Source organism: Paramisgurnus dabryanus, chromosome 5, assembly GCF_030506205.2.
Source record: "Paramisgurnus dabryanus chromosome 5, PD_genome_1.1, whole genome shotgun sequence".
In the NCBI taxonomy this organism is placed as follows: domain Eukaryota; kingdom Metazoa; phylum Chordata; class Actinopteri; order Cypriniformes; family Cobitidae; genus Paramisgurnus; species Paramisgurnus dabryanus.
The window spans coordinates 44,002,568-44,250,023 of record NC_133341.1 but is presented as its reverse complement, the minus strand read 5'-3'; the positions used below and the strand labels follow the sequence as shown (position 1 = coordinate 44,250,023).

Here is a 247,456-nt window from a genome sequence, read left to right as displayed (position 1 = left end):
GGGTCGAGCCTTCACAATAGGGCCATCTGACTCTCATTGTGAAGGTAACAGCTGGTAGGCGGCCGCTCGCGAGCCATGCAGCCGACAGCTTGTGCCAACAAAAGGCACGCTGAATGCATTCAACAGAAGATTTGTCTTTGCAACGGTATCTAAAGACCAGAAACACCTCTTGTGTGCTTTACAACTATTTGAAAAATGCATTTCATTGCACAACTCTCTCATAGTGTATCCTACAGTCCTAGGTCCGAAACTAGAAGTTGGCATTATCAATAAAGAAATGTATAACCTATTTAAAAACGCTTTTTTTCACAAACTTGGACGCACAAATGCATGCGCTGCTCATGAAAGCAAAAGGACTAAAAAAATCTAACTTTTCACTTAAATTGTTATGCTGATAGTTTGAGGAAATGTTTGACAGCAGGTGCTAAATAATACCATTTTCAGGCTCAGACTTTCAACCCTAGGCAGTAAAAAATTACGGTAGCACAGTACCGCTGCATTACTTTTTGTAAGGGTCGTAAAGCAGAAAATGGCAGTGAGAAAAAGCTTACCCTGCCCAATTTAACAGCCATACCACTTTTAGCATCTTCGAGACAAGGTGTTAAATCTATTTGCCCTCATTTAGATGAAACATGTCAAACTACAATGACCTTTTCATTGAACCCAACACAAGTGTCCATATTTTAGCCCGAAGCAAGTATTGCTATCTAAGCATTTTTTATCAACAGTAAGGCTGTGAGAAGATGTGAAGAGAAAGCACCTGGTAATGTGCAACAGTTAGTTCAGACTGAGGTGGACTTCATCCCACCAACCAGAGCTGCTTAGTGCTTCCAGAAAGCCGTCGTCTACTAACAAGCTCATCCTATAGCTTAACTGATAGAGCATTGCATTGTTGTAGGGCCGTGCAATATATCGAAACGTGCAGGCGTGCATATCGCGATATGCATAATGGTTTGCAATAAATGATTGATTTAAATGAAACACTTTAAAAACTAACGTAACGGTCAAAGTTTTAGGTCCATGCGGATAATATAGTATCTGGCATACCCATGTTAGTTGGGATGTGCGTGCGTGTGCAACTTTGCATGATAGCGGTGATATTTATTTTATTTGTTAAGTTGGTTTACATCGATTAAAAGTTTTGTTTGTTTTATACAACAGTAAAATATAGCTGTTCACTTACAGAGGTTGTTGTGAAACAGAAATATGATTTTTTTTATCTTTAATATATATTTGAATACAATTTAAAATAGCGCATTGCACACCAAATATCGTATATATCATGCCAACCTGGATTGTGGGTTGGATTCCCAGGGAAGACACATACTGATAATAATGTATATGTTGAATGCACTGCAAGTCGCTCTTAATAAAAATATCTGTGTGCCACTGTGCCCACATAGAAATCTAAGCCTTTAAAATCAAATTCGTCTAAAACAAATGGCCAATTTATTGGTGAGACTGTATGTAAAGTTATAAACCACATGCAAACCAACAAATGCTAGTGATGGATGGTAATAGTATTGTTTAGTAACAGGTTACATATCATGTTAAACTATTTTCATTCTTTGAGTAATTCCATATGTGTAGTTTTTATGTCTTCATATTAATTATTGAGACCAAGACTACATGGCATATTTCCACTTTTATATATTTATTTAAAGGGATAGTTCACCCAAAAATGAAAATTTTGTCATCATTTGGGTGATTCTCACGAAACCATTGAAACACCACGGCACTAATGATTTTAGCTATAAAATGTGTAATATAGTAATATTAAAAAGCATCAGAATTAACACAATACTGTGTTCTACCTTGCACAATGTGTGATTTCAACATAAGAATTTATAATTTGTCAATTTTATCTCATTTTCTGCTGAAATTCTCATTACCGCAATGTGTCCGGCTGTGTTTGAACATGCGTTATGTTGTAATTTAATCAAATTAACACAAAAATATTTAGAAAAAAAATAAATGGATGTTTTGCTAGACTACTTTAGATGACAGAAAAAATATTTACTGAATATTCATGTATAATAATAATGAAGAAAAATTTGGAAAATGATATGTCCATGCCTGATGTTCTCATCCTCCGCAACACTTTTTGAGAACAGTTTAAGCACACATACAGAATTTTAATAAAGTTTGATTTTGAGTGACCAAGCACATGGACCAGTTACTTCAAGATGGCTACCAGGTAAGATCTTTTTTTTTACAGTTAATTTGAAATATTGTCTTGTCAGAATGCTTACACGACATTTTGATTATCATTACCGCAACAGATGCTTATTAAATGTTAATTTAATTAATAGAAGCATAACACTTTGATTTTAAATGCATGTGCAGGATCTCCAAATTATGTTCTTTCAGGTTTGTCATGTCATTTTGAAAATATGTCAGTGTTGATGTTTTCTGACTGTTGCGGTAATGAGATTTTTTAGGACTCATTTTTTAAATTATGTTACAAAAAGTGTTAAATGATAAGTAAAAGTGTTTTTAAATTAATGTTCCCATTTACTCCAGACTTTGTTTTTCAATGTCTGGTGGGAAAAAAAGTAAATTTAAGCAATTTTTACATTTTCATGCTTGACATTTTTAAAACCAAGTTTTCGTGAGAATCACCCATTTACTCACCCTTATGTTGTTACAAACCTGTATACATTTCTTTGTTCTGATGAACAGAAAAAAAAGAAGATATTTTGAGAAATGTTTGTAACCAAACCAATTGTGGACACCATTTACTTCCATAGTATTCTTTTTCCAACTATAGAAGTGAATAGGGTCCACGAATGGTTTGGTTACAAACATTTCTCAAAATATCTTCTTTTGTGTTCATCAGGAAAAACATTATACAGGTTTGTAACAAAATAAGGGTGAGACAATGATGGCAGAATTTTCATTTTTGGGTGAACTGTCCCTTTAATGTTATTCATAAGCTAGCCAGCAGATTGGTTCCCAACCACAGCATGTTATTGGACTTTTTTGCCAAAAAGAGGAACCAGAAAGCATATTGGTGGCTGTTGTGGGTGAACATCAGACCTTGAGTCTGTGATAAGGAAGCACTGTGGATTTCCATACAGGTGTATCAACAAGCCAGGGTCAAAACACATAAAAATCACTCTTTAAACCAGAACCATGTGATGAAAAACAGAGTACTAACATGATAGTCATGGGACACACGCACCATTTAAAGAAGAGTGTGTAATACCATAACAGATACTGTAAATGTAATACTAGACTGCCAAGGTAAATAAAGCAAAGTACAATGGGAATACCATGGTATATTGTATACATAACATGGTTTTACTGTCGTATTCCTGGACCTGAACATGTAAACACTATTGTAACTGAACACGGTAATCCTCAATGCTGTGTGATATACTTTACCATACTTTATACCCCTACAAAACTTAACCATAGTTTTACTACAGTTACCATAGTTTAATAAAGGTACTTGTAGTAATTACACATTTACTATTGTCTTACTACAAAAACATCAGTTTGAGCATGATATTTGTCGTAAAAATATGGATACAAATAGTAATCTACCTGTCGATAAACAGTAGTTATTTTAGATATTTTACTATAGTAAAACCATGATTAATTCTGATAAGGGTTTTTCTTAGAGTAAAATATAAACTCTTGTAAACGAATACTGATATTATTAAGCACCATTGTATTTCGGACATGCATCATGGTACTACCGTAGTATTCCTGGAGTAACGTGTACTGTAAACAAATACCATGGTAAATGAACATGAAAACCATTCAAAAACATGGAATGAATAAAAAATACCTGTTTAATGTTACTCTAACGTTTTATATTCCCAAAATACTTTATAATAAGAGAGTTTATTCCAAAACAAACTCCATGTTATTCTTTGGACACATTATACGAGCCTTAGGTGTATCTATTGAACGCATTAGGAGAAGCACTAACGTTAGATAGTAAATAAAGATGAAGATGATGACAGACCTTTTACATCCCCTGCCAGAGCTTTCCATGTGGGTGAATACTGGATACAGTGACCACACCAGGACGAGTAAAACTGAATCAGCCAGGCGGTGGATGAGTTCACCACGGTCAGTTTGAGATTATCGCTAGTCAGAATAACAACGGGATCCTCTTCTGTGTATAAACGAGTTGAGTGAATCCGACCAAACAACAGCGCCATCAAAACACTGATCTTCACACAGAAAACTACTGCCATCGGGGATGAAACGCCGTGTGATGTGACACCAGAGAAATAAACGAGTCCTCAGCATTCAGGCAGATTCTGCTTGCTTCTTCCCATATGGCTTCTTCCGATGACTACATTTAGTGGGGACGTGTGAGTTCGAGGTTGTCATTGGTGCGCGGTCGGAGCGCAGAATGCCACATTGCACATAGTAGCTGCGCACGCTCGACGCATTTTATATGTGCAGTGCATTTGCAGATGTTTTAAAATACACAAATTACATTTCTTAAATTCATTGAATTATGTAGAATTATTATATTATGACACTGAGATAAACAAGTAATAGTTTTAATATTTTCATAAAGTTTTATCCCACAGTAAAAAGTAAACGTTTTATCAATTTAAATCATTACTTTAATTGGTAACACCTAAAAATAGTTTTCTCAAACTATATTTTCTCACGTTAAGTACAGTTTAAGTTTTTTTTTAGTTCAATATTTCAATTTTATACAAATTTTATATTTTGTTTTTTAATATTTAATTTGATAAATTTAAATCGTTCAAATGATTTTTTTTTATCCAACTTGTACTTTTTACAGTGTGCTTTTGTATCATTTAGAGGAGCAAAATATAATGCAAACAAAGAAATACTGTATATTTCAGTTTCATTGTAGTTTTAATTACACTAGCACTTTCTATAAAGGTTTTAAAATGTTAAAAATGTCAAAGTTGTTTTAATTTTTTTAATTAAAGAAAGGTTATTGAAGTAAAAAATGTAAGTTGATCTATAAAAAAATAAGTTAAATATAAAGTTAACATATAAGTAAAGTAAAATTTAAGTTAAAGCAAGTAAAATATAACTTTATGGATGTAATTATATGTCTCTATTCATTAAAAAGTGTGTAGCACTGTTGTCGATTTGGGACATACTGTATCTAACACTGATTTTTGTGAACAAATTTTTGTTTGTACATTTATGTATATGACAGACACTTTTGAAAGGAAATATAAGAGAAGAAAATGACATAAATGTTTAATAACAACAGTAAAAATGTTGAGTTTAACAAATACAGAGAAAGGACAGAAAGTGTATAATGTTACCTTTAAGAAATGTTCATATTAATAGTTTACAATTAAAATAGTTTTGTACTACAATAAATTGAATATCAATTTAACAGACTATGATGCTGTTGTATGATTTTTAATTTGTTGGATATAGCCTAGTAGAGAAGATAAAGACATCTAGCCAAAATCACATGTAAGTGGTGGGGGTTACAAATATTTGATTAGAAGTAGCTACCTGTATTTTTCGTACATTGGTCATTTTATTTTATACAATATTTTATTAAACATTTCTTTGAGCTTATTTTAAAACAAAAATACATCAAAAAAGTGCATAACCTATTTATTGCAACTGCTATAAAGAATTTGATGACATTAAAAAAAGGGGAAAAAACAATTAATTAAAATGTTGTCTGATTTTGTCTTTTATGTTTAAAAATGCATATGATTTAAGGTTACTATTGTGTCATCCAAAAGAATGCTGAAAATCTCTTCAGTCAGACACATTTTCACAGTATATTGGTCAGATGTGTAGTCTAGCCAAGTTCTCTCATCATTGTGTAATTCCTGAATCTGGAAGTGGAAACAGAAAAAATATTTCTAGCAGTTTTCAACTTTTTTATATATTGCATAATATTAGATGAAGATCAAGACTAGTTAAGCATATTAAACAATACAGTATCTTCACACACACCAGTATATAGTCCACTCTGTCTCTCTTGGCATACCAATATTTGCACAGTTTTTGGAGCATCTCTGTCATGTGTTGTTCATTTCGCTCTAAGTTTAGTGCTTTCTGTATCTCTTTCTTCACTGCTGCCTGCAAATAAGATTAGATTAATACACTGCAAATGAACAAATATGCTTTAAATCAAAGTAATTCATTATAAATTATTTTAACGTTATACATTTTAACATTGTACTATACATTAATGCCAATAAAGCTCATTTGGATTGAAAATGTGTTTTACCTTCAACAACGTGATTGAAATGTTACATGAGGGCAGTGCAGAGATCACAGATTCATTGCATATGTTGTGATAAGACTGTTTTGTCCCTAAAAGATCACCCAAAATGTCATGAAGTACATCAGATGTTAACTGAAAGATGACCTAAAATGTACAGAAAAAGCAAACAGATTATAAAGTGTTTCTGCTCTTATTTGTTTTAAACTTACAATCAGCTAAACATTTACATATTGTAGTTCAGTGTTTTCAATGCTATTAACAATTAAAAAAATCTGTATACCTCTATGTTTACACAGTCATTTAAATTATATTAGGGTAATATAAACATATTTTATAAATGGTATTATATAAGAAATGTACATTTATATATCGGTTGAACATAATTGTGTGTCGCCTGTGTGTGTACACAACCACCCTATCAAGATCTTATAAGATCCTATAAAGAATCTTCCCACTCCTTTTTTTAAAATCCTTGTAAAACCTCAGTCTCATGGTACAAGCTGTAGGCGTTTTCTGAGCAAACTGATATCACTTTAAATAATTTATTACCGCACACTCATTATGAACAATGAAGTAAGGTAATTGTCTTGTGGTATAAAGAACATTGTATACATAAAAGTAAACGGGGAGGGAAGCAGCAGCTAATTTGCTTTTAAAGAGACACACACACAAAAACTGCACTTTTTCCTGCACACCCAAAAATGGGCCTTTTCAACATTGTATAATAAATGATCTATAAGGTATATGGGCCTGAAACTTCACAGGCACATTCTACACCTTGCATAATACCCCGCTTGTATGTATATAACCCAATACATTAAATGCACTCCATACATTTTGTAAATTAGATTGACTCACCTGCCTATAAGCTTTGCAACTTTTGTCATCTAACAGATAGTTTGGTGTTTCACAACCGTCGAGTGCATCATCATTTGCTTGACCACATAGAATGTCCACTGCAGCATCCACTAATCTGTACACAACAGGATCGTCATGAGGTTGCACCTTTATCTTCAGTGGCATGTCGGGTGGGGCCTGATGCCACTGCTCCAAAAGACGTGGTGTTAAATAACTATCTTCATTTTTTCTTGCATCCTGCTGATCAAAGAGAATAATTACAATAATAAGAAAACATTATAACCCTATAAAAATCACCCTCTTCTTCTTTTTTAACCTCCATCGGTGACGGCTCGTGACTGCTTATCCGAAAGGCGCAAATAAAAAAAGGGTTTGTTGCGTCATGTGGACCATGCATCACGTGTTTTGTAAAAATAAGTGCCTGCTGCAGACACGTCTAAAGGGTTTATGATAAAAGAGACGCTCACAAAATACACGCAGGACACTCCCTTAACACTAAACTCTGATTACGCATGAGTATCTGGCAAATGCAAGTGTCTCTTTTATCATAAACCCTATCATAAACTTATTTTGACAAGACACGTGATGCACACAAGATCTCTCGACGTGCAGAACACATATTTTGAAAATACGAACCACACACTTGACGGGCTACATACATGTTGTGACGAACTTCGCATCGAGCGCCCTCGAAAAAAGAAGTCACCTGCCGCCACTGATCTCCATTAAACCAAAGCATGCTGTTTTGATTCTCTTGTTAATGTGACATCACACTGATAAAGCCAAGTTAATTTTACCCAAATGCTTTTTTAAATGTGTTTGATATAACATTCATTTTAGCGTGAATGCGGCTAAAGATACTATTGTCCCAGACTGTATTTACAGGAATCAGATTTATTTTAACCAAAAGCGCTCACTGTCTGTTGATAAATGAGTGAGGAGCTGTAGCTCATTTGCATTTAAATGTACACACATTAAAACAGCCCTTATTTTTGCTTCCACCAAAATAGGGGCATTTAATAATATATAATTATAATTAAACACTATAATAAATGATCTGTGGGATATTTTGACTTGAAGACTTACTGCATATTACATCTAGTAAAAATGGTGCCCTTTAACACAAGTATACATTAACAATGATGAATTTGGCTGATGCTTTAATCCAAAGTGACTTAAAGTGCATTCAAGCTATATTTTTTATCTCTATGTCTTTTTCCTTGAACTCAACCCTATGATCTTTACACATCCAATGCAATGCTTTACCAATTGATCTTCTTAATTTTTATAACACCGACGACTGTTTTGGAATCTTACAGTATTTATATGTGTATTATCATGCATTGATTTTGTTCTTCTCCGTCCCCTTCTGATATCTTCAGTACATCGGATTATATCTTCCCTCGACTCATCTGTCAATCGAGTAACTGAATGATCGGAATCATCCACAAGATGCCTGTTTTCCTTATTATGATGGATAAGCTCAGTGTCAATCTGTAAAATACAGGTATGGTTTAATGATGTCATTGGACATGTGACCCTGTCTGTGAAATCTAGGTTAAATTTTGATTTCAGTCTTTGACATGCCCTTAGTCAATATTAAATATATCAAAGTTATATTTTCACAGAATGCTCTTTACATTATGTAGGATGATGTAATGTAAATAACAAAAATTTACTTAAGCTGTGGTTTCACAGACTGGGTCACATATGATAATCCAGAACGAGTGCTTGATGTGTCCATAACTTACTTTTGGTAAAGCCATTTTTGAGGTATATAAAAGATTTTTAGCTCCATTTGAAATGTCTTCCTTGGGTTCTTTTTGCTGTGTGCTCTTCGGATCATCTTTCATATTTATATCTCCTCCTTTTGCACCTGCTGATGATGACGTGGCCGTCTTTGCCGCGTGTCTAGGTGGCTCCTCATCCGAGAAGGGATCTTCATCCACCCTGGTCTCTATATCACTACCATGTTCTCTGTGAATGTGAGAGACGTCCTCTGCTCTGACCAGGACGCCGTGGCATTTATCGCAGCTGAAATACTTCACACCCCTGAAGGTGCCATTATGGTTTCCATTAGGGGTGTCCAGTGCCACACCTGCCCAAAATCCATCTGCAAATGCAGTGAGGCCTTTGTATTTCAGCACGCCGGGTCTAGAGTTACACACAAGAACTCTGTCTCCAATCTGAAAGGAGGACAAAGGATCTGAGATTTCATGTTTCACATCTTCGGGAAGCGAACTGGTGTACTCCGAGCAATCGTCCTCACATACGCTCGGAGGAAGGCTTGTACTGAGATCTCCATTAGCTTCATCGCCATCTATTTCCTTATCCCTGCCGAGTCTATGAGTTTCTGTCCTTCTTAAGTCTACAGGAAGAGGAGGAACATTCTCGCTATTAATAGAGAGATCTTCTGGAGATTCAGGTGGAGCCGGAAGTTCATCCTCGCTGGTCCATGTAATGATCTCGAAGGCAGGGTGAGGTGGACCGCTGTAGCTGTAAAGCCCTGATTCAGCTCCTCCTTTAACGGAGGGAAGTTCTGCGCTTCCATATGACAAAACCTCATCTACAGGAGAGAGGATCTCTGAGAGGAGAGACTCGGCAGTCGTTCGCCCTGAATTGCATCCATCGCCATCTTTATTGTTAAAATCAAGCTCAAACTGAGAAGTTTCTGGAACCACCATGTACTTTTCAGCATAGACCACCGAAAACGTACTTGCGTCAGGGTTTTTCTCTTTGATGTTGTCTTTCTTCGGATTAGAGCAAGTGAGCGGTTCGCTGTGATGTGAAAATACCTTTTCTTCTGTCTTGTATGGACTGTCCTCTGCATTTCTCGTATCGGCACTTAATGTATTCAGAATCAAGCTCCCAATAAGTGGAGCGTCTGCAACCGTACTCGTTTCAGGGAATTTACAGTCTCTGTCAGATTTATGGTATGAAGCGGATGATTTCCACTGCACCTTCGAATCCTCATTGCATATGTCATGGTTGTTATTTAATAAAAGAAAATTTTTGGATCTCTGATTGTTTTTTACATTAAGAGCTGTAGTTTTAGTGCTGTGGACCAAAGTTCTTGTCTTTATGTTCTCCCTGTCCTTGGGTTTGAGATGGCTTTCTTCGGAGTGCGACTGGAGGTCTTGGGGTGTGTCAGATGACACATTGGACCCTGTGTGAACCCTGATGTCTGAATCTTGATTAGGTTTATGGTCGTGTGTGAACTGCTGTTTATTCAAAACAGGTTTCGGATTCTCTTCAGCTGGGTACTGGAATCTTTCTCCTCTGCAAGATTCAATACTCTTGGGTGTGCGGGTGTCCTCATAAAACCCTGGGACCTTCTTCTGAGTATCTTGGTCTGAAAGCCACACCAGTTACAGCTTTATTAATGATATTTTTTAGTAACATTCTTAGTAATATTATTGCATATTTGCACTCTAAAAAAATTAATTGGTATTGTGACCCCGGACCACAAAACCAGTCATAAGTTGCATGGGAATATTTGTAGAAAAAGCCAACAATACGTTGTATGGGTCAAAATGTTTAATTTAATGCCAAAAATCATTAGGATATCAAGTAAAGATGATGTTCCATAAAGATATTTTGTAAATTTCCCACTGTAAATATATAAAAATGTATTTATCATTAGTAATATGTGTTGCTAAGGACTTTATTAAAACAACTTTTAAGGCGATTTTCACAATATTTAGATTTTTTTGCAACCTCAGATTCCAGATTTTTAAGCAGTTTAATCTCGACCAAATATTCTCCTAGCCTAAAAAAAACATACATCAAATAGAAAGCTTACTTGTGTATAAATGTATAACTCATTTATCAAATTTTTTTACCTTATGTCTGGTTTTGTGATCACATTTAACAAATTTGACTGTCTTTCGCTGCAAAACCCTCTAAGGGGACGTGCGCACCAAAGCTTTTACGCTGATGGCCTGTGTTTGTTTTCAATTGTTTCCAATGGAAGCACAGCGTTTTTCAAAAAAGCCAGCAGCTGACAGTTTTTCTCCATGCTGAAAGCCGTCTGAGTAGGGCTGTCACTTTTTATTCTATATTCGAATATGCATTCGAACATGACGTGAAATATCCGTATTCGAACTATAAATAAACCATCCGGTTTTTAAAATGCTATGTGTAGCGCATTCCGTTTGGGCTCCTATACTCCTGCTGCTGTTTAAGTTGTCACGTTATTGTTTGTAACTGTTCTGAATCGTTTTGTCATATATACGTTTTTTATTCATAAGTTGATACCTGCTGTTTCAAACATTAAGTAAAAAGGTAATTCAGACAGCCCAGTTTATTGTCACTGTTAATAATGATGTGATTGAATCTCCATTACGGTGGGTTTTTGATGCGCGGGGGGTGCCTAGATATTCGAATATATTCGGATACATTGCATGATATTCGAAATCCGTTCGAATTTGATTTTTCTCAAAAGTGACAGCCCTAGCGCTGAGAGTTGAAAAATATTCAACTTTGGGTAAAAAGCTCAGTTCATCAATGTCAGCTCTCACACGGCCGTCCAATCACAGTGGAGGAGGGGCAGACAAATATCACAACAACCAACCGCCGCACCGTACAACGACTTATAAACAAAGCAGAAGTATTACAGAAACCAAAGCACTCAGCTGAAGGAAGCTGGTAGTCAGCTGAAATAAAGCTATCCACCGAGCGTTTTCAGTTGCGTAAAATAGCTTTGGTGTGCACTCCCCCTTAGAATTTCAGCTTTTAAAAAGTCTTCAGTTACTCTTTACTGTCCTTACTAAATAAAGGAAAGGGGTTTAAAAAAGCTTAATATCCTAATATATTCGGAAAACTTACTATAAACGAGTAGAAAACTCTTTGACCAGTGGCGGCTGGTCAATAGGGGGCGCTGGGGCGCCACCCCCAAAGTTGGCCAGAGAAGAAAGCTACTTTAACATGTTACCAAAAAGTTAAATATATAGTGCAAACTAATAAAAACTAAAATCATTTAGTTGCACTATTTCACTGTTAGACATGTTATGATTTATTTAAAAAAAAAAAATAATAAAAACGGAGTTTTTTTGTGTGTGTCAGGTTTGTGTGTCTGGGGCGCACTCCTAACGAGTGTGTGTGTAGGGAAGTAAAAAGGGTTAAAACATGTGACCTGAGGCTGAGCTCTAATTGGCTGCTTTCAGATCCGCCCTGGGGCACAGAGTTTAGCTCCAACTTGCCTAAGCACACATGCCTGGAAGTTTTAAAATGCTTAATAATTCCTTAAAGGGGCAGTGAATTTCTCGATTTTATTGTTTTATACTGTTGTCTGATGTCTACTTATGATGTTCGCATGGTTTTTACATTCAAAAACATCAAAAGCAATAAGTAATTCGCTATTTTGTAACATGGATTAGTGGCTCTCTGGAGAAATGGTTCGTTTGAAGGGGCGGGCCGCATTGAAGACCTGGACGTAAACGCCCACTGCTATGATTGGACAGCTTCATTCCCCGTCATTACATGTGGGCAAATGTTTTAAAAACATTAATGTGTAAAAATAGCAGCCAAACACATATATGTTTGACCCACAAAAGATTCTGGGTGCTAAAGATGATACACATAATTGACAATACGTATTAAAAAGTATAAACAAAACTTTAAACTCGACGTGACTAAAGTACCGTAAACAACACAGTAAGCGCGCATCAGAATCTAAACTGCGGCTGATAAGCTCTTATCAATAACTTTGTATATTTCTATTGTGCTTGTGAGTTTGCTCTTAGATACACGTAACTTTACATACCACAGTTATATGATAAAAAAGCTTTGTTGAGTGTTGGACCTTTCAAACGCACCTGTTTTGTTTTGTGTCGTATTGTTAAGTGTTGTACATTTTATTAATCGTTTAATGTTTTTAGTAAATTAAAACAGTCAAACATACGTGTTAAGACACGGATGTTACAACAGGACATATCAAGCGATCTCTTCCAACAAAGCAATAGTGAAACGCAGTAACTTAAAGTAACACTATGTAGTTTTTTTACCTTTAAATAATGTCTCTAAAATTATTTCAGTGATAGAACAACTTTTAACTGGACAAATTGTACTGTTGCTGCAACCTGAGCAGCCTCCTAGCTGCTACAAGCACACTCTGAAAGTGGCGGTGGAGGGTAGAGCACACAGCCCCGCCCCTCCCCCAGCCTGCAGAAGAGTGTCTGATACCAGGCACTGTTGCGCTTTTCAACCACATGGGGGAGCTGTAAGTCATTTTTACATGGAAACTACATAGTGTTGCTTAAAATAAAGTAAAATGTTTCACTCATTCTTTACAAATGAATGCGCAGTACACAAAGTAATCAAACACTCCCCACGCGAGCTGGAACTTTTTCAAAAACAAACTTTATCCACGCATTCCTAATGTTATGTTCTGAACCTCCGAATTAAAGTATTCAGCTTCTGTGTTGTTCCCACATGGTTCTTCCACAACCCAAGACTTTCGTTTCCATGGTTACTCTATCATAACAGATCACGTCAAAATAAAAGTCTCTCAGAAAAAATGTATTTAAAAGTAATTTTGGTTACATTTGGCAATCTTTAAAGACATGTTTACGGATTTTTGAGACACACGTGTGTCACGCGAAGCTGTTGGCGGGGCTGCAAAAGTGATCATTGTATTTGGCTTGTGGGAGGTGCTTCAATTCTGCTTTGATGTCATATTTCTCCGAATTCCAAAGTTATATTTCAGTAGCACGGACGTTTTCAGTTCTGAAACTTGCAGGATGTTCATTCAAGTATGATGACCTCTTTTATAACAAATTATTATGTTAAAATTGAATATTTGATTCACCGCTCATTTTCTCCATAAAGTAGACTTTAGTGGACCATTGCAGTTTCAATACAGTTTAAAATTACAGCTTCAGGCCAATTCACACTGGTCAGACAACTACCAACTCCAACAGACACCAACAGACACCCACATTATAAAGTCTCATTTACTTTGATCCAACAACTTCCAGCAGGGGTTTCACACTGACCCAACAGACTCCAACAAACGCGTCTGTTGGATCAGTGTGAATTGGCCTTAAAACGCAGTTTCAAAGGGCTCTAAACGGTCCCAAACAAGGCATAAGGGTCTTATCTAGCAAAACAATTATCCAAAAAAAGTACTTTTAAACTTCTTGTCTTGCACTAGCCATGCGACCTTATGTATTACGTAATCACATCGAAAGGTCATGTGTTACATATGTGAAACGCACATTTGCGAACCATTTTAAACAATTAACTTACACAAAGACATTAATTAGTATCATTCCACATACAACAATGTCGGAACGGTCCTCTTTCTTCACAATTGTAAATACTGGAGCGGTAGTTTCGCATGTGTCACGCGTAACCATTCAACGCTATTGCATAATACGTAAGATTAAGGTGCCGCATCACACAGCTAGTGCAAGAGAAGAAGTTGTGGTTTAGTACAATTTTTTTGGGGGGGGAGGCGAAAATGACAAAAATTTCTCTAGATAACACACTTATGCCTCGATTGGGTTCTTTTAGAGCCCTTTAAGGCTGCATTAAAACTGTAAACTGTCCACTAAAGTCCACTATACGGAGAAAAATCCTGAAAAAAACTTAATTTCTACTCGACTGAAGAAGGAAAGACATAAACATCCTGAATGACATGGGGTGAGTAAATTATCAGATTTTTTTATGAAAGTGGGATCATTAGTAATAATCAAGTAACAATTTAGATAAAGAGGGTTCGGCTGACAAAAAAGTTTGAAAACCCCTAAATGAGCTAAATGAACTAACAATGAACAATACTTCTACAACATTTAATTCATGTTAATAGGCTTTATGCCCAGCTGCACTACTTCCTGAACTTCAGCCAGCTCCTTGTTTCCTGTCTGCCATTATTGGACAAACTGATTAATCCAGGTGTGTCTGAACCTGGATTAATCAGTTTGTCCAATGATGGCAGACAGGAAACAAGGAGCAAGGATTGCATTTACTAATGTTAAGAAATAAAGTGTTACCAGATGTTTAGTGTTTTGTTAAAGCTCATTTTTGGTTTCTTTAGGTTTGGTTTTAAATTACGACGGATCTTCTGCTGACAATCTTTTAGGCTTACTTACGCCGCATATGTAAATTTATTTTCCGGATTTGATTTTTGCTGTGGTATGTTGGTGCGTATGCTATAAATGCCAGAATGAATCAGTGAAGTCATACTGCTGACAGCATGAGTCAGCATAACCTAGACGTACCGTAAATCACTATTACAGTCCACTCAACAATAAAGAGCAATATGAGCGTCTGTGAAAATTCAAATCATTCAGTCTGAACTATCAAAGCTTTAGAATTGTTTATCCCCAGATGGTTAAATGTTTATCACTGGAAGTAAAACTATATGCTCACAGTAATGAGAAACTGATGACTATTTCAAAAAAACTCACCGTTAACGTCAGGTCCCCCTTTTGACGTCTTCACAGGGTCACGCTGACACGGGGGGCCGGCACCTTTTCTTTCTGGGTTTATGAGGCGTAGGGGAGTCTGGGTGCTCTGCCGGGCGTACCTGTGAGACGGACTGGTCGGAGGATTGTTCGATTCTGCGAATTGCAGGATCTCCTGCTCGGCTTGGACCAGTTCCACTTGGTTCCTCTTCCTTGCTAAAGTCCAGACTTCATCTGACTGCAGGAGCCTCCTTAAACCCGCCTTACTCAATAAACTGGAAGGGAAAAGCAGAGAGGCCTTATCATGTAAAGCCCATTTTAAGAACATCTTATACAGAATTCCTTGGATAACTTATGTCTTACTTTCACAAGTAGAGTCAGATCTTTCTTTGAAATCTAATTGACTTTCTTCAAGCCCTGTTACTTTCTCAACCCCTCCTCATGCTGAGTTCTGGTATGGAAAACCTATTTCCACAATCCAATCAATTTTTAGATGGAGAAAACCCCAGGCTCTACATTTTTCCTAACTGAATATCCCATTTCAGAAGTATGCTGTTTCGTGCTGACTTCAGCAGAGGCTTGGGTTCGAGGGTATGATGTCAGAGATTTACCTTACACCCTCCCAAGTACTTTAGTGTTGTTTACTCATGCAAATACAAAGACAGAGAGAGAAATGTCATCCACCTACCCGGACCTGTTCATGACTGGCATACTGCCATCACACAGGGACTCAGTTGCAAGCGAGCAGCCCGGGGAGGAGCAGACTGTCTTCTTTCAGGTCCTCTGCGAGATGCTGCTGCCACTCCCAGAGAATATCGTCTCAGCTCTGAGAGAGCAGTCAGCTTGGATCTCAGCGGTGCCCTCTTTTATTCCCTTTAACTTCCTTATGCTCTCTCATCCAATAACTCTGCCTCTCCTCTCATAGAGCCCCCCTTACTCCTCTCTCTCTCTCTCTGTGTGTCTGTGTGTCTCTCGCCCTCTCTATCACTCTCATCCTTCCGTTTCTCTCTCTCAAAGGGTAATTACCCTGAGTGGTGCATTGTAACAGAGACAGATACAGTCGAGACTGTAGATAACAAGCCTATGATGTGCACACGCTCTGCTCAGCCGTGTGTCATACATCACAGATTTGGTAGACAGTAAGTGGTGCACTGCAGTATTTCCTCTTTAAGAAAGCCTCAAGGTGGTACTCGTCACAAAATGTGCCTCTGCTTACTGTATACGTGAGCTAAACATCCTATTACTCTTGCGTGTTACTGTATGAGAATAGATAATAGCGATCACACTCGCCTCCCATCCTCTCTGGATGCTTTATAGGCGCCTCTGGCATCTGCCATAATCCCAGGATGCATAACACTTTCTTCCTCCTGCAAAATATAAGCATGCAGATTAGTAGGTTTTCTTAGCAGGGTAATGAGGCATCTGAGCATCATGGGTAATTATTGTATCACATGGCTTTGATGTCCTGTGCAACCCATCACATCACTGCAGTGACAACGCTCAAACCAAATCAAACCTGACCTATTTAATTTTATATCGCACATTCAAGGGTTCTCTGTATGTTTTGCTAAAGAAATAAAGCATTTGACTTTACAGTCTTCCATAAAAATGCAATTAAACTTGCTGAAACACCTTTTCGCTTATAAAGTGAGTAACCAAGACTTACTTTTAACCCTTTCAATCCCTCTACTTGCATTTGTGACCATGTCTGTGGTTGGAAGCAGTGGGGCCGGTGACTTTTTTCGAGGGCGCACGATATGAAGCTTGTCACAATATGTATTTAGCCCGAAAGGTGTGTGGCTTGTCAAAATATGTGTTCGTTGCGTCAATGGATTGTGCTAAGCTATGCTAAAAGTGCTAGCGCCCGAGCCGGATCTTAGCAGAATGGATTCCAAAATGGTAAAAATCAAATATTTAACTCTAGGGGAGCTGGAAAATGAGCATATTTTCAACAAAAAGTGGAACGTCCCTTTAAAGATATCAAGGTTATATTTATTTTCACAGAGTGTGGGATGATTTTATGTAGAAGTAAATCACAAAATAATGACTTTAGCTGGGTTTTAACAGACTGGATTACATGTACTGTAGGTCAGTCCAGCTAATTCATAATCGATAAAGTAAAGCCCTGCACTCTTTTCCTGTTTATTTTACCAACAATGCAAATAGTGTCTAATGTTGACATTGGCATTAATATAAGTTTGATTATGATGGTGTGAAGTAGGGTTGCCAAGTCGACAATTTTCCAACAGAATTGGGCTACTTTAACACTGTTGCCGCGGCCATTTTTTAGGTCCATGGGTTGCAGCGACCCTAATAATGCGATATTTAGCCCCGGGAATGCAAATTTTAGAGGAACCCTGCCAAAAATGCAGATTGGGAAACTCAACTGGGCTGGTTTTGGGCTAGTTCAAGTAAAAATTGGTCAGTTTTTGCTGTGAAAATCCGGCAACCCTGTGATGTCAGTTTAGTATCACTGAAGAAACAGGAGAGATTTGGTGAGGTGTGGGTACCTTTGCAGGGTTCTCTGTCCTGAGGTTTTGGGATTTCTTTGGCACGCTCTGTTCTTGCAATACTTGTTTGAAGTGAATCGTCGACTTCTTGATTTTAAGTATGTCTCTCTGATGGTGAAGTAACAATCGTCTCTGTTGTCGGCCTGATCTGTAAATGTTTCGCCAGTGGTGGATCTCTGCCTGTTTGCAAAAAATATAAAATAAATGTATTACAAACTGTACTGTAACTGAGTGTATTATACAATTTTTATATTGTGCAATTACACTGCATGCTTTTTAAAGCTTTTTTGATGTATGGTTTGTTAGGAAAGAACAATATTTGGCCTACATAAAACTATTTGAAAATGTGGAATCTGAGGGTGCAAAACAAATCTTGAGAAAGTCGCCTTTAAAGTCTTAAGCAACAGATATTACTAATGATAAATAATTTTTTAAATAAATGTACGGTAGGTTTACAAAATATCTTCATGGAAATTATCTCTACTTAATATTCTAATGTTTTTTGGTATTAAAAAAAAAAACAATAATTTTGACCCATACGGTATATTGTTGGCTATTGCTACAAATATACCCGTGCTACTTAAAGGGACACTCCAATTTTTTTGAAAAAAGTATAATTTTCCAGCTCCCCTAGAGTTAAACACTTGATTTTTACTGTTTTGAAATCCATTCAGCCGATCTCCGGGTCTGGCGGTACTACTTTTAGCATAGCTTAGCATAACTCATTGAATCTGTTTAGACCATTAGCATCGTGCACAAAATGACCAAAGAGACCACAAAATTTTTGTTATTTAACACTTGACTCTTCTGTAGTTATATCGTGAACAAAGACCAACGTAAAATTAAAAAGTGCGATTTTCTAGGTCGATATGGCTAGGAACATTCTGGCGTAATAATCAAGTAACTGTAGTTGTGCCGTACCATGGCTGCAGCAGGCTCAATGATATTAGGCTACGCAGCGCCCGAATTAGTAGCATCCACTATGAAGTATAGTTCATAGCAAAATCGGCCTAGAAAATCGCAACTTTTAATTTTAAGTTGGTCTTAGTAAACTAAGTAACTACAGAAGAGTCAAGTTTTAAATAGGAAAAATGTGGAAACTCTTTGGTTAGCGCGATGCTAATGGATCCAATCAGATTCAATGGATTATGCTAAGCTTATTCCTTTAACTGGCTTAACCAGCAATTTGGGCAATAAACAGTATATTGCAGTTGTGGCAGTTCATGTCATAGCTTGACATTTTAAATTCAGCTGTTCATTCATAAAGTAGTTCTCACTTTGTTTCAAAAGGTTATTTTCACAAAGTCACCTGTTCTTGTCGGAATCGGTGGACAACTGCTTCCTGCTTACGTCTGTGTTCAGCCAAGGCAAAATCATCATTCGGTGCTGCTCCATGCCTGAATAACATAACGTGACTGATAATAAAGACGGTTTACATATAAATGCAACAATAACAGCAATAATATATTATTAAATAAGTAAGTTCACCATTTACTATTCAACATTAACATAAACAAATTTGCATTAAGCATAATATTACAAAGACATAATGCAAATTTAAAGTCCATGTAAAGTGTTCTCAGTTTGTGATACCACAGAAAAATTTGATATTACCCTCCCTGACAAATTGAAATGATAAAAAAAAAAAATCAAACAGGTAGGATTCTCTGCTCCCAAATGCTGGGGGCGTCTGCTGTCGGCACTGAAACCACTTCCACTCGAGGGAAAGCTGCCATCTTTCTCAACTTTTAAATATTGCCACAACTTTTTTAATAATAAACTTTTTGGATACTTTTGTAGCTTTGGTATTGCCGACTTTACATTGCTTCCGCCTGTTTTTTGGTGTAGCACCCAGTTAAGATTGATATGCGTGCTTTTGCCTGCTTTGTGGTAATCACTGAGCCACTATTTTAGCCCCGCCCAAATAGTGCTGAACACAGAAATGTGGAAAAACGTTTTAACGGTGAAACAATTCAGAACTACATAATTCAGTTTTTGCAACGTTTTTTGGCAATATATTTCTAATGTGTTTACAAACAATTCTCTGAAATGACTTCACACAGCCTTTAAGATGATTTGTGATGGAAATCCTATACCGCTTACCTTATGCAATGCTCCAGCCATTCAAGTTCAGCTTGGGTCTTTTCTCAAAGCGCTTTCTCTCTGAGCCTGAATAGGGCGCTGTACTGTCGTGCCCTCAGCTCTTCCTCTCTGAGAAACTGCTGGCTTTGGGCCAGTGAAAGGTGGCTATGGATCTGCTGGCTGTACAACTCACTCAGCTCACTCCACTACAAATCCCATTAATACAGGAGCCAGGCATAAATGTGCGCTCAATACTTTGACATACAGTCGCTTCATATGACCTTAAGTGCACATTTGCAATTTATAGCTTTGCACCACATAGAGGCTGTGTTTACTGAAAGTACTACGGTTGTACCATAGTAAAATGATAGTATTATATGTGACCCTGGACCACAAAAAGTCATAAGGGTATTTTTTTTAATTGAAATAAGTTTGCTATTGATGTATGGTTTGTTGCCTTTAGCAACTGCATCCACTCAAAGAAAAAAGTTTACCGTAGGAAATTTACATAAATTTATACATAATATCCTAATGATTTTTGGCATAAAAAAATCGATAATTTTGACCCATACGATGTAGTGTTGCTACAAATATACCCGTGCTACTTTTGCTGGTTTTGTGGTCCAGGGTTACATATGATCCCATGGTATTTTAAGGACATGGTACTACCAAATGTTCAAAAACCATTATGTCCAAAAAAACATCCACCTGGATTTACCAATTTACCTTGGTACATTTATTTTAGTGTAACATCTGAACATGTAAGCTGGGGAAAAGATAAAGAGAATATTAAGTCATGGACATATGCATTTTAAGGTCAATTCATTTAAAGAATAGTTAACACAAAAAACCTGTAATCATTTATTCTAGAGATGCACCGATATATCAGCCAATAATTGGCCTGTTGAAGCGATTTTTAAAATAACCAACCGATTATTCCTATCAATTAAAAAGGGGCAGGAACGCATCAAATGTGACTTGTAAAGAAACATAACCAGCTTGATGGTCAGTGTTGATAGTAATTCTTCAGAAATACTATTCTAATATTCAGAATTTCGTTCATGTAAATAAAAAAATTTAATTTGAGTAACAGGTTTGTTTATAACTAAGACCATTTACTTTATAAGTTGTTGAAATAGAGAGAATAAAGTTTTTATTTGCATTTGTGACAAAATTGTGTCATGAATTATCATTAAAAACCAAAGTATAAAAACATCAAACTATCGGTATCGGTAGACATAACTTCTAATAAAAGGTTATCAGTATCGTCAGACACCGTTTTAATAACTGGTATCGGCAGACATCACTTCTAATAATCAGTTATCTCTATCGGCAGACATTACTTCTAATAACCGGTTATCAGTATCGGCAGACATAACTTTTAATAATAGGTTATTGATATCAATAGAGATCACTTCAAATAATCAGCTTTCGATATCAGCAGACATCACGTCTAATAATCGGTTATCGCTCTCAGCAAACATCACTTCAAATAACCGGCTATCGGTATCGTCAGACATCACTTCTAATATTCATCTACTGTATTTGCAGACATTACTTTTAATAATCGGCTATCAGTATCGAAAGAAAGCACTGCCAATAATCGGCTATTGGTATCGACAGACATCACTTCCAATAATCGGCTTTCGACATTGGCAGACGTAATTTCTAATAATCGGTTATTGATATCAGCAGACATCACTTCTAATAATTGGCTATCGGCAGACATCACTTCTAATAATCGGTTATCAGCAGACATCACTTCAAATAATTGGCTATCTTTATTGGCAGACATCACATCTAATAATCGGTTATCTGTATCGGCTGACATTACTACTAATTATCGTTCATCAATATCGGCAGACATCACTTCTAATAACTGGTTATTGGCAGACATCACATTGAATAATCATCTATCAGTATCGGCAGACATCACTTCTAATAATCTGTTATCAGCAGACATCACTTCTAATAATTGGCTATCTTTATTGGCAGACATCACATCTAATAATCGGATATCTGTATCGGCTGACATCACTTCTAATTAGGGCTGTCAAAATGGCTGAATAAGTACATTCGAAATTCGTCCTTGAAAAATAATAAAATTCGAATTATATTCGAATTATAAAGACCTACTTTATCTTGGAGAAAATACTCCTAAAAGCCCACAAGAGGGCGCAGCACAAAGCCCCAATAATATAATCATGCACAGCATATTTTTTGTTAAAACGAATGTTATAAACACTACTAATGAAATCAAAATTAACCAGTATAGTTGTGCACCTGTAAATGTACAAAACGAATGCCATACATAGACAATGCATATTAATATAGGGCATTTTATATAAGTAGATATATTAACGTGTTTCTAATAAAGTATAAAAACGAATTAATCTTTATTTAAGCCAAAATAAGTGGGAAAGATCATTAGTCATTTAAATTTTGTCAAGCTTAAACGCTATTCACAACAACTTGTATTATATTTTGTGTGTTCCTTGGTTGAAAATATGTAGAAATATATGCGAGTAATAAAGTACAGAACAGAAATGTTTAACTTACGCGCAGAGCGAAGCCGTTAATAAAGCAGACTCTCCGTAATTAATAGAGGACGTGCTGAAACAGTCGAGTTGGCAGATGATCATCATGTTTATATTTCACGCAGATAATGTTGATGATAAAGTTGCATATCAAATGTCCAGGTGAAAGTCAAGTTTCCAGTCAGTTAAAATAAAGCCGCCGCGGCGTTACATTGCAACTCTCTCATATGCGGTGTGGACTCTGTAGATGCACATATGGTTTTAATGTTGCTAAACAAGCAGCTGTATTATGGCACTTTCGTGTTGATCAGTTATTTTAAACTTTAAAACTGCATTTAGAAGCAGACGACAATAATTCATCTCAGTTAGTTTCACTTTGCGGTTGAATTCCAGTTGATGCTCCAAAAACCAAAGCAGCATCAATCACACAGCCCTTTTAATATGTATTCTGTCCGACTCGTAATCCCCACTGTCTTTTCTTGCTATTTTTCAAATGAATAACGCTGGCTTGCTCCGCATAGTTGGCTGAGCCGCTAACGCTCTGTATAACAATCCGCGTCAGTTATGCATTATCACGTTGCGTGAGCTTCCTGACACAGATAAAATTCGAATGCAAAGTTTTACGTTCGAATATGCATATTTTTTTTACATTCGACGAATATTCGAAATTCGAATTAAAATTTGACAGCCCTACTTCTAATTATCATCTATAAATTTCGACAGACATCACTTCTAATAACCGGTTATTGGCAGACATCACATCTAATAATCGGTTATCTGTATCGGCATACATCACTTTTAATAATCGGTTATCAGCAGACATCACTTCTAATAACTGGTTATTGGCAGACATCACATTGAATAATCATCTATCAGTATCGGCAGACATCACTTCTAATAATTTGCTATCAGTATTGGCAGATATCACTTCTAATAATCGGTTTTTAGTATCGGCAGACATCACTGCTAATAATTGGCTATGTTTATTGGCAGACATCACATCTAATAATCGGTTATCTGTATCGGCTGACATCACTTCTAATGATCGGTTTTCAGCAGACATCACTTCTAATAATTGGCTATCTTTATTGGCAGACATCACATCTAATAATCGGTTATCTGTATCGGCTGACATCACTTCTAATAATCGGTTATCATCAGACATCACTTCTAATAATTGGCTATCTTTATTGGCAGACATCACATCTAATCGGTTATCTGTATCGGCAGACATCACTTCTAATAATCGGTTATCAGCAGACATCACTTCTAATAACCGGTTATTGGCAGACATCACATCGAATAATCATCTAACAGTATCGGCAGACATCACTTCTAATAATTGGCTATCAGTATTGGCAGATATCACTTCTAATAATCGGTTATTAGTATCGGCAGACATCACTGCTAATAATCGGTTATCGGCAGAAATCACTATTAATAACAGGTTATCATATCGTCTAGATTTTTTTAAAGTATCGGTGCATCTCTAATTTATTCATGTTGTTCCAAGCTCTAATGATTGCCACTTTATCATGAATTTAAAAGAATAAGGACTGGTGCTGCCAGACCAAAATGCCTAAGAAAAGTTACAAATATAGACGACATGACTTGTGCACTATAAGACTTTAATGAAAGGTGAGCAATTGTCAATAAGAAGTCTAAATATAAATATGACAAATATGAGTCACAATAAAAGGGAATATTATAAGTGAATCACTTAAATTTGAATATAGCACACAAGTCATATTAACTGCTTTTGTTTACAATTTTTTACAGTTTACAGTTTTTTTTCAAACTTTTATTTGATCTACACTTTATTTGCAGTTTTTAAATCCCAGATCTGCAGACTTTATCACTCTACTGTGCATGTTTGTGTTTACATGTTACTCAATCCTTGACTCAACACTGCACTCTAGAGGAAGGGAAAAGCCTCTGCTGACTCACACTAAAACACTTTGGTTCTGTCTATCAAACGTAGGCATTTGTTTTTCAGCTGCATCAGGAACTCGAGGACATCTCTCCTCATCTGAACTGCCTCTGTGCTGTGTAAACACACATTTATATCCCATAACTTTAACATTATACAGATAGTAAAGATTTAAAAAAAAGTCAAAGTTAGAGCTGTAAGTGTGTAACACCTTATATTCTTGTTTCTGTTCTTTTTTTGTCTTATGCAGGGCTTCTCTTTGTTTCCTAAAGACCTCATGCATATTCCTTAGCCTCTTCTCATCTTCTCTCTCTGTTTCCTTCTTCATTTTCAACACCTTCCTTTTCCTCTCGACGGCCTGGTGACGCACATATTCACGCACCTCCTGAACAGGATTGATGTTTGATTTCGCTTGAACGTTGTTTTCCTTATCTTTAAAGGCTAATGTAGTTGTGTTTTCATGATGGTGATTTTCAGTAAAGACCTTTAGAGTTGAATTTTGTGAGGCTTTGGCGCAAGAATCAATTTTGTTTTTCAGCTGAAGAGCTTGGGCGGGACGTGAAGATGCTGCACTGCCGGATGGACAACGTGAGATTGCATGAGACTGATCTTGAGCTTTCATGGCAGCCGAATTCTCCTTCTTTCTTTGTTCGTGTCCTCCATGTCTCCGAGCTTTCGAAACAGCACACTGTTGTGGTTGTGCCTTCTTGTTCAAGCATTCGCTCTTATCTGCCAAGACAATGCATTTAGGAATTCATTAGGGAACTTTGTAAATTACAAAAGAATGTTAATTGTGATATAAGCATGCATAATCCAAGATGCTGAGTTTGTGCACATGCATAAACAGCTTACCCTTTATGCTGCTCTGTGAATTCAGCATTTGTTTCACGAGGCCCTGGACATTTTTCCAAGCAGATATGTATGTTGACTGCTCCGCTATATATACATGCATTCAAACATAAAGGCCAAAAAGGTTTTTTATTGTGTAACTACTGCAACCTCATTATCTGGAACATTGAGCCAGGATTGAATTCTGGGCCAGAAAACATTACATGAAATTGTTTTGCATGTTTCATAAGAGTCTTACCGAAGTGAGCAGATCTTTGGTGGCACGCATTGGTTGAAACAGAGCTTACGGCATGTTTCTGTACAGTTAATCTGATTACTCCACCGGTACTCGGTGCTGCTTTCGCTTCTACCAAAAGAGATTACACCAAATTACCAGTTAACTTCATTTTACACAGTCTTACACAGACATTACTATCCCATAATGCTCAATAACATTACAGACCTTTGCTTGGCACCCTGCAAACTTTTCTGGTAAGATGTTTTGGATGCTTGATCTCAGATGATGGGGTCAGAGTCTCTCTCCATATCTTCCGTTGTTGAATCTTCATTCGGATACCGTGTAAGGCTTTAGAAGCAGGATCTGAATCTAATTTTGGAGAAAGAGTGTCATCTTGTGGAAATGTTTGGGAATGAGTCATGGCCTGCAGAATGGGAGATTTCGATGCATTTGATGTGTTGTATTTGTTTGATAAATGCTCGTGGCTGAATCTCTTTTGCACAGATCTAGCTCGTTCAGATAGATTTGAAGAATCCGGTAGGAAAGTATATGCTGGATACCGCACAGCGGTTGAGCTGCGTTCTGATCTGATCCTAAATGGGTGGAAATTATGATTTAGACACTTTATTTAAAATCATCAGGATGCTGTAAAGTTAATTTAGTTATGAAGACCAAACATTTACCTGTAATGGGTAACATCGAAAGAACTTGACACCTCCATGTCTGTGATGGATTTTTTGGCATGCACAAGTGCTTTTGAAAAAAAGCCATTTATAAATGCATTATATTACATAAATTAACATGATATCTAAAATGGCTTCCTATATTAGATAATGAAAATTCCTTTGAAGGTAAAATTGATTTTTGAAAGCAAACAGATATAGGTAGGTATGTAGATACATAGATAGATGGATAGATAGATAGATAGATAGATAGATAGATAGATAGATAGATAGATAGATAGATAGATAGATAGACAGATAGATAGATAGACAGATAGATAGATAGACAGAAAGACAGACAGACATAGACAGACAGACAGACAGACAGACAGACAGACAGATACATACATACATACATACATACATACATAAAATGAAGCCTATAGTACACTTAGGTTTTACTCTAGTAAACTGTAGTACACATAATAACCTTTCATATTCATTCAACTTTACATTTTAGTTAATAATTTAGTAAACTAATGTTTAATATAGTGAGGTTGAAAAAGACTACAGCATCTAGCATAGCAATTTCTATATAGTAAGCTATAGTTTACTATAGCCTAGTAAATACTAAAGTATTCTAACGTTTCCTATTTTTGATGTGTAAAGGAAAACTAGTTGCTAACTTTTATTAACCTGAAATCATACCTTCATAGCAAACGACGCATTGTGATGTGAACACCAGCTATCAGTAACTCTGTTGACTTTCATTCTCCTGGTAACAAAAGCGCAACGACGTAAACTCAATAGCGCGCGACGGGCGACTCTGGCGCGAACTGGAGCGCCAAAATTACGCAACGCGAAATTTAAACGACTTTGATTGTCACATTATTGACAAGGTGTGCAAGCAGTAAACCTTTTTTTTAAACCTTCAGTTTAACAATTGTGACATTCAATGAACCGCAATAAATATACCATAATAATTCAACCCACATTAACAAAATAACGTATAGCCTAGGCTTAGTAGCATATTTACCACAGTACAGTGTTTCTCAATCAAGGGTCTGAGTGAGAATAATAGGGTGTTTTAAATCAAGTCATCTTTACTTGAAAAATATATATTTCCTAGTGTCTGGTTATTTTAAATAACAAATAAACATTTAGTTCAAGTCAAGGACAACCTGTCTCACCTAATTTTAAGATTAGGAGCATCAAAGTTTGATTTCAATCGTTGAAGTTACTTTATTCAGTAAATGTTAAAGATATTAAGGTTATGTTTTCTTTACAGAATGGTCTTTACATTATGTAGGATGACTTTACTGTGGGAAACAACAGGCTGGTTTTTGTCACAAATAAGAGATGTTCTGCTTCAAACAGGGCTGGTTACAAACTATGTAATATTTATGCAGTGTACAGTGATATCAAAGGCAATCTGAATAATGGAAACCCAGGTGCACGGGTGGTGAAGGCGTCCTGCTTATAATTTTCAATAACCTTGTTCTTGCTCTTATAAAATGGGCTTCCAATGTAAGCAAATAATCAGATAATTTTTATAGAAATCAAGTTGTTATTATACTGTAGTAGAGAGCATGCTCTCAAGTCAAAACAGTGAGTTTAATGCATTTTTTGTATGATGCATCACACATACATGAAGCTTTTGTATCAGCCTCTAATACAGAATATAGTGAGTGAATGCTGAACGGACATGTACGGCTCAGTGGCTTAGTGAACAAAAGCTGATGGATTTTCTTCTTTGACAGAGCACTTACCTAATGGAGGGTTAAAATGCGTCTGGCTGTGCATTAAAACAGAAGGGCGATGTTTGCTCTCACTCCAGTGGTGCGGCTAAAGACTGTAAAGTCTTTGTTGGCTTAATAGGGACATGAGATTTCACAAATATATATTTTATGAGGGCTCAGCAACAGGATATAAAAAACATTTGAAATGTGCAGGGCTCATTTGTGCTTGTGCAGATGATCTTGTGTTCCAAAAACTAAATAAGAATCATGATTTATTAGTCTCATGATGTGTGACTGAAAGAAAGGCAGACAGATACAGGGATGGAGTGTGATTGAAAGAATGACAGAAAGATATAGAGAGATGGAATAAGTGACTGACAGATTAATAGATGACAATTTGACTGAAAGAAAGAAAAAAGAAAGAAAGAAAAGACTGTATAAATGATAGATAGACCAATAGACAGCCAGATGGATAGATAGAGAGACAGACAGACAGACAGATATACACTCATCTAAAGGATTATTAGGAACACCTGTTCAATTTCTCATTAATGCAATTATCTAATCAACCAATCACATGGCAGTTGCTTTAATGCATTTAGGGGTGTGGTCCTGGTTAAGACAATTTCTTGAACTTCAAACTGAATGTCAGAATGGGAAAGAAAGGTGATTTAAGCAATTTGGAGCGTGGCATGATTGTTGGTGCCAGAGGGGCCGGTCTGAGTATTTCACAATCTGCTCAGTTAGTTGGATTTTCACGCACAACCATTTCTAGGGTTTACCAAGAATGGTGTGAAAAGGGAAAAACATCCAGTATGCGTCAGTCCTGTGGGCGAAAATGCCTTGTTAATGTTAAAGGTCAGAGGAGAATGGGTTGACTGATTCAAGCTGATAGAAGAGCAACTCTGACTGAAATAACCACTCGTTACAATCAAGGTATGCAGCAAAGCACTTGTGAAGCCACAACTGCACAACCTTGCGGCGAATGGGCTACAACAGCAGAAGACCCCACCGTGTACCACTCATCTCCACTACAAATAGGAAAAAGAGGCTACAATTTGCACAACCTTACCAAAATTGGAAACTTGAAAACTGGAAAAATGTTGCCTGGTCTGATGAGTCTCGATTTCTGTTGAGACATTCAGATGGTAGAGTCAGAATTTGGTGTAAACAGAATGAGAACTTGGATCCATCATGCCTTGTTACCACTGTGCAGGCTGGTGGTGGTGGTGGTGTAATGGTGTGGGGGATATTTTCTTGGCACACTTTAGGCCCCTTAGTGCCAATTGGGCATCGTTTAAATGCCACGGCCTACCTGAGCATTGTTTCTGACCATGTCCATCCCTTTATGACCACCATGTACCCATCCTCTGATGGCTTGTTCCAGCAGGATAATGCACCATGTCACAAAGCTCGAATCATTTCAAATTGGTTTCTTGAACATGACAATGAGTTCACTGTACTAAAATGGCCCCCACAGTCACCAGATCTCAACCCAATAGAGCATCTTTAGGATGTGGTGGAATGGGAGTTTCGTGCCCTGGATGTGCATCCCACAAATCTCCATCAACTGCAAGACGCTATCCTATCAATATGGGCCAACATTTGTAAAGTATGCTTTCAGCACCTTGTTGAATCAATGCCATGTAGAATTAAGGTTCTGAAGGCGAAAGGGGGTCAAACACAGTATTAGTATGGTGTTCCAAATAATCCTTTAGGTGAGTGTACAAGACTGTATAGGTATAGGTACGCATGCATGTATGTATGTATGTATGTATGTACTGTGTATGTTTAATGTATATATGTATGGATAAATAAATAAAAAGATAGACAGACAGACAAAAAGATAGATATTGAGTGTGATAGAAATAAATGGAAAGAATGTGATGGACAGAGTGATAGATGATATAATAATGTCTGTCTGACTGACTGACTGACTGACTGACTGAAATAAATAAATAAATAAATAAAGAAACAAAGAAAAAAAGACTGTATAATAGATAGATAGACGGAGAGACAGACTATGATAGACTATGATTGACAGACGGACAGACAAACAGATAAACGGGTGGACAGACAGACTGTATAACAGACTGACAGATAGACAGACAATGATAGACTATGACTGACAGACGGATGAACAGACAGATAGACAGATAGACAGAGATATGGATAGATAAATAGATGGATAGACAGATTGTATAACAAACAGTCAGACAGACAGACAGACTATGATAGTCTATGATTGACGGACGGACGGACGGACAGACAGACAGACATACAGATAGACGGACAGACTGTACAACAAACAGACAGATAGACAGACATATGGATAGATAAATAGATGGATAGACAGATTGTATAACAAACAGTCAGACAGACAGACAGACTATGATAGTCTATGATTGACAGACGGATGGATGGACGGACAGACAGACAGACAGACAGACAGACAGACAGGCAGACAAACATACAGATAGACGGACAGACTGTACAACAAACAGACAGATAGACAGACATATGGATAGATAAATATTGGATATTGGATAGACAGATTGTGTAACAAACAGACAGACAGATAGACGGATGACAGATAGACTGTATAACAGACAGACATATGGATAGATAAATAGATGGATAGACAAATTGTATAACAAACAGTCAGACAGACAGACTATGAAAGACTATAATTGAAAGACGGACAGACGGATGGACAGACAAACAGACAGATAGACTGTACAACAGACATACAGATAGACAGACAGACATATGGATAGATAAATATTGTATATTGGATAGACGGATTGTATAACAAGCAGTCAGCCAGCCAGACAGACAGACAGACAATGATAGCAGACAGACAAACGGAAAGACATAGAGATCGACAGACAGACAGACAGACAGACAGACAGACATTATGTACATACAATACGGTGTGGATATAGATACACGTATGTATGTGTATATGCATGTATAGAAATAAAAAGATAGAGAAATACAGATAGGAATGGAGTGTGATAGAAAACAGATATACAGACAGACAGACAGACAAACAAACAGATAGATAAATATAGACAGACAGACAGTATGTGTATACAGTATGGTATGGATATAGATTTGCATGTATGTATGTGTATATCTATAGATAAATAAAAAGATAGACAGATAGGGATGGAGTGTGATAGAAAATAGATAGACAGACAGACAGACACACAGACAGACAGACAAACAGATAGATAAATATAGACAGACAGACAGTATGTGTATACAGTATGGTATGGATATAGATTTGCATGTATGTATGTGTATATCTATAGATAAATAAAAAGATAGACAGATAGGGATGGAGTGTGATAGAAAATAGATAGACAGACAGACAGACAGACAGACAGACAGACAGACAGACAATGATAGGCAGACGGACAAACAGAAAGACAGGAAGACAGTGCTAGTCTACGATAGACAGAGAGACAGACAGACAGACAGACAGGCAGGCAGACAGATAAATGAATAGACAGATGAACGGACGGGCAGACAGACAAACAGACAATGATAGACTATGATAGACAGACAGGTGAATGGACAGACAGACATACATACAGACAGACTGTGATAGTCTATGATAGACAGACAGACAGATAAATGGATAGACAGATGAATGGACGGACAGACGGATGGACAGACAAACAAACAGACAGTGATAGACTATGATAGATAGACAGACGAACGGACGTACATACAGACAGACTGTGATAGTCTATGATAGACAGACAGACAGACATACAGAGAGATAGATAGACAGACAGATAGATTTATATATGTACAGTGTATTGAATCCAGCTTTGTCTTAATTGAAATGATAATCTACATGTAGGATGACGCCTTCACTCTGTCAATGGACTGCCTGTTCTTGCTGCAGCATTGATGTGTACGGCACATATAATGTTATAAGACCCACAGACTGAGAGTCTTGCACTAGCAGCTGCCTGCTGGCTGGCACATGGAGCTGAACTGGAGGGAATCCCAAGAAAGACCGCTCTATTCGCCCTGGGGAATTCTAAATGGAGTGCCATTCATCCATTCATCCGAGCCAAAGGGCCTCAGGCCACAGTATGCTGCTTTGGTTTAACCCAGAACCATTGGTTGTTATCACGTCCTCTGTATGGTAGCTTCCAAGCAACCCCATCCTCCCTGCGCTCCGCTAACAGAGGCTCAGCAGCAAAGAGGTGAAAATGACAGATATATCAGGAATCTCGGACACTGTATCCTGGTGTAATTGTGCTCTAGTTTTCCTGACTACGGAAAGAGAGCGGCAACTGATCCCCTGGGATGCAATGAATAGAAACTCAACAATGCAGGAATGCAAGCCAATGTGAGTGTGTGTGTGCCAGACAGTGCATGTGTGTGTTTGTTGCTGTGTGTGTGAACAACAGGAGCGAGATTTGGAAGCCGATTTCCAGTTCCTATAGCAACCGTGATGTAAGCGGAGAGGGGCAACTGCGCCCCATTTCTCTATCTCTCCCCCCTCACTTTCCCTTTCTCTCTCTCTCTTCCCCTCGAAAACAGACAGCCCTGAACACAGGAAAGCTGGGTGTGGAAGATATGGAAGTCATTCCCATTTTTCCCGGAATATAAGGAATTTTTTCTCATTTGTGGTTGTTTGTTTTTTATGTCAGTGCATGCAGGACAGGAACGTCTTGGGCAAAAATATGATATCTGGCATAAAATTCATTTAGTGCCAGAGGCTGTGGCTGTTGGTGTATGGCTGATCTCACATGAAGTCCCCATAGACAGCGCTTTTGTGAACTTAATTGGTTTTGGATTTTTTTTGAGAAGGATAAAACTGTAAGTCATTTTACAACTTTGTCATGTCTGAAATAATGTCTTATTTCAAAACTATATTTTGTATATTATAGACATTTAAAATCATGAAGGTCAAAGTATGTGATCTTAATATATACAATTTTGGGGAAAAATTATAATTCATTTGTAATATAAGGAGCGAGTGAATATACATTTCGTTTTTGTATATTAAAATTCCTTTTCTGAACTACAACTTATCCATCAAACGCTGACTGTAAAGTTATTATGTTAAGCCTTAATCATGCTTTGCAAGCAAACTTTTTATGCTTATAAAAGCCCAAAGCATTTATGCAAATATATACTTCAAACATTCACTGCATAATCTGAATTTACTGCAGTGACATATGATATCTATTTGAAATGATTACTTGTGCTTTACCCCAAAATGTTCATCCCACTTTCATCCCCCATCTGTGTTTGTTGTCAATCATTTGTGCCTTTATCCAATACGATGCATCATGACAAAATTCATCTTCTCTTTATTATAGGTAAGGTCCAGTCACCTCTAATGAGGTCTGCCTTTACACGCAACTCAGAGACGCCAGAAGCAGCGGCATGGAGAAGCGACGGTGCCAGCATCGTCGACAGCCCGATGCCCAGGGCCAAGAGGCCTCAGCAGGGTCCCAGTCCTCCATACCTCAGTCTCCTCTACTGTCTGGAGCCTCATCTCTCATCTCTCTCGCCCAGACGGAGGAGTTCTTTGACCTGATAGCCAGTTCGCAAAGCCGCAGACTGGACGACCAGAGAGCCAGTATAGGGGACCGTCTGGGCATCAGGATAGCACAAAATAACGTGGGGCACTTTTGTGAGGCATGCAACGCACAAGAACCTAGTGATGAGTTTTTCAACATGCTCATAAAATACCAGGTAACACGAGACATTTTTAGTATCTGCGAACTGTAATATTCCCATTGATCCTTTATATTGGATATTACATGTATGCATCTAGCACATGCTTTTATCCAAAGTGACTTGCAGTACATTACAAGGTCAATCACTTTCAGAAAATAAGATACAAAAGCTGTCGGGCGGTACCCTTTAAAGGGCCCATATTATGGAAAATCCAATTTTACAAGGTGTTTGGACATAAAAATATGTGATGGCAATGTGTAAACACAACTCCTACTTTATTAGTACCAATGAAACCAAAGCAATCTCATTAGACATGCCGTTTTGATTCTCTTGTTAATGTGATGTCACACTGATAAAGCCCCGCCCACGGCCACTGATCAACTGGTTATTTTTCCCAAAGGCTTTTCCAAATGTGTTTGTTAACACATTGTAGCTCTAAAAATATAATTTGTCCCAGACTGTATTCACAGGAATCAGATCTATTTTTAACTTAAAGTCTGTTAGTATGGGAGGAGCTGAAGCTCATTTGCATTTAAAGGTACGCACAACAGTGCTTTTATGCTTCTGGCCAAATAGGGCCATTTTTGGCAATGTTATAATAAACTCACATAAAGGATTATTAGGAACACAATACTAATTCTTTGTTTGACCCCCTTTCGCCTTTAAAACTGCCTTAAATCTACGTCGCATTAATTCAACAAGTTGCTGAAAGCATTCTTTAGAAATGTTGATAGGATGGCATCTTGCTGTTGATGGAGATTTGTGGGATGCACATCCAGGGCACGAAACTCCCGTTCCACCACATCTCAAAGATGCTCTATTGGGTTGAGATCTGGTGACTGTGGGGGCCATTTTAGTACAGTGAACTCATTGCCATGTTCAAGAAACCAATTTGAAATGATTCAAGCTTTGTGACATGGTGCATTATCCTGCTGGAAGTAGCCATCAGAGGATGGGCACATGGTGGTCATTAAGGGATGGACATGGTCAGAAACAATGCTCAGGTAGGCCGTGGCATTTAAACAATGCCCAATTGCCACTAAGGGGCTGTTTACACTTGGTATTAAGATGTGTTTTCATCGATCGGATCACAAGTGGACGAGAGAGACACATTACGTTTACACCTGGTATTTAAATCCGTCTCTTTTGTCCACTTTCGACCGCTTCTGTCCTGAATACTGTGAGGGGACGGTCCGTGAGACGGTGGGTGAGTCTCTCTGCTGTCATTCAAACGCTAGCGGGAGTAATTATGAGTTTATATGGACGCAAACTAATATTATGTTGGAGTCCACTGCTTGTTTAGCAAGTATACATGCTGCATAGTGTTTTGTACGTGTGTATGTTAGAGCTTTCTTTGAATTTTCAGCGCAATTGATGAAATAGGATCGCGCAACTTTCACACGCTTTCAAAACGAAACTACGGAGAACACCCGCAGTAGTTTTATCAATGAAAGGCTAAAAATAGCGCTGTTCACCGTATGTTCATGCAAGAAGTCAAAAAAAGACGTAAAATTTGTGTTTAATACCTCAGATTAGATAAATGGGCGGAGAGAAGGCGGTTGCGTGTGGCTGTTCGAACACATTCAACCACATTGCGTTCCGCAGCTCCACAGCGATCCGATCGAAAGTGGTTTTGACTACCTCTGGATGTGGTTGAAAGTGGTCGAAAGTGGACGCGTTTAAAACGTTTTGAACATCGTTTACACCTGGCATTAACGTCGTCCACTTGTGATCTGATCGACGAAAACTAGGGATGGGTACCGACCTCGGTACTTTTATAGGCACCGACCGAATTGCGTCGGTACTTCCCAGTATCGATTCACATAAAATCAATCGGTGCTCAATTTTGGTACCTGAGAGAACATGTCAGCGCGGAGATTGCGGAGAAACTGCGGAGATCAGCCGCTTTTAGTTTTATCAATGAAAGCCTAAAGACTGTGTGTTCACGCTAAAAGTCTGAAATGACATAAAACTTTGTGCTCAGCCTCAGTACCTCAGATTAGATAAATAGGAGGAGAGAAGGCGGTCCGTGTGGCTGTTCGAACACATTCAACCACACGCGGACCAAATGCCAATGCTGGCCAGATTGGCAAAAAAGTATCTCTGTGTCCAGTCCTCTTCTACATCCTCAGAGCGAGTGTTCTCTACTGCTGTGTTCTGTCATGGCTTTTACCTGAGAACGTTGACATGCTGATTTTTCAGAAAATCAACTGCTAGTATTGTTTTCTACATAAAAGTTTACTTTTATGTTGCTTTTAGGACGTTTATGTTCATTGATCATTTGTCTTACTTATATATTTTATTTATTTATTTTATTTATATGTAAGACATATGCCCTGGATGTTAGAGGGATGTTTTTTTTGTAAAGATTGTGTGTATTATTAAACATTTCGAAATAAATAACAAAATGTTGAAAATGAGAGGTTTGGGCTTATTATGTCCACTGAAAGTCACTTAAGTCTGAGTAAAGTACCGAAAAAGGTACCGCTGGGTACCGGTATCGAATTCCAGGTACCGGCATTGGAACCGGTACTGGTAAAAATGTGAAAGGTACCCAACCCTAACGAAAACGCATGTTAATGCCAAGTGTAAACAGCCTCTAAGGGGCCTAAAGTGTGCCAAGAAAACATCCCACACACCACTACACCACCACCACCAGCCTGCACAGTGGTAACAGGGCATGATGGATCCACGTTCTCATTCTGTTTATGCCAAATTTTAAAATGTTTAGGCAAGATTTTTCCAGTCTTCAACTGTCAAATTTTTGTGAGCTTGTGCAAATTTTAGCCTCTTTTTCCTATTTGTAGTGGAGATGAGTGGTATCCGGTGGGGTCTTCTGCTGTTGTATCCCATCCGCCTCAAGGTTGTGCGTGTTGTGGCTTTACAAATGCTTTGCTGCATACCTCGGTTGTAACGAGTGGTTATTTCAGTCAAAGTTGCTCTTTTATCAGCTTGAATCAGTCGGCCCATTCTCCTCTGACCTCTAGCATCAACAAGGCATTTTCGCCCACAGGACTGCCGAATATTGGATGTTTTTCCCTTTTTAAACCATTCTTTGTAAACCCTAGAAATTGTTGTGCGTGAAAATCCCAGTAACTGAGCAGATTGTGAAATACTCAGCACCAACAATCATGACACGCTCAAAATTGCTTAAATCACCTTTCTTTCCCATTCTGACATTCAGTTTGGAGTTCAGGAGATTGTCTTGAACAGGACCACACCCCTAAATGCATTGAAGCAACTGCCATGTAATTGGTTGATTATATAATTGCATTAATGAGAAATTGAACAGGTGTTCCTAATAATCCTTTAGGTGAGTGTAAATGATCTGTGGGGTATTTTGAGCTGAAACTTCACAGAAAAATTCTGGGCACACCTGAGACTTTTATTACAATTTGTAAAAATAGGCATAATATGTGTTTTTAAAAAAGGTGAGATTTTTCAGGTGTTTAACTAGTGTGCCTTATTTTGATAGGTTTAATCAGTTTTTTTATTAGTTTGAACCACAAAACATGTGATGTCCATTCCAGTGGACGTAGGATGTGAAGGGGCTAATACAGTATGTACCATTTAGGTACAGATATGTATACATTTGGTACCAAAATGTACCTTTAAGGTACTAAATAAGGAGTACTTTTTATAAGGGTACTGCTCCAGTGACAGCATTTGTACCTTTTATTTCTGAGAGTGCAGGGAATAAAGCAATAAACCCCGATAAGGAGTAAGTTGCCAGTGCATTTTATAACAGCTAAGGGGCGTTGTTAGGCACGACGCGAAGCGGAGTGCCTAAAACCCCCTTAGCTGTTATAAAATGCACTGGTAACCCAACGCTTCAAGGGGTTTATTGCGTTTATAAAACGGTTACTTCATATGCATAACGTTAGCGGGATTTTATAAAATAAAACACAAATAAGTTGTAATTATATTAGTACAAATATTACTCTTCCGCCAAACAAAGTAGTTCCTCAGAATCAAGTGTGACTGAAACAGAGCGCAGTTCCCAACCAACAGAAGAGATGCAGCAAAGACACAATGAAAATATGATTTAAGACTGTGGTGTTTATTTTATAAATCACCATTTATCTAATTTATACATTAACATTTATATTGTGCAACTGTTGAAGTGATCAAATATGCTTGGAAGCATGCTGAACTCTTTCCCCGTCAGCGTTTTATTTAAGTTGCCACCCAGTTTTAGTTTAATGCCTTGCAGAAAAATTATCTTCTTTAAATAAACATAAAATATCAAATGAACAGACCATCCGCTTTCAAACAAACAAACAAAAAAAAAAACGTTTCATTCATCCTACCTTCATTTGTTCTCTTATCACCTCTCAAATTTTTAGCTAAAAGCGGAGATAATTCCATTTTTGTGAAGAACTTTAGTAAGAGATCAGATTGAGCCATCAAAACTTACACGCTGTGTTTTCAGTGTTGAGTGAATGCGTCAGTGTTTAAGTTGGGTAAGATCGCCACCCAGTGGATAATAGCGGACGTATGAACTTGAGTTATAAACTCTTCAGACAACGTTTTCTCTTTATCGACGAGATGACTCAACAATATTTATTGACATTTATCTCGCCATTAACTGTGCAATTGTAGACAAATAAAAAATATGATTAAAGACTGTGGTGTTTATTTTCATAAATCAGTACGCAGCAACAGTGGCGCAGTGATACTTATGTAATGTGGTCTGAACCGTGAGGTTACCAGTGTATTTTATCACGGCTTAGAACGCGTTTCAACCAATCAGAATGAAGAACCAGAACTGCCCGTTTTATAATACACGTTTTATCGGTACTGTATGTCGAAATGATGAACTCATGCTGTTTTGCGCAATGCTTAAGCTAAAGGAATGACTGTATCGCCTTCTTTTCAGTCCTGCAGAATCAACGATCAGAGATGCTCACTGCCACCAGCACCAGACCCAAATGAGGACTTCTTCAGCCTAATCCAGAAAGTTCAATCCAAACGGATGGATGAACAACGGGTTTCTTTCTACCCTGACGAAAAGGACGAAACAGACTTGAATCACGAGTCCAAAACCTCTAAAGAATCAAGCTAGAGACACGCTTCATGTCACGGGCCACAAAACGTTTCTCTAAACCCATAACAGGACTCTCTGGCTGCGCATTTTGGAGTACCTCCAGGGGTTAAGGGGGAGTAATATAGGACAGTAGTAGAAATATTACATGGTGATCGTAAAGGTGATGTTTATGTTCCAAACATTGTTAATGTTTGTGTGCGGATTTCAACGTAAAACAACACCATGGAAATCGATTAGCATACTGATGCGTTGATGGGTATTAATAGAACTAACAGCTCTCACAGAAAAACAGTATAGACAAACAACTGTTGAGCGTAACTCGCGAGCAGGTGCGTGTTCGATTAGATGGAGTGGAAAGTATGTCAGCACACATTGAATATGAATTGACTGATTCGCAGCAGATGGGTGAAACTGCATTTGGCATGACATTGGATTTCCATGGCAGGGATCAGTTGGTGGTCTTATTTTGCCGTAATAAGTAACATGACGACTAAATACTAGTTACAGTAGTATTTAGATAAGAGATACTTATCAAAGATGAGTATGAATTGTACATGTTGTCTGTCTGTAAAAAGTGCATAGACTCCATTGACAGAGCACTGTTTAACATGACTTTGTCGTATTGGAATAAACGTGATGTTTTAGTATGTTGTCCGCATTGTTTTTTCATATCAATAGTATGATTTGATTAAATAAATAAGATTTTAATTAATGTATGGTTTGTTAGGATATATTGTTAGCCAATATTTGGCTTGATTTGCCTAAAAAAGTTTTTTTTACCCTTTAACAATGTACTCCCACACCCTATCAATGAGGCTGAATAAATGCCAAAATGTAAAACTCTCCCTTAACCTATTAGCTTTCATATTGATTGTTTCAACTGACATCGTTTCAGCCTGTGTTTGTGTAAAATATGGACAAACCCATTAAATAAGCCTAGAAAATGTCGATATTTTACCCAACCGTGGACTAAACAGTCTACCATTTTGTGGTCAATATTTCACTTTTAAAGGGCACCTATTATGCAAAATCCACTTTTACAACATCTGTTTGGACATACATGTTAATGTGTGTATTTGCAGTGTGTAAACACAACCACCCAACAATAGTAAAAAATCCCTCTTAAAGGGACACTCCAAATTTTTTGAAAATATGCTCATTTTCCAGCTCCCCTAGAGTGATTTGATTTTTACCATTATAGAATCCATTCAGCTGATCTCCTGTTCTGGCGGCACCACTTTTAGCATAGCTTAGCACAGCCCATTGAATCTGATTAGACCATTAGCATTGCGCTCAAAAATGATCAAAGAGTTCCGATATTTTTCCTATTTAAAACTTGACTCTTCTGTAGTTACATCGTGTACTAAGACCGACGAAAAATTAAAAGTTGTGATTTTCTAGGCCAATATGGCTAGGAACTATACTCTCATTCCAGCGTAATAATCAAGCACTTTGCTGCCGTACCATGGCTCCAGCAGCAGGCGCAATGATATTAAGCAGCACCAAAAATAGTCCCCTTGGTTACTTTCAATACCTGGGGATTATTTTCGGGCACAACGTAATATCACTGCGCCTGTTGCAGTCATGGTACGGCAGAAAAGTCTGTAATATCCAAACTCTTTGGTCATTTTTGAGTGTGATGCTAATGGTCTAATCAGATTCAATGGATTATGCTAAGCTATGCTAAAAGTGGAACCGCCAGACCCGGAGATCAGCTGAATGGATTCCAAAACGGTAAAAATCAAATGTTTAACTCTAGGGGAGCTGGAAAATAAGCATATTTAAAAAATGTGTCCCTTTAAACCAAAGCAGTCTCATTAAAAATGCTGTTTTGTTTCTCTTGTTAATGTGATGTCACACTGATAAAGCCCCGCCTACGGCTACAGTCCTGCATTACAATAGATTCCACCCTCAGCGAGTTGTATGCTGTCTGCCATATCTCAATAGTGATATGTCATTGTCTCAGACTGGTTTCACAAGAATCTGATTTTTTTTAACTGAAAGCACTCACTGCCTCTTTTGGTAAGGCAGTATGGCGCAGCAGCTCATTTGCATTTAAAGGGGCCATGTCACAAGACTTTTTTAAGAAGTAAAATAAATCTTAAGTGTCCCCAGAGTACACATGTGAAGTTTAAGCTCAAAATACCATATAGATAATTTATTAGAACATGTTAAAATTGACACTTTGTAGGTGTGAGCAAAAATGTGGTGTTTTGGGTGTCCTTTAAAATGCCAGTGATGGTGGTTCGTTGCAATTGAATCTCAATTGTGGTGTGAATTATTTTCTCTCTCTTTTTTCTATGCACTAAATGACTGTGCCATGGTTGGATAGTGCATATGAAGGGGCGGTATTATTATAATAAGATCTCCTTATGACGTCATAAGGAGAGCCAAATTTCAATGACCTAATTTTCCACGCGATTGCAGAGAATGGGTTACCAAAACTAAGTTACAGGGTTAATCTTTTTCACATTTTCTAGGTTGATAGAAGCACCCAATTATAGCACTTAAACATGAAAAAAGTCAGATTTTCATGCCATGGCCCCTTTAAAGGTACAGACATGAAAACAGAGCATTTTGGACATGCAATAACAAATTATCTGTGGGGTATTTTGAGCTGAAACTTAACCTGAGATTTACTGTATATTACATCTTGTAAAATGAGCAAAATAGGTGCCCTTTAAACTAAGAGCAATTCCTATTTTAGAAAAAAAGACATCACAGTGTTTCATAGAATTACATAGCAAAAAATCTGGTTTGACAGACAGACATTTTGAGGAGGAATAAAATAACATAAGCAATACATTGTTCTGGATAGTGACCAGTATAGAGAAAGATAAAAAAGATAAAAATCTGTCCTCTCTATATGGACATACTGTATGTTCTACTTTATATATGTTTAACACAAACGAGTTAATTATTTTGTTTATTATTTCAATTTTCTATTTAAGTAACTGTGCATGTTCATGTGTTTTACATCTGGAAGTGAATAGTTTTTTTTACCATAATATTTATATTCTAAAGTAGTCGTTGGTTTTCAGACATCTGTAGTTACACCCTTTTGCCTGAAGGCACACCCCAGGATCCGAGGATTATGCATGGTACCGAGGGTCACTTTGTGCTCAGTATTCATGAGCTTAACTCGAACTGCTGTTGAATATAGCAACATCACCTGGAGGTCATTGGCGACAAAGCGCAGCAGCGCAGAGACAGGCAGAGCAGCTGTGCAGAGGGTGAAGCGCAACAGATGAGCGCATACACACGGCTGCCGCTCTCCTGCTCTGGATATCAGACACGTTCAACACAATGAACACAAACGACGCAAAGGAGTACCTTTCAAAGCGACAGATCCCTCAGATGTTTGAGGTAAGACTTACTGCTCCTCACGGGAGATTTTATTGCACATATTGATAAAACACAAGAAGAAGCACATCTGCCTCTTTTAAGTCTGAATGCAATACCTGTTGTTAAAAGCTGAGGATATGGTGGACCTTTACTTCTCACCTGGAAGTTTTTTTATACTGTTTTAATTATATCAACACGTGAAGGTTAGAAGAAAGCTCACTCGAGCCTTAAATCCAATGAGATCTGATAACACGAATTAGTTTGCCTTGCACAATTACATGCCAAATTAGATACTCGAATACGTCTCTATGGTGATCCTGAAGTAGGCTGCTGTAATTTAAAAGCAGCAAGTCTTAAGCGTGTCTACAGGAGGGAGGATTCTTATCAGACGGTATCAACAAGTGCTTTTGTGTAATATTGTGTAGTGAAAATGAATACATTTGAATACATACAGCCTCTTCATTTGACTCTGTTACTGTGATGAATACAGGAAGCACCCTACTGTAGATCAGAAAACATCTGTTCAAAAGGCTGAAGGTTGTAAACATGTTTCGGCACATGACGATCACTTGTCACCAAGGCAACAACCTATGCACTTTAAATTTTTTACTTCATATGACTCATCGTAGGAAATCTGGGCAATGGAATGTGAAGTAAAGCTGTTGAACATGCACGCACAGATTCTAACATGAGCTCGAAGGCACAGATAACTCAGGAATGTCAATATTCAGGTTTTACTTCATGATCTCTACACAGATTGCTCTCACAGTTTGTGACTGCGTGCAAAGATACAAACTATATCCGAATGCAAGATTTATGAACATATGTGAAATAAATGCTTGCATTTTTGCACCATCATTACACACTGCAGAAAATGACTTTCTTACTTAGTTTTTTTGTCTTGTTTTTAGTAGAAATATCTAGAAATTATTTAATCAAGATTGATTGTCTTGATGAGCAAATGACCTAAAAAAATAAGTCTAGTTTTTAGACAAAACATATCAAATTTAAGCGCATTTGTGCTTAAAACAAGCAAAATAAATTGCCAATGGAATAAGTCATTTTTCTGCTGAATTCATCTTGTATTAAGTAAATTCAAGAAAAAATTTCTTATTCCATTGGCAGATTTTTTTGCTTGTTTTAAGCACAAATTCACTTAAATTTCATATGTTTTGTCTAAAAACTAGACTTATTTTCTTAGATAATTTGCTCATTATGAAAATACATCTTGATTTAAGATTTTTTAGATATTTCTATTAAAAAACAAGACAAAAATACTAAGTACACTGTAAAAAAAATCCGTAGAAATTACAATGTTATTGCAGCTGGGTTGCCGGTAATTTACCGTAGAATTAAAATTATGTTATTTACTGGCAAGAGTTTGTTCAAAGTTAAATAAAGTTTAAATATTAACAAGTCTTTATCTTTACAGAATAAAACTATAAAATAACAGCCTCATGCAAAGGATTCTGGGAACCAGAAATCATCATTAACCTTTTTCTGTTTTTTGCTTCAGATTTTGTTTCCTAGAATGTTTTGCTTGATGCTGTTTTTTAGTTTTACTCTGTAAAGACAAAGACTTGTAAATGTTAAATGTTCATTGATTTAACTTTGAACAAAATGTTGCCAGTAAATAACATAAATTAAAATCTACGGTAAATTACCGGCAACCCAGCTGCAATTTCTACGGATTTTTTTTACAGTGTAAGAATGTCATTTTTTGCAGTGCATTCCACATACCAGTCTCTTGTTTTTATTATTTGTATAGACGGTTTCATCGGACGCACGTGATACACGTCTGGATCCGAACCTTACAACCGGATTTCGTTTTTTTAATGGTCTGACTAGTTACTAAACTGATCTCTTGAACGAATGCCTCGTCGAAAATAACAAATGTTTTGGTTTCCTAGGTAATCTATGTGTTGTTTTTTTGCTTGTTATATAAATAAACTACGTTTAAAGGACTTTGTTGTTATTTATTCTTAGCGGAGTTTACCGGAAGTTACGTGCGGACCGCGACAGCCGCTTGTTTATGTTACGGCTGAAACGGTCTATAGTAACAACTGTTTTAAATGCTGTTTGCAAAAATGCACTTTATGTAGTCTTGTGTAGTGTATAATCTCTGTACATAGTATAATGTTTTCAGTCTATTTAAAGGGATAGTTTACACCAAAATAAAAATGTTGTCATCATTTACTCACCCTTATGTTGTTCTTATCTTTTTTTATTCTGTCAAACACAAATTAAGATATTTTGATAAATGATGGTAGACACACAGTGGATGTATAGCCATATATTTCCATAGCATGAAAAACAAACAATATGGAAGTCAGTGGGTTTGCCAAATGTGTGCTTGCCATATATTTTTTAAATATCTTCTTTTCAAAAATCTCATAAAGGTTTATAACATTATAAGGGTGAAAAATTATGATTGAATTTTCATTTTGAGGTGAACTATCCCATTTTTAAGTCGATTTAAGATCATTTAAAGGGATAGTTCACATAAAAAAGAAAATTCTGTCATCTTTTACTCACCCTCATGTTGTTCTAATCATGTATGAGTTTCTATATATTTCACAAAATAAGTAAAAAGAAAATGATGGTAAGCACACAGTTGACGGTTCCCATTGGCTTCCACAAACCAAATACTTAGTCAGTGGGTATTGTCACCTGTATTTTTACTCTCAATTATGAAAATATCTTTTTCAAAAATCTCACAAAGGTTTATAACATCATAAGGGAGAAAAACTATGACAGAATTTTTTTATTTTGAGGTGAACTATCTCTTTAAGATCATTTGAAGTCTCTTTAAGATCATTTCAAGGGATAGTTCACCTCCGAAATGAAAATTCATCATTTACTCACCTTCATGTTGTTTTAATCTTGTATAAATTTCTTTATTTTGTTGAAAACAAATGAAGATATTTTGATAAATGATGGTAAGCACACAGTTGACGGTACCCAACAGTAGGAAAAACAAATACTAAGTATTGTCAAATGTGTGCTTACCCTCATTTATGAAAATATCTTCTTTTGAAAAATCTCATAGAGGTTTATAACATCATAAGGGTGAAAAATTATGACTGAATTTTTATTTGGGGTAGAACTATCCCTTTAAGATCATTTGCACTTTTTCTCAGTCGCTTTTGAGCATTTCTTAGAACAGAAATATTTTTTTCAAAACACCTCCACATCATCAAGTCAGTTGTGCACAACATAAAAGCCAATTCTCATTGTTTTCGCCAATATGCAGATCCTTTGGTACAATCATGCAGTTGGTTATGTCTGCTGTTTGCTACATTTTCAGTTGCTTATGTCATTTTCATTAAAATTCATTATAGTGGTTTCTGTTGAATAGTCATACAACTTAAAACATTTAGGAATTAGTTTATCGTACATGGCATGTCATGCAAAATGGTTGACCTTTGTGTGATAATCTGTACTGTAAGCATGGGATTTTTTGTCTTTTGTAAATACAAACTGAATTTATTAATTGCTGTCAAGTGAATCTTGAAAATAAAATTTTTAAATTTCTTATATGTACAGTGAACCTGTCTAACTTTTCTCCATTTTTATTTGTACTGTAAAATATGATTTTTTTCAAAATTACAATGTGTGTAATTTGTTTACAGAAAAAAGGCGAAAATGTGAATTAATCCACACACTGTAAAACCTAACAGTTAACTTAACTTAAACCATTTAAGTAAACCGGTTGCATTAGACCATTTAAGTTTTAAAACACATAAATGTAAGTACTGTGAACTTGAGTCATGTGCATTATGCACTTATATTTAAGTAGTGTGAACTTAAATACAAGTGCATAACTGCATATGACTCAATTTGTTTAAGTTCACAGTACTCAAATGTATGTGTTTTAAAACTAATGCAACTTTTACTTAAATGGTTTGAGTTGAGTTAACTTTTAGGTTTTACAGTGCAGTTTACATCAGAGAAATACTGACACTTATATTTGTGTAATCTTGTTATATCGACAACATGGCTAAGCATTTTGACTGTCTTATTCATGAATAATGACACACAAACTTGCCATTTTGATAGGACTGACATGTTCACTGACATAAAAATTACTTATGAGAGATAGGATTTTGAACGAGTTACAGGCTTTTGCAAGACATCCATGATGTTGTGCAGTTTCCACAAATGGTTTTGAGAAATGCACGCATTATTTTGCAAATTTTAAAAATGATCCAAGAAATGCTCTAAAGTCATTTTTACTCACCCTCATGTCTAATCCAATATGAGTTTCTGTCAACACAAATAAAGATATTTTTTAAAAATTATGGTAAGCACACAGTTGACCACACCTATTGAATAGTATTTGTTTTTTCTACTGTGGAGGTCAAAGTAGGAAAAACAAATATTGTAGAAGTCAGGTACCGCCAACTATGTGCTTACCATCATTTATCATAATAATTATTTTGTGTTCGACAGAAGAATGAAATCTCATACAGGTGTTTAACATCATGAGGGTGAAAAATTTTCATTTTCATTTTTATCCCTTTAAGTATCTTGTTGTCTTTTGTGGCACCTTGATCCTGGAGTGTTGTTTCATTTCGCCATGTACAAGCTATGAGTAAAATGATAAAAAGCATTTTCTGAACTTTAAAGGGATAGTTCGGCCAAAAATGATATTAAACCCATGATTTACTCACTCCCAAGGTGTCCGAGATGCACATGTCCATCATTTTTCAGACAAACACATTTTTTTTTAGATATTTTAGAAAATGTTTTAGATCTTTCAGTTAATTAAATGGGAAGTTATGGGGTCCACGTCCTTCAAGTCCAAAAAATGTGCATCCATCCTTCACAAAATAAAACGGCTCCAGGATGATAAACAAAGGCCTTCTGAGGGTAATCCACACGGTGTTGTTGTTGAAATATCCATATTTAAAACTTTATTAACGAAAATAACTACCTTCCGGTAGCGCCGCCATCTTAGACTCCTCTGTATTCAGGAGAGAGTATTAGCGTAGTGTACGCACTTTTCTTAGTGACGTATGACAAATTCGGAGGGCGGGGACACAGAGCAGCAGCAGAGAAACCTCTGTAAGCTGCGTAAAACTCTCGTCATGAATGCGGACGCGACTAAGATGGCGACATTACCGGAAGCTAGTTATTTTCGTTTATAAAGTTTTAAATATGGATATTTCAACAACAACACCGCGTGGATTACCCTCAGAAGGCGTTTGTTTATCATCGTGGAGCCATTTGGATTTATTTTGTGAGGGATGGATGCAAATTTTTTGGACTTGAAGGACGTGGACCCCATAACTTCACATTTGATTAACTGAAAGATCTAAAACATTTTCTAAAATAACTGAAAATGTGTTTGTCTGAAAAATGATGGACATATGCATCTCGGACGGCTTCGGGGTAAGTAAATCATGGGTTTAATATCATTTTTGGCCGAACTATCCCTTTAAATTCTATAAAAGCTAAAAATCAGTGTTTTGCTTCTGTTTGTACCCTGTGTGAATGTGTCTTTAGCTGTGTAATGCTTATGAGAATTGGCAAGTAAATTCTCAAGCAGTTTTATTTGCATCAAAAGAAGATAGCAGCTGTTTATTTAGGGCTTGGATTTGCCATTCACACAGCGTATAAACCACTGACACATGCAGGAAGAATAGAACAATCATTTACAATTATTATTTTCAATGGAGAGAAATGTATTCATTCAGAGAAAAAATTAATTTCTTTTATCCATCTCCTATCTTCTTGTCATACAGAAATTCTTACTTTTGTTGGGGTAATAAAATGAGTGTTATATTTAATTTTGTTTAGGGACAAATACAAAGATGGTTCTGAATGGTTCTTTAAGGAACCAAAAAATGTTCTTTCAGATCGTTCTTTCGCACCTTTACTTTTAAAAGTGAAGACTACAGAAAGAAAGGCTTCTTATAAGAACCTTTGACTTAAAAAAATCTTTGGGGAACCAAAAACCTTGGTTTGCTCGCAATTGATTTGCAATCCTGGAGCGGAATTCACGCCTTCAGCAATTTCCCCTGCCGCTTTCTGGAAAGAGCAGAATTTCCTCTAAAAGAGGAGAAGCGTGTTGATATAATGTTGCTTCGCATTCCCAGAAGATCTTCAAGGGGCAAAGGGGCTCAGCACGAGCCCCAATGCGAAGCAACATTATTTCAACGCGCTTCTGCTCTTTTAGAGGAAATTTTGCTCTTTCCAGAAAGCGGCAGGGGAAATTGCTGAAGGCGTGAATTCCGCTACTGGATTGCAAATCAATGATGAGCAAACGCTTATTCTTCGGAGCAGTGAGAAGATCACGCTGAAGGACAAAAAGGTACCGTATGGCGTTCAACCCGCACTTAAATAGACCCCGCCCCTTGTGGGGGGCTCAAATGCCATTTGTCATCTGATTCCCACAGTTTAAAAATGCCTTGGTTTGCATGGCCACTGACAAGTCACCAATCATATCAACACAGTTGAATGAGTGGATCAGTAGTTCGAGTCATAGATGTTAGGTATGGATGCTGCATAGACTTGGCACTAAAACGATTGCTTCAGCTCTACTTCTGTACTGCTCACACATGCATGGTGAGTGCTGTAACCTGTTAACATCGGCGCTTAAAGATAATGCAGGGTTCACAGCAGACGCGGTAGAGGCGGCAAGCACAAGTTATTTACATGTTAAGTCAATGCAAAAATGTGATTAGGCATCCTGTGGCGCAGTACACGTGGTAAGCACGGCGCGAATGGCGCAGAAGACGCGTTCCGCGCGAATTGACCGTTGGTGCGGGAAACACACGATTTGAAAAATCTGAACTTCGGCGGATTTCCGCACTACGTTAACCAATCAGGACCTTGCTGTAGTAGTGACATGATTACAGGGAGCGAGCGGAGTGGCGGAGTGTCAGCAGAGTCGCAGAAGCCCCTCCCATGATGTGAATTTCCAAGTGAATGTCTCGAATGACTAGAATTTCACGCGCGGCTATCACGCGCAAATGAAGTGAGTGAACTCAAATGTTCAAGCGTCCAACTACGCGCAAATAGCGTGTTTTGCCGCCTCTACTGCAGCTGGTGGGAATGCACCATAAGAGTTGCAAACTCGCAGTTCATGTATGCATTTTGTGAAACCCAAACTTAGCAGTTATTTGTCTGTAACTGCCGTATGTAGCATCTATTTACATATATATCTAAGGTCCGAGGGGGTGCAAAAGAGTGGAGGTGGGGATTCATTTGCGTATTTATATTTATGGTCCAAGCTGTGTGATTCAGTAAATGCGGGAACTAATTCGCATATTCATAGATCCACGTATACTAAATAAGGCAAGGGTGTAGAATTACATTTAAACAGTTTTAAAAATGATAAATGATTAAATAAATTATAAAGTAAATTTGTATTGCATATCGTACATTTTAAAATGCTTCCACTGACATGTTTGCTGCAATTATATGGCATATGCGCGTCTCACTATGTGCTGGTTACTATTTGATTGCGTAATAAAAAAAAAAAAAACTTATTCGGTATAATTTATTCGGCCTTTTTACTTATAATAATTAAGGTTGCTGAACATTCGGAGCATTCCTACTACATTTTGAGTATGCATTTTATATAACAACTTTGTCTCCTTTTGCAGAGCATGTTAACAGGGCTGATGTACCATAGACCTGAGGACCCTTTGGCGTTTTTGGACACTTGCTTGCAAAAAACACGAGACCTTGGAGGTCCCGAGTGCGTGGCATGGGACACTTTTATCACGCCTGATCGAAAACCACTGCCACCCATCACCCCTGCACAGGGCAAGAAAGCCCCATGCAAACTTGGTAATTTAGTCTATATTAATATACAGGTGCTGGTCATATAATTAGAATATCATCAAAAAGTTAATTTATTTCATTAATTCCATTCAAAAAGTTAAACTTGTATATTATATTCATTCATTACATACAGACCGATATATGTCAAATGTTTATTTCTTTAAATTTTGATGATTATAACTGACAACTTAGGAAAATCCCAAATTCAGTATCTCAGAAAATTAGAATATTGTGAAAATGTTCAATTTTGAAGACACCTGGTGCCACACTTTAATCAGCTAATAAACTCAAAACACCTACAAAATGATCTCTCAGTCTAGTTCTGTAAGCTACACAATCATGAGGAAGACTGCTGACTTTACAGTTGTCCAAAAGACGACCATTGACACCTTGCACAACGAGGGCAAGACACAAAAGGTCATTGCAAAAGAAGCTGGTTGTTCACAGAGCTCTGTGTCCAAGCACATTTATAGAGAGGCGAAGGGAAGGAAAAGATGTGGTAGTAAAAAGTGTACAAGCAATAGGGATAACCGCACCCTGGAGAGGATTGTGAAACAAAACCCATTCGAAAAAGTGGGGGAGATTCACAAAGAGTGGACTGCAGCTGGTGTCAGTGCTTCAAAAACCTTCTTGAAGCACTGAACCACTACGCACAAGGACCATGGTATCCCTGTTCTTAATTGGCCAGTAAACTTGCCTGACCTTAACCCCATAGAAAATCTATGGGGTATTGTGAAGAGGAAGATGTGATATGCCAGACCCAACAATGCAGAAAAGCTAAAGGTCACTATCAGAGCAACCTGGGCTCTCATAACACCTGAGCAGTGCCACAGACTGATATCTGACTCCATGCCGCGCCGCATTGCTGCAGTAATTCAGGCAAAAGGAGCCCCAAATAAGTATTGAGTGCTGCTCATACTTTTCATGTTCATACTTTTCAGTTAGCCAATATTTCTAAAAATCCTTTCTTTGTATTGGTCTTAAGTAATATTCTAATTTTATGAGATACTGAAGTTGGGATGTTCCTTATTTGTCAGTTATAATCATCAACATTAAAAGAAATAATAAAGTGGTATTTGAACCAGTTTTTATTTTACCAAAGCACAGATAATGCTCTTATAAAACCTTTGAAATTCAGAATTTATTACAGTTTATGAATGCGTCTTTGTTATTTGGCCTCTACCTGTACATTACCAAAATAAAAACAGTGACAGATAAAAAGCATTGAGTTAAAGAGGTTTTATTCATGCTATGAATCTGAAGGGCTGCTGTAAAAATGTGTTTAAATGTTGGCCAAATGCCTCAATAAAAAAGTCAAACCGCATATAACTGTGTAGCTTCTCATCCAAGAAACAGTCATGAATTATGATATGATATTATTTAAATTGAAATAAGAGGCGTCTGAGGTCACACTGTCTGAGACAGTGAATGTAATTCTTCTTTATTACCAGACGGCGGCACGGGTCCCGGCCCTGGACCATATCGTCGATATGACAGGCTGCCACCGATTCAAGCTCAATTTTCGATAGAAAGTGACTCAGATATGACAGAGTCCTCTGGGCTGATACAGGAGTATGACGTCTTTGACCCATCCAAATCACGACCGCACATCATATTCATCGTAGGTGAGTGCCATCGCTGTCACTGCAGTCTGATATTGTGAATCTGGTACAGTATAGTTCACCCGAAATGAAAATTCTGTCATCATTGACTCACCCTCATGTTGTTATAAACCTGTATACATTTCCTCCTGTAGGAAGATATTTTGAGAAATGCTTATAACCAAACAGATCAGAAACCCAAGTGACATCTATAGTAGGAAAATAAGGAATATTATGGAAGTCAATGCGGCTTCTGATCAGTTTGTAACAACATGATTGAACATGAACATTTGGGGTGATCTCCTTTCACGACACCTGTTAATTTAAATTTAAAAATATGAAATGAAATTAAGCTGGCCTTAATCTAAATGAATTTGTCATAAGCATTTTCATTCTGCTGCATCTGTGATGTAATTTTCGCTGTAATATTTTTTAGGGGGTCCAGGAAGCGGCAAAGGAACACAGACAGCTAAAATTGCACACCACTATGATTTCCAGCACGTGTCGGTGGGGGAAATTTTAAGAAACCAGTTGCTGCATCACGCCACCAGCGACAGAAAGTGGGAACTGATTGCCCAGATCATTGCCAATGGAGAACTGGCACCTCAGGTTTTCTATCTGTGTTTGCAAATGCAAAGGTGCATTTATCTAAGTCAAACTTAGCCACCATAGTCCTTCTGTTGGTATCTTTAGGAGACGACTATTGAGGAGCTGAAGCATCAGTTTATCAAAAAGCAGGATGCCAAAGGATTCATTGTGGACGGGTTTCCTAGAGAGATATCACAGGCGTTCACCTTCGAGGAGCAGGTAAGGGTTTGAATTTGAAAGATGAAAAAAACATATTTTACTGTTTATCGCTCTTTGACTATATCATTGACAAAACAAAGACTTAAAAAAGGACCTATTTTTTATATTTAAAAATTGATGTAATTTGTGAGTGAGGAACAATGTGTTTCAACATTTCAGTATATTTTTATGATTTATTTCATAATATTTTTGATATCCCCATTCAAAAAAATGTCAGTTGGTACAATCAATCATTTGTCTATTTGGCAGATAAGTTTTAATGGACTCCATGTGTCATGCTGGTTTATTTGATAGTGGCGTTTGAAATTATGATCCTGAAAATAGTTTGAAATTGTAAAAAAAAACTTTAACATAAAACTAACATTTGACATTTAGGAACAATATTTAAAGTATAAAAACAATTATAGATGACATTAGCTTGCATTTATTAACTAAAATTATTAACTTATTATAATTAATAATAATTTATATTACTAATTATATTATTTAGCTCAATGTTGTTTTTGTACAGGCATTTATAGACGGTTTCATCGGACGCACGTGATACACGTCTGGATCCAAACCTTACTTCCGGTTTCGTTTTTTTTAATGGTAGTAGTTGCTGATCTCTTGAACAAATGACTCGTCGAAAATAACAAATGTTTTGGTTTCCTAGGTAATCTATGTGCTGTTGTTTTGCTTGTTATATAAATAAACTACGTTTAAAGGACAAGTTCGGTATTTTACACTTAAAGCCCTGTTTTCAGATTGTTTATGGTGAAATAGAACGGTTTTGACTGAAATTTCGACATATGCCCTGAGAATTTTCGGATGTTTGTGTTTCATCTCACACCTCTACAATGGGTGCACTGGAACAATCCTTTCTAAAATGCATTAAACTTTCGTTTACAAAGACGTGAAACTCACCGAGTGGTCAGGGGTGTTCACTGATATGCTCACACAAAAATCGCTGCAAAAGATGCTTTCCAACAGCTGTTTTAGCATTCGTTGTTAACTTGTGGACCTATTTTTCCAAACGCCTCACACCCGTACATTCTTCCGCTTAGAGCTTGAATAATAGACACTCCAGCCCAGGTGGTGGCGCTAATCCGCCATTGCCAATTGCAAGAATACAGACAAAGTTCCCGGCGCGGAGTAATACCGTACCTCACAGCACATCTAATACATGTCAATGGAGTTGGCAAAAACTATGATAAAACCTGTTGGAATGCGTATTTTGCAGCGATTTTTGTGTGAAAAATTAAACCCATTGTAAAGGTGAAAGGTGAAACACAACCCCCCCAAAATTCTCGGGGCAGCCGCATATGTCCAAATTTCAGTCAAAACCGTTCTATTTCATCATAAACAATCTGAAAACAGGGCTTTAAGTGTAAAATACCGAACTTGTCCTTTAAAGAACTTTGTTGTTATTTATTCTTAGCGGAGTTTACCGGAAGTTACGTGCGGACCGCGACAGCCACGTGTTTATGTTGTTACTGCTGAAACGTTCTATAGCAGCTGCACCCTTTGACTTTCTGGTTGCACCACTGTTTTAAGTTTTTGTCTGTGATATTAAATTCATAAATATACTTTTAAATACAATTAAAATGTGCTTGATAAAAACGCGGTTAGCTATATTGAGAACATCCAAATTCCTGGAGAAATGTTTTTCAATTAACTTTCCAACAACTCCCAATATTTCAGAAATATGTTTTTTATAGGAAAGATTTCGAACATTAAGTAATGCCAAAGTATCATATTTTGAATTTTTAATCATTTTAACACAATTTTTAACAATTGCCCCACCTGCCATTTAACAACTTTGAGAAACCAAAACAAAAACGAGTATTTATTATTCAACAATGTATTCAGTCTAAATAGAATGAAGTTTAAATAGAATAAAGTGACACATGCACGGTAAGAAATTCTGAGCATTTTTGTCAAATCAACACATATTTTTATGTTACTGTAACTTAAAAAATTAAGTTAAACAATTTCAACTTGAATTTATAAGTTTTGTCAACTTTTTTAAGCAGAAAAACCTGCCCACTTGTGGGAAAACCGCTGTCACTCTCAACTTTCAAATACCACTACGACCTGAATTGATGCTCGTGATTATGTTAAGCGCAGGGCAATGATCTGTGGCTCCTGTGCGAAATGGAGCCACCGTTTTAGCCCCGCCCAACAGTGGCAGCCAGTGATTTCTTTTTTCGAGTGTGCTTGATGTGAAGTTTGTCACAACATGTATGTAGCCCGTCACGTAAGTGGTTCCTTATTTCAAAATATGTGTTTGTGTGTGCAGCAGGCACTTATTTTGACAAAACACATGATGCACATGGTTCACATGACGCAACAAACACATATTTTGAAAACGCAAGCAACACACATGACACTCCGAACACATATTTTGAATTTGTGCCCTTCGGATGAGTCACGAGCCGCCACTGCCGCCCAAATAATCCTGAACACAGTTCAGGTACTACACAATTAAGTAATACATAATTCCCAGTCTTTGTAACGTATAATGTATAATGTGTTTAAAAACAAATCTCTGAATTGACCGTACACAGACTTTTATGCAAAAACTTATTTTCAAACTTAACTATTTTAGATTGGCTCTCCAGATTTGGTGATCTTACTCGCCTGCTCCAACCAGAAACTCCGACAGCGCCTAGAGAAAAGAGCTTCTCAACAGGGCCGTCCCGACGACAACACTCACGCTATTGAGAAGAGACTAGACACTTTCAAACACAATATCACACCCATAGCCAAGTACTACCATGAGAAAGGACTTATTGTAAGGGTAAGATGCTGTCCAGCACGTGGTTGCAGTACATAACAGTTGGTTTTACGCTATGGCATGCAATAACATCATTGTGTTGTTGCCAGGTCGATGCTGATCGAGATGAAGATGACATTTTTACAGACATTTGTGCCATTGTGAAAGAAAGACTGTTCCCGAGCAACACTCATGGAGTAAGTTATACCACAAGCAGGCTTTTTAATAAATAAATTAGTAATGAATAAAATTTTACATCATACATAAAATCTTTTTCCCCTGCAGAGCTGTACTGAGGATCTTTAAATGGACTTTAAAGCAAACAGCTTTTGCCAGCCAAACTCTGTTTTTCCTCCTCTGTTTTCCTATAATATTTTATTAATAAGCTCTATGGTAAAGGCAATACACTTTATAAAATTATTTGTTGGTTCAACTTAAAAAGTAAGTTACCTGGTTGCCTAAAAATTACCAAAAAATATTAGTTGACTAAAAAAGTTGTGTCAAATTGTTGTGTCAACTAATATTTGAGTTGAATTAACTAAAAATTTTAAGGCAAACAGGTACTTACCTTTTTGAAAAGGGACATATCATGATAATCTGATTTGTCAGAATAATTGACAGCACAACAGAATTTCAATTTCAACAAACCACCATTATGGTGATCAGTGTTTGCACTTCATTACTTATTTACATTGAAAAGGACACCCAAAAATGACAAATGTTTGCTCACATCTAAGTGGCAATTCAAACATGATATAATAAATGATCTGTGGGGTATTTTGAGCTAAAACTTCACATATAAGATGATTTATTTTGCATCTTAAAAAAGTCTCATAATATTACCCCTTTAAGTTGAACCAATATTTGTTCATATATCCTTTTTGTGTATACTGTATATCATACACTCAAATGTTTTTCCTCCACTTTCTCACAACATTTTCTTTATGGACTGCAGGAAAGTTGAAGAAAATCTTTTTTATAACATTTTTTTGTGTTTTTATTTTTTTTATTTTGGAATAGTTTACCCCAAAATGAAAATTAACCCATATTTACTCACTCTCTGTCCATCCCATATGTATATGACTTTCTTCTTTCAGACAAACACAGTGAGAGTTATTGTATATAAAACCCTGGCTCTTTTCAACTTTACAATGCATTGGATGGTGCCCCATTTTTAAAGCAGCAAAAAGCACATCCATCCATCAAAAAACAAATCCATAAGGTTATTAAATATCTTTTAATGTAAAGTGATGGGATTTGTAACGTTAAATGACCTCAACTCTCTCATGAACATATAGTTTTTTTAAGTTTAAAATATAAATGTTTCTTTACATTTAGACATTTAGTCTTTTGACAAAAAAATATATTTACAATTATATAAATATAATAAAAATGTATAAAATTGAATTAGCTTAAGTTATTTAGGCAACTTTGTTAATTTTTTTATTTAGAGCAACTTCGTTCTCACTACTCATGAAAGTTGTAATTAAATGCAATTTTGACAGTGTATGGACTATGGTTTCTGAAGGATGGATGTGCTTTTTGGAGCTTTAAAAAATACGGCTCTATCCAATGCAATAATAAGGCTGAAAGACGAAAATTTGTATATACAAATTTTTTTTAAATCCACAAGCTGTTTGTAAACCACTAAATGAGATGATTAAGTAACCGAAAAAAAGACCGAATGCAGATTAATGATTCATTTTCTCATAGGCATTTTACGGTTTTTGTTTTACAACATGACAAATTGGACAGAGACAGAGAGAAAAGAAACAAACCCTCAGGCTGTGTTCTCATTAATGGACGTTTAGTCCAGCTGTGCCACATTCTCACAGTGGAACGTCAATGAATACTGACAGTGTGTCTTTGCTGACCGACCTGAAAGTGCCAAAAAAAGTTAATACTAAAACATACTTACACCAAATCAAAACATATAGGAAATTACGGTTATAAAAGACAAATTTTTGGATGCTTTTAAAGGGATAGTTTGCCCCAAAATAAAAGTTCTGTCATCATTTACTCATCCTCATTTTGTACTTAACCTGTATGAGTTTATTTATTCTGTTAAATACAAAAGAAGATATTCACTTTCCAATAAGGTTGTATTTGTTAAAGGGACATTATGCTAATTTTTCAGCTCCCCTATAGTTATACGCACTGACCGAAAATAGTCCCCTGCTATTGAAAGTAACCAAAGGGAAAATTTTTGGGCACTGCATAATATCACTACGCCTGCTGCAGCCGTGTTACAGTACATAAGCAAAGTCCTTGATTATTACGCCAGAATGAGAGTATAGTTGCCTAGAAAATCACAACTTTAAATTTTCTGTTGGTATTCGTACACGATGTCACTACAGAAGAGTCAAGTTTTAAATAGGAAAAATATCAAAACTCTTTGGTTATTTTTTAGCCCGATGCTAATGGTCTAATCAGATTCAATGGATTGTGCTAAGCTATGCTAAAAGTGGTAGCGCCAGATCGGCTGAATGGATTCCAAAACTGTAAGAATCAAATGTTTAACTCTAGGGGAGCTGGAAAATAAGCATATTTTCAAAAAAAGTAGAGTGTCTCTTTAATTTAAGTAAAAGCATTAGCTATAAATCAATATAATTTTTCAGCATTAATTAATCTTTGTCAGATCATTGTGTACTAACTATTGATAACAGGTACAACTTTTGATTTTAATAATTTATGTTAATGATAAAATTAACATGAACTAAGATATAATAACTAATAAATGCTGTAAGTATTGTTCATTGTAAGTTCATGCTAGGTAATGCTTTAACTAATGTTAATAAATAAAATTATTGGTATTACTGTAAGTGTTACCAGTATTTTTTTTAAATAAATTATACAGTTGACGGTTCTCATTGACTTCCATATTATTTGTTTTTCCTACTATATAAGTCAATGGGTAGCATCAACTGTGTGCTTACCATCATTTATCAAAATATCTTCTTTTTTATTTAAAGGGATAGTTCACCCAAAAATGAAAATTCTGTCATCATTTACTCACTCTGATGTTGTTACAAACCCGCATAAATTTATTTGTTCTGAACACAAAGGAAGAAATTTTGAGAAATGTTTGTAACCAAACCATTCATGGACCCCATCCACTTCCATAGTAGGAAAAAATAATACTGATGAAGTAAATGGGGTCCACGAATGCTTTGGTTACAAACATTTCTTGAAATATCTTCCTTTGTGTTCATCAGAACAAAGAAATGTATACAGGTTTGTGACAACATGAGGGTGACTAAATGATGACAGAATTTTCATTTTTGGGTGAACTATCCCTTTAACAGAATAAAGAAACTCATACAGGTTTAGTTCAACATGAGGATGAGTAAATGATGACATAATTAAAATTTTGGGTACGCTATCCTTTTAACCACTAGATGGCAGACTTTCACTTTTCAAAAGTTGTTAAAATCCTCAGGAACTTTTGTAAGTTATGACATCATAGCCAACCCACAAGTATCTGCTTTTAAACCATTTCAACTAATTTGTATACATTTTAGCTTAAGGATGTGGTAAACTTGTGTACTGTACATAGTAAGAAAATATGTATATTTTGCTTGAAAGACATTAAGGTCAGTTCGCCCCTCAAGACTGGAAAATAACATTCACCATAAAACGATTGTGTGTCTTTGTGTTAAGTGTCCCTAAAATACTGCATCAGTGTGAGTGATTGGTATGTGCGCGTCTCAAAATAGATCCATCTTTATCAGCAGCCAGGCAAGATACAAGCGGCTGTTAGTGGCACTAGGAAACTCCATACATGCATAAAATAAAGCTTAATCGTACCTTTTAAAGCAATGGTGTTGTGTACATCTTTGATTTACTGAACACACTGATATCATTAAAATCATTTGGATGCTGAGCTATTTTTGGGGTTAAATTCGACACACACACTGATAACATGTATAGCTTCATGTAAATGTCTCCAAATGCATAATGTAAATAAATAAGACTTTCACAATTTTATACAAACCTTTACAATTTCTCATTTTAGTAAACACCCATCAAAATAAATTAATAAAACACATCTATACATGTCAAGTGTCTTTGCTAAAGATTTCACCCAAAAATAAAAATTATGTCATCATTTACTCACTCTCATGTTGTTATTAACCAATCAGAAGCACCATTCACTTCCATAGTATTCTTTTTTCCTACTATGGAAGTCAATGGTGCTTCTGATTGGTTTGGTTACAAACATTGCTCATCCTTTGTGGTCTTCCAAACAAAGAAATTGATACAGATTTGTAACAACATGAGAGCGAATAAATGGGTGAACTATCCCTCATCACACAAATGCTTATGGAGAATAACTTGTTAAGTGATGTATTAGTTACATTGAATCTCACCGAAAGCTGTGACTTTTCTTATCTACTGGTATTTTAAGCGGTATGAGCAGCTCTGTTCCAGTCCATTTCCCTATATAGCCGCGTCACTATTCCAGTCCTGATAACTTTTATCAAACACCCCAACTTGTCAGTATAAAAGCTCAGCAGCTGCTCCAACAACACACACTTCCCGACATCTCATCCCATCTGCACCGTCACCCGCACCGCTATGGCACCAAAAAAGGTCGAACCTAAGAAACCAGAACCTAAAAAGCCAGAGCCGAAGAAAGAAGAAACCCCGGCCCCTGCTCCGGCTCCGGTCCCAGAGACCCCCAAAGAGCCCGCGCTGGACCTTAAAAGCATCACGCTCGAATTCACCGCCGACCAGATCGAAGAGTTCAGAGACGCCTTCACGCTCTTCGACGAGACGCCGACCGGTGAACTTAAGATACGGTACGCTCAGTGCGGAGATGTGATGAGGGCCCTCGGTCACAACCCCACCAACGCCGACGTCCTGACCATCCTCGGGAAGCCCAAGGCGGAAGAAATGAACACCAAATACCTGGACTTTGAGACTTTTCTACCCATGCTGCAGCACATCTCGAGAGCCAAGGACCAGGGAACCTTCGAAGATTTCGTGGAGGGTCTGAGGGTCTTCGATAAAGAAGGGAACGGGACGGTGATGGGCGCCGAGCTCCGCCACGTCTTGGCAACGCTCGGGGAGAAGATGACAGAGGACGAGGTGGACCGACTGATGACGGGACAAGAAGACGCCAACGGCAGCATTAACTACACATCTTTCATCAAGCACATCCTCTCCGGGTGAGCTTAAGTGTGCAGAAGAAAGGAACTCGAAATAGTAACAGTCAAAACACTGGAAAGAAAATATGTCTTGTTTGTGTGTGTTGGACGGCGCTGAATAAAAGTCATCCAAGTTTTGTTTCGTCTGAGAGTTTTTCTTCTGTTAATCTTGTTGTGGAGATGTCAAACTCACAGATGGCTGGGAAACGCATGCCTAACTATTTCAAGCACTTACAGTATACAGTAACAGCGTAATTATGTCTATTTCTTTCTAGTTGATGACCATTTGATAACATTTCGCATACTTTTATTAGATGCATATGAAATTAATTAAATGCAGAGCATCGTGCACATCCTTACACCGACGCCTCGGGCTGTTCTGAGTCCTGCATTCAATTTCACTGTAATTAAGTTTAGGACATAGTGACTATAACATTGATTTGCTAAGTAGGGTACATGTTGTACTTCAATCTGTATAGATCAGTGTGTTATACTCCAGGGAGGAAGTGTGGTGGGGGGGTTGCATTACTCACGTTATGAGACCAGAAAGATAAAGACCATTTAGATTTTTTATAGCTTGCAACCTTCGAAAAATACCTGAGCCGTTTTGCGTTCGGGTGCGTAATGCATTCTTGTTCTCGTAAGTCCACATCTTTCATCTTTCGAAATGACACATTCTGACATTTTACATGCTGTGTTATCTGCATTTAATGAGGGATTTTAAGTACACTGTTGCCACACTCAGCTTTTAATGCTGAGACACACATACGATTATATCTGTTTATGGTTAGGATGGCAGTTTACCAGCACCCTTTTGGCAGATCCGCACTGGATTTTCCCCATCTATGCACGATCACAGGAATAAAAACAGAGCATCAGGTGAATGCAAAGGAAGGATTTGAATTCATTGTTTATACGAGGCGAGTGGGTTTGTAGTGATAAGTTATGCCCTGGCAGGCCCGGCCGACGCCGCAGCTGTACTTCCCCACTGTTACATCCTAAACAAACCCAGCAAAAACAGCCATCCATCAATCCATCAAGTCAGGTTTCCACCTCCTCGTGTCCATTAAACGTAGTCAGGATTAAGATTTTACATTTATGCCACTTTTATTCAAAGCAACTTACAGAGCATTCAAGGTAGAAAAGTTTTTGTATAAGTGTGTTACCTAAGTGTTCCTGTGGCGCATTGCGTTAGCAGTGGGAAAGGTTGTGGGTTTGATCCCAGTATCACACATATTAATTCATACCACGGGGCTTTTGAATGCTTTATTCTGATTGGTTGAGAAATGTTCTATGGGTGTTGATTATTTTTCTGTAAACCACACACCTAACTTGTCAAATGTCTTAAAAATAGGCACCAGAGCAATGTTTTGGATAAACGTGGTATAGGCGGAATAATTGATTCCGGTCCTTTGAATTATTCGAAAATAATGCACATCCGCGGTGTAACGGTACCTGTACGTGTCGTGCTGCATTACCACCTTGGGTGTGCATTATTTTCTTATAATTCAATGGCCCGTCGTCAATTATTCCTTACATAATGCATACCTTGTAATGGACTGTAAGTCACTTTGGATAAAATCATCTGGCGCATGAACCCACAGCCTTTTAAATAACTAACGCAATGCCTTACCAGTTGATATGGCAGGGGTTTTCAAACTGTTTTGTAAGCCAAACCCCCTTGACATAAATTATTTACCTAAAGAACATCCTGATATTTTAAGTTAATATGTATAGCACATGTGCACTTTTAAAGGGACATTCCACTTTTTTTTGAAAATATGCTCATTTTCCAGCTCCCCCAAAGTTAAGCATTTGATTCTTACCGTTTTGGAATCCATTCAGCTGATCTCTGGGTCTGGCACTAGCACTTTTAGCATAGCTTAGCACAATCTATTGAATCTGATTAGACCATTAGCATAGCGTTAAAAGTTATATTTTACACCAGAATGAGAGTATAGTCCTAACCATATCTGCCAAGAAAATCGCAGCTTTTAATTTTCGCTGGTCTTAGTACACGATGTAACTACAGAAGAGATAAGTTTTAAATAGGAAAAATATTGAAGCTCTTTGGTTATTTTTTTTAGCGTGATGCTAATGGTCTAATCAGATTCAATGGATTGTGCTAAGCTAGCTAGCGCCAGACACGGAGATCAGCTGAATGGATTCCAAAATGGTAAAAATCAAATGTTTAACACTGGGGGAGCTGGAAAATGAGCATATTTTAAAAAAAAGTTGAATGTCCCTTTAACTTCAAAAACATTTATTTTTCAACCGTTTTAAAGTTATCAGTAGTGGGGCTGGGCAAAATGTTTTATTTTTTGATTAATAGTTTTTTTAAAGGTGGTCGATTCAAAATCGATTCTCAAAGAGCAGAATCTTTTTTTTATATTTATTTCCGCAAACATTGAACGTAAGATTAACGTTAATCTAATTACTAGTCTTCTTCACTAGATGTCACCCTCTTTTTTGCCTTGCGCGATGTTACCAAGGAGGGAGAGGCGAGCCTGTCATTTATTCATTCATTCAGTGCTTAAAATGGCGCTTCTTCGACGTTGATGCCACATTCACATAAAAAGTCATTTTAGATTTCGCAAGCAAAACGACAACGATAGTATTAATTTCTTTTTATTAATTACCCACTTGTAAACTGCTGTTCACTGTTCTTTTGAGAACCAGAATCGAAAATTGAATCAAAATCGAATAGATTTGATAGCTTGTGAATCGAAATTGAATCGATCTGGAACACCTGAAACGATACCCAGCCCTAATCAGTAGTATTTTACATACCCGTTATTGGCAAATAAATCGTATTGATTTCTCAGTTTTCTTATATATTGTGTGTCATGGACATGGCACGCAGAATGAAAAAATATATATTTATTTTTAGTGCGTAGTTATTTAGATTTTTTATTTTAATAATTATTTACATTTTTATTATTTATTTTTTAATTAATATTTTTTCTATTTATTCACAAACCCTTTGCAATACTCCCATGAACCACCAGTGGTTTGCGAACCCTGGAGCTATGGCAACAGAACGTATATCATCATGATCAAACCATGGGTGTCGTGAACCATTATATGTGGGCGGGAAAAGACCCACCCACTTTTTAAAACCCGGGATATTGGACCCGCTCACTTTTTCTCTAATTTACTGCATATGTTACACTTGTTAGATCGCCGTCAGTGAAATCCAAAACAACATTTAAAGGTGGGGTGCATGATTTTTGAAAAACACTTTGGAGTCGGGCTGACTACCAAAACACACTTGTGGTCAATCAGCCAACCCAGTCTCACCCCATTTCGTCAATATTTGACGACACTTGACCATTCGTCATATGTTGACGTGAAGGGTATACCTTTCGCGTCATTTTTTGACGAACTGGGGACTTCAATACTATTACGTCCGTTGCATTCTCTTTCCTATTTTATTACCATTTGCGCGTCGGTTTAGGGTTAGATTTACATAATGACATCCCTACCCAAACCTAACTCTAACCCCAACGCCAGGTGACAACTGTTTCTAACCCCAACGCCAGGTGACAACTGTTTAATTTCGCGTACACTGTTTAATTTCGCGTACACTGTTTAATTTTGCGTAATCTAACCCTAAACCGACGCGCAAATGGTAATAAAATAGGAAAGAGAATGCAACGGACGTAATAGTATTGAAGTCCCCAGTTCGTCAAAAAATGACGCGAAAGGTATACCCTTCACGTCAACATATGACGAATGGTCAAGTGTCGTCAAATATTGACGAAATGGGGTGAGACTGTGTTAAATCAGCAGTAAGTGGTGTGTCTACTAACCGACATCGTTACCTGGGTTGCGTATATGTGGGGTGGGTCTATCAAAAGAAGGTCCAGATTCTATTGGGGTAGGGGCGTGTTTGTTTAAGTGATTTCAGATATCAACATTGGCTTTCAGAGATCATGCACCCCGTCTTTAATTTATTAGGTTTGACTGCATCTATCTCACAAAAAGGTTTTCTTTGGCTCCATTAAGTCGTAACCGGGTTCATCTTTATTCCATTTTTAAAAGAGACAAACATTGTCTATTTAAAAGAGGTAAAGAGTGATTTTTATGCATTCCTTCATAACTTAAAAACCCTCAACAGAAATAATATCCGTAGCCGAACACGGATCAGAACGAAACATCTGACTTCCTTGTTGCACTTAAATTTTTAAGTTTAGTCAATTTGAAATTACATTATTGTTATAAATTATAAAAATAAACTTAAAATAACTTATAATAAGCTAATTTATTTTTTATAATTTATAGCAACTCGTCTCTTGTCAAGGATTGTAAATTCAGGTTGATTACGCTTTATTTAAGTGCAACAATTTTTTTTTTTTACAGTGTAAGGACTCTTTTTGTGCCTGTGTGTGGATATTAGGTTCACATTTGGACATGCAGTACATATGGCTAAAGATTTCACTAGACTCCTACGGCATCATTAAGGACGAGAAACTGCAGAAGACACCGGCGGCGGTTTGCATTCTTTCTGGCACATGATCAAGGAAGTGTGGAGACTAAGCCCGATCACCTTTATTATCTCAAACAACAGTTTATTATTCATCGACGTCCAGACGTATGCTTTATTCCTTTAGTCTGGAGCTTGAGGGTTCGCCGAGAAAAAACTAAATGATCTTTTAGCATTCGCCTCAGACGGCCTGAAGAAAGAAGTGAGGTGCTTGCATTCAGCACAGTGAAAATATCACTGTAAATGTCAGACAACTAGTAAGACGGATTTCTAAAGCTTATAGTGGGAGCTGGATTTCAAGGGATACTGGTTTAAAAAGTCACCTTTTCCATTCATAGTCTTTATATAATAACTCAGTCTGTAAAAACCTAAGTCGTCCTTGTCATCCTACATAATGTAAAGAGCATTCTGTGAAAATAATCTTGATTAAGATTGAAATCAAACTTGCTTCTCATATTTAGATTATGAGACTTATCTTGGATTTTACGGACAGGGGCACAAATATTAATTTTTAAGCCTTTCGCAGATGCTTTTACACTATATTTAAAGTATACATTTTATTATGCCATGCATTGCCTGGGACTCAAACCTATGAAGTTGCTGCAGCAGTTGAGCTACAAAAACCATACAAACACAAGAACATTAAATGTCTTTGTAAGTGCCAATATTTGCATTTATGCATTTGGCAGAGGCTTTTATCTTAAAGTGCATTATTACAATGTATACATTTTTATCAGTATGCGATGATGAATATTGACTTTTTCAATAAAAATAAAAATCAATTTAATTAAATAATGAATAACTTCACATAAAGCTTTTAAATCCGCCCCATTTTGTTTCGAATCCTGTGCATGTCTCCGACAAATAGCCGTAATGGATGTCTTTTGGGTCTCTTTGACTGAGAGAATGGAAAACGTGATGATGCTTATAGCATACCTTCATCATTAACATTGAGGTATCTCAGTGCACCAGACCTCAGATCTGCACTGAATCTTCTTCACGGATGGGGGATGGGTCAGTAAAAGATGACATCATCGGCTGGAATTGTGTGCTCGTGTATTGCAGACATAGTGCAGGCTCGTAGAAAGGACACGGTCTCTTTCCGATGACCACGTGAGGACTGAATAACCGGCGGTTTGTTATATTCTGCAAAAAGAAAAAGTCATCAAATTAGACAGGGAGGTCTCAAATGTTTGGTATACATGTGCTAGTGGCCTGTGACATCACTAGGCGGCATTACCACCCTAAGCCTTTTATATATATTAATATACTTGCCGCATGATTTGTTCCCAAAGCATGCATAAAACAAAATGGCACACAATATAAGTAATTGCATTGGCAGGTGGCTGTGAACCCCAAATACAGTGTGCGCTTGATACGGTGTGTGCAATGCCAGACGATTGCTTGTGCTAAAGCATCACTAGAGGGCATCAATGGCAAGAGATTTCCCACTTACTCTCTACGTAACATCTGATGCTGTACAGTCAATATTTATTGTGTAACTTGTTGGCAAAACCCAGCTGCAGTCATCCTATATGTGATAATATAACCTTGATATCTTTAGAAATATGATATCAAATGTTCTACAAATGAATGAAATGGGTTAAACATTGACTTTAGTCAGGGTGGACTACTGTGAACCTCATCTGTGTCTTTTCTCTAGATTTACAGTTTCATAGCAGACCTGCTCATGACCTACATACACTGTCATGTACTGTATAGGGAACTTGCACTGACTCCTCATATTTTATCAGTTATGACCGGACATATAAAAGCCAAGCATAACTCATAAATCCCACCTAGCCAGCACAAGATTTAAATAACAATGCTTGTAAGGATGTCCTTCTCATGGGATGAAGACATCGGAGAACAATGGTGGAAAATTGAAGTCAGTCAGATGTCGAGGTGGTGTTGCTCCCGTGGGGAGTCGGGCGGATCGTCAGGCTGACTTTATGTACAATGACATGGCCACAGGAACCTGCCAGAGTCCATTAAAATCTCCTCCGGTCAGGTGTCTCCTCTGCTTCTCTACACATGGTCCTCCAGCTCACCGCCAATGCACTCTGCTCCCAGAACAATCAATACGTTAGTTTACCGTCTGGGATGGACGGATTGCTCCCTCCAGCCTGGTGTGCTATTTCAGCAGATTTAGACGGGGGTCAGAGTCAGTTCTTGGACTGATATGATTTTTTGTTTTGTTTATTGCGCTTGCGTGAAAGTTTGCATATACATTTCGGATAAAATCCCATACATTTTTTAGTTAAATCAACTTGGCTTTGTGTTTCAACTAACTATTTTACATTTTGATTAGTGACGTGTTGCTGTAACTTAAACCCCTTTCATACAGAATGCTGATTGCAGAAAATGTATAAAAAATTGCTCCAATTTGCTCCAATCCCAGGACAGCAATGTAAAAAATGCAGTAAGGGGTGTGTCATGAGGACGTAGTAATTGTTCAACTCTCTGCACTGTAAGAAATGTTAGGTTGAATTGACTTGCAAAACCAAGTAGTTTTAACTTCATGCTGTATTTTTTGACATTTTGGCCGGGGGTTTTAAATGCAGGTCAACATCACGACTATAAAATGGAAACTGGAATGAAGCAGAGCCCAGGGAGCTCCTCACTATTTGTTCTGAAGCCAAAATTGTTCGCTAGCTTAACTCTTTCCCTGCCAGCGTTTTTAAAAAAAGTTGTCAGCCACTGCCAGCATTTTTTGTGATTTTCTTCTTTAAATATATAAACATACAATATATCAATAAAAGAACTGACCCTCTGCTTTAAAAAAAAAACTGTTTCAACCTACCTTCAATTCAATTAAATTTTATTTATATAGTGCTTTTCACAATTGGTTATTGTTTTAAAGCAGCTTTACATTAATAAAAGCAGGGGAAAGCACCGAAAAATCGACAGACAACATAAGTAGCAAAATACAGCGGCTATGAATAAACTTTACAAGCGAGCGTATTAATAATGTAACGTATAGGAGAGGGTACTAAGTTAAGCCAATGTCGGCCGACTCCCTGGGGTTGAAAAACCCCCTAGGAGAAAAACCTCCCGACTTTTAAAGCCTATAGGAAAAAGTCCTAGGAGGAAAAAAACGTCTCCCAAGGATTTTTTTTCTTCAAAAATACCAAATTTTGAGCAAAAAGCTGAGATGATTGTATTTTTGTGAAGGACTTTTGATAGAGATCAGATTTAGAATGATCCTCAAAACATACCCAGAGTTTGAACTGTTTGCACTAAGGGAATACTTCCAGGTTTTATAAGTTTACCTGGTGGATAACAGCAGAAATACGGATTGCCGGAAAAACTTGTCAATGGTAGGAAAGCGTTTTCTCCTATTTGACGAGTTAATGGTACACTTCACAACGCGCTTGTTTTATGATAGAATTTTTAAAAATACGCAATTGTAGTTTTTCGACAGAGAAATCGCAAATCATAACCAAACTTAAGACTTACACCCCATTCAGACCACCAGCGACTAGCAGAGTGACGCGGTCTTATTTATTTCAATAGAAGATTGCCGACTTCCGCAACATCCGCGAAGGTGACCATTGGCGACAGGATGGGCGTGTCCAGTGACACAAAAAAGTTAAGAAAAGTTTAACTTTATGCAAATTATGAGCGATGTTCGGGAGCAACTACCAATGGGAGCAAAGCAGTGGAGTTCACGTCATTCTTCTTTCGTCAATTACTGGAGTAGACAGTAGGGGAGAGCAAGAGCGAAAGTACAATTTTTCAGAAAAAAATGTATTTAAAAAAATGTTTTAGACAGAGATATATTTTATTATGTTATCAGACAGATATTGCTGTGGTCAATAACTCACAAGTGTGGGCTATCAATACAACTTAACAAATGTAAAACGACTTTGGTATAATTTCCCTTTGAACACAAGCAGTGTCCGTTGGGACGAAAGTAACACAAATGTGGGTCAGAAGTAACAGAAAAAGATAGATTTTTGTGTTACAAACATGACTATGACCTTGTTAATATGTAACTGCAAACATATTTCGTCATTCATTTTTGCAAAAATTAATTTACATTTTTATTTTAAATTTCAATTACATCAAATGTTTCAAAAGCTACCTGACGTTACAAACCTGAATTGTAAAAAAAAAATCCAACAGTATGAACATCATACATTTTTTTTTAAATCAAATTAGCATAATATCAATTTTCAACATAATGCAACAGTATTAGCAGCGGACAGGAACTCCTGACATTTAAACTCGATTTACTTTAATTTTTAAAAACTCTGAGACGGATGTGTTACAAACTTCAGGATGTGTTACAGAACTAAATAACCTGTAGATTGATCAGTACTGTAACATGAATTGAGAAACACAACGCGAAATCGTGAAAACCACGCTACCCTTACCCCGGTTCTCCCCTACTCATTTATGACAACCAGATTTAAAAATGCCTCATTGAAAGAGATGGCAACACACAGCGATAAAGTCACGGTTTGAACAAGGCTTTAACACTTTCCCCGCCAGCTTTAAAAAAATTGCCAGCCAGCGCTAACATTTTTTTTTATTTTCACAATAGTTTAACGCCTTCCAGGAAATGTTCTTCTTTGAATAAATAAACAGACAATATTTCAAAAGAAAGAACAGACATTATGCTTTAAAAAAATTTCATCCTATCTTCATTTGTTCTCTTTTATCACATCTCAAATATGGATAGGTTTCTTCAAAAATAAACATTTTTAGAATTATTTTGTAGTATTTTTTTTTTTTTTTTTTTTTTGAGAAAATTGCATTTTTGTAAAGGACTTTTGTTAGTGATCAGATTCAGAGCAATGATCAAAACATACACAGAGTTTTTACTGTTTTTGGATCAGTGGATGCTTCAGTGTTTTATAAGTTGGTAAGAGCGCCACCTAGTGGATAATAGCAGAAATATGGCAGAAAACCATTTTCTCTAAATTGACGAGATAACAATGACAATTTTTACAGGATGTGTGTGAACGTAAGCACAGAAAATCAGTGACGGTGTATATGAGCCAAATTAAACTACACATAATCAGTGTATTTTCAAAAATCTTTGCATGAAAAGCGGGTTGTCATTTCTTAACATTTTTAAGAAATTTGAGAAGTAACATACGAGGAGCTCAGACGCAAAAGCCTCTAAAAGCAAAAATGAGATAATAATATTAACCGAATGCTCTCTGAATGCATTATACGCTCATCGAATACTTTTGCTTAAAATCCCCAGCCCATTTAGAAATACCGGTTTGTTTGCAGAATCAATTAAGAGTCTGAGAAAAAATTGGGGGGTTGCATCTAAGCTCTTCATATGTTAATATAAATTATTGATCGCACCCTTTGTCACAGTAGCTTAAAGATGCATTTTACTATAGTTCACATCAAAGCACTGCACACTGTGTGGCAGATTGACGCAGATGTAGTTTTTTTTTTAAAGAAATGTATCTTTTTCATCAGAGGCCCACCGACAGCAGATGGCATCTGAATATGGTTATTTGGATATAGTTAAGTAAATTAATGTTCGCAGAGATCAAGAAGGGACCACAGTGTTTATTTTATCCCATAAGCCAAACCATATGTGGACTTCCAGTATAGTAGGTGCTGTGTCCTCTGATATAACATCACACACAGCAAAGCCAGATTGATAAGTTACTACGATGTTCATGAAACAAGCAAAAGAGAATTCGTCGAAAAAGCCATAAAATATCTAAGTATAGATAGCATTCATTTACTGGCCGGGCTAAACGTTTTCAAGAATCTGATTCATGTAGATGGCAGTCACCTAATCAGTTTGTGTTATTTTTGTAATTTTATTTTTTATACAGTATCTACCCTTTAGTTCACTCCAAGTTGTTCCTATATTCCAAGTTTTAATATCTATCCCTTGCCGCGCCTTTGCCGTTTATCACTCCATGTAATTTCCTCAAGCTCAAACAAGGAAGCTGTTAAGAAAACAGTCGTCCGTCTGTCTGTCAAAATGTTTATTTAGTTTCATATTTCAGTCACGTTTTTGATCTTAAAGAGCTGGAGGTGTTCAAAACACTAGGTGTGGTAACCACCTCAAAATCCATCTTTCTCTAAAAATCTTATCTAAAAAACAAGGTATTCGCAAATACATCTGAAACGATGCTACGCACACTGACATTTAAGCGAACTAAATCTGAATATGCTATTCACACCATTATAAACAAAGCTTAAATCTACATGCCAAATTTTTAAATAGCTCGAGTCGAATGTTTGCAAAACCTGGAGTTTGGAAAAGCCACTTTGAGCATAAAAGCGCGCTTGTCAGGAATTGCCATACGTCAGCGGCGGGATGCTTTGAAGTACTTGTTTTGGTCGTAAACTTCAGGGTGTGGGAGAGGGGGACCCCCTGTTTTGATGTGCTTGTTTTGAACGTTCAAGGTGGGCAGGGCCAGAAAGCATTGATTTGAAAATGAGACGTCTCACGTCAAGGCTCATGTCTGAGCGGAAGGTTACGGGGGTCTGGAGGGAACAGGGCCCGCACAGAGGAATGGAGCTCAGGGGTCAGTGCTCTGGAGGAACACATGGGGAGGGGGGGTGTTGGAGGTGGGTGGTCTCATGAGAACGCCTGGCAAATTAGGATGCAATCTAGGAGTAACTATGGATACAACAACGTGCGCCTGGAGCATGCATTGGAGGGACATTGACGACATAACTAAGTCTTTACCCCGATGGCTTCCTCTGGGTGTTGTTTACGTATGCAAACAAACAGAATTGCTAAATTTACATATACATCAACACAACCAACAAAACTATGAAGAGACCAGAAAGGCACAATTTGCATGATGAAAAGAGCACTTAGAGATCTGAAAATTCTTTAAAGTTGTTCCAAACCTGTAAAATTACTTTGTTTCACTTCCATAATATTATGTTTTCCTACTTTGGAAGTCAATGGTGCCCCATTTTTGAAATCGGCGACACCATATGACTACAGGAGAATCAGGAGGTCAATTTAGATGTAGAGGTCAATTTAGAGGTCATTGGAGGAGGGGATTTCATACATTTTGGGGATTGGATGAGGGTTAAGGTGGATGGCATGACAACAAAAGATTAAGTAACATGTCACATCTTAATGTCAAATCCCCTCAAATGTGTTGATGTTGTGTATTGTAATGTAGCACGAGGAAGCTAATACTTATTGTATATCCATAAAAAACAATAAATAACAATTCCCTTATAGTTGTAGATAATAAATCAAAATAACGGTATAGAAAGTATTAAGGCAAATTACATCATGACATAAAATCGACAAAGCTGAGGGACACACAAGCACTCATGAGACACAAGAAGGGACCGGAATGTAATTTGTGGTAAAATAAATTCATCTATTGATGTAGACCTATTCCCATTGCCTTTTGCGCACAATACCTACAGGAGGGCCACAAGAGATCATTGATTGACCTCTGTCAGGGTGGATAAGCTACGATCTTCGTATCTTCTCATCCACATCATCTCCTACTGTTTACATGGTGGCGGATTTAATTTTCCTCTAGAATAATCTTGTGATCTTTATTAGTATGGATTTAAATAATTTCACTGATATATGGAGAGGATCTTGCTGTTGATAGAAAAAGCAACGTAAACAGATTAATCTGATCGGTTTATTGTTCATTAGGCTCTTTTATGGCAATCTGAGAGCCGCTTATGCTAGGATTTGGGCAGAGGACACTAGTCATGCTGATGTGAAAGATTGGCCTGTCACTGAGGTCATTCATCATTGGAACATGGTGAAATCCTCCGTCATGACCTGACCAACGGCGGACAAAGCTCTTGGAGGAGCTATATGTACCCTGCTTCAATTTTTTCTTCGTGTCAGCAGAGGAACGCTCCTCCATCTTTATTAAGTGAACTGGTGAGGACAAAAAGTTTTGTATTCATTTTCTTAAAGTTAATTGAGCTTGCTGAAACGACTTTATGACTACTGTAACCTACTTCTAACTGGTTCTGGTTACCTAATATTCTAATATGCATGTAAAAGTCATTCCCATTCTCTTCCAATCGTACAAATTCCCATCCTGCACTTCAGGAATGCTAAAATATGCAATAAAGTAACAGTGAGGGAGACTTTCGCTATGGCCTATGCGTAACACTACACTGTGAAAAAATCTTTGCTGCCTTAAATGTTTGTGTTGAATCAACTCAGATTTACAAGTCATGTCAACTTATTATTATTTATCTTGACAAGAGAAGTTGCGTGAGGGGCCGCGTACATTACGCTGAGTTGCTGTTCAAACGTGCTGAAAATCCTCCTTTTCGAAATTTACCTTTTAAACGGAAGTAAAGATAACAACCATGCATGAGGAAAATTAATAATTGCTTTATTTAGGCTATAGTATAAGACGTGTAAAACCATATTTTGGCGGATTGTTTTTTACTTTCATTGTTTTTACTAGTTTGCCTGCCCATTAAGTCTTAATAATTAATGGAACCTAAACGAACTTGGCTTGCTGTTCTCGAAGGCAGCTCGAATCTTGGTCGGGCTCGAGACCCAATTCCAAGTAACAGAAGAGAAGAAAAATGCAGTGAAGGAGGAGAGATGCCAGAAAAATTGCGGCTGGGCACGGAGACTCACGTTTACCATGATTAATGATGATTGACAAGTAGGTTTCTTTCAAACCTACGTTAAAAGTGTAGCCGTTAAAATATTATTAGCCTTATAGTTTATTTTGATCATGGTGCTACGATCCATGCATAATTCTGAAGTTGTTTTACAGAAGAATAAAATAATTACTTTTCAGTCATTTGCGCTGTCACACATTTGAACGTCTCCGCATATGTACATCATTGCGACGTACATTTGCAAATGATTCATAAAGTCATACTTCCGCAATTCTTTGATCGATTGTGTTTTAGAAGTACTGTATGCTAATGACAGCAATGTGATTGCTGATGCGCTGGTAGAGAGAGAGAGGCGGAGAAAAAGAGAGAGAGCGCGGCTCTGTTCAAAAGTGGAAATTATTGATGTTATTTGAAGTCGGCTCTTACCGTACAAAATACCCGATTAAGCTATTACGTGGCTATTATACACATTTTTTTCGGGTATTTCTTGCGACCCGGTGGCAACTTGTCCACGACCCAGTACTGGGTCGCGATCCGGTGGTTGGGGACCTCTGCCTTAAAGGATAATTCCGGTATTTAACACTTTGAGTCTGATTTCTTGTTTGTTTTGGATGAACTACAGTGATGGACACAGAAATTTTGACAATGGGTCGTGTCTTGACTTTTTGACTCGTTTAGAAGCGTCTTTTGACTGCTTCAGAATGGAAGTCAAGGGCCATGCACAAACATGTCATTAAAACAACACTTAACGTTCATTTTCAAAACTGTACTACTCACCGGGTGGTTTGTGGTGTTCGTTGATGATTAAAAACAAATATATCGGTGCAATGTATGATTTCAATCCGTGTTATTTGCTAAAGTGGAACTATTTTTTCAGATACCTCACAACCGCGTATACTGTATACTTCCGCTCTATATTTGAGTCTGAAGCGTTAGCACACTCCCGACCACTTGATGGCGACAACCACTTTGCCGTACAAGGATGCTGAATGGACCTCGTGTCTAGGGTATAGACAGTGATATATCGGCGGAGTGATATATCGGCGGAGTGATATATCGGCGAGCAATGAGTCTTCCAAGAGAAGTCAATGGAATTTTACAAAATGCCAAATAAAACACGACAGAAACTGTATTTCGCTACACTACTTGTTTTTAATCATCAACGAACACCACGAACCACTCGGTGAGTAGTACAGTTTTGAAAATGAACATTAAGTGTTGTTTTAATGACATCTTTGTGCATGGCCCTTGACTTCCATTCTGAAGCAGTCAAGAGATGCTTCTGAACTAGTCAAAAAGTCAAGACACAACCCATTGTCAACATTTCAGTGTCCATCACTTTAGTTCATCCAAACCAGAAATGAGACTCAAAGTGTTAAATACCGGAATTATCCTTTAAGTCCTCATGAGCTTGAACAGATCTGGGGCCTGATGCGTAAAAAAAAATGTCATTGAAATGTGCATGCAAAATTTTCCACGCAAATATCGAGATCTATAAAAATATAAACTAAGTAAATAAGTGCACAGCCTTTTGTAGCTCCAGATTTCACTCTATTCCTGAAACGCACGGATTTGAAAAGCTCTGTGTCCCTGATTGGCCAGCTAATCTGTACGTTGTGATTGGCCTGAATTAGAATACCTCTGACGTCAGCCGGAAATGTGACGCTCCTTACCATGTTTGAAAGATTCGCTCATAATGCAATGCTAACAGGAGATTTTTACTTACAGGCTGGGAGTCGAGTCCGAGAAATTATGATAATGACGGTCTTGTCTACATCACCAATCCCAGGAAGTAAACTGTTGCCTACAATCCGTGTGTTGGTTGTAATCCAAGAAAGAGATTTACGTTGGAGACGATAACTCGCGTCATCGTTTACTTTGGGGTGTGTACCTTTTGCATCGTTAACATGTACTAATACACACGTACACATCGAAGGACATGTAAAACTGTGAATCGGACCATTGGTGCTCTTTAAGTTTCACCTGCTGCCGTTAGAGGCACTAATTTAGTAAACACATCCTTTCTTTCCAGTTTTGACTCTCATGTCCTTTGGTGCCAACTTATCTAAGTTTAGGTTGTCTTCAATGGGTTATTTAGTGATTATTTAGTAGACATTTCTCTGTGAAATTTAACATCTTCCCACCTTCTTAACTAAAAACACATCTGTTTATGCAGTGTTATTTTATTTTATTTTAACAATTTGTTTATATGTTCCTAAACCACTGATGATAGAGTCCAGACATCTATACTCATGTTTTCTGTTTTAGATGAGGAAAAACATCCATTCGTTGTATGTGACAAAAAAGGACACGTTTTTGGTAGTTTTTGACATACTTTGTAGGAATTCGGTGAATTATAATGCACAAACCAGAAGCATTGATACCCAAGAAGTGGAGGAGATATGGCCCTTCAGAGAACATTTAATATTTATTTTAATTTTATTTTTGCGCATTTCTTCATTATGGCTGTGAAAATTGACACTATGAAAAATAAGTTTAAAATGCTTTAAAAACTATGACATTACAGAGTAGCAGGGGCGTCGGACTGGGGGTAAAACCAGTACTGATTACCAGGGCCCCAAAGGAAGAGAGGGCCCTTAAAAAGTTTGAAATATATTATGGGGGTGGGGCATGGGGGCCCATCAGAACTGCCTATGCATAGGGCCCGAGGTCTTGTTCAGCGCCCCGGCAGAGTAGAGCTTGTTGTTTGTCGTTTCTACAATCACAAATGCAGACATGGTTTTAATGTTTTAATATCCTTACCTTACCAATCTGTTACGTCCTGCTTAAGCCACGCTGGCAAAGTTGATCGATCAGCTTGGTCATCTGCATTTTCTGGATCAGATTTGACCGATCAGCATTGCATTGTGTGCTAATCTTCAAAACATGGTAAGGAGCGTCACATTTCCGACTGACGTCAGAGGTATTCAGGCCAATCACAACGTACTGGTAAGCTGGCCAATCAGGAACACAGAGCTTTTCAGATCAATGAGTTTTGTAAGACAGGGATATCTGGAGCAACAAAAATGTATGACGTGGAAAATAATGTGTTTTTCAACCATAAACCACATGAACACATTGTATTATACCAAATACACAAAATAACGTTGTTTAATTTTGTTTGTTTTATTCAAAACATACACAGTAACTGTAATGCAATGATTAGGGGTGCTCATAATAGTGTTTTAGAGTAGGCAAGGGAAGCAGAGGAGGGGGACATGAGGTGGTTTAAAGGTGAATTTAGTAGCAAGGAATAAGAGCGTAACAGTATCTCTTTCCTCAGCAGGCACAAATGTTTCCTCACATTGCTCTGTTTGGGCTGCAGAGCCGAGGTCCGCCTGTCTGCGAAGGGCAAACTGTTTATTTGAATTAAATGTCATTCCTGGAGTTCCATATGGAACTGGTATATCCTTAATTTTTATGTGGTCTGTTTGATTTGAGAAATCAGGAGCTGTCTCGCACTACACTCAAGGCAAGAGTCTTAAGTTCAGGTCTTTACAGTTTCCTATAGGTACACTTTCCAGGCCACAGGGGGGAACTAACTTTGTGTAAATTGGCTGCGGTCCATCATGCCGTCTTCTTAGAGTTGGAAAAACAGACAAAGTCTGTCCGGCTCTCTACAAGGAGCGCTTGTTTGTTCTCTTTGAGCATGAGTCTCATTAATACCGGCCACTTAAGTTCTCGTGAATTTTGTGTGCGAGCTACCTGGACCCCGGCATTAAAACAACATGGTTTCAGATTTTTAAAGTCTAGTTTCCATTCAGCGAATACATACATAAATAAAGCACCAATATTAGGATGTACTGTAATGGGGTTACGCACAGAAATCTGACTATGCCCCAAGCGCATTTTATAATATATATAAAAGTGCATATATATTATATATATATATATATATATATATATATATATATATATATATATATATATATATATATATATATATATATTTATATTAGGGATGCACCAAATCCAGGATTCGGATTTGGCCGAATACTGGGCTTTTTGACAGGGTTCGGGTTCGGCTGAATCCTAGATTTTTTTTCACCGAACCCGAACCCTAGGCTTGCGCTATGCTGGTCGACGTCACGTGGCCGTTGATTACACACATCAGGTGCTGAAGTGGAGATAAGCTTTTTCTTTCGGTGAGGCTTAGTGGCGGTTCACATTCGCGGACTTACCTGGAAAAACGAGCGTGTCGCACCGCATCGCTTTCATTATGCATAGGCTTATGGTAATTGTCAAAATAGTTTTTCTCACTTGTCACCCTGGCATGATGTTGCCTATCCTTTTTTTACAGTTAAAATAAAATAAAATAAAAATACACTGTTGTGGACGTTGTCATCATTAATGTGTTTTACTGTGTTAATGGAATAAGGATGCGAGTAGGATTTGGTATTCGGTTTCGGATACGGACGAATCTTAAACAGTGGATTCGGTATTCGGCCGTACCCAAAAATTCTGGATTTGGTGCATCCCTAATGTATATAAAATTGAATTGAATATATGCTACCAATGTCAAAACATTCAGACAATCTTTTGTTTATCTGTATATACAAACATTCATTTGAGATAAATGGGTAAACATTTTAACGTATAAAGTCAACTGAAGAGGCTTCATAGACACCTTTGCATGCATATTATTACGGGAGCGAGTCAACGCGCCTTAAAGATCACACAAGACAAACGGCAAGAATACTTGAAAAGCTGTAGGTTATAGAGCTCATGCCATTACAAGGTACGTTACTAGTCTAGGACTTAAAGGGGACTTTTTTAAGATGTAAAATAAATCTTTGGTGTCCCCAGAGTACATATGTGAAGTTTTAGCTTAAAATACCCCACACATAATTTATGAGCATGTTAAAATTGCCACTTTTTAGGTGTGAGAATAAATGTGCCGTTTTGGGGTGTGTCCTTTAAAATGCTATTAAGCTGATCTTTGCACTTAATGACAGTGCCGTGGTTGGATAGTGCAGATTAAGGGGCGGTATTATCCCCTTCTGACATCACAAGGGGAGCCGATTTTCAATTACCTATTTTCTCACATGCTTTCAGAGAATGGTTTACCAAAACTAAGTTACTGGGTTGATCTCTTTCACATTTTCCAGGTTGATAGAAGCACTGGGGACCCAATTATAGTCAGATTTTCATGATTCCCTTTAACCTGCTGGCACATTTTATGATCCCACTTAATCGATACAAAAACACACCATAGAAAGAATTGATTCATCTAAAGTAGATGCTTCTGTTACATTACCTCCTAAACCATTAAACTGGATTAAAATATGAACTTATAATTGAAGTAGCTTGAAATGCATTCATCACATGTATGTACAATAGGCTCTAGGAGACCGTTATAAATAAAATAAATGATCTTCATCGGCACTATGGTTTCAATCCATCACTGACTGCGTACGCCGCTGGGAAGCATTTCCTTGTCCTTGACCCAGATCTCAGAAGTATTGAACGTACCTTCATCCTGAAAGGATTTCCTTTTTGTCCATATTGTTTTGATCGTTCCCTTATGTCTGTCAATCTGGGAGTCGGATGAAAAGAGCGATTGATCAATGAGAAGTATTGACTTCTGTTAGCGATGGCAGGACTTCAGCTTCCCTGACAGGCTAATGCATCTTAATAATGTACTTAGGGGGATCCAAGGAGCAAGAGGCCAAATGTAAAAAGTTCATAGCCATATGAAAACAATAAGGTTGCATTTTTACCTAATGCCACATGGTTTGTAAAGAAAAGTCCCTCTGCTTTCTACTCGAAATCAACATGGAAGATATTAGGGATGAGATTTGTGATAACTTGCTAAATGTAATACGATGATGTTTTATGTTTGTAAAATCAGTTTGAATTATAATCAGATTACATTTAGTCATTTAGCAGACACATTTGTTTAAAGCGACTTACAAATGAGGTAAACAATATAAGCAAATAGAATAGCATAAGAACAGCAATACATGAGTGTATCAATTTTAACTTTAAGTATATTTAATTTTAATATTAAGTATACATAGCCAACCAATGTTTTTTTTTAGACAAAAAAGATAAAGATCAGATCCAGAAAAAGGTACGCGATAGTAGGGATGTAACGGTATCAAAAATTCACGGTACGGTAGTATTTCGGTAGGATGCCCACGGTACGGTAATTATTGAAACATTTACAGGAAGGAAAAAACATATGAAGACTTGGAAAAACTGCCATAAGTGTACATTAAACAAGACTGAACATTACAATGTACAAAGTTTAGTTTAGTGTAGTGTTTACAATTTTCATAAAAAGGACAAAAATAATTAGACCATGTAATAAAATAAAAAATAAAGTTTCAGTTTAGTTTGTCAACTTTAAACAACTCCCAATCAGTCAGGTTTTAAGAATTGAGTCACTCCCTCAATTGACCTAGTTTTTATTATTATTATTAATGCTAATGCTTGATACTCCTATGAAAGCAACAGTTGTGATTGCAGAATCAAGAAAAGATTATGGGTTTTAAGCGGGTCAATTACTGAAAACAAAAACAACCCAGTAAAAATGAAAAAAGCAGCTTACTTATTGTAGCCTGATTGTAGCTGGACTTAGAGCTGAGGTCAGCTCACTCAATGCAGGGGCGCGTTTCCCAATCGGAAGTCTGCAGCCTCCATTGGTCGCATTTGCAGGCTGCATACGTCATGAAGACCGTCTTATTTCAGAATATTAATATTTTTCAAGTTGACAATTATTCTTATTTAATCGTATATTGTTGTAACACACTAACATGACTTGCGAATGTAATACTCAGTTAACTTAAATACACCAGGCATGTAATGACGGATGCAGCCTGCATATGCGATCTAAGGAGGCTGCTTTCTAATTGAGAAACGGCACATACTCTCCTCATTCACGGATTTACTCACACTCGTTTTTTGTATGTCCATCACATTTTGTCCTTTCTCGTTTCTTGTCACAGCGAACGCGAACTTATTCCACACATCAGATTAAAAATCCGCGTTTCTTTTGCTTCCGCCATTGTCGCTCCACTTGTAGAGAGGCATCAGAGTGGCACGCGTGGGATTATGGGAATTGTAGTTCCCGCGTCCCTCCACTCGCTGCACTTGGCCTACACGTGTTGCCTGGAAGACCTAATATTTTACCGAATCACGTGACCACGGTTGTACCGAATTTTTTTATACCGCAATACCACGAAATTTATAATACCGTTACATCCCTACGCGATAGTGATTATTTCCCTTTTTGGGATGGCACCGCAAGCCATCGCTCGGTGGCAGAGCGCAGGGATCTAGAGGGTAAATGCGTTCTGTATATGCGATTGAAGATTAGGGGGTGCTGACCCAGTGGTGGTTTTAAAGGCCAGGAGCAGAGCTTTGAATTTAATGCGAGCTGTTAAAGGAAGCCAGTGTAATTGTATAGCCAACATACACGTTTCATGGTTTTTTTTTTGCAAAAGATTAGAAAAGCATTACTATAATTAAAAAGAGAACAGCAAAGTTTTAAGTAAGGAATTGATGATGGGCTATTGAATTATTCAAATACAGTGAGGAAAATAAGTATTTGAACACCCTGCTATTTTCAAGTTCTCCCACTTAGAAATCATGGAGGGGTCTGAAATTGTCATCGTAGGTGCATGTCCACTGTGAGAGACATAATCTAAAAAAAAAAACGAAATCACAATGTATGATTTTTAAACTATTTATTTGTATGAAACAGATGGAAATAAGTATTTGAACACCTGTCTATCAGCTAGAATTCTGACCCTCAAAAACCTGTTAGTCTGCCTTTAAAATGTCCACCGCACTTGTTTGAGGTCGTTAGCTGCATAAAGACACCTGTCCACCCCATACAATCAGTAAGAATCCAACTATTAACATGGCCAAGACCAAAGAGCTTTCCAAAGACACTAGAGACAAAATTGTACACCTCCACAAGGCTGGAAAAGGCTACGGGGAAATTGCCAAGCAGCTTGGTGAAAAAAGGTCCACTGTTGGAGCATTCATTAGAAAAGGGAAGAAGCTAAACATGACTTTCAATCTCCCTTGGACTGGGTCTCCATCCAAGATCTCACCTCGTGAGGTCTCAATGATCCTAAGAAAGGTGAGAAATCAGCCCAGAACTACACGGGAGGAGCTGGTCAATGACCTGAAAAGAGCTGGGACCACCGTTTCCAAGGTTACTGTTGGTAATACACTAAGACGTCATAGTTTGAAATCATGCATGGCACGGAAGGTTCCCCTGCTTAAACCAGCACATGTCCAAGCCTATCTTAAGTTTGCCAATGACCATTTGGGTGATCCAGAGGAGTCATGAGAGAAAATCATGTCAGATGAGACTAAAATAGAACTTTTTGGTCATAATTCCACTAAACGTTTTTGGAGGAAGAAGAATGATGAGTACCATCCCAAGAACGCCATCCCTACTGCGAAGCATGAAGGTGGTAGCATCATGCTTTGGGGGTGTTTTTCTGCACATGGGACAGAGTGACTGCACTGTATTAGGAGAGGATGACCAGGGCCATGTATTGCAAGATTTTGGGGAACAACCTCCTTCCCTCAATTAGAGCATTGAAGATGGGTTGAGGCTGGCCTAGTCAGTCTCCAGACCTAAACCAGGGTTTCCCGCAGAAAATTTGTTAGTTAAGGTGGTAGGGTTGTGCAGGTGGGCGGGCCAGGGGTGTGGCAATCAAAGGGGCGGGGTGTATGCGTCATGATAAAAATATTTTTATTTAAAACACTCAAATAAAACTCATGTTTGAAGAAACTATGACAGAAAATGAACACATACTAGATTATTAATAAATGAAACGTTTTATCAACAGGCTAGTTATCCTTCAGACAGTGACGGCCCATGTCTTTCTCTCATTTCGGCCAAGTGGTGTTTGGTGGAATTTTTTTTGGACGACATAGTTAAGGTGGTAGGGTATCCCAGCTTAGGTGGGCCGCCCGAACTGAAAAGTGCTGCGGGAAACCCTGTAAACAATCTTTGGAGGGAGCTCAAACTCTGTGTTTCTCAGCAACAGGCCAAAAACCTGACTGATCTAGAGAAGATCTGTGTGGAGGAGTGGGCCAAAATCCCTCCTGCAGTGTGTGCAAACCTGGTGAAAAACTACAGTAAACGTTTGACCTCTAATTGCAAACATAGGCTACTGTACCAAATATTAACATTGAATTTCTCAGGTGTTGAGAGAGAGAGAGAGAGAGAGAGAGAGAGAGAGAGAGAGAGAGAGAGAGAGAGAGAGAGAGAGAGAGAGATGCAATGTGAGCAATTTGTTTTATCATTATTTATATATTATTTTTCTATTATGTTTTTTAAAGAGATTTAGAGAGATCTATACATTTATATAAATGTACTTTGTGTTGATGTATGGTTTGTTAGGCTAGGAAAATATTTGGCTGAAATATATCTATTTGAAAATCTGGAATCTAAGCTAGCAAAAAATCTAAATATTACGAAAATCGCCTTTAAAGTTGTCCAAATAAAGTCCATAGCATCTGCATCCACTCACGAAAATAAAGTTTTGATATATTTACGGCAAGAAATGTACAAAATATCTCATGATGATCTTTACTTACAGTAATATCCCAATGATTTTGGCATAAAAAAAATCTATATTTTTGACCCATACAATGTATAGTTGGCTATTGCTACAAATATACCTGTGCGACTTATGAATTATTACTTGCTAAGTATTAAAATCATTCACTTATTTCAAACCATTGTGATATTTCACACTGTAAAAAATCCTTCTTTTTTTAAATTAACATATATTTTTGTTACTTTAACTTAACAAATCAAGTTAAACCATTTCAACTTGTTTTTATAAGTTATGTCAACTTATCACAACTTAAATAGCAGGTTGAATTGACTTGCAAAACCAAGTTATTTTAACTTCATGCTGCATATTTTTTTTATTTTACAATGCAGTGATTTGGGTATGTTTTGCTGCCCTAGATGATATCTAAAATTGTGTTCCAATATACAAAAGCCATGACAAAGCAGAAACTAAAAGTTTCTAAGAAATTAAAACAGCGGGAAGGCCGGGTTGCAGGGTCATACTTTGTTGTGTGTGTACTACTCAGTTACACATCAGTTACACATGGATTTCAAATTATTTTGCTTTTGGACATACATTTGGTTCTGCAAATTTTTGGTTTTACTTTATGTATTAATACGATCCAAACAATACAAAAACGCAATGGTGAAGATTACACATTTTATTTCTTATTCTATAAATGGATACTTTTTCAGCAAATGTTGGCTTCACTTTTAACAGTCCAAAATCTGTAGAATAGTAAGTGCCAGGCCACTATACATCAGATAGACGTGTTTTGTAAGGAAAGATAGCCTGTCACTCGCACTGCAGGGTGACCTGAGGGAGATGAGCTCTCGATGTTCTCACCACGATGTACCCAAGCAGTATAACTGTCACACAGAGGAACACGTCCTGACTCGCGCGTTCCCTTACGTCTTACAGACCAAAGGACACTGGTCTCTGAAGTGAGGGCATTTAATGCCCTCGGAGGGACGGTCTTATGTAAAGAACTGAAAAATTCATCTGTCCACACGAGGGGGCTTTCACTCTAAACACCTGAACACTACTAGTTGTGCGCACACACACACACGCACACGCACACACACACACACGCGCGCACACACACACACACACACACACAATCTAGGTCAGCTTGCACGTGTTGGACGTGGCTGCAGATATGGTCAATCTGCATTTGTTTTCTTAAGATAAGCACCATTTCTAAGCCATTTGTGTCCTTCATTGTGTCATCACTATATATGTCTTAAAAAAAGTAACAATGAACAGATAAACCTTTAACATTAATGACAAACTTTGGCTTTGTGTTAATGTAGACACTTATTATTGTAACACAATTATGTTTTATTGTCTATACATTTTGTTATTTTTCTTACCCTTCTTAGCAATATGAGCATTCAGATGAAAAAAAAAGAGGTAAATAAACACTATAGCACTTGTTTTCATTCTTACTTTATGTGACCCTGGACCACAAAACCACAAACATTTTTGGTTTATACACCTTTATACACCTGAAAGTTGAATGAATAAGCTTTCTATTGATGTATGATATTAAGAATTTTACAAATTTAAAATATATAAAGAAAATCGCCTTTAAAGTTGCCAAAATGAATCATTAGCAACTGCATGCACTCACATATATATTTATTGTGGGCCATTTACAAAATATGTTCATGTTACATGATCTTTAAATAATATTCTAATAAAGTTTGGCACAAAAGAAAATTTTTTTTTTTGCTTCAAATTAATAAAAAAAAAATTGTTACCACAAAAATCCGTATTGTATCAGGTGATTATTAAAAAGTAATTTTTTTATTCTACACGAAATCCGATATCCGCCGTGTTATTCTGCCATCTTTTCTCCCTTTTTTTCAACATGCTTTAAACGCCACTCCTCCTTCTCTGCAGAATGCAATAAATGCGGTCAACCAATCACAGCGCACCCTTCCACGCATTATAAACAATAATGGCGGAGCTTTGAATACACAAAGAATCCTAGTTTTCCTCATCTACTTTGTACTTCTTGATCAACAAACAAACAAAAACAAAATAATACTTTGACAGCATTGATAAACCTGTGGTGGTTTTCTGTGGCGGGGAAGAAACGCAAGCCATCAAAATCAAATAATTTACGTGAGAGGCACTTGGAGATGGAAAAATGCCTGCTGTTGCTTGTTCTCACACGACAGCATCAAACTTCTGTCATGCTAACACCCTGATCGCAGCGGATCTTAAGAAAAAGTTTCCATTATTTTACTCGAAGTCAAAGAAAATCAAGCAGGACCAAAATATTTTACAGCTGATCGCTGTCAAAAAAGTTCCCAAGGATGACAGCAGCAATGACAGTTTTCTTAATATGACAAAGTAAGTGTTTTGATTAATGCCTTAATCTTTATTTTTTAAATCAGTGTATACCACTAGGCAAACTAAATTAATATAACATGGCAAAGATGAATGCACATTTATTGATTCAATAGATATATAGCATTATTTAAAAAAAATGGATTTAATTGATTTATTGCATTTTGTGGAAAAAATTATCAGTTTTTATAATAAATCTTTGAAAATCAAGTTATGGATTTGAATTTTTTATGTTTTTATAACCTAAAGATGCTATGTGAAAGTTTGTAACAGAAAATAGTGGTTTTCATCTTGTCACTTTCTTGGTATAGAAAACACGTTTTTACTGAAATGAGTCAAAATGGATTTATTGCGTTTTGGAACCAAACTCTTCAAATATACCCATGCCACTTAAGACTGGTTTTGTGGTCGGGGTCACATATGCTGTACAAATTAAATGCATCATAAAGACTGGAAGTATCTGTACCAGGGCCTGAAGTTAACTTTTTTGACCACCTGCCACAGAGACTTTTTACCAGCCAGTTTTTTTTTTTTTTTTGCCCGAATAGTGAATAATAACACTGTCTTTATTGTATGAATTAAATATAAAAAAAATTCTGAGCTACAAAAGTGAATTTCTCTTTGTCTTAGGTTGTTTGATTAACATTAATGACACAGACTTAAGTAGGTTAATTGAGGTTACTGTCTCTTTAAGACCAGCACAGACTGGTTTTTGACACTCTATACATACACTTAAGACATAAAGAAATGCTTTATTAGAAAATGAATACTGTTGAGATCATTTTGTTTATATGTGCCCTGTCAAGAGCAGAAAGATTTTATGTACGCATGCTTTTAGGAACGCGTCTCTCCAATGTGCCCTATTGAGTCCCCTTAAACCCGCGCACGCACACAGAGGGGGCAGGGGGCACAAACTGCGCACATAAACGCCGCACATACGTTGTTTTTCATTACTATATTCACAAAATTTATGTTAATGTACTACAGTATAAGGCATAGTAGCGCAACTCTCTCTAAAGTTTACACTTCAAGAGTACTGATCCGTCACAGTAGCACTACACATCAATTCCGGGCGGGGCGGGTTAGTTGAAAATGTCGGTCGGGAGTGGGTTGTTTATACAATGACCCGCTCATCACTGATTCGCATTGGCTACCCGCCAATGTGGCTGGTAGATTGACAGTGTTACCTGCCAATTGCAAAATCCACCCGCATTTGGCGCGTGGTCGGGTGTTAATTTCATGCCCTGAATTCTGTACACTGTCAGTAAAAAGGTACAAAAGTTGTCACTGGGGTGGTAGCCTTTCAAAATGTTTACAAAGGGTGCATATTGGTTACTCAAGGGTGCAAATTGGTACTGTACCTCAATGGATCATATCTGTACCTAGGACCTTTATAAAAAGTATCATCCCAGTGACAGCTTTTGTAAGCTAAAAACTACTTCAAAAATCAAACACTGTTTTCATAGGCTCTGTTTACACCTGGTATTAAGATGAATTTTGGTGGAAGTGGAAAACGCTAAATACAGGTGTAAATGGGGTGTGAAACGTTTGGAGCTCATCCACTTCTGACCGCATTCAAAGCTAGTCGAAAACGCATAACGTTTAACAGCTTTATTTTTATAATTTATTTTTCAATTAATTATTTTTTTTTCTTAAACTACCTCATTGATTGTCACTATTGCACATTTTGGCACAAAATACTGATTTTATGTGACATTTTGCCCCTCATTATTCATTTCATAATATTCTATTATTTAAAAACGTGTATTTTTGTTAGTTTGTTGATGTAAATGTTCCAATTGGGACAGAGATTGTGCCATTTTCAAAGAGTTTCATTAAATGTTCATGTTATACACTCACCTAAAGAATTATTAGGAACACCTGTTCAATTTAAATTAATCCAATGGTGTAATGGTGTGGGGGGTGTATTATTGGCACACTTTAGGTCCCTTAGTGCCAACAGGGCATCGTTTAAATGCCACGGCCTGAGCATTGTTTCTGACCATGTCCATCCCTTTATGACCACCATGTACCCATCCTCTGAAGGCTACTTCCAGCAGGATAATGCATCACGTCACAAAGCTCGAATCATTTCAAATTGGTTTCTTGAATATGACAATGAGTTCACTGTACTAAAATGGCCCCCACAGTCACCAGATCTCAACCCAAATGAGCATCTTTGGGATGTGGTGGAACGGGAGCTTCGTGCCCTGAATGTGCATCCCACAAATCTCCATCAACTGCAAGATGCTATCCTATCAATATGGGCCAACATTTCTAAAGAATGCTTTCAGCACCTTATTGAATCAATGCCACGTAGAATTAAGGCAGTTTTGAAGGCGAAAGGGGGTCAAACGGCATGTTAGTATGGTGTTCCTAATAATCCTTTAGGGGAGTGTATATTTTGGTTGCATTTGTAACGAAAAATGTAACAGCTTAACTAGGCACGCCATATAAAAATATCAGAAAAATTTATCGAATCTTAATCGCATCAAAGAAACGTTTGATGTATCGGCAAAAATCGCATCACTGGCGGAGAAAATCGAATTTGTATCGAATCGTAATGAACTGTCCAATTTACACCCCTACAACTTAGGCTGCTCTCCACCTCTTTCATTTTTGTTTCATTTTGCGAAAATTGCATGAACTTATTTCATCAACTGCACTGAAATATCTGATATACATGTACAAAATATTGTGCAGCATGTTTACACAAGCAGCGATACTCTGACATAATATTAGTGCATGTTAATTTAAACCCATCAATTCTTCCGCTCGTGTTTTAACGACCCTCCCCTCAAAGTAATAAGGAAAGAAGCAGTCAAAAGTAGATAAAAGAGATGGATTAAAACAACAGGTGTGATTTGTGATCAGATCGACCAAAACTCATCTTAATGCCAGATGTAAACAAGCTCATAATGACATCATCCTTTGGAACCTTGAGCATGACCTGCATGGTTACCTTGCTTTCTGGTGACAATAAAATATGATAAACTGTATTAATTTAGCTTGATAAAGCCCAATGCAATTTGATTAACATCTAAACACATTTTTCATAAAGGAATTGACCTGAAATGAAACTGAAAAAGGCACCTGTTTTACAGAATGGCCCTGGTGTCATGATACTATTGCATGGTGAGGTGCGAAAAAAGCATGGATTGCACTTTGCAGTCCAATGATGTAATCCAGAGTGTCTACTGAAATGAGTGACTTATCTGCATCAGTAGAAATAAACTGATATTGGCGAGAAAGGCACCTACCATCACATCCTAAGATCCTTGGCTAGTATGACAGGAGTAATGCATTAGAGGCGGCAAAGAGATAGGAAGCAGGCCCTCAAAAGAGGGATTTCCAGGAACTGGTCATGATCTTACTGGTCGTCTTTATCGGCCTTCCTCCCCCATGGCTGTGATGGACTGGCCTGGTGGTGACATTAAGCAGAGTTTAGTTGCAGCACAGAAAAAGTTTGACACAAACACCCATGACGACGACAACATGTAACAAAACCACTTAGAGTCCCAAATGCATGCCATGGGTGTGCGTATCATGCAAAGCTGTTAGTATTATCACATTCTGGTAACAGATTTTGATAGTGTTTCTAGAAAGGTCACACGGGGCGTCCCATGACACATTCCAGGGTTTGTTTTGCCACTTTGGGTGTCAAGGGCTGTGAACATGCTATAGCTTAAAGGAATAGTCCATTTTCTTAAAAGAAAAATCAAGTTAATTTACTCACCACCATGTCATCCAAAATGTTAATGTCTTTCTTTGTTCAGTCGAGAAGAAATTGTGTTTTTTGAGGAAAACATTGCAGGATTTATCTCATTTTAATGGACTTTAATAGAGCCCAACACTTAATACTTAACTCAACACTTAACAGTTTTTTCAACGGAGTTTCAAAGGACTCTAAACAATCCCAAACGAGGCATAAGGGTCTTATCTAGCAACGATTGTCATTTTTTGACAAGAAAAATAAAAAATATGCACTTTTAAAGCACAACTTCTCGTCTAGATCTGGTCGTGATGCGCCAGCGTGACCCCACGCAATACGTCATGACGTCAAGAGGTCACAGAGGACGAACGCTGAACTCCGCCGCAGTGTTTACAAGTGTGTTGAAAGAGGACCGTTCCTACGTTGTTGTATGTCAACTGATACTAATTAATGTCTTTGTGTCAGTTTATTGTTTACGATGGTCCGCAAATGTGCGTTTTATATATGTAACACGTGACCTCCCTACGTCACTACGCATTTACGTTAAGTCACGCTGGACCGGATCTAGACGAAAAGTTGTGGTTTAAAAGAGCTATTTTTTTTCTTGTCAAAAATGACAATCGATTTGCTAGATAAGACCCTTATTCCCTCGTTTGGGATCGTTTAGAGTCCTTTGAAACTCCGTTGAAAAAAACTGTTAAGTGTTGAGTTAAGTATTAAATGTTGGGCTCTATTAAAGTCCATTAAAATGAGAAAAATCCTGCAATGTTTTCCTCAAAAAACATAATTTCTTCTCGACTGAACAAAGAAAGACATCAACATTTTGGATGACATGGTGGTGAGTAAATTATCTGGATTTTCTTTTAAGAAAATTGAATATTCCTTTAACTTGATTATTATTAACTTACATTTTTAGATATTGATATTTTATTTTATATGTTTTTATTATTATTTATTATGTTGGTTTTTAATGTGAAGTCTTCTTTCCAGACATCACCTCGATTGTTTCCATGTGTGTTTTTTAATTCTTTTATTGTAATGTTTTTGCATTCAAGTCCTCCTAGGTTAAAGATTGTGTTTTTACGACATCAGGTGTAATCAAGTCACTGCAAGATGGCCGTGTACCTTAATTTTAATTCATTCCCTGCCAGCCTTTTTATTAAAAGTTGTTTTAAAAATATATAAACATACAATATATTTAAAATGAAAGATTCCACCCTCTGCTTTTAAACAAACAAATAAACAAACAAATTCACAAACAATTCATCCTATCTTCAGGAAAATGTTTTCTCCAAATGGCGGGGAAAGAGTTAATGCAATTTTTGTTAACTTTACTTACAGTACTTAATTTATTTATGAAGCCATTGTAGTATATGGTAGTGTTACATGTTATATTTAAATGCTATCGTATTTTGTGCAGACAGCTTATTTTTTATTAACTAAAAAACCTGACAATCTTTAACAGCAGACCTTGCTTCCATTGATTCTGTCATGTTTCTTAACATCGAAGCATATAGTCTATTTTATACGGATACACACGCAATTTTCATCATCAAAAAAGTGCATGTGTACTGAACGCGCACTGCCAGATTTTTAAAACCTTGTGTAAATTGTACAGGTAGGTTGTGCATGCGCGTACAAGAGCATGTGGTATATCACAAGACGTATGGCAATTTGACGCAATACGTATGCGTTGAATATCAATGCACGTTTATGCGTAAAAAAATAGACTATACCCAAGCCTTGAAGGAAGAGGTATAGTCATTTTTTTACACGCCTACGAGGGTTCGTGTACAGTCCTTGTGACAAAATTTTTATTATCAGACCATTTTTAACCATTTATGAAAATTTGTCAAATAAACTATGCTTTGGAAGGCTGTGCACTCGATTGTGCGCTTGCACTCGCGTGTGCATAAAAAAGGTCTATACCCAGGGCTTTACTGACACACACCCAACTCGAAACTCGAAGTTTCCAACAACTTTTGCTTTTATGTGCATTCATCTCGTAAATACGATATATCCGACATGACCTGAACACACTGTATTTCGTGATATCTTCGGTAAAGTCTTATTTTGTCTTGAATGGTTTTTGGATTTAAATGCTATTCAGTCAGTAATTCAGGTTATGAAAGTATTCTTGCTTTGGAACCTATTAAGCATTTGGGTAAGACATTTTCTTGTATCCTTAAACTTTGGTTAATGCTGCTTACATTGTAAACAAATTTTACCTTAAACCCATAATACCAAATTATTACATGTGTATGTACAGTATACAAGATTTTAATTGTCTCCAGCTCAGTCAATATTGCCAGATTGGTTAAATGTTCCAACAATAGCATGATGTCACTTGCTGTTCTCTCACTTTTCCATTCTTTCCTGCAAAAATTTAAATCAAAATGGCCAACTTTGCAAAAAGTTGCTTGGTAGGGAGTTAAATGAGGAAAAAATAATCAGCATGGTTTTAGGGGGCACAAACTATTTTGTTAAAATACAGACTTTGTTTGGGACTTAATATTGTAAACAAAACCTGTTCCAATTATATTTGCTAATTATATTAGTTAAGATTTTTATTAATAACATAAAATAAATATTATGTGTGGGCTTTGTAAAATCCAATAAATGTAAAATAATGTAGATATATCTAAACTTACCTCAGTTAAAGGGATAGTTCGGCCAAAAATGATATTAAACCCATGATTTACTCACCCCCAAGCTGTCCGAGTTGCATATGTCCATCGTTTTTCAGACAAACACATTTTCAGATTTTATAAAATGTTTTAGATCTGTCAGTTGATTAAATGTAATGTTACGGGGTCCACCCATAGTCCACGGCCTTCAAGTCCAAAAAAAGTGCGTCCATCCTTCACAAATTAAATCCAAACGGCTCCAGGATGATAAACAAAGGTCTTCTGAGGGTAATTAATCTGCGCGGTGTTGTTGTAGAAATATCCATATTTAAAACTTTATTAACGAAAATAAATACCTTCCGGTAGCGCCGCCATCTTAGACTCCTCTGTACTCAGGAGAGAGTATTAGCGTAGTGTACGCACTTTTCTTAGTGACGTATGACAAATTCGGAGGACAGGGGCACAGAGCAGCAGAAGAGTAGCCTCCGTAGACTGAGTAAGCTCTCATCCTGAATGCGGACGCGACTAAGATGGCGGCGCTACCGGAAGGTATTTATTTTCGTTAATAAAGTTTTAAATATGGATATTTCTACAACAACACCGCGCAGATTAATTACCCTCAGAAGACCTTTGTTTATCATCCTGGAGCCGTTTGGATTTAATTTGTGAAGGATGGACGCACTTTTTTTGGACTTGAAGGTCGTGGACTATGGGTGGACCCCGTAACATTACATTTAATCAACTGACAGATCTAAAACAATTTATAAAATATCAGAAAATGTGTTTGTCTGAAAACGATGGACATATGCAACTCGGACAGCTTGGGGGTGAGTAAATCATGGGTTTAATATCATTTTTGGCCGAACTATCCCTTTAATAAATGAATAACGAGTAGCTACATGCCATCGATCACACGATCATTCACCTGATCATAAATTCCAAATGGAACTACTGTACACTAAAAAAAAGGGATTCATTCAATTACTCAATTTTTTTAAGGTAAGTGGTCGCAATCAATTTATTTAAGCTACATTTAAACAAAAAAATTTGAAAATCAAAATTAAATGAATTTTTTTTTCAGTGAAGTTCTGCTTAATTAAGGGCGTGGCCACTTGATGGACAGGTGAACTGCAACTACCGTTGAGTTAGGCGGGCATTGTTTTAGCAACCAGGCACCTCGGCTCTACCCACAGCCACCCCCCAAGTGATGGCTATACGCCAGTGACGTGCAGTGACGCGCTTCCAAATGGTGACGGCAATTCTGCTGAGAATTGTTCACCAGTGATTACCGCGAGATGCAAGTCGGTTGAAAAAGTGTTTTCAATATGCATTCTTGTCTGCACTTGTGTTCTTGTGAAACGTCATCAGTCTATGTCAACGTCATGTTCTACACGTACTGTTCCAATTCAAAGTTCACATAAAGCCAACTTCACAAAACATCCCGTTCTTGATCCACCCCATTAATCAAAGGATGTATCAGGAGGTGACTTGTGTAGACTTATGACAGCCAAGTTTTCCAGAATGCAATGGAGCCGAAAACTCAAATTATTGCTCTTTATGTGTCATAAAATGTAGTTTTAAGAGCTGTTTAGTCAAGAATATAGATGTATTAATTTGTGGTCCTTTAATAAAGATAGTTCCTATTTAAAGGAAAACCCCACCGTTTTTCAATATTTTACTACTTTACTACTCTCACCACTTCGACCCGGGGCGCAGTACCATCGCCGAGGTCGAAGTGCTCCAAACTAAGTGCTCTTCCGCCATACAATATAGTTCTCATGTTTTATCTGCTTAAAAAATCAGCACATCTTATTTTGTGCCACCATACTTACTCGTGTAACTACTTGTGTAACAGTCTTTAAATAGAGAAAACATGGAAGTGTTTGGTGGCTTCTAAATTCACCCCTGTTTGGATCCTAAGGAATGAATGGGGCTAGGCTAAACACTAACACATTCACGACACACTGTACTAAGATTAAGTGCACGCAATGAAAAAAGATGTATTAATTCATCAAAGTTGAGGTAAGAACATAGTAAAATATTGAAAAACTGTGGTGTTTTCCTTTAAAAATATCCTGAGTTCCAGGTGATCAGCGGGTGGTCAGCACCGTGTACACCACCGAGGGCAGCCTCATCTAGACAAGTCTAGACATGGTTGTTGGTGCCAGACGGGCCGGTCTGAGTATTTCACAATCTGCTCAGTTACTGGGATTTTCACGCACAGCCATTTCTAGGGTTTACAAACAATGGTGTGAAAAACATCCAGTATGCGCCAGTCCTGTGGGCGAAAATGCCTTGTTGATGCTAGAGGTCAGAGGAGAATGGGCCGACTGGTTCAAGCTGATAGAAGAGCAACTTTGACTGAAATAACCACTCGTTACAACCGAGGTATGCAGCAAAGCATTTGTGAAGCCACAACACGCACAACCTTGAGGGGGATGGGCTACAACAGCAGAAGACCCCACCGGGTACCACTCATCTCCACTACAAATAGGAAAAAGAAGCTACATTTTCCACGAGCTCACCAAAATTGGACAGTTGAAGAGTGAAAAAATGTTGCCTGGTCTGATGAGTCTTCGATTTCTGTTGAAACATTCAGATGGTAGAGTCAGAATTTGGCATAAACAGAATGAGAACATGGATCCATCATGCCTTGTTACCCCTGTGCAGGCTGGTGGTGGTGGTGGTGTAATGGTGTGGGGGATGTTTTCTTGGCACACTTTAGGCCCCTTAGTGCCAATTGGGCATAGTATAATGCCATAGCCTACCTGAGAATTGTGTCTGACCATGTCCATGCCTTTATGACCACCATGTACCCATCCTCTGATGGCTACTTCCAACAGAATAATGCACCATGTCACAAAGCTCGAATCATTTTAATTTGGTTTCTTGAAAATGACAATGAGTTCACAGTACTAAAATGGCCCCCACAGTCACCAGATCTCAACCCAATAGAGCATCTTTGGGATAAGGTGGAACTGGATCTTCGTGCCCTGGTCGGCATTCCACAAATCTCCATCAACTGCAAAATGCTTTCCTATCAATATGGGCCAGAATGCTTTCAGTACCTTGTTGAATCAATGCCACGTAGAATTAAGGCAGTTTTGAAGGCGAAAGGGGGTCAAACACAGTATTAGTATGGTGTTCCTAATAATCCTTTAGGCTAGTGTATTTCTCTTTATTATTCATATTTGTTTTTATCGTATCAGCTGAGATTAAAGTTAAGTACTTAAATCTTTTCTATAATCTTAACGCTGTACTAAATCACTGCTATTGTATGTTAACTTCATGACAACCACTTTTTGCAGCTGAGATTAAACTAAAATAATGCTCCATCAGTCTTAAGAAGATTTTGCTTTGGCCTGAGTACAGGGGTTTTCCTAGTCTGGTTTACAAAAAATGTAACTTTTCATTCACCTTTACCTCTGGAATGAATGAGAAATGCCCATATTCCTCTATTTGATCAGAGACAATAGGTGTTAAGACATGCATCCCTCCCTGTTTTGATGATGGATAAATATTAAAAGGTACAATAAACACCATGTGGAATTTCCCCACCACACAAACACGCACATGCTTGATTTACGTACAGAGGAGATTAACATAATCAAAGGTGTGAAAAACGGCAACCACACAATGACAGAAAGTGTGGGATGCAGTATCTTCAGTATTCATTCAGTAAATCTGTTGTGTGATGTAAACAACTGAACCGCAAAAGCAACACAAAACCAATGTTGCATTATATGACGAACTAACTTGGTTATAATAGAAGATAAGATGTTTGTTGATTGGGCATCTGCCCTGTTATTCCAAGTGCTTAAAATACATCGATAAAGTCTATACTGCTGAGAAACCATAAAAAATAATCCATTTAACTGTTGTATTGGTTGCTCATTTGCTTTAATGTGAACAACTTGTTCTTTCACATTATACCTCCTAATGGCCAGCAGTACAAATATATGACAATTCCTGGATTAGACCGTTTATGTTTAGTTGTTATTACCCAGTAACATATTTTAACTTCGATCCAGCCCAGCCACATTTGTGGGTGCTGGAAAACTAACAAAAAGATTATTAAAGGGATAATAAAAATATTGTTACCGTTTACTCATCCTCATGTTGTTCTAAACTTGTATGAGTTTCTTTATTTTGTTGAACACAATTAAAGGTGTATTGATAAATGAAAGTCAATGCCGTGCTTGCTTCCTATTATTTATCAAAATATATTTTTTGTGTACTCATACAGGTTTAGAACAACATGAGGGTGAGTAAATATTGACACAAATCTGGTGCACCATTGACTTGACTTCCATAGCAGAAAAAAACAATACTATGGAAGTGAATGGTGCCTGAGATCGGTTTGGTTATTAAAGGGATAGTTCACCTTAAAATGAAGAAAATGTCAATAATGACTCACCCTCATGTCGTTCCAAACTCGTACTGTAAGACCTCCGTTCATCTTCGGAGCACAGTTTATGATGTTTTATATTTAGTCCGGGAGCTTGTTGACCCTTCATTGAAAATCTACTTACGGTAAACTGTCCATGTCCAGAAAGGTAATAAAAACATAATCAAAGTAGTCCATGTGACATCAGTGGGTCAGTTAAAATGTGTTGAAGCATCGAAAATACATTTTGGTCCAAAAATAAAATTATGACTTTATTCAGCATTGTCTTCTCTTCTGGTTCGGTTGGAAAACGTGTGCACGATACTAAAGTCACGTGACTGCAGTGATGCGGGTGACGTGTTATCCACAGACATGTTTGTGAAGTTTTTTTCCAAACTTACAGCGTGCGTCTCCCTCAGACTGGAAACGAAGCTTGGGCGCACAAAAAAAAAAAACTTGGGCACACCAGATAACACGTCAGCCGCGTCTTATGCCAGCCGCATAACTGCAGTCACGTGACTTTAGTCTCGCACATGCGCTTCACAACAGAACCGGATGAGAAAACATCTAAATTTTCAATTAAGGGTCAAAAAGCTCTTGGACTAAATCTAAAACATTTTAATCTGTGCTCCGAAGACGAACGGAGGTCTTCCGAGTTTGGAACGAGGGTGAGTCATTAATTACATTATTTTCATTTTTGGGTGAACTATCCCTTTAATATTCAAAATATCTTAATTTGTGTTCAGCAGAACAAAGACATTTATACAAGTTTAGAACAACTTGAGGGTGAGTAAATCATGACACGGTTTTCGTTTTTGGGTGAACTATCCCTTTAATGCCTATTTTCAGTGAATACCACACCAATTGTGGTGTAAAAGAGAACACTTAGGTTACTTAAACCTTAGTCTTGTTTGTAAGCGTAACCAAAAACTTTGTTGTGTCGAGTGAGCATCAAATACATTACGACATCCTTATGCCTCGGCATCAGCAGAGTCATTAAGTGATTGGTTAATTGCTCTTAGACTTTTAGTTGTAGCGAATCTCCAGGTAGGAGGCAAGCCAGGATCAATTCAAATCAACTGACTCGCATTTCCTGATTGCAGATGAGCCAGCAGGGGAGGAGTGAGATCGGGGATACGTACGTCATCGATGACATCCTCAGCCGTTCGCGCAACCTGCTATTAATCACAATACGGGACCAGCGCCGCGCTCGATGATTTACACCTGACAGGAAGTACAGTAGTCAGACTTAAATCTCTCTAAACCCCAACATGTTATCAGAGATTTTCTTAGCTACTAATTTGCTGATATTGTGAAAAGGCTTAAAGAAGAGAACATAGAGGAGCGCACTCAATGTTATCTTTGAATGATTTGTAAAGTTTAATTTCTTTAATGCAGCCCCTGCCCCACTCTTTCGGCACTGAGAGTCCCACTGAAAATGCTGAATGTAAAGGAGTGAGTCAGAATCCTGCAGCCTGAAACCAAAACCTCAGTAGATACAGATGATAAAACAATAACCGACTGTGAAAACCTAGGGCATGTATGCTTGGGGGCAATTGTTTTACTGATATAACTCAAATATTACCACTCTGCTGTGTTTACAGCCCTAATGAAAAATCCAGCTAAGACCAGCATAAGCTGGTGTGCTGGTCTCCCAGCTTGGTTTTAGCTTATGTAGCAAGCTGGTCTAGCTGTGTTTTGGTCACTTTTTAAGCTGGTCAGGCTGGAAGACCAGGCTGGGAGGACCAGCTTAGACCAGCTACTGCCCCCTTAAACCAGCTAAAACCAGCTACCAGCTTATGCAGGTCTTTGCTGGATTTTTTAGTAGTAAAGCTTAAAATTATAAATAAAGAGCTCAGTTTGGTGCAAAACCCATTAAACGCCACCTGTGTCAAAAATAAGATAATGATATTAACCAAATACTCTTGACACATATTATACATTCATTAAATAGCTTCGCTTCAAATCCGCCTAATCCCGGCCACAGGCCATTAAGAAAATGCTTTGTTGGCAAAATCCGCTAAATGCCACTTATTTTTATGGTAAAGTCCTCTAAGTGCACAATCAAAAAAATTAATTGTATGAACGGCGGCATGCAAAACGAATGTGGATCACATACAAACTTGGGTCCCCTAAGGGTATTTGGACATGAATACAACCCATATGTGGCAGTCACATGGATCACAGCGCCCCCTAATGTGTGGTTCAGTTTCTTCATTTTCACATTCTGACTTTCAGCATATGCAATGTTTTTTAGTTGCATCTTTAGTGATTTTGCAACTGTTTACTATGTCTAAAAAAGTGGAGGTTTTTGGCAAAAAAGCTTGCATGCACTTAGAGGGTTTTCCAGTAAAAGACAGTCAAATTCAATTACTGACTAAAAACCTTTTCATTGTCATTAAAGGGAAATGACTAAACCTAAACATAAGAGTAAACATGCCAGATGCACTTAGAGGGTTTTGCATCATAATATTTAATACAAGCCTATTTAAACTAACCCCACTCTCACATAAGGACACATGTATTTTTCATTAATCATTATTTGTCATTTCCTACTTATTTTTAACTTTTATGTACAGTAGTATGATTTTGTTGTCAGGTTTAATATTATTCAATGGAACAGTATTCAGTGCAAATGTCTAGGCAGTTTTACAACTTCCCCTCACAGTCGTGATCAAATCTTACATGGTAGGTACTTAACTAGATAAAGAAGAAATCATAAACAGCACCACATCCAAAATATGTTTTACAAATTGGATTTTTAAGCAGTAAACTTCAGGCTGTCTGTATTTTCTCCTAGATTTTGATATCTCAATTAAATTAATGTGATGTGGCTGACAAAAAAAATGTGAATAACTTTGTCAGTTGTATTTTTATTATTTTTCGTTGCTGTAAACTGTCAGGTTGGTCTGACTGGTAACAAATTAAAAATGAAGACCAGAGGCTTTACGCTTTATGGTGTGTACCCCCAGCAATATGTTTCTTGTTAAGGTGGCGTGTGTATCTGTCCCATATTCAGTTTTATTAGCAGGCTACGTCCATTTCAAGTGATAGAGATGCCGGGAGTATCACTGTAAAGTCTTCCCGAAGAAGAGCTCAGAGTGACTCGGACATCCTGCTGAATAAAAAGTTGAAAGCAACTTTGAGGTAAGAACCTGCCGAATGAGGGGCTCTACAGCAGCTCACCCCAGGTTTCCCGCTGGTCCTTTAGCACCAGTGCCCATTGATATTCAGCAGTATTGACGTCACATGTTTGCAAGGAGTCCCTCTGCAGCTGTGAGAACCAGAACACTGTGATCAGGAGCAGACGTGTAGGAAGTGCATTCAGTCATTTTCCAGGCTCCCTCTGCTGACAGTCAATAAAGAAAAGCAATAAGAGGGTGCGCACAGGACTTTGGCTGGGGATGTGTCTAAACTCTAAAGTTGGTTAATGGATGACCTGTCACTCTATTTCCCAGTGTGCTTCCTAAATTTATTAGATTACTTATGTGATGAGCTCGTATATCTCCATCTAACTTGCAGTGTCTGTTTGAAAGTCTGCTTTCTGTTGCACTGGTTAATAGGTTGTTGATGTAACAGAAAGGGACAGGGGAAAATACAGTAAATCTTTTTTAAACCTGCCTGACCATGTTTTTGTTTTGAAATATTTCGTATAGCCACTAGAGGGTTCTCAGCGCAGTGATGCGCAAAATAAAAGCACCGTCCCGGCCGGTTCAGATACAGATGTACGCACTCCTGCGACTCCGGGTCCGGCCAGATTGAACCCGACAATTGCGCACAGTGTTACACAGCCTGAAACACGTCGTCTTCCCTTCAATACGTCATATTTTGCTCACACCATCACTATTTAATAAACACGCAGAATGCGTATACGTTAACTTTGTTCTGCACCCCGGTTTTGCCAGTGACCCCTATCAAATCTGGCCAGTGCATGTGCGCGTGGGTGATATCTCCTGGTGTCTCAGATGTGTATTCGGCAAGTTTTGCAGATAAAGACACACTGATTTGCCCCTTCCACACTGATTGATTACTTAGTCATCTCTGCAATTTAATGGGATCCATTCAATTGGGAAGGTGGAGCACTTGGATGAATTAACATATTCCTTTCCCCCCTCAATCTGTGTTGAAGTGTCTTTGAAAGGGGCAAGGAAAGGGGGTCGTGGCTTAACATTATAAAGGAAAAAATAAGACAGCATTGCCGTCTTGCTTGGTGTTGAATACGCGTCTTGACAGGCTTTTGTAAAACTAAAAGACCGGGAAAGATCTCGCAGAAGAGCGCTGTTTGGTATTTCATCAAATCCCCTGCATGTCCATTGACCAAAATTCATATTTCTCCACTTGAAAATGAAACTTTTGCCCATTTGCACTTGGCTTCTATGCCTTTTGGTTTTCATCGTGTGCTTGGGATCTGAGTGTGGGATTCTACGGCGAAATGCGAGGTCTAAAAGAGACTTGGTGCGCATCAGGGAAGCCAGAAGTACCTTCCCAGGAGCCTGTGCCACACGCTTGCCTCGGGGCAAACGCTCACTTCCCGGGATAGATCGGCGCTCCCCTCGCCTGTCACAGGCGGGGGAAAGCACACCGGCTCGGCGGAGGGCTGTTTACTTTACCGGCAGAGGAGACCAACTACGCCTGAAACCAAACGCAGAGGTGCCAAGAAGTAATTTCACCCTGGAAATGTGGATAAAACCGGAGGGTGGCCAACGCTCTCCAGCTGTTATCGGAGGTTTGCTTTGCTTAATTGTTACTTGGATTATATTCACGGCAGAATTAATTTCATAGGGAACGCGCAATATGAAGCATGCCCGTGCTTTATGCATAAACAGTAAGAGAAATCAACGCGTAGTTGCTTGAACGCTTGGCGCCAACACTTTTTTAAATATCAGATTTACTATGATGTAATGCAAGCATATAGTTAGGCCATAATTGATCTGTCTGATGGTGCCATATAGAGATGCGCCTTTTCTCTGCTTGTATCCGGATAAAACTCTCCTGCGTTTTGCATGCGATGTTGGCAGATTATCATCAGGCAACTTTTTTCGAGCTCTTTAGACTTACAGTTGACATTTGCATGGCGTCACACTTTCTTATAAACCTTCAGATGATAGCCTACAACAGCAGTTGCATTGCATTCCCTCGCTGAATAACTACATTTGTAAATCTGTTCACTTTATTTATTATAAATTTACAAATGGTCACCAACGTAGGCTACTCGATGATCTCTTATTAACCACAATTTATTCGATAATTTGTCTATTATTAACATTTGATCTGTGCTAAATAACACAAAAATGTATTTGTGCATATCGTGTGTGAAAAGCATTACGCACGTTAAAAATTAACAACTGCATAATCTCGTCGTCTTCTGTATGATGCTGTGAGATTTAGCGTTGAACTGTGTCAAAAATCGATTAAACAAATACGTCATCGCTTTGATGCAAAGGCTACTGTGCTTCTTACGTGATCTGATCGGCAATAAATGTACATAAACAACCGAATATCCAAGGACACGTTACAGCGCGAGGCTTTTTAATAACACAATAGCTGCCTATATAAACATTTTTATATTTCATTTTATTTATTTAAAAAGTGTATTTTGAAAATTAAAGCTTAAGGTTTATTGGGGCATAACATAAATAATTGTTATTATTATTAGGCTATTATTATTATTATTATTATGCAGTAAAAATTGCATGCGTATTACGCATTATTCTATAGAGGATGGAGTAGCATGGTGGGCGTCTTAGTTGCGCGGTTGGATTTTTTCCTCACTCAGGTCTATATTACTTTTACATCCCTTCTTCAGCCAACAGAGAGCGTCATATCCATATAGTCGATTTTTGAATCCTCCATGCACCCCATGAACCCTTATAGGAAGCCGTTTTATGGCATCATTACAGAAGTAAATGCAAACTTCAAATGATTTAATTTACAATGCTTGTTCATAACTGAATCGTGTCTAGTTGTTGAGGATATTTTTATTCCAGCTGTAATTAACAAACCCATTGGCTTCCTGTTTCCTTAACCTGTGGATAGAAAAGTGTTTTCGGTGCAGAAAAAGTCTTCACTCCTACACAAATTATATATCCAAATCAGTCTTTGCAAACGAATAAAAACAGATACGCATTTAAATAATATGCATAATACATAAGAACACATTAACATTTCAAGACAAATCAGGACATTAAAGATAATGTCATTAAGTAAAGTTTGTTCCATTGTCTTCAGATAAGTTTTACATCTCCTTACAGCAGCATGATAATAGATAGATTAAATAAATCTTGTCAGTGAGTGATCTAAAATTAGTCCCCTGTTCTGTTCTCAAAGCGATCTCCTTAGTCACATTACACTGCCAGAAAAAAATGGTCAAAGTTTGTACCCAAGCTGTCACTGGGCTGTACCCTTTCAAAAAGTACAGAGTTAATAATACCTCGGGTTGGTACCAAAGAGTGCCTATTAGCACATCAAAGATAAATCAAAGGTACATATTGGTACCAAATGTATAGATATCAGTACCTAGTGGTACATATTAGGACCTTTTAAAAGGGCACTGCACCAGTGCCAGCTGTGGTACATTTTATGACCATTTTTTTTTCTAACATTGTAACTTAAAAAAAAAACGAGGGGGCACAGTGGCACAGCATGCCCTCAAATCCTGTTGTTCAGCAAATTTCAAAAGAATGAAATGTTGTGACATCTGTTGGAGTCACTTTTTATCAGTCATTAGCTTTAATTAGTTAAGAATATGAATAAAAACAACACTGTAAAAATACTTTGCTGCCTTAAAATTTTTTGTTAAATCAACTCAGATTTGCACGTCATGTCAAGAGAGAAAAGTTGTCACAACTTATAAAATATAGTTGAGAAATGTCAACTTAATTTTATAAGTTATAAAAACTCACCTGTAGTTATAACAACTCTTCTCTAGTCAAGATAAATAATAGTAAGTTGAAATGACGTGTAAATCAGAGTTGATTCAACAAAAAAATTTAAGGCAGCAAAGTATTTTTTACAGTGAAGGGAATAAAAAAAAGAAGGAGAAAAGCTGTAAAATTATGGCCTCATCCATCCACGTTTTGAGTCGTTTCATTATCGCTAGCTGCTGTTAAAATATTACAGTCATTGCCACTAAACGTCTAGAAGCTGACTTAGCAGTTGCAGTCAATCAGATCAGAGACAAGAATGCATTTTCACAGGCACTGAGAAATATTGAGTATCCACAGGCACAGAGCCTATTTTCTGAATAAATGTCCCAGACAAATGTCATTTTTACTAGACAGTTTACAACGTATCTGCCGACATCAGACAGCCCTTTGCAATCGTTCATTTTCAGCCATCGGTTTGGTTTCGAACACATACGTTTACGTTTTGCTTGTACTGTCTTTGAGGTTTCTGTGCAGTTTATTTTATGGCAAATTACAATAACTTAATAAGCACCTCATAAAACCGTCAATACCATTACTTAGGGGTTTGTAATGATGGTCATAAAAATTTAAATATTCAATTATCATGTTACCGAAGAGAATGATTTATGGTTGGTTGGTGTAGTGTTGACAAGCACTTGGTGTCTCTATAATGCTAATAAATACTTTGTGGTGGGAGGCTTCAGAAAGATGTGATTTATTTCTTGTGAAATAAAACAGTTTATCCTAAACACGTGATGATTTCATTTTTAATGTTTGGGTTTAAAGGTGTGTCATAAATGTTTATTTACAGCACACGACTATAGTGGTGCAGAACACCACGTAATAGTTTAAATAACGCAGGATTGTTAAACAACACAGGTGTGTCACTTTATCTAACAGCCGTTTTATTTTTTTATTTTTTTCGTTTTTTCATGCTCCCTTTGTAAGTGCTCTGTCCATGGTGCTGGATACTGAGATTGCATATGTACTCAAAATGGGTGCTTTTACAAAATATTGGAAAGGATTACAAGCCGTGGTGAATTTGGCACGAAGGCCCAGCTACGGTTTTCAATAAAAAGGAATTTTAACTCAAGCTTAAACTTAATTCAGTCACTGGAGTGATTTGAGCAATTAAGTTTTTTTGCAAGGCAAGCAACATTGCGTTTGCGTGTGCGTCATTCGGTGATGTTGTTTCTCTGTTATCTTTAATCTGGCTAGGTCTGTAAAGCCATGATGATGATGCAGGTTTTTTAGGAAAGCATCTCAAAGCAGATCAGTGTCACATTTACATTTTCGAGGCCAGTCGTCCATTCGTTAAACGTCGGTTTTAACCCCCCCTGCACCGAGCCCCTCGCATGTCTAAAGTTCAGTGCTGGCAAGAAACGTACCTGTTTGTTATTTCCCACTTAGTGGTCTCATTCCAGGATTTCACAGATTGTAATTTCCTCAGTTTTATGGCACAATTTATTTTTATAGATGCTGGCAGCGGTTCTGCTGGCAGCCCAGAAGTGAGAGGGAACTACGTGCTCCTGTGTGCTCTTTAGTAAGGTGCTCCCGAATGAATGATCCCTTTAAAGTGTTCAGTCGTAGCCGTCCAACCATTCTCATGCATTCAAAGCACTTCAAACCTAAAGCCTTTCCTTGTTGGAGAATGCATACATTTGAAATGATCTTGCATATGAGGTTTTGCGTGTGTAGTAGTAAATAGCATATACAGTAGTAATATTTTCCTCTGCTACCTTGGTCGTGTTTTACAGCTAAATGAGTTTCACTAATTACCCTTTAACACACTTCTGACTGCTGCGGGAGAAGAGAATTCCTTATATATTAACTACATCTTTACCTTAATAGGATTAAGCAGCATTGCCGCATGCATTTTTAAGGCTTTTTGAATGAAATGTTCATATACACGATATAAAATACTCATTACACGCTCTTTCACGCGTGTGATTATGAAGGACACATGGCTGTTTAATATAAGAATATGTTTCCTTCAGTAGCTTAGCACATGGTTTCCAAATGAAACAGGATGAAGGGTTTTAGAGCCCCTATCATAATAAGGACTGTGCCGAAATAGGACCATTTTTGATTTCAGACATCCTTTAGTGCTCAGGCACATTTAAAAAAAAAAGGACTGAAAATTCAAGTAACCTTTGCTCTGTTGATACAAGACCACACTGTCTGGGCCTGATTGTTAGCAGATGCTTTCTTGTAGGCCTGAAGTCATAAGACTGGACTTTTGCAACGTTTGATCATGGGAACCATGTTGCGTTCCACACTTTCAAGACAAACACATGCAGTTTCTGGTCAAGCTCGGCGCCCGTGTGTGGTAAATTACGTCAGGGATGTTGCGTCAGACAGCTTAAACCTCAAAATAAATCATTGCGATTATTGATAAGCATTCAGTCATTTTAGTTTTATAAAATCTAAAAAAAATGTAGATATTGGTTTGCCCTAATAAAATGTGCCATATGTCTTGCAGGACTCTATGATAAATGCTTCTATGCATCCAGCGATAGAGGATGGCTGGTCGGCATCAAAGCAGTCAGCGACCAAGTCAATCGTGACCCTCGCTTCTTCTTCTCCCTCAAGACCGACCGAGCCCACAAACTTACCACCATCACCTCCAACGCACCCTACGTTCCCAACCAATGGTCACACCTGGCTGTCACCTACAATGGCCTCTTCATGAAGCTGTACGTTAATGGGGCGCAGGTCGCCGTCAGCCGAGACCAGTCTGGTGAGATTTTCAGCCCGCTTACGAAGAAGTGCAAGGTGCTAATGATCGGGGGCAATGCTTTAAACCACAACTACAGGGGAACAATGGAACACTTGAGCCTGTGGCACAGGGCTCTAACCCAGCGTGAGATCATCAGGTACATGGGTCGAGGTTACGGCACCTCCGACGTTGACCCCTCGCAGCTGGTCATCCATGAGAACTTCGAGAACATGTCAAGAAGGTGGTTTACGGTAAAAGATGGCAGCTTCCCTAGGTCGGAGCATTCGGACAGGCCCCGGGCAGGTGATCTCGGTGGTTCTCTCGACACTGGACTGAAACCTCCGCATTGTGGGCAGACTGTGTGCGACAACGTGGAGGTGGTGACGAACTACTATCAGCTCTGGAGCTTCCGTAAACCCAAGACGGTGCGTTATCGAGTGATAAACGTTTATGACGATGACGGACTGTGGCCGACGGTCACCGACCACCAGATCAACCTTCAGCATCAGCATCTGAACAACGCTTTCCGAGTCTACAACATCACCTGGGAGCGCACCATCCACAACGTATACAATTCGTCCTTGCGTAACCGTCTGGTACTGGCCAACTGTGACATCAACAAGGTGGGCGATGAAGAATGCGACCTGGAATGTAACCACACCCTCACAGGCTTCGATGCGGGATACTGTAGGAGGCAGACGGCACGCTGTCCTGAATACAAACAGGGGAACGGTGTTTGCGACCCAGAGTGTAACTGGGACAATTACTATTATGATCACGGAGATTGCTGCAACCCCAACATCACCGATGTGACAAAGACCTGCTTTAATCCTGCATCACCCCTCAGGTAAAAACTTCTCCTCGTACATGCAGTTATGCAGCGTTAGCGTATTGGATACGGATTAGTGGTTTTGTAGGTACAAGAATTATTGTCCTCGTGAAGCTCGGGGTTACAAGTTCATTGTTGTTTAAAGAGTCTGGAAAGACTTGAGGGAACTCTAGGGCACGGTAAATTTCGTTCTTATGCGCGCAGCCTTCAGAAATCTCAATTTTGTTCCATTAATGTATTACGATGTGACATCCCAGCAGCATCGTAAGCGCTGAACTGGAGTCAGAGTTCTGAAGCATGAGTTTCACTACAGACGTTCAAGACCGGAGGCAGTTTGAGGGACCATTAAACACTATAAAGGGTTAGACTCGACCGTATGTTTCGATGCTCACTGTTTGGTGAATTTTAGCCTTGTGTTTGTGTGTTTCATGCATCCCCGGAGTGCATTTTGGCATGGATTCAAAGTTCAGGAACCAATCGCTCTTTACTCCGTGGGTGAAATAAACTACTCTCGTGGCGACCAGATGTGAAGACCAAGACGATTTTAGACATAGTTCTCCTTTTTTGTAAGCTTATAAAATGATTTGATAGAAAGTAAGTCGGAATGGAAACTATGTCCCCCTAGACAAGCAGGGAAGCCAATCACCGCTTAAAGTAGAATCTCCAACACTATTACTTACGGCGTTAGAGACCCTACTGGGAGTGCTAGTCAGGAAAAATAACCCTCCAGAAATATGTTGAGGTTGTGGGGGCATTGGATACTTTCGGAGTAAAGCACAGTGTTCATTCCCTGGATGATGGGACAAACCAAGTTCTCCTTTCCAGTCTTCTCGGAACTTGGATCCAACTGTAAATTGTTGTCGTACGCACTTGTTGAATTCTGATATACGTTTCAAAACAAACTGCGTTGTTCAGTGCACAGCCTTTGGTTTTTCTATATTATTAATCAAGTGCATTTAAGGACAAGCAGGAACCCAAGCCCGATTTGAATGGGAGACGTGTTGGAGTCCAAAATGAAAGTTTTTTCTTAGGAAACAGAAACTGAATAAGGCACTGTGATGATTATATTATGGTTTACGCATGCAACATCGGCAAATTTGAATATTAGGATTTCATAGGCAACGGTTACCATCCTCCTGTGGTTGGTTGCATAAATAAGCTTGTCTTACAATTTAGAAATGGTCGTTACTTACATAAAAAGGTAGATTGGTCTCATTTGAATACACAAAGTAAAACTGATTAGCCCTAACTGATTGTTAATTGGTCAGACTGGTTCTTAAAACACAGTCGTAACTTGTCATGTTTTTTTAAGCAGTTTAAGTGCACGAACTGATCTTACTAAAAATTTGATTTGCTTCAGGCTTCACAACCTCATGCATTGTGTCACTGCTCGCAAATTACATAATGTTATTGCTTCCTGTCCTTCTGCGGTTACAGTTTTTGAGTTCACTGATTTTGTTTTCGAGTCGCTGTATTTACAGTCATCCAGTTGACGCGTATGCGAGATGAGACGACAGCGTGTGGTCAACCAGGGAGGGGAGAGCACTTCAACTTGTTGCTTGTTTTCATTCGATTATGGTTTGTCTGGAGAGCAGTGCCGAGGGTTGGATAATGAAGTGATTTGAGACTCCTTTTGATTGAACAAGTATCGTCAACAAAGAGTTGTGCAAGAACAGAAAAATGAAATCAAATACTGCGGTGATTTTAGTATGCGAGTCCTGCAAGATGTCAACCAACAGAGCATTTTATTAGCAAGTCCAAAAACAGATTTTGTTCAATCACTCTTTCATATCTGTATATGGATGGTGTTTTGGCTAATAACAACTAAGCTGCCTTAAGTATTGCCAAACAGCTACAGTATAATATGCATAATTAGCTATTATAATATGTGACCCTGGACCACAAAACCAGTCATAAGGGTCAATTTTCTGAATAAATAAGCTTTCCATTGGTGTAGGATAGGATTTGTTAGGATAGTATTATATTTGGCCGAGATACAACTATTTGAAAATCTGGAATCTGAGGGTGCAAATAATCGAAAAATTGAGATAATGTAGATGTGTTTTTTAGCTGATTTGCTTGGTGTTCTGGCCAATTGCTAGGGCATTGCTATCCAGTTGCAGGGTAAGGTAATGCCAAGTTCAGACTGCATGATTTTCAAACTAGTCAGGTCACCTGTGGTTTCACACTGCGTGATTATCTGGGGTAGCGTTCAGTCGCTGCTGTTTCAGAATGCATGATGAATTGGCGACAGGTGTTTTCATACTGCATGACTTTACCGTAAGAAGAATCACCGATAATTTTGTCCCGGTCTGCAAACTATGTCTCACAACCAATGCACGCGAGAAGTGACGCGAAGGAAACAACGCGAGGTCACGCGTGCAAGACCGGAGTTCTCACGTGAGACTGGGATTATTATTAAAAATAGTAGCTCGCAAGAAGTTTACCATACAAATTGTGCGCTCATTTGCAGCAGAAAAAGAAGAAATAAAGATTATGAAGGAGGAAATGTTTGACGAGACTCCTCCCCGAACTTCCAGCTGTCCTGTGTGTTGCTCTCTCATTGGCTCTACGTCATCCCCGATGTTATTGTCAGTCAAAACACATTTCACACGGCAAGATTTTGAATCGCCGACCGGTCCAGATATTTAGTATGCCAAATATCTCATGGGTGTCGCAGACTCGTCGGGGATTATCTCAGAACGCGTCTTTTATAATTCACACTGTGTGATTGTCACTCGCATGCACGAGCATCGATTTGCCTGTGATTTCGGCCATTTGTCTGCGATTTCTCAAAACCTGTCGTGCAGTCTGAATTCGGCATTAGGTAACTTTATTTGTACCCGAGGGTAGATTTGGTTGCAGGTAAAAAAAAAGGTGGATTGTTTACAAACACACACACACACACACACACACACACACACACACACACACACATATAAGCGACATTGACAAAAAACAGTGACATAATAGTGGCAACAGTGCTCCATCCATAAAAAAAGGATGGTTGCCAGGCCCTTCCACCCCAGATATTTTTAATCCTTTTATCTCTTTCCCCACCATTGATGAGTTAACTCGTCAATTAAGAGAAAACAGTTTCCTGCCAATGACGAGTTTTTCTGGCAATCTGTATTTCCGCTATTATCCACCAAGTGGTGCTCTTACCCAACTTATAAAACCTGGAAGAATCCCCTTAGGGCAAACAATTCAAACTCTGTGTATGTTTTGATCGTGATGAGTTTTTTTTTTAAAGCAGAGGGTCTGTTCTTTCATTGTTATATGTTGTATGTTTATATATTTAAAGAAGAACATTTTCTGGAAGACATTAAACTTTTGTGAAAATCATGAAAAAGCTAGCGCTGGCTGGCAACTTAAAAAAAAAAAACGCTGGTGGGGAAAGAGTTAAGGGCTAGTTCACTAAAAAATTTAAATTCTGTCATCATTTACTCACCCTCAAGTTGTTCCAAGCCTTTTTACATTATTTTGTTTTACTAAACACAAAGGGAGATATTTTGAAATATGTTTTTAATAAAGCAAATCTGGGGCACCATTGACCTCTATTGTAGAGAAATGAATAGTGCCTGTAAACGGTTTGGTTACAAACAATCTTCAAAATATCTTCATTTGTGTTCAAGACTTGAGGGTGAATAAATGCTTACAGAATTTTAATTTTTGGTTGATCTATCCCTTTAAAATTGCTTAAAGGTTTTAAAAGGTTTAATAACTTGCTGTTTCATCTATGCAGACTCAGCAACTAAAGTCACTACCTAAAACCTTTTATGAGTGAATTTAGTTGTAGGATGTGGAAAAAGATTAAACACTTATTGAATATTGATTTAGCTGCAGTGTGTACAAGACCGTAGGTAAGTACTACTAGTTGTGAACTACAGTACATCCCTAAGAGTCAGGGATGTCCAGTGTTACATGTGAGAATAAAAACAATGTAAGGCTTTTCACACAGCATATTGCCCATAATATTTTTGTTTGTGTTAGAGCAGTCAAAAGTATGTTTTTCTTCATTGTCTTGGCGCTCTGTTTTGTCCTGTGTTCTCCTGAAGTAGCGATCCAGCTCTAATTATGAGAGTAGCCATGTGTAAAACTTAATCTAAACCACTTGGGTTGTAAACTAAGCCGGCTAATAGCTGGTTACCTTATCAAGGATTTGGACAGGAAAAGCACAGTCTTAGCACCTCAGCAGCACCTACACAGATGTGACAGCCTAAAAAAGAAAAATAGACTGTCAATCGGTCTCCTTTCACACATACAATGCCGAAAGCAACACACACAGCCACAGAAATACACAGTTTAACCCCAGGTGTTTATTAGTATGGTTGGATAAAGAGTTAAGCCCTGGGGAGAGAAGGATTTCCTCTTTTAAACCGAAGCAATTAAATAGTCCTTTTACATGCACTATGAGGGCGGCAAATTCATTTGTGCATGTGAGGAGTTTCTTTCAATTGGGACTTCAGTGGGGACTACACAACATTAGCATCACTGGATGGAGTACACAACCTTATAATGTAATGTAATGTAGTGTACAATTTACAATATTGAAAGTTAAAGTGCATTACAATATTCAAGAAAATGCGATATTCAATACACAGTAATGCTGTAGGTTTTATGTAACCAATGTACAGTAGCATTACTTTATCTATCTCGCCAATTACTTACAATGACGTCTACTGATGCCGATACTAACGTTTTGAAGTATTAAAATTAGGGATACACCAATACAAAATATTTCTTTGCTAATACCGTTATTTGATTAGTTACAATGAGGTCTACTGATAACGATACAAAATATTTCTGTGCTGATACCGAAATACAATTACCGATATGGAAATATATCAACATGTTTTGCTATACATTACATTTTGAAATATTAAAATTAGTGATGCACCAATACAAAATATTTATGTGCTGATAGTGTTATTCGATTACTTACAATGATGTCTACTGATACCGATAATTTTGCTAACATAACATTTTCAATTATAAAAATTAGGGATACACCAATACAAAATATTTCTGTGCCAATACCGTTATTCGACAGAAACAGCCAAGTTTTGATATACATAACATTTCTAAGTATTAAATTTAGCGATGCAAAATATTTCTGTGCCGATACCATTATTCGACTACTTACATTGACGTCTACTGATACCGATACTTTTGCTTTACATAACATTTTGAAGTATTAAAATTAGGGATACACCAATACAAAATATTTCTGTGCCAATATCGTTATCCGACAGAAACAGCCAAGTTTTGATATACTGTACATAACATTTCGAAGTATTAAAATAAGCGATGCTGAATATTTCTGTGCCGATACTATTATTCGACTACTTACATTGACGTCTACTGATACCGATACTTTAGCTTTACATAACATTTTGAAGTATTAAAATAAGGGATACACCAATACAAAATATTCCTGTGCCAATACCGTTATTTGACTACTTACAATGACGTCTACTTATATCGATACTTTTGCTTTACATTATGTTTTGAAGTATTAACATTAGCGATGCACAGACACAAAATATTTCTGTGCTGATACCAATATTCGATTACTGATAGCGAAAGATATCAGCAAGTTTTGTTATACATAACATTTTGAAATATAAAATTAGGGATGCACCAATACAAAATATTTTTGTGCCGATACCTTTATTCAATTACTTACAATGACGTCTATCTATGCCGATACTTTTGCTTTACATAACGTTTTGAAGATACAAAATATTTCTTTGCTAATACCGTTATTTGATTAGTTACAATGAGGTCTACTGATACCGATACAAAATATTTCTGTGCTGATACCGATATACGATTACCGATATGGAAAGATATCAGCATGTTTTGCTATGCATTACATTTTGAAATATTAAAATTAGTGATGCACCAATACAAAATATTTTTGTGCTGATACAGTTATTCGATTACTTACAATGATGTCTACTGATACCGATAATTTTGCTTGAATAACATTTTCAAGTATAAAAATTAGGGATACACCAATACAAAATATTTCTGTGCCAATATCGTTATCCAACAGAAACAGCCAAGTTTTGATATACATAACATTTCAAAGTATTAAAATTAGCGATGCAAAATATTTCTGTGCCGATACTATTATTCGACTACTTACATTGACGTCTACTGATACCGATACTTTTGCTTTACATAACATTTTGAAGTATTAAAATAAGGGGTACACCAATACAAAATATTCCTGTGCCAATACCGTTATTTGACTACTTACAATGACGTCTACTGATACCGATATGTTTGCTTAAATAATGTTTTGAAGTATTAAAATTAGCAATGCACAGATACAAAATATGTCTGTGTCGATACCAATATACGATTACTGATATGGAAAGATATCAACACGTTTTGCTAAACATAACATTTTAAAAATTAAGGATGCACCAACACAAAATATTTCTCTGCTGATACCGATATTCAATTACTTACAATGACATTTAGTGATCCAATTGATAAAGATAGTTTTACTACACATAACATTTTAAAATATTAAAATAAGGAATGCACTAAAGCAAAATATTTCTGTGTTAGTACAAAAAGTTGATCACTTAGAATAATGTCTACTGATATTGATAGATACTGATTTTTAATTTTTTCTTTGAAATCTTAGTACAGAGCATACAAACTGCAATTCTGTTGTCATTGTGACCCAATTCAAAATAAGCACACGATGTGAGTTTTGATGCATTTTTTGGTCCATTTAATTGTCAAATATAATCTCCCTTGAACATCGGCAGTTTAAAACAATCGGCTGATGTCCGAAAGTGGGAAAATGCTTTTATCTGCCAATACCGATATATTGGTGCATCCCTATTAAAGTCATTCCGTTATTGCAGACCTTTTTTATATATACTCATTTGCAGTTTTTCAAAAATGTCAATATCTTCCAGTCCTAACATAACATAACAATACTTGTATAAAATGTTTTTTATCTAAGATCATTTTTAGTGAGATTAAAGAACAATTAATGTATCATTTAAACCAACTGTAACCTTTAGAGCTTGAACCACTCTCTCCAGACCAAACAAGAGCAGTTAATTGTACTAAGCGGTTAAATCGAATTGCTCCGAGCTTCCTCGACTTTGCGGCATCAGACAGATGAATAAATATATCCACATTTACACACAAATGATGTCTACGGGGTGATCAGAATCCTGATGAGGTAATAACTCTCAACCTTTTAATGAAACAATGGTACAGTACAGAGCTTTAAATATTCATGGCATCAGCCATATTTTAGAGATGGAAAAAGAGTAAACATGATTTTCAGAAGCAGGACATAATGGAAGATTAAACTTTCCACAAATGTTACTATAGACTAACATAGTGCAAGTGTTTCTTGTGGAAACATCCATAGTGATGTAGTACATTGTATTCATTCTCCTAAGTGGTTTACAGTCGTGTTGGTTTTTCGATTCATATGACATTTTTCATGTTTTTCCTTCTCTCATCTCTTGTCTATTCTTCTCATTCGGTATATCGTTCAAACGTCCCCGTCCACATCGAACATCGCATAATAATATCCTCCTCCTTCACCCTGGCTCTTTTTATGGTTACTGTCTGTGAATTATATTATTTCTGTAGAGGTCAGCTACAAATTATCCCGCGAGTCTGTGAACCTCACGCCCGATTGTACGTGATTCTAATTGTGTAGATGATTGATCACTCCTCTTATGTACTTGGAGCTGATGAAAAGATCCCTGAAAGGCTGAGAAAATTATAGGCCTCTCAGCCAACCGCCGAACACTGCCATGCCAACCCGCCCCGAGCAGCTCAGCGCGAAGCTAGTACATCTGGATGTAAGGCGTCTTTACTGATTCAGATGAATAATACATGGGTGTAAATGGATGAAGCCATAATCATGCATTTAATAGGCATTAAATATAAATGCATCAACACAACTCTTGGAGCACTCTGAGTGCAGCCAAGCAGATCCGATTCGCTGTGACGTCTGCGTTTGGGGCATTTTTAATTTTTACTTATACACCACAACCGCCCTTTTTAAGATATTGGCACTTTAGGGAACAATTGGGAGGGTGCTGTCAATGTGATACTAACTTTAAAATTAAGCCCGATCATGTATTAGATCGCTTGAAAAAGTGTCACTCACTTTCCTACTCAACAGAACCAGCAAAGACATCCAGTGATCCTAAGCGACGTTGTGCAACGTCCACTGATGCCTGCATACTTTGGCTGGACCTGTGCATACTTTTGTAGTAGGCCTGCGTCCACATCTGATTCCTGTTGTGTTTCGCGAGTGAGCCAGTGGATTAAACTTAACTGAACTCAGATTAGGTGACTTTGACCTACAGTAGTGGAACGTTTTATTAAAGCGCAGTCCCAGTCTTTAAAAAACAAGCTTTTTTAGCACTTACTCTATAGCTGACTTATTCATTTTGCCATGATACTTCCTGACCCCCCTTTCCTCTTCTGTACAGCCAAAAAGACAGCCAAATATTTTCATAGGAAATAATGAAATTCCTGAAATTATTAGGAGGGAAACCTTATATCATCTGTCCCCTGAGTTGGCTTCTGCACTTTCGCAAGCAAACCTTTGGCATCTTTGATGATGCCAAACATTTTCCTTTGTTTTTCTTTGTTGAAAGATCAGGCATCATTACCTGTTATTGCACTTTGAAAATATTTACATTTTTGAATTGGCTTGTTCACCATTTACTCACCCTCATGTCATATCAGATATATATATTAATTTTCTTAGCTAAGCATAAATGTCTGATGAAAGCCTTGATGGTGGCCAAAAAAGTTGAAGGGGACATTACCTTTTCCATATTTAAGTGTTATAACTGGGTCCCCAGTGCTTCTATCAACCTAAAGTGAAAAAGATCAACCCAGTAACTTAGTTTTGGTAAATCATTCTCTGCATGCATGTGAAAAAAATAGGTCATTAAAATTTGGCACCCCTTGTGATGTCAGAAGGGGATAATACCGCTCCTTAATCTGCACTATCCAACCACAGCACTGGCATTTAGTGCAGAGATCAGCTCATTTGCATTTAAAAGGGCACAACCAAAAATGGCACATTTTGATCACACCTAAGTGTCAATTTTAACATATAATGATAAATTATATATGTGTGGTATTTTAAGCTTGAACTTCATATACGCACTCCGGGGACACTAAGGATTTATTTGACATTTTAAAAAAGTCTTGTGAAATGTTCACTTTAAGTCTTTTCGAGAAACAGTGAGTGTTGCACACTTTTCTTCATTTACTGTGAATTTTTGATTTCACCTCTTCTTGTTTGATAGTTGAGCATCTCTTTCGGAAAAGATTCAGCTGAGCACAAACAAATAATTTCATGTCAAAATGCAGTCATTTTTCTTGCAAAATCATCCAAAATAAAGTCTTATGAGCACAAACTTCAAATATGGCGACAATTCAGTAACTTAAAATCTCATTGGATTATCTCATACTTCATGTCTCGTGACAAAATATCATATGACAACTAGTCTTAAGACATACTGTGAAAGGAAGAAAGTCATATACACCTAGGTGGAGTTTGGGGGGGGGGCAGGGGGGCAATGCCTCCCCAGACCAGAGCTAATTATGATTTTGTGTGAGGTATTAATGAAATAAAAATATAGGAATTCATATTTGTCCCATCTTAATATTTTGAAAAGCTAGAATGAGTAACTAAAGGCTAAAATTGTTTTAATTCATTTTTATGTAACCATGAAGCTACACTCTCTCGCTAATCTCAAATTATTGCAGTACCCTTGTTTGCCCGGTAGGTGCCCCCAAGCAAAAACGTGAAACTCTGCTTATGTGTATACATCTCAGATTGCACAGGGCTTTGTTATTTATGTTATATATAAGACTTATGAGACATTTTTAAGAACATTGCTAGTTTGGTCCAATCTCACCACGTTCTGTAACTAGCTGGTGCTCTGAGGCCATTGAAGTGGATGTTCTTTACCCATAAAAAGTAAAAATGATGACGAAGTAATTACCAAAGTAATGCTATGTATATTGTAAGGACATATTGTTTTAAAATAATACTTTTTGAGTTAATGTGGAATGAGGCAGGTAATTTGAGGTCGACACCACACAAGATGTTTTCCCTCTGTGATGCCTCTCATTGACAGCTGCACTGGCTTCCAACGTCACCACCGCAACAAATCATCAATTTTCTGCCCCATTCCCTCCCCTCCCTTGTTTGCTCATGTCCGTGTACCATTATCACATCTTCAGCCTTCAATTTAAGAGTGTAAGATTTCCACAAAATTATATACTAAACACCACCAACAAATATTGACATATTATTATCTGCTGATTCCGTAGCATTGAGATTTTAAAAATGTGGTGTTAAGTTTCAAACATGTTTTTAATAGCAATACCAATTTTATAGTAAACAAATAGTAGTAATATGCACATATGTGTCTACCTTAATGTACTTCAATTCTTTCGAATGATCTCAAGCAGTGTTGCCAGATGTACGATAATTCTCCTATTTGTACCATAATTTTGACTTCTGTGCGATGTACGATCAGTAGGGGTGTCAAGGTGCTCCAGATATTCGATTACATTTTCGATTCTAAGGTCACAAATTCAGTTCTCAAAAACTATGCCATTTTTAGACTAGACTTTTATGAAATATTATATCTTGACCTTGAACCCGGAGATGCCCTGCCATGTTAGTCGTGCTGCCTGTGGAAACATATGGTACACGCACATACCTGATAAAACGAAACTTCCTGTCAGATGAACGTCCGTCAGTACTTTGCACCTTAAAAACTTGCTTTTATTACCATCAGACGAGATTGTGAGACTATACCCCAATAAGTCATGTTTAAATGCTGTTTTCATAACTCTTAAGCAACTGAAATAAGTTGTTGTGAAACAGATCTCAGTTCAGAGAAACAACGGGTCCTGTCACAGACGCCGTTCTGCTGTGCACGCGTGCTCCGTTCTGACTGAGTTCAGCTGAAGGCAGGAGGCGCTTGCGTTTTTTGTTTCCCATGTAAAGCGCAGCTCGCATGGTGTCTCCTGCATCTGCCATGCTATCTTTTGACTGGCTGTATCTAGCGAAGTTAGAGGAGATTGACTCGCAGCAGTCAACACGTGTTTTTTTCCCGCTTGCCAAGCCGACCGCACGTGACATGGGGTCGTGGCAGCATCGACAATTCCATTTTTTAATTCGTAGTTTGAGGTTGTGACTTTATTTCGATCGATTTACATTTAAAAATCGAAATTGTGACACCTGTAACAATCAATAATAAAAAAAATCCCATTATAATATGATAATTTCCAAATTTTGCAACACTTAAAATGTTCGTTGCAATTATAGGGCTTCTATATTCTTTGATGTAGCTGTGGATCCAACATCTACCATTATAAATGTGAGGAGAACTTGATTGAGTGTTACGCATGTCTTCCATCTCTTGGTTTTGGCTAGAAGAGATACACTACAGCTATGGCCAAAACCTCGCCAGATGTTGGGTTTAGTCTTAGGTATGACTAGGATTAGGATGAAAACAGTGGTCCTGGTTAGATGAAATACAGCTATGGTTTAATTCCTGTAAAATGTTGGGTTTAGGGTTAGGTTTGGTGATAGGATTAGATAAAAACATTGCTTGTCCGACAAGATTTTATAAGATTTTGTCGGTTGCTGTATCCCTTATAGCCACAACTCTATCTCTTCTCACATTACTGTACATCTTCTCAGCCAATCATTGTGGAGAATGAATCTTTTAAGAGTTAACATTCCAATCCCGTTGCGGAACTTAGGTCAGTATTTTTCAGTCAGTTGTTTTGTGCCTCCCACTAAGGCACACCTAGGTATTTATCTATCTGGGAACGCTGATCTCAAGGCCTCCCCTTCACTCTTTCAGCCAGACCGACGTCTTTACAACAGGTAGTGCCATGGTACTTGGCTTACCGGAAAATAATTGACAGGAAACGGTCATCCTGTCTCCTAAACCTGTGTCTTCCTTGGTCAATACATTAAAATGCACTACAAATGAATACTTGCATTTTGATAATGTCTAGGCCAGTGGTAGGCAACGTCGGTCCTGGAGTGCCGATGTCCTGCAGAGTTTAGCTCCTGCCCTAATCAAGCACACCTGAACAACTAATCAAGGTCTAAAGAGTCACCTGAAAACTACATGTAAGCAAAGTACTCCAGGACCAACGTTGCCTATCCTGGTCAAGGCTAACCCATGAAGAACCTGGGTAACAGATGTTGATCTTTACATGAGGAACGAGGCTTTTCTTTCATTTTGAATATTGGTGTTGGGTGTTTATCACATTCACAAGTGTTTGAGGTAGAGGTGGAAGAGCGCTTTGATTCCTTTTCATATTTTTTCTAATGGGAAATGTTTTGAGAGAATTATGTGAGGGCCTCCCATAAAGACAGAAGAGGTTAGCGGAGAGAAGACGAGAAATACTAGACGTCTGCTTAACTATGAATATATGCATGGTTACATGCTGTTGTACTTATGGAAATGAACGACTCCAGCAAGCCGGTATTTATCACACTGGAGAGACTTGTCTTTGTTTGACTTGCCTGACGGTTATCACTACAGGCTTGCATGGGAATAACAAGCCCGGTGTGTTTGAGGTGAAATAATAAGCATTTTAAATGGGCCATGTTTTGAACGATCCAAATTACACAATGCATTCCTAACTAGACAGGGCCAGTGACCCCTGACCTCAAAGCTGGCTGCGGAGCGGGGCTCAGGTTTCCGTCCAAATACAAACTCCCTGTGTGACAGCCTGACTAGGGCCATTAAATTAAAGAACACTGCTTCTCTTGACAAACATTGACACATGCTCACGTACACAAAAACGCTTTCTGTTTATTTACTCTTCGGGGCTTTTCCGTCCGTCATGAGACTGATGTATTTCAGTATTGGAATGGGTCACGTCAAAAAGAAATTTTGTCATTATGTATTCACCCTTGTGTTGTTCCTCCTGTATTGTTTCCTTTGTGGAACACCAAAGGAGAATTTTAAAGAGTACGTATTGTCAGATTCACGGTTTTACATTTCCTTTGGTGTGTAAGTGTGTATTAGTACATGTTAAGGATATGCAAAAGGTACAAACCCCAAAGTAAACAATGACGCGAGTTATCGTCTCCAACGTAAATCTCTTTTCTTTATATACAACAAACACACAGATTGTAGGCAACAGTTTACTTCCCGGGATTGGTTATGTAGAGAAGACCGACATTATCATAATTCCTTCTGCTTCGGACTCAGCCTGTAAGTTAACTCCTGTTAGCATTGCATTGTGAGCGAATCTTTCAATGGTAAGGGGCGTCACATTTCCGGCTGACATCAGAGGTATTCAGGCCAATCACAACGTACAGATTAGCTTACTAGCTACTGTTATAAATGTTTATTTTAAATACTTAGACGTTACAGGTGAGGATTGAATCTTGGGATAGCCGAGTCCATGAAGGATCCATGTATAGGTCTTTGTTTTTTTGGGGGTTAACGAAAGCCGTATGTGGAGGCTGGATGTGAAGGAGCCTTCGATTTGGGACAGCCTTCATTGCGGCCTGGTGTCATCCTTGGCCTTCAAATACGGCCTTCGACGGATGCAGCCCCTGAATTGGGATGCACCCAGCAACAGGACAGACACAGACATGACTCGTGACACATACTAAAATTTTTAATTATTCACTTAAGTGAATCCAAAACTGGATCAGTCCAGTTGGTGAACCAGACCAAGCGGTTTATTAAAAAGAACAGGGCCAAAAGAACAATTTAAAGTATCGTTTGGATTGTCAAACAGGATTTATTCATATATCTTGGAATATTTGGGATTAAAGTGACAAAATAAACTTTTTTATTCATTTGTCTTAGGGCTTACATGAATGTGAAAGAGTTGAAAGAAGTTTTGAATTTGGATGGATCCACACACTTGAATGTCTTCTTTGCTAACTCATCTGATGAAGACCTGGCTGGTGTGGCAACTTGGCCCTGGGATAAAGAAGCTTTAACACATTTAGGTAAATAAATACATCAACCAGATCTTACCAGAATGACGTATGTGGTCAAAGGTTTTAAAAAGGATACTGCGATACCTTTATTTTTATTTGAAGTCTTTACAGTTTTAAAGCATTTTAAGGTGCTATGATGATGTCAGAGCGCAATGGTAATAAACATAATTATGCATGTGAGGGTTTGAGTCTAGACTATCATTTCCTTTTCCAGTCATTATTCATCACAAAAAGCACATTAAACATTTAAAAACGAATTACCAAAGTATGAAAAAGATTCCGCTTATGATACCTGCTCTCCTTTTTGTTTATTCTTCAAGGTGGGATCGTGCTAAACCCTTTATTTTACGGCACATTCGGCCACACTCACACCATGATCCATGAAATCGGCCACAGCCTCGGACTGTACCACGTCTTCAGAGGAATCTCAGAGGTGGAGTCCTGCAACGACGCCTGTTTGGAGACCGAACCTTCCCTTGAAACGGGAGATCTGTGTGCAGATACCAACCCCACACCTAAGTACAAGTACTGCAGAGACCCAGAGCCGTGCAACGACACCTGCGGGAGACGTCACTTTAAAAATACTCCCTTCAACAACTACATGAGCTACGCCGGTGAGACGTCAAGAAACTTACACAAGCAGAAATACAGCGGGCACCAGATGTATTCGGACACTTAAGCTAAACTAAAACAAATGAATGCATCAAATGATTTTCTGAGAACTGACTTGATTTTTTTGGTAGATGTCTGAAGTCAGTAGCCCTCGCACAGGTGTCCTCACAGACTAAACACAGGTGTAAGTCATCACATTAACTATGGATGTGTTCCTACGTCTGACAACAAGAATACAAACATTTGTATATCTCAATTTTGAACAGTATACCTATTGATTTCCCAGGTGTCTACTTTTTTTTTACATGTTTTGCATAATTAAATGCATTTCTATTTTGTAATTTGTTACATTGGCATTCATGCATTTGACCTGGAGCTTAAGTGTCCAAATGCGTTTTGGGGTCAGTGCACATATTTAACACATTCACACACAAGACTCCTTTCATACAGGCGTGCAATGCACCTGCACTCACTTAATAATATTACGAATTCTTAAACTTTGTTGATTTTTGTTTTCCAAAAGATGACGGCTGCACAGACTCTTTCACCATGAACCAGGTTGCGAGGATGCACTGCTACCTGGATCTCGTCTACCAGTCTTGGAGACTTGTCAGTAAACCAGCTCCTGTTCCTCTACCTCCTCGAGTAACAGCGCAGGACCAGGACTCGCTTACGCTGGAGTGGTTCCCTGCACTCACTGGACATTACTTTGACAGGTGAACTGGGGACCTAAGCTGTTGTTAGATCAGCTGTATCACATAAATGAAATCATGCTGGGGTTTTTTAACTAAGCATTGGGTCAAAAAGGGACAAACCCAACAAGCTGAGCTGTAATTTTAACTTTAATTTTGGGTCAGATATAAAAATGTTCTTGGTTAATTTAACTAAACAGATGGTTTGTTCCTTTTTGACACAATGCTGACATTTTTGGTAGTTTATTATTTATATAAGTAGTTCATAATTCTATTTAAAGCACAAAATATTTAGCATTAAAGGTCCCTTTCTTCCTGTTTTTTTGAAGCTTTGATTGTGTTTACGGTGCGCAATATAACAAGTGTTCATGTTTCGTGTGTAAAAAACATGGTATTTTTCACACAATTTACTTATCTGTATAGCGCTGTTTTTACTGTCCTAAAAACGGGCTGATGTCTTCCTTGTTCGATGAGGTCCCTCCTTCAGAAATACGTGTCGAGTTCTGATTGTGTAGTTTGTTTAGTGTGTTGTGATTCGACAGCAGCTTAATTTAGCCAAAACTCGCGACTGACGTATTCCTGTGGGCGGAGTTTAGTCAAACACTCCTGCTTTGACCACATTAAACCGGGAAGTAGAGGGCTGTAGTCCAAACCGGCCGTTCGCTGTAGGCTGGCAGTGAAGTTTAAGCTTTATAATTTTGCAGGTATTATTTATGCTCTAACAGCAACATTACACACTAACTAAAGTTTAAAAAATGGGATCAAGAAAAACGGGACCTTTAAAATAACCGAAAACCACTTGCACAGTGTTATGTTGCGTATACACCAGCCGCGGTAGAGGCGGAAAAAACGCCTTATTCGCGCGTAGTTGGAGGCTTGAACATTTGAGTTCACTCGCTTCATTCGCGCGTGAAAACCGTGCCTGAAATTCTAGTCATTCAAGAAAATCACGTCATAGGAGGGGTTTCTGCGACTCCACTGAGACTCCGCCACTCCTCTCGCTTCCTGATTGGTTAACGCGGCGCGGAAATCCGCCGAAGTTCAGATTTTTCAACTCACGCGTTTCCCGCGGCAACGCTCAATTCGCACGGAACGCGCCATCCGCACCGTGCTTAACGCGTGTACCGCACCTACAGTGTGTATCGCGCGGCAGGATAATAATCCGTGTGTAATCGCGGCTTTGCATTGACTTAACATGTAAATCACCCACGCTTGCCGCCAAATTTGTGTAACAATGCTATCCAGTGATGGCTGGAAAATCACTAAGGCTATCTGTATGGCTGGACGGAAAAGTGCACTCTAAATATAAAGACATAATATATAACTTTTTATATTGACCAAATTAAATATGTTAATGTATCTTTCGCGCTCTATGGCAGGCAGGGTGGACAGATAATTACTCAACATGTTTAATCTGAGTGATTTCTTAAGTTATTTATGCCTGCCGGCTGTGTACGAACATTGCTTTGTTCTGCTATTTTGTATGGAAGTCAATGGGAAGTCCCCCAAAAGTGGGCGTGAACCTGTTCAGAAACATTCTATAATGTTGCGCCGGCTGTGCGTATAGAGGAACTTTCCATGGATACTGAACTTTGACCTTTCAAGTTGAAACGAAATAATGAAATTAAAGATGGTCGAAAAAATTGGAACCAGATCTTACACCAAAAACACTTTTTAACCTTTTAATTTCAAACAATAAATAATTAACATTATTATTAATGAATAATTTTAAGTATTCAATATAAGGTAATACCTGTGATGCAATGCCCACCTTTTAGTGTATTTATTATATTTACCACACAATTCTTTACAGTTAGTTAGAGCTAACATTTTTATGATAAAATATTCTGCATCGATGCATAAAAATGTAAATGAATACAGTATGTGAATTTTGTCGCTGGGTTTTTGCACATAACAGTGTAGGTAGAATTGGTAAATTAATGACATGTTATAAAAACTATTAGATACTATTTACACAAAGTTAAACCTGATGTGAGATTTGATCGTAGCCACGCTGTTCATTAAAAAGACATACAGTACTTAATTTTTTTTTTGCAGTGTTGCTATTTCTAAGTTGCTACCTTGGCTGTGTGTTGATTTCCTAGAGAAGTGGGATCAGTTTGTGACAGATGTACGGAGGTTGGCGTGCTCCTGCAGTATGCCTCCAACTCCTCCTCGCCCAGACCCTGTGCCCCGTCCGGCTACTGGAGCCCTCGTGAGGCAGAAGGTAAGATGCTATTAAATCTCTGAACAGACAGAGTCTAATATTATCCAAAAACCATGCCATAGAGGCCATTATGTGGTAAACAGTGTGCTTTTGGAGGTCAGCATTTTTGAGAACAGACTGACCACTCCAGAAATAATCAAAGATCGTGCCGTCACTTTTAAAGCGACCTGACTCGTTATCGATTTATCTCCGTCCGCTATTATGGATGCTATCCCACTGCCGTCCAAAATATACTCTTAGCTAAATGAGGAAAACTATAAGGTAATCACTTTAATATTACGATCGCATTGCACCATTATTAAGTCTCAATACAGTACGTACACAGAGGCCTTCTTGAATCGTTTTTGGACATTTCCTGCTTGGATTTAAGCTGACTGCTTTGGCAAAGTCTAAAGAGACCTGTTTCTGTTGACACTTGGAAATTGTGTTTAATTGGTGAGTGCCTTTCAAAACCATTAATGTGTAGTTTTATTGAGTCGGATAAATGATTAAAGCATTGCACCCAACACAGGATGCCAAGTGAGGCCAATATTGGACGAAAAGAGGAGATGAACTAAAACGTGTGGAAAAAATTAGTCATAGGGGTTGTCATAATTTTTTTTTATTTTCTCATGTGTTTATTTTAAGGTCTGAAAAATGTGGACATATGGAAGAATTGGTCCATAGAGCTTTGTGCACACAAGTGAACATTTTTTTTACCACGGGGAATGAGTCATGTTTTCCTGTGCCCTATCAATGGCCCTGCCCTTGTACTTCAACCTTTGATCCGGTATCGCAGAACGAAGCCAAACAACCGTACTCGGGTTTCTCCCATAATCAGAATCCAGTCTGGTTGTTTTGTATTTTACTTTATTAATAAGAGGACATCACCTGAGTGCTGACATTAGTGAACGTGAATTGACGTCGAAAACAACATTATAGACCTACATTCCAGGCGCTGACTGTTTTTCTGTTTAATTACTTAATCACTTCATTTGGATGCTTTTAAAAAGTCAGGCGGGTAAGGCCCTAAGTGCATGTTTGCGTCCTTCGAAGCCAAGTTGGCCCAGTGGCAGCTACACACAAGTCAGCTGAGAGAGGCATGCTCAGGCTTGCCACGGCCACAACGTTTTAACTATGCTTTGCACTTGGACGGCTTCCCTGGTGTAACTCCATTGCCCGGGCCATCTTTCCACTGTTTACAATCGGATACAAAACCTGACTTTGATGGCCTGCAGCTGGTTTGAAGCATGGCCCTTTACCATTCACCTGCACGTCTAATGCGTGCCTTCTGTCCTAAATCATCTATAAGGTTATACGAGGAACCCCTCGTGTCCTCGGTTGACTTTTTGCAATTGGCAGTGTTATAGAACCGATGCCCTTATCGTGTTGCCTGAATTCAGGAAAGAATCGAATATGTGCAAAGTCATCACAGTTTGCCATACAAATTACCCTGTGGTCGATTGTGTTCATGAGAGGGATGCCAAAGTTGATTGGACACACAAATAATGTGAGACACAAAAACGGGAATGTTAGGAATGGATTGCGTCTCCGTCCACCTCAAGAGTCTGTCTGATGCCAGACTTTACTAAGACTGGCCGTGACTATGTCAACAAGACTAGTGAGTTTTACCGACCAGAACAAAACTTACGAAACGACAGGAGCTGGCAGAAATGTGTTTTGGCACCATCATGCATCATGACTCAATTAACCATATACTAACCATAACCATTTTGGGTTAATGCAAAATGGTATAGGTGGCTTGCTTGGAAAATGCACTTTTTCTTTCAATATTAATTGTGTTCCAGTCACATTGAAAGTTACCAAGGGGACTATTTTTGAGCACTGGTACGGCAGTAAAGTTCCTTGATTATTACGCCGGAATGAGAATACAGTTCGACATATCAGCCTAGAATATCGCAACTTTTAATTTTCTGTCGGCCTGTAACTACAGAAGAGTCAAGTTTTAAATTGGAAAAATATACAAACTCTTTGGTCATCTTTGAGCGCGATGCCTAATGGTCTAATCAGATTCAATGGATTATGCTAAGCTATGCTAAAAGTGGTACCGCAAAACCCAAAGATCGTCTGAATGGATTCCAAAATGGTAAAATTCAGATTTTTAACTCTAGGGGAGCTGGAAAATGAGCATATTTTCAAAAAAGTGGAGTGTTTCTTTAAGACTGTATCTGGCTCAGTCCAGTTCCCCTTTTCCATCTATTATTTCTCACTAAATTCCCTTGATCAGCAACTGATATACATCCATGGGGGACCAAAGCGGGAGACATTTAGGACAAAAATATGCAGTTGATATTGTGAAAATGAATCCAGTTTCAGAACATCCCCGTTTGTTTTGGCCCTCCGACTGAACGGCAAATACTTGCTCTTCAACAACGGTGATATCCGAGTCTGTGGCGCTAATCTGACTTGTGAGGGAGGTTACCTAGATGTTTGGCTGAGGTCAACCAAATAAACATAACAAATCTTTTCCCCTCACATTTTTCCATTTGTCATGTAACTTTCAGGCAGTTTACAAATGATGCTTGACTGAGGTCAACCAAAATAAACTTTCAAGCAGGTTTTTCCACACGTTCTGTTCCATTTGTCATCTGACGAGTTTGATCAAAAATCATTAATTCAGTGAGGTTACTGTGACCCCATAAAGTATTTGGACATCAAGTCGGAATTAAAAATATCTTTTTAACACCGGCACACTTTTCAAGCAAACCATTTCTTTTAAAACAAAAGACGTACTGTTCAAAATTAAGACCGAAAATATTTGGGCACATTTGGTCGTATTTAATGTGATAAACAGCATCTGTGTTTTCTCTGCTTGGTTACTTGTGTGAACTTGAGGGAAACTGACTTCATAATTACCGAATTGCAAATGAATTTTTAGAAAACTTGGCTTGCCGAATGCTTGATATTTTGTCATCAAATGCAATGACGTACTTCAATTTACTGTTGGGGGCCACTGCACTGTACAGTTTATTTGCTGAACAAGATTGACCACATCTCTTTAGTTATTCCCTATGTATTTGGATTATTATGTAAACGCATAAATATGTGAGGAAGTGACAAATTCTGTGTTATCCTTAGGTCCACCTGATGTGGAGCAGGCCTGTGAACCGAGCGTTCGCACTTGGAGTCCCAACGCTGGACTAGACTCGAGCAGCGTCGGCTCAGCATCTTGCCCACCCCAGGGCTGCATGCTCCAGCTAGAGTTTGCATATCCACTGGTACCCGACTTCCTCACCGTATGGGTCACCTTCTTTTCTTCAGAGGACACCGGGCTGCCAGCAATCCACGACGTCCTTCTTCTGACGCTCAGCGGTAACAACATCTCACTGGGTCCACAGTACGTGTTCTGCGACACTCCATTGACGCTCAAGATCGACGTGAAGGAAGAGGTGTACGGGGTGCAGTTCTTCACCATGGAGCAGCATCTGGAAATTGATGCCACATTGCTGGCTTCAAAGCCGGACAGCCCTCTGTGCCAGGCGTGTCATCCTCTGCACTATCGGCTGATTCGCCAACCATCATTCACGCACGCGCCGCATGGCCTGATCCTTGAAGAACCAACTTTGAGATATGTGGACAGGTAAAGATAACAAAAATTGGCGTTCTATGCTCAACCATTAGCTGACCTCTAATAGTCCAGTGGTGGGCATTCCTGGTCCTGCAGGGCCACTGTCCAGAAAAGTTTAGCTCCAACCCTAATCTAACACACCTGAATGGCATTTCAAAGTTATCCTTCAGCCACTTTGATAAGGTTTTCTGGTGTGTTTAATTAGGGTTAAACTTTGCAGGACAGTGGCCCTCCAGGACCAGGAATGCCCACCCTGCTTTAGTCCCAAGTCCCTAACAGTTGCTGATGTGTATGGTGTAAATGTCTTGAGTACAATGAGTGAGGTCTACAGACATTCTTCTTAGGCTTATGCTGCAAGCATTTGACGTGCGTCAGAGGCAAACTCCGCTTCTTGTGGGAGGGGCAAGTGCTATGCGGTTGTCTGTTTGCAAAATGACTGATGTTGATTGTGCATTTATCAAGAGAGTTACCAGTTTGTATTTGGTAACCTTACTATAGGGGGAAAATAAACGGTGCGGTTCAATAAACGTCACGTGACTCAAAAGTGAAGTGTGTTTTACAATTACCAGGTTGCCCAATGTCCTCACTGACACTCTTCCAAGCGAGGCCCTTTTTATTCCTGTCTTCTCTATAGAAATAAGAACTTGTTTCGTATAGCTCCGGGTGACTGCTTATGGACAATATCAAGCGTTGGTTGAATGAGTGACTCCGGGCGGGGCTGCCACCACAGCAGCAAGCAGGCTCCTGATTGGTTAATGCAGCGCGAAATTCTGCCAAAGTTCAAATTTTTCAACTCGGGCATCAGCCGCAAATTCGCGTGAACCGCAAAATGCACAAAAAACACCATTCACGCTTACCGTGCGTACCACGCACAACGCTCAATTCGCGCCTTTCGTGCGAGCTTCACGTGCGAAAGAGGCGGAAACGCGTCTTCCGCGCCGCCGGGGCCTCCTGACGCGCGTCAACGCGTCTTTACATTCACTTAACATTGAAATCACTCGCGCTTCACACCTCTACTGCGGTTGGTGTAAACGCAGCATTAGGGTTGGGGTCAGCTCAAAGAATTTCACAACCAGCTTGTTGTCATCTGAGAGACACACGTCAGAGTGCTCCCAGGCAGTTTAACTTCATGGGATGCTCATAAATTGGAAGCGGACACAAAACACTGGGAGGCCACTTGAGAGACCATACTTGTCTTGGTTGACAGCACAAACCATAGATAGATAGATAGCTGTATGGAAAGATGTGAAGCAGGTAGGTCCATGATCTAGGAGGTCTATGACCCGTCAGTCCTTCAAAGGTATTCCTAATTTGTGGCTTTAGAGGTCCTGGGATATAACATTTCTGCACTACTTCAGAAGGTCTTGAATTAGTTCTGCTTTGCCTGGATGAACATCCACAAAGAACTGGACTCCCAAATCCTGTTCATGGATGACGCTATGTAATAATGTTTTATGGCGTTACGTATGACCAAACGATATAAAGTAACCAAACAGTGTGGCTCGATTGAAGCAACAACTACTACTTCCACATTTTGTGCTGTGCAGATGGATCAACGCATGACATCAAAGTAACACAGAAACGAGTAACACAATACTTTTATGTCAAACGCTGATGTGCCGTATAAAGTCAACTATGCAAAAGCGGAAACGGAGAATAACACAAACATGACACCTTTGCAATGAAGAAGGACTTTATATTGCACATTTTTCTGAAATTCAAACCGTTTTGGAGACATTTTGGATTGTTTTTAACGGTAATGTACTTTACCTGTGGTTTGTGGATATTTTAATTCGCAAAATTCTTACATTTTGTGGCTTTAAGTTGTTGGAGTGTGTGTTCTGGTCAGCTGTTGTCAACCCCCTGCAATGCATACTCGATCAATGCATTTTGTCTTTTAAGTTTAAGACCCTTTTTTAAAACCATGAAAAATTAGTGGACTATTGAGCATCCATTATTTTCTATCTGCCAAACGTGTCTCATATTAACAATACGTAAATGAAGACTTTAGTCATTTGGACGACAGGCATTGTCTCAGTTTCCTTTTGTGTGTAATTTGGGTTGGGCTTTTTTTCTAGAGCTTTTGAATGGTGGGCCCTCCAACAGCTTATGGCTACACCTCAGTCGGCAGACTGCCAAGCGCTGTACGTTAGCTTTCAGAAAAAAGCGACTCGGTAGACATAAACAGGGCCCCATGTGAACCCACTGAACTTCGCTGTCCTCACACCGGCCTGTTTAGGATGTCTTTCTTTGTTTCCCCGAGATGTTGGAAAGTACAGTAAATACAGCGACAGCTGCTGTGGCCGTACGTTATCGCCGCGCACATGGCTGTTTGAGAAAAAAAATTTGCAGGTTTGTAAAAGTCTGGCAATTTATCTCTTTTAGCCTGGAAAAAGAATCCAAACAAAGCTCTGTAGAATTAAAAAGTACCAATTAGCCGACATATCCAAACATACATTAAAGTCGTGTTTAGTTTGCAGTAGCACAGTCCAAGTTGTGTTACCGGGGGGTGTCGAAATTCATCAGCCAACAGCTTTATTTTACTCAGATATATGGTGTGGTTTTTAATTGAAAAGGTTTGCTTTCTACGTTAATTCCCCGCAGCTGCAGTTCCCAATGGTGAGAAAATGTATCAGTGTTTCAGCAGGACCGTACTGCTCTTGGATCAGCTCTTGCTTTGTCTGCAGTTTTTAAACACATAGCAAAAGTGCTGTTTATAAAACTGTTCTGAGCTTTCCAAATCCAGGAAATTTATAATTCAGTACCAGCTTGAAAAAAAAATCACTTACCAAACAAATGATACCTGACATTTATTCTGTGAACAGGGTACATCATAAGACCTGAAACGTATTTACATTATTTCGAATATGTCGTCAACCTCACACTGTTAGAAAAAAAAGGTACAAAAGTTGTCACTGGGACAATTTGGGTACCAATTTGCACCTTTGAGAAACCAATATGTACCACTGGAGTACTAATATGCACCCTCTAGGAACAAAGGTGTACTTTTTAAGAAGGTATGGCACCACTGACATCTTTCATATCGTTTTTTCTGAGAGTGCAGAATATCAAAAAAAAATCCTGAACCACAAGACCAGTCTTAATTCGTACAAGTATATTTGTAGCAATAGCCAAAAATACATTGCATGGGTCAAAATGATCATTAGGATATTGGGGGGGGGGTCTAAAGCTATTTTATGCTTTTTGACAAATTAATACTGTTTAAGAGTTGGATTCCTCATGTTAAACGTAGGCAAAGACAGGGTTCCCACACCTTAGTTAACTTCAAATTCAAGGACCTTGCAAGGACTTTCCAGGTCCAATGCCCTCAAATTCAAGAACTAAATGTGGGAACACATTTCAAGTGTTACCTTTTAAGATACATTGTTACAGTTCCCTTTTGAGGTCACTCACCCTGCGTCACTGCGGTGACACTTTGGGGCCACCTCCAGGGCTAAGTGCGTCTGAATGTGTATATCAAATTCAACCAATGGTAAGGCTTAACGACAAAGACAAAGTGATGCGGGAGCCAGGAGGTATATCGCTATTTGAAATATTGCCAAAGAAGGCGTTACAGGGATGCAGGAAGTATGGCAAGGGAGACGCGGTGTCTCGCTCCCTTCTCTGGGAACAACAGTTACATACGTAACCCGAGACGTTTTAATGCGTCAAACACAACTATGCAAAAAAGCACTTTGGTATGAATCAACATTCGCATACAGAAGATATAAGCATTTAAAATGAACAGTTTAGCACGTGTGCTTAAAAAGTCTAGAATTTGTATGATATTATCCTACACTACACAGGGAATAATATGGATTTTTTTCCAGAAAACTTCTTGCATAAAATAGATTCAAGCACTTTCAATGACCTGTATCTATGTATGTATATTTTCAAAAACTTCCCAGGGCCTTGAATTTTTCCACCAGATTCACAAACTTTCAAGGATTACAAGGACTCGTGGGAACCCTGCAAAGAGTAAAAAAAAACAGTTGAACGTGTGACAAAGTATTTCAGTTTTTTCGAACATGAAAGATTCATATGTAACAATCTGGCTTTATTTTTTTATGGGCAATTTCGGTGCAGAAAGTACAGTGGAAGTCCTTATATGGGCACTTTAATTGGAATAGCTCACACACACACACACACCAACCCAGAGTAGTGTGTTTTTGTTTGTGAGGTAAATTTAAGCTCATTCAGCTTCCCAATGAATCCAGCTTCCAGTTGTGGAAACAATGAATATAGTTTGTTTATCCGGGGTAGCACCAGAGTTGTGTGTGTTTGTTTTTTTGTGTAACGCTGGATTTTGGTGAAATGGGATGGTCCCAACCGGTCATGAGTCGCATGCGGTAACTAAGGTTGTTTTCACATATGTTGGTGCGCAATGTGGTGCGGCCTCGGAGCGCACCAAAATACATTGTATCATTTTTCTGTTAGTGCGGTCCGTGTTCACATATATATATTTTTTACTTTACTCGAAATGCCGCACCGTACACCATGTGACAACGGTCAGCGCTGTCATTGGTCTCTGACAGCTCTTACCGTCTCATGACCACCCCCACGTTTCCACGACAACCAGCTTGACAGAGAGAGCGCAGCTATCAAGATGTGGAGATAAACGATGCACGTCTTTGCGAAGTTTCTTTGCTTTAACGCGAAATTGCGTAGCTGTTCTATTAAAGCCTTTCTCACGGAGCCGTTTGCTAAAAGCCCGTAATGTCACTATTTGTGTGTGGAGGACAGCTATGCATTTATAAAATCATCAGCTCAAACGTAAAGGAGACAGCAAATCTCTGCAACGGACCAGGATTGGCTTGTTTGTTGTTAACCCACAATATAACACCCGGCTCACGTCACAACGAAAGCCCAGTGGCTTAAACATGTGGAGAACTTCCTGTATTTGGTTCGGCCCGAGGTCCAGCAGTGTTCACACCACAGGTGGGTCGCCCCAGAGTTCGGCAACAGCCGCTCCGAGACCACCTGTTTAGAGCGGTCTCGGAGCGGTCGTTTAGTGCGCACCCAAGTGCGGCTGTTGTGTTCACACTGACCCAAACGCACCGTACTCGGAGCGACACATCATTTGGGCCGACCTAAACAGTGTATATGTGAAAACACCCTAAAACTGCATCGAATGTCTGTGTTTTGTTGTCAGTCTGTACTTAAAGGCGCAAAAGAGGATGTTTTTCGCCGACTGAGAATCCAAAAACGGTTACTGAGTTTTTTAAATGAGCGCATGCGTAAGAACAGCCTCCCTCCTTCACAGCTCTTTTCTAGGGAACGCCTTCCAAAACTCGTGCACGAATATTTGAACATGAGTGTTTGTTTACCACCGGCATATGCTGTGTCGCGTGACTCGTGTCAGTGGATTCATTATGTGAAATGATGATAATAAACAAATAAGACGTTAAAACATTAGATCAGTCGACGCTACTCCCATTTCAACTAGCATGTAGCAGACTGGTCACTGCCTTACAACTACAGTACAAGAACAACGTCAATATACTTGAATAACAGTACAACAATAATTATTCCTCAATGAAAGAATAATCACTGTTACCTGTCGGGAAGAATTTTGCTAACTGCGCATCTGTCTTGACACCTTTCTGTTCCTTCATTGCCCTCCAGCATTGAAATGTTTCTCCAATAACGACTCTGTTTACATTACGTTCTTCTGGCAATTTTCTCCTATTCCCAGCAGGATCGACAATGAAAACAAAACGAAACTTAAGACGGAGTTTCATGCGCTATGCGCATGCGTCGCTTGTGTTTAATTACTGGAGCGCACACGTCTCTCACAAGGATCGTAATGGCAGTGATTGACAAGCCAGAGGGCCAATCGCTTACAGTATGCGATGACCGCATGAGCAATTGGCTGATGTTTTTAAGGCCCTATCTTGTGCACAGATAACGTATATTAATATTATTACTTTCAGTGCAGCTAATAAATAGTCTTTTATCATTTAGTAAAGACAGTTTCAAGTAATATTGCAAAAATGTATAAAACAAACATCCTCTTTTGCACCTTTAAGTGCATATTATGTAAATAACACAAACATGCAGTGAATTGCAAGCTATCCAGAGATAGTGGGATAATGTTTTGTGTGTGTTGCTTGCTCCTGACTCGCTCTGCCCATGGTACGCCTCAAGGGGGTCAGGTTTATTTGGAAAGAATTGGTATAGCTGATCTGTCTTTTAGAAATCTGACTATTTGGATATATGAAGGATGTAATACTACCCTATAGGTACTCAAAATTAACATGAGATTAGCAGAAACAGCACGTTATTCAAGCTTTAAGTAATTTTCCTACTGTACATATATATATATATAAAAAAAATTTTTTATCATTAGTGTTGCAAAGGACTTCACTTGGACAACTTTCGGAAAAGGGATTCGGGCCGAGTACAGAAACACACCAATCAGCAGTAAGGGGCATGTCTACTGACATAGTTGCATGTTTGTTTAGGTGAATACAAATATCAACATTGGCTTTCAGAAATCATGCACCCCGTCTTTAATAGGATTTTTTTGATTTTTTCCAAATAGCTTTATCTCGGCCAAATATTGTTCTATTCTAACAAACCATACATCAGTGGCAAGATGATGCATATATCTCAATTTCAAAAAATTAACCCTTATGACTGGTTTTGTTTGCCAGGGTTTTTTATATGTTAGAGAAAGAACTGTCCATAAATTGTGATCTGTTAAAGTCTTAAAGCTTGTCTCTTATACATCAATCATCATCAACTTCAACGATTCTAAATGATCACATCGAGCTGGTTTACAGCCTGTTTTTCTTTAATTCACACAGTATATAGCGAACACCACTTGATGGATCTCCTGGGTTGGGTTGTGGTCTGACCAAACATCTGTGGTTTGGTAAATTATACGAGCGAGGTCACGTTGTTGTGTTTAACCGTTCGGTTGATGACATGAAGTCTGATTTTGATTTCAAATGACAAATTATTTCCACTCCTTCGAAGTAATACAGCTTTCAGGTCTTCTGTCATCTTTCTCCTCTTAAACGCTTGGAATGGCCAGCAGCGGCACCTCAGGCATTCTTTTGAAGGTATTTAGAGAATACTATAGTAAGACTTTACCTGCATCTGGTGTTAAAGAAAGGTCTGGTACCAGAAGACCGATACTGCTGAGGTAGATGAGTGTTCTGAGGTAGATGAGCGCCAATAAAGGCTTGTATACAGTACATCTAACACATGCATAGTTTGTTGCATTAAAGATCAGTTGAATTTGACACATGATAAAAGTCTTACCGTGGGTTCAAACCAGCCGCGTTTGAGGCTTCAAAATCGCATCTACTGCGTCTAGTTTGCCGCTTGAACCTTTTAAGTTCCCCCCTTCATTTCTCTCTGACTAGAATTTCACACAGAAATTCGCGTCATGGGAGGGGCTTCTGCGACTCTGCTTGCTTTCTGTAATAACGTCACTACTAGAGCAAGCTCCTGATTGGTTAATGTGGCGTGTTTTTCAACGGAAGTTAAAAATTTTCAACTCGCACGTTTGCCGCGGCAACCCTCCATTTGTGTGAACTAGACGCGCGAATGAGGCGGAATCGCGTCTACAGCGCCACGCTAACGCCTAATTCGCGCTGCGAGACCTCTAGATGCGGTCAACGCGTCTTCACATTGACTTAAAATTGAAATTACTCAGGCTTGACGCCTCTACCGCGGCTAGTCTGAATGCAGCATTAATGGTGTATTCCCAAAAAAAAGCGTTATTTACGCGTAGTTGGACGCTTGAACATTTGAGTTCATTCACTTTATTTTAAAGCCGCGCGTGAAATTCCTCCTTTATCCATGGTAGCTCTGTATTTTCTCTGGTTTAGTTTAAACGTCTCAATTTCCTGCCTTTTATGCACTCTGTTCATGCTTGTTTTTTCTTCTCAAGCGTTTTGTTTGCTGGTCAAACTGTTTTATTATGTGGTAATGTTTACAGCCTTTCTATTTTGTTGTTTTTTATGTCCATCTGTTACTGTAGCTCAGTTGGTAGAGCATTGTGTTAGGAACGCAAAGGATAAAATAAGGGTATAAGGATAAAAATGTATGGACTAAACTAAAGGCATTGTGAGTCACTTAGCAACCATCTGCCAAAGAGATTAAAATGTAAAAAAAATGTTGACTGTCATTATTGTTGAGGGCTAATGAGAGTCTTGACTTTCTCTCTCTTAGAAATACAAATTTTAAACATTTGTAATGCTGGACCATCATATGCCGCACTAGTATATTTCTAGCTATAGCCAACAATATAGTACTGTACATTGTATGGGTCAAAATTAGCATTTAAAAAAAACAATCATTAGGATATAATGTAAAGAATAAAGATCATGTTCCATGAAGATATTTAGTAAATTTCCTACTCTAATTTTATTTATATGTGCGTTGCTAAGGACTTCATTCGGACAACTTTTAAAGCGTCATGGAAGGGGCTTCTGCGACCACACTAAACGCCTAATTCGCGCTGCAAGACCTCCATATGTGGTCAACGCGTTTTCACATTGACTTAATATTGAAATCACTCGCGCTTGACGGCTCTACCGCGGCTAGTCTGAACGCAGCATTAATGGTGTATTCCCACCAGGCGCGGTAGACGCGGCAAAAAGCGCTATTCGCGCGTAGTGGGACGCTTGAACATTTGAGTTAATCCGCTTTATTCGCTCGTGAAATTCTAGTCATTCGAGACATTCACGCGGAAATACGTGTCTTAGGAGGGGCTTCTGTGACTCAGCTGAGACTCAGCCACTCTGCTCGCTTCCTGTAATCACGTCACTACTACAGCAAGGTCCTGATTGGTTAACACGGCGCAAAATTCCGCCGAAGTTCAGATTTCCCAACTCCATGGCAACGCTCAATTTGCGCGGAACGCGCCATTCACGTTTACACCGCAGGATGCCTAATCGCGTCTTTGCATTGACTTAACATGTAAATCACTCGCGCTTGCCGCGTCTACCGCGTCTGGTGTGAACCCTGCATAAGGTTATTTCTGTGCTTTCTTATTAAGAAGTTTGTAGGCATTAAGCATGCATAGATGCATGAAATATCACAGAGGTGTGTGAAGTGATCTGAAAAGTGTGTGTAATGTCCAAAGGTTTTGGGGTTACACTAAGCTTTATAAATGTGACTCCAGCAAACACATGATTTTGTTTTACTTTTCTGCTTATATGCAAATATAGTTATTTTTAGTGGACATTTATGCACTCAGCCTGAATAAACAGATTTGTTTACACTTGGCCAAGCTACAGTATGTACCCACATTTTTCAGTTCATTTGAAGTGTGTTTATCGGGCATGCACACATGCACTGTAAAAATGATATCAAATCAACATATTTTTGTGTTACTTTAACTTATAAAAACAAGTTGTTTTACTTAACTTGTAAAGTTATGTAAACTTAAAACAGTAGGTTGATTGGACTTCATGCTGCATTTGTTTACAGTGTGGCTTTTTCAGTATTGGACAGCTAAAAATCCTTAATGATCTTTTCCCACTCCATGATTATTGCCCATTTTAAAATTTAAAAAATTAGAGGTAGGGACATGTTCCCCCCTGAAAGATTTTTACTGTTGAGGTAGACTCATCTGTTTTTAATCTTACACAGACCTCACTGAAGGGGTCAGACAGAGGGAGGGAGACACCAGTGTTTTTCGGGTATGTGGGAATGAAAACAAAACTGCAACAGAGACAGAACAGCGAAAAAAGAAATGAAGCGATTTAGTGAAACTGGTCGGAGGTTTTGGCTGCTTTAGCGTCTGGTTACCTTCTTGTTTCGTTGCCAGGCTTCTTCCTGTAGACTGTCACTGTTCTCCCTCTCACCCTATTGCTTTCATGGGATAAGAGTGAAAGACTGGTAGCTGCGGTGTTTTCCCACACTGCCGTGGGGTATCCCGCGCGGGAAAGCCATGATGTCACGAGCTACCACAAATTCCAGCACAGATGCTTGAAAAATATTGTTATCGTCTCGAAAAGCAAACACAGGAAGGGGGTCTGACAGATGTCAGTGTGTGTGTTAGGCGTACATGCTCCTTTATTTCTCCTTTTTCCACGGTAGCTCTGTGTTTTCTCGGGTTTAGTTTAAACGTCTTAATTTCCTGCCTTTTATGCACTCTTTTCATACTTGTTTTTTCTTCTCAAGCGTTTTGTTTGCTGGTCAAACTGTCTTATTATGTGGTGATGTTTACAGCATGTCTATTTTGTTGTTTTTTATGTCCATCTGTTACTGTAGCTCAGTTGGTAGAGCAATGTGTTAGGAACGCAAAGGATAAAATAAGGATAAAATGTATGGACTAAACTAAAGGCATTGTTAGTCACTCAGCAAAGCATCTGCCAAAAAATTCAAAATGTTAAAAATGTCGACTGCAATTTTGAGGCTAATGTTGAGAGTTAATGAGAGTCTTGACTTTCTCTCACTTAGAGACACAAAATGTGAACATTTGTGATGCTGGACCACAAAACCAGGCATATGCCGCACTGGTATATTTCTAGCTATGGCCAACAATACAGTACATTGTATGGGTCAAAATTAGCTTTTTTGTTTCCTATTGTAATTTTACTTATATGTGTAATAGGGCTGTCAACAGATTAATAGGGATTAATCGCATACAAAATAAAAGTTTGTGTTTGCATAATAGATTTTGTGTGTAATTATTATGTATATATAAATACACACATACATGTATAAATTTAAGGAAAAATTTGTTTATGTATAATAAATATATATATATATGTATGTATATGTATGTATGTATGTTTCTTAAAGGGACACTTCACCCATTTGCATTAAGCGTTGTATAGTTAGAACCCAGTCATGTTTTTGAATGGTCATGCATAATTTCCTCAGTTGCCGCTGAGACAGGAGAAATACAGATTTCAGTCTTGCACTTCCTTCTTTCAATGAAGTAAAAATCATCATTTTGCATCATTGAAAGAAGGAAGTGCAATATCTTTGTTGAGGGGGTGAGACAACAAACACCCCTTTTCTCGGTCAGATAGGCACCAAATTCTAAATGTATGTTACATTTCAACTACAAATATGACACACTTTCAATAAAGAGTGATGTTTCTACGGGTGAAATGCTCCTTTAAGTACCTACATGCATGTGTTTGTATTTATATATGCAAAATAATTACACACAGTGCACACACATATATTATGCAAAAACAAACTTTTATTTTGTATGCGATTAATCGGGATTAATCTTTTGACAGCCCTAAGTGTAATATTAGTAATATGTGTTGCTAAGAACTTAATTCAGACAACTTTAAAAGCAATTTAAATATTTAGATATTTTGGCACCCTCAGACTTTATTCAGTGTTTGAATTATGTCAAAGATTATGGGGGTCCCACCCCCGTCATTACAGGGTAGCCGTGATTTCACAAAGTAAGATGTGAAACATTTTAATCAAACAAACCCCAAGTTACCCTCAACTCAAACCCTAAACATTTTTATCCCTCAAATAAGTGTGAAATAATAGTTTGAGAAGAATTTTTTAAAAGCCCTGATCCTAAATCTTAATCTAAAAATCTGTCAAGACCTTTATTTCAGACAGAAATCTTGTGGATTCGTTTTTTGTGAAATTGGCACAAATAATGAACAGTATTGTTTTGTGGCAGCGCAGAAAGAGCATTTTTAATTCATGCAGTATTGCATGTCCCTTAATGCTTATAGGAGGTCCGGGACCACCTCAATTCGAACACTGGTCCTATCCTACGTAACAAACCATACATCAATGGAAAGCTTATTTATTATATATTTATTTATACCTCTCAATTTAAAACATATTTTATTTTTGTTGAAGGGTCATTTAATTTGTAGCTGGGAGGGCAAATTTATTGACTAAAGAGGACATTAAAGGACAAGTTCGGTATTTTAGACTTAAAGCCCTGTTTTCAGATTGTTTATGGTCAAATAGAATGGTTTTGACTGAAATTTCGACATTTTCGGCTGCCCTGAGAATTTTCGCGTGTTTGTGTTTCAGCTCAGACCTCTACAATGGGTTTAATGGTGCACTGGAACAATCCTTCCTAAAATGCATTAAACTTTCGTTTACAAAGACGTGAAACTCACCGAGTGGTCAGGGGTGTTCACTGATATGCTCACACAAAAATCGCTGCAAAAGATGCTTTCCAACAGCTGTTTTAGCATTCGTTGTTAACTTGTGGACCTATTTTTCCCAAACGCCTCACACCCGTACATTCTTCCGCTTAGAGCTTGAATAATAAACACTCCAGCCCAGGTGGTGGCGCTAATCCGCCTTTGCCAATTGCAAGAATAGAAACAAAGTTCCCGGCGCGGAGTAATACCGTACCTCACAGCACATCTAATACATGTCAATAGAGTTGGTAAAAACTACGATAAAACCTGTTGGAATGCGTCTTTTGGAGCGATTTTTGTGTGAGCATACCAGTGAACACCCCTGACCACTCGGTGAGTTTCACGTCTTTGTAAACGAAAGTTTAATGCATTTTAGGAAGGATTGTTCCAGTGCACCATTAAACCCATTGTAGAGGTCTGAGCTGAAACACAAACACGCGAAAATTCTCAGGGCAGCCGAAAATGTCGAAATTTCAGTCAAAACCATTCTATTTGACCATAAACAATCTGAAAACAGGGCTTTAAGTCTAAAATACCGAACTTGTCCTTTAAAGGGACTCTCCACTTGTTTTTAAAAAATATGCTTATTTTCCAGCTCCCCTAGAGTTAAACATTTGATTTTTACTGTTTTGGAATCCATTCAGCTGATCTCTGGGTCTGGCAGTTTAGCATAGCTTAGCATAATCCATTGAATCTGATTAGACCATTAGCGTCACACTCAAAAATGACTAAAGAGTTTCAATATTTTTCCTATTTAAAACTTGACTCTTCTGTAGTTACATCGTGTAATAAGACAGACGTTAAATTAAAAGTTGTGATTTTCTAGGCCGATATGGCAAGGAACTATACTCTCATTCTGGCGTAATAATCAAGGAATTTGCTGCAGTACCATGGCTGCAGCAGGCGCAATGATATTACACATCCCCCGAAAAAGTTTCCTTGGTAACTTTCAATAGCAAGGGACTATATTTTTGGGCACTACTTATTGCGGTAAAAATCAAATGTTTATCTCTAGGGGAGCTGGAAAATGAGCCTATTTAAAAAAGTGGAGTGTCCATTTAAGCATTTATTGAGTAAACACAAGTGTTATTGAATACAAATATGGTTGTCATTAAAACTACATGAAGAGCTCACGTGTAAAAGCCACTAAACGCCAACTCCGTTAAAACCTAGATAATGATATTACATGAATGCTTTCGCCATGTTTTATACATTTAGCAAATACTTTCACATCAAATCTGCTTAATCCTGGCCTCAGGTCATTCAGAAATAGTTTCATTGGCACTTTTGTGCATCATTTTATGTGCACTTTGAGGACTTTTTTGGATCACATTTAAACTAGGGTCCCTTGTGAGTACTTGGATCTGAACACAACCCGAATGTGGCAACCACAATCTAACCTGTGGTTCAGTTTCTTAATTTTTACCCTTTAAATTCTGACTTTCATGACCTGTTCCGTCTTTCATGATTTTGCAACTGTATACTATATCTTGTCCAAAAAAGTGAAGGTTTTTGCCAAAAACGTAAGAAAACATGTCAGATGCACTTAGAGGGTTTTGCATCTGAACTCTTAACATGTAATTTAGTTAAAGATGGGGGGTTGTTTACCCAAAGTCAGTTCCCAAAGAAATGGGAAATATCTACTGTAAGGAGAAACTTTATATAGCACATTAAAACTCGCTGTGCTGGTCAAAAGCTCAAATCAAAAAGAAAGATTTTGAAGAATGATGTGTTTTTAGTAATACTCAAAGCTCCTGTTGCTCAAATAAACGATTATGATTTCACAAACAAACAACCGTGCCGCAAATTCGTAATGTAGCCGCAAGACACTGATGCCTAAATTGATACTTACTCGATTCAACGGGCGAAATATTCTTTCCTCTTTGTGTAAGCTAAGCCAACGGTCTACCTCAAGAGTCATTGTGACTGTTAAAGATAGCAGCAGAACTCTTTTAGATTTGCTGTGCTTTTCCACAACAAACATGTCTTAGAAAAACACAGCCACAAGACCACATCGCGGGCCAAGCACTTCCAGCTTTTGCCCTTGGGCTTGGCTCAGACTCAGTGCCGTTCTACTGTCCTCTAGCGCTCCGCAGTTCTCACACCACTGTGGCTCCCTGACCCATATTTGACTGTTTGGGAAGTCTGTTGCCGGAGACGCTTGTGGGGGCTTAGTGCTTCACGGCGTAGCTGATTGAACAGAATACACCTGAACCAGCTGTGAGGCTTTCCGCACGCTGTGTGAACTTTCGCTTTGGGCGAAAAGTTACACCTGTGTTAAGGATCTGAGAAGCATATGTGCCCAAAGAGGTTTAAGGGCCGATCTGGGACCTGATTAAAATGTTTGCATTAACCAAAGCCTTGCTGGTTGTCGGAAGAAAGATGGTTCCTTTCAGATTAAGGACTAAATTGCGGTCTTTATGACTTCTGCAATGTATTTCAAGTCTTATGAAGCCCTAAAGTTGCACTTTGTGAAGAATAAACTAAAATGCATCTGGGTTGTTTTTCGCTAATAATTTACCCTGTGTCCATGAAAGTGACTAAAAACGTAGTATTCTTTTATCTTACTATGGAAGTCAATGGGGCTCCTGATCGGTTTGGTTACAAACATTACTCAAAATATCTTCCTTTGTGTTCATCAGAACAAAGAAATTTATACAAGCTTGTAACAACATGCGAGTGAGTTTCATGAATCATGGGTGAACTGTTCCTTTAAGGACTGGTGGTAACAAACACAAAAGGGCCGTATTGTCGGAAATAAAGCGCCATACAACCCCCATGCACCGCCTCGCCAATTGATCTTGTGTTCTCTCCACCTCTATTCTCCAACTCTGTTTTAAGCATTTCATTGTGAGGTTAAGATAAATGAGAAGAAGAGTGAGAGGGGAATTGCATTTTATGGGGTTTGGGGGTCTTATGTTTTTCGGGTGGTCTACACTGCTTTGTTATAACGGCAAAGTGTGTTAAGATTAGAGGCCGTGCATGGTCCTGATCCCAGTACAGAGAGTAACTAAAGCTTTACTTTTCACAATTCTTGCGCTTTACGTACCTGAAGTGTTGTATTAGTAGAGATTTCGGGCTTTTTCTTGGATATGTGTATCATGTTTGTGTGACGAGTATTCGCAGAGTTTCAATTAATTGTTTTAAGAGACAGCTGGCTGTGACAGAAATGTCTAAATGCACACCCTGTTATTTTCTGTATTTGACAAAAACACATAGATTTGTTGTTATTGTGAATGTACACACATTAAAGAAGACCCTTCACAGTTTCAAATAATATATAAAACGTAAGTGCATGATTATTAATGATTGAGTATTTTAAGTTGATTCTGCTTTGATAAGGAAAAAACACGTCAAAACGCGGCGCCGACACCCCAGAGTGTTAAAAATAGATCCGATTTCTGTGAATAATCACATGTTTGTAATGCGATGTTTTTGGCGAATAATCACATGTTTGTAATGCGATGTTTTTGGCGTTTCCTCCTGGTCCTGTAAATGGTATACAATATAGACCCGTTTGCCACTGAACCTGCATTAACGACGACAGTGGGGCTTTAGGCCTTAGTCAAACGGGTCGTCAGGTTTCATTTTCTCTTAAAGATCGGAAGGTGACCCTTATTTACCATATATACCCTCGCATTGGGCCCCCAATTTGCTAAATCCTCAACTGTGGATAATATAATTATGCCGCAATATTTAGTCTGTCTGGAACTAAGCTGAGTTAAACCACATCACTGTGTGACACTTCAATACATATGAACGGCCGCTACGCTAATACGATTTTGTTTTTCTCTCCCTGTCTCGTCCTCGACCCGAGGACGAGACAAACAGACCCAGTCCCGGTAGATGTGAAAGTCGGCACAACTCTGATCTACTGGCTGTCCTTCAACGTTATGCCCAGCTGATACCTGACAAACGATCACCGGCAGAACCGCTTAATCTCCGCTAAATCTCCATTTCCGTTCTCCCAAGGGTTTTTCCCTCCTAGGACTTATTTTTCCTCGGATAAAAGCCCGGGGGTTTTTTTTCTCCTAGGGGGTTTTTCACCCCGGGGAGGCAGCCTTTTTGGGCTTTACCTAGCTTCCTCTTCTATACGTTGCTTTAGTAATACGTGCAATTATAATATTGAGTCATAGCCGCAGCAAATTTAACTGCTCATGCTATCATGTATTTTGTTGTGCTATCTGTCGTTTTCTGTGCTTTTCACTGCTTCTATTTATGTAAAGCTGCTTTGAAACAATTGACTTTTGTGAAAAGCGCTATATAAATAAAATTGAATTGAATTGAATACAGTCTGGGACAGTAGTACCTTTAACCACATTAACGCTACAACGTGCTAACAAACTAAGTTTTTGGGTAAAGTTAACAAGTTAGTCAGTGGCTGTGGGTGGTGCTATATCAGTGAAACATCACATTAACAAGAGAATCAAAACAGCATGTCTAACCATGGGTTCACACCAGCAGCGTTTGAGGCGTCAAATTTGCGTCTACCGCGTCTAGTTTGCCGCCTTAACATTTTAAGTTTACTCGCTTCATTCGCGCATGAAAGCCGCGTGTGAAATTCTAGAAATTCACATGAACTAGTGATTTCAATGCTAAGTCAATATGAAGACGCATCGATGCGCGTCTGGAGGTCTCGCGGGCCGAATGAGGCGTTTAGCACGGCGCGGTAGACGTGATTCCGTCTCATTCGCGCATCAATGCGTCTTCATATTGAAATCACTCGCTCTTGACGCCCCTACCTTGCATGGTCTGATCGCAGCATAATAAGACTGCTTTGGTTTAATGGGGATTAAAAAGGGAGTGGGTGGATTTTTTTTATTGTAGGGTGGTTGTGTTCACACACTGCAAACACACATTTATGTCCAGTCACCTTGTAAAAGTGGATTTTGATAATATGGTCATGTTAATTTGTGCTTACTTGAGGTAGTAACTTCTCAACTTTTTGTGTTACAGGGACCTAAATCCTGATGAGGCGTACATCTACCACGTTGTGACGGTGTCTAAACAAGCAGAGAGTGAACCATCCCCTCCTCTCTCTCACCAGCTGGGTTCACCTTTTTGTGGAGACGGACTTATACAGAAGTAAGATATTTTGAGGGATGTTTGAAACGAAACCGTTTTTGAGCACCATTGACTTCCATAGTCATTTTTCCTATTAAGGAAGTCAATGGTGCTTCTGTTTCCTGCTTGATCATAAATATTTTTTTTGTTAAAAAAAGACTAATTTATCTAGGTTTGTAACTATGGAAGGTATTTTTGGTCTTTTTTAAATTAATTAATTAATTTAATGATAAAATAAAAAATTAAATCGCAAAATATGTCTCAAATTTGAAAATTAAATGCTAAAATGAAACATTAAATTTAATTATTTCATTTTCAACGTGATGAAGCATCATTCTGGCCAAATTGAAAAATAAAATTTAATTGATGATTTGACATTTCATTTTCCATAATCTTGAGGCAAGACAATAAAAGGAATCTGTAAATAAGATGTGTGAAAATACGCACATACTTAACAGCGAACCAGACACTTTTTAGTGTTTGTTCCTCCTTTGAAATGTAAACAATGTATGCGAATCTCATCCACGCGTCAGCTCGTACAGTCTAAATGTTGTTCACTGCCCAGCTCCACGCACAGAGACGCTAGACGCACATTACACCGGGACAGCAAGACCCCGCACTCGTGGGCCAGGACAAGCGACACAGTAGCCTATCTGTACTAGCCTGGTCCAATCAGACTCTCGTACATTCATTTCATTTGTACAGAGAGTCTGGCCATCGCTCCATTGCAAAGCGTTACTTCCGTTAAGGAGGGTCCATTGTTGAAGTTTAAAACTATTGGATCTGCCCAGAGTCACTCAGGATCTGCCAAAGCCAATCGCTAAAGTGTGGTCGTGACGTATATCATGCACCGAAACCGGACGGAAACAACAAGTCAGAATAATCAGACAAACAAAACTTAACAAACCTGGTTCTTGCTCCGGCTTTAACTTCTGTATATTCGGCAGTTTTGCAACAACGGACCGAATAGCTTTTCTCACGTCTTTCTTCACTGCCATTACTGAACTACAACTCAATCTGACGCACGACCTCAACGTCATCGTTCTTAGCCACCCCCATCTGTTCGCTGATAGGTCCGGCAGATTTTTGCAGGAGAAAACGAAACTCTATAGAGCCATCCCAGACGTACTGCTGAAGCGAAATGAAAATTAAGCGGAAGCACGTAGGAGGGCGGAGCCAGGCTATATATGTACAGATGTGAAGCTAAGATTAATCCAAACAGTCGCTAAGTTTGTCTAAATGGGCCCAAAAGTCGCTAGATGTAGCAAATAAAGTCGCTAAGTTGGCAACACAGTCACTGAGTTGGCAACACTGCTTCAGCCAATCCCCTTTTAAGTAAACCCCACCCATTGATTAACATTGAATTTGCATACAGGTTGAAAATGAAAATAAAAACCAATAAATAAAAGAGAACATAATATTAAAACTGAACTTTACATTTTAATTTTGTCCCTATTATTGCTTGGGCATGAAAAAAAGCCTTTAAAAAAATGTATTTACAGATTCCTTTTCAAGTTTGCCTTTTTATTTTAATATTGGCAGTCTTTCCTCAAGATTACAGTATATGGAAAAATAAATGTCAAATCATCAAATAAATTTTATTTTTCAATTTGGCCGGAATGATTGTTGAAAATGAAATAATTTAATTTAATGTTTTAATTTTTATTTTAGCATTTAATTTTCAAATTTGGGACATATTTTACAATTAAATTTTTTATTTTATCATTTAAATAATTAATTTAAAAAAGACAAAAAATACCTTCCATACTGTATGTACTGCAACAACATGAGGATGAGTAAATGATGACAGAATCTTAATTTTTGGGTGAACTATCCCTTTAAATCATAACTAGTATTTCCATAATTTTCCCTCTTTTGCAGTGGATGACTGATAAACAAACAAACAAACGTTCCTCATGTCTTTCAGGTATCTTGGAGAACAATGTGACGACATGAACTTCGTCAATGGAGATGGCTGCTCAAACCAGTGCAAGAAAGAGTCGTCGTTCAACTGTGTCGGTACGATACCCTCATCTACAGTAAATGCTTATTCTTTTCACTTAAACAAAAATACACTTCCGACCGATGCGTTGCTTCAGTATCATTCATCTTCATCGCCCATTACGTCCGGCTTCTATTGATGTCGGTTCCGCCCGGCTGCTCGCCCATCAATTTCATGGTCTCGGCCTGTCATCGCTGTTACACCGTGTCCTGCATTAACAGAACCAGGTGACAAGAACCAGGAAAGTTCCGTCGAGGTATCTCTTTATTGTGGAAAACTTGTTAGCCGCTTGTGATGTTAATGGAGTGCTTTAAGTTGTGAGCTAATCGCTTCTGTCAAAACAGTCGCCCGCATAATTGGACCCTCTCACGGGCGTTTAAGTCCCCTCACAAAAGACTTTACTCTTGCCTGTAGAGCTTTAAAATCTTCCTAACGAGCACTGGTGGACCTTTGTCGCGCCTCTTCCTGTTACCGATAATGCACCGATCGCCTTTTATTCTCAACGTGTGGACTGAAAGCGGGAGTGGAGTTAAAAAAAAGAAGGAGAACAGATAAGAAGGGCTTTTGAAGTTCGCTGCTGAATGTGGTCTACATTCATCTCGCTGAAGTCTGGTCTGACCTCCAGAACACCTCTGGAAGTCCGACGTCGCCTGGGCTTAATTGGCGGTTCCTCTTGTTTTTGGAATGAGTTCAATGGGTTCATGCTTCACAGCCTTGCCTTGGAAATAAAGGCCTGGTGATATTCAGCACATTCCGCTTGGAAGTCCGTGCTCCCGATATCATTTTCAACTAACTAAATCAATCCTCGATCTGTTGCTTTGTTCATAACAGCAGAACATTTGATGTTAATAAAATATGTCTCATCTCGGAGTGGTGTTTTCTTTGCGCGGCCTGCGTTTGTGTTGAACGAGTCCCAAGACAAACCAAACGAAGATCTGTTACGTCACCCCCAGATATTTTCCAGAGTGCTGTTTTTAACGTGTCACGAGAACTGGGCGAGGGAACACGATATTAATAAAACAGTTCCAGTGCGTTTTTAGTACGGGAAGGGATTGCGACAAGGTGCAGTGTGCATCCTATGCCCTTCACACATGCCAGCTTCCTTTGCGCCTGAGGATGGCACTAATTTTACATAGGCAACGCTTGTAAATGTTGTTTGATGTCCGTCTTTCCTTGTTTGAAGGGAAGGATTGTTCAAATGAATAAGTGCATATCTTGCAAATACGTTTCCTGTTAGCATTGGTAGCATCCTAGTAGCTGTTGACTACCAGGATGGGTGGTCTGAACAGGTGACATATGAAGGAATAGTTCACCCAAATATGAAAATATTTCTCTCATGATTGATGCTATCCCAGATATGTATATTACTTTTTTTTAGGTAAACACAAATCAAATAATTTTATGCGAGCCAACATAGCGAAGCTGCAAAAAGCAAGACATGCAGGAACCAGGATTTAATGTTATCGACGTGTCGATATTTTTTTACTTACTTTGCTAAGCTGTATGTTTGCACGGATATGTGCCAAATCAATTGCTAAATAAGTTTAAAATATTAAAAGTTTTGATGTATTGTTTGCTTCCGAAGACAGATATTAACACACTGGAGCCAAATATTAACCACCCCCCACCAAAATAAAATGTGGCGGCATTTAAAAATAAAGTAAAAATTTTGTTCAAATTAAATGAAGTTTGGAGAAAGATGAAAAAAGTCACATACACTGTAAAAAATGCAAGTTGAATTGACTTTTTTCATGCAAAATTACTTCCTTTACTCACCCGGAAGTACTCATCTGGGGCACTATTCACTTCTATAGTATTCTTTTTTCCTACTATGGAAGTGAATGGTGCCCCCAGAACTTGAGGGTGAATAAATGATGACAGGATGTTTTTTTCAGTGAACTATCCCTTTAAAAACAGTTTTCCTAGTGTTAGGTACACATATCCATTTTGCTGACACCTCAGGGGCCGGGCAGAGACAGGAATGGGACATATCAGGACATAAAATGGGACATATCAGGACATACAAAAACCTTCTTGTAAACCTCCTAATATAAAATAAGGTTAAGGCTACTGAAGTCTTTTTGCTGTCAATGAGATGAACTGAGATGATCAAGTTACTGTATGCATGTCTGTGCTGCTGATACATAAAGCACATAGTCATAAAAGGTCATCAATCTGTCATCATGAATGATAATTTATGACTGTCCTTGTATGATGCCAGTAAAAACAAAGTAGACCATACATTAATGCTGTGAAGTTGTGCAATGTAAAACAATGAGTGCTCTAAACAACCTTAACGAACTAAAAAAAATTCAGCGCTGTCAAATAAATTAAATTATAAAAGTGATTTTAAAATTTGGTTGTTTACAGTAAATACCAAGGTGTTCTTATTTATTTGTGTATCATCCACCCTAATGAAAATGAATGTAAAAGTCTTGCTAAAATTAAAAAACATGGTTACTACAAAAAACCTTTTTATTTTAACATCAACATATCAATAATATGTCAGGAACCTATATTGCTGAACAACACTCCTTAAAATGATTGATGTTATGTATTTCTATCTCTATGTCTATGTCTCCCACCTCTTTAGATGAGCCCAGCTTATGTTACTTTTATGACGGTGATGGCGTATGCGAGGACTTTGAGAGGGAAACGAGCGTAAGGGACTGTGGTCTCTACACACCAAGCGGCTTTCTTGATCAGTGGGCCACGAGGGTGGAGGTGTCCAATGAGGAGAAGCTCCACTGTCCTGCAGAAGTGGCCGTTGGATATCCCGCAGTGACAAAGGTCTGTATGCGTATGCTTGCTACTTTTACAAACATACCTGCGCATGGCAATTACACATTCTGTATTAGCTTAGGCAAGTACAAAAATCCATAACTTTGCTAAAAATGAAAACAGAAGTCTGGCATTTGCTGAAAAATAACACATCTGTCACAACTTACATGTAGATTTTTTTTCTCAAGAACTCTGTGACGTGTGTAAGATTTTTTGTTTCAACAAAATAAATAAATTGACTGAAATCTCGCTTTATTGTACAGTAAGGAATAATTCACTTTTATAAAAAAACGTATTCTGATCATTTACTCAACCCCATGTCATCCAAGATGTTTATGTCTTTTTTTGTTCAGTCGAAAAGAAATTAAGTTTGAGGAAAACATGCCAGGATTTTTCTCCATATAATGGACTTTAGTGGACCTCAGTTTACAGTTCCAATCCAGTTTAAAATTGCAGTTTCAATGCGGCTTCAAAGGGCTCTAAACAATCCCAAACAAGGCATAAGGGTCTTATCTAGCAAAATGATCATCTTTTTTTTTACCAAAAAGAAGTTATTTTTTAACTTGTAATGCTCCAGTGTAACATTACATATTACATAATCACGCCAAAAGATCACGCATGACATATGTGAAACTACTGTTTCAGTGTTTACAAGTATGGAAAAAGAGGAGACACGTCACACTAGTGCAAGAACCAAGAAGTTGGTTTAAAAGTACTTTTTTGGGGTGAAAATAACTGGATAAGAGCCTTATAGGTGATTCTCGCAAAATTAGACTTACTTAGCATAAAAGTAAATGCTACCAAAATAAGAAGCATACCGTTACAAATATCTCTTCATGTACTATTTTGCACATGATTTCAAAGGATATCATACAAACCAATTTTGTTGTTTTTTCCACATTTACGGGGTAAATTTTCATTACCGCAACGTGTCCATGACTGGATTCGGGTTCCCTTTCAGTCGGTCACTACGACGTCACGTCGTGACCGACGAATTGGGAACTCGCTTAGAGAGACCAATCTGCTTCGTATACTACTAAAACGCCAATGAACTTGGCATTGAGATATTTGCATAATGCTGGCGCCGCCCCGCCAGGTGCCTTTATAAGCAGCAGGTGCAAATAGGGAAAATAGCTTTTTCGCTTCGAAAGCCGGCTGTATCTGCTACTGAGAAGCTACTTTACTCTGTTGTGATTTGATTGCTGAAGTTGGTTGAACTAGCAGTATCACAGCGGACGCTTCGCTTATTCCACGGCTCTACATCTGTTTATTGTTTTGAGTTTAGTGTGTGCGTTGCCTTCCTGTGCGCTCATCAACTAAGCATCTGAGTGAATTTCCCTAAAAGAGTGATACGAGAGAGCTTTGTGCCTTGTTAAAGGCAGCCACTCTCTCGTATATGCGGAGATCAGCGTCCTTTTCAGGATAGCTTTTCGCCGTGCGATCTTGGATGCGAGAAGTATAAGGGTTCCAGTGACGGTCACGAGCGCTGTCTTCGTGCTCAGGCATCGAGCTCTCCGGGGCTGCGTTCGTGGAGAGTTTCTGTTCTCTCTGTGAGAGCATAACCCTCTTGGATTGCGGAGACGACTGTCGTTTCTACGGGAACGCTGTCCGCGCCTTTGCAGTGCTGACGCCGCCATGGTGCGGCTGTCAAGCGCTCGCAGGGCGCCCTTCGCGTCACTACGCTGAGTAGGACGGAGGATGCGTCCTCCACCTACCGGCCTTCTCATCCTCAGCCGGTTGAGGCTCCGGTGGAGACTGCAGAGTCGTGTTCTACGATGTCTGCCGAATCCATTGGACCTCCTTCTGGTCCCGTCACTTCTGCAGCATCAGAGGGGTGTCCATTTTTCCTCCGAGGCAGAGTCGTTCCGGAGATGGCGGCCGTGCCCGCTCGAGCGGCGGAGACAGTAGAGTTGGAAAGGTTAACCCCTCTCCGCCCGAACCCTCCCGCCCACAGGATTGGTACTTCGGAGCTGCTCGGGCCTCTCGGTCCTCTCCTCCTGTGCCTTTCTTTCCCGACGGCACGAAGAGCTGACGTGATTTGCGGCCATCCGGCCGTTCAGCTTTCACCCCTCACCTCCCTCACCAACGGAGCCGCTAAAGGCGGGGACCCCTTCAGTGGAGCGGGATGTGTTCCTGGAGGGACCGCCCAACCCTTCCCTCCCGTGTTTGTAGACAGTCGTCCGGTTACGGACGCTGCCCATCAGGCATGCCGGAGAGGCGGCTTCGGCCCTGCACGCAATAACGTTGCTGCAGGCTCACCAAGGATTTACGAGGGAGGCCGCGACCTTCAGTCGTGCGATGTCCACCACAGTGGTTCAAGATCGCCACCTTTGGCTGTGTCTGGCTGACATGACGGACGCAGACGAGAACAACTTGAATGCTCCTGTCTCACAGACCGGCCTCTTCGGCGAGCCAGGGGAGTCGTACAGCTCCGCTGCGCAGACTGAGGCGATCTCCTAGGTCATGCCCCGGCGGAAGAGAGCTGCCCTTGGTCCACCACGCCGGCTCCTCAGTCTGCCTCTCGCCGTCGGCGTCCTGCGGCGACCACCTCCGTTCCCCTCCTCGGACCCCATCTCGGCAGCGCAGGGGAACCGGTCGTCAGCAGCTCGCCCCGCCCGCTTAGCCGCTTCCCGTGAAATTCGGGAGTTTAAGTGGCCAGTGAAGGGCGACCCGGATTGGCAGAGGATCACTCTTCAGGAGATGGAGCTCCTTCCCCCGATAGAGGGTCGGGTGGAAAATCCTTGGTTTGCATATGTTCCACCGGCTGTTTCGCCGGTACCCACTTAACCACACATAAGAGTGCATTCCTCTTCCCTCTCTAGGTCTCCGGAGGATCGAGAGAGCCGTGAGCAGGTACACACCAGCTCCCCTACCTCTCCTCTATCGCCAGCGGGTGACCTGAGGAGTCCGAGCTCTCCGCTGAGGAGACCGGACCACCAGCACCCTCATCGGAGTCTGCGCTCTCCGTAGAGGAGACCAGATGACCGTTACCCTCAGCGGGCTCAGGTCAGTGTCACACACACATACTGTAGATGTTTATGCTGTCACAGCAGACGCACCGGCAGTCCCACCTGTCTCGCTTCGCTGCCCCACCGCGGGTACTTCGGTAGTGTCGTTATTTCTCCTCGTACGGTGCCTGGGTGCTTGGCTTCAGTTCCCAGCCCGTTTCGTTGGGTTTTACGCACGATCCGCCTCGGTTACGAATCCGGCACACCCCAAAATTCGGGCTTTCGTTTCACTGTAGTGAAAGCGTCCGATGCACATGTACTGCGTGCAAAAATCGATATCCTGTTGGCGAAGGATGTTCGAGCCGGTCCCTCTTACCGAGATGATGATGATGATAGGGTTTTTCCAGCCTTTATCTCATAGTACCCAAAATACGCGGCGGGTTACGATCGATTTGATTTACGCACCGGCTCTACGAAGGTGTTCTTTTTGGATGATAACGCCGAGGCTCGTATTTCAATATTCAGATCGGTTTGCAGCCTTAGACCTGTAAGACATGTACTTATGTGTCCATCTCCCCTCGCTTTAGACCGTTTTTTCGCTCTGCGTCGTGGGGTGGGCATATTAATACTAAGTACACCATTCGAGCTGTCTCTCTCTCTCTCCGTGTCTCCATGTGTAGTCACGGCATTAAGATGTCAGAGAGAGAGCGTTGTTCGCATTCTGCTTTTTTCTACGTCGACTTATAATAGCCCGTTCTTGGCAGACGTGCGCGAACACAGAGAGTTAATGCTTCGGCATCTCGCTCGTTTAAGTCTTCAGGTCGTCTGGGAAAGAGCAACTTTGCCCCGTGCAGAGGATCCTTTTTCTCAGTATGGAAATAAGACTCGATCGACTAATTGGCGTGTTTAACAAGAGCGCGCAACCAGTCAGTTCTGACTTGCCTCGGTTTAATTCGAGGGAAGTACGCGGTCCCTCTGAAACAATTTCAGAAGCTCCTGGACATATGACAGCATGCTGCGGCTGTGACGCCGCCCGAGCTGCTTCATATGAGACCGCTTCAGCATTGGCTTACGATCGAGTCTCGAGGAGAGCGTGGCACACCGACATACACCGTGTAAACATTGCACCTGCGTGTCATTTAAATTTTTCCCTGTGGTAGACCCGGCATTTCCGATAGAAGATATGCCCCTGAGGGGTCTCCTGGCATTCTGTATATTGCAATGCCCTCAGCACGGGATGATCAGCCACGTATGACGGGCTTGCAGTCTCAGGGGTGTGCATAGCACCCCAACTGCCGCGAGCGGTGCGCTGTATATCTGGGACTTGTACGCTCCGCTATGGAGATGCGAGGGAAGGATGTATTAGCCGACACCAGTAACATTGCGACTGTTGCGTTATTTACCGTTAAGGCGGTTTTGCGCTCTCGTCACCTGTCGCATCTCGCTCGTCATCTCCTCCTTTGGAGTCAGAAGCATCTGAGGTCCCTTCGTGCCATTTACATCCCGGGTTCGCTCAATACAGCGGACGCGCTTCCCGAGCTGCGCCCCCGGCGAATGGCGACTCCACCTCCAGACGGTCCAGCTAATTTGGAAGAAGTTCGGTTGTGCGTAGATAGATCTGTTTGCGTCGCCGGACGATACCCACTGTCGCCTATTTTATTCACTAACCGAGGGCAGCCTCGGCGTGGATGCGTTGGCACACAGCTGGCCGCGGGGGGTGCGTAAATACGCATTCCTTCCAGTGAGCTTTATTGCGCAGACACTGTGCAAAGTCAGGCAGGACGAGGAGAGCCTTTTATTAGTCGCCCCGTACTGGATTGGGTTTCAGAGTTAATGCTCCTCGCGACAGCCCCTCCCTGACGATTTCCCCTGAGGAAAGACTTTCTTTCTCAAGGAAGGGGCACATTATGGCACCCGCGCCCCGACCTGTGGGATTTCCATGTATGGTCGTTGAGCGCGCGCAAGGTTTAGGTGATTTATCGCAAACGGTATCTAACACCATCGACGCGGTTCGAGCACCGTCCACAAGACGGGCTTACGCGCTTAAAGAAACCTTTCTCGTCACCCGGTGCTCTTCGCAACGCGAGGACCCCAGAGAATGCCCATTAACATTGTGCTTTTATATCTTTAACATAGGTTAGATGGTAGGCTGTCCCTCCGCCATTAAAGTTGATATCGCCGCTATTTCTGCTCATCACTCTCTTATCAACGGCAGATCAGTTGGCCAGCATGATTTAATTATTACATTTAAGAGGCGCTCGCAGGCTAAACCCCTCGCGCCCTCCCTCTTTCCTCCTGAGACCTGTCCATGGTGCTGAAGCCTTCAGGTCTCCCTTTTGAGCCTTTGCAGTCTACGAGTCTGAGGTTTTTATCAATGAAAACTCTGACCCTGATAGCATTGGCCTCCATGAAGAAGAGTAGGGGATTTACATGCATTCTCTGTTGACGATTCGTGCTTTTAGCTTGGTCCTGCTGTCTCACTGAGACCCAGACCAGGCTACGTGCCCAAAGTTCCCACCACTCCCTTCAGAGATAAGGTGGTGAGCTTGCAAGCGCTGCCCCCCGGAGGACGCAGACCCAACCATGGCTTTGTTGTGCCCCGTACGCGCACTGCGACTCTACGTGGTTCGCACGCAAAGCCTCAGGACCTCAGACCAGCTCTTTGTTTGTTATGGTGGCCAGCAGAAAGGGAAAGCTGTCACTAAGCAGAGGATGTCTCATTGGATAATTGATACTATCGCCCTGGCTTATAATCTTCAGGGTATTCCTTGCCCCTTTAATTTGAGAGCGCACTCCACACGGAGCGTTGCCTCATCTTGGGCTCTAGCTCGTGGTTCCTCGCTAACAGACATCTGTAGAGCTGCTGGTTGGGCGACACCTAATACGTTCATTAGATTTTACAGTGTTCGTAGTGAGCCTGTATCCTCTCGTGTTCTTTCCTCACCAGGGGGAGCACGGAGAACAGTCTCACAGGTCGGCTTGCAGCCTCCATCTGATGCTTCATAACTGTGTCAGTATGGAAGGCCTTCAGAACAAAAATGCGTAATGGTTTGAATTGTTCTTCCTCCGCTGCCTTGGCAGCCTTTGTTGCGGAGCATTGGCTGTCAGCCTTCACTAGCTGCATCCTCGCGAACCTACGTGTTGGCTCGGGCTCCACATTGTGTCCCACCGGGTTCCTTTGTGAGTATTTTTCCGTGGGGTTAATCCTACTAGCCCACGTTTCCCTTAGCAGAGCACTGCTTTGCTTACACAGCCACGGCTGTCATTTTTACCTCAACTACGGTTGACTTTCGCCCACCATTAACCCTTAAGACGGGTGGTGGCTTCCGCAGCGTTCCTATCCCGCTCAGGTAGGGCGCTTCCCAGTTGCTGGCACTTCTGTGGGGTTAAAGGAACATCTAGTGCCCGGCCTTCTGCCTTAAAACCTAATTCTCCTCCTCCTTAAGTGGAACCGGAGGGCTTTACGCAGACACTGGAAGAGGTCAGCCCCTAGTGGCGTTTTGATAGGGATTCCCAATTCGTCGGTCACGACGTGACGTCGTAGTGACCGACTGAAAGGGAACGTCTCGGTTACGGATGTAACCCTCGTTCCCTGAAGGAGGGAACGGAGACGTCACGTCCCGTCGCCACAGGTGCTGCCACCTGCTGTTAAGGCCGGTCACACTTTCCGGCTTTCTCAGCGAAAAGAAGCTATTTTCCCTATTTGCACCTGCTGCTTATAAAGGCACCTGGCGGGGCGGCGCCAGCATTATGCAAATATCTCAATGCCAAGTTCATTGGCGTTTTAGTAGTATACGAAGCAGATTGGTCTCTCTAAGCGAGTTCCCAATTCGTCGGTCACGACGTGACGTCTCCGTTCCCTCCTTCAGGGAACGAGGGTTACATCCGTAACCGAGACGTTCTTTGACATGGAAATATTTATAATTAAAAAATCTAAAAAATGAAAAGCTTCAGTGCATGTTATACTAAAAACATTTAGAGTAAAGAAACATTTGGTATTTGGTGATCATTGGTAAATGTAGAGACAATAATAAGGAATATAAATGTGTCCAAGACCAATTTTCTCATCCTCTGCAACAATTTTCAATCATTGTTTAAGCCCTCAAGGAACTAACATTTTCAAAAAAAAAAAAATAGTTGGAAGGGACATAATTGACTGTGACACTCAAGATGGCTACCAGGTAAGCAGTTCTTATTTTTTCTCTCCAGATAAAAGTTGAAATTTTGTTTGTCATAGTACCTTGACAACATTTTAGTTCTCATTACTGAAACATGAGTTTGTAAATGCATATATTTAATGTAATATCATGTTGCGGTGATGATAATTTTTAATAATGATAATCTAAAAAATGAAAATAATTCTATAGGAAAGAATTTTAAATCCTCTAAAAATAATGGATATAGTAAGTTCAGACCTTAATCTTATATGTGCAAAAAAATGGCTTCAAGGGCTTTTTAAAAATTCTGATGCTGGACACCTTCTAAATCTGGATTTCGTGAGAATCACCCTTATGTCTCGGTTAAGATTTTTAGAGCCCTTTGAAGCTGCATTGAAACTGCAAACTGTTGAGGTCCACTATATGGAAAAAAAATCCTGGAAAGATTTCCTCAAAAAACCTAATTTGTTCTCGACTGATGACATTGGGGTGAGCAATTTTCATCAGAATTTTATTTATAAAAGTAATCATTTTACTGCGACATCGTACTGAACTGTACAGACTTTCGAAAGATGCCCGAGACGTGTGGAGCGTGTCTCGTTCAGGACAGATATGAGACATTGGGCCCTATTTTAACGATCTGAAACGCAAGTGTGAAGCGCAAAACGCAAGTGACTTTGTGGGCGGATCTTGGGCGCTGTTGCTATTTTCCCGGCGGGAGAAATTACTCTTGCGCCAGGCGCAAATCAATAAGGGGTTGGTCTGAAGTAGGTTCATTATTCATAGGTGTGGTTTGGGCGTAACGTCAAATAAACCAATCAGAACGCTATCCAACATTCCCTTTAAACGCAAGGGCGCAAGTTCCATGGCGGGTTGCTATTATTATGACGGATTTACCAAGCGCACGCCAGGAGCGGCTCACAGCTGAGGAGACCGACGTTCTTGTAAGAGCAGTCAAAGACAGAGAAGTTGTTTTGTATGGGGATGGGAGAAACTCGCCCAAATCAGCGTAGGTTAAACAGGCGTAAGAGGAAATAGCCACAATTGTCTCATCAGCTGGCATCCCCATCGTTGCGCCAAGCGCTACAATGATGTCAGGAGACGGGGGAATCCCGAGCTTGCCAGCATAAATTGGGCACATCATATAACGGGAGGTGGATCTGCCTCCACACATGACCTGATGCCAGCAGAGGACATCGCTGCGTCCACCCTCACCGCTGAAATTGTTGAAGGCGGTTTGGGGGCTTTGAAATCGGACCCAAGAAACGCAAGCAGTCCAACCCCAAAGTGCACTTACAAATCCAGTTCACATACTGTACATTAAGGTTTCTTATGAAAACATTTTAATTATTATTTACATAAAATAAACGTAATACAGCCACACAACAAACTTATGAAAATATTTTAATCGTTATTTGCATGAGAATTGTTTAACGCAGCCACACAATAAATAAAAACTATCACCACAATGCTCACCACAATGATTTCCCTGATCTCATATGTTAATATTTTTTATTGTAACAATTTATGATTTGCAAAAATAACTGTTGCATCTGTGTAGATTAGAAAAGCAAAGTGTGTGCGCGTTGTGCACGCTATACATTATGGTCAAGCATGCGTCCTTAAAATAGCATAATGAACAACGCGCAACGCACCACTGACTTTAGACTAGTATTTTCTGGTCAGTGGCGCAATTGTTTTTTAAAACTGCAAAATAGCATCAGGGATGGTTTGCGCCGGAACACGCCTCCTTTTTTTGCGCTGAACCGCCCAGGGAGCGCAAGCTCATTCCCTAGTTTGCCGACGTGCGTCTGTGGAGGGAAAAACCCGCTGTGCGCCGGTGCAAAATACGAATGATACATGCGTCACTGACAAAGTCAATTGCGCTGGGTGCAAGATAGGGCCCATTGTCCTCATCCTTAACACATGGAAGCACTAAAGAATTGGCTCTTTCTAAGAGACATAAAAAACCCCTGTGTTGTTTTACTCCTTGGATATTTCAACATGATACATTTGTAATTTTACAATTTTACTGGCCCCTGCTCCTCCTCCTCTCCACCGTTTCTTGATGTTTGTGGAGCGCGAGACTCTCCTGCGCCCAAAATTGTGCAAGCTCCTGAATTAATCACGTCCCTGAACTATTCCTATCACGCTGTGCACAACCTAAGGATTTATGGCACTGAGAAATGGCCATTTTTCACAGTTGAGCCAAAACCTCATTGTTGCTAGAAAATGTGAATGGTGGGTTGTAATGAGAAACAGTGGTACATTGGTTACAATGACTTTGAATAGTTACTCACTGTAATGCATCGCGCAACGTTGCCAATACGCCTTTACTTGCCGATTGTACTACTTTAACTTTGTGATGTTGTATGTTTGTTTTTCTGTCCTTACATTATGAACAGACTCAGGGCTTAATTGAATCAGATCTATGTTAGAACCATATCGATATGACTGATGTTTCTTCATCTGTTGTGTGGCCCAGTGGTACAGAAGTCCACAACTGACCATTCGGCATACAGTGGTGCGCTTAAATCAATGATGTCACCGATATTACTGTGGCACAGTGAGCGATGAAGTAGGAGCGCAGAACCGAATGATTTCAGTCTCCTCTCTCGTCTCATCCTTTCTCGCTCTCTTTTAGGCATTACATCATAATTTTTGCGGCTAATTTTGTAACAGTTTCATTCAAATTTTACAAGGCATTTAAAGATGATAAAGATGTTACGAATCACTGTCGCGGCAGTCGGCTCCCTCCCTGCAGGGAAGTCTCGGAGTAGTGAATGAAGTGAATTGCCAGCCAATCTAAATCATGTTATATTACATCACCGCTAGATCTATGAACTGCATGATTCAAACCATAAAAACATTACACCTGCACCTCTGTGCCTCCAAACTATGATAGATGCTCATTACGTGCTCATTGTGTGTGTGTGTGTAAAATAAACACACAAAAGAATTCTAGCCAAGAACAAGAATGAATTGGATTGTGATAAGTTTTTGTAATCATTAATCTTGTTCTTTACAAAGAGCCAAATCAGATAGTTACACAAATCTCCTTATCAATGCTATTATGCTTTGATATAGTACTTAATTTTGGTTATTTGTAGTTAATGTATGCTTGGCTAATAAAACGCAATTACATTTTAAACTCGCCCACAGCAAATGGAGGTTAAACCAAAAGATAAGCATTTTAAATTGAAATAGGGTTAATATAAAGGCCAGACGGCTACAAGCGCACCTGTACCGCTGACCGAGCAAAACATTTTCAATGCTTTGCTCAGTCAGCCCCAAAACATGGACACGGATTGTGCCGAACCGTATCCATTGCTGCCCCGTGCCACCCCTGCTGCTGTCACACAAGCACACAACACATCATTAGTGTCCTTCATCCTGTAAAGCGCCACATAGCTCTCCAGTGTCATCTAGCGTTACAACATTGTCACCCCACAGTCGGGTTCAGGGGGTTCAAAGCGAGGGCTTCTGTCGGTGTAATGAAATACACTGCACTGAATCACGGGCGACAAGTTTGGGAGACTTGAAGTTTGGAGTTCAATAAAATTAAAAGGCAGCTATAAAGGTCAGCATTTTTATAAAAAGAAGTATGAGCTTCCTTCAAAAAGTTGATGTGGGAGACGTTGCATAGAAAAACATTGCGCGTCTGTTTTCTTTACCTTTTTTTGTTTTTCCTCATGATTAAGGGAAAGAATAATCGTCATTTTAAGAAGTTCCTTTAAAAAAAAAAAAATTCGCCGCCCAGACCTTTTCATTTCGCGCCAAGTTGACCCTCCCTAAAAGCTCGAATGATTGGTCGAGTTCATGCTCAGACAGAAAGCCAATCTCCGTCTTCATATGTGTAATTCAGAAACAGTGCATTCGACGGTCGCCGAAGTTCGGGCCAGTACTGATCCCACTGCGGTTTGCTCTCGAGAAGAGAGTATGTCAGGTCCCGTGCTTGGCCGGATCTCACCGGCTTTCAGGCTGATCTGGAGTGGCACTTTAACCCGGCCACTTGTAGGCTAATTGTGTGCTTCCAGATGGTCTAAATTACTTTTTGATAGCAGATTGCAGATTGGCAACTTCATCATTACTTTCTTTTAGTGCCTTTAGTTGTTTATTATCCAGTTGAAAGATTTGCTATTATATAGAAACCGAAAGTTTGTTTTTGTATAAAGCGGTGGACATTTTAAGAAGTTTGCCTTCTGGAAACATACGGTTTTGGTCAGGTATAGCCATGAGTTACTACCTGTATGCCGAATTTTCAAATTGTGGTGCATTTGCAATGAAATAAAGTATATTTTTGTGTTTGTTCGCTCAGAGCTGTCAGTCGAAGGTGTTTGACCTGTCACATGGCGTGTCTCAGTACGCTTGGTTTCCATGTGAGGAGTCTCAACATCACAGATGGTCTTCACAATATTGGCTAAAGGTAAGAGATGGTAAATCATGCTAATGTAATTTTTTGGGTTTGGTTTAATACTGCTGCCTAATTCATCAAATGGACAAAGGAGTATTTTCATGTGGCTTACAGTGATTTTGGATCAACATCTACCATTTCACTCTGAATATTCAAATCTTACACGCTCTAATAAGATTAGCAAGCGACAGATATCAGGATATTTGATCAAGTACCAGGTTTCTATTTTCCCCATCCACGGTGAAATCCCATTGGTCCAAAATCTCTGTCGACATAGCTGTGCATGTAACATCAAATATGTTTTGATTAGGGGTGTGACGGATCACAAAACTCACGGTTCGGATCACATTGCGGTTTTTGAGGCACAGATCGGATCTTTTTTCGGATCAGGAAAAAAAGAGGTCTTCATTGTATAAATTAAATATAATTATAATTTTTTAGAGCTACAGAAGTGATTTTCTCTTTGTCTTAGATGTTTAATTAAAATTAATGTCACAGACTTAAGTAGGTTCATTGAGGTTACTGTCTCTTTAAGACTAAATAAGCACGGACTGGTTTCTGACTGTAATCTATACATACATACCCTTAAGAAAAAAACAAATGTTTTTATTAGAAAAAGAATTCTATGGAGATCATTTTGTTTGTATGTGCCCTGTCAAGAACAGAAAGATTTTATGTTCGCTTGCTCTTTAAAACGCTTCTCTCCATGTGTGCACTAGTAAGTGCCCTTAAACCCGCGCTCACACACAGATGAAGGGCGAATTCCAAACGGCGCTCCACAAAAATGTTACGTTGTTCTTTTATTGCTCTATTCGCCAAATGTATTTTAATCAACTACAGTATGAGACACAGTAGCGCAACTCTAGCTATAGTTTTCACATCAAGGGCCCTATTTTAACGACCTAAGCGCATTGTCTAAAGCGCACAGCGCAACGTCTAAATGGGCATGTCCGAATCCACTTTTGTTAATTTAACGATGGGAAAAATGGTTTGTGTGCCGAGCGCATGGTTGAAAAGGGTTGGTCCTATTTTTTTAATGGGTAATGGAAGTATTTTGGGCGTAACGTGCAATAAACCAATGATAGTCTCAGCTCTCAATCCACTTTAAAAGCCAGTTGCGCTGGCGCTATGTTTAATCCCTATTTAGATGACGGACTTTGTAACTGAAAAACTAAACGGAGGAAGAAGATCCCCAGTTTAAGATTAATGTTAAATAATTGTGTTGTTTTTCACTTGTATTGAAATTGTTATTTTTTTATTAAAACATTTAAAACCCGTTTTCTTTTAGTCATGGAAGTAAAAAAGCAGGCTTTTAATTGCTTTAAATGTATGGCTATCCAATACTATCAAAAAATTATTTACAAGTATGTAAGAAAAGGGTTGTACTGTAAAAAGACTTTATTTGTAACAAACAGGAGATAAAGAATTTACAAACGGCTCTCCGCACGTTTCAGCACTTGGACAGCGTCAGTTTTTCTAAGCATTACTTAAAAATGTTTCTCATCTCACCATATCCACAGGAGTCATCATATACAATAAATCCGTGAGGTAGCATTTAAAAAAAAAAACATTTAAAAACAGATGCATTTGTTTAAAGCAAAGCATTTATTTACTTATCAGGCTGCAGGTGAAGCAGCTCTTTGTGCCTTCTAACGTCTCATAATCAGTCCTTTACATTCAATCCTTTAATCTTTCATATTTAGAAGCGTTTTTTGTGCTGCTGCGCATTCATGTATCTGATAAGTAAACCCGCGTTGTCGTCCCGTTTATAGGCACATATTATCAATGCGCTCTTTAAATAACAAAAAACATAGCGTAGTCTATTTTAGTTGCCTCAAAATAGCAACGCGCCAACAATGCGCCTGAACACACCTCGTTTTCAGACCAGAATGCCCATGGGTGCAAAAGGCGCAAATGCATTTGCTATTTAAATAACATGGCGCTAAACGTGAAAATGACAATTGCGCAGGCTGGAAACTAGCAAAAGACACTTGCGTCGCGCATTGCGCTGCATTGCTCCGGGTGTAAGATAGAGCCCCAAGAGTTCTGATCTTTGAAGGGCGTAGTGATCATAACGCCTGACTAGAGCTGGACCGGACACATTCAGCAGCATGTGCCTCTGTGAGTACAGAAGACTGCTCACTTTAGCGCCTTTATGCGATTAAATTGTTTAAAATCACTTAAATGTTTCCCTATTTAAATTTGCGTATTAATCCGCAAATCGCATGCGAGCCGAACCGTGGGTCGGGATTCGTACAGATCGAATGCACTGTAAGTTGCTTGGATAAAAGCGTCTACCTAATGCATAAATGTAAATAATTAAAATGTTAAATTGTTTATGTTTCTTATAAGGCCATTTACGACCATCCTATGGTCGCAGCTGCTGTCATCATACACCTGGCTGCTGATGGGACAGCTGACATTGACCAGAGACAGCACAACATCACCATTCAGCTGGTAGACACAAAGGATCAAACTCATCCTCTTGGTCAGTTTTAACACACTGCGATGATTTAACAAATGCTTTACATGCTATACTGTTTTATGTTGAACAATGATTTGATGGTTTTAGGTGACTGGCGACTGAGTTGCCGTAACAATCCACTAGTGATTCCTGTGAGTCACGACCTGAGCATGGCCTTCTACCGCACCAAGGAAATTATAGTGAGCTTCGGCTCTTCTCTGGTGGCCATCTCAGGTGTGGGATTGCGCTCCTTCCAGTATTTTGACCCCATCACTATCAGTGGCTGTCAGAGCAATGAAATCTACAACCCCATGGGCCAAAGGTGAGAAAATAAATCTAGCACTGCTTCCACATGTACATCACCAAACAAGACCTGAATGTTTCAGCAGTCACGCAGCATTTTTAGATTCAACTGTAATGTTCCACGGGTATACATTATTTTTCGATAACCGCACACCTAACTTGTCAAATGTCTTAAAAATAGGCACCAGAGCCATGTTTGTGGTAACTAGGGTGGGTATCGATTCAGATGTTCCAGATCGATTCAATTTCGATTCAGAAGCTGTCAAATTGATTCGATTTCGATTCTCGATCCGATTTTCGGTTCCGATTCTCGACTCGATTTTTATACCCGATTCTCGATTCAACTCAATGAATATAGATTATATAAAATATTATATTATATTAGAATATATTAGAATATAGACTGAATGAATGAATGACAGGCTCACCTCTCGCTCCTTGGTAACATCGCGCAAGGCAAAAACAAAGGGTGACATCTAGTGGAGAAGACCAATAATTAGATTAACTTTAATCTTATGTTCAATGTTTGAGGAAATAAAATGGGAAAAAATCAATTTGTTGATCAACCACAGAAAACAAAACGATTAATCACAAAATTTATTTTTCCCCAGCCCTAGTGGTAACCATGGCATAAGTGAAATAACTGACTCCAGTCCTTTGAATTATTTGCGTTGTGCCGCATTTCCACCTTGGGTGTGCATTATTTTCTTATAATTCAATGGCCCATTGTCAATTATTCCTTACATATTTTCTTTTATTATTTAATTGTTTTATAATAAAATAACTAATACATTTTTATTTAAAAAAATTAGCGTGTTCAAGTCTACTTAAAAAATCGAATTATTAAGCATATAAAATCCATTAAACTAAAACATTCAAGTAAAATGAACTTAATTATCAGTTCATATTGTAGAGAATACCCATAATCCTTTGTGCCTGAATTTATAACTGATAAGAACTCTAACTACTTAAATATTTGTTGATAAAATGTCGTAAAGGTTTAAGCTTTTATGTTATTGATGTTGTTTTGTTGTAAATGAAAATTTTGTGAAGTCACCGTTCAGGTGATCAGTGTTTTCGTACATGAACCCTGTTCAGAACATTTTATTGTATTTCTCTCCACAGTACTGACAATTCATGTCAAAAACGCAGTTTTGTGTGTTTTATGTGGAGAATCAAGTTTATTTAATGACTGACTTATAGACAATTATAGTGAATTTTGTGTTATAATACCATAAGAGTAACTATCCATTTAACTATGTTTATGAAGATAACAAACAGTAAATACAATCTCCCATACAATTTTTAGGACAGCGATGCTTCAGTATTAGACTTAATCAAAGTAATAAACTTTAAATAAAGTAAAACACTTTACTTAAACAATTAAAATAAATCTAACTTCTTAAATAAAAATAATTAAGTGACATTTACTTAATTATTTAACGAATATTTCATGTATTATTAAGTAGATTTTATTTTATTTTGGTAGGTAAATTGTACTTAAAAAATCCTTGTAACAATTTGCACTAACTAAACTAAGTAAAACTTTACATTTTAGAAGTTGTTTTTTTTTTTTCAATTTGACCACTTTTATGTAATAAAAAAACATGTTATTTGTCAAAAGTACTATTAATTTTTACTTTATTAAATTATTAAGTACTATTAATTAAACTTGATGTTGAAATCATGGGTATGCAAATAGACAGAAGCTGCGGTCCCATTATAGATTTGTGCAAAACTTAAGCATAATTTTCTAAATGTCAAAAAAAATATATATTGTGAAATGGGGGTGTTTCCACCCATGTTAAGTGACTAAAATGCGGATGACATCGACTCGAAAGCATACAGAGGAGTCAACTCCCGAACTGCATACGTGGTATTTTGATGTCATGCACTTGTCGGTTCTTGTGATGCCACATGAATTCGAACAAACCTCTTTCGTCTTGACCTCCAACAAAACATACTGCGGCATTAAAAAATATTAATGTGCAGCTGAAATGTGCAGTGTTGGGGGTAACGCTTTACAAGTAACGCGCATTACGTAATAATATTACTTTTCTGAAGTAACGAGTAAAGTAAGGCATACTTTATAAATGTACACATTTATATTTTAGTTACTTTTTAAAAAAAGTAATGCAAGTTACTTTTCAGTTTAATTAATTCAATTTAAAATGTAAAAAATTTACTAAATTAAACTGAACATATTAACGTAGAATTACGCACTCTGTGCGCATGAGCGGGAACAGTTTGAGTGGCAGGCCAGAGCTTGACATTTTTGCGATCATAAAAAACACCTGCAAGGCCTGAAAGAGATCAAGCCTTAGCCAAGTAAGAAAAAGTAACGCAAAAGTAACTTAAAAGTAACGTAAGCATTACTTTCCATGAAAAGTAACTAAGTAACGCAATTAGTTACTTTTTTGGGGATTAACTAAATATTGTAATGCATTACTTTTAAAAGTAACTTTCCCCAACACTGGTTATGTGAATAAAACCTAATTTTGTTGTCTCATGACAAGTCATTCTAAAAACCATGACGACATGTGTGTTCGACTTCATACAGCGCCACGCAGTCCAGCATGCGGATGACATCAGCCCGAAAGCTTACAGAGCAGTCAACTCCCGAATTGCATTTGTGGTATTTTGATGTCATCCGCTTATTGGTTCTTGTGATGCCACATGAAGTCAAACAAACCTCTTCTGTCTTGACCTCCAACCAAACATACCACACCATTAAAAAAAGATCAAGTGACTTTTACGCACGTCAGATGACCTGTAAAAAAACATTGAAGTTTTACAATATATTTTTTTCCGAATTGCCTAAAAAACCACCTCAACTATTGGGCACATTATCAATTTGTTATTTCAATTTGTGCAATTTGAATGGTAATGGAAACGCAGCTAATATTGTTGGTCGACAATTGTAAAAGTAAAGCCCAGTCCCCCAATGATATCATGTATCAGTAATCATGATGACAATAGGACGATCTGACTATGGATTGGATCGCCCAACACAAGCTGAAATCTGTATGCCTTTCCCATCATCAGATGCAAACAGACTTCACAAATTTTCCAAACCAATTTTCATGCCATTGGTTAAGCAAATTGCTGTTTTTGGCATACTTGCAGTTGTCTCTGCGCATCTGGGCGGGAAAGGTAAAAGTATTTTTACATCAAAAATCACACGTTTTGTGCGCTCTATTGTGATAGTACAAGGTTATATTCAAAGCAGCAAACTCTATAAAATAACATATATTAGTTCAAATGATGTACTGTAATGGTAACCTTTGCAAATGTCACGATCCCTCAGTTGCGTTCATTATTCGTGTGACACCATCGAATGTAAGGAGCCAAATGTCACGAACGCAGAAAGGAAATGCAGCAGTCTTAAATACTTCAATGGAGTCCACTGCAACATCACCTGTAACAGAGGATACACGCTGAAGATCCACAGAGATGATGACATCATCAAAACACAGGTATTTATTATATCCAAACTTTTTAATGTCATTTACAGACACTACTCTCGGACATGAACGCAAAGGTTTCATAGAGAAGCTCAAAACACGATCGTACGTGGTCCCACACATTGGCTCCTATTAGATTTAACAGTAATCATTGACGTATGCCCTGACCACATATGTAGAAAGTAGCAGTAAAGATTTATGGCTCACGTAGGCTTTGCCAAACTGTGAGACGGTAAGTGAACAGTCACAATAGCTGGCGCTCAGGCCAGCGGTTGGTCTTGGATCGGTCCATGTGGATCAAATTAAAGGACAAGTGTTTAGATTTTTCATAAACACACTCTCACCCTCCCCTCAGACTGGAAGTTTTTCTGTTGTTGTTGTTGTAATAGCTAGAAAAACAGTTTGACTGAATAACAACCTCAACAGTCATTTGTGTGTCGGAAAGGAAATCCCAGCCTCCGAAAGTCTCTGTCTGGGAAACATGAATACGCTGATAGTTTTTCTCATTGCATGGCTGCATCCTTTAGCACTTGCATGCTTTCTTTCTAAAAATTAAAATTGTTACACATAATCTGTTAAATAATACAATTATTAAAATGAAATTATTTAATTAATTAATTTGTTAAGATGTTTTTTTTTTGTGGGTTTTGTAAATGAACAGTTACCCGTTCACAAATCCTTAAACATACTAGTATCAGGGGGTGTTTGGATTGACTCATTGACAGATTTAGTTTAGTGTCAGACATGTGCTGATTCACTTTAATTTCAAGCAATAACTCTTGTTTAGTTACAGAAGGTATGATTTGCAAATTGAGTCACACTTCACTACAAGGTTGTTTTTCTGGATAGGTTGTATTTTCAAGGAAATTCTGTTATCATTTACTTACAATTAACTTGCATACATGTCTGTGTTCTGCTGAATACAAAGGAAGATATTTAAAAGAATGTTTGTAACCAGACAGATCAGTGGCACCATTGACTTCCATAGTAAAAAAAAATACTAATGAAGTGAACGGTGCCCTAGTTCTGTTTGGTTATTAGCATTTCAAAATATCTTCATTTGTGTTTAGCAGAACAAAGAAATGTATACAGGTTTGGAAAAACATGAGGGTAAGTAAATGATGACAGAATCTATTCCTTTAACATTAGTTAAAGCATTAGCTAACATAAACTAACACACATTAGTTAGTTAATTAGCTAACAAGATGATCAGTACTTCTACTGCATTTATTAACTCATTCTCCGTTATTGACGAGTTATCTCATCAATTAAGAGAAAACTTTTGCATGAAAAAAAACTTGTTCCTAATGAGTTTTTATGGTAATTATCCACTAGATAGAAGCAACATTTTTTTATTAGTTTTCCAATCCGTGTATGTTTAGATAATCGTCCTGAATCCTAAAGGCTGCGTTCTCCAAAACTACCTTAACGCTACGTCGTTCTTAAGTTGTACCTTATCACTAATACGTGTTTCTCGAAACGTTCTTAGTTACGTATACCTTCTGTAAGTCATACGTTCGTAAGGTTGGTCTGGAGCACTCTTAGCTATACCTTATCCCACATGACTCCACTAGGGGCCATCACTTTCATAAAAGCTTACATTGCAGTCTATACAACTAAATATAAAAAAAAAGTTGCAATACACTCCGTGTTTAAGTAGGCAAATATTTTTATATTTAAAGAATAAAACATTCACATAATTAGACATCATTACTTTGATGGTTGTTAGATTTTTAATTATGTTTTCCAAAGGGACATCAGCTGCAAACTATTAAATGCTACAGGATTAAGAAACTATTTAAAAAATATATTTTGGGTGATGGAGTAGGTGAAACTGGCAGCTATACAGCGAATCCTACTATTTCATTTGTGCATTTCATATCCGTTAAATCTTAGTCTACCTGCTAGTATTTTAGCTGCATAAATAAATCGGGAAAAATTACAACAACAAAAAAACGAATTATGATTATTAAAGGCTCTCTAAGCGAATATGTTCGACATCACTTGTTGTTGATATTTGAACTGTTTTCAAACGAACGGAGCGTAGATAACTCCTCCCCCTCTCCCTCCCTTCCGTGCTTTCGTGAACGCGACCAACCCCCACCCCCAAATCTTTCTTGGCGTTTATTGGCTGTAAAACTTTGTTTTGTTTTGTGGTGCAGGTTTGGCCACTGTGTGTATATTGAAGTTTGTAGAGCCTGGGCTGTCTACAGAGATCGCGTTTTTTTTTACAGTTTGATCAGCGGTCAGGTAGCAAGCAGATAGTGAGGAGATGTGTGCTGTATGTAACAAAAAATGTTTTATTGTCTAAAACGCGTGAATTCACTTAGAGAACCTTTAATGTTAATTCGACTTTGCATCGAAGTTTTTTAATATTTTATAACTTTGAGGCAACTGCATGCCATATAGACCAATTTAGAGTAGACGTCACAGTTACGTCACTGCAAGCTGCGCGCAATGCGGTTGCAGAAAAACAGTGGAAATGAATAAGACACGAGTGAAAAGAGCAAGATAACTCACTGGAAAATGTCCGGTTGTGCTGTTAAGTGTCAGAATAAGAATGCCAAAAAAGATGGCTTTCATTTTTATAGAATACCATCGTCGAAGACATCATTTGAAGATAAACGTAGGTGTTTATGATTACAATAAGCCCTTAAACGGACAGAATGGAGCAAGGAAATCATCTGGAAATCTTTTAATAATTAGAATAGAAAATAAGTAGAGAAGATGTCCGGTGTTCTGTCGAAGTCTGTTCCCTCCATGTGTTTCTTATAGCGTTTTTATCATGTTACAATTTATAATTTATTAAGGAAGAAATAATAAAAAAACAGTAAAATTATGAAATATTTAATAAACGCTATTATATATAATACATGATAGTATTGCTTTTACATGTACTTTAGCGATTCAGACTGTAAAAATATTTGATTTAGCAAAAAAGAACAATACATATACATTATGCATATCAGTAGCCAAGCCATTTAAACTTTTTATCTATCTAAAAAAATAAACGTAATGTGATTAAAACGCTATAAGAAACATTGCACTAAAGGGAAACATAAAGGAATCAGACTTCGACAGAACACCGGATCCATAAAAATCACGGTTTAATGCTAAAACACTTCACAACCCTACTGCAGAGCAGTCACTTTCTGCAACCAGTTTGGCTCCGCCCACAAAAAACGTCATCTCTGTTTGCAAACACGAAATTGGTCTATTCTTTATAAACATTCAAAATAAACTGCGCACTTGATTACTGTTGTATAGTCTCCTAAAATTTCCACATTAAAACTAATCAAAGCTAGAATCTACAGCAATCATACTATATATTTATATAGGCTATTATATAATATTTTATATGTTATATTTAGACAGACAGGCTCCAGAAATGCGTCCATTAAGCTTTATCCGCATTGTAACCACGCTGCTTGCGCATCCAGTGTCCAAGCACAATAAACGCGTGAACTAATGAACAACAGCAGTTTGTTTTTATATATTTTAAGTGTAATGCACAGCCAAGTACTTGCACGACCCACCTTATTCCCCTGTGCAACGCATTTATTGGGAACCCCTAATATAAATGATCATTTCAAGGCATAGCGGATGAATTGGAGCAGTTTAAACATGATACGTTTGGAAATAAAGTTGCGGGTTTTGCACGGGTTTGATATAAAATATAGAAGGTTAAATTAGTTTACTATTTCATAAATGTTTCTTTAATAAAGAACACCGCTTTCTCATAACGCAGCAAAACCGATTACATGAAGTGAATAATTGATTGTCGAGCGATCGATATCAACCTATTCAGCACCTCCACCATGGACAGCACCCGCTAAGGTTGAACTTAAGAAGGTTTACCTTAAGCAACATCCTAAGGTATAGTTCGGAGAACACACGTAGGAAAGGTATACCTGTAGTTAAGGTTTAACTTAAGAGTCTTCGTATCGAGACAACGTTATCTGAGAACGCAGCCCTGATCTCTAGCAAAATTCCTTTACAAAAATGCAATTATTTCAGCTTTTTGCTAAAAAAAAATTATTTTTGAAGAAAAATACCCATATTTAAAAGTTTATAAAGAGAGAAAAAAGATAGGAAAAAACCTGCCGTAACATACCAGAAGAGAGATCGTTTCGAGGAGGGAAAAGATTTGCGTTTTTGATTAAAGATTATGAGACCACGTGAATTTTTTTTTTAAATAATAAAGCTCACAGATAAGTCTTTTTTTTAATTTTAATTTCATTTCGACTTAACAATAGAATATTTTTGTATCGAAAGCCAACAATACATTGTATGGATCAAAATTGTACATTATTATGCAAACAATAATTAGGATATTCATGTTCCTGAAGATATTTTGTACATTTCCTACTGTAAATACATCAACATGTATTTATCATTAGTAATATGTGTTGCTAAGGACTTCATTTGGACAACTTTAAAGGTGAGTTTCTCAATATATAGATATTTTTCACCCTATTTTTGGCAGCCTATTTATTTAAATATTATTATGATATCACAACTCCATAATAAGTAACAGCTCTCACCCTGTTGTGGGTAGGTAAAAATGCTCATGTCACATTATAAAAAATGTAACAAACAATATTTTAACTTGATTAAAAAAATAAAAAATTTCCTGACTTTCAATGTCTGGAATAAATATCTTCCAACAATTCCATGACCCGTGGGAACCCTATAGTAAAATCAAAATTCTTAATGAACAATGTTCACTTTAACATTGGCTTAAATGCGTACGTGTGTATATCGGTCTGTTTGCGCCTTTGTGCGTGAGTGTGTTTCTTGCACATCTGTTAATGACGCTTCACTGCCGACTGAACGTGTGAAGAAAGTGTCGGCGCGGAGTTGGTCAGGATGCAATTTGTTCGAGTCTATTAGACGTCAAAACATTCGAGCGTCTTGTTCAGTCTCTACCACGCTCCCTGAGGGCGTTGTTTAGGGCACGGGCACGGATCAGCAACGCTGAGGATCTACAACCTTACTAAGCAACACGCACGGATTACTGCAACCCGTTGACCCCGGTGCCCCCAAGAAAGGCCAATGGCGTTAATTTATCCGACTTCACCTGGCCGAACCCTCAGCCATTCGTCTGACAAAGAACGTCGCGGGCCATTTGCTGTTCTGGCCCTTCACAAACAACTTTCTTCAGCGTTTCCAGACCATGGCCCTTCTTTCCAAACCAGTCTGATTCCAATCTACATTCTCTGGGATTCGAACCTGTGACCTTGACGTTGCGAGCGCCATGGTCTGCATCTCCTCAGCTACAGAAAAGTTTTTGTTTTCTTAGACACATCGACGATTAAATGAGAGGAAGAGAAAGGGAAAGTGCAGAAGTAGAAAAAGCTACAAGAAAAAAGTGCTGTGTGTTCTTTGTAAACACATGAGGTCTACTGTATGTTGGGTGAGTTTTCTGCCAGCGGCCGCTGTTGACTGAGAAGCTTGGCCTGTGAGTTATTACGCATTTGGAAAGAAAGGCAGCAGACTTTTTTCTCTGCTTTTGGGAGGGCTCAGCTTATTTAACAGAGGTGCACTTTGGGGTCCAGGCTGGGGGGGTTCAGGGGCCATTGGGGATATGTCTGGTCCGGGTATGTAAGGTAAACGTTTTTCTACAGTTTTTTTGCTGTAAAAGCTCTATATACGGTATTGTAACATTTAAAATAAAACTGTCTAGCATGCATTAAACATTTAAAAATTGTTTTAACGTGATTATTGTGATCTGACATTGAATATTTGGTGTAGTCTGTCTTTAAAGCAGACATTTACATTTTACATGTATCCGAATGGCTTACAAAATCGAGGAAAAACAATACAACAATTCATCTGTTGCTTAAAAAACAAAATGTGACCCTGCCTATGGAACCCCAGCTAAAGTCGAATAATCTAATTGAGATTTAAGGCATCAAAGCAGGCATGACCATAAAATATGTAATACATATGTAATTTTTACATAAAAAAAACTGAAATTAAGGATTTTATTGACACTGCACTTTGTTATTCTGCGCCAAAATATCTGAACTTGGCTTGCTAAAACATTGTCTTTGTTCGAAATAACCCCCTAGTGCACTATTTGAAGGAGCGTCCATTTAAAGTGGTGTTTGAAATCATAATGGACATTATTGAGTGCACTCATTCAACCTTACAATGCACTTGTTTACAATGCAACGCGATGAGTGTACATCCGATGTACACTTAAAGTTAATCACTACTTGTCCACCATCTAGGATTCGGGCCAAATGGAAGAGGACGCACATTCTGGAACACTTCCACTGTCACTAATGTATGGATTAGTGAATGAGGCTAAAGACGTTTTCTTCTGACACGCGCGTCTGGTTTTTATTTCAATGCAGATATTTTTCGTGTCATCTCCAAAATTCTCTACTTCTGACAAGATAACCACCGTATGTATACATTTTAAAGCTGCATCTAGAAAAATAATTTTTTTTAGATGCTCGTGCATGACTAAGTCAGATTCTAAATAAGACACACAGCACCTGAAATGCAATTGTTTCAATGTTTTTCTGCTTTTTGGACATGCACATTATATAAATAAACCTTTTTAACAAGACTTTTCCTATACATGTGTCATAAATGACTGAAAACAAGAGATTTTCAGCTTTCACGTGGTAAGCAAGACATATACAGGCAAATTATGGTAAATTGAAAATTTTTAAGGGAAGTGGTTACAATCAATTTATTTAAGCTACATTTAAACAAAAAAATTTAAACATTAAAACTTTTGTTTAAATGTAGCTTAAATAATTTTTTTGCAACCACTTACCTTAAAATAAAAATGGGTCAATGAAATGAATAATTTTTTTCAGTGTAAATAAAACCTTTTTTTTATAAAATCCTTAAAAAAAGATTTTCTGATATATTCTAATATCTCAAATATCTGACATGTCCTTACTCAGTCAATATTAAAGATATCAAGGTGACATTTTTATTAAGTTTTCTTTACATCGAATAGAATAATTTTGTGTAAATAATAAACATAAATGGACGAAAAAATTCTTTAGCTTGGTTTTCACAGGCAGGGTCACAAATGTTTTAATGTCCTCCTACCATTGTCCAAAAATACACAAAACCAGTCTTAATTTGTACTGTATATTTTTAGCAAAAGCCAAAAATAAATTGTATGGGTCAAAGATATTGATTTTTCTTTTATGGCAAATGCTAAGTAAAGATCGTGTCCTATAAAGATTTTGTAATTTTTTTCTACTGTAAATATATCAAAACTCTATTTTTGTGAGTTGATGAAGTTGACAACTTTCAAGGCGATTGTTCGGCGTCAACTGTTTGACGAAAGACAAAGAAAACACTCGCGTCTGGAGATACTGACACACATACGCAAGTAAATAAGGATTTAGATGTCATGTTTGGTGCAATCGGATGGAACAACAAGGAATGGAGAGACTGGATTGTGGATTACGTATCCATTGACTGCAGGAGGCACGAGTCATGCATATGGATGTTTCTGCTCGTTCACTTCAATGGCGCGGGGGTGTGGTGATCTCTTCTCATTACAGATAATGAGGTAACTGGAGAAATACGCCACTTCTCCTCCTTTTCATACAGTTTACACCGAATGACAATATCTGTTTTCAATCTCACTTACATCATTTAAAAGGAGACATTCCAAGCATTATGTAGACATTTATCTTTTGTTTCTACGACAAGTATTCATTAAGTTACAGTTTATTTTTCTGACGCGTTTCTGAAAGGACTTCACTGAGGGAGAGAGAACAGAACGTGCATCATGTTTATTTTGCGAAAAGCACAACATTCTGTTTTTATTGGGAGTGGCCAGAAAAAAACTAGACACTTTAACATTTTAAATGATGTATAAATCATATCTGTATGTCAAAAATCAGCAGAGTAATTTAGACTAAAAAAGTCTCTTTGCGGAGTGATTGAAAAATAAAGAGTTTGCCGCCGTCGACCCCAGAGTGTTAAAGAAATATTTTCTCAATATTTTGCTTATATATTTAGCTTTCAGATGATGTATACATCACAATTTCGAAAAATTGACCCTTATGACTGGTTTTGTGGTCAATATATGAGCAATAATCTATTATATTTTAGAAATTAAAATGTTAAGTATCAAATTAAATTTCTTTCAGTCAAACATTACATATGCTATATGTTTGTTTGTTTGTTTAAACGTTAAAGCTTTTATGTTTATTTTATTTTATATATCATATACGGACCATTTTCTATACCAAATAGTGTGGCTAATGTTGTTAGATCATAAAGATCTAATGGGCCATACACACCAAATGCAAAGTATTTGTGCGAGTAGATTACATACAAAGTCAATGCAAAGACACGAATAGACACAAATTCATGCGATGCAATGCGAATTATGCAAATTGGGTGGCACGATGGCAAAAAACACACACTATTTGCCTCAAACAAATTTTTTGCCCTAGTATTGGGCGATATGCCCCATAGTGAGATCGTCCTATCGTCAGCCTGTGTGATGGCCGATAGTATTAGTAATGATAGGGCAATAGTTTACTAATTCATTTATTTGTTCATTTTTGGCAAGCCACTTTATTTGGTGGACAAAAGAAGAAGCTGATTTACTCGAAGGGGGTGTGCACACCAAAGCTTTAAAACGCGTCTGAAAACATCTGGAGGACACCAAATGCCAGCTGTATTTGTGATATTTGTCCTGCCCATCCTCCAGTGTGATTCGATGGCCGTGTGAGAACTGACATTGACGAGCTGAGCTTTTCACCCAAAGTTGAATATTTTTCACCTCTTGGTGCTTTTAGCGCATAAAAAAAACGCTAGCTGCTGGCTTTTTTTGAAAAACGCTGAGCTTCCATTGGAAACAATTGAAAACATACGGCGGCCGTGGGCATAAAAGCTTTGGTGTGCACGCCCCCTAAGGGCAACACTGTCACGACCGTAACCTTCTTAAACCTGATGCCATTATTCCTAACGAATCTTTAAAGCCCAGGCGCTCTGAAATTTCCTGCGTGTCAGGGAGCAGTAACAACGCACTCGCTGGTTTTAAACCCCTGAGCGCAGGTTGAAAAAAAACTGGCCTGACCCAACATTAAATCCAGCGAGTAAAACGCGATGCTAATACATGCTACGCATTTGGTGTGTATCCCTCATAATAGTTGTTGTAGCAAAATAAAACTATTAGTTTTCACTGTTAAATATATGACCATGGGCCCTATTTTAACGATCTGAAACGCAAGTGCGAAGCGCAACGCGCAAGTGAGTTTGTGGGCGGATCTTGGGCGCTGTTGCTATTTTCCCGGCGTGAGAAATAACTCTTGCGCCGGGCGCAAATCAATAAGGGGTTGGTCTGAAGTAGGTTCATTATTCATAGGTGTGGTTTGGGCGTAACGTCAAATAAACCAATCAGAACGCTAGCCAACATTCCCTTTAAACGCAAGGGCGCAAGTTCCATGGCGGGTTGCTATTATTATGACGGATTTACCAGGCGCACGCCAGGAGCGGTTCACAGCCGAGGAGACCGACGTCCTTGTACGGGGGAATCCCACGCTTGCCAGCATAAATCGGGCACGCCGTGTAACGGGAGGTGGATCTGCCTCAGGACTTGACGCCAGCAGAGGACATCGCTGCGTCCACCCCCACCGCTGAAAGGGTTTGGGGGCTTTGAAATCGGACCCAAGAAACGCAAGCAAGGTCCAACCCCAAAGTACACTTACAAATCAAGTTCATATACATTAAGGTTTCTTATGAAAACATTTTAATTATTATTTACATAAAATTAACGTAATACAGCCACACAACAAAGTTATGAAAATATTTTAATCGTTATTTGCATGAGAATAAATAAAAACTATCACCACAATGCTCACCACTATGATTCCCCTTATCTCGTGTATTAATATTTTTAAGTGTAACAATTTATGATTTGCAAAAATAACTGTTGCATCTGTGTAGATTAGATAAGCAAAGTGTATGCGCGTTGTGCACGCTATACATTATGGTCAAGCATGCGCCCTTAAAATAGCATAATGAACAACGCGCAACGCGCCACTGACTTTAGACTAGTTTTTTTTGGTTAGTAGCGCAATTGTTTTTTGAAACTGCAAAATAGCATAAGAGATGGTTTGCGCCGCAACACGCCTCCTTTTTGCGCTGAACCGCCCAGGGAGCGCAAGTTCATTCCCTAGTTTGCTGACGTGCATCTGTGGAGGGAAAAACCCCGCTGTGCGCCGGCTCAAAATACGAATGATACATGCGTCACTGACAAAGTCAATTGCGCTGGGTGCAAGATAGGGCCCACTGTCTGTTAAATCCAATCTAGAGTCTCATAATCTAACTAAACAGTTTCATTAGAGTATTTTTCTATCATATAGTTTAGTAGTTTTACAAGAATACTACTTTATGGTACAGCAGTTTTACCAGAATGGGTGTGGGAAGGTGTTGGCGTGTACAGTACATTGTGTCAAAACACACTCATTACTATACTTAATTATACTTCATTACACTTTATTTGCTTTAATGAGTATAAATGTGTCCTCGCCATTTCCCTCAGATTCCCTATCTAACACCCTTACTATTTTACAAAACATAAATGTTAAAATGAAAACCAAGTCGACTCATTTCACTCGCGTGTGTGCAGGATAGAAGTGATGACGCAGTGCGAGGGAGCCCTTGGCCCTTTACAGAGGAAAACTGCTGATCCCAGCACAGTCATTACAGCTTATCAACCATCTCCAGGGAGCTAATAATGTGTGTTCCTAAAGACTCCAGTCAGAGACAAATTAGCCATTTCAATATTAACCTGTTTCGGTAACATCATCGAGAGGGTGCCAATACGCTCCTTTTCGGGAGGCATTACGGACAGAGATGGATTTGCGTTTCTAAGGTTACAAGGCAAGCATCGAGCAACTGGAGGACAGTTTAGTGATCAGATAATGACGGCAACAACCAGCACAGTGTCTTGTCCGTGTGACCGCAGCTTCCTGGCTGCCAGCCCCTTGTTTTTGCCAAGGTGTTATTGAAAGCAGAACCATGTCCTAAAATCGCTATAAGACAAACAACATTTCAACACAGCGGAGGCTTTGAGGTTTGCATTACCCCCTGTTTTTCCAGCGCCCGTGTGTTTTCTTGCGTGTTGCTGTGCGTTCGTGTTCGCGGCGAGGCAGGACGGGGGAGGCAGGGTGCAGAAGAAAGTCCAACACACACATCTGTGTTGAATTAGACACAGTAGTCAGTGGTAGTTAAATACTCACTGGAATCGACAGCTGTAAAGTTTTAAAAGAAGGAAACTCCGCACGCAGACACCACCTCGACCCCCTCTACCCCCCAACGGGGCAGCAGTCCCCTTTTCCGACAAACTATTTCCCCGATCTCCATTTTTCGAATTGAGTGGAAATGATGCGAGATTGCGTAGCGTACAGGTGGGTACACCCCCTCACCCCACCTGGAGTGTGTACTGTATGTGTTTCAACCCCAACGCCTAATGTTTTCCTTTTCATCCCCCCCATGACTGTGGTCATTCCTTTTATGGTTCCTGTAATGCAGCCAGTGCTGGCTAATAAACTGCGTGTCTAAACTGTCACTCAGCTTTGAAATGGGTTCGCGAGAGCCAGAGAGGTCTGGGAAGGGAAAGTGAGATGACGCTTTTATGTACTCGTGTAGACCCTTGCAAGTTTTTATGAAGAGGCCAGGTATGCACGCCAACACGCTCTTTGGCATTACGACTAATAGACATCTCTCTCTCTCTCTCTCTCTCTCTCTCACTCTCTCTCTCTCTCTCTCTCTCTCTGACCCTAGAGGGAGATGTTGAGTAGGTCAGTGACTGCCATTTAGTTGAGATTTTATTAAGCCAGTGATATGTCTGTTTTATTGCGGCCTGCACATGATAAGATGCAACGTAGCCTTAGTTTTATCAACATTTTTTTCTCTTTATTTGGTTTATCCTTGTTGTTTTTTCATATAGATATTCACTTCAAATGTTTGTTTGTACAGTAGATATTCATCCTGCATCATTTGTGGGGTTTATTTGTTTATTGTTTTGTTTTAGATTTTAGTATTGTTTTTTTGTTTTGTGTTTCTTCTTTTGTTCTTTGTTTGTTTTATGTTTGCTTTTTATTCATTTTTTATATTGTTTCTTAAATTATTTGTTTCTTTGTTTTGTTTTAAAGATATTCACCTTGCATAATTTTTGTTTTTTTCTTTTGGTTTATTGTTTTGTTTTACATTTTAGGTATTAAGGTGTTTCTTTTTGTTTTGTGTTTCTTTTTTGTTTTGCAGAATTTGTGGTTTTTGTTATAGTTTATTGTTTTGTTTTAGATTTTAGGTATTGCTTTTTGTGTTTCTTTTTTGTTTTGTTCTTTGTTTGTTTTATGTTTGCTATTTTATTAGTTTTTTATATTGTTTCCTAAATCATTTGTTTCTTTGTTTTGTTTTATAGATATTCACCTTGCATAATTTGTGTTTTTTTTCTTTTGGTTTATTGTTTTGTTTTACATTTTAGGTATTAAGGTGTTTCTTTTTGTTTTGTGTTTCTTTTTTGTTTTGTTCTTTGTTTGTTTTATGTTTGCTATTTTATTAGTTTTTTTATATTGTTTCTTAAATCAATTGTTTCTTTGTTTTGTTTTATAGATATTCACCTTGCATAATTTGTGTTTTTTGTTTCGGTTTAGATTTTAGGTATAGTTTCTTTTTGTTTTGTTCTTTGTTTTATGTTTGCTTTTTTATTCGTTTTTTATATTGTTTCTTAAATCATTTGTTTCCTCAATTTATTTGTGTTTTTTTGTTTTGTCTCTTTTTGTTTGGTTTATTATTTGTGTATTGTTTATTTTTGTCTCATTATTTGTATCAGATATTTACTCTTGTTTTGTTTTATAGATATTCACCTTGCATAATTTGTTTTGTTTCGGTTTTTGTTTTTCATTTTGTTTCTTTTTTGTAGTTGTTTATTTTGTTTCTTTTCCGATTTGTTTTGTTTTTATCAGATATTTACTCTTGTTTGTTTTATAGTTATCTACCTTTATTAATTTGTTTGGTTTTGTAAAGTTTTTGTTTTCATTTTGTTTCTTTTTGTTTATTCACTTTCTTTTGGTTTTGTTTTGTCAGTTTTGTTTGTTTCTTTTTGTTTTGTTTGGTCAGATTTTCACATACTCTTGTTTTGTTTTTTAGGTATTCACCCTGCAAAATTAGTTTTGTCTTGTTCAGTTTTTGTTTCTTTTCGTTTTGTTTTGTTTGTGTCAATTGTGTGTGTTCCTTTTTGTTTTTTCAGATTTTCACCTCAAATATTCAACACTCACACTTTCATTGTGACCTGTTTTCAATAAGAGCTTCAGCTCAAGAAAAGGAAGAGGGAAGGAAAGGGGGCAAAAAGTGTTTTGAAACTGCGTCTGGATTGCATTTCAAATGCTTCCCGCTGCTTCACACAGTTTTAGGTGCTGGTACAGAACATGTAAATTTCCTGACAGGGTACAGAACATTAGATAAGCAGACTCACTACATTCCAATCCGTTTAAATTTGCCATTTCATAAAAACAGAAAAGAGAGAATTAAAAGTCGACAGAGTCACATTAAAAGCAACAGAAATGCTGTTCATTCATCTTTGGAGATGCAAGGTAAAGACTATTTGCCACAATAATCTGTGCCTCGCCAGCAAAAACTGTTTGGCCTCACAGAAACTGGTTCAATAAACATCACTGACATCTTTTTTTGGTAAGCCACCTTTCATCGCTTGTCATAAACAAATGGATAGATCTGTGGAGACGAGCATGTTTTACTCGTTGCTTCATTGAAACAGTCTGGACTCTGAGCCACCTATGGCCGATGCCCAAGCCGCCGTGTATGGTTCATGTTAAACTTCACTTTATCCTTAATGCTTTATACCACACACACAAAAGTAAACAGTCCAGTAAACCACATTTTAGATCACAATAATTATCTTGGCCGAGAAAAGTCGTACATTTGCTGTCGTGCAGTAAAAGCATCAAGCTTTTAGCATGGTTCACACGCTTAAAGATTCATTGAGGACCTGGCAGAAAAATGTGCCGTTTTGTTCCTGGTGACAAATTCACGACTGTTATTTCTGCTTTGTACACACTGCAATTTGATCAGCTGGTTATTTGCGGGCACTGTAGGGTTTTGTAGACAATGTGATGTTAATAAAAGCAGTAATTCATGCATTTTGTACAATAGGTCAAAAATCCACAGTGTGTTACTCAGGAAACAAAATGACAAAGCTTTGAGAAGATCAGTAATAATTGCATTTGGAAAAAACATGATTTCGTAACCATCAAACGTGTTTGACCTCCAAAGCCTGGTTCGTTTGACTAGGGTAATCGATCTGTACCGTGCACCGGCACGTTGTGGTTAATCACTCCCTGTCCCACATCATTGCAAATCACACCAGAGTGTGATTCAAAAGGAGAGACATCAATTGCGCGACCACTCGCCTTCATCTGCTTTCGTAAATACCTTTTACGTGAATGTCTGAATGGCACAAGCGAAAGATAGACTAAGCAATATGATGAGGCATGTGAGAGGGCTGTGTGTCATTGCACCCCAATAACTCAAAATAAAAAACACAAACGTAACATTACAATGGGCTTTAGCACTATACTTTTCTTCAAAACAATCATATCTTAATGACTCACACAACGTGATTCTTGCGAAATGAGACTTATAAGGTGTCATCAAACATTTTGATAAGAAAAGTAAATGCAAAGTAAGAGTGTCAAAATAAGATGCATACAGTTACAAACATCTCTTCATGTACTATTTTGCACATGATTTTAAATGACATCATACAAACCAATTTTGTAGTTTTTTTCACATTTAAGGGAACAATTTTCATTACAGCAATGTGTCCATGACTGGATTTGGGTTCTTTGACATGGAAATATTTATAATTAAAAAGCTTCAGTGCATGTTATACTATAAACATTTACAGTAAAGAAACGTGTGGTGATCATTGGAAATGTAGAGATAATAATAAGGAATATAAATGTGTCCAAGACCAATTTTCTCATCCTCCGCAACAATTTTCAATCATTGTTTAAGCCCTCGAGGAACTAACATTTTCACAAAAAAAATAGTTGGAAGGGACATAATTGACTGTGACACTCAAGATGGCTACCAGGTAAGCAGTTCTTATTTTTTCTCTCCAGATAAAAGTTGAAATTTTGTTTGTTATAGTACCTAGACAACTTTTTAGTTCTCATTACCAAAACATGAGTTTGTAAATGCATATATTTAATGTAATATCATGTTGCGGTAATGATAATTTTTGATAATGATAATCTAAAAAAATGTAATAATTCTATAGGAAATATTTTTAAAATCCTCAAAAAATAATGGTTATAGTAAGTTCAGACCTTAATCTTATATGTGCAAAAAAAAAGGCTTCAAGGGCTTTTTAAAAATTCTTATGCTGCACACCTTCTAAATCTGGATTTCATGAGAATCACCCTAATGTTTGCGTGTGATTTTACTGGCCATTATTTAATGCTGAAAAAACCATGTCTTAAAAAATTTGGGCTTGAAATGACTAATAGGAAAGGCATCAGAGAGCGTGTGGTAGAAGGCAGAGGATTGTTTAACACGTAACAGTTAATTTGGAATGCCGGAGGAACATATAATTCAAAAATATTGTTTGCCAAGCCATGCTATTTTTTATTTGCTGGAGGTAATAAAAGAGGAGTCACTTGGAGAAGTCACACAATAGCAAGTGTTTTAAACTTCTTGTAAACCTTCATTTTTTTGTCCTCCAGTTCTTTTTAATGTACTATAGTTTCGTTAGCTGGAATGTCCGTTGTGCTGAACTCAAGCGCATCAGGCTTTAGTAGACACCCGCACCTCATCAGCTCTGCTTATTTGACCCTGAACTAATTATGTGCTGCTCTTAGTAGATTGCGTTGTTCAATTTGCGCTTTTTTAGTAAATAACCCGCAGATAATACCCATCCCATCGGCGCTCTCGTGCTAATTTGCCCAGTTTCATAAATTTGGCCCATAGCATTTAATTACTATTTTTCCTTGTTTTAATGTCTGGCAAAAAAAACAGGACATATTTGTAAATAAGGATAGCTTTATTCAGCACTAAGTTGCATTAAAGGTACAATGTGTAAATTTTATCGGCATCTAGTGGTGAAGTTGCAAATTGCTACCAACGGCTTAGTCCACTGCTCACCCCTCGCTTTTGTAACACATAGAGAAGCTATGGTAGCCGCCACCGGACCAACATGTCATTGCGGAGACAAATTTGTCCGTTAAGGGCTTCTGTAGAAAAATGGCGGCACAAAATGCGACTTCCATGTAAGGGGACCATCTGTGTGTGTAGATAAAAAGGTCTCGTTCTAAGGTAATAAACACAAAACGGTTCATTATAAAAGGTCTTTATACACCTCTGATAATATAGTTTTGTATATTATTTTGCATTTCTGTCAAAACATCGTTCTAAAAATTACACACTGCATCTTTAATATACAGTTTATGACAGTTCAGAGACTAGTAGCAAAAGTGCCAACACTAGTCTGAGTTAAGCGCAAATGCAACATAATGATGTCACAAATATGCTTATTAAAGGGATAGTTCGGCCAAAAATGATATTAAACCCATGATTTACTCACCCCCAAGCTGTCCGAGTTGCATATGTCCATCGTTTTTCAGACAAACACATTTTCGGATATTTTAGAAATAGTTTTAGATCTTTCAGTTGATTAAATGTAATGTTACGGGGTCCACCCATAGTCCACGACCTTCAAGGCCAAAAAAAGTGCGTCCATCCTTCACAAATTAAATCCAAACGGCTCCAGGATGATAAACAAAGGTCTTCTGAGGGTAATCCGCGCGGTGTTGTTGTAGAAATATCCATATTTAAAACTTTATTAACGAAAGTAAATACCTTCCGGTAGCACCGCCATCTTAGACTCCTCTGTATTCAGGAGAGAGTATTAGCATAGTGTACGCACTTTTCTTAGTGACGTATGACAAATTCGGAGGGCGGGGACACAGAGCAGCAGCAGAGTAGCCTCCGTAGGCTGCGTAAGCTCTCATCCTGAATGCGGACGCGACTAAGATGGCGGCGCTACCGGAAGGTATTTATTTTCGTTAATAAAGTTTTAAATATGGATATTTCTACAACAACACCGCGCGGATTATCCTCAGAAGACCTTTGTTTATCATCCTGGAGCCGTTTGGATTTAATTTGTGAAGGATGGACGCAATTTTTTTGGACTTGAAGGTCGTGGACTATGGGTGGACCCCGTAACATTACATTTAATCAACTGAAAGATCTAAAACATTTTCTAAAATATCCGAAAATGTGTTTGTCTGAAAAACGATGGACATATGCAACTCGGACAGCTTGGGGGTGAGTAAATCATGGGTTTAATATCATTTTTGGCCAAACTATCCCTTTAATACCCAACGAATCGACCTGGATTGAATCATAAGGGTCAAAACGATTCTCACCCCTACTGAACATATCAGGGAACAAATTTGTCAAGTAGAACTTGTGTTTTTATTGCAGTTTAGTAAATCAATTTCCTGTAATTCCTAATGAGAGACTGAGACGAAAAGAAAGAAAAAGAATTTGGTGACTGTGTTTGTAAACTGTGCTGTTTGTGCAACAATTACTTCTGCAGATGTCTTTACATCAATGCACATAGACTACAGCGAGTGGACTAATATTGTCTTAAATTCTGACAGCTTTATAACTCGAGTCCAAGCCGTATATACCTTAATCCCATTACTTTCTTTTACTGAGGGATACATTAGTGTATTGATTTAGCTTCGTTTTAACTGTGTTCTGTAAGTGCTAAAAGTAGTTTATTTATGAAAAAAAGTAGTATTTTATATAGTTTGGTCTGATGGCTTGTTGAGTTCAGGCGGTTGCAGTATAAAGTGAATTACCAGACAGAAACAACATGTTTTCTTTTACAATATTCAAGCCTCATACCATCATGTTTTTCTCTCTCAACAGTCTAAATCCACGGTGACCCTCACCTGTGCAGATGGAAAATGGAACAAGCAGGTGACCTGTGAACCCGTGGACTGCGGGCGGCCCGACAAGTATCACGTGCACCCGGCCGTCTTTGAGTTCACAGAAGGTACCACCTACGGCAAAAAGTGCACTTTTCAGTGTCGGGAGCCGGCTCAGCTTATGGGTATGTAGACTGCGACAAATCCCAAACAACAAATTGCATGAAATTGAGAGGTCGACCCTATAAATGCCAACATCGGGCAAAAAACTCAATGAACTTTGAAGAAACAATGCTGTACATTATATTGGTAGAAACCCTTAAGAATATACCAGACTACATTCAACTTAAAAAAATGACTTTTAGCGGGTGTACTTTTTAAATTTACTTTTCTTTTCCGGAAAAGTGGATCAAAATACTCACGTTGCACGACACCACACATTCTCAACTATCTTTCTGTTACCTTTCTGCAGGCAGTAATAATGTACTGATGTGCATGGAAGACGGCATGTGGTCCTTCCCCGAAGCTCTGTGTGAGCTCCGCTGTCCAGCCCCACCTCCGGTACCCAATGCTGTCCTTCAGACCAAGCGCTGCAATGCCACAGACCTCAAAGTTGGGTCCTTCTGCAAGTACAAGTGCAAGCCTGGTTACCATGTTCCACATGTAGAAAAGCCCAAGAGGTTAGAGACCTCCAAATTAAGATTTTTATTGCATGATAGTTTACTTTAAATTTAGATAGCATCATAGTGTTGTTGAATGTGTCTAAGGGCGGGTCCTGTCACATATCATCGACGTGCGTTTAAGAGACAGTGTACCGAAGATGGAACCTGGCAGCCCGGCGAGTGCGTTGCCGTCACGTGCGAGCCGCCTCCCGCCATCTTCCATGGCACCTACAAGTGCACCAATGGCTTTCAGTTCAACAGCGACTGCTGGATCGACTGCGACCGGTCCAACCACACGGTGAGACAGCACAGCCGCTGCAACCAGGTCTGTCGCGTTCTCTTTCTTCTCCTCTCTTCCTCCGGGAAGATTTTAGCTTCATCGCGGTGCTTTATGCTCATCACACCCTCGCTTTTAAACATCACGGTATTTATCTGGCTTTTATCAGCAGCATGACTAAACTAACAGATTGCTGTTTCGTTTGTAAGTTTTATACTCTTTATGTCAGTACTAACACTACACATGAAGAAGAGTATAAGGGTGAATCTCACCATTGGAGAAACCCTTGCGTCAGTTTAACTGTTTGTCAGAATGATGCTGTATGGTAAGGGGTGGAAAAATGAGGTACAGACGGGGTGTAGTGAGTAATTACAGTATGCACTGCAGAAGAAAGGGTGGTACTTCAGGGGCGGTGAACATCAGCAGCTCATGAGAAGTTCATGAAGTTGGTAATCCACTTAGCCTGATAACTTTAAGTGCATCCTGGCAAGCAGCAAAAGATTTCTCCATGTTAGGTTCATTTTGGCTGAAAATCGCCACTAATTTTCCACACACCTCATTCATTTGTAACTACACCCTCCTCTCTCCATTTCAGCTTGCTAAAAAAGTAAATCACTAAAACTGTTTAACAAGTTGTCCTTGAAAATATTTTTATCAGGAATGTCTAGTTTAAAGAGTTAAAAAGGTGCCACGCTCTTAAAAATAAAGGTGCTAGTTCAACAAAAAAGGGTAATTCAAAGCGATGCTACAAAATATTGTTTGGCACAGCCCAGCAAGCAATAGCCATATTTCACTGTCTAGGTTAACTCTTTCCGCGCCAGCGTTTTTTTTTATTATTTAAAAAGTTGCCAGCCAGCGCCAGCATTTTTCTTGAAAGTTTAATGTCTTGCAGAAAATTTTCATCTTTAAATATGTAAACATATATTAAATGAAAGAGCAGACTCTCTGCTTTCAAAAAAAAATCATCCTACCTTGATTAATTATCTTCTTATCAGCTTTCAAATATGGGTAGGTATCTTCAAAAACACAACATTTTGAGCAAAAAGCTACCATTTTTGATAGAGATCAGATTCAGAGCGATCCTCAAAACATACACGGAGTTCTTACTCTTTCTCATGAGGCGTTGTTTCCGGGTTTTATAAGTAGCGCAAGAGTGCCATTAAAGGTGCTCTAAGCGAATTGAAGCGTTTTAGACCATAAAACATTTTTTGTTACATACCGGAAACATCTCCTCACTATCTGCTTGCTGCCTGTCCGCTGATCAAACTGTAAAAAAACGCGATCTCTGTAGACAGCCCAGGCTTCACAAACGGCAATATCAACAAGTGGCCAAACCTAGCATCACAAAACAAAACAAAGTATTCCAGCCAATAAACGACAAAAAGGATTTGGGGGTGGGGGTTGGGCGCGTTCATGAAAGCACGGAAGGGAGGGGAGGGGGAGGAGTTAGCTACGCTCCGTCTGTTTGAAAACAGTTCAAACGTCAACAATAACTAACGTCTTGCAGATTCGCTTAGAGAGCCTTTAACTCGTCATGGGCGAGGACAGAGTTATCTATAGACCCGATATACAGTAGTCCGGCTATGAGTAACCCACTTCTAGCCAAAATAAACTTGAATTTGTTTGCATGTCATTTTTGCCAAAATAACTTGTGAGATGTATGTAGGGCTGCAACTAAGTTATTTTCATAATCGATTAAATATACGATTATTTTTCAGATTAATCGAATAATCGGATAGAAACCTAAATATGTACTCAATTACATTTTTTGCTTATTATGCGAAATAAACCCTAAATATGGTATTCACGTTTATGAAGCAGATGTGTGTCCGATGTCCAAAAAAAAATGGTAGAGTGGAAGCATGTGACGTCACAGACCAACTAATTGATAATGAAATTCATTAACAAATATTCCATTATATATATATATATATATATATATATATATATATATATATATATATATATATATATATATATATATAAATTTTATCGATTAGTTGTTGCAGCACAAGTTGTCTTTCCACGCCAGCGCTTTTAAAACAAAAATTCCAGCTAGCACCAGCATTTTTTATGATTTTCACGAAAGTGTAATGACTTCCAGAAAATGTTCTTCCTTAGATATATAAACATACAATATATCAAATAAAAGAAAAGACCCTCTGCTTTCAAACAAAACATTTTCATCCTACCTGCATTTGTTCTTTTTTATCACCTCTCAAATATGAATATGTTTCTTAAAAAATACAACATTTTGAGCAAAAAGCTGAGATAATAAAATTTTTGTGAAGGACTTTTGATAGAGATCAGATTCAGAGCGATGATCAAAACTTAAATGGAGTTCTTACCATTTGCCCTAAGGGGTTGCTTCCGGGTTTTATAAGTTGGGTAAGAGCCCCACCTGGTGGATAATAGCAGAAATACAGATTGCCGGAAATACTTGTCATTGGCAGGGAAGCGTTTTCTCTTAACTGACGAGTTAACTCGTGAATGGTGGGGAAAGAGTTGGTGGTCAAATAGACTAAACTTAACTCTTTCCCCACCATTGAGTGGGTTATCTCGTCAATTAAGAGAAAACTTTTGCATAAAAAAGTTTTTCTTACCCAATTTATGAAAAAACTGAAGCCAAAGTGTTATTTACTAATTCTAAACAGTTTGTATGTTTTGATAATCATTCTGGATCTCGAACCAAATTCCTTCACAAAAATGCAATTATTTCAGCTTTTTGCTACAAAATGTGTATTTTTAAAGAAAGATATCCATATAAAAAATATAGATAGGATGAAACGTTTTTCCCCCATTTTGTTTGTTTGTTTGTTTGAAAGCCCAGGGTCTCGTCTTTCATTTGATATATTTGTATGTTTATATATTTTCCTGGAAGGCAGTTTGTGAAACTTTTGTGAAAAATCACAAAAAATGCCGAGGTACTTAAAAAAAAATGGCTGGCGGGGAATGAGTTAAAGTTCACCAAACTTGAAGTTTGTATATTAGGGCTTACAGTGCGCAATTAATTGTTTTTCATTTCAAATTCTGATTCAGACGATTACAAAAAAATCAAGGTAAAGCGATTATTGTGCCACATTTTGTTTCTGACGTTTTGTCATATGTAATAAATCCAGCATGTCATAATCTCTCTCATTTCTCTCTCTCTCTTTCTCTCGCAAAATTCTTACTTAAAATTCATCAAGTAATTTGAATCAGAAATTACAAAGGTATGACCTAAAAAAGGCAAGATTATATGACGGTTGTTGTTGAGCACACTGATCTTGGAGAAGATGTCAAATCACCATACAGTGCACACACTCACATTCTGAATACATTCAACGACTGAACCGTGTTGGGAGAACTGCTTCTGGTCCCATGTCCTTCTTTGTTTTCCAAACCCCTGGAACGGGGTGATCTAGATGTTAATACTTTAAAAGGAACAAACATGGCCTCCACCCTTCACAGATACTTACATTATATAACAAATACATTTGTTGTCCAATAAGATCACGCTTCTATCCCTTAGGAACAACATTAATAAAAACTTGGACTTTTGCTTTAGGTCCCCCCAACCAATGCGATACGATGTCGAAAGGACGGGAACTGGACCGGCTCCTTGCGACTCTGCCCCAACCTGACAGGACGGTGTTCTCTTCCACAAAACCTGAGCCCGGCCATCCACCTCAGCTGCAAGACTGGACACGGCATAGGTCTCTGACTATTTGCTTACGCTGTACCACACATCAGAGTGTAAACCTTTCACTTGGCACACACTTTTATCTAAAGCGACTTCAAGCTACAGTATGCATTGTATCCGCATGTGTGTTCCCTGGGAATCAAACCCACAAACTCTTGTGCTGCTATAACAATGCCAGTTGAGCTACCAGTTGAGCCACAGGAACATCTGTACTGTATGCAAGTTTGAGAATACAGATGCTTTCTCTGTATCACCACTAGGGGCACTATAGCGACCGTGAATTGTTATTATGAAATAACCCCCTTCAGTGTGAAACAACCAGTGTTGGGGTAACGCATCGCTGCAAAATACACATTCCAACAGGTTTTATCATAGTTTTTGTCCAAGTCCATTGACTTGTATTAGATGTGCTGTGAGGTACGGTATTACTCTGCGCCGGGAACTTTGTTTCTATTCTTGCAATTGGCAAAGGCGGATTATCGCCACCAACTGGGCTGGAGTGTCTATTATTCAAGCTCACAGCGGAAGAATGTACGGGTGTGAGACGTTTGGAAAAATAGGTCCACAAGTTAACAACGAATGCTAAAACACCTGTTGGAATGCGTCTTTTGCAGCGATTTTTGTGTGAGCATATCAGTGAACACCCCTGACCACTCGGTGAGTTTCACGTCTTTGTAAACCAAAGTTTAATGCATTTTAGGAAGGATTGTTCCAGTGCACCATTAAACCCATTGTAGAGGTGTGAGGTGAAACACAAACAACCGAAAATTCTCGGGGAATTTGTCGAAATTTCAGTCAAAACCATTCTATTTCATCATAAACAATCTGAAAACAGGGCTTTAAGTGTAAAATACCGAACTTGTCCTTTAAATTATCTATATGGTACTTTGAGCTTTAACTTCACATACATACTCTGGAGACACCAAAGATTTATTTGACATCTTAAAAAAGTCTAGTGAAATGTCCCCTTTAAATGTGTTTTTGTTTGAACATTTTAAACAGCCACTCATTCTGATGTATTATTTATTTATTTATTTTTATTTGATGTTTATGTTGTAAAATAATGCCTGTAGATTTCAGTATTGAAATGACTGATCATAAAGCTTAGTTTGATGGCCAACAGGAGAAGAGTGTGAGGTGTCATGCAGAGATGCCAGCAGCAGTGTGGTCCTCCTGCCCAGTAATGTGCCCGTCGCTGACGTGATGAAAGACCACTGGTGGAACCCACCCAAAGTTCAGGTAAGTGCAAAAACTGCCCTCACTTCACATTACTATTGTAAATGTTATTGTCTTCTGTATTAGTGGTCTCAGTTTCTAAATGTTACTATATTTTTGGCTAAAGTCACACATGTTGGGTAAATATTTGAGGACCGAGTTGAATCTTCAAATCTGTTTATAATTTAGCACCTATATGTAATGCTGTGCAGTGTTGTTTAATGCAATTATGAAGTAGTTTATCTATAAAGTGCAGGGATGAACTTAGAAGAACGTAAGCACTTAAGGTAATCGGAATAAACACTTTATCATGTAAACGCACTCCAGTCGCCAGTTGTTAATGAAAGCATTGTGATTAATACGTTTTTTGAGCGTTAATCAAAAACGAAAATAAGTGTTTGTTCAGCTCTGTTTTAAAATCCAATGCATCATGATGTTTACCCGACCAAAATAGAACACGTTGACCGGACCACACGTACACACTGTCATTTACTGTACACTGCTGACATTTGTCTATTGCTCTGTCCGCTGTGCTTTTAAAAGCAAGATGCATAACTACAGTTAAGTAATCTTAGCAAGACAGTGGTATAGAGGTTCCTAAATCAACAAATAAAATGTTTCAGGCAATAGTCGCTTTCACACATACAGTCTTTACTTGTAATTTAAATTGCAGTTTACATGTCATGTGTAAGCACCAATAAGAGAGGTTGTAAGATTACGAGTTTTTTATCCGTAAGCGCTATGTGTGAGCAAAAAATATAGATTACCGGTATTTAGAATGGACGTCAGACCGTGCTAACAGCTTTGAGCCAATCATAACGTTTTGATACAGATGACTCGTTTACCCCCGCACAATTTACGGATGTTTCCACACACAAGCTGCTTAAAAGTCAAGCACACCTGAAGTTAACGTCCACATTTCTTTAAAGTTGTTTAAAACAGCTTAACATCTATTTGCCGAATTGCCGACGTTCTTAGCACACCCTCCGTAAAGCCTAATATGCAAACAGTGCTGTTGTTTAAGACGCAGGTTTCGTTTGACGTCACCTAATGCAATGTTTCTTGGTCACAAGCAACTTTTTGATGGAGATCAGCTTTGGTGTTATCAATGAAAGGATAAAAATAAAGCTGTTCACCGTGTGTTCGCGCGTGTCTACCTCCGTTTGGTCAGGATTTTTCCTCTTTTTGGCTGGTGTCGACCAACAATGAAAAATCGTTGTCTGGCTCGACTGGCTGCCTTTCAGTGTCCTTTTCATCATGCACCGTCAGCTTTCTCCAACCATTCATCCCAGCCACTGCGCATGCACAAAATAGTGAATAAACTTGGTAGAGAAAGCGGGTTGGGTAATACCAAGTTGTCGGTGCGGTGGGCGGGGGGGTACATTACAGATACTATCTTTAACACTATCTTTCTTGCTGGCAAATGAGATTAATAAAGAAAACGAACAAAAGTGTTCATTCGGAATATTTCATATTTATTTTAATCTGAATGATGTGATGATATTGGGGGGTTATATTAGCTGGATTTGATTTTTGCGGAGTCATGACCCCGTAACCCCCGTGCAAATTACGCGCATGCATCTATCCAACTTATTTGTAAGTGTGAACTCGTGAAACGTGAGGCGGCACAAAACAAAACATGAGTTGATGCTTTATGCGTCAGTCATATGGCCTCTTGGGCAGTCCTTTGGTGGCAATGGTTCCCAGACCTTTAGTATAAAGTATACCTAATTTGACAAATTGCAATACCCTTCCTGGCCTATAGGGCTTCTTACTCTTTACAGCGCATTCACACGGGGCGTAAGTGTTGACGCTTCCCATTCACTTTTAATGGGTGAGGTCAAGCGTTGGCGAACTGAATTGGGGATCCGTCGGCGCCGCGTCAGTGCCGTTGCTCGCGGCAGAAGGTGAACATTTCTCAACTTTTCAAGTGGCAACGCGTGCATCAGCCAATCATATCGCCTTATGCAAATAACCTAGGCAGAGCCAGCCAATTACGTTTATGGAAGACCGGAGCTTGTGTTGCGGCCGCAGTGATTGGCTGTTGGCCACGCTTCAGACAAGCCTTCCGTTAAGCGTTAACATGTGAATGTACCGTTATGGGGGGACTTCATTTACATTACATCCTAACCTTTTTGCACAATCTATGAGGTACAGGTAGAAAGTGAAGTATACTAGAGCTGCCGCGATTGGTCGACACAATCGACTGCGTCAACGCTGATAATTAGTCAACATCAATATTTTTTATTGATTTCATTGTTTTTCTGCTGTTTTCTGCCTCTTGTTTACACAAAAAGAAACACTATAGTTAAGCTAATGCAAGGGTGTTTTCTTATACAGCGTCTATGGAAGGCACAGTAAATTTGACATTGTTCTCTCTTTTGCCTGCCGTTTTAAGGACATTTCATTGTGTAATGGCATGAAAGACATAATGAATAACAATATATATTTGTATTTATAATGTACGCATTTAGTAAATAGTATTTATATACAATATGCCACATAAAAAAATATGAGGATTTAGGAATGTTTGTTGATTTTTGGTGGTAAATTATTCGTTTAGAATAATCGATTAATCGATACATTAGTCGATAGATTAGTCGTTGTAAAAATAGTCTTAAGCAGTGTTGGGGTAACGCATTACAAGTAACGTGCATTACGTAATAATATAACTTTTCTGAAGTAACGAGTGAAGTAACGCATTACTTTATAAATGTACATATTAATATTTGAGTTACTTTTTAAAAAAAGTAATGCGAGTTACTTTTCAGTTTAATTAATTCGATGTAAAAAAAAAACTATGTACTGCATTCAACTGAACATATTAACGTAGATTTACGAACTTATGCATGAGCACCTGAGCAGGAACAGTTTGAGTCAGAAACGGAAATGGCAGGCAAGACATTTTTGCCATGGAAAATGCAATTTCTGAATGCAGAACTTCTCAGTCGTAAAAGCCACCTGCAATGTAAGCATTACTATATGCTAAATAAGCATTACTTTCCATGAAAAGTAACTAAGTAACGCAATTCGTTACTTTTTTGGGGAGTAACTTAATATTGTAATGCATTACTTTTAAAAGTAACTTTCCCCAACACTGGTCGTAAGTGTCACCCCTAAAGTATACCCAGGTCTTAACAGTGAGAGAATATTTTGTCAACATGCTACGTTATGCATTTTTAGGTTTTGGTTGCGCTTTTTAAAACATTTTTGTATAGATGCTTATACAGCAAGTTATAAGAAGACTCAAAAAGGATACGGTTACAGTGAGAGATTGTTTATGTGGTCATGTCACTTAACGCTTTGTTTACTTTTCTAAATAATTTTGATGGTTTGATGGTAGTTTTTAAGACTTTTTAATAAATACTTTAATACAAGTGTTTTTATATAGTGTGAAGTTGTGCCACAGAACATTTTAGTGGTGCACTGTTTGTTGTGTTAAGTACAACCTTTTACATCAAATAAGTAAACAAGTAGAATCGGGCTGCAATCTCGAGGCCACCCATGATCTTCGACCAGTAAGAGGTTTTAAGTAATGACGCATACTTCTTATTTTCCTTGTCATTTCCTCTAAGAGTCTGAGACTGGACATGAAGTGCTTCAAAAATAATGAATGTTGATGAATGAACATACAAACCAAATGTTATTTTCCTCACAATCACTGTTTCGATTCAAAACAGTTTAAACCACAGAACTGGACAAAAGAAGTGGTTACTAACCAAAGAATGCTTAACCTTAACCATGACAACATTGCGAACTGCTTTTGAACTATTGTCATATTCCAGATGGTGGTCTCAGTCAGTCATTCAGTGGATGACAGTAAATGGCCATGGGTTGTTTTCTTTGCTGCAACGTTTTGAATGGCTCTTTCCTTTCACTCTCATGCTCCTCAGAGTTTGTAAGAGGAGAACAGATTTTATCGAGGGAGACTTTGCGTCCGTCCGACAGACCGCGAACCACCACGTGATTCCAGGGCTCGAAACGGCAACTTAATCGAGACAAAAATCCGCCTCCTTCTTCCATATCTGTATGGAAACTGGTGATTTCATACTATATCAATAGCGCAAACAAGAAAACTGTGGTTAGGGTCACAGGGGCCACGCAGGTCTCAAGGAATATCCATTTCCGTCTTTACTATGTCACTGATATATATATGGACTCTTGAATGACATTTTTGGGTGACGTCATGCCCGCGAGCGGTTATGAGGTTGTCTGGCTTTTTCATTCCATATTTGCATTTCCTCCTCTACAGACACTTTAATGCGCTCTGTTGCTTTTCATTTTTTCAATGTGATTTGTGCCTTGCGGTTTCTCTCTTGATTAATTAGACTGCGTATAGAGGAAGCATAAACAAATCTTCCCTATGCATCTGAAAGAAGAGGAGACTTTAATATTGCCGTATTTATCTGTTGCAAACTGCCAGTAGGTTTTACCAGTTGGTTGAGTAGGTTAAACATTTTGGTAACACTTTACAGTAAAGCATCCCCACATATGTATGCATGCTTCAACGTCTCTTTAAAATATAGAAACCATCCATTAATCACACACCGTGCAAGCATGGAGAGCAGGGAAAGGTCAGACAACGGGTCTGTGACCAGATAGTATAAAAGTCTTTTTAATAGAAGGCAGGGAGTGCCCATGCAGCTCGGGTCTTTAGAGAAACTATAAAAACAAGCAGAAGTTCAGGAGCAGGTTTAAATTAGGCTTTGAGTAAACAAGCCACTGGGACTGTTAGTATGACACTGAATACTAAGTGTGCGGATGGCCGCAGTTGGCCAGGAGGGCAAACGCTTGCTTTCTTGGAAATGTTCTGTTTACGCTCAGCCTTTCCATTCCCCATTGAGTCTGAAGTTCACCCAGACCTCTCCAAACATCCACTTTACCTGTGTTAACCCAGGAGGCCGAGACAGTGAGGTCCACCAGACCCTTTAGGGGGAAACCGGGTAGCACTCCTATTGGTTAATGACTCCTCTACGTCAGACATAGGTTGTTTTATTAATTCCAAGCCAGAGTCTTTATCGATTTTAACCATCACAAATGTGACCCTGGACCACAAAACCAGTCATAAGGGTCATTTTTTGAAATTGAAATGTATACATCATCTGAAAGCTGAATAATAAGCTTTCATTGATGTATGGTTTGTTAGGATAGGACAATATTTAGCCGAGTTACAACTATATAAAAAACTGGAATCTGAGGGTGCAAAAAATCTAAATATTGAAAAAAAAGCCTTCGGATTTATTGTATGTGATGACTCTGTACATGTAGATATGGTGAGATGAGAAACATTTTAAGTAATGCTTTGTAAAAATCCCATGGCACTGTTCTAGTGCTGAAACGCTTCGGCTCTCCGCACGTTTGTAAATTCTTTATCTCTTGTTTGTATTTTTAGAGTACAAACCTTTTCTTGTATATTTGCAAATTATTTTATGAGATTACAATGATTATGTAGGATATCAATACATTTACAGCAATTAAAAGCCTGCTATTTGTACGACTGAAAGAAAATTTCTTTTAAACGTTTAAATCCAAAAAATTTAAATTTCAATAAAAATGAAAACAACAAATTTTTTAACATTATACTTAAACTGGGGGTCTTCTTCCTTCGCTTAGTTTGTCAGTTTACAAAGTCCGTCATCTTAATAGGGATTAGACATAGAGCCAGCGCAACTGGCTTTTAAAGGGGACGAGAGATAATATCATTGGTTGATTGTACGTTAAGCCCAAAACACGCCCATTACTCATTAGGAAAATATGAACAACCCTTTTCGAACGTGCGCTCGGCGCACAAACCATTTTTCCCATCGTTAAATTAGCAAAAGTGGCATCGGACACGCCCGTTTAGACCGTGCGCTTTAGACAATGCGCTAAGATCGTTAAAATAGAGGCCAATGTTTTTGTGGGCGGAGCCCAACTGGCGGTAGAAAGTGACAGCTCTGCAGTAACGGTGTGAAGTGTTTTAGCGTTAAAGGATTAGTCCATTTTCTTAAAAAAAAATCCAGATAATTTACTCACCACCATGTCATCCAAAATGTCGAGGTCTTTCTTTGTTCAGTCGATAAGAAATTATGTTTTTTGAGAAAAACATTCCAGGATTTTTCTCATTTTAATGGACTTTAATGGACCCCAACACTTAACAGTTTTAATGCAGTTTAAAATTGCAGTTTCAAAGGACTATAAACATCTCAAACGAGGCATAAGGGTCTTATCTAGCGAAACTATTGTCATTTTTGGCAAGAAAAATAAAAAAATATGCACTTTTACACCACAACTTCTCGTCTTCCTCCGGTTGGTTATACGTCATCACGTCAAGAGGTCACGAATGACGTATGCGAAACTACCCCCCAGTGTGTACAAGTGTGGAAAAGAGGAACGTTACGACATTGTTGTATGTGGAATGATACTAATTAATGTCTTTGTGTCAGTTTATTGTTTAAAATGGTCCGCAAATGTGCATTTCATATATGTAACACATGACCTTTTGACGTCATTACGCAATGTGACGTCGCGCTGGCGCGTTACACAGCCGGAGGAAGAATAGCAGTTGTGGTTTAAAAGAGCATATTTTTTATTTTTCTTGAAAAAAAATAGCAGTCGTTTCGGTAGATAAGACCTTATGCCTAGTTTGAAATTGTTTAGAGTCCTTTGAAACTGCAATTTTAAACTGCATTAAAACTGTTAAGTGTTGGGGTCCATTAAAGTCCATTAAAAATGTAAAAAATACTGGAATGTTTTCCTCAAAAAACATAATTTCTTCTCGACTGAACAAAGAAATACATCAACATTTTGGATGACACGGTGATTAGTAAATTATCTGGATTTTTTTTTTAAAGAAAATGGACTGTGATTTTTATGGATTTGAATGTTTTCCTTTAGTGTAATGTTTCTTATTCTTATACCGGACATTATAAGATTCATTATTTGTGACCCTGTATGTGAAAACCAGTCTAAAGTCTCAAAGTGTAGTGATTAGATAAAAAGCAACAAAGTTTGATTCCACTCATTGATTTCAATCTTACTTAGTCAATATTAAAGATATCAAGGTTATATTTTCACTGAAAGGATGATTTATTTAGAAAACGGTTATGAAAAAAAATTATCACATATGGTAACAGATTGATTCTCAACCTAACTTTTTGTTATATCTGTCCTACAGAATATCATATGCACCATGGGACTAAAATGGTACCCTAATCCCGAGTCTCTCCATTGCATCAAGGGATGTGAGGTAAGACCAACCTCTCCTGTTCTCAGCTAGATATCTTTGTTTTGTTTTCACTTATTTTTCCAAATTCTGTCGCATTTTTATCACAATAGTATGTCCAAGTTAATCTCTCAGTCGTAGCTTTAAGCTCAACGCAGTCATGGAGGTCTGGCAGATGAGGTTTCTTCTCTGGAACCTGACCTTGAACAGTTGTTTCTGCCATCTTCTCACGCTCTTTGAAGTCTGGTACATAAACAAACACGCTGCGCTTGGTGTCTTCCTCTCTTTTGCTTTACGGATCAGTCTAGCCCGATCTGAGTCAGGTTTAACAAGGCCAACAAAAGCAGACAAGTGGGATTTGTTACAACCTTTGTTTTGTTTTTAAGGATAATTTGTTTTCTTTTGCGTATTTGAGAAACCTGGAAACCTCATCTAGAGGATATCACATTCCAGCCGTCCTCAAATCACTGAGGTAGAATAGAAAACAGTGACTGTGTCTTCTTGGGGAATGTGCTAAAGTTAGCATAAAATATTTATTGAAGACAATGTACTGCATCTTTGCCAAAGAAAAGACTGAACCAACATTTTTCGGTGTTTTGCTCTTCGATCATCTATGTTTTGTAGAAGAACATGTGGTTTTAACCCAAAACACTTCACGGCTATTACTGATGGTTTTATTATGAAAACCTTGCATTTGATTTTCATATAATGTAAGTAAAGGTAGGCTTAAAATAACATAAAACTTTAGGCAGTCCATATGTCTACTGCTGTACTAAAATATTAGGGCCTGTTTACATATCGCATCTTTTCCGCACTCAGGTTCGTTTTTTCAAATGTAGGCGTGCAGTAGGGCTGTCAAAATGGCTGAACAAGTAAATTCGAAATTCGTCCTTGAAAAATAATAAAATTCGAATTATATTCGAATTATAAAGACCTACTTTATCTTGGAGAAAATACTCCTAAAAGCCCACAAGAGGGCGCAGCACAAAGCCCCAATAATATAAACAAATCATGCACAGCATATTTTTTGTTAAAACGAATGTTATAAACACTTATAAATTAAACATAATTTCTTAAATTCATATGCTAAGGAACAAAAGTGCAAAATGCCTCAACAGCCAGCGTGTGTAGGCTATTAACACAAACATAGTCAAGAAACTATCCATGAATACATTTACAAATAGTTTTATGTACCATACATTAATTAAATTTACAAAAAAATGTACAGAGCCTCAGTCAACACAGAGCACACGGTGTCTTAATGAAATCTAAATTAACCAGTATATTTGTGCACCTGTAAATGTACAAAACGAATGCCATACATAGACAATGCATATTAATATAGGGCATTTTATATAATATATAAGTAGATAAATTTACGTGTTTCTAATAAAGTATGAAAACGAATGAATCTTTATTTAAGCCAAAATAAATGGGAAAGATCATTAGTCATTTAAATTTTGTCAAGCTTAAACGCTATTCACAGCAACTTATATTATATTTTGTGTGTTCCTTGGTTGAAAATATGTAGAAATATATGCGAGTAATAAAGTACAGAACAGAAATGTTTAACTTACGCGCAGAGCGAAGCCGTTAATAAAGCAGACTCTCCGTAATTAATAGAGGACGTGCTGAAACAGTCGAGTTGGCAGATGATCATCATGTTTATATTTCACGCAGATAATGTTGATGAAAAACTTGCATATCAAATGTCCAGGTGAAAGTCAAGTTTCCAGTCAGTTATAAAAATAAAGCCACCGCGGTGTTACATTGCAACTCTCTTATATGCGGTGTGGACTCTGTAGATGCACATATGGTTTTAATATTGCTAAACAAGCAGCTGTATTATGGCACTTTCGTGTTGATCAGTTATTTTAAACTTTAAAACTGCATTTAAAAGCAGACGACACTAATTCTGTCATCTCAGCTAGTTTCACTTTGCGGATGAATTCCAGTTGATGCTCCAAAAACCAAAGAAGCATCACACAGCCCTTTTAATATGTATTCTGTCCGACTCGTAATCCCCACTGTCATTTCTTGCTATTTTTCAAATGAATAACGCTGGCTTGCTCCGCATAGTTGGCTGAGCCGCGCTCTGTATAACAATCCGCGTCAGTTACGTCATCATCACGTTGCGTGAGCTTCCTGAAACAGGTAAAATTCGAATGCAAAGTTTTACGTTCGAATATGCATATTTTTTTTACATTCGACGAATATTCGAAATTCGAATTAAAATTTGACAGCCCTAGCGTGCAGTATGCGCGCTCATAATAGAAGTGACGCGGGTGTGATGCGCATGTTTTTTCCAGGCGCGTCCGCACTGCATCGGGTAAAAAACATCTCAACTTTTCAGAATGCCGTTAGCGCACTGCAGGTCATGTGACAAGAACCAATTCACCTAGCGTTTCCACACATCTTAGGGGGCGACATGTGAACGGCCCCTTATTCGGACATCCGCCCTAGCTGTTCTTGGAATGTTAATGAGAGAAGTAGGGAACTCCGATCTATGAATGAAGAATTTGTTTGAATCTGATCTTTTAAGTGAATCGCTTGATTCAGTTCACAGAACTGATCTGAATGATTCTTTTTCAAAATCTGACTGATTTGGTTCTTAAGCCAACTAATTGAATTAATTATCCAGACACTGAATAAATGTCACATTACTTTCATTATATGAAAATAGGCTGAGGATTTAGTGTCCAACATCAAAAAGACAAAAATACCACTTTGAAACTAAATAAGCATGTGTGACGGTAACAGAATAATATTTTTTGTACTCCAAAAATGGGGATTTGTTACTACTACAGATCTTTTAGCATTAAAAATATTCATACTCAATACAGAGTAATTTGTTGGTTAAACTTAATTTCCAAGAGAAGTTGTTTTAATTTAAAAATATCGATTCAAACCTTATTTTATATTTCAGTACTTTTATTTTTGATTGATGTCCCTTAAACAATAAATTCACACCTCACTATCATTCATACTGTAAGTGGCCTCAGCGTTATGTGAGCGAGGTGACCAGTTCATTTTATGTGGGTTAGAACGGCAGACTTTTGAACCCACCTCATCCTGACCCAGTTTCGATGGGTGGTAATTAGCAGCCCTCTGAAAGCATTTGGGTCGGGGCAGAGAGATGATTTCAAACTGGAAAAGGTCACAGGTGTGTTGTGCAACCTTTTGTGCCTGTCAAGATGGAAATGTGTAGTAACTCCTAAGGGAGACACATAGAAGTTTAATAGGGCTTTGGTTTCCCCATTAAAAGCAGTCTCCTCCATCCACAAGCCCGGGAATACTAGCTCAATTTTTCCAGGGCAACATAATTGCAACAGACTCAAGTCTGTGCGTCTATTTTTACACCGTTGTGGATGTATGCGAGTGTGAATAGCTGTCTCTTTATAGACAGGTTTATATTAATTCAGGGATGGATGGTGGTTTATGGTGGAAACGTAATATTATTTGGCATTGAGCCAAATCTTGTGACCATAAAGATTTTATTTACAGTACATAACATTATATCATTGTTGAGAAAGGAAGTTGTTTAGGTTCATATGTTGTGTTTTTTTTCCCTTCAGCCTTTCATGGGTGATAATTATTGCGATGCCATCAACAACCGAGCATTCTGCAACTATGATGGTGGAGACTGCTGTCACTCTACTGTTAAAACTAAAAAGGTAAGACATTTATTTATTTATTAAATAATCATTCACGAACAGGTGCTAAAGTAGCGAACAAATACATTTACTTAAATTGTATTGTTATTTATTACACGGCACTCTGGAATGCTTGATTCTGATTGGCCACAAACTCTAAGGTTTGTTATTGCCAGATAACAACCGGCTGAAATTAATGACACAGCTTCATCCAGTTACTATGGGTCACCTTGACAGGTGCAATTCAATTTTTACAAATAAGTTAAATAAAATAATGCATAACAAACTCATTCCTGTGAGTCTTTTTTTTTAGTTTAAGTTGTGATTTTCAAGTTTTACAAAATGCCTTCCAGGAAAAAAAAATTCTAAAAATATATAAACATACAAATATATCAAATGAAAGAATAGACCCTCTGCTTTCAAACAAACAAACAATATATAAACAAACAAAATGGAATAAAAACGTTTCATCTTTATTCTATATTTAACTTTTTCTGTGTTATAAACTCTTAAATATGGGTATTTTTCTTCAAAAATACAACATGTTTAGCAAAAAGCTCAAATAATTGCGTTTTTGTAAAGGAATTTTGTTGTGCAGGGTACACACCAGTACGCACAAATGGTTCCGCACAAATTGAGCGTTGCCGCAGGAACGCGGGAGTTCAAAAATCTGAACTTCGGCAGATTTCCTCGCTAACCAATCAGGACATTTCTGTAGTAGTGATGTGATTACAGAAAGCAAGCGGAGTCTCAGCGGAGTCGCAGAAGCCCCTCCCATGAGGCGAATTTCCGCGTGAATGTCTCATATGTCTAGAAATTCATGCACGGCATTCACGCGTGAATAAAGCTGGTAAACGCGTGAATAGTGCGTTTTTGCCGCCTCTAGCACGGCTGGTGTGAATGCACCATTAGAGATCAGATTCAGAACAATTATCAAAACATACAAGGAGTGTAAAATTATTAAATAATTTTGTTTCAGTTTTTTAATAGTTTGGGTAATCATCTAGTGGGTAATTGCGATATTACAGATTACCACAAAAACTAATCACGAACACATTTTTCATGCAAATGTTTTCTCTTAATTGATGAGATAACTCGTCAATGGCAGGGAATGAGTTAATATAGTATATGAGATTTTATGTACAAATGATTAGTGGTGGACCAATATGTTTTTTTTAAATGGCCGATGCCGGTATAACACAAATATAATTACAGTAAACGCCCGGGCGCAGTTTGGTTAATCACCCTGGCCGGCTTGCAAAGCTGGGCTTGTGCGCAGTTTACTTGGGTTCAGGGTGGAAAGCGCAGTGTGATCGGAAATTGTGCCAGAGCTCGATTCAAAAGGAGAGACGTCAATTGCGCGACGACCCACCTTTATCTGCCTCCGTAAAAACCTTCTGATGCGAACAGCAGGGTTTCGGAAATGTCTGAGCTGCACACGCGACAGACCAACTAAGCAATATGATGGCATGTGAAAGGGCTGTGTGTCATCGCACACCAAAAGACTTCTCATAGATAAATCCCTTCGGGGTGATACAGGTCCTGATACCTGCTGGCTGTCCGTTATATTTTACAAGTGAATAGTTTCTTGAATGTGTGCACACCACTGAAACATTTCAATTAAAACTTTGTTGTTAAGTATTAAACTTAACAGTAACTTTTATATATTACTTTTTAATATTTTACACAGTTTTTTGCACACAGTACAATAGCACAAATTTAAGAAGTTAAAATTGTGGTATGGCTGATATGAGTTTTATGGATATATGTGACCCTGGACCATAAAACCAGTGATAAGGGTCAAAGTTTCAAAATAAAGATTTAAGCATCATCTGAAAGCTGAATAAATAAACTTTCTTTTGATTTATGTTTGTTGGGATAGGACAATATACAACTATTTGAAAACCCGGTACTGTATCTAAGGGTGCAAAAAAATTTTCTTAAAAAATATTGAGAAAATTTCCTTTAAAGTTGTCCAAAAGTCTTTGTCAACACATCTTACAAATCATAAATCTATTTTGATATATTTACGTTAGAAATTTTAAAAATTTTTCACAAACAGGATTTTTACTTATATCCTACTATTTTTGTGCATAAAAAACAATAATTTTGGCCAATACAGTGAATAGTTGGCAATTGCTACAAATACTTGTATACCTATGCGACCTAAAGGGGACATGCCATGAAAATCTGACTTTTTTCATGTTTAAGTGCTATAATTGGGTCCCCAGTTCTGCTATCAACCTAAAAAATGTGAAAAATGACAACCCAGTAACTAGGGTTGTGCCGATAGACAATAGGATAGTGTATGGACGATCTTCAGACATATCGCCAATGGCAGGCTTTCATGACGATAGTTGGCGAATGGTTATTATTATTATCATCATAGTTTTACATTAGCATCCAAATCCTTCTTGCACGTACCTGTACTTAATGCGCGCGTCTCCTTCTAGCACTAAATCCAGCTGCGCTTCTATCTATCTCACATGCACGCGCTCTCGCATCTGTCCGAAGTCTAAAGATAAACTAAAGTAGTAATCTTTGTGTATTTGTTTAGTTTAATGCGTTTCATGCGAGCTGAGGCAAACTTTACTTTTTGTTTAAAATATGACCCACTGCATATTGGCGCCTCTCTCACTCTCGCGTACGTGCAGAGAGCTGCGCTCTGTCCGAAGTCAGATCACTAGGTATTAATCCTGTTTATGATATGCATTTCAATGAGTTGTAGCAACACGTCCCTCGTGTTTAAAGTATGATTGTGTTTAAAATATGATCGCGTTCCGCTGAACCAATGTGTTTAAAAAGGCACCTCATGAGAGCACCACTGCTTGACACGTGTAGCGTTCTGCAACAGCACTAAACAAATTCATTGAATTGTTTGTATGTGTGCACGTGTGTGTGTGTGCGCAGATGCATGTTTTTACAGTTATTAAGTAATCATGGTTAGGGGGTTTTAATGATGCGCTCGCATTAATGGCATCAGTTTTAAGAATGGGTCATGACGGTGTTGCTCTTGTTCTTTTTTGTCCACCAATCAAGGGACTTGTTATAATGAGTAAAAAATTAACAAATAAAAAATTAGTAAACTACTAAACTACTAGTAAACTACTCGCCGATGGCGTCACAGGCTGACGATAGGACGATCTCAAAATGGGGCATAACGCCCAACACTACCAATTACTTAGTTTTGGTAAACCATGCAAGCATGTGTAAAAATAGGTAATTGAAATTTGGCTCCCCTTGTGATGTCAGAAGGGGATACTACCACCCCTTAATCTGCACTATCCAACCACAGCACTGCCATTAAGTGCAGAGATCAACTCATTTGCATTTTAAAAGGACACACCCAAAAAACGGCACATTTTAACATGCTATGATAAATTATCTATATGATATTTTGAGCTAGAACTTTACATACATACTCTGGGGAAACCATTTACTTGACATCTTAAAAAATTCTTGTGAAATGTCCCCTTTAAGACTGGTTTTGTGGTCCAGGTTATATTATTTATATATTAATATAAATTTAAAATGATCCTATGCAAGATTAAAATAATATCCCCACAATAAAACTATACATACAAAAAAGATAAACATAGATTTTAATCTTTAAAATATACTTTTTAAGCAGGAAAATTATATGCAGAAATATAAAATGTAAAGAAATATAATATTTACATTTACAATGTAATCTATCATATACAAAATATAATGTTTACCTTTTTTCTATGCAATATAGTTTTGTTGGCAGTAAAAAGTTTTAATAGAAAGATGGTTGCGTGATAAATCTAATTTGGATTCAAAGCATAACTAAAATATTACATATTATTATATTACATATAAACAATTTAATAAAAGTGTACATTTAAAACTTTGCAGTACTTACGGTAGATTTTAGATGTATTTTTAAATGGGAAAATCATTTAAACTGTTAAAATTGAAACGTGGAGAAAAACTAAATAAACACTTGAGTGGTATAGTATGACACTTTGTTGCAGTCAAAACTTCATCAACATCCCCTGATAGAAAAATGCTGTTGCTTCTCCAGCAGCAGTCACACACGTGATATAGTAACTAAATCTTTTCTTTACTCGCAGACATGACGTAAACACACAAGGACGAATGACATAAACCTAAAATTTCTTGCTAAATCTAACCCGACAGCTCAAAATATCTTCATAGTCAGCTTATCGTAGCGAATCTGAGCGAGGCAGAAACATGGTTTCACTCGATCAGTAAAGGAATGAGTTTGCTCATTTTTAACCCAAAACTGTATAATTACCATTATTATCATAGATTCATATCATTCGGCAGGGTAATACATCTTGTGTTGTAATAATTATGTCCTTAGAGAGGAAACTTTGAAGGGCACCCCACACTACCCACAATGCATTGTAGGCATTGTAGATGAAGCGTTTTGTTTTGTTTTCCCAAATCCATGGCAACAAATGGTAGCATATAGTATTTCCATATGAACGTTCACATCGCTTCGACACAAACGCACATATTTCATCTCGAGTGGTAAAGGTTCGTAGCTGCACGACGGCTTGTGTACTGCTCTTTTTTTTTATGAACTTGTCATCCTCTGCCCTCTTTCGCTTGATCCTTCATTGCTTTTTCCTTGAGCAAGTTTTCCTGGCTGCCAGAAAAGTAAGGTTCTTTTTTGACAGACCAGGAATGAAGTTACTTCTCCAAAATTACAACAGCGAATCCTGAAAGCACGCTGGACCTCTCGACCACTGCATGGTGCCAGAAACAAAAAAGGCTGGCGTGTACGATGACGCATTTCCCGGCACAATACACAACTTGTTGTTAAAGCCTTAGAAGCAGGGTTTGGAAGCGGACTTCTGTCCTATTAAATTCAGTTCAGAACTTGTAAACTTAAGAGGTTGTTTACTTTGTCACTACCTGCTCTGAATAGGTTCACCTTGAAGGGGTATAAAAGATGGCCCTTGCCCAAACCATATGAGTAGGTAATTCTGGCCACCATCTAACTTCAAGATCAAGTTGTATTTAATATGCCCTCAATGGTTAAAATGCCTCCAGTGTAACTCTTCAAAATAGACTTAATATTTTTTCTAAACGTATGGGTATTTCCTAAAAGCAAATGATTGACCTGGCTCAATCATAGGGTGATGTCATCCAACAAAATGACCTAAAAGAGGTCACGTAGATCTGGGCATAACATGTCGGAGCAAACAGTGATGACGAGATATTTTCATTCCTGAACTCTCCGCCATTTGATGGTTTATTGGATTCAGTAAACACAAACTTCGGTGGCCTCACTGAAAGGCTCTCTGTGACCGTCTTTGTACTGCGTCTGTTTCGGTGCTCTCGGGATGAGGTTGTTTGCATTGTTTCTTTGGAAGGGCCGCGTGTTTTTCAATCCAATGTTCCAATAAGTCATAGTATACGTTGCTTGTGTTTGTCAGACCTCTTTGTTAGCCAAGGTCTTTTCCTCCCCAAATGCGCCATCAATAGTGGATTACTGCCCTTGAAGGCCCTTGGAGCAATTAGGAAAAACTCGCTTGGACCTCTGACGTGCTGCAAGCAGACAGAAGAGCAATATTGACACAAAGCATCCTGTTCGTTTGTTAGGTTTGTCCAGGTTTTGAGGTGATGATACAGTTTGGAAGTGAGGTAACAGGGAAAGAAGGGAATTTGGTTTTAGGTGATGCGTAAACAATTCTCAACAAAAGTTCTCTGGATTTTTCATTGAACTCAAATATAAAGCTTGCTGAATGTATTTTGGAAAATGGTTGCAGTTTGTTGTAGTTGTAGAAGATATTGATGCAAGAATTAACTTGAAACGTAACTGTAACTTAGAACATAAAGCTAGCATATAGCATTAACTAGCATATAGTGCTAACTCAGCAGTCACAACTTTGTTTTTAGCATTGTAACAACATTGTACTAATTTAATGTGTATTTGATGTTGAGGCGTACATCACAACTGTAACTTCACAGTTGGTGTTATGTAAAAGGGACACTCCACTTTTTTAAAATATATGTTAATTTTCCAGCTCCCCTAGAGTTAAACATTTGATTTTTCCCATTTTGGAATCCATTCAGCCAATCTCCGCGTCTGGTGGTATCAATTTTAGCATAGCTTAGCATAATCCATTGAATCGGATTAGACCATTAGCATCGCACTCAAAAAAAGAGGCGCAATGATATAACACAGGGCCCGAAAATAGTCCCCTGCTATTGAAAATTACCAAGGGGACTACTTTCGGGCACTGCGTTATATCATTGCGCCTCCTGCAGCCATGGTACACCACCAAAGTCCTTGATTATTACGCCAGAATGAGAGTATAGTTCCTAGCCATATCGGCCTAGAAAATCGCAACTTTTAATTTTCGGTCGGTCTTAGTATACGATGTAACTACAGAAGGATCAAGTTTTAAATAGGAAAAATATTGAAACTCTTTAGTTTTTCTTAGCGCGATGCTAATGGTCTAATCAGATTCAATGGATGAGTCTTTTACATGCACAGGGTTTACATAAGAAGGAGAAAACAATCGTGATTTCATGACGTTATAATTTCAAACAAGAAGTATAAACTAAATGATCTCTCGGTATCGGTACATTGAAAATATGTATCGGTACAAAAGTTTTGTATCAGTGCATCCCTAAGTTTTTAAGTTTAAATACCTGTATTTTAAAGATCTTGGACTTCAAGATTACTTCTACAACTTTGCAACCTGTCAGCTATGTAACCAAATAATGAAAACATCAAAAGCATTTTTAATAAATGTCAGTACGTTTTTCTTGTGTATTTGTTGACCTGCTGATATTTCCACTGAGACTATTGGTTTAATCACAGACCATCTGATGACTGTCCCGATGACATCACCATTGAGAAGGTCACATGTTTTGAGAACATTCAGTGGTTGCAAGGTTTGCTAAATGAAAGGTGCACAGACATCTCAGCTTACTGTCAAAATCCTGCCCCAGACATCTTAACCTCACTTCTGTCGAGCTTATGTCAGCTTTGAAGTCTGAAATGCTAACATAGTGAAAAGCATTGTTGTGTATTTACAAACCCTCCCTTCGTATTTTATAGACATTTATTTCACGAATCTGTAGGTGCTGAAAAATCCTCAGTAGGTTTTCCACGAAAGATTTTTGTTTTGCTCCGTTTTGTTTGTTTTTCCTGGAAACAATTCAGGAATGGCTCGAGGGCAACGAAAGCATTTCAAAGACACACGCACACAGTCAACAACTGGAGAAGTGTTGGTCGCCTGTAATGAGGAGTGTGGCAGTGGAGGGAATGTTGTCAGCCAGAGTTTGTGGGCTCCATGAATGGACTAGATTTACAGTTGGGAAAATCCCCTACGGTGGTTGGGGACACCGAAAGGAAAAGCCTGTGCGTTTCACGGGGCAATGAGAGGCCATTCCCCCTCCTCCCCCACGGCTCTCCTTACACAAGAGACCCCTTGTTTCTCTTACTATACATATTTTTACTGTATGCTCACATTGACAGTCACAGACAATGCGTTTACATTCACGCATTTGGCATGCTTTTATCCAAAGCAGTACAACTTACAGTACAAAAGTACACCTAATATGCGTTTGTTTGCAAATAATTGCAATGCTGTTATTAAGAAGGTATTATTAAGCTTTTAAGTTATTAAGAATTGGGAAATACGTTGTTGTTTTTTACCTGAAGAAATACGATTTTTAATGACTGACTGTGTGTTGTCAACAGTGCCACCTGCAGGCCAGAACGGATTCTGTACTGTTAAACTACTCGACACAATGAAAATCACACGTAAAGTGCTGATCTACGCAGACAGACAGATTTTGTGTACTAGGAAAACAAATTAGAAGAAATAATAATAAAATCTATAAATTGTTTAAAACTCAAACATGTTTAATCCACAAAAGATGAAGGCTTTTAATATTTAATATTAATATTAACTCTTTCGCCGCCAGCATTTTTCATGATTTTCACAAAAGTTTAATGCCTTCCAGAAAATGCTCCTTTTTAAATATATAAACATACAATATATGAAATAAAAGAACAGACCCTCAGCTTTCAAACAAAAAAATCAGTTTCATCCTACCTTCATGTGTTCTGTTTTTATCACCTCTCAAATATGTGTAGGTTTCATCAAAAACACCAAATTTTGAGCAAAAAGCTGAGATAATTCAATTTTTGTGAAGGACTTTTGATAGAGATCAGATGCAGAGCGATCTTTGAAAAATACACGGACATACAGCTGTTTGCCCTAGGGCAATACTTCTGGGTTTTATAAGTTGCGGAAGCGTAACATAATAGCGGTATTGCAGATTGACGAGATAACTTGTCAATGGCGGGGAAAGAGTTAATAATACAATATTTAATATTTATGCATTTGGCAGAAGTTTTTATTCAAAGCTACTTACAGTGCATTACAATCTATTCATTCTTATCAGTATTTGTGTTCCCTGGGTTCGAACCCATGACCTTTTAAGAAAACATTAGGGGCTTAAGCCCCCATAGCACCCCCTCGTATAATGTTACTGGTTTGCATAAATAATAAGTTAACTTAACACAAAATGATTATGCTGGTTGTTTGCTGATATTCTCGGTCTGACACTCAAATGCATTATCTGGAATCCTCTCAAACAGAGGTTTGCGCCTTCCGTTTGGTTGCCGCCGAACGTTTCCGCCTTTCGCCGAACTGCATCATAGCTGATTTCAACTCTCCTCGATGCTCACACCGTACATGACGCGCCATGACGCTAAATGCACATTAAAAATTTACCACCTTGTAAAATAGTCACGTTCGGAATCTGGAAAGATTTCCACCACATCCCACTCATCTAGGGCCCTATAATTTCCGCGATCACGGAATCGCGGACGGAATCGCAGAATTGGCTAATTAACACGAAATCTAGTATTAACGCGGAATTTCGTGGAATTTTACATATTTTGAATAAAATTATGTTTTTCTGTGGGAGACGAACGTATGTCTGGGGGAAATGCAGACCGGGGGAAATAAATCTGGGCGACACGCCCCCTCCCGTCGTTTCAGACCCCCTCCAAAACCATGGCGAAGCGGCTCTCCAAGACTCTGCTTTCGTCCGCGAAAAAATTAAGAAATTCGACGCTAAGCACTTAATTCCGAGCAGGTCTCACATGACTTTTATGTGACCGGAGAACTGTTATTTTGTAAGTTTTGTCAACACTCTGTTCAAGGTGAGCGCAAAGATACATGCACTCTCTCATCCACGTCTGTCTCACTGCACCTCTCACACGTGCACGCGCTCACGCATCTGTCCGAAGTGCGAACACAAATCCTCATGTATTTGTTCAGTTTTATGCATTTCAAGCGAGCTGAGGCAAACTAACTATCCCTCGCATTTGAAATATAATAATCTGCATCATGGCGCCGCTCTCTCTCTTTCGCTCGCACGTGCAAAGAGCTGCGTGCTCATGCTGTCATAAGTCAGATCACTATCCTGTGTATGTTTGTAAAGTTATATGCATTTCAAGCGATTGTGTATAAAATATGGATCGCGTTCCACTGGATTGATGTGTTTAAGGCACTTCTGAAGGCACCACTGCTTTGACACCTTGTTGTAGCCTCCTGCAACAACACTAAACAATGCATTGAGTTGTGTGTGTGTGCGCGCCCGTGTGTATGTGCGTGTGTAAATGCATTTTTATAATCATTAAGTAATCCTGTTATCCAGTTTTTCCCCAAATCATTTACATTTTAATCATTAACATTAAAGGCATACTCTTTTTATGACTAAAATAACAGTAAAGGGTAAAAAATATAATTGCCAAAAATTAAAACGGATAAAACGGAATTTGCAAAAATTAAAACGGAGAAAACGGAATTTGGGAAAAAATAAAACTGAATTTGGGAAAAAATAAAACGGATTTTATAGGGCCCTACTCATCCCACCAGTATTGGCTGATAGCTGTGTGATTTAAATCACTGTAGTTTATCTAAATCATAATTTTCTTCAGTTAATAAAAAGAATATTCCCTTAAACTCAACCCACTTTGATATTTTGTCTGCACCAGGTCTTTCCGTTCCCAACGTCATGTGATATTCGAGATGACTGTGCATGCCGAGACCCCGATGCCCAGGAAAACAACAAAGGATTTCATCAACGGTTCATCGGCTGAGCTTCGAACCTCTGGTGGCACCCAAGGGTCCCGATGGGAAATCATTTCTCCACATGCTGCTTATCAGAGGGTCTCTCCACTCACATCACACTCCGACATACCAGCCCACATGCCCTTGTTTCCTCATCCAACAGCCTATGAGGGTATGACACTTAAACGACCAAACGCATCAACAATAGATTTCAAGTACTGTAGGGTGAAAATGTGGAAGATTTACAAATGCATCATGGCAATACAACCGTAGATGTCCCCAAACTGAGGCTTAAACAAGCCTGTGGTGACAGTTTCGTTGTTTTATGTTTGCTTTAATTGATCATTATTTGTAAACTGAGACCATGGCGATGTTGTTTTTACATACTGTACAGCTAGAGGAAAAAAGGAGGGAAAGGGAAAAAACGTATTCGTTGATGTTCTACTGTTGTATGAGATGAAACAAAAGTGTTGAACGAAACCATCAAACAAAAACCAGATGAATAAGACGACCCTTGATATTTTTCACCATCCCCTCTGATACTTTATAGTCGACAGCTAAGCCATTCAAAGTGTCCATTCTTATCTCCGTTCTTGTTGCTTTATTGTGGAAATACACAACTAGACCTAAACAATGGATATGTAAGCCAAATTTGTGTCACTGAAATGAGATGGGCTGCACACGAATAGCTCGCACTCTTCTGAATGTTTGTGGACTTAACCCAAATATGTCTGGTGACCTCAGAGCCTAAGTGGATGATGGGAAGGTTTTGCAGGGCTAGATGTACGAGTGCAGCTGCTGTGGCCCTAAATCACATTCATAAATTCATATATCAGCGAGAAATAAAGCCAAAAATCATCGGAGGTATTGATCCAGTGAGTTACAACCACAGTTGCTGTTAGTTTTGCTGTCTCGGCCTTTGCAGTACGACAACACAGATTTATCAAGTATTTCATATTTAAGATTAAATACTTTGCATGTTGTTGTGTCCCAATCTGCATATTACCCATCCTAAATAGTGTTCAAAATGCTTAAAATGTTAAAAAGAGTAACCATAAAGTACCCATGTGATCTATTTTCAAGTAAAATTTTAATCAATGCATACTTTCAATCAATGAGTGTGTTTACATGCACAGAATAAGTGGATACCTACCAGTATAAAGAATTAGCTTATTACAAAAACCTGTTTTCATGCAAAACAATAAACCAGCTATGCAGAAAACTGCGTTTTCATCGAATTTGGTATTGCATAGTATAAGTAGGCAAATTTAGACGCAGCATACACATGCAATTCTGTAATTGACCCCAATCCAGATCCACACCTAAGTATAGTTCCGTTTTTACGCATATGCACATAGGCTGAGCTTCAAACCTCCGGTGGCACCCAGGGCTCCCGATGGGAAATAATTTCTCCACATGCTGCTTATCAGAGGGTCTCTCCACTCACATCGCACTCCGACATACCAGCCCACATTTTTACGCATATGCACGTACAGTGCGCGTGATGCAAATTTGTGGTATGTAGCCCAAGGAGTTGCAAGGCATTTTGTGGCGCATGCATCAAACATCTGTGTATATGTACAAGTCAAATAAACTACGCTTTGCAAGGCTAGCGTTTGCGTTAGCGATGCACCGAAAGGAAAATTATTGGCCCGAGCCGCATAAAATGAAAAACTCAATTTTTTTCCTAATTATTTTGCTAATTTTCTCACCACTGAAGAAAATTACATTTTCAGAATGTCTTTTTTACTATATTTATTTCACAATATTTAACAATGCCATTTTTTTTACATTCCAGCAGTCATTATAGGCCCTTTTTACATCTGGTCACTTCTCTGATCAGATAGATTTGTTAAAACTGTTCCATTTACATTCGACCACATATATGAGTCTTGGCTAAATTAAACAGATTTTTTATTCCTGCACAAAATGCAAATAACCTATTCATTACTATGCCTTTAAGTAACTTCCAACAACGCTTATATAGCACTGTATGTATGTATGTTGAGCAGTGGATGCGCGTCTGAGTGCAAGGTCAAGCTCGAGCAAAAGGAAAAGCGGTCTAACAAAAAGCTTATTTTAAATAAACGTTTTATTTCTCGTTTAATATAAGCATGTTCATCATTGTAGGATTTGAAGTTTTTTTACATACTGCTGACGCTCTTCATCATTTTATTATATGAGATAAAGAGCTAAAGTCTTGTTCTCTGTGCTGTATGTTTTCACGTCTTTCTCAGACACTTTAAAATGCTTTTACCAACTTGTTTGCTGCATTTGCGTGTCTCTCACTCTGCGCTGGTTACTATCTGATCGAATCATCGCAGACTTCATTGTTCGGTAAAATTTATTCGCCCGTTTCACCTGTTCAGCCGAACACCAAAAATTTACTATTTTTCGGCCAAATAATTTCAGTTACCGAACATTCGGTGCATCTCTAGTTCGCTCTCTAGTAGAGAAAGATGTCCTGCTCAAGGTCATTATAGAGTAAGTACAGATGCATACTGTACCTTCAGACTTCCCAAAACACATTTAAAGATCCAGGCAAAAACAAACTTTGAAAGCTCTGAATCCATTCATTACAAGTCGCTCACATACTCTTAAATGCCGCAAACAATCATAAATACCACCACTTGGCCAGTCATGTAAGAGGACATTAGTGTTATAAACAATGGCATAATCAATAATAAGAATTTAAAGGACAGTCAGTCTGTGTTTAGATGCTTATGATTTAAAGTACTGTACTGTAGTTACTTAAGGTGCATTCAAATTAAATAAAAATGTAGGGTCACCCTGGATAGATGGCAAATTTAATTATTTATTGACAAAAAGAATGTAACTTAGGCTATATTGTTATAAAATCTGAGTATCATCAAAGAATGTGAAACATCATTCATCTGATGTAGCAGTATAATAAAAGTGAGTTGATCAGAGAGGCGATCAAATCATCTCAGACTGGTTTGACACCTCATCCGCAATCCAGTATGAAAGCGGAGATTTCATTACCAGATGTGCTGTGGGTGCTCTCACTTTTATTTGGTGCTCATTATACCCATACAAACATCATTGTGTTTTATGCATTTTTACTGCAGCAACCAAATACCGTATAATCACACACATTGTTTTTTTATAGAACTAAAATGCCCAGTGTTGAAGTGGTGTTTATTGTCCACAATCTGGCCGTTTTGGGGAATTACAATGTGCCGACGTACTGTTAATGCTCATTAGCTTTTAATATCCACACATCAGTCCAATACAAACTACTTGTAGATATTCAAAAAACGTAAAATGGCTTGGAAGCATCACTGGTACAGTCATCCTCAGCTCTTAAAATAAATCTTAATGACATCTTTCTCTAAGGAATACATTAAATATGAAGCATAAAAAACAACAACAGCTCAAGCGTTGCTGCTTTTCAATGATAAATCGTGCCAGCCCAACAAACAAGAAGTTATTTCTACGGAATTCATTTAATTTGAGTTAAATAAAGAGGTTACAGTAGGGAGGGCTGTGTGTATTTATATCCGAATGGTGTTAAAAATGTGTTTTTGTCGATCAGTATTTTTATCATTGACCACAGTTGCTGCACTTAAAAACTAAAAAGTTTACCGTAAAAAGCTGCTACAGTCAGACAGGTCATCAATATTGTTGAATTAGATAGTCATCCCTAAACAGTACTTTATACTGGTGCTGTTTTCCCTCTCTTTCAGCAATAGATTATGTTTAGTACCTTTGGTTAAAACCTTACGATAAAAACACCATCAAAGGATATCGAAAAGAAAACCGTACGTAGATAGTTTAACCCAAGTGATTGTGTCGTCCTTTCATTCAGTTAGAGATAATGACGTACAGTAGATAGTTTTTGTAGACGTCTTTGTTTTTTAATATTTGACTGTTTGTTATTATTCTGTAGTAAATTACTGCTGCTGTACTACAATTTTACTTGGGGGGCTTTTTTGGATGGGTTTTGTTCGATCGGATCACAAGTGGACGACGTTAAATACAGGCGTAAATGAGGTGTAAACGTTTTGAGCTTGTTCACTTTCTACCACATTCAAAGGTAGTTGAAAATGAATTCATCCAAATTCCTTTTGTGTCATAAACGCTCATGTGGCCGAATGTGTTCGAACAATCAAAAAAGACTGCTTACTCTCCACCTAATGATCTACAGTACATTACAGTACATTAATGTACTTTACAGTACATTAAAACATTTAGGATAGGTGAAGATAAGTAACCAATGCACCATTGCAAACACAGTTTAGAACAAACAAAAGAGGATGTTTTTCGCCGACTGAGAATCCAAAAACGGTTACTGAGTTTTTTAAATGAGCGCATGCGTAAGAACAGCCTCCCTCCTTCACAGCTCATTTCTAGGGAACGCCTTCCAAAACTTGTGCACGAATATTTGAACACGAGTGTTTGTTTAACACCGGCATATGCTGTGTCGCGTGACTCGCGTCATTATGTGAAATGATGATAATAAACAAATAAGACGTTAAAACGTTAGATCAGTCTACGCTACTCCCATTTCAACAACCATGTAGCAGACTAGTCACTGCCTTACAACTACAGTACAAGAACAACGTCAATATACTTGAATAACAGTACAACAATAATTATTCCTCAAAGAAAGAATAATCACTGTTACCTGTCGGGAAGAATTTTGCGAACTGCGCGTCTGTCTTGACACCTCTCTGTTCCTTCATTGCTCTCCAGCGTTGAAATGTTTCTCCAATAACGACTCTGTTTACATTACGTTCTTCTGACAATTTTCTCCTATTCCCAGCGGCTTAAAAAAGTCTTTCTTTTGCGTCCTCCTTCGAGTTTCTTCTCTACCGTGGTGCAAATTCGAGGAGGAAAGCAGGATCGACAATGAAAACAAAACGAAACTTAAGACGGAGTTTCATGCGCTATGCGCATGCGTCGCCTGTGTTTAGTTACTGGAGCGCGCACGTCTCTCACAAGGATCATAATGGCAGTGATTGACAAGCCAGAGGGCCAATCGCTTATGCGATGACCGCATGAGCAATTGGCTGATGTTTTTAAGGCCCTATCTTGTGCACAGATGACGCATATTAATAATATTACTTTCAGTGCAGCTAATAAATAGTCTTTTATCATTTATTAAAGACAGTTTCAAGTAATATTGCAAAAATGTATAAAACAAACATCCTATTTTGCACCTTTAAGAAACGAGGGACGGAAATGCCAAATTTAGAATAAAAATACCTTTAATTCGCAATAACTTGCCCATTCGTAACTAAATGCAGTCCTGTTTCCATTTTCTAAGCGTGCCTTGATTTAGTAACTGTTGGTAACTAGATTACCAATACCACCGTCATTCGCTCAAATAACTTGAAGGAAATGGACCAAATTCGCATTTGTTTGTTTTTCTTTTTATGGAAATATTGAAAAAAAAATTGCTTTACATTTGGAGTGAAACCCAGCTATTGACTAAGGGGCGGTTCACATTTCGCGTCTAAAACCGCGCGGAAAACACGACCGTCTGTTGGTTCTTGTCACATGACCTGCGGTGCGCTTGCAGCATTCTTAAAAGTTTAAATGTTTTTAACTTGATGCGGTGTGGATGTGCCTTGAAAAACAAGCATGTCGCTGCACGTCGCGACCGCGTCGCTTCCATTATGAGTGCGCATACCATGCATTTACATTTCAAATAACGAACTTGCTGCACAAAATGTGAATCGCTCCTAAAGCGGCTGCTTTACGCCTCATTCTGTTTTGTTTAATTTTGCGAGCGTGTGATAGTGTCACAAGCTTATTTCATCCATTGCTCTTAAATATCTGAGGAAGCCCTTACATATACATGTATAAAACGATGTGTAGCATGTTTAAAAACAACACCAGTAGCGGAACTCTGACATAATATGAGTGTGCGTCACTTAAAACACGTTATTTCTCCCGCTCGTGTTTAAACGACTCACCATAGACCCTCCCCTCAAAGTTACCAGGATAAAAGCAGTCAAAAGTGTACAAAAAACGTGAATGTGTCTCTCTCGTTCCACTTGTGATCCGATCGACCAAAACGCATCTTAATATGAGATATAAACACGCCATTGGAGAGAGTGCCTACAATAAATCCAGATACATGTGCAATCTTATGAACTAGTATGAGGACCGGTTTAAATTCTCACTAAAATTACAGTAGCTTTACCGTATATCAGTCTACCACCTACAGGCGTAATCCTGTAATCTCCTTTCTGTCCTTTTTTCCTGGAAAAGCTCAATGTCACTCTATTCCTCTGAAGCCATGAAAAACAAGATCAAATCAAATGAAGTTTGGTGGATATGTTTTAAGAGAATACGTTTACCAGTCTACTGTAAACCGAACAGGATCTTTTTGCTGTACTTTACCTCATGCCTGTAATGTTTGCTGCTTTATTCAGTATTTTAGTAATTTAAATCTCTTAGCAATATACAATGTTGTACATAATAGAATTATTTATTAAAAACGTTGTCATTTTGTTTTTTATTTATATTTACACAGTTCATCTAAGTTATTTTTATATGTTTCTCCAGTGTTATTTGGTGCGAGTCTCTTGCCGTTTCTTTTCTGTTTGCATTCGGAAAGCAAAGGTTTCGTTATACCACAAGCAAGCGAAAGAAACGACCGTTTTCACGGCCGTTCAATTTGTACGAGTAAGAAATCAAAGTGTTCAATGCACAAGGAAAATGTTATAGAAATGTCACCTTTGGCAAGTCGTACAAGCCTTTCTTTGGTGTATTGACTTCCACCTGTGTTTTACATTCCATATGTTTGTGTATTCTGGGGAAATTGCTCGGAAAGGTTTCGTTTCCAGTCGCTAAGTAGATACGTTGAGTCGCAGGGCTCTTGTGGTTTCGTGTAAATAGTAGAATAGGTGAGAGAAACTGAAAGACTGTCTGTGGTGGCTCGGCTGCTGGTGTTTGGCCACGTACAGTAAAGCCTCATGTATAGATTCTCCTCTATAATCGTACCCTAATTCATCCTCGTGTTTATCCATTCAGACAGTTGTACCTCATGTCCTATTTCATATATGTAAGTAATACCTGATTGTGAAGTTTTTCATATTTCATACGTCTTGTGTTTGCCTGAAGATTAGCCATGCGGTTTTACATTATACGTTTTATTTTATAGCTTCTGTGATGCGTTTTGTACAGCGCTCCCAATGACATCACGTGACTGCGCATCCATACAGTATGACAGCTAAGCAAGCATGTTATTATAATCATCAAATCTGATACCCTAAAAATGACAGTTGCATGATCAAAATTGTGTTCCAAGAGTTCGATATGTAAAATTTTGATGGTGTGCTACTTTCGTCAGAGTAGTATAGCGAATTAGATGTATTTATCATAAAGTTTATTGCAATGAGAGATCTAACTTATCCAAAATATGTTGTCTGAATATAATTGTTGCTTATTGTATTTAGGTTTTTTTTTTCAAACCTTTATATCTAAATCAAATATGTTACCTATAATTTGTTATTATGTATTTTTGTGTATTTCTTTTAATGATCTGTTCTGTCTTATATGTCTTATTTTGTCTCCAAATTTGCAAAATCTTCTGCGACTGCACTGACATTAAAATCAAGACCGGACATTACTGCAAACTTTCTTGGTATTTCTGGAAAAACGGCCCTGCACATTGTTCGATTTTAACACTGACGGTTTCCATAAGCACTGGTTCAAATCAATAAACCCACTTCTCTCAGTATACACACTTAATGCACTGTTTCGGGCACTTACCACAGTCCTGTTTTAATAACCAGCTGATTTTTACCATTTGTCATTTTTCATGAGTGTCTTGTGAGCATTGCGCCACTGTTGTCTGTTTTTATATATGTATCTATATATGTAATATTATTTGTCACAGATCAAACTAGCGTACTGTATATTTTCATGAAATCCTCAAGCATTATTATTAACAGTAAATACATCAATGTTATTTTTCCTGATATGTATTATTTAGAAAATAAACACTGGTTAATTAAATGTGATTGTACACTTGTGTTTAATTGTGTGTTTAATTGTTTGTGCACGTTGCCTTTTAATAACAATCTATAAAAACATCTTTTTGTGGCTTTAAGTCATGTCTGTGAGTGTAATCCTAAATGATAAGAAACACAGGGATGTATACAATTCATTTTACTGGTAAATTGTTGTTTTGCCAGGCTGTGATGTCAATAAACTCTTTCACCGCCATTAGCCCTATTCGGACGGGATTAGTTTTACAGGGGGACCTCTGAGAAAATCGTGCTTCTCAGAGGTCCTCTGTGTTTTTAATCCCGTCCGAATCGGCCATGTCTGTGTTTTTCTCTGACGACCTCCGTAAAAATTCCAGAGCAATTTACCTACTGTTTTTCGCCGAACTCAGAGGTCCTCTGAGAAATTTAATCCCGTCCGGATGCAAATGTCTGTGTTTGCCCGCAATATCTTTTGAAAACGCGGTTCATTTCGTGTTTTGGCCAACTTGATCTGCCGTAAGGTCTTACTAATGCGCGTATATTGTATTTCCTGAGTCACATTCATTCAGATATGAATGTTTTTTCGCATTCGGCAAAATAAAGTAATTAAATCAAGACGAGCTGAATATCATACACTGTTAAGACTAAACACTGATATATCATTAACATTATAAGAAACTCCGTTCAAAGTTGTTCAACTCCGGAATGGTAATGTTAATTAATAAAGATATTAAATTGTATTAATCATTATTTCTTCATTATTTTGTGTTTGTTATAAGCAGACAGTTATATAAAACACGTAGGCTAATGTTACTTTGGTAGGATTTGTATATTTTATTTTGATTTGTTAAAATTAAATTAATAAATTACATGTTCTGTCATGATTTTACATTTAAAGCAAAATATTAAACATTACAAACACGCGTATTTAGAGCACGTGCTACTGCAACGCCCAAATGCATGAAACAGACACTCCCATCTCTGGAATAGCCTGCATCATTTTAATCCCGTCCGAATCGGTACATAAAATCACAGACGTCCTGGGGGACACGCTGAAACTGAAACGTCGTTTGGAAAACTAATCCCGTCCGAATAGTGCTATTGACGAGATATCTCGTCAATTAAGAGAAAACGCTTCCCCGCCAATGACGAGATTTTCCGTCTTTCCGCTATACCGCTATTATCCACCAGGTGGCGCCCTTCCGCAACTTTTTAAACCCGGAAGTATTGCCCTATGGCAAGCGGCTGCATGTCCGTGTCTGTTTTAAAGATCACTCTGAAGGGGATCTCTATGAAAAGTCCGTCACAAAAATGGAATTATCTCTGCTTTTTGCTCAAAATGTGGTGTTTTTGCAGAAACCTACCCATATTCAAAAGCTGATTACAAAAGAACCACTGAAGGTAGGATGAAACGTTTTTTTTTTTTTGAAAGCAGAGGGTCTGTTCTTTCATTTGGTATGTTTATATATTTAAAGAAGAACATTTTCTGGAAGGCATTAAACTTTGGTGAAAATCATGAAAAACGCTGGCGCTGGCTGGCAACTTTTTTTAAAAACACTGGCGGTGAAAGAGTTAAAGGCCTTAAAGCATTATCTCAGCATTACAAAAGACACAATAGCAGTCAACCATACAGTTATTCAATGTCTTCTGAGGTAAAGTGATGGGTTTTTGTAAGGTACTTTTTATATTTCAAACTTTACAAACTAAGTTCACGAGAGTTAACTCAAACAACACACGTGACACTTCGAACACTTACACTGCAAAAAATGATGTGTGTCATGCCATTTAAGACGTTATTTCATGTTAAAATAAATTAAAGGGCCAACACAAGTTGTGTTAAAAACAGTGAAGGGAGTAACGCGTTACAAAGTAATTCCGTTACTGTAATTCCACTACTTTTAGCGGTAATGAGCATGTTACGAAGTATTTTTTTTTTATCCAGTCCTGTGATGTTAAATCAGAAATGTCTTGTCTGCAAGTGTTCATTTATCACAAAATAGAGTAACACGAGTAACCAACTTGTTTAAATTTCAGAACTGCGTTACTTGTTAAAAAAAATACTTTGTTACATGCTCATTACCGCTAAAAGTAGTGGAATTACAGTAACGGAATTACTTTGTAATGCGTTACTCCCGTCACTGTTTTTAACACAACTTGTGTTGGCCCTTTCATTTATTTTAACATGAAATAATGCCTTAAATGGCAACAATGTGTAAAAAATGAACACATCATTTTTTGCAGTGTATTTTGAATTTGCGCCCCTCGGATGAGCAGTCACGAGCCGCCACTGCTCTCTGGTGAATGCGCATTGGACATTGGCAGAAGCTAGTTAATATAGTTTATAAAGTTTTAAATATGTCTTGTCAAAATAAGTGCCTGCTGCACATGCGTCGAAACGTTTGTGATAAAAGAGACGCTCACGTTTACAAAATACTCGCAAGACACTCACATTACGGTAAACTCTGATTACGTATGAGATCTGCGAATATCTGGCAAACGCGAGCATCACTTTTATCAAACCCTTTAGACGTGTCTTATTTACTTATTATTACATTCACACATTTAAGTAAATAATCAAGCTTTGGTATCTACTATAATGTAATACAATATGTGATTTATATCTTGCTTGCAAAAGCTTTATTTTATCGGAATAACCGACGACTTTGGATGGTCAATGCTAGGGCTGTCACTTTTCGTTCGAAAATCGATTGCACAATCGATCGGACCAACCAAAAAAAGTTTCGAAAACGAAAATAGGCAATCGATTTTAACCAAATATGTACACTATTAATTTTAAAAGAATTAAACAGTTAAAAATATAGATGAAACAAAACTCACAAACAAGCAGAAAAAGAAAATAAATAATTCCGAAAGTGCAGTAGGTGTGCGAAAGCTAGACAGAAAATACCCACCAATTTTACGCACCTATAGTTTCACGCTTTCAATCGCTGCATCTAGTGTTTTGCAAAGAAAATGGAGGACAACGTCAATAAACCTGTGCAACATGAGAGAGCGTCGAAATTGTGACCTTAGGAGATGATGAGTTATGACAAGGAGCCACCCTTGCGAGCTAGCAGCAACCCACTTTTGTGATGGAAGATTGGCCGTACGAAATACACAGCTGGCAACGAAGTACCCGAGTTTCCCTGGGACATCAGTGCGGTCGGAGTGCGTCTTCTCAACAGATGGACATAAAGTGAATGAAAAGCGCTCTGCTCTTGACCCCTAAAATGTTGATCGACTTGTTTTCCTGACCAATAATTTGTAATGGCCCTAGTCTTTTTGCGCATTTCATTATGCCTGCCTAGTGCCGCCTAAGTGTCGTTAACGTTTAATAAAAAAAAAATACACAGCATGTTCTCAACTTCAAGTAAGTCTATTTAAAGTTTCATTCGGTAGTGTTTGAAATGGATCGAATCATTATTTAAAATAATTTTTGAATTGCCTAAATCATAAAAGCAGCCGGTTGAAGCCTGCAGTAATGTTTTTCATTTATGGCAGCAGTCCACTCTGCATATTTTTGTTGCACTACTGTTGCCGTTTTTTATTCTGCACGAAACTTAATGACAATGAATTAGAAATATTGCTGACTTGTGCATTTCAGGCGCTCTCTTTACATTTGTCTGTTATTTGGCGTTGAAAATGGAAACGTCTTTTTAGAGATGGAAAATCGATTTTATAATCGATTTAATGAACACTTATATATTAAAAATCGAAAATGATTTTTTCACAAAAGTGACAGCCCTAGTCAATGCATAAATGTTTTTTATAACTTGGGTTAACATTTAGCCAAAACCTGATCTCTTTCTTTAGACAAATCTGAGATCAACAAAAGAGAGGGAAGACACTTATCCACTGACCCATGTCAGTTGGTTAAACACATTTTCCAGTCCTCTTAAGCCAGCTGCGTTTGTGTTTGCCGTGCCGCTCTCTGAACAGGCAGTAAAATTGGCTCGAGTATGAAATCTGTGGCTTTGCGGTCTCAGGGCAGTCAGTGTAGTCCCGGCCTCACGAGGTCACCCAAAGGACCGGCTACAGCTGACAGTACGTCTGAGATCAGAGCGGGTGTCCCGAGGGATTTTCCCGCCGGCTTCCACAAAAGAGGAAAAAACGGAAGAACAAATCAGTTTTGGAAGCGCACTTGACCTCAGGCAATGGTGGTGAGCAATTATGCCAAGTAGTGAAGCTTGTTATTTGTCAGCACTATTCTGGGGTTCCTCAGATGGAGGGACTGGTGGAAATGCATCTAAAAGTCGGCGGTTAGAGTAAAATATATGAGTCGTAAACAAGCATGCAGGATATGAGAAGAAATAGCTGGTTCTTTATTTGTGTCGGCTTTGTAGCTAATTAGAACCTCGTGATGATCTTAGATCTTGTGAACGCAGTCCACGCGATCACGGCAAGTTTCAGCTAGTATAGATTGAAGTGGAGAGTGAAGATCTTACATGCTTATTCTACAAGCAAGCAACAGACAGTATATATTTGACAGACAGTGATTTCTGTCGTAAGGAAAAGAGCAGGTTTCGATAACACTTTTGCCCTTCATAGTAAAAAAAAGTCAAACAAGTTTCGCCCAACGTAATGTTAAGTGGACGATGACATGCGCCCCCTTAGTTTGAATGGGCATGAAGTCCTTACGTCAAGTGGGTTAGAAGTCTTTGTTCGACATCACTTTGACCCCCATTTGGCAAGAAGCCCGGCTGTTTAGAAAGGTTGGTATAAGTGGAGAACGCTGTGAAAGAATTATACATCCTATTCTGGAACAGCATGTTAGATTCTTGTCATCATTATGTAGAAACATCGATCTTTTGAGGCGCTTGCTTAAATTAATTCCCGTACCCTAATGAAAATACGATCGTTAATGGTTATGAAGGCTGTAAAAATGAAAAGCATACCAAAGTAAAAAAAAGGACCTATTTTGTCTATATGTAAAATTTTATGTTTGTGGTACTAAATGTACCCAGGCTCTATATGTGATATTTTTATGGACCTTGCATTGCACCCACATAACTCGCTGCTGTTGAAAAATGGCCCAAGTGCAATGCAGGTCTGCTTTGAGGATTCCAAAGGATTGTGTTACTTTCCAGAATTCTTCTGGCACCGGATGAAGACACGGAGTCATTATCCCTGCATACTTGCTTAAATAGTTTTCTCCATATAATTTCACTATTCAGGTTAGAGCTCCAGCATCTTGTATTTTTCCGGCATCACGACCACCTCATCATTCTCCGCACCCCTTAATCCTTCAGAAGCGGTGTATCATCACACCCAGACAGACGTGAATTTAAAATTTCATCCAGATTTTCGAGGCAACATCAGGGGCTATTCTGTATGGCAACATAACATGTAGCATCTGCCCATATGCTGAACGCTTAAGCTTTATATTGAATAATGAACTATCGAAGCCTCCTTTGAAACTTTTCAGAGAGGATCGCTTACAGCAATAACTTTATCCAACATCGCTCGCCTCTATTTAACTCTTTCACCACCAGCATTTAATAATAAGAGTTGCCAGCCAATGCTTTTCACAAAAGTTTAATGCCTTCCAGTAAATGTTCTTCTTTAAAAATATAAACAAATGAAAGAACAGACCCTCTGCTTTTAAACAAATAAAAAAGTTTCATCATATCTTCATTTGTTCTCTCAAATATGTGTAGGTTTCTTCAGAAATACCAAAAGGACTTTTGTTAGAGATCAGATTCAGATCGATCATCAAAACAATACACAGAGTTTTTACTGTATTATATCAGTGGATGCTTCAGTGTTTTATAAGTTGGGTAAGGGCACCACCTAGTGGAAAATAGTGAAAATATGTAATGTCGTAAAAACTCCTCATTGGCATGGAAGCGTTTTCTCTAAATTGACGAGATAACGCGTCAGTTGCAGGGAAAGAGTTAAAAATGGTACAATGGTAAAGCAAGAGAGATGGCTTTATAATTTAGTACATTTCCATGCTTTTCCAAGATTTATAATCGTAGGGATCAGGGAACAACTTTAAACCCCAAAAAAGTGCATTCATCCCTCACAGAGGTAATCCACATGGCTCCAATGGGTTAATAAAAGTATTCTGCAGGTAACTGATGTGATTTTGTAAGAAAAATATCCATATTTCAAACATTATAAAATGTAGTAACTAGCTTCCTAGTAGCTCTTGTAATGTCCAAGATGGAGTCGTTACCGGAAGCTAGTTATTATAGTTTATAAAGTTTAAAATATGGATATTTTTCTTACAATATCGCATCGATTACACGCAAAATACTTTTATTAACCAATTGGAGCTGTGTGGATTACTTCTGTGAAGAATGAATGCACATTTTTGAACTTCAAATTCAGAAGTTGTTTCCTGATCCCTGTTTTCTCACATTATAAGCTTGGAAAAGCAAGGACATTTAGGAAAATAACTTCATATGTATTCGTCTAAAAGATGATGGACATATACACTCACCTAAAGGAGTATTAGGAAAACCATACTAATACTGTGTTTGACCCCCTTTCGCCTTCAGAACTGCCTTACTTCTATGTGCCATTGATTCAACAAGGTGTTGAAAGCATTCTTTAGAAATGTTGGCCCCTATTGATAGGATAGCATCTTGCAGTTGATGGAGATTTGTGGGATGCACATCCAGGGCACAAAGCTCCCGTTCCACCACATCCCAAAGATGCTCTATTGGGTTGAGATCTGGTGACTGTGGGGGCCATTTTAGTACAGTGAACTCATTGTCATGTTCAGAAACCAATTTGAAATGATTTGAGCTTTGTGACATGGTGCATTATCCTGCTAGAAGTAGCCATCAGAGGATGGGTACATGGTGGTCATAAAGGGATGGACATGGTCAGAAACAATGCTCAGGTAGGCTGTGGCATTTAAACGATGCCCAATTGCCACTAAGGGGTCTAAAGTGTGCCAAGAAAACATCCCCCACACCATTACACCACCACCACCAGCCTGCACAGTGCTAACAAGGCATTATGGATCCATGTTCTCATTCTGTTTACGCCAAATTCTGACCCTACCATCTGAATGTCTCAACAGAAATCGAGACTCAACTCAGCAGTCTTCAACTTTCCAATTTTGGTGAGCTTGTGCAAATTGTAGCCTTTTTTTCCTGTTTGTAGTGGAGATGAGTGGTACCCGGTGGGGTCTTCTGCTGTTGTAGCCCATCCACCTCAAGGTTGTGCGTGTTGTGGCTTCAAAAATGCTTTGCTACATACCTCGGTTGTAACGAGTGGTTATTTCAGTCAAAGTTGCTCTTTTATCAGCTTGAATCAGTCGGTCCTTTCTCCTCTGACCTCTAGCATCAACAAGACATTTTCACCACAGGACTGCCGCATACTGGATGTTTTTCCCTTTTCACACAATTCTTTGTAAACCCTAGAAATGGTTGTGCGTGAAAATCCCAGTTACTGAGCAGATTGTTAAAGCTCCCATTCTTTCTGTGTTTTTGAAACTTTGATTGTGATTGGTTGATTAGATAATTGAATTAACGAGAAATTAAACTGGCGTTCCTAATAATTCTTTAGGTGAGTGTATATCTCAGACTGCTTGATGGTAAGTAAATCATAGGGGAAATTTTGATATTTGGAGTAACTCACTAACCCCCAGAACTTTGAAAGAGCAACGTCTGCGCAATAACACTTCCTATAAATCTGCGCCTTTACAAGTCACTGAAAATCATTTGCATCCATGAATCAAACTGCAGGAAAAAATGTAAACCCTTATATTGCAACTGGCAAAGTGTATGTATGATATGCCTTTTCAAAAACTTTAAGCTTATGTAGCGCATACGTCATTTTTTAATCAAGTAGATGTTTCACTTTTCTATAACTGATGCTGATGTGACATTTCAACAGCAGAAGATGCCGACAGAGCGTGCGCCTGTTTCCGTGTTTGTCTATACAAATCGTTTGTTTGCATCTTCTGGCGCACAGATAAAAGGAGAAAAACTGGCAGCTTTGTGTTGCAGGTTTGTTTTCCCAGTACTTGGGTCGACTACACTCCCCCAAGAGCATTAAGATAGGAAGGGCTGCCAAAAAAGCTTTTGAATGCCTCCTGACTGTCACTCTTATCGACGCTATGACATCACACATTAGGCGAAATATCGCAGCGCTGATCTGAGGTCAACTGGGTCAACACTTCTCCAGCCACTTGGAGGAAAGTGGAGCGCTCCTTTACGGTGAAGAAACAAAATAAGACTGGCGTGGTAATACAGTATTTTGAATCAGACTCAAGCAGGGCATTGGGTCAGGGCCAGTGCAAAATAGTTTTGTGAACTCACGCATGCTGACAGTATAAGAGGTGCGATACACAGCTGTTTAGAATTATCCTGGAATTTTGTTTGGGAAAGAAAAAAATTCTGGAAACCAGGAAATTCTTGTTTTGCTTTTTATTGGAAACCTTATGGTTTTATTCTTATGAGAATGCTGGAGGTGACTGTCTCCACAGCTTTGTAGATTTGTCATTTCCTTGTGGGTTTGCTTATTGGGGGAAGCTGTGTTTTACAATGATTAGTCGATGATATGATTAGGAAAAATGCATGATGTGTAGATGACAAACATTTATAATCAACGTCAAACAAGGTCTAAAACATACAAATCAGACCATGTGTAAATGTATCCACTGAGCCTGATTATGTATTTGATATGGATACAGTAAAAGAGTTATGATTTTGGGGTTTTGGGTGAACTCCTCCATTAGGTTTACATACAGACAAATACACAGTTGCAGCACATATTTCAGTGTCTTGTAGCATGCAATGATCTTTTCATGAGTCCTAATGAAAACAGTTCAGTAAGATTGCTTTCAATGGCAAATCTGCCAAAACCGTGTTCAATCCACTCATGCAGGCGTTTCGATTACAGTAACTACATCTGGACAAAATATGACCATTTGCCTTAAGACCTCACAAGACACAATCTTACAAAATTCCTTGGCTTTCTTTACAATGGGTTACACAGATAAAGGAATTCAATAACATCAATTTAATACATTGCTCAAGGAAAAATCCGGAACGGATATAACACTGAAAAGCTATCTACACGATAATTGTACTAAAAACTAAGTTATACCTTTGTGTTTTTGAAAACATTTGTGCGCAGTCTCACGACATTCTGATTCTGAGACGGTCTTTTTGTTGCCAGTTGCTCAAGCAATACCTAGGAATGCACGGAGTCGAAATTCTGGATCGGAAGCGAGGCCGATCCGGGCTTTTTGGCTGGATTGGATAATGGACTAACAGGAGCGATCCAATTCTAATACTGTGCGTTACCCATGGTTGTTACTGACAAGCTATTAAAAGGACAAAGTATTATAAAAGCACCATAAACGTTTTTATGTACTATATATTCAAATTCTTCTTAATACACAATACCTTCATGTGAAGGGACAAACGCACATTTAAAGCTCCCGTTTTTTTTTGTGTTTTTGAAGCTTTGATTGTGTTTATAGTGCGCAATATAACATCTGTTCATGTTTCACATGGAAAAAACGTGGAATTTTTCGCACAATTTACTTATCTTTATAGCGCTGCTGTTGTCACTGTCCTTAAAACGTGCTGATGTCTTCCTTGTTCTATGAAGTCCCTCCTTCAGAAATACGAAATGAGTTCTGATTGTGTAGTTTGTTTAGTGTGTTGTGATTCGATAGCAGCTTAGCTTTGCAGAGCCGTTTGAGCCAAAGCTGGCGACTGACGTATTCCTGTGGGCGGAGTTTAGTTAAAAAAAAAAGTTTTACTGACGTCATTAAAGCAGGAAATAGAGGGCTGTAGTCCAAACCGGCCATTCGTTGTAGGCTATGAAAGAGGAAAATATAACGCCTATCAGTGAACTTTGAGCTTTATCATTTTACAGGTATTATTTATGCTATTATAGCAACATTACACACTAACTAAGGTTTAAAAAATGGGATCAGGAAGTAGGGATGTCCCGATCCGATCACGTGATCGGAAATCAGCCTCGATCACGTGGTTTCAGACTCGATCGGAATCGGACGTTACCTTCCAATCAGGACTTGGATACATATACAGGGTTTAAATTGGGCCAGGACTGCACACATACTGAAGGTCTCGCTCTGCTCCGCGCCAGTGCACGCGCTGCGCTGGTGCGTGTGAAGTGACGCGAATAATGATGTGTTTTCATTCATAGGCTTCACACACTTGTGCATGAACGACAAAACCGGGTTTTTACCGCTCATTTAAACGACGCGTCGATCGTTTTTGTCACTATGTGCTCAGTAAATCTACATCAGTACGCAGCTCCGTGTCTCACTCAGAACCTCAAGAACGCGCATTCGCGCAGGAGGATCACATTACACATTGTATAGATGAGAGATAGAGAGAGAGGTAAGAATGGTGCACATGTCGAAAAAACTTAGAAACAAAGTATTAAAGTATGTATAGCCATGTCATTCATCTTATTACAATATGTTAACTAGATAACTGGATATAACTTATTGTATAGTTTAATAAAATAATGTATTTTGATTATACAAATTAATTACGATCTAATTATAGTGATTGTTTTACTAACTGCTGACCATCTTAGGGAATCTCTATGGCTAATTTATAAGACATAGCCTATTCCTGAATAAGTATGTTTTTTTCTTGTTAATTGAGTCTATTTGGGTAGTCTATCTTATGCCTAGAAGTAGTCAAGGAGGTTGATTCTTATAACTTCCTTTAAAAGTTTGATCAATTGTGCATAATGACATGTGCAACAAATGCATATAGGGTGTCAAACTCATAGATGTACACAATTTAAAGTTCAGGTTTTAAAGTTTGGGTCAACCTGTGGCACAGCTTTAAAGCTGAAACTTTATAAAATCCTATCAGAGGTCCAAAATGTCATTGAAACAGACCAGTGGCTTTGCTGTCATCAGGATAAAAAACATGTTACCCCTCGAACCCTCCCTCCTAACAGAGCATCCCCACAAAACAAACCCCAATTTAACCCCTGAACATATATACTATATTCTCATTATTTTTAAACACATCTATAGTTATGCGCTGGCACAGAGTTAGACCCTTTTGACTCCACACAGAAACAGCAATGTGTGCGGCATGACATAAGGAACATCCTGGATCTGTTTTTTCGCTCTTCTTTATTCTTTTTTTATGTATTAAAGAAGTATCGGATTGGGACTCGGTATCGGCAGATACTCAAAATCAAATGACTCGGACTCGAGGGCAAAAAACCTGATCGGGACATCCCTATCAGGAAGTACGTGACCTTTAAAGATATTTAAGTTCACAGAAACTCTATCCTCAAAACTGGGTAAATACACTTTTATAGGCATTTAGCATGATCAATCTAAGTCTACATGTCATACTAACTAGGAACATTTCTTCTAACCACAGCTGTCCAACTGATATTTGGACATCTAACATAATGTCAGTGAGCCTGACTAAGTTTGAGAGCACTTTATATTAGTGAATCGTGATAGACCAATATATCGGCCGGCCGATATAACAGGCCGATATTTGGGAGTTTTATGTGTATCGGCATTGGCCGATATGTCGCTGCCGTGTTTGCCGATTTTTTTCCGGCATTATTTACAAACAGAGTGCTGGAAGCCGGAAGCAATTGCAGGTCATGTGACTAAAAACAACCAACCTTTCCATGACAACATCAAAAGATGGTTCCATAGCACCCTAACCTGTTTTTACTATTTGGTAAATATAGTTCCCTTTCAGTCGGTCACTACGACGTCACGTCGTGACCGACGAATTGGGAACTCGCTTAGAGAGACCAATCTGCTTCGTACTCTACTAAAACGCCAATGAACTTGGCATTGAGATATTTGCATAATGCTGGCGCCGCCCCGCCAGGTGCGTATATAAGCCACAGGTGCAAATATGGAAATAAGCTTTTTTCGCTTCGAAAGCCGGCATTATCTGCTACTGAGAAGCTACTCTCTGCTCTTCTGGGAACGGTTGCTGAAGTTGATTGACAAGCAGTACTGACACAGCGGACGCTCGCAGTATTCCACTGCTCTGCATCTTTTTTGTTTTGAGTTTAGTGTGTGCGTTGCCTCTCCCTGTGCGCATCATCAGCTGAGCACCTAAGAGTGATTTCCCTAAAGAGTGATACGTGAGAGCTCTGTGTCTTTTTAAAGACACCCACTCTCTCGTATATTCGGAGATCAGCGTCCTTTTCAGGATAGCTTTTCCTCCGTGCGATCTTGGATGCGAGAAGTACAGGGATTCCAGTGACGGTCACGAGCGCTGTCTTCGTGCTATGGCATCGAGCACTCCGAGGCTGCGTTCGTGGAGAGCTTTTGCTCTCTCTGTGAGAGCATAACCCTCTTGGATTGCGGAGACGACTGTCGTTTCTACGGGAACAGCGTCCGCGCCTTTGCAGTGCTGAACGCCGCCATGGTGCGGCTGTCAAGCGCTCGCAGGACGCTCTTCGCATCACTACGCTGAGTAGGACGGAGGATGCGTCCTTCACCTACCGGCCTTCTCATCCTCAGCCGGTTGAGGCTCCGGTGGAGACTGCAGAGTCGTGTTCTGCGATTTCTGCCGAATCCACTGGACCTCCTTCTGGTCCCGTCACTTCTACAGCATCAGAGGGGTGCCCATTTTTTCCCTCCGAGGCGGAGTCTTCCCGGAGATGGCGGCCGTGCCCGCTCGAGCGGCGGAAACGGTAGAGTTGGAGGGGTTAATCCCTCTCCGCCCGAATCGTCCCGCCCACATGATTGGTACTTCGGAGCTGCCCGGGCCTCTACGGTCCTCACCTCCTGTGCCTGCCTTTCCCGACGGCACGAAGAGCTGACGTGATTTGCGGCCGTCTCGGCCGTTCAGCTTCACCCCTCATCTCCCTCACTAACGGAGCCGCTAAGGGGGGATCCCTTCAGTTGAGCGGGGGGTTGCGATGCAGCTGCGTTCCTGGAGGGACCTCCCAACCCTTCCCTCCCGTGTTTGTATAGACAGTCGTCCGGTTACGGGCGCTGCCCATCAGGCATGCGGAGACGCGGCTTCAGCCCTGCACGCATTAACGTACTGCAGGTTCACCAAACGAGGCTTTAGAGATATACGAGGGAAGCCGGGACCTTCAGTCGTGCGATGTCCACCACAGTGTTCAAGATCGCCACCCTTGGCTATGTCTGGCTTATATGACGGAACAACTTCATGAATGCTCCTGTCTCACAGACCGGCCTCTTCGGCGAGCCCGGGGAGTCGTACAGCTCCGCTGCGCAGACTGAGGCGATCTCCTAGGTCGTGCCCCGGCGGATGAGAGCTACCCTGGTCCACCAACGCCGGCTCCTCAGTCTGCCTCTCGCCGTCCGCGTCCTGCGGCGGCCACCTCCGTTCCCCTCCTCGGACCCCATCTCGGCAGCGCAGGGGAACCGGTCGTCAGCAGCTCGCCCCGCCCGCTTAGCCGCTTCCCGTGAAAATCGGGAGTTTAAGTGGCCAGAGACGGGCGACCCGGAGTGGCAGAGGATCACTCTTCAGGAGACAGTGATTCGCTCCTTCCCCCGGTAGAGGGTCGGGTGGAAAATCCTTGGTTTGCATATGTTCCACCGGCTGTCCAGCCGGTACCCACTTAACCACACATAAGAGTGCATTCCTCTTTCCTCTCCAGGTCTCCGGAGGATCGAGAGAGCCGTGAGCGTACACCTGCTCACCCTACCTCTCCTCTATCGCCAGCGGGTGTCCTGAGGAGTCTGAGCTCTCCACTGAGCAGACCGGACCACCAGCACCCTCATCGGAGTCTGCGCTCTCCGCAGAGGAGACCAGACGACCGTCACCCTCAGCGGGCTCAGGTCAGTGTCTCACACACACATACTGTAGATGTTTATGCTGTCACAGCAGACGCACCGGCAGTATCACCTGTCTCGCTTCGCTGCCCCACCGCGGGTACTTCGGTAGTGTCGTTAATTCTCCTCGTACGGTCCCGGGATGCTTCGCTTCAGTTCCCAGCCCGTCTCGTTGGGTTTTACGCACTATCCGCCTCGGTTACGTAATACAATTACCGGCACTCCCCCAAATTCTCGGGCATTCGTTTCACTATAGTGAAGCGTCCGATGCACATGTACTGCGTGCAAAAGTCGATGTCCTGCTGGCGAAGGACGTTTCGAGCCGGTCCCTCTTACCGAGAATGATGATAGGGTTTTTCCAGCCTTTATCTCATAGTACCCAAAAATACGCGGTGGGTTACGACCGATTTATTTACGCACCGGCTCTACAAATCTGATCCTTTAGGATGATACGCCGAGGCTCGTATTTCAATATTCAGATCGGTTTGCAGCATAGACCTGTAGACGTGTACTTCATGTGTCCATCTCCCCTCGCCTTAGACCGTTTTTCGCTCTGCGTTCATGGAGTGGACATACTAATACTAAGTACACCATTCGAGCTGTCTCTCTCTCCCCGTGTCTCCATGGAAGTGCTAGTCACGGTATTTAAATCTCCGAGAGAGAGAGCGTTGTTCGCATTCTGCTTATATTTACGTCAACTATAATGGCTCGTTCTTGGCAAACGTGCGCGAACACAGAGATTTAATGCTTCAGCATCTCGCTCGTTTAAGTCATCAGGTCAGCTGGGAAAAGAGCAACTTTGCCCCGTGCAGAGGATCCTTTTCTCAGTATGGAAATAGACTCGATCGATTTATTGGCGTGTTTTACAAGAGCGCGCAACCAGTCAGTTCTGACTTGCCTCGGTTTAATTCGAGGGAAGTACGCGGTCCCTCTGAAACAATTTCAGAAGCTCCTGGACTTATGACAGCATGCTGCGGCGTGGCATCTGCTCGAGCTGCTTCATATGAGACCGCTTCAGCATTGGTTCTACGATCGAGTCTCGAGGAGAGCGTGGCGCAATGGCATACACCGTGTAACCATTACACCTGCGTGTCATTTCTATTTTACCCCGTGGTCAGACCCAGCATTTCTGATAGCAAGATATGCCTCTGAGTCGGGTCTCCTGGCATTCTGTAGCACATGCGATGCCCCCAGCACGGGATGAGCAGCCACGTATGACGGGCTTGCAGTCTCAGGGGTGTGCATAGCACCCCAACTGCCGCGAGCGGTGCGCTGTATATCTGGGACTTGTACGCTCCGCTATGGAGATGCGAGGGAAGGATGTATTAGCCGACACCGACAACATTGCGACTGTTGCGTTATTTACCGTTAAGGCGGTTTTTGCGCTCTCGTCACCTGTCGCATCTCGCTCGTCATCTCCTCCTTTGGAGTCAGAAGCATCTGAGGTCCCTTCGTGCCATTCACATTCCGGGTTGGCTCAATACAGCGGCATACGCGCTTTCCCGAGCTGCGCGCCCCGGAGAATGGCGACTCCACCCCCAGACGGTCCAGCTAATTTGGAATAAGTTCGGTCGTGCGCAGATAGATCTATTTGCGTCACCGGACGATACCCACTGTCGCCTGTTTTATTCACTAACCGAGGACAGCCTCGGCGTGGATGTGCTGACACACTGCTGGCCGCGGGGGATGCGCAAATACGCATTCACTCCAGTGAGCTTAATCGCACAGACACTGTGCAAAGTCAGGCAGGACGAGGAGAGCCTTTTATTAGTCGCCCCGTACTGGACGACCAGGAATTGGTTTTCAGAGTTAACGCTCCTCGCGACAGCCCCTCCCTGGCGAATTCCCCTAGAAATGACTTTCTTTCTTTAGGAAGGGGCACATTATGGCACCCGCGCCCCGACCTGTGGGATCTCCATGTATGGTCGTTGAGTGCGCGCAAGGTTTAGGTGATTTATCGCAAGCGGTATCTAACACCATCAACGCGGTACGAGCACCGTCCACAAGACGGGCTTACACGCTTAAATGAAACCCTTTTCGTCACCTGGTGCTCTTCGCAACGCGAGGACCCCAGAGAATGCTTAACATTGTGCTTTTATATATCCTCAACATAGGTTAGATGGTAGGCTGTCACCCTCCACCATTAAAGTTGATATCGCCGCTATTTCTGCTCATCACTCGCTTATTAACGGCAGATCAGTTGGCAGCATGATTTGGTTATTAGATTTTAAGAGGCGCTCGCAGGCTAAACCCCTCGCGCCCTCCCTCTATTCCTCCTGAGACCTGTCCATGGTGCTGAAGCCCTACTACAGGTTCCGCGTTCGAGCCTTTGCAGTCTGCGAGTCTGAAGTTTTTGTCAATGAAAACTCTGACCCTGCTAGCATTGGTCTCCGTGAAGAGAGTAAGGAATTTACATGCATTCTCTGATGACGATTCGTGCCTTCAGTTTGGTCCTGCTGTCTCACTGAGACCCAGACCAGGCTACGTGCCCAAAGTTCCCACCACTCCCTTCAGAGATAAGGTGGTGAGCTTGCAAGCGCTGCCCCCCGGAGGAGGGCAGACCCAACCATGGCTTTATTATGCCCCGTACGAGCGTTACGCATCTACGTGGATCGCACACAAAGCCTTAGGACCTCAGATCAGCTCTTTGTTTGTTATGGTGGTCAGCAGAGAGGGAAAGCTGTCACTAAGCAGAGGATGTCTCATTGGATAGTTGATACTATCGCCCTTGCTTATAATCTGCAGGGCATTCCTTGTCCATTTAATTTGAGAGCTCACTCTACTAGAAGTGTTGCCTCATTTTGGGCATTCGCTCGTGGTTCCTCGCTAACAGACATCTGCAGAGCTGCTGGTTGGGCGACACCTAATACGTTCATTAGATTTTACAGTGTTCGTGTCGAGCCTGTCTCCTCTCGTGTTCTTTCCTCGTTAGGGGAAGCACAGAGAACAGGCTCGCAGGTCGGCTTGCAGCCTCCGACTGCTGCTCCAAACTGAGCTCAGTATGGAAGGCCATCAAGGCAAAAACGCGTAATAATTTGTTTTGCCTTCCTCCGCTGCCTTGGCAGCCTGATGTTGCGGAGCATCCGCTGCCAGCCTCTCACTAGCTGCATCCTCGCGAACCTGTGTTTGGCTCGGGCATCCACATTGCGTCCCACCGGGTTCCTTTGTGAGTATTTTTCCGTGGGGTTAATCCTACTAGCCCACGTTTCCCTCAGCAGAGCACTGCTTTGCTTACACAGCCACGGCTGTCATTTATACCTCAACTACGGTTGACTTTCGCCCACCAATAGCCCTTAACGGGGCGGTGGCTTCCGCAGCGTTCCTATACCGCTCAGATAGGGCGCTTCCCAGTCGCTGGCACTACTGTGGGGTTAAAGGAACATCTAGTGCCCGGCCTTCTGCCTTAAAACCTAATTCTCCTTATCCTTAAGTGGAACCGGAGGGCTTTACGCAGTCACTGGAAGAGGTCAGCCCTCAGTGGCGTTTTGGTAGGGATTCCCAATTCGTCGGTCACGACGTGACGTCGTAGTGACCGACTGAAAGGGAACGTCTTGGTTACGTATGTAACCCTCGTTCCCTGAAGGAAGGGAACGGAGACGTCACGTCCCGTCGCCACAGGGCTGCTCCCTGCTGTTTATCGGCCGGTCACACTTTCCGGCTTTCTCAGCGAAATGAAGCTAATTTCCATATTTGCACCTGTGGCTTATATACGCACCTGGCGGGGCGGCGCCAGCATTATGCAAATATCTCAATGCCAAGTTCATTGGCGTTTTAGTAGAGTACGAAGCAGATTGGTCTCTCTAAGCGAGTTCCCAATTCGTCGGTCACGACGTGACGTCTCCGTTCCCTTCCTTCAGGGAACGAGGGTTACATACGTAACCGAGACGTTTTTTTTAAAGTTCTATAAATGTTACTTTTTAAAATTTAGACTTGTAACATTTGGCATCATCATTGTGTCATTTTTATGATGTAAATTGAGTGAGCAAAAGCAGTATCGGCTCCAAATATCGGCTCAAGAAAATTGGCAGCCTGTATCGGTCATCGGCTAAGGCTGATGAAACAAAAATCGGTATTGGCACTGAAAAATCCATATTGGTTGATGCCTACTTTATATTGAGATCTGTTCAATTAAAAGGTCATGTAATTTAATGCAGTTTGGGTAAAGTGCAATTCTTAGTCATTTCTTTTATAATGAAAATTAAGAGCACCTATTAAATTGTTAAAAACTACGTTATTTGGTATAATACAATGTATTCACATGGTTTATGGTTAAAAAATACATTATTTTCCACATACCATACTCCATTAATCCCTACCTATCCTGAAACGCATTGATTTTGTACCAAGCTTATCGTTCTGAAAACTGCTGTGTCCTCTGATTGTCCAGCTTACAGTACGTTGTGATTGGCCTCTGACGTCAGCCGGAAATGTGACGCTCCTTGAAGATTAGCTTACAATGCAATGCTGACAGGAGATGATATTGCCTTTACTACCTAATCAATACGAGTCGGTCTGATCCAGAAAATGCAGATGAACAAGTTGATCGATCAACTTTGCCAGCGTGGTTTAGTCAGTAGTAAATTCTTTAAATATATAAACATAGACTACTTACAGGCTGCAGGTCAGAAGTGGGCAGGATAATGATAATGACCACCATGTCCAGGTCAACCGGCCCAGGAAGTAAACTACACAGCGAAAAATAGGGCTGCACAATCAAAACTAAACGGGGTTACAAATATGGGTGAAACTAGGGCTGGGCCGATACCACTTTTTCATGTCTGATACCGATCTCGATACCACAACTTTGAGTATCTGTCGATACCGATACCGATCCAATACCATCTCTATCGCCATTTTAATAAATTAAGCTGCAAATAACACATTTGTTAGCCGTACAAAAAGCAAATTTAAGACTCAGTGAAACATTGTGCAATACTGCTGCTTCATTTTTATTTAAATGTTTCAAACAGACTAGAGGCAACATTTTTAGTTAGTCAGCAAAACAATTCAAAATGTTAAGGTGTAACTTTGGACAATTTAAAGTGCAACTTTGTGCAAATTCATGTTGCTCAGCAAGTCGCGCTTTACCCCAAGTTGCCATGACAAGGTATGTGTTGGTATTGGATCGGATTGTACTCCCCGGCCTCTTCGATATTCGATCCAGCCATTTTCGCAAATATCGGACTAATATTGATACCAAATATCGTATCGGCCCACCCCTAGGTGAAACAACATAATCCCCAAAAGCCTCAATTACAGCTGTTCATTTGTGCTCATTTCTGTGTGTTTCGTAATTATGTTTGGGCACCAAATACAGTGGTGAATCAGAGATTTTAAAAATGTTACGTTGACTTGTCGTTTAGCCATTCATTTTGGATTTTTTTTACTAACAACATACCTCCCATAATTATGTTATTTTCATTATATTATTTTGTTTTGCATGTTTGGAATTTACCATGCAGCTGCTTTACAGAAAGTTACAAAACAATTTAAAACTTCAATGTAAAGTCTATTAATTTTAAGTAATAATCGCAATTACAATATCAAGGCAAATAATCGGCATTTATGAAATTCTGTCATAATCGTCTGGCGAACGATGATAGATGGCGCAAAAAAAAAAAAAAAAAAAATGATTATTTCCCACTATTAATTACATTATCCTTAAGGAGTGTAACTAATGTCGCATGTAAATAATGCACATAAATAAAGTGAGCAAGAGCGCTCAACAATTATATCTAATCAACAGGCATGTGAAACCTATAGACTAATATAATAACAGGTTAAATAACCCCAAAACATAACTCCACTCAGTTCTCACGGACACATGTTTTATCAACTAGCTATCCTCCAGACATGACGGACCACGTCTTTATCTCATTTCGGCCATGTGGCGCACATGCACCCTCGTGTTGTGAAGCGTGACCGTGCTATTCTCCGAGATGTTTATCAACTGGCTAGTTATCCTCCAGACAGTGACGGTCCGGACCACATCTTTCTCATTTCGGCCATGTGGCGCGCGTCCCCACTCGCCTGTCCTATAACAAGCACAGATTAGAACTTTGCCTATTTTATTAAAATTATCCATAAAACAAAGTAAAAAGGGACAATTGCATTGAATTTGCTTGGCAGTCCACTAAATTGACCGATAACAACTGGCATCTAAATTCTTTTGTATTCCGAGTACAGAATATTCTGTTTCTGTTATTTGTTTGTTGTTCTTGTTCTCTTTGGACAACTGCCGCCTTCTTGTACCAAAAAGCCCGGTAAATATTTCAATAAAACTGCAGACGACATTTCTGGAGTCAGCTTCCTCACCATACCACTTCTGCTCAACATTTGGTCTCCTGCCTGCAAGTCTGATGTGGAGTCAGTCTGAAATGACCTCTGAAGACATGTGCCAGCATGGTCAACTGTTTTGTTTTTTTGGATGACTCCCTTAACAGTAATAATGTAAAACCCACACTGTGGAATACATCATTAACATCTATTTTCATTGGCTCGTCTCCGGACAGAGGTTCGAGACAGGGGAAATACAAGCCAGGGTTTTTTTAAGAAAAGAGGTTAAGCTGCCTATAATTGTCCATATTTTTCTAATCAGTCCATGGCACTGTTTGAAGAATACTGACTTGGGCATACTTTTGGAGGAATAATGCAAAATGAAAACTTTGGAGTATTTCAAACATTGGCAAAGGCATTTGAGAGCAGAATATTTACAGCGGGAAAAATGAAAGATATAATAGGAAACATTTGAGCCATTGAAAGAAGGCAGGCAAACAGAAGAATAACTGAATGATTCTGGTATACACAGAACTTGAAGGGCTGCCCAGATGTTGAAGCGATTAAATGATATTTTTGGATTGACCATGTTTCACCTCAAATGCTCTCTAGTGATATTCAAAAGACTGACGATTGTAAACTTTCGCCATTTCTCGCTGTGAGCTGAGCTGTGAATGTTCTCAATGTAGACAGCACTACATCACTGTCCAACATGATATAAGTCCTGACCCACGAATCTGGACAGCGGTCAAATGACTCAAAATTATTAACTGATGGAATTCTCTTTAGATGATGGAGTAATGGAGGGTGGGGTGAGTCATTTTTGCTCCCGACAAGGAGACCGCGGAGCGGGGATGCTGACCGAAGGGTTCAAGTAACTGAATCAGTGTCACTTTCTACAAGACTGGTACAAAAGCTGTCACTGGAATGGTACCCTTTAAAAATGTCTTAATATGTAGCATTTCATTACAGGCAAGTACCTTTGAGGTACCAATGTAGCAATGCTGACATTGGGGGCATGCGCGTCAAAATTCTTAGACATAAAATCTGTTTCCGCCTGCACGGTACTTTTACAATGCGTCTCATGCTATATCCAATCCTCGTTGCATGGTTGTAGTATGTTTTTACTAAACACGACAATAAATACGTCAAGTCCGACCACCGGAAGGATTTGATATTTTGAGCTTTCAACCCTGAGGGGTTTTTAGTTTACAGCAACTGTTTGAAAATGTGTGTCACTTTCAAACGGTCGGTGTGCTTCCACTAAACTCCGGACACTAATGAAAGGTAGTAGATGGACCACAATGGTACTGAAACATGGTAATCTAAATCTATGGAGGAGATTGTATTTAAATAAATCGCAGAAATTTCAGTCACACACTATCCATAGACATCCATATTTAACTTTTTCCTCTGATTTCTAATATTAAAAATATCATAACTTTCTCAATCCTCAACGGATTTTTACAATCCAGGTATCTTTGTGAATGGAAATGTCTGCTCTGTCTAGTCATGTGATACATTTTGAGCTTTGGGGTTTTTGAAAAATTTTTCATCGTACCTACAATATGTCAAAAATGTAATGCTTATGATTGTTATTTTTCAAAATCGGCATTTATATATTTGTTGCCCATAAACTCAGCATTAAGTAATAGTTTACCTAAATATTAAACTAATTTAGTTGAATACACATTTTTCATTTTTATATTAAAATACTGTACATTTTATCGCACTGATTCTTGCATGTTTCATGACGAAATAAATATCACACAACTAGTCATGAGATGCAATAATCAAGAGATTTGAAGTAACATGATGTGGCGCCATTTTTACATTTAGTGCTAACACACACTTGTTATGGTTTCAATTTCAATCAGCTCAAAATATTAATATTTGTAGTATTTCTCTGATAAATGATCGATTTACCTCAGAAAACATTAGACGTGTTTGACAAGAACCGACGAAATAATGACGTTAAAGCACCGCGAGAACGATTTGGAGAAAACATACGCGCAAGTCTGATTTCAAATCGCTCTCGCGGTATTTTAACGTCACGCCCGTCAGTTCTTACACAGTGTTGCATGAACACATCTAACATAACCCGTTGGACTCATCTGATTTATTTAACGATGGATGTAAGCCCTGTGTGCTTATTGGAGCTTTGCCATCTTGACCCCCATATAAGACTATAACCATTTTTTATCTAAAATTATTCATCGTGTTTAACTGAAGAAAGTAAGTCATCCCTTTTGGATGGGATGAGTAACGTTAAGTTAAATTATGGCAGAAATGAATGACGGAGAGAAAAAAGATAAAGGGAAGGGTTGCCTTTAAGAGATGAAGACTCTGGCTCATCGCCCACTCTCCAATCTGCTGATGATGAGGCCTGTGATGAGGAAAGAACCGGGATCCATTTTTAGCGATGAGTTCATCCTTGACGGCAGAGGAAAAAGTGCACGAGGGCAGCCGGTTTAAGTCAGTTTCTGACGAGACTTCGGAACTGAATGTAGTTATCAGTCTAGTGTGCCCGTCACAAATACTGCAAACGAGTACCTTTATTAAACTTTTAATTAATATGAGTTTCTTAATGCCTACTTCCTACTTTATCGCCTTCAGGGTGAAAAAATACCGGTCTACGTAATAAAAGCAACAAGTGTGCGCATGCGCATGGGACAATACTTAGAGGTGTTATTTATTTATTTATTTATTTTAATTAAAAACAGAAACTCTTTTTGATTTAAATAAATAAATTGAATATTACATTTAAAAAAACTTTTTTTCAAGTTAGTTGTTTATGTTATTAAAAGTTATTTATGTAGTTTACAGTTGATAAACTCAGTGGAGCTGTTGCAGGTTTGACTCGCTCGCGTGTAAACATATGTTGTTGTTGGTAAGGGTGAGTGCGGTCATTATTTAATTGTATTTATGTATTATTTTATTTATTCATTTATTTATTTAAAACCGTAGTCGTCAATGGTGTGAATAGCTAACCAAACTTTACGTGTCTGTTTATAAATTCACATGCTTTGCAGTAAATGAAAATGTAACAATGAAAGCGTATTTTCAACATTAAATATTATTTGTTGTTTTTTTCTCAGAATTACATGAGATTTTTGTGTGTGCACTACATTTCTTAGAATTATTATGGGTTTTCTCCATAGTTAGTGCTCCCCATAACCATACACACGTCACACGTGCTCAAATAGAGCCATACATATTTAGAGAAGTGCACAAACACATCATTCACTAACATCCCTACAATAGGCTACATCAGTCCGAATGTGCACACCTATGGTGCACACTGTCTGCTTTCAATACCTGCTGCACGCTTACAGCGACATCTATGGGTGAATCGCTGAATGAAATCTCAAATATGTCAAATACATGTGTATATCATGGTAAGAAGATTACGGGTATAAACACCACAGAGATGGACAAAAATACCTCCAAATTATAAAGTGCCCCCTTTTGTTAAAAATAAATGTGACTCTGTCTGTAAAAATCCAGAGATTTAGGAGCAGTTTCACTCATTTGATTTCAATCTTTAACCTCTTTTTAAAAAAAGAGTTAAGTTGGGTTTTCACGGTCACAAGTATGCCTCGCAAAAATCAAATCTCTGAGAAATACTCACTTTGCAACTACATTTTTGGCATTTTTTGGCTGGGAAATAAAATAGTTGCATGTTTTGCAACAGAACGCTTAACATCAAGCAGCACAAAATGCCTGAAATTGCCATAATCTTTCAAAACACAGACTTCAGCATTTAATCATCACGTAGCTACGGCGTTTTGGTCGAATGTTTTGGATTTCAGTCAGACAGCTGGTGTTGGGAACCAGTAAAAAATAAACTGTAAAAAATAAAAAGTTGGTTCAACTTAAAAAGTAAGTTACTTGGATGCCTTTTTTAGTTAACTAATATTTTTAAGTTGAATTAGTTAAACATTTTAAGGCTTGCAGGTAACTTACTTGTTAAAGGGGACATTTCACAAGACTTTTTTCAAATGTAAAATAAATCTTTGGTGCCCCCATGAGTGCTTATGTGAAGTTTTAGCTCTAAATATCCCACAGATAATTTATTATAACATGTTAAAATAGCTACTTTGTAGGTGCGAGCAAAAATGTGCCGTTTTGGGTGTGTCCTTTAAAATGCAAATGAGCTGATGAAATGCAAACACTGATCACCGGTGGTTTGTTGAAATTGAAAATCAATTGTATTGTCAACTATTTTTTCTCTCTGCACTAAATGGCAGGGCCGTGGTTGGATAGTGCAGACAACAAGATCCCTTTCTGACATCACAAAGGGAGCCAAATTTCAATGACCTAATTTTTTACGTGCTTGTAGAGAATGGTTTACCAAAACTAAGTTACTGGGTTGTTCTTTATCACATTTTCTAGGTAATAGAAGCACTGGGAACCAATACACTTAAACATGTTGAACCAACAAGTCTTTTTTACAGACATACTGATAAAATGTATACTTTGTAATGCACTGTAAGGCGCTTTGGATGAATGTAATGTCAGTGTAGTGTTAGCATCACGGTACAATATAAGTAAATGCAATACACTGTAAAATGTGAAAAGTTGGATCAACTTAAAAAAAATACTTTAATTGGTAACACCTAAAAAATGTAAGTTATTTCACTTAAACATATAAGTTGAACACTTTTTAAAGTGTACTTGTGTCTGTATATTATGAAACGTGCATACTAGTGAATTGTTTTTGCGCTGTGAGGGAGCTGTGTGTATCATAGAGACATTCGGAAAGGTTGTAATCAAAGGCGTTCATTATGCATTATGAAAAACGTGGTTTCCACTTTCCTCTAATGAGGTTGCTGTTTTCTTAAACATGGATAATTTCCTATAATTTGTTTTTGTTGAACATTAGCCTTAAGTTAAAAGGAACGTGTGTTCCACACCTTCCCCAAACTGAACAGGGAGTTAAAAGCCAACCTATAGTAGAGGAAGCACTGTGGTGTGGCACCAGATGTTTGTCTCCCTCCCTTTATTCTTTCTTGAAACGTAACGAGAGTGGGCACTCAGACGGTGAATGAAACAGATTGTAATTTAGTTTTTAGCAGTAATTGTTTTCTAAGATTCTGATCGCATGAGCCAGTAAAGAGCTGGGTGGCTTGAAACGTCACCAAGGTGGGAATATAATAAATTGTGTTTTTTGACTTCAAGTCCGACTTCATTCTTCGAAGCTTTGATTCTTATCTTTCAAATTATGTTTAAAAATGACAACTTTGTGACTGCCTATTTGTAATTTACCTGTATTTATAAGGATATACAATATATACTTATTTATGCAACATGCAAAAAATATAAAAGCAATGTGATGACAAATGTTTTTCTCACTTCTGATTATTTTTCCCAATTACTTATACAATTAATAGACATATTCATTTTTGTGAAATGTTTTACTTAAAATATGAGTCTAATCCATCAACATTCAAACATTTTAAGTTTGGCCACAATATGTACTATTTCTGTAATAAAATATCTAAAAAGCACTTACACAGTGTGGTATATTTAATGAAGTTGTGTACTTACATTATTCCAAATGGGACATTTCACAAGACTTTTTTTGTCAATAGATAATTTATTATAACAATTTTGCCACTCTGTACATGTGAGCAAAATGTGCCGTTTTTGGGTGTGTCCTTTAAAATGCAAATGAGCTGATCTCTGCACTAAATGGCAGTGCTGTTGTTGGATAGTGCAGATTAAGGGGCGGTATTATCTCCTTCTGACATCACAAGGGGAGCCAAATTTCAATGACCTATTGATTTACCAAAACTAAGTTACCGGGTTGTTCTTTTTCACCTTTTCTAGGTTGATACAAGCACTGGACACCCAATTGTAGCACTTAAAAATTCAGATTTTCATGAAATGTAAATTTATGAAAATGGTTTGACCAAGTATAAAATTTCTCTCATTATTCAATATACAGACGCAGATATACAGACGCAGAAAAAATATTAAGAGACAACTCTAGTTTTGCCTTAAATCATCATTTCTACATGTATTGTGACCATTTCAGTCCGGGTCCTGTTGAATTCCAATGAAAGCAAAGCTCAGGAGTCCCCCAACAGCAATGTAAATGACTGAGAGCATGCCAAAACACATAAAAGATGTAATTAAATATCAGGGTAATTTCAACAAATATTCACTTTTGATATTTGATATTTACTTTTCAAATATTCACCAATAAAGTACCTGTGTGGCACCTGTGTAGAACCATAAGGTGCTATGTAGAACCATATGTGGTGCTATACCCCGTATGGTTCTTCATAGGTGCTATATAGCACTAAAACTGGTTCCTCTATGATTACGAGCCAAGAACCACTTTTAGTGTTTTAATAGTACATTTAGAAAAACCGAAAATAATCTTAAAGTGGTCTCTTAATTTTTTTCGTGGCTGACTTGTTATATTCAATTGAACAAAAACAAATAATTTTATATTACTTTTAATTTTATATTAATTTAATGAAGGATGCATGCACTTTTTGGAGCCTTACCAGGTTGAACTCCATATAGGACAACAAGATAACATGAGGGCATTTTAATATAAAATTTGTGTTAAACTGAAGAAATTAAGTCAAATATGAGGCTAAGTACACTATGAGAGACTTCTTAAAATATTTTAGTAAACAATTAGGTGTCTAGTCTGAAAAAAATGTACAAAAAAAGTACAAAACTGTACCTTTTCTGACACTGGGGTGGTACCCTCAAAAGTGGTACCCTCGTTTTTAACCTTTATGGATATACAACACATTAAAATGTTGTACCTTTTTGGGGTACAATATTATACTCTAATGACCAATTGTGTACCCTAAAGAACCATTTTGTTTTAGTTAGTTTTTAGGGATAAAAAACAATTAGGCTAACTGTACCTTTAAAGGTACACAATAGATCCTTAGGCAGTGGTTCTCAAAAATGTTTGGCATATGCCCCCAACTGTGTAGGGTGCATCCCTTCGTGCCCCCCCCCCAAAAGAAATGTATGACAAAACATTTCAAAACTTAAAATTTGAATGAAACAAAACATTAAATGATACAATGTGGTGCTGTTGGTTAGTAGCCTTATTTTTTTTGAAGTTAAATTGCACAGTATGTGTGATAAATTAAAGTATTTTTTTAAATGTCTACACTGGGGCCCCCCGGCACCATCTCACAGACCCCAGTTTGAGAACCACTGCCTTAAGTTACAGTAATGTCCCCAAAAAGTTACAACATTGTATTATGTTAAGGTACAAAACGGAACCTTAGGGTACAAATAAAGGTACAGTGTTAAAAGTTAATAACATTTTCAATTGTAATTGATAAACATGAATAGCTTTTAATGGCTTCCAATCTACATTGGATAGAAGCGTCTGCCAAAAGCATTAATGTAAAGTTCCTGCATTATTGTGCTTTGCTGCCCCCTGGGGATATTTAAGGGGATATTTATCTATACTTTTTTTCTTTGCAAAAATGTGAAACTGACATAAATGTGAAGACATTTTATTTGATCAGAATATGTTACATATAAAGGC

At 38.6% G+C, this 247,456-nt stretch overlaps 6 protein-coding genes across 8 annotated transcripts in view; 4 read left to right on the top strand and 2 right to left on the bottom strand.

The window, feature by feature from the left end:
• Positions 1 to 4,331, bottom strand: part of qsox2 (quiescin Q6 sulfhydryl oxidase 2) — an 18,154-nt gene extending 13,823 nt beyond the window's left edge. The window contains exon 1 of the mRNA XM_065284296.2: positions 3,977 to 4,331. Coding sequence (XP_065140368.1) covers positions 3,977 to 4,211 — 235 coding nt within the window. The 5' untranslated portion in view covers positions 4,212 to 4,331. The remainder of the gene's footprint in view (positions 1 to 3,976) is intronic.
• A 910-nt stretch (positions 4,332 to 5,241) lies between these two features.
• On the bottom strand, positions 5,242 to 16,702 carry LOC135774542 (uncharacterized). Of its 3 annotated transcripts, none has more exons than XM_065284666.1 (8): positions 16,163 to 16,702; positions 15,478 to 15,749; positions 8,818 to 10,418; positions 8,384 to 8,560; positions 7,067 to 7,306; positions 6,212 to 6,352; positions 5,935 to 6,060; positions 5,242 to 5,813 (listed from the first exon to the last, which is right to left on the bottom strand). In XM_065284666.1, the coding sequence occupies exons 1-8, from the start codon at positions 16,183 to 16,185 to the stop codon at positions 5,673 to 5,675; spliced, it is 2,721 nt and encodes a 906-aa protein (XP_065140738.1). In that variant the 5' UTR covers positions 16,186 to 16,702; the 3' UTR covers positions 5,242 to 5,672. The 3 variants fall into 3 exon arrangements, with proteins under 3 accessions (XP_065140738.1, XP_065140739.1, XP_065140740.1); XM_065284667.1 differs by having other exon boundaries at positions 7,067 to 7,303; XM_065284668.1 differs by lacking the exon at positions 8,384 to 8,560.
• A 15,767-nt stretch (positions 16,703 to 32,469) lies between these two features.
• On the top strand, positions 32,470 to 39,406 carry gpsm1a (G protein signaling modulator 1a). The gene is made up of 3 exons (XM_065284665.1): positions 32,470 to 32,845; positions 33,352 to 33,730; positions 38,595 to 39,406. Exons 2-3 carry the CDS (start codon positions 33,419 to 33,421, stop codon positions 38,778 to 38,780), a joined length of 498 nt encoding a protein of 165 aa, XP_065140737.1. The 5' UTR covers positions 32,470 to 32,845; positions 33,352 to 33,418; the 3' UTR covers positions 38,781 to 39,406.
• Positions 39,407 to 41,854: 2,448 nt separating this feature from the next.
• On the top strand, positions 41,855 to 58,882 carry ak5l (adenylate kinase 5, like). Its single transcript, XM_065284295.1, has 8 exons — positions 41,855 to 42,128; positions 49,721 to 49,907; positions 51,353 to 51,526; positions 51,939 to 52,111; positions 52,196 to 52,309; positions 54,900 to 55,091; positions 55,178 to 55,264; positions 55,353 to 58,882. The coding sequence occupies exons 1-8, from the start codon at positions 42,069 to 42,071 to the stop codon at positions 55,371 to 55,373; spliced, it is 1,008 nt and encodes a 335-aa protein (XP_065140367.1). The 5' UTR covers positions 41,855 to 42,068; the 3' UTR covers positions 55,374 to 58,882.
• Positions 58,883 to 59,279: 397 nt separating this feature from the next.
• On the top strand, positions 59,280 to 60,355 carry cmlc1 (cardiac myosin light chain-1). The gene has a single exon (XM_065284664.1). The coding sequence runs from the start codon at positions 59,646 to 59,648 to the stop codon at positions 60,240 to 60,242; it is 597 nt and encodes a 198-aa protein (XP_065140736.1). The 5' UTR covers positions 59,280 to 59,645; the 3' UTR covers positions 60,243 to 60,355.
• Positions 60,356 to 100,250: 39,895 nt separating this feature from the next.
• On the top strand, positions 100,251 to 219,874 carry pappab (pregnancy-associated plasma protein A, pappalysin 1b). The gene is made up of 23 exons (XM_065284293.2): positions 100,251 to 100,632; positions 105,294 to 106,377; positions 120,243 to 120,388; positions 120,700 to 120,993; positions 121,515 to 121,707; positions 123,789 to 123,910; positions 126,989 to 127,490; positions 144,539 to 144,667; positions 146,574 to 146,665; positions 149,242 to 149,438; positions 160,853 to 160,960; positions 163,301 to 163,436; positions 163,521 to 163,734; positions 167,023 to 167,191; positions 185,138 to 185,321; positions 185,609 to 185,816; positions 185,904 to 186,096; positions 189,623 to 189,770; positions 190,881 to 190,996; positions 198,129 to 198,200; positions 201,752 to 201,850; positions 211,854 to 212,101; positions 219,522 to 219,874. Exons 1-22 carry the CDS (start codon positions 100,251 to 100,253, stop codon positions 211,956 to 211,958), a joined length of 4,893 nt encoding a protein of 1,630 aa, XP_065140365.1. The 3' UTR covers positions 211,959 to 212,101; positions 219,522 to 219,874.
• The last annotated feature ends 27,582 nt before the right edge of the window (positions 219,875 to 247,456 follow it).

What these genes read in the sequence shown, in the direction of transcription:
- LOC135774542 (XM_065284666.1), bottom strand. Translation starts at nt 16,185, where the DNA reads ATGCCAGTCATGAACAGGTCCGG. An exon ending in CCAGTCATGAACAGGTCCGG is followed by an intron (nt 15,750 to 16,162) that starts GTAGGTGGATGA and finishes TTTCCCTTCCAG; the next exon opens with TTTATTGAGTAAGGCGGGTT. An exon ending in ATAATACACATATAAATACT is followed by an intron (nt 7,307 to 8,383) that starts GTAAGATTCCAA and finishes CTCTTTGATCAG; the next exon opens with CAGGATGCAAGAAAAAATGA.
- gpsm1a (XM_065284665.1), top strand. Translation starts at nt 33,419, where the DNA reads ATGGAGAAGCGACGGTGCCAGCATCGTCGACAGCCCGATGCCCAGGGC. An exon ending in ACATGCTCATAAAATACCAG is followed by an intron (nt 33,731 to 38,594) that starts GTAACACGAGAC and finishes CCTTCTTTTCAG; the next exon opens with TCCTGCAGAATCAACGATCA.
- ak5l (XM_065284295.1), top strand. Translation starts at nt 42,069, where the DNA reads ATGAACACAAACGACGCAAAGGAGTACCTTTCAAAGCGACAGATCCCT. An exon ending in ATGGAGAACTGGCACCTCAG is followed by an intron (nt 52,112 to 52,195) that starts GTTTTCTATCTG and finishes TGGTATCTTTAG; the next exon opens with GAGACGACTATTGAGGAGCT. An exon ending in AGAAAGGACTTATTGTAAGG is followed by an intron (nt 55,092 to 55,177) that starts GTAAGATGCTGT and finishes TGTTGTTGCCAG; the next exon opens with GTCGATGCTGATCGAGATGA.
- cmlc1 (XM_065284664.1), top strand. Translation starts at nt 59,646, where the DNA reads ATGGCACCAAAAAAGGTCGAACCTAAGAAACCAGAACCTAAAAAGCCA.
- pappab (XM_065284293.2), top strand. Translation starts at nt 100,251, where the DNA reads ATGAAACTTTTGCCCATTTGCACTTGGCTTCTATGCCTTTTGGTTTTC. An exon ending in TACAACCCCATGGGCCAAAG is followed by an intron (nt 163,735 to 167,022) that starts GTGAGAAAATAA and finishes ACGATCCCTCAG; the next exon opens with TTGCGTTCATTATTCGTGTG. An exon ending in ATGACATCATCAAAACACAG is followed by an intron (nt 167,192 to 185,137) that starts GTATTTATTATA and finishes CTCTCTCAACAG; the next exon opens with TCTAAATCCACGGTGACCCT.